The following is a 288,358-nucleotide window of genomic DNA, read 5'->3' as shown; positions in this document are numbered from 1 at the left end:
TTAAGTAGAGGTTTAGCTTTGGTAATGACGCTTTAGCCTGCACTGTACTATTCTACATGTATGACAGAGTGTACTGACTTGTGTGTAATACTCGTGCAGGCCTAAAACTATCTCTTGCCACTACCTCTGTGTAAAAAGTTGCTTTCATATGTAACCTCTAGTCTGAGGTGATAATAGGGCTATATCGGACCATCCCACGACATGTTTAGGCTTTGCACCAGCTTTGGAGTGTCATCTTTAATTAATCCTCAGTGTATTACGGATTAAAGATGCAAGGCTAGGTCCGAGATACTGTGTTAGACGTGGCCCTTCACTTACAGCTTTAATGTCTGTTAGTCTCACTCATTCATCACCATTGTTGTTATCATTATGCCAGGTCGTAACTGAAGCAGTGGCCCTTCTGCTAATAAGCTACTGGCTTCGGTCAGTTCTACTCACCTCCAACGGTTCACCTCTCAGGATTTCGCTGAAGCTTCCAGTGATATTGTGTTTGTTTTAGTCACATTTTCTTTTTTAACTCAGATTTACTTGATGTACAACTACATCCAGCAAGGAATTTGGTTTGCTAACGCAAGCCAACACTAGCAAACTTACAGCAAACATAATTTACTGATTTGATTACATAAACTACCATGATTTCGCAATATTTTGTCATTTGACTTGACAATTGGAATGTATCAACACTGGAATGTATCAACACAAGGTCAGCTGCAAACACTGGCATGACTGTAGCTATGACTGTGGTTTACTACTCTGAGGAAGCGGAGTTCCCCCACATAGCTTGTTGAATTGTAGATCGAGTTGGCTCGTTAAAGGTAGAAGTGAGTATACTGTTTATTCAACCATAGGAACGTAGAGTTATCTCACTGCATTTCAAAAGGCTGTTTCTCTCCAGGCTAAATCTCATTAAGGTGTCTTAATCAAAGCTTGAGGAACATTAAGACTGGCACGCTGCTCACATCAAGCCTGCTTGTCATCTAGTACACCTCTCTCTCCCTGCTTCTGTCACTAGGAGTGGTTGCCCTGTCATAGGAGAGAGGAAGCTTACACCTTTCAAGAGATGGATTAGGATATATTGAGGGTGTTGATGGGAAAGGCTCCCTTCCATTTTCACTCTCTGACGTTTTTATCCGCATTTTAACACCCCATAACTCCCTGTAACACCCCATGTACCCCCCTATGTTACATTTTAACCCACACATCAGGGCTGTGAAAGGTGAGGTTCAGTGTGGACTACTGTCAAAAACCCCTTTCACACATAGAACCCGTAAGATTGACCTCTTAACTTTTCCGGCAGCGCTAGTGGTTACCCCTGTTCACACTATAAGATACTATCCGTAAAATGTGTGTAGAATGCTTTCACACATGACATGACTGTGCCGGATAGGTGAGGCGAGGCCATATGATGCTTAACTCAGATGACATAAAAGGAACAGTTCACCCAAATCTCCAAGTCATTTTTTCAGGTGAGAAATGGTGGTAGAAGGAGTGAATCATTTTGGCCTTGCCCATCCGTCATGCGTGTTTGCTCTCCTGCTATACTTGTTGCTCCACTTTATGTTCATTTGGTTCAGCAAGCATAGCTAAAGGCTTGTTAGTGGGGGATTGCACAGCACAGGTTTAGAATTAGCAAGCAGCTAGATTTGTCCAGGGTCTGCTGTACTGCTGTACTGCTGTACTGACTGCCTTGTATGTAAGTCACCGTGGGCTGTCAGCTATTTGACAGTGGAAATGAGCTGATCACCTTCAGATGACAGACTAGGTCAGGCAGTCTGGTTGGTTGGACTCCAGCCAATATCCTGACAACACCTAACAGACCAGGGCTAGATTTCAACAACATTTTGATGCTGTTTGTCATTGCATACATTTACATATTGTAGCCTCATATTTTCCAGATTAACTAGACTGTAGTTATTCAGCAACTCATGTGACTGCATAACTTTTTTGTTACACATATTTTAACCTATCTTAGTAGATATATTTTATAGAGTGAATCTAACAACAGCCTAAGAATCAGAGGGAATACCCTAGGTGTCTGTCACAGTTGTAGGTTATAGTCCACAAAATACGTAATCTGCTACCTGTAGTTTGGGTGGGATATTCTTGGTAACACATTGAAAATCAAGAACACCCTCATTTACAGTGATAACAAATCAATCCCTCTGTATTAAGTAAATTCTAATCAAAGCAAAGTGATATAACATGATTTAGGCCTAACTAATCATGTTGAATTCTAAGTCAGGCTTAGCAGCAGCATAATGTGACAAAAGAATGTGATTGAGAGACAAAAGTAAACCCAAAGCCCCCCTAGCTAAGATGATAGTTATTTCCACTGTGGTGGCCCTGCTAGATTTAGGATTAGGCTCCATCTCAGTGTATCACCCTGTGTAAAGCCCGATTCCCCCACCGTCAGTCTCTCTCAAGCTTTAGCCACAAATATAACCAGGGCCATTGATATTGGGGCTGTACTTTTTTTCTGAATACTGTGATTGCCGTATGAATTGGGATACATTTGACACAGATTTTCCTGCATAATTTCTTTTTCGCTGTTCAGAAATGTAAAAAAAAAATATGGCAGGGAGAGAAAATTTGCTCAGTCTGAACAACAAAAATATTTTCTTCAACATGCAACATGGTTTATCAGGTAGGAATTCTGCTCAGCACCAAAATTCCTTGTTTAGTAGGCTGACTGAAACGCCTTTCCTTCCGAGAAAAAAATCATATCCGTGTGCAGTCTGTAATTTACAATACTCACTGTTGCGATTTCAGGTTTTTTTTTTTTGTTTAATTGCACAGCTCTAATTGATATGCTCTTTCTCACACTGAGGATTAAAGCTAAGTTATTTCTATTGTGGTGGTCCTAGTGGATTAGGCCAGGATTCTCAGTCATTGCCCTCCCTGCTCACTCTCTCTCTCAGGCATTAACAGTGGATCTCCCACAGGAGAGCTTTAGTGGGCTGAGTTAACCTCTCGCTCATTGACCACACTGACCAGGGTTATAGTTTAGCACTTGTGGACCTGTGCATACGTCACAGAAATAGAAATGTCCACGCCCAAATCTTCCCAGGCGTGTGTGTGTGTGTGTGTGTCTGGATGTGTACCTGCGTAGGTGTGTGTGTGTGCGTGTGTTGGTTTTGTGTGTTGCGCCAAGAGTCAAGTGATAATTCTGTCTCCAAGCCACCGATAAGAGCCTGTGTGTGTGTGTGTGTGTGTGTGTCTGTCTCTGAATGTGTCTGGCGTCAAGGACATCAACTAGTATGCACTTCAAGAATGCAGGACAGGCGTCTTTTATGGCCCCATCATGCATTTAAGAATTTAGATTATGCACAATCCAAGTTTCTCCCAATCATTGTTTGTGTGTGTGAGTGAGAGAGCGAGAGACAGTGGGTGTGTGCTTCAGAGAGCACAGGGAGATCAGAGTGAATGTATTAGCAGACAGTGACGAGCCTGTCTTTTTGATCAAGGGAAATGTTTGTGTGTGTGTCCGTGTGTGTTGAAACTAGAGGAGATGAGCTGTTCTTTGAAGTGCTAGTCTCTGATTACAAAACACTCTGGACAGTCTGGTTTTTGGCTGTGTGAAATTTAATAACGTGATGTGGACGTGCAGATGCTGGATGGATGTCTTTGTGTGTTCCACACTGTATTTTTGTGTCTGAATGTGTATTTTGCTCACAGACTATTGTTACACTCATGCCTGTGCGTCCATTTAATGTGGGTTGCGTAAGGAATTGCATAGAAGTTTATGTGTGCGTGTTCCCGTTGGACTTGGGTGTTGATCACTGGAACAGATGGTCCATGTTTAAAACCCTGTGTAAGCTGTAATGACTCAAGAGTGTCAGTTGTCATCTCTCCTAGAGAGCCAAGCCTCCACCGCCTCGTCACCTCATCACCCAGGCCACAGCCCTACTGATAGGCTCCAGACTCACTGGCCACTCACTGGCACCATTGACGTCAGACCTGACTTCCATTACCCATTTCAATTGCATTCGAATACTTTCTCAGGGATTTAATGAATTTAGCAGGGTGGAGCCTATATGACAGTATTTCCTTTACATAAATTTTGCTACAGTGGCCCGCACATCTGGAAAATTGCCTTCACAGCCAGAAAAATGTAAATGCAATGATAATTCATCATCTAGCTGCATTGCTCAGCACGACCCTCTAACAATAACAATTGCAAATACAGCAAAATTGTCCATATTTCATGATAAAACGATCCAAATAAGAGCCGTTCTTAAACTGCAATACCAATGATCCTGGAATGGGCCCAGGACTGAACCTCAGTATCAGAGCCCCAGCCCTCACATTTACAAAAATATTTACAGGAAACACTGTCATACAATTTGTTCTGAAAAGCACAAATCCTGGCCACTTGCACTGCAAGCAGTCTAAAGAAAATACTCAGAGTAATTTAAAGGGTTTCAATTAATAATTGAGCCAGGTCTGATTTATGTCACTGGCAAGGTCTGCTCTAGGATCTTGCTTACCATGGTAAGCAAGTGGTCGTCCAAGTCTAGGCTGTTCACTGTAGAGGTTCAGTGGCTGGTAGCTACTTCAGGATGATATGGAAAGTCAGGCCTTGTTATCGCATTCTGTTATCGTGTGTGTGTGTCACAGTCACCTGCTAGCATGTAGCCACCTGGTAGTAATGAACGTGTCAATGATGACTGTAATGGGCTGCTGAAAGGCTTTGAACTCTGTCAACAGTGGAGAGCTACTGCAGTTTCTGTGCTTACTGTGACTTAGACAAGTGAAGGTGAAAGGTAAACAGATTAGTTGTGTTATTACAGGTCAAGCAAATGTTGATGAAGGTCTGCATGAACTTCATTAACTTGAAGTTCAAATTGGTTCTCTTGTAAAAGGAGACATTATTGTGCCTGATCACTTTCCTGTGTTATGGCTGAAAGAGAGTTGTCTATGCGTCAGAGAGCTCAGGACATTGTATAGTTCGTTCAAGATAGTCAAAGCTTGTGGTAGGGTACAAAGAGTTATCTGAATAGCCTTCCTTTATATTTCAACCACTCCTAGCTCAACTGTAGGACTAGTCCTCTGCTGTGACCAGCCCTATTCTCTTCCCAGAGTCCTAACCCTACTATTAGAGCTATTGTCCCAGCCAGTGACGGCTTGGGAAAGAGGCCCAGCCAGTTTGGACACATTCTACAGCCCCTACACTGTCTGCTATGCCTCATGTGTTCTAAGTCATGTTCAGAGATGCTATTGTTACTGCTAAGTTAGTATCCCATAGGTTTGAAACCGGTTCTGCTGTCTGTCTCTGGCCTAGACTCTGACAGGGCTTAGCCTGTTTGGCAGGCTGGGGTTATGGGGTTTACCATCAGTCAACAAATGCAGGGTCACTGTGATTGACAGCCATCAGCATCAGGTTTTTAGTTTTTACAGTATGCAGTGTAGTCAGTGGTATTCAACTTGTGTGCTGAGGCATGCTGTGTGGTGTGTTCCTTGGAAGGAGCTCAGTTGTGCCTCTAGATTTTGCTGAAAAGTTTAAAAAATCGATATCAAACAAACCTATTGTACTGAGTTTAGAACTCAGTACATTGTACTTTTGATTGGTTTTGGCAATGCAATTAACAAATTTATAATTAAACATTTTCCGCTAAGATAGCACAGATAGCTAAGATAGCTCCCCCCCCCCCCCCCCCCCTTTTATGAGTATATATGGTGTAGTCCTACATTGGAATTTTTTTGTTTTTTTTGTTTTTGCAATTTGTGTGTTGGGACACCCACTGGTCTCACCTAGCCTACCACGTGAATTCCTAATAAATTGACCCTATTCCTTGACAATAATTTGTCCAACGTCGTTTCTCAACAATAGCCTGCCTGTGTATTGCGGTCATGCTATACATAGTAAGCTCACTGGGCCATGTTTCCAAGTGCGACACAGTTGGCAGCCAGTCTAATGTGTGTCATCCGATTGTCCATAGCTGGCTGTGGCAGAGAGAACAATATGTCAGTATCCTGATGAAGCTCTGTCTATCCCTGTCTGGGTCTATCAGTGGAGCTGCTTATCTAAGGAACTCTAGTATGAATCCAGGGCAGCCGAGATCATCGCCGTTGATGATCAGACACCAGACACCGTGCCTGTCACTACCACTATCTGATGACCCCACAGTCAGAGCGTGAGCTTATATGTGTGTGTGTCTGTCTGTGTCACTCTGTGGGACTTCTCTATGTGTCACCATGGGCTATGTAGATAAAGCTGTTTTTTTCACCTTACCTCATGACGCTGCATATATTATGGTACTTTGCTAAGCTTTGCATGGCCTAGTTTCATTTGTCCAGCCTGCACCTGCTGGAGTGGTGAAGTACCCCTTAGTGGAGCATTGTGGCAGGCTCATCCTTCACAGAGAACCCCCAGTGACACACACACACACTCTCACACACACACACACACACATACAGATATACACACACCTGCACTTGCCTGGAAACTTGCACTTCTTACACTTCTCACAGAATGTATACGAATGCCAACAAAGCTGAACTCACAGTTCATTTTGGCAGCATTGTGGGGTAGTGAGTGGGGAGACCATCCTTCATCGGGAGAACTGGGGTTCAAGTCCCCCATGTCCACAAGCATCGAACCATGCGTAAGTGTTTTTGAGCAAAACACTGAATTCCTAGCAGCTCCAGGGGCTGTTCTGCTGCTGACCCTGCACTTGGATGTTCCTGTGAAGGGGGACAAGTGAAAAGAACATTTCCCTTTGAGGATCAATAAAGTATAACTTTAGCATAATTAGTATTTTTTACAAACACACTGCATTTGATGTCATGATTGAAAATGGAATCCATAGAAAATGTAATGTGAGCGAGTATCAGCTGCCGGCTTGGAGGTCACTCCAGTTTAAAAACCCTCAACTTGTGTTTAGCTGACGCGAGAGGGTATTAGTCCTGCTATCTGTGCCAGTGCTGCTTACGCACTGACAGTTAGCTTTGGCCGGCCAGGCTGGCCTGGCCTGGCCTTCTATGACTCTATAAATATCGAGTGGCTAAAAGTAATATTAGCTTTTTCTGTATTTTCTAAATGAAATAATGGTGCTTGTTGCGTTAGCTTAGCACGTGATTGAACAGAGAATTAGCTAGAGAATTCGATAGCTAGCATTAGCTTGTTAGCTAATATGGTAGGCTGGGCTGGAGAGAATAGGGGTTGCTAGCTGGAAACTAGAGCTTAGTTTCCTGCACTGACAATAACAGGAAACCTGAGGATGTGACACACATGTGCGTACACACACAGTTTTCTCAGTCTTTGTCTCTCATACTCTCTAACAATACAACACCCCATAACGTGTGTCTTATTTTAATACTCTTTTTCCTGTGTTGACATCTGAAGTGTAGAACTGTGATTTTTTTTTTCTGCTCTGAGGAGACGTCATTGTACAATAGCAGCCTGATCATCTTATTTAGTCAGTGTCAGACAGTTGCTTTTGATTTTTATTTTTTCTTCAAAGCAGAATGAGCAGTCGAGCCCAAACAGTTTTATGTGGAAAAGTTATGTTGGTGATGTGGTAATGATCAAACCATCTTTCAGATAGTACATAGGAAATGGACAGAAAAGACAGACACAGAAGTATGAGAGTATAGCATGAACCCAAACCATGCATTGTACTTATCCCCTCCATCGTACTTAACCACAGGGCAACCTATCTTTTGACCAATTCAAATAGATACATTATGCCTTTGTCAATATAAGTCAGCAAGGCTGTACAGCTTAAAATGTAGTCCGTGGAGGATTTAGCCTGTGTGTTTTGTGTGTGTATTCCAGGCCAGTCTGTCCATCTGGGGATGGGGGGGTCTTGGAGTCGTGCTGTTCCTCGTCACCTTTGGACCCTTTGCCATATTCTACCTGGCCTTTTATATCTTCTGCTTCATTGGAGGGTGAGCGGAAGACTTCTAAACCAGACATCATTTCTTTATATAAGCCTGCTCTCTCACAGTAACCACAATATTCTACACAGTAGCCTGATAGAGCAGTTTTTAGCCGTCCTCTTGTTCTCACTTCTGTTTTCCAGGGGCTTTGCGGTCACTCTGCTCTATGGGAAGATCAACTCCGAGAAACACCTGGAAAAGTGCGAGCACTCCTACCTGCCACCCACACAAACTGGTATACTGAAGGTAAACACGCACACACACACACACACACACACACATTCTTGGCAAATGCACACACAGATTCTGACACATGCACTGACACACTAATGGATTGACCTCACCAAAACAAACAAATTCATGAGTTGCTAATCAAGTTCCTTCCTTCATGCACTCAGCCAGCCAGTTACTATGCAGATAATAAAAGTTTTCATTGATTTGATTACACTGCCTCTCTCTGAATCTTTCTGTCCGTCTCTGTCTCTCTCTTTCAGACATTGGATGAAATGAAGCTGGAGCTGAAGCCCATAAAGATTGACAGGAGACTGACTGGCTCCAGCTTCATAGATGAACCACTACAACAGGTATGTGTGAGTGTTTTGTGCAATGAATTGGCAAACTCTTGTACAGTTGGCCCCTGTGTCAGAGCCACATCAGTAGCATAATTGTTAGCCAACTTGATGTTTCTCTGTTTCCCCAGTCAAATTGTGGAAACAGAGAAACATCAAGTTGGATAACATGAGATTAATAAAATTGTCACACACATGACCAGGGTTCAACGTTTAGATCTTTTTCCACCTGCCCATTCAGCTCAGTAGTTTTACTTGCCCCTAGCATGTTTTCATTGGCCCAACAGGCACAAATGAAAACAACTTCTTCATACATTAAGGAATTCATTACTCAAAAATGTTCATAAAATACAATATAACAGAAAAAATAAGATTGATTCATTACTAACTGATAGAAGCTTTTTTTAAATATAACCACCAGGAAAATCTAAACAAAAACCATGTATTTGTCTTGCCAGTACATTAATGGGACCTGATAAGCGGTTGTCAGCTAACTGCTTTGCTAGCTTACAGGATTGGTGCTGACAGCTGCTGTTGTGGGCACTGGTATCTGTTTGCCGTAATCATTTGTGCCTTTATAAAATGAGCAAGCTTGATCCGCCTTACTCTGGAATTGCTGACAAATGGTACAGACTAGGGATGCCCGGTAACGTTTTGTGCTGCCGATCGTCTATGAGCCATATCTGCCGATACCGATCGGCCATACCGATAGTTTTTTTTTTTGTTATAGCAGCTGGTATAGCAGTACTATTATAGGTCTAACAGTTTCCATTTTACATACATTTCATCCATCAAATTGAGTCCTGGTTAAAAAGTATCCACATTTTCTTTTTTTCTACCTCAATATTTACTTGATCATTATGTAAACAAAACCATGTGCGTTCTAGGTAGCGCAACATGATTTAGTGAGATAACCGAAGCACAAGACTCAGACTGTTGCCACTTGCCTGTGTTGTTGAGTCGAGTTAAATAAATGGAGACATCCTCCGAAGATATATATCCGTTTCAGTCTTTGTTTTTGTATAGCCTAAATGAATGTTCTTAAGAGAGAGAGAAATTAGACTTTTCAGTTGCCTCTCCGCTGTTAGGGTCTCGACCAGACGTTAGATCGGGCCCAAAAAAACAAGCCCGACCCTACCTGAGCCCGTGCACGTTCTGTCTGAGCCCGGCACGGCCCGTCCCATTGGCTGCATTTATGGGCCTGAGCCCGGTTTAAAACCGAAATTTTCTTAGTAAGTTAGCTGTTTATAAGTAAACTAATTCCGAGTTGTTTGAATGACAAAAATCTGTTCAGAATTACGTGCGGGATCTTACTGAATAGCCTACTTCCTCTCGCAAAGGACTCGCAAAGCGAGTATGGTGCCGTAGGCAGCGAAAACCTGACACTTACATTTCAAATCGTAACCTTTGATTGACTGGTGGTAAAAACATAATTGACACAAGGAATTAACAATCAGACTTTGCGGATTACAGAGAAATTTGAATGACAGAAATCTGTTCAGAATTACGCACGGGATCCATGGTTATCAACCTGCCTGCGTGCGCACGGCGCCAGAGGAGAGGAGGAGACGCTGTGCCGCTGCTGACTGAGATGTGAATATGTATCGATCACAGTGATTGATACATAAGGTTTAAGGTTATAATACATATATACACCAAATAGCTTTCTCCCCACCCCAATTATAAAAAAAAAAAAAAAAAAAAAAAAAGACGTTATATCTCTGACCACGAGACCGGCCCGGCCCGGGCCCGAGGAATGGAGGGGAAATTCCTACCCGACCCGGCTCAGGTTTGGGCAGAGAATCAAACCTCTGGTCTTGACTGTCGTCCAGTTCAGCACCACGGACAGCGGTGCAGAGTGCAGACCATTATGTAAACAAATGCACATGGCTCACGTGTTTTGCGTCATCGATCGGTTTTTGCAATCGGCGACTATAAAGCATTATCGGAATTCTCCGATCTCATATTTATACCGAATATCGGCCGATTCCGAATGCTGGCCGATCGATCGCGGCATCCCTAGTACAGACTATACAGGATTGACTCATCCAAGGTTTTGATTTGTAATTTGAAGAACCCACTACCATGTCCACTCCACACAACTCTCTGAGTAACTCTGAGGTGGCGTCCAATCTGATTGGTCAGAAAAAGCACTCCACAGAGGATAGTGGGCCAATAGCAGAGGAGAGAGACAAAGATAACAGGATTATCACAGGGTGACAAATAGTAAGACTAGAGACTCTTCGGCCACTGGCCCAATTGGGCCACTGTCTGACCAATCAACTGGCCCAGGTCAACAGTTTACTGGCCCCAGACCATAAGGTAGTCCTTACTGTCATACACTGCATGACCCCTAACCTTTTATGCATTGTGCTCTCATGAAGTGTGTTGCTTGTGTGTGTATGTGTCATTGGATTAGTCTTGACTGACACATCCTGTCATTAACTGACAGAAAGCTGTACTGTTAAGCTGGCAGTGTTGCGTCAAGGCTGTTTCTGTCATGTGGCTCATGCAAAAGGGAAAGACTATTGCAGGCTGGAAAGTAACATTTTCACCCACTGACTGGTGCAGCTCGTGGTGGTGGATTCACAAATTTATCCTGCCAAACAAATATTTAGATAGACCTCCCAAATGATGGTTTTGTTGCCGGTTAAAGTTGCCGACAGGGAAGACAGACTTACCGGCCTTTGCCTGGTGGTTGCTGTTATTTTCCCACCCTGCACTGTGGTTATAGCACTTGTAATAGAAAAAAAGCTTTGAAGGTGTGGTCAGTAAGGCAGCAAGGCAGACAGAGTTAAGTGCAGACACAGCAGTTTGTGATGGTCAGATGACACTGAGTACTCCTCTCGGTATCTCTCTCCACTCCTGAGAATGCAAGCTACAGTCTTTTCAGCAGCATGTGTGCCATGAGCTTCTGCACAGCTATGCATGACACCATGTAACCCCTGTGTTCTGCTCTCTGAAAGAAGTGCGTGATCTTGCTGTTTCTGGCACATTCTCTCAGTCTTTCTCTCATTCTCTTTTTTTCACTCACACCAGTGCTCTCTCTGACACCCATTCACATTCAAACACCCCTTTTTATAACAAAGTTTTCTCTCTCTTTCTGAGGTTTGAGTGGGAAGAGACTTGGATCAGTGTGATTTTCAGTTATGTGATTACTGGTTGTTTGGTGAGGCAAACTTTGGTCCACCTTGTCAGGCCACAGAATCACTTACTTAGATATGATGGAAATGTGGCTCCTGTAGCAGCTGCAAATGGAGAAAATTACATTAAATAATCTGTTGGCTTGATTTAATCATGTGACTCAGCTGCATCCCAATTGTGTGTAACATACTACAGCTAAAGCTTAAATGATTGATTTACCCAGGTTCCCTCAGATCTAATAGCTCAGCAGTCTATTTCTTGTTTGTACCAGACAGTATCACTCAACAAATTGAATTTTCATTCAAAGAAGAGTCCTACTATTTAGCCGTCTTTCAGTCTCACACTGCCCCCCCTCCTTTCCCCCCCTTTCCCTCTCTCCTTCTCCCTCTTTACTCTCTAACACCCTCTATGTTTACATGTCTCTCTGTTAACCTTTCTTTCTTTCTCTTTCCCTCTTCTCTCTCATTCCATCTATCTATCATCACTCCTCTGTCTTCCATCTCCCCCTCTCTCTCTCTCTCTTTCTCTTTCTCTCTCTCTCTCTCCCTCTCTCTCTCTCTTTCTCTCTCTCGCTGCTCTCTCTGTCTTTCTAGGTGATCCAGTTTGCTCTGAGGGACTACATCCAGTACTGGTACTATACTCTGAGCGAGGATGAGTCCTTCTTATTGGAGATCAGACAGACACTGCAGAACGCCCTCGTCCAGTTCTCCACACGGTACTAGACACACACACACAGACACACACACACACACACACACACACACACACACACACACACACTAGGGTTGTCATAGTGACATATCATTACCTAATTGTATGTCAGTGATAACTTGACATTTTTAGTCTTGATATATCACTGTGTGGGCACGTTATAATTGTCAATTCTCATTTCTTCCCTCTCTTTGTGTGTGTGGGTGTGTGTGTGTGTGTATATCTCAAGGTCCAAAGAGGTGGACTGGCAGCCTTACTTCACCACTCGCCTGGTGGACGACTTTGCCACCCACCTACGTGTCTTTCGGAAAGCCCAGGATCGCCTCAGCGACAGAGAGGACAAGCAGAGTACGCGCACACACACACACACACACACACACGCACAAAGGGACATGCTCTCTCTCTCATTCTTGCACTACACATACACTTGCATGTCTTGAATAGTTTCAATTTGCTGTTAACAATGATTGTGTAGTCCTGAACTATATCAGAGGTTAGTGATCATTTGAAGGAATGAAGTTTGATTATGATCATTGTGCAGAAAGATGATGACAATTGTAACATTAGGTTTATGATAAATTCAGATGATAATAATTTTGAAAAAAGTGGTGATGAGAGTGAAGAAGAGTGATATTTGATGAACAGGGGACATAACGGAGGAGCTGGTGGACTCGTTCTTTGAGGCGGAGGTGGAGATGGAGAGGAAGATTTGTCGAGACGTGGTGTGCACCTCGCACAAAGATGAAGAGGGTAAATACGTTTTCCAATTCTCTGTGGCCTTACCTTTCACACTGTCAAACAGAACTGTTTTTACAAAAGTGTTTGTTGCTATAGGTGGTGAAAACTAAACATAAGCTAAGTTTTTGTGTCTGTGTCTGTCAGGTTTCCTTCGGGACTTGTGCGAGTTGCTTTTGTATCTGTTACTACCTCCTGGAGATTTCCACAACAAGAACATGAGATACTTCCTAAGGGTGAGTGGTACATAAGATACATAAACACTCTGTTACACAATATGTTATTTGATCACAACATAGGTGACTTCATTGGGTTGAGTGGCTAATACGATGCGCACTAACACACAGATACAAACATATGCACATGAAATCACAGTCACACAATATGTCATACAACCTGCGTGGGAAATTAAGCTAGCCACCTGCCAGATGCTCCCACTTTGGCAGCCAGCCAGCCAACAATCTATCTAAGAGCATTGTTTCAATTCTAGGCTCTTGGATAGGCTACGCTGTATGCAATACTACAATGGAGCTGCACATTTTTGCATTGTAAATAGTTATGACTACATATAGAATAATAATAATGATAAAACTTTTTATAGCACCTTTTAAAACAAAGTTACAAAGTGCTTTACAGAAACAAGATAAAATCAACACTCAAGCAAACCCGAGGATTGCAGGCTGCGTTCTGGCTCATAAGGGACTATCATGTCAGAAATGTAACTAGGAGTCAGGCCCTGTAAAGCTTTAAACGTTATCAGTAAAATGTTAAAATCAAATCTAAAACTAACAGGCGACCGGTCAGAATCAAAAATCACACCCAAATTTTGGGCAGCCTGCTTGACATTGGTGGACACGCTGCCAAGATTATTCTGGACAATGCTGGTTGAGCTCGAAGGGCCGAATAAAACAATCTCTCAAAACTCTCTTTTTTTTTTTTTATTTATCATTGAGCTGGCGAAAGTTCTGCGACACCCAGCTCATAATATTCACTGTAATGTTTGTGTTGTGTGTGTAGGAAGTGTTGGCGCGAGGCGTGCTGCTTCCTCTGATCAACCAGCTGAGCGACCCAGACTACATCAACCAGTTTGTCATCTGGATGGTGAGATGCGGCACTTATACCCATCCATACCCCTTCCTATCAGCCGTTGTCTGGATTGACCTTTTGTTTAAATAATATAAATACGATACAGCCCAATCCAACTATGGAAACAATCCAAAAAGCAATTAAAATGGGAGAGAAATGTCAATTGGCAATTGTGTGTGTGTGTGTTTGTGTGTTTGTGTGTGTGTAGATACGTGACTCAAGCTGTAATTACGAAGCCTTCATGAACATCCTGAAGCTGACAGACAAGCCTGCTGAGCTGGAGGCCGTCAAGGACAAGGTGCTGGAGGAGCTGCAGTACCTCCGCTCCCTTGACACCGCTGGAGATGGTAGGCCCCCCCCTCTTTCTCTCACACACACGTGCAACTAATCAGACAGACACATGAATAGGGGGGTACAAAGGACATCTGAAGTGTATGGGTAAATGCTTCTCTGTTGCTCCGAATCTAAAATGCACTCCTTTCTCTCCTCCCCTGGTGTCTCTCCCTCTCTTTCTTTCTTTGTACCCCAGACATCAATGTGATCAAGAACCAGATTAACAGTCTTCTGTTTGTGAAGAAGGTGTGTGAGACCAGGATCCAGAGACTACAGTCTGGCAAGGTAAGAACGTTAACTTACTTACTCTGGAGGCACCATCTTTTACCAGCCCTTAACCCTTTGTTAAAAATATACATTAATGAAACTAGCTGCTCCCTTGATTTTAGCTGTGTTAGTTTTGTTACCGTGAGGGTCAAACTGTTCCTGCATAAATATCAACTGTATCTGATCGTCAGATTGCTTAGTTAAATCCCATCTTTATTATAATCTCAAACTCTGAACTGGACTCGACTGGACTGAGAATGCTATTTTATTGTTTCTGCTAAGTGTTCTAGACTTTGCTTATCCTGTCGTTGTGTTGTGTTGTGTTGTGTAGGAGGTGGATGCCTTGAAGCTGGCAGCCAGCTTTGGCAAGCTGTGTATCATCCCACTGGATCACATCCTAGTCCACAACATAGCCCTGCAGTTCTTCATGGGTAATTCTAGGAATGCAACATCACACCCACCACTGATACCAAACATGACTGTAGTCCTCCAGAGGCTTTGATCCTTAACATTTATATTGGTAATCTTTGTAATCCATAACTTATTTCATTTCTCTAGAGCGTATATCCCTCTCATACTTCTCTCATTGGGTGTATTACTTTTCAAAATGTCTCTCACTCCCACATGACCTCGTCAGAGATTATGAAAGGTCACTGCACTTCACAGATCTGATTACGATGGTGTGTGCGTGTGCGTGCGTGCATGGGTGTGTGTGTGTGTGTGTGTGTGTATGTAAATACCCAGGGTGCAAACTAGGAGCCAAGCCAAGTTGCCTCAGATCTGGTGTGTAAAAATTAGCACCAGCCAACAACTTAAACATTGTGGCTGGTCCTCCTATGTATACCAGTCAGCATTTACATTAAATTTACATTTTAGACATTTAGTTGATACTCTTATACAGAATGACATACAAGTCATTCTACAACACCATCAGATGTGTGAAGAGGTGAAACATGGGAGTAAACAGATTTACAGAGCCAGTATTAAATTACGTTTGCCTTTTAGGCATTTAGCTGATCTACAGCAATTAGTAATGAGTGCAGCAGTAGAATAAGCTTCAGTTACAAGATCCCCAGAAATCACAAGCAACCAAAAATACGGAGCACTAAAGTTCAGGACTTTAGTGCGCTTACAGTGTTCCTGTAACCACAGATGAATGAACTAAGAATGAGAGCTAGAAAGGTGGTACAATAGGAGTGAAGGGGAGAAATAGAATGTTGTTTTTTTGTTTGTTTTATTTGGGACCAACTGGTGTGTGTCTGTCAATCCAGACTTCATGCAGGCGGCGGGGGCCCAGGCCGAGCTGTTCTTCTGGCTGACTGTGGAGGGCTACAGAGTGACGGCACAGCAGCAGCTGGAGGTGATGCAGGGCTGGCAGAGGGACGGCAAGAAGCAGCCCAGCGCCACCAAGGGGCTGCTGAAGGCCGCCGCACTGGGTGTTTACGAACAGTACCTCTCTGACAAGGTAGGAAGAGCGTTACGACGCTCACATGTATTGGTTAAGTTAATTATTTCACAGTAATCCAGAAAAAGGCAATTCAGACATCAATGAGATTAAAACTGGAGCCAAGCATCTGTTTCAGTGGCTGAAAAGATCAACTGATTATGCCCATCCCCTATAATCACATGGTAAATTACGTACAAACACAAAATCCTTTTTTCTGGTTTAGTGGACAAATTACTTGCTTTAAAGGTCTGCTTTTTTTAGCCTGTGTGGACTAATCTTGTGTGAAATGATCTACTATCCTCTCTTTTCTCATTCTCCTCTCTGATCTCCCACCACCTCTCCCCTCTTCCCCAACAGGCGTCTCCCAGGGTGCAGGTGGACGAGGCGTCGGTAGTGAAACTGGGGGAGAAGCTGCAGAAAGATGACCCCACGCCAGAAATATTTGATGAAATCCAGAGAAAGGTGTGAAATCTTGTCAGCAGAGCTTAGTTTTTTGTCTGTTTGAATTCTACTTTTGTGCCAATACTTTTAGGGATTTATTTCACCTTTTTGTTTTCAAGACTTCAGGACTTTTTAACCCTTCCCTTTTTACTGGAGATTTCCTGCTTTACAAAACTTTATTTTAGGTTGTTTCTTGCCTTGATCCCATTCCTCTGTTTTGCTCCTATTTTGATTTTTTTTTGTATGTTTATATCTGTGTATGTGTGTGCCCCCCCTCCCAGGTGTATGATATGATGCTGCGTGATGAGCGCTACTACCCTTCCTTCAAGCAGAGTCCTCTCTACGTCCGCATGCTAGCCGAGCTGGACATGCTGAAAGAGCCCAGCTACAGGGGCTCCGATGACGGTGATGGAGGTAGGGGTGTGTGTGTGTGTGTGTGTGTGTGTGTGTGTATACGTTCATGTGCATGGTGTCAATCAACTGAGCAGGGTTTTCATCCATGGGTATCAGTAGCCATAACTGAAAATGTGTGCCACTATTGGCTCAACCTTGTCTTAGCTGTGTGCAGTGCTTGGCTGGTCGACCTTAGCTATTTAGCTGAGTTGCTTGGGGCCGTTACATTTGTCTTGTTAACTTTGTTCGTCTGCCCTTCACTCCATAGAATCCTTCAACGGCTCTCCCACAGGAAGCATAAACCTAGTAAGTGAAGAAATGCCACATGTCTGGCAAAGAGACTGCCGTTGTTTTTGTTGCTCACCATCCAGCAGTGAAGCAGCGCTATACTATGTCATGTTTTACATATTCTGTTATAATATGTTACTTGTGGTTAAGTGGTTGCAACACTTTTGTTGTATACTGGTGTTGATTATGTACAGTTACGAGCTGTTAGTGAAATGTGTGTTTCTTGTGATTTCAGTCTTTGGATGACTTGTCCAACTCCTGCCATGATGAATCTATGCAGCTACATGCCTTCATCTCTGACACAGGTACACACACACACACACACACACACACACAAACACACACACACATTTTGGTGCACTCCCTTTATGAGCATGATTACCATAATACTTAAATGCTTAAAGCAGTCCATTTTAATTCAGTTAATCACTGTGGTACATCTCGCTTGATATTTGGCATGTTTCCCAGACAACTGATTATTGAGCCACAAACATCTGCCATATCTTAAGCTGTCATTTAACAGTCAACACTTGCCCAAAATCTAGCTCTCTCTGGAAAGCTCCTTATTTTAAGCTAATGCTTTACTTTACAACCTAGTACAGTGTTTAGATTTTAGTAGACCTTAAAGCTGTCTTTAGATTCCTCAGTTCCATATATTCTTGCACAAGTGCCAGTGACTCTTAAATGAAGGGCTGTGAATAAATCATTGCCAACTTTTCAAGAATTGAAAAAAAACCAAACAGATTTTTGTTGAAGTTATTTTTTACATTTTGCAAAGGTAAGCTTGGTCACAGGGTTAGGAATTGTGTTTTATATGTGGAAGAAGATGTTAGCCAGCAATTTTGTTTTAAAAACAAAAACAAAAAAAAGATGCAAGCCTTGAAGATTTATGCTGGGCCCTTTATTTTTGTAGTACAGCTTATCATAATTCATAATAGGGTTTGTGATTTCTGATTTTGAAGTGTTGTAACAGCTCGTGTTGAAGAGTGTATGTGTTTGTATACTGGACATGTAGTATCCCCTACTAGCCCTCCCCCTCCCCTCTTTGTTTTTTCCACTAACCTTTTCACCTCCTAGCTTCATTCATCTGCATGCATCTGTTCTGTCACTGAACACTGTTCCAGTATTCTTTTATTTCTTTCATTCCATCACCTTTACCATTTTTCTGTTCTTCCTTTTTCCTTCCTCCTCCCTCCCTTGCTTTTCTTGTCATTCTGTCACATTTTCCTCCCTTTTTGTTTTTCATGTTTCCACACCCTTTGTTCTATATTTTCTCTTGCTCGCTCTCTTTCTTCTCCACACTTTCCACCTGCGCTTGCTTTTCTTTCTTTTCCTTTCTCTCTTCTGCTTTCCATGGCCCATGCCCTCCTCTTCTACTCCTCCCCCACACCCTCCACCCCCCCCCAACCACCACCACCCCACCAACCACCACCACCTCCTGACTCCCTGCGGTTGAATTGCCGGGTGGGATAGCTGATGCTTGTCTCCCCGGCTTCTGGGGTGCTGCAGGGGTTTGCAACGACCATGGTAAGACCTACGCGCTGTACGCCATCACCGTGTTCAGACGCAGCCATGACGGCAGTGAGGACTGCTGGAAGACCTACCGCCGCTACTCCGACTTCCACGACTTCCACATGAGGATCACTGAACAGGTGTGTGTGTGTGTGTGTGTGTGTGTGTGTGTGTGTGTGTGTGTTAGGAAGAGACATGGTGTATTAGTTGAGAAGTGTGATTATCTTGTGTGTTTGTCTTTAGAAGGCTGCATGGATGTACTGTATGTGTAATGTTGATCAAATGATCGGAAATATTTAAACCTGTATTATACTTCCATGACATACACTTGCATATCAGGTGATCAGAATTTGTGGGTTTTTTTATTGTGTCTGGATCAGTGCTAGTCTCCACCCTTCCCAGAGGAAACTTGGAGACAACAGTAGTGTTTATCCATGCAACAACAACAGCCAATGCACTTGATTGTCTCCATCTGAATGCTGGTTGTGTGTTCTGTGCTAGTTTGAGAACCTGACGTCCATCCTCAAGCTGCCAGGGAAAAAGACCTTCAACAATATGGACCGAGACTTCTTGGAGAAGAGGAAAAAAGACCTCAACGCTTACCTACAGGTAACCGTGAATGTGTTGGTGTTGACTGGTTCCGTTCTGAATGCCTATTTTGTCATGCATCATCTTGTACAGTGTATGCGCCTAACAGTGTGTGTGTGTGTGTGTGTGTGTGTGTGTGTGTGTGTGTGTGTTACAGTTGCTGCTGAACCCAGAGATGGTGAAGGCCTGCCCCACTCTGGTCCCATATGTCTATGACTTCCTAGAGAACAAGGCCTACAGCAAGGGCAAGGGAGACTTTGCACGCAAGGTAAGTTAATGTTTTAAAACAAAAATCACAACGTTTGAATGTCATTAAACTGCCACCAAATTACTGTAGTCTGAATTTAGTGCATGTAGTTAAGATTTTGGTATATATCAAGTAGGTCAAATCACAGACATAATGCAGAAAAGAAAGTGTTCTCTTATCTATTTTTGCACATTTGGATCTCTGGTAACCATAGATCATAAATAGAACCATTTTTGTTTTTTAAGCAATAAGCCATGAGATGCCATGCTTTACAGTGAGAATTTTACAACAGCGAAGAGTTGTAGTTGGGTATGACACGTGATGGCGATAACACACAATGGTAATAAAAAAAAGATTGCAAATGTTAATAATAATTGAAGAAGAAGAAGAATTTTTGTTATTAAATGTTTTTCTTCTGCCAAGCAATGTAGTTCTAGCATGTATGAGTGGGGATTTTCAGTTTCAGTGCATTAATATGTAAATCAACATTTATTTGGTCACAGGTGAGCATATATCAGGTATTTTACAACAGCTTTGAATGTGACCAACTGACGACTGCGACTATCCGTTTTATAAAATGCATTTCCCCTACCGTTCCTCTCCCCCTATCAGATGGACACCTTTGTGAACCCTCTGCGGAGCTCCATGAGGAACGTGTCCAACGCGGTGAAGGCCCTGCCAGACAGCTTGGCTGAAGGCATGACCAAGGTCTCTGACAACATGGGCCGCATGTCAGAAAGGCTGGGCCAGGACATCAAACAGTCCATATTCAAGGTACCACCATCAGATACAGCACATATTGGATACCTAAAGACAGTAAATGTCTATTTTTGCATCAGTTAGTCCTCAGTTTGCATCTGTCTTTTGTTCTAGTTTCATTGCAGAGCAGGAGTGTCTTTTGTTTGATCCTATCCTGGTCTGTTAGTTTTGAACCTATTCACTTGGGTGTGATTATAATGTGTGGACTTCCAATATGGCATAGGCGTTTTCCCTTGTTCACAACTGATTTAACCCTTCCAGGCTCCTAGTGCAACAAAGACTAAGGCTGTATCTATGAAAAGCAGCCAACATGTCTCCAACCAGTCCTCCATTCTCCTAACTGCTCTGCCATGTTAATCCATCCAGCCTCTGACCATCCAGTGTCTTCCCTCTGCTTTCCCAGGTGCCTCCACTCCTCCCCAAGTCCGACATCGACCCAGAACACTGTCGAGTCTCCGCCCAGCTTGATGATAATGTGAGGGTCTATAAAAATAAAAAAAAAGGCATTGTAGTCTAGTTTCTGTAGTGTCTCGTAGAATAAACAAACACTTGCACATCATTTATTTCTTTGTGGCTTTTTTGTAAAATGGACGTCATCAATGGTGTTTGTGTGTATGTGTGTCTGTTTGTCTGTCCAGGTGGACGATAACATCCCGCTGCGGGTGATGCTGCTGCTGATGGACGAGGTGTTTGACCTGAAGGAGAAGAACCAGTGGCTGCGCAGGAACATTAAGAACCTGCTGCAGCAGCTCATCAGGGCCACGTATGGAGACACCATCAACAGGTCAGTGAGAGACACACAAAGTATTTGATCTATATAATCCAGTTCTAAATTGTTTATGTAGTTGACTGCCTGAAGGGGTTCCCCACCCTCCCCCCAAACATGTCACATTCTATACATTATTTCATACACATCCCAAAACTGTTAGTAATCTTGTATAACTTCATTTGGTGTGTGGACAATTATTAGTTTTGAGTGTGAAATTGTCCTCAAAGTAATTTTATCAGGAGTGTTTGAACCCTTGTTACGTTGTGGATGAAAAAACAACCCTGGCCTTAAACCTGCAATAAGCGATTTCAGACCCTATAACCAATCCTGAAACTAACGTGCGCTATGTGGAGATTTCTGTGAGACGTAATGATGTAAACAAATAGCCACACACGCGGGCCAGCTATGTGTTTTCTAAAGCTTGTTGTCATGTTCGGACAGAGCAGTAGCTTTTTTTTTTTTTTTAAACTACCTTGTCTCCTCCCTCGCTGTTTGAAAGCGGCGCTCTCCCCTCCCATCCCTGGAAAAAAATTCTGGTAATGGCGGAATCCATGAAGCGCACAAGTAAACTTGTTCAACTAGTAAACTTACTACCTACCTCTTCACTTGTCATTGTGGGACATGTAACCTTTAGCGGGAGAAAAAAAATGGTAACCGGCAACACTTCTCCGTATGTACGTTTATTTTAGCCATTAGCCTATATGCACTGTTTGTCCTGAATACCTATCAACTGTTCACTCATCCATAGAAGGACTTAATACACTGAAAATCCCCAACTGTATCCCTCACTTATGTTTAAAGCTCCACTAAGCGGTTTTCCGACCACTAGAGGGTGACAGAAACCGCAACACATTTGTAAACACACAGCAAAACTACTGGGCGACGGAAGCCCTTAAAATCTCAATAACACATTACAGCCAAACAATTACAAACATTACAGCCATACAGAGCTACGAGTAATTAGCTTACACACGCAAGACACGCTGACACATTTTTCCTTGGTCTCCACAGGAAAATTGTGGATCATGTGGACTACATGACCTCACCAGAGCAGGTGGCAGACTATGTCAAGAAGTTCAGGTAACTCCTCCCCCTTTCTTGCAAATGTCTCAGTGATTGGTCAGAGGAGTTGTGAGTAACCATCTGTGGCTCCGCCCACTTGTAGGGATTCATACTGGCCCAATGGAATTCTGGCTGAGACGCCGCCACGGCGGGACAAGAGCATCCGCATGAGGACACGAGTAGCCGCCAAGACCAACCTGCTAGGGATCATGCCAGGTGAACACACACACACACATACTTTTGGCTCACCTGCCAAGGGCTGGTGAACTTAAAAAAAATGTACCTGCCAAGAATAATGTTGAAATTAAATCTCACCCTAGTGTTTTTCAGTGCTATTTTGTGTATAAAATCAGCAACTGTGTGAAACATTCAATACAGACAAGAATAGATTGAGTTTTAATTTAAAGCTTGGTGGTCAGCAGGGGCAAAGTTAGAGAACAGGCAAAGACCAAAGACTGTATATAACTGAGACATTCAAATGTTGTCGTCTTAAAAAGTTACCGGCCAATGTGGTGGGTGACCCTTACTGATTTATCTACCAAAGACAAATTTTACCGCCATTTGGTGGGTGTGAAATTGAGAACCTACACACACACACGCGCGCACACATACCCACATACACCTTAAAACTCCACTGCATCACTGAAGTATTTTGACTTTTCTTATTTGGAACACTCAAGTAATCTTTTTGATAAAACTAAATTTTTTTTTTTTTTTTACAGTACTCGTACTTGCATGTTTCATCATCAGGTGTTAAATAGGTTGCTGGTTAGTTACGATCCCTGGAAATGACAGTCACACAACAAAGCTTACAGATGATAGTTTTCTATAGTTTTCTGTTTTTATAACCTAACCATGTTCAGGAGATGCCCCCTTTTTTTGATCTTAGACAGTCTCTTCATCATCTTTGTCTGTTGCCGTTCGTTTGGTCAGAGATTAGGTGCGCTCACTTTACAACAAGGGTGCTACTATTAAAGCATATTTTTAGCATTTTTGTGACTAATGACAAACTGCTTGACATTAAGACTGTAGAATGATAATGACTGTAGCAATGATTTCTACTGTTATACCGCCCACCACTAGTTATGACTCACTTATTACCTTTCTCTCCCTCAGATGAGCTGAAGCACATCATCGGAGCGGACACCACGAGGAAGGGCATCCTGCGCGTCTTCGACATGTTCCAGCACCAGCCCATGAACCGCCGGCTAGTCTACGTTTTCCTGGAGGGCTTCCTGGAGACCATGTTCCCCCAGTACAAGTTCCCCGAGCTCTTCGTCAAGCTGCACTCCCGCTCGCCGCGCACACACAGATACAACCAGAAACTCAAATCCTGCTCGCTCAAGAGGTGACAGGAGAGGACGGGAGACGGGCTGACTAGAAACACACACACACACACATACACACACAGACAGACAGACACACACGGACTTGAGAGTGAAGAGTGAGAGTCAGGGGCTTGATGTGAAAGTTTAGAGGTGTGTGATTTCTGCTCTTCCACTTCCCTCACCTTCTCTTTTCAGTGTCCCACTCCAACTTTCCAGCTGACTCTTTCTGTCCAGACAGAATTGAATGGTGAACAAGTCTACACTCACACACTCTACCCTCCTCTCACTCTGACACACACACATGCACACACACACAAATCCTCTAATTTGCACCACTGAGACTGAACATGGCAGTCTTTTGTTTTAGTCGATATATTTTTTTTCTCCCCTCCTTTTTTGACTTTTTATCAGAGTATTTAGCTTTAGCTGGGCCAGACAGTGCTGCTTTCTCCTGGTCCAGAAAGCAGACCACAAATACTGTATTGTTTTTAACCTGCAGGAGTAGATAGCATAGACCCACACCTTGCCTTACCTTCCCGCTTCTGTCTGTTGGCTAGTGTAGGCTGGGTTAGCACAGTCTAGCATCTCAGTGAACTGGCCATTCAGCTGTAATCAAATTTACCCTCATGATATAGACACTATATCTGTAACAATTGGTCGAAACTACCCTCTTGTATACATGACATTGTATACATTTTCATTGCAACCAAATATGTCAATAGCACTGGGTTAAGAGGCGCTGTTTTTAAAATGTGACTGAACAAATATGGGTCAAAATAGATGATTTATTGTCCGCATTTTTTTCCTCCAGCCTCAAGGCTTATCTCAAGACATCCTGAGACTTTTTTTTTTTTTTTTACATCATCTATACCGCCCATAATCCTCAAAGAATAGGCCACGCCCCCCCCCTTTAATGCTACTGTCACACCCCCTGACGACCAAAGCTCATGCTGTTCCATACGTGCACTCGTATGATGTCGGGATACCGTGAACATTACTGTGTTTCATATCGTTTTATCATGTGGAAAATGGAAACCAGAATGCAATGTTCACCTTAAATCCCCTAAAAGGTGAGGCTTTGGGCACGGGCTAAATTGTGTTACAGTTGGTCCAGGTGGGAGGCTCAACTCTGGCTGTTAAAGCATACTATCAAGTACGCTTCAAAGAATGTACTCTCTGGTCTAGTCTGTATTTTGCTCGTTTTGAATTTTGCGCGAATGGGTGTGTGCGTCTGTGTGAGTGTGCGCGTGTGTGTTTAGCACGAAGATGCAACCCTCTCCAGTCAGAAACTGTGCCAGTGTGAGCTAGTGAACCAGCCTTAAAACTATATACAGTATATACTGACCAAGAGACGCACGCTAGAGGTAGCTCTCCTTCACACACGACTGAACGTTACAAGGAAAAAAAAAGATAGAGATATGGAGATATATCCCTAGTTAATCACTTTTATTAAGAGAAAATGTCTTTAATTTTGTGCAATATTTTTCTTTAATGCATGTGTATTTGAATAATTGTATACTGAAAAAAGTAAACCATATTGTTTTGAGAAATAGTTGAAAACGTGAAAGAACTCTCCCCAGAAATGTCTTCTTATCCCAACAACTTACATTCCGTTGTTGTAAAAGTACTACGTTTATTTTACAGACTTGTTTTATAAGTCTGAGGTTTGTTTATCTTTTTTGTTTTGTTCTTGTTTTTCACTCTTCCCCCACCCACTCTTGGAGAATCTGTGGTTCGGGTACCGATTCGGCAGTGGCAGGGGTTTTCTGTGTGGCAACCTGGTGACTAGCTCACTCGACTAGTTCAGTGTCGGCCTCGAACAACTACGCTCCGGCTTTTTTTAATTCACGAGTGGCGTTTTATGCATTCGAGCCTGTTCTGTTGACTGTGAACAGATGTGATCTTTGATGTTATGAACCAACAGCGGGAGGGACTGCCCCCTCTCCTCCTGTCCAATGGAATCACAGGAGAGCCGCGTCCTGTGACTAATGGAATCACTGCTAATGAGCACTTACCGTAGCGACTGTGGGAGAGGCTCTCCCATTGGCTGAACGGAGCCCCATTCTGCTGCAGTCATCGGATGGAACTCCCTCGTCTGCTGTGATTTGCTTGCACTGAGCAGCCCTGGTGGACTCTGATTGGCTGAGTTTGAGGACATGAACTCGAACCTCTCTTGCTCTAAAAGGGAGGTGAATATTTTGTCCCCATACTGGAGGAGGTGATGTCACCTTTAACTGTCCGCACACCTGTCCACACAGGAAGGCTTGTCTGTTTTTTAAAATCCCCAGTATATATGAATCTATGATAATGAAAATTGTGCATATCGGTGTACAGTATGTGTCAATAGTGTGCCTAAATGTACTGTCAACTCTATTTTCATATTTTTCTTTATCTTAAAAAAAAAAAAAGAATCAATCAGAATGTCATGGTCATTTTACGCGACTGAAAAGGACTTTAGGGTGTTTTTTGCATCATGCTTATCAAACTCTTCCTTTGGAGCAGCTGTGCTCAGATCAGTATAACACTAATAAAAGGTAACTCAGACTAACTGACCCACAGTGTGTGTGGTGTCTTCAGTGTGTTTGCTTGCTGTATTTGTGATGTTTCTGAAAGATGTGCAGGCCCTTTGGATGGTATATATTTGTTAATAAAAACACTATTGATGTGGCTGATCTTCCTGTAGCTGCATCAAGTGTGCCTTTCCTGGATCTAAAGGTGTCTGTGGGCTAAGGTGCTGGATGGATCTTTAATGTAGTTGCTTTCTACTGTCCTGACTAGTGTAATCAACCAATGCTACATTGACTAAATAACTGAAGAGCTTATCTCCAAAACGCTGTTGAATCTTCATCATTCAATATCTACAATACAGAGGATCAAAATTCTATTAGTACTGTCACTTTGTCAACCAAGGACTTCAGTACCAGAATTTATTTTAGGTTTGTGCTATTCTGTAAGATCAAGTGAAATTTTGCCCATAGGCATGGATGGAATAATTGTTTCCACAAGAAAATGTTTAGAATTAAATTAAGTGCTAAAGTGCTCAAGCAACCACACCAATAACAAAACCATTAATGGGCAAGAATGGTGGGATAAAGATCATTATGTGTTTGCATAGATATGTAAAGGCAGTGTAAGGTTTATTTCATTCTATGAGATTTTTGTCATACAATAATCATCAAATCAAAACAAGAAAAATGATAAAAGTAAACAATCAATAGTACGAAAATGAAACAGTTATCCCAAGTGACAAATTAATTTAAATGTTTAAATGTAATTTCTGGATTATAAAACTTGTTGAAAAATAGGCATAGCATTTAAATGATGGTAGACAGACGTGTAATCTTTTCCCATTTTTTATTTTTGCTTGTCACTGACTATCTTCCAATATGGTAGGCGGCTTTATCCATCTGCACAAGGACAACATAGCTCAAGTCTCATGCTTGTCTTTCTTTGCGCAGTAACGTTATTGCAATACATAATGCAAATGCACATTGGACACTTTCAATTAGGGCCAGGCCTCGACCCTTATTTAGGCGACATGCATTTGTAGTCAAATTATTTTTGACTACTGACAGGCATGGAGATAAACGGTCCTCAAGTGCAGCTTCTTGTGATTGATACAACTGCATCAACCTGTCTGGCGTCGTATCATTTCGTGAGCTGGTGTACAACACCTGACAGTCATTGTTTGAGCTATTTAACATGTTATTTATTCATTTTTTAACAGTCTTCACGTCTTCCTCTGTGCTTTTCCCACCGGGTCAGCAATGATAACGATCCCCCAGGCAGCCAAACCTGGAAGACAGAGAGGGGTTTGTATGGCTGTTGATGTCTAACATGACAGATCGCATCGACCTTAGAAACAGGTTATCAGCGGCTGTAACTCACTTGCAGCGAAGGTAATCTGAGCCACTGTCCCCATGGAGGTCGGTCCACCGAGCCGCATCGTCTTTCGGGCTGCATTGTACACATATACCGCAGACAAGATCAAGCCGCCGCCCGAGAGAAGCCGACAGCTCCAGCAGCTCTTGAACATCTGACTGGATTTAGCTACTGGGCCAACTGGGGCATCTCCTCCTGGCGACGCTGCTGTTGACATTGTCCAGGAGAGTCGTGCTAATGCTAACGCTAATACACTTCCTGGTTACAAACGTGGAGACAACAACGGACGAGCGGACAGGCTAACATGAAAGATATGCGGGAAAATATTTCTCCAAATCGCCTTTATGTGTGTAAACGACTCTTAGGAATGACTTACTACCAAGGAGGTTTACAGGTGCTGCTCATAGGTCAGATTTCTAGAACGGTTCCGGGTCGTGTGCGTAGAGCTTCCTGTCTGATATTTTCAAAATAAAAGTCCGTGTTTATGTCTAGTGTCATTCACCTGGTTGCGTAAAACCTCATAAACTATGTCCCGTGCTCTGACTAGGACAGTCCAGTGAATATTGATCCAATATGTTACTTTGCAACCTTGTCTTTAAACGTGTTTTGAATTCGTCTTACTAGCTCTCCCCAATGTGAGAGACTAAAAAAATCAACCAATCAGTCATTGTTATATAGTGATAACGTTAACCGACTAAAACGCCTTGGTCTAGGGCACTTTAGTATACATGTTTTTGGGTTGGTTTTGAAAATATTTCCATTTGAATACAATAAACAACTTATTACAGGTTTCAGGGTGTGTGGGCCATCAAAATATATTGCCACCGTCCTCCACCTTTATCCCACTGAGTATAATAAATTAATTTTCTTTGTATTTTCAGACCAGACCGTCTTCGTTACCATTCGCGCCGCCGCTTTTCAGCTGGTGTCTCCCTCCGCCTTCGAGTTAAACTGTAACTTTTGACCGGTGACTGGTATTAGGGGGCGACAGTCCGGGCCGCTCTGTCTCTGTAGCTGCCATGCATCTCCGAGCTGTAACAGCGTTTATGTTCGTTACTGTTTTTCCCTTTCCGCCGTCGTTCACATCGGCCCGGGTTCAAACAGAGACCACCGTCGGTTCTTCGTACCTCGCCGCCGTGTATGAGCACCGGGTAATCCTGAACCCGGAGCCTCATGTCGCCCTGTCCCGCCCCGCTGCCCTGCAACACCTCCACCAAAACCTGGACGTCTATGAGGAGCAAGCTGCCCGGGCGGCGCAGGAGGTACGGACAGTTGGTTGTTTACATGCTATCAGCAGCGTTTGGCTCTAAACTAATATAAGCAATAGCCTACTCATTGCTCATGTCAAAGGTAATAGCATTATTCACGTGTCACTCCCTGGGACATAGGCTGCGGTCACCTGAGGGGTTGTATAAGCTATAAAGCCTTAAGGAGCTATACTGCAGCATTTCCACTAATAACAGGCTATTCAAACCTGGCGCACATACATTGATCTCTTCAACAGCCAACATTGGCCAGCAGTGAACATTTAAGGCCACATTCTTTAAACTCAGAGCGTTAGTTTAGAAGGAGGTGGGTATAGACTACTGCAAACCCTGCCAGCGTCAAACAGTACATTTACTGATAGGTGGATTTATTATTAGTCTCTAACAGGCTGCCTCTCATCCTCCATCCCCCTCCCCTCTGTCAGGGCGCCCAGATCCTGGTGTTTCCAGAAGATGGTCTGCAGGGTTTCAACTACAGCCGCTCCTCCATCTCTGGATACCTGGAAACTGTCCCCGACCCCCAGCAGGAGAGCTGGAACCCCTGCACAGAGCCGGGCAGACACAACAACACTGAGGTACACAAACACATTCATTCACTTAGATTTTACATTGTAGGTGATTAGCTGACATCAATGAGCAGGTAGGGGTTCGGTGCCCTTCACTCACACAACAGCAAAAGTCTGTCACACTCATACTAAAAAGGACAAATGTGTGTGGTCTTCTCCCAGGTTCTCCAGCGGCTGAGCTGCATGGCCCGTCGGTACAGCCTCTACCTGGTGGCCAACATGGCCGACCTGCAGCCCTGCAGCCCCGACCCCTCCTCCTCCTCCTCCTGCCCCTCTGATGGACACTGGCAGTTCAACACCAACGTGGTCTTCAGGTGCAGTGCAGATCTTAGAGTGGAAGCACTACAGCTAGATTCACACACACACACAAATCTAGTATTTCTTCAAACCAGTGTGACCCCGGTGTGACCTTTTCATGAGAGCCATCACAATCTTGGTCACCTAAGGTTAAAAATCAAGGCCTATAGTGCCACCCAACTAGTGGTCCTTGACCAGCACTCCTACACAGACAGTATTATATTGGTGTGCTTTGTTAATTCTAATGTCATTAAATTATAATCATGGAATCTTTTAATAAAATCAGTGCAGAAGAATAAAAGAGTGTAACCGTAGAGCTGGAAACTTAGCCAGACACATTGTCACCTAGGCTGCCACTACACACCTCCTATGCAGTGACCTTTTGACTGTTGCTGCCCCTGTCTGATAACCTGAGGTAGTCAAATGAGTGCAGACAGTCAATGTTAGATGGTGTCATGAAGCTTTAAGAATACAAGCTTAGAACACTTGTTGCTGTCCAACTGTGGCCAACTTGTAACTTACACAAAAGCAACAAATGCCTGTCATCACTGCAGGCTGCAGCTGGGTGCATGTCTGGAGAAAGAGGGCTTGAGTCTGTATCACACCCTAGAGTTTTCCTCTAATATTTTGTTGATGTAATCAGTAGTATGTTTTTTTTCTTCAGTGTATGTGAACTAGTAACAGTATTGTCTTTGATACAGGTCAGATGGCCTGCTGGTGGCGCGCTACCATAAACACAACCTTTACTTTGAGAAGGCCTTCGACCAGCCGCCCCGCCCGGAGATCATAACGTTTGACACACCATTCGCTGGGAAGTTCGGTGTCCTCACCTGCTTCGACCTCCTGTTCCATGAGCCCACAGTGACCCTGGTGGAGAGGGTAGAAAACACACACACACAGAAAACATGTATCCAACTCCAAATTTCCTTTTCAGTCTTTTCCTCTTCTTACCCTCTCCCTCTCTCCCTCTCAGGGTGTGCGTCAGCTCGTCTACCCCACCGCCTGGATGAACCAGCTCCCCTTGCTGGCAGCCGTCCAGTTCCAGCGGGCGTTCAGCCTGGGCGCCGGCGTCTCCATACTAGCGGCCAACATTCGCAGCGACCCGCTGGGCATGACGGGCAGCGGCATCTTCAGCCCCGTCTCTGCCCTCCACCACCACGCCCGGCAAGGAGATCCAGAGGAGGGCCGGCTGCTGGTGGCCAGAGTGCCCGTCTTAGACCCACTGTGGCTGGGGGAGAGAGAGTCTCTCAGCGGGGGGCCATCAGGGGAGAGAGGGGGGGACACTGAGGGGGGAGTCAGGGGGGAGTCCTGGTCGTCTAAGCCTGTGGACTCTGGATACTGCCTGCAGGAGAAGACATGTCTGGATTGTACTACTCCTCCTCCTGCCACCTCTCCTTCAACCTCTCCTTCAGTCCCTCCCTCCTCCGCCACCTTCAGCTCATCCATGATGTATGACCCCTTTACGTTTGTCCTCCTGTATGGAGCAGAGGGCGAGCTGAGTGTGTGTGATGGCCCCCTCTGCTGCCGCCTGCAGTACCGACAGTCACAGCAGGGCGGCAGTACAGAGCTTTACGCACTGGGAGCGTTCGCTGGCACACACACCGTCAACGGGCGCTACGCCCTGCAGGTATGAACAAGGACAACTTTGTTTTATATTTATATGATTTTGAATAGTTACAATATGCTCCCTCCATTTCCATGATCTAATTGCTGATCTGCTACCGTCTGATTGATTAATCAATTCATCCATACAAGGAAGGAAGTGGAAAAGGATGGATATTTAAATCTGCTTGAAAAAAACACTTGTTACATTTAACTCATCTCCATCTAAAGGTGTGTGCACTTGTCCGCTGTGCGGGGTCGGAGGCCAGTTCCTGTGGACAGGAAGTGGAGGAGGCGGAGTCTAAAATGGACTTCGTGTTGGAGGGGAAGTTTGGGACACGACACGTGTACCCGTCGGTGCTGGCGAGCGGGCTGGTCCTGGAGCAGCCGGAGCATCTGGAGAAGACCGCAGATGGCAGGGTGACCATGAGGCACTCCAACATGGCTGCTGGACTGGTCACTGCCTGTCTCTACGGCCGCATGCATCACCTGGACCATGACTGAACTACATGTGTGTGTGTGTGTGTGCGTGTGTGAATTAAATACATGAGCGTCAGGAAACAGATTTTAAAATGGGATTATGTACATGATTGTCAGAGTGATTGAGATTAGTAATGATTTTAGTGTCTGTCTCTAATTTTCTACCTCAAAGCAACCATTGAACGAGTGATAACCTGACCTCAATGTACCAGTCTGTGCATAAATAATACACATTTCACCTTTTATACATTTGCACATTGTCATTTGACTTCTGTAATAGAAAACCGTACTAAATCAAAAAGAAATATCTTTATTTATTCATAACTCATTCTTTATGAACATTGCACCAAGGATGAGTTCATCCTCTGCCCAAAAGTTGCTTGTTCCTAAAAAGGCAATGTTGCTCCATTTCTTACACCCACACTCCCTCTCTCACATACACACCTCTCTCGCTCACACACAAAGACACTCACACACACACAGTGTCAGCCACTTTTTCCTGTCTCCAGTACAGTACACAGACAATAAGTAGTTACAGAGTTGCAAGTTAAAAACCCATGGGGCACCTCACTAGGGGAGCCGTTCTCCACCCGACTCCTGAACCAATCACACAGTAAATGCGTCTTACATCCACCTGCTGTCAGAATCGGCTCCCGAAAGACAAACTGTAGGATTCAGTCTCCTGTCAGAACCAACTCAACAAATGACCTCCTCTCCTGTAGGAATCGAAAAGTGGTTCAGAAAAACGGACTCAGCATTACTAATGTGCGTGAGTGACAGCCATCGGTGTCTGCCATGATAGCTTGGAGAAGAACTTTGAATAAAAATCCATAAGTACAGTAGGGAAAAGAGTCCATCCGTCTCTTGGTCCCTTAAGATTGTCCCTCTGCCTTTTCCATAGATGAAAGTTTCCCAACAGAGGCCAAAAAGCAGCCCTCTGAGCTTTTCTTCAGTAGTTGCTCTTCTAGTATAGTAGAGGAAAAAACAGTGGAAAGGCATGAAATCACTTCAGAAAATATCAGCAAAGAGGAACATAATTTAAAAAACACTGATTTGACTTGACTGAAAAAGAAAAGGACACTGGTCTGTCTTACTGACCAGACAGAAATGTAGTGTGTGTTCATCTTGAGGTTACTTATCCTATTTCATTACTCCGCCCTCTCTGAATTTGTTTTCTTCCCCTGGGGCATGCACCTTAATGAAGTAAACGCGTCTAGTTTACAGGACGAGTTGCTTTTGGATTTTAAGAGGCTTATCTACGCCTACTGGTGTGAAAAACAAAAAAAAGAAACTGCCCAGATCACAAAAAAAGAATCCACCCACAGTCTCTGGTTCTCTACCTCCTCCTCTCTTCTCATCCGTTGTCTGTGATCTCTGTTAAGGCTCCTGAGTGGTTGGCCAGCCCGCCAGTATTTCGGGGCTGTAGCCAATAGCAGTGACCCTGGGACGCCCTGGGGAGGAGGGCGCGGCCTCAGTATGTCTCCGAATCAGAGTCGTTGAGCTCATCGTCCGCGGAGATGGAGGACAGTGGGCGGTCCGGCCTGCAGTAGGAGGCGTGGTCAGGCCTCAGAGGGGGCGGGGTGTCAAAGGCCACGCCTTTGGAGATGTGGTTGGAGGAGGGGCGGTGGTTGACGACCGTCCGAGCGAGAGAGAGAGCGGGCAGAGTTGCTATGGTGACCATGGGGGAGGCGGGCATCATGGAGTTGAGGATGAGGGCGAGGCAGTCAGCCACGTCCCGGTTGGGAGCGCAGGCCAGTGCTGGGGTGTAACCTGGGGACAGGAGAGGAAATGTTTGCTCATATTTCGGTGCTAAAGTGTGTCTGAATCGAGGTTGTGCGCTAAAGCAGTGAGGTGCATGCTGACCGTTCTCGTCCACTGCCAACACACTGGCTCCTTTCCCCAGCAGCTCCTGAACCACCACCGTCAGACCGTTCCTGGCTGCTACATGCAGGGGCCTGCAGGGGAGAGGGGAGAGGGGGGTGGTGGTGGAAGGAGTCACAGAGTTAAAGTAAATCCAATCTGAAGTTATTAGGGGTTATTAGTGTCCTACGCTCTAGCAGGACTACATACGTCTGGAGAGCAGCATTGGTGGAGTTGATGAGGTTCCTGTCACTGAGCTTCTCCAGAATCAACAACGCACTCGTCTCGTGACCCTGGGAGGAACAGAGAGCAAGAAAGCAGAGGAGAGTGGAAAAAGAAAAAAGGGATGAGATGACAATTGAATGGGATTTGCAAGATTTGCAATAACAAACATGATTTAATTAACCTCACCACCAGCTAAACGCTGATTAATTTTGACAGGCTGGTAAGTTTATTTTCTCTACCACTGTTGGTCCTATGTCATATTTGGTTGGTGAATGGCCAGTGGATGAAAAAGTTAGTTTCTTCTGTGTGTGTGTGTGTGTGTGTGTGTGTGTGTGTGTGTGTTACCTTGCTGCAAGCCAGATGTAAGGCTGTGTTCCTGTGGTTATCCTGTAGTGTGAGGTCTGCTTTGGCGCTGCTCACCAACACTTCTGCAACAGACAGATGGAGATGGTTACCTCCAAGCTTCAGTGATGAAAGACCAACACTATATCTCTCTGTGTGTGTGTGTGTGTGTGTGTACTGACCCACAGCATTGGTCTGTCCGTTGAGAGCGGCCATCATCAGTGGCGTGCTGCGAGTGTGTGTGTCGACTGTGTTTGCCTGAGCTCCGTGGGCCAGCAGCAGGGAAACACACTCCACATGGTCTGAAAACGCTGCTGCGTGAAGGGAGGTCCTACAGTGACACACACACAGTTAAGAACATGCTGACACAGCTACTGCATCGATTTCTAGATAGGACAAATCTATTTCTAAGTTCACCACAATGTGCTGTGCAGGGAACAAATACACAAATACAGTTCTGTCACAAGTCAGTCAGTTATGAGTATTTTAATGCATACTGTGTGTCATGTTGGAGCAAAATTATTACATGAATAATAATAATATAATAATAGTAATAGTGTATGAGTGTGTTTGCGTCTCTCACCTGCCCTTGGAGTCAGTGGTGTTGACGATGGCAGCACCCAGGGAGTCAATTAACATCTCAGCTACTCCCTCGTTATCGTTCATTCTGAAATACACAACACACACACACACAGTCACATGTCTGCACACCACACTGTTAAAAATATCCACCACACCCAAACATGCAAGATGTGTACAGACACATGGTCTTACACAGCACAGTGCAGGGGGCTGAAGGAGTTGCCCTGAATCTTCCTGAACGCCTCCTGGTCTAACAGCACCTCCACACACGCATCGTATCCTAGAAAGAGAGAGGGAGAGAGAGAACAAGAGAAAGAGAGACAGACAGAGCAAGAGATAGATATAGAAAGGGAGAGAGGAGGATAGAAAAGAAAAGAAATATAAGGAAAGAATAGAAGGTTAGAGGGAATTTTTAAACTTCAGACTACTAGTGCAGTGCCCGTTCAAAATAGGCGTAGGCTATCAGTCGCTTGCTTTGAGCCCCGCTGCTGCACAGAGCGCTGTTCGCTTGTTTATTCAAAGTTTATTAATATTGAACGTGTCGCGTGTCCAATCCGACACTGCACGTCCTTGGTCCCCAGCAATACACCCGCCAAGTGTGAAGTAGATCGGACAAACGGTTCTCGAGATATGTGAAGGACACACAGACGGAGATTCCTTGCTTTATTGTATGATGAATCAATAACTCTTTTCTGTCCAGTTTTTACTGGTGCAATACATGCAGTGTTACTAAATAGTTTATATATAAATATCAAATCTGAAGTATTTTGGGGTTTTTGCACTTTTACAAATGCTATGCCATAGCTTCAGACAGAACAGAAATGTCAATGTGTTTGAGTGTTTCATGCCCTGTCCTTACCGTTGTAGCAGGCCCAGTGCAGCGGTGTGTAGCCCTGGTTGTCAGTGAGGTGTGTGTTAGTGTGTGAGGAGCTGGTGGCCTGCAGCAGGGCCCCCAGGGCGCCCACACGGCCACAGGCGGATGCCAGGTGCAGGGGCGAGCGGCCGCGTATGTCCCTCACACACACACTGGCCCCCCGCTGAAGGAGGGCCTCCACACACTCCTCCTGGCCTGTCACCGCCTGTAGGAAAACCAGAAAATATTACACATCATTTGTGCTGAAAATGCTAATATTTGTTCACATATAGTGATTTTTGAATGTGATGTTATGTTGATGTGTGTTTCAGAATATAATTGAAACATTTTGCTTCAAAGGTTTGGTAAAAGTTATGCTAAATCAAGGCAGAAAACTGGGTCACAAATTAAACAAAACCAAATGCACTACAAACATTAGAAGATAGTCAAGTAGAATAATAATAGTAGGATATTCCCACCTCCTTCCAAAATTACTAACATAATGTAATATGACGATGGAAAAATAACATTCTATAAAAGGATTTTTTGGAATTAGTTAATATAATTAAAGTAACAATTAAAAACATGTCTATAATAAAGTGTTTTACATGTGCTCACTTGCAGAAGCAAATAGTAAATAGGTATAAAAATAAAAAAACATTTTACAAAGCTACAGAGACCACCAGGTGACACCAGAAAAAAATATTTGTGTAATGCGGGCTGAGCCACATGTGCATATGAAATATGTTGCATCGTATTTTTTTCCTGCTATATTATATCAAAGTCAAATCATGCACAAAAACGGTTGCTATGCTTTCCAGTAGGATGTGTTCATGTGTGCATCCCTTGGTAAAGCCAAGAAAACAGCACTAAACACAAGCACTTTGTGGCGTGCACTTTTGACCTGGTCTGAGCAGGTGGGCAGCACAAGCACAACTCCCCGTAGTCCCTGACACCAAAATTGCAGTGATCAGTCGCTACTGACACACTCCCTACTGCGCCTCACCTCCCACATAGCCTTAGTCAAGTGCATGGAGAGTCACCAAAATACCAAACGAGCACAGGCGAGAAAGAAACCGGTGTGTGCCCGATGAAAATGCCTGCCATCCCCCATGCACCGTTAGGAAAATAGAGCCCCTAATGTTAGTGGGTGTGTACGAGTGTGTCTCACCCCGCGGTGTAGTGCCGTCCTGCCCCAGCGGTCCCGGGCCTCTACACTGGCTCCTTGACTGAGTAGTGAGTACACACACTCTGTGTGTCCACTCAGCACTGCCAACATCAAAGCCGTCCTGCACAGACCAAGAAAATATCAACTTATACTCAACAGCTAAGAGATAACACAATGTCATAGTGAAAAAACATACTGATTAAGTTCAGATGAAACTAGTTAATACATTGAAACAAGAAGTAAAGGATCCTGACCCATCCCAAGCAAATCACTCACTGAAAGCTTCCAACTTAAGCCATTTATATCCACACACACATACACACTCACTGTCCGTTGGCGTCTTGTATGTCCACAGAAGAGTGTTGATCGTTGTTGCCCATGAGCAGGCGCAGGCACTCTGGGTGGCCATTCATAGCTGAAGGATACACACACAGACACAACTTAGTAACTTAGCAAATTACTTTTTAAAAGCCAGGCTGCAAACCAAATTAATGTGATGTGTAAGTGTTGTATCCACACTGACTCTGTGGTTGTAAGTGTGTACCTGTAGCATGTGACTGTGTGCATAACTGCAGCATGATTGCCTGAATGTACATGTGTACCTGCAGCGTGTATGGCCGTCCTCTTGCGTGTGTAGTCGCGGGCCATGGGTGAGGCTCCGTGGTGCAGCAGCAGGGAGACACACTCCTGGTGGCCCCTGGAGCAGGCCAGGCTGAGGGGCGTCCGGCCCTCGGGGCTACGGACATCCACATCCAGCAGGGAGGACAGGAGGACCTCCAGTGCTCCACAGTGGCCGTGGTACGCCTGGATAGAGGGGGCACACACACACACATCAACAGACACAGTGTTAATAGCCAAAAGCAGTCAGACAGAGAGAGAGTCAAAGCACTAGAGACAGAGATCCTGAGTGTGAGAAAGACAGACAGCTAAATAGACAGACTGAGAAATCCCTGAACTCACCGCCAAGTGTAGTGGACTGACCGGGGCCTGGCTCTCGGAGTCACTCAGCATGTCTGTTCCCGACGTCTCCATCAACTGACACAGAGAGGTGGTTGACAAAATACTCAATTCATTTCCAGGTTTACACACATTGCATCTCACAGCCACATTAATGTGGCATAGAAATGAAGCCGTGTTCCCACTACTCCGCTTTTTTCAAACTGTCAGTGCCTATTTTATATGAAAGTCAATGAGGAGCAGCAATGAGGCAGAGGATGAGCATCCACTTTATAAAGATGCTGTGCCTGGCGTCTTTTTAGTTGAGACCACTTGTTTTTAATTTTTTAATGTAACACACATTTTTTGTGAGCCAACCAATCACAAGGAAGAAGAGGAGGCACTTTCTCAAAAGCAGAATAGTGTGAGCGCACCATAATATTTTGCCCAGCAGAGGGAGCTCATGCCACAAAGAAATAAGTGGTCAAGGAGAGTAAAATGCATGAAAATAAATATTTGATGAAATCTTCTTACCACATCAAGAGGTGTCTCACTTGCTATCTGAAAGAAAAAGAAGGCAAATACTGTAAGTAAAGAAGATGAATGGTTCTTGTGGCAGATTATATGTGTTTTGTTTAGAGCACTATGCCATCTGCAGGGTTCCTACACACATTCACTTCATGTGAAGATTTTGCTTGTTGATCCATATGATGTATGCTGGGTAGAGGCTGGGTAATATGTCCACCCACTAGACCACATCATTCTACAGCTGCAGATGTTTCTTCAAAAAGCATACAATATGTAAAATGACTATGGTCTTTAATATTCCTAAAATATGGAGAGTGAACTACATTTCCATACGTCTCAAGACTTTTCTCTACAATTCCAAACTTTTCAAGACATGGGAATTATCAGTTTCAATTTCCATGTTTTTCCAAGTTTTCCAGTGCTGTGTAGGAACTCTACATGTGACACATTTTCATGTAGCATGGTAGTTGTTCCCACCAGTTCCAGGCAGAGAGTGTGTCCGTAGGCCGAGGCATAGTGCACTGCACTGTAACCCTGTTTGTCTCTCACTCCTGGATCAGCATCATTCCTCAACAGGTACTCCAGACACCTGACAGAGAAAGAACAATAAGAAAACAAAGAAGGGGCTAACAAAACAAATCACACAGCATACACACACAATGGAAATGAATGGACTTCAAGCAAAAGCTACCGTCAGACATTTAGGATTCCCTGTTGCACTTCTAGCAGTTAGTTTGCTAGAAACTCTCTCTCTCTCTCACTCACACACACACACACACACACACACACACACACACACACACACACACACACACACACAGTAGAACTTACTTTCCATCAGTGTCTACTGCAGCAGCGTAGTGTAGGGGGCTGCAGCCTCTCTGGTCCAGCTCATTGACGCTGGCCCCGGAGCCCACCAGGGCAAACACACACTGGTAGTTGCAGTTGGCTGATGCATAGTGGAGTGGAGTCCTGGGACGGTCAGGGAGCCAACATCGGCCATTATTCACACCAGCAAGGACTACATATCCCCTCTCCTCTACCCACCCTAACTGCTCTCAAAACATTTGTCTCTACCTCTTTCTTTAGCTCTTATTTTATTTCTTTTCTTCTCTATTACATGATCCTTCTGTGGTTACAGGCTGTGACCCCTGCACCTTACTACTGGATGTTTGTACTTTTGGTGATCTAGGAATTTAAGATTATTCCAATTATTGCGCTAATTGTAAGTGGCTCTGTACCCACTAACAATGTAGTCAGTCCCTATACAAATGAACTCTGCTACTCTTCTATCAGCTAGATGCCTAAAATGTAAATGAGAATGTAAATGCTGGACTACATCAGACTGGGCATTTCTGTTGCCTTGCCAATCAGAGTAGCTACCTCAAAGGTAGAATTGTTAGAATTTACTCTTTTTCATTGATTGCTTTCTCTCAGGGCCATTTGGCATTCTCAAATGAATTAAACCACATTCTTACTAGGAGATATGCAAAACAGCCTCCGCAAAATAGCTGCAGAAAGCAGCTGTGACATAAATTGAAAAAATAATATAACTATTATAGCAACGACAAGTCCAATTAAATCTCACAGTCAGTATAGACAAAGAGCTCACCTTCCAAAGTTGTCTTTCCGGTTAAAGTCAGCTCCTGTGTTTAACAGCAAGTTCAGACACTCCAGGTTCCTGGTTGGAGAGAAAGAGTCACCATTTCATTGACATACGAATCCAAGAGACTGCAGGGCAAAGTGTTGTCTCTGCTCTTTATACCAAAATACATCAAATTCAATTCAATTTTCAAGTAAAAAGGTAAAAAGGAGGATAAGAATGAAGAGGACAGGGAAAATGAGAGGTTTGTGGAAAGAGTGCCAGAGATGAAACAATGATGGAACATTGAGTAGAAACACTGACTCACCCTCCAGCTGCAGCAGCATGCAGACAGGTCCTTCCAAAGTCGTCAGGGGTGTCGATGTCGAAGCCTGAGTAAATATGCAATCAGCATCAATTTAGATGTCAACTAGGTGATGCCAGTGGCAAGAATGGTGCCAGCGTGGTGAGTGTACCTGAGGACAGCAGCTTCCTGCAGCAATCTGAGAAGCCGCTGAGAGCTGCCAGGTGGAGGGGGAACATCCCATGAATACCTCTCCTGCAAAGATAAAAGGCACACGAGACACAGTTACAAGCCTTCACAGGACATGAAGGTCATGGCGTGTGAGCATGTGTGCATTCTTGATGAGAGAGAGAGAGAGAAAGATACACCTTGATTTTAACAATCTCACCAGTCCTCAAAATGTTCACACATTAAGGGAAATTAGCAACAATAATGAATGAAGAATAACATTGTGGATTGCTAATCTGTTCTTATTTGAATGTTATTGTTCTATAGTGAACAATGTATGAACCCAGCGTTTCTTACAAATAAAGTAGACACCGAATTCAGTAGAAAGACAGAGAGAAACAGGGATGGAGCGTGTTTAATGTGCACTGTGACTAACTTGGCGGTGTTGGCCCCGTGGTTGATGAGTGCGGTGATGATGAGCTCGTGGCCATACCGAGCAGCGATGTGAAGGGCAGAGTTTTTGCTCTTGTCCTCGCAGTCAATCTCCGCTCCTGCACATATTTATAAATATATGCAGTCCCATTAATACAACATGAGGACATCCACAAAAAAGATGTATGCAGATAATTTGTGAAGTCATGCCATATGTAATAAATTTACAATCAGCACGCCTGCACATCCAAAACAATTAGAGGCAAGACAGCACACTGTGGGGGGGGGGCTCTCACCATTTTGAATGAGGGCCTGAGAGCGAGAGAACCTGCCATGGGCAGCTGCCATGTGGAGGGGAGTCTTACCATCCTTACTCTAGATGGAGAGAGAGACAGAGAAATTGGGAGAAAAGAGGGTCCTGATTTTCTGTAGGAAGACAACATATCAGTACTACAGTACATCAAGAGACATCATGTGAGTGTGGACAGTTGACTGCACTGTGAACTCTTAGTGAGGTTACCAGCCTGGGGTTTAAGAGCTTAGAAAGAATGGAAGCTATCTTACACCGACTTGTGCACCACACGCACACACACACACACGCACACACACATTCTTTGAGCAGCTTGCAGCCTGAGGGAGTCAGCTCCCCCCATCTTCCATATGGCCTTGCATCTTGAGGCTGTGTGGAGCCAATATCAGTTTCCATCAGTGCTAACAAAGTGTTTACAACACTGTAATTTCTTTGGTCGTTTCTTGCTAGTAGCTACTGAGCAGCAATCATTCCTTAACACTTGCTAAGAGCTTTCTGCTGAGCAGTGTTTGCTGTAGATGGTGGGGTTAGGAGTATTTTGGTTCTGAAACACAGGTTCACACCTGGGTCCATTACAGGATCCGTTACAGCAGGTGCTGCAATTTAAGCATGGCTCTTAATGTAAAGGAAACACTATATGCTGAGATGTATTTGTGTGTGCTTGAATGTGCATGTGTTATGTATGTATGGACACACTGAGTACTCACCCTCATGTTGACATGAGCACCATGGGCCAGCAGCAGCTCCTGGCACAGCGCCCCCTGGCGGGAGGAAGAGGCAAAATGGAGGGCAGAGAAACCCCTCTCATTCACCTGAGATAGGATGGTAAATAACACAATTAAACACACACAGCCATCGTCAGACTGCAGGCTCACACTATGTCACATGGAGACACACACATACCTGGTTGACGTTGGCCCCAGCCTCGATGAGCTCATTCACCACCACATCCTGTCCGTTATAACAGGCAACATGGAGCGGGGTGTTGCCATAGGCGTTTACTTCGTTGATCTACACAGGCAGACAGAGAAGAGTATGAATGTATGTCTTGATGTGCATACTTATACAGCCTAACTTTTCAGGCACTGAGAAAAAGAGTTAATTTAATTTTTGCATTTTCATTGAATAAAGAATACCATACCATAAATACCATTCAAATAGCATGTATTTTTTACAGTTAATACTTTGGCTTGGTCCAAGGGTCATGGCACATTATATGCATGTTGAGGATGTCAGTTGTTAGTTAATGTAAAAAAAATTTTTTTTTTTCAATTTTAAATTTTGTGGTGTACTGATAATGATAGAGTCCCTATGATTAGCACTGACAATACTGAGAGCATAACACGCTCTGTGTGCCTCCCGGTCTGTGTCTGTGTGTGTGTGTGTGTGTGTGTGTGTGTGTGTGTGTGTGTGTGTGTGTGTGCGTGTGTGCGTGTGTATTCTGACCTGGACCCCCAGGCCCAGCAGGTAGTGCACTGTGCTGCTCATGCCACTGGAGGCAGCTGCGTGGAGCGGGGTATAGGCCTTCTTGTCCTTACAGTCGACCTCGGCTCCACTGGCCACCAGCAGCCTCACCACCTCCAGATGACCTGAAACAGAGGGGGGGCGGGAGAGAAAGAGCTGGGTGGAACTTTAACCGAAATGAGATTAGTGTGTGTGTGTGTGTGTGTGTGTGTGTGTGTGTGTGGGGCGGGGGGGGGGGGATTTAGCATACGCAGTGTGTATGGGTGGTTAGATACAACAGATTCATCTAATGTCACAGAAAGTCCATTTGCACAACAACAGTCTTACCCATGTAGGCTGCCCAGTGGATGGCTCTCCTGTCCTTCTTATCAAATGCATTAATGTTGGCTCCTCTGGACAGCAGCAGCTTCACCATCTGACACACACACACACACACACACGCACACAAACTTTAATAGGTGCCGACACGTTTATGTGTGTGTGTCTGCGTGTGTGTGTGTGTGTGTGTGTGTGTGTGTGTGTGTGAGACCAACCTCTACATGTCCGCTGAAGGCAGCATGGTGCAGAGCAGTGCGCCCTGCCCGGTCAGACACGTTGACGTTGCTAAGCAGCGGGACCAGGGCCTCAGCGCAGCGTACCGCCTTGTTGCTAGCTGCAACATGGAGCGGTGTCTGCCAGTTCTTGTCCCGGGCGTTAACATCAGCACTGTGCTTCAACAACACCGACACTGCGTCCTGGACAGAGAGAGCCAATATAGTTCAGTGTTATAATAAGGCACATGCCAGTGTGTGCAGGTGTGTGTGTGAGTGTATGTATGTGTGCTTGCTATTCTCAGTATTCTCAGTTGGTTTGAACTGGTCCTATCAACCTGGAGCTTGACCAAGGTAGGACAAGTCTTTACAGATTTAATAACTGAATTGATGAGATTCAGTGTATTTCATTACTTGTGACAAAGGAAAACCTGCAGTAGAGTCACAGGAGTACACATGGTGTGTGTGTGTGTATGTGTGTGTATATGTGTAATGTGTTACCTCACTGCAAGAGGCGACAGCTCGGTGAAGAGGAGTCAACCACTTGTTATCTTTGGCATTAACTCTGGCTCCTTGGGGGAGGGCAGGAGAGAGTGAAAGCATTAGAGAGAGAGAGAGAGAGAGAGAGAGAGAGAGAGAGAGAGAGAGAGAGAGAGACAGAGAGAGAGAGAGAGAGAAACAGAGAATAGAGAAATGTCAGAGAAATGTCAACAATGACAGAGCGAAGGGAAACATGTTGAAAGCCTGAAAAACATCTGATCATTGAAAACAGAGAGCACGTGCGAGAGAAGAAAGCTTAAAGTAAAGGTTAAATGTCTTGTGGGAGGGGGGATCCCATGAGCCACTAGTGCCTGGAGGGTGTAAAAACTCCCATGACCCTTTTTGGGACTGTTGGGGGAGGGGGGTTAAAATAGCCCAGAAATTGCACCTGTTGCTGCCCCTTGACGTCACTGAACAACAGTCAACACACACACACACACACACACACACACACACTTCCCCCCCTACTCTCGAGTGTTTTACGTCAACGTTGGCCCCACCTCCTGACCTGCTCAGCTGACTTCACAGAAAGCCAAGCCGTAGACCCGATCAGATGAATGATAAATCATGAGCGATGTCACCAAGAGAAGACTGACAGCCACATAGCAGTGAGCAGAACACACGTGGAGGGGCTTTGAAGAGTTCAGGGAAAGCAGAGGGCTGGACGGACAGGGGATTACAAGGTAAACTGATAGGAGGCTGGAGAGGGTAACATATCAAATGACTAGCTCGACAAACTGCACTGTAAAAATATGTCCACCTTAATTCATTTTAGCCTAGTATTGAGTCTTAAAATCTTGTATTCCTTAAAACAAGTGGAAACAAACTACCAATAGGGAGAGATAATTCAGTTTAAAATGCAGTTTCACCCGTTTTCTCAAAAGTGACAATATCTTGAAATAAAGCAAATCAATCTATTGGTATCACAATAAAGTCATTTCATTCAAATAAATTCTTGAAACAAGCTGATTTGCATTGGAAACAAGTGTGAACGTATTTTAAGATATTGCCACTTGTTTTGAGAAAACTCTCAAAACGGGTGAAACTGCAATAGAAACAATTTAAATGATCTCACCCCCAATGGCAGATTTTTCACTTGTTTTAAGAAAAGTAAGATTTTAGGACTCAATATTAGAATACATTTTGCATTTTGCAGTGTGAATAAGATGCATAGATGGATGACTAAGCTATGTAATGGACTGAAAAAGAGCAAGGTTAGGAGAGCCAGGATGGATATATTGATGAAGAGAAAGGCTACATAGGTGCACAGAGGAATGGTTGCTAATAGCCAGTGTGGATGGATGGATGGATGGATGGATGGATGAGTAAGCTTCCCAATAGAACTGGTAGGTGGATGGATATTAGGCGAAACAGATCGAATTGACAGATGGATATAGTTTTACCTGAGAGGATGAGCAGCTCAATGATCTCAGCATCTCCCAGGTAGGCTGCAGCATGCAGGGGCGTCCGCTTCTCATTGTCCTGATAGGGGATACATATTACACACACACACACACATAAAATTAAACATGGACATTAGTTCTCCCTCTTTCTCACGCAAACCTAGGCCCCACTACACATGCATGCACACACACATACACAAATCATGGCTGTGTGAAGCATACATCACATATCCAACCACACGATCAATAGGCCGCACACCGTGGGACACCAAAAGAAACATGAGACCAGAGCAACCAGGGGACAACCTTCTGTCATCTGTTCACTCTTATTCCTTAATTCCCTCCATCACTCCAATCCGCCCTGCTGTCCTCCCTCCTATCCCACTTTCTGTCTCTTCTATCATTTTATTGTCAGTGTTTTGCAATTGCTGTCTCTACAGCAGGCTAAAGAGTTTCTTGGTTGACTTTCTATTCATTTTTCACCATCTCATCCGTCTCTTCCTGTCTGTGGGACTAACCAACCATGCAATTGCCTCCGTCGGACCGGAGAGAGCAGTCCATCCCTTTCTCCCTCTGCATCTATCCCTTTATCCATCCATCCTTTGTCTACCCTCCGTCCCTCCCTCTCCTTCTCTCTTCCGGTGCAGCAGAGGGCAATCAGCAGAGTGGGGCTATAAACAATGTCACGTGACCACGATAGGCTTGAGCCAGTGTTGCTGACTCTAGGAAGACTCAGTGTGATGACCCCAGCATTACAGACGCACAGAAAGAGAGAGAGAGACAGACTAAGACAGAAACATGTGCAGTCAAATCGAGAAAAAGACTAGGGATGTAAGAGTGTACAAAGAGAGGGGGAGATGGTTGTGCCCTTAAACCTTAGGATATGGTTGAACATTATTAACAGTCCATGCTTGCTGCCCTAGTTGACAGCTATATGAGAGGGGGAAGGTAGGAAGCTGCCAAAAGGCACTCTCATTCAGTCAATCAGTCGATAGGAGCCCAAATCAATAGTAGCCTGCCGGCTGACTGCTTCTCTCCTTGCCGTTGTTTATTTGGCAGTGAGCGTGTGTGAAGATATCAGACACAAATACACAGGGGTGTGATCAGGACAACACAAAATAGTGGAAGATAATGGAAGAAAAGCAGGGGGAAATTGTGGTGTGTATCCAACATAACTGAATTCTTGTAAAAGGCCTGAAAAATCTCCAACCTGATACAAGCTAAATAAAACAAGTGAAATTGTACCTGCACGTTGACATCCTCTTTCTTGAATATGAGGGAGCGAACTTCATCGGGGTCGACGTTGAAGATGGCTCTCAACAGAGACGGCTGCAGAAACAAACAAAAACACAACTTAGTGCTGATGTATGTGTTTAACTTCCTAGATTTGCAATGCAGCAATTATCTGCATTGAAATACTCTCACACAGCCACCATAATCCAAGGCTGGGGACATGGCCATAGGCCGCAAATGGCTGTGTACCGCTGGTTTGTTTATGACAGAGTAGCAGCTGCAGCATGCACACACACTTACACACACACACACAAACGTCTGAGTCTGTGAGGGGTTAAAGCTGTGCGCTCTGTTGACACCTGGTGTGAGACCAGCTGGTAAGAATGTAAATAGTGTTGTAAAAGACAAGAGGTATGTGGACACAATGACTAGGCTACCTGTGTATCCATACTAAACTATCTCCTCTGCTCCAAAACCTTTCATCGGGACAACTTCTAAACAAAATGATACCAGACAGAGTGAGGGCAAAGGAAGAAAGGACAAAGAAAATAAAAGTGAAGGGTCTTGGGGAGAGTTGATGAATTGCCTGGAAGGCAGAAGGTGCTAATGAATGAGAGAAATAAAATCATCCTCAGCGCTCTTCTCTCACCTCATTTCCTCTGTGTTCGCGTGTGTGCAACTGGTGTGAGCATGATAGCATGGTGCCGCCTGATACTGATTGCATGTGCTGAACAACACGCATACATATATCTTCAGGAGTTTAGGGTGGGCAACGCAATAACCAGCATTCCTATACTTGCTTATACATCATATTCACAGAATTGACTTTCTGTGTGTCTGTCTTCGTTGTCTGAACATTTTGTTCTGCATGAGCCTCAATCATTCACTCTAATACTGAACACAACTGCTTAAAGTGAGTAACAATATGCTCAGCTCACAACACAATTCACTTCATGATACTAGGCCCAAAATACCATACTTTAGTTTATTCAACAATTGAGTTACATTTATAAAAAACATATGAAGAAATGCTCAAGGATAGCACAACAAAATCCTGGACTTATCCTGGCCCAAGTCCTGGCCCACCGTGTTTCTTTTCTGCCCTGGCAAGATGATGACAGGCACTTTCATGCCTCACTATCACTTTCATGATATTACAAATGAAAGTAAAATTAACACAAATTTGTCTGTAATAGAACAAGATTGGCCTAAGTTATGTGTTTCTTCCTTCATCCATGCCATTGAATAGATGAGTACTGCTTTGCTATTTTAGCATGAAATTCTGATGATTATTTGACAGCTTTGTTTCTTAGCTGAAATTTTGTGTCACAATTTTGCCTGACAACATAGTGAGGCTGCACTATAACGGCTAAAATAATAATCATGATTATTAGGCTAGTTATGGTGATCACGCTCATTAATCAGAATTATTGCTTTTGATGATTTGAGGGAGAAATTATTTTACTTCATCTTTAGCATCTTGTTGATTAATGTGAACTACAGTGAATATTTTAAATGAAGTGAAATGTTTAAATATTACCAATAGTCTAGGATTATTAACAGTGGATAATAATAATGATAATACATAATTGTGTAGCCCAACAATATAGCTGATAGCAGAAACATTGCGTTAATGTGAAACATTAGTAAGCACCTTTTGCTACAATCTGGACAGCTCAACTGAATGCGTAGTTATGATTTTAAGTGCAATACTTTCCTATATGTTCAAGCAACTTCAAAGCCCTTCACCCATTCTCTTCAAGTTTTATTGCATTTCACTCATTTGCTATCAAGCACTTAATATCCGTGGAAGCACTGGACACACTCTTCTTGTCATACACACTTTCACCCAGTGAGGGCTGCCAGGGTAAAGTGAGACTGAAGTTATGCCATTCACTACTACGCAAGTAGTATGTAGACCTCCACCTACCTCTTAGCCTCTCTCTTTTTCCCATCCCTCTCTCATTTCTCGTCCCTCCTAAAAATAAGTAGGGCTGTCAGGCATGTCAGTATCTGTCTCCTGCCTATTACATTAATGACCGTTGGAACTATGGCAGAGAGCGGAGAAGGTAGACATGAACTAACAACACTAATCCCGTCATCAGAGCCGGCACATCTTCTCTCTATTATTGGACTTCCCCCTCCTTAGTGTACACTTCAAACAGCAGTTTTCACAGGATGAAAAGGCTTATTATCATGTTTCTATGGCAGGCTTAGCCTTAGACAACACTGGAGACTACAAAGGCCTAGGCCTTGGTGAAAATCTATACAAACCAAAAGGTCATCTCATATGGTGCTATATTCAGAACCGTTTGTCATGTGTTGGCACTGCATTGTATTTTTATGCAGCAGGCTGTGTAACTATGTACTTCAGTAGCTGTATTACCAATGCAATGCTCTGTCTCCAAACCCCGGCTGAATGCCATCACCCACATAATCGACCACATAAACCAAATGCCTGGTAAAACCTCAGCTATCACAAAAAACTCAGACTATATTTCTGTCTAACTATTGCCAATACAAGCCAAATGAATGGGTTGTAGCTAAAAATGCCTAGTCTAAGATATAGCAAACTCTAATTCAAATCAATGGAATGAACCAAACAGACGGGCCCCTCTCACCTTGTCCTCCTGAGCGCCAGCCCTTCGAGAGGCATGATGGGATCTGCGGTCTGGGGAGGATTTGGGGCGAGGAGGTGGGGATGAAGATGAGGGCTCATCCTCCTCCACCTCCTCCAGCACCACGATACACACACGGCTCGCCCGCTCCGACCGCATCAGGAACAAACACACACACACACACACACCAAGGCAATCACTCACACACTCACACACACACACACACTGTTCCCTCTCACATACGTGCGCAAATCTGGAGCACAAGCGTCAGCAGTAAATCCCACAAACACAGTGCTTTCCTCGCAAACACATACTGCACGTCTTCAGGTAAAATCCGATGTGAAAACCAGCTCTGTCCTCTATCCTTCAGTGTTGCTGGGCTGCATGTCTCCTCTGTCTCTTCTCTCCTCTCTCTAACACACGCTCACTCACTCTGAGCAGCAGTAGCGGAGACAGCAGGGAATTCCTTTGCGTAATGGTGGCGGTAAGCGGCATGCGGCAGAACGAGCCGGGCTGCCTAGCACCACACAGGAAGCTACATATCCTCACTGCCGCGCTGCAGCCAGGCACACACACACATGCGCACACACGTCAGATGCTAACACACACACACAGAGGCCCTGTGATTAGTGCGGACAATACTGGGAGCTGTAGCACCCCATGTCTGTGTGGGTGTGTGTCGCTCTTTTCAGACAGACTGCTGAAACCAGCTCTTTCAGAGGGAGAGAGGGAGAGGATAGGAGGGGGAGGGGAGAGAGAGAGAGTGAAAGGAGAAGGGAGGGGAACAGGGGATAGAGTGAAAAGAAGAAAAAGAGAGAATAATTGCAGGTAGGTACCTAGAGCTCTGCAACACACAAATCAGCCCCCTCCATTGAAAAGAAATAGAAACCTGAAGATGAATGGAGAAAAGGTGAAAGAGGGGGCAGATGACAGCAATGGGAGCAAGCTGATTTGGGAAAGTTGACTGAAACACAAGATGACTCCAAAAAGCTGAGTGAGAATGTCCAACTTCAGACAGAAACAGAAACGGAAAGGGAAAGACAGAGAGGCATGGAAAGGAGGGCTGAAGGAGACAGTGGGCTCTGCTGTTCCTAGCCGTCCACTGAGATCAGAAGGTCGCTTGCCGAGTAGCGCCCACCTTCTGCTACCAATGCCATGTGTCGGAATGGGAGAGCGTGAGATCCTGTATAGTGGTCTGAATGGAATGTGAATGCATGTGTTCTCATTTACCGATCCTTGTCGTATTGCTCCAATGCTAAACCACTCTGGGAAGTCAAGCTCTGAGATGCCTGAGCTTTGTTGCTCTGCATTAATGTAATGGTGTGCGATTTGAGTATTTTTTGTTTAAAGCCTCGAAGGCCTGTAGACACTGGCCAAACCTGAGACAATCCAAAAAGCTGTAACCCACAAAGCTTGGCACAAACCAAACCATGTGCACTACTCTGTTATGATACTTTTAGAATTAGTAAAAAAAGATTTTCGCGGTCTGCACTTCATAAAGTTGGTGCTGAAATAGAGGAGGTGTTTACTCCTCTCAAAATGCAAACAAGAAGAAAAGGAAATGGATGCCAGATCTGTGTCTGTGTGTGTGCTAGCATCCCCTTTGGTGTATTGGTGGCATAGCTTCAAAACGTCCCCATCTCCTCATTATAAAACTGGAACAAACTGGCTTTGCCAGAGAATGCGAGGCTAGCTAACAAGACCAGTGTGTGTGTGTGTGTGTGTGTGTGTGTGTGTGCGCGCGTGTGTGTGTGTCAGTCCCCCTTCATATTCAAGACAGATCCTAAAAAGAGCAATCTTGCCAAGCCACACAACCCCATTAACTCAGAGGGAGGGACAGAGCAAGGGAGAGAGCATGAGAGAGAGATGCTGTTGGATGGAGACTGTCTGCAGGCCTAAATTCAGAGTCTAATGGGCTTACCATTCATAAACTTAATATGAAAGACAGCCGACAACCTTCCTGCCCTTTCAGCAACTGACCTGACAATATAGACTTGCTTCATAAGCACAAATTCAGAATATTGTTTGTGAAGCAAAGCACGTAAACAAACAGCCTATCATGTGTGTCTATCCCATTGAGAGCTTCTAGCACTGAGGATAAACTCTGGAACATAGCCCAAAGAAATTTGTATAGCAGATTTGTTGACGTTATCCAAATAGGAATGAGCATTTCTGTGCACTGTGTGCTTAAAGAAGTAATCAGGATACTAAAAAAGCATAAAATGGGAAATATGCAGAACCTGAAAACTACTATTAGTGACATGCGTGTATGTGTGTTTTCATGAGGCAGACAGAGCTTAAAATACCTCCTGTGTTGCTGAGGCGGTGCTTTTCTCTGAGAAAAACAGCTTCACCACACCTCAGCATGGCTTCCATCAAAACAAGGGGATACATGAACAGTGCTCTCTCGTTCTTTCACCCTTTCCCTCTCTCTCCCCCTCACACACACATACACATACACACAAAATTCCAGAACAAGATGGGCCTAAATGCGTGAGGAAGGAATAGTGTGACAGTGTGCGTGTGTGTGAGTGAAAGTATGCAGGCTTGCTCTGACCTTTGCTCCGACCCTGTGCACAGGATATACTGTGTGCAATATAATCCATGTCTAGAAACAAACACGCCTTCACACGTGCGCACGCACACACACACACACACACACACACACACACACACACATACATACACACACACACACACACACACACACACAGGCATGAACAGCACGAATGAAGAGTTTAAAGGTTGAGGTTGCTTTTATGAAATTTCTGCTTCATTACATAGAATTGGCCTACAGCGGAGGATAAAAAGAAAGATTCAAGAGTGGTTGACCTGCAGCAAAGGTTTGCACCCAAGACATTATGTGTCTGGCGTGCACCTCAGCACAGTGGATCACCAAGACATGCTATCCATCGACTGCTCCAACAGAATGGCAAACTGCATAAGCAGTTAATACTGTGTGTAAATTTGAATTCATTCTTTGTTAAGTAAAACTTTAATTGAGAAAAATACACGCTAATACGGGATTGGCGGAATAGTCATGCCACACAACCACCACAAAAGACTAGTAACACAAGTAAGCAATCCTTCATTTCCTTCCTGGCAATGTATCCTGACCTTGCAAACTGAAACTGTCAACTTTGGTGGATGATTCAGCTGATGGGCAACGTGCTGACAATTTTATATGGGCTGAGCCAATAAGAAATGGGTCCAGGAAGGTGTGTGCCAAGAGAAATGTGTGTTTACTGTCAGGTTTGACATTGTATTCAGTTTTAGGGGACCAAAAGGTTCTGTATTATTCTGTATTATGAAGCTCATTGTTTTTACCTTGTGCTCCTCATAAAGGTCATCTGTAGGAGAGGGATATAGACACCCTGGATGTTTGGGTCGGAGGCAACACACGTCTCATTCCCACACAAACACACACAAGATGTTACATGGCACCCTGAGGCACTCTGGCTTTCAGCCACTTGACACCTCTGGTATTGCTGATGTTGCATTATGGATATACTGTATCTGCAAACCCCTGACACACACACACACACACGCACACAAAAAGGTAAGCAGAAGGTCAGACAAGCAGACAAGACAGGGCATTGTCATAGTGTGTGTGTGTGTGTGTGCCTCTCTCAAATGCCCCAACCCTCTCTCTCCTCAGCCAGGACACTGACAGGACGCCCTCTAGAGGACAGACAGGCGGCTGTCCTAGGATCATTTGCCAGCAGTGATATTCTGTCCTGTCTCTCTAGTCCTGCCCTCTCTGGCTCTCTCAGGCTGCATCAGTGTCCGGCTATTTTGGTCTCTTTGTCTAATTCTCTGTCAGCGAGCAATAGAGAACAATAGAGAATGGAGAGGGGGATCTAATCACAAACACTCTTCCGCTCACTGCGTGCCTGCCGGCTGCCCGGAAGAGTGGTCAGAGCAGGACAGGCCACAGCCCTGCACCATCACTGACCCAGTTTGATTGAAGCCACAGAGCTTCGCGACAGTGTCTCACTGTCCCCATTTAGGCCAGTTCTAAACATTTTCAAAAAGGTCTAAGCAATCTTCATTCTCCCCCCCTCTCTCTCTCTCTCGCTCTCTTGAGCACAAATATGCACACAAACACACACAATCAATCCACCTAGCTATAAAAATATCTCAGTTGCCCAGGAAATGTTGATCCTTGAAAATGCCAAGAACATTATGAAGAACAAACAAAATGACACAAAGCCTTGCCATTAGAGTGGTGATATACCAGTGGAAAAGGGGGAAAAGGGAGCCACAGAATGGAAAATATTTTCAAATGGTTCCCCAGGACACAAAATGGCCTATGTGATTAAAACAACAATGCTGAACCCACTACGTAGGTACTGATGCCTGTCAGCTGCCTACCTAGATGCCCTGTGTATCACTGCCTGTAGTTGTTAGTATTAACAGCAGCTGATTTGAGCACATGGATAGTGGCTAGCTAATACATGAACTCAACTCAGCTGGAGACCTTGGCACCAGTAGCACCTGTTATTTTAGTCTGACAGGCTTCCTTCTCTTCAGCAACAGGTGACTGGTCAAAGTTCCAACTGAGAAAATGTGCAGCGAGCTAAAATAGACAGCTGGCAAAGCAAAACTCTCCGGGTAAAAAATTAGCCAGCACTCAGTTAGCTAATTCAGAAACCCACGATGCAATTCAAGTTACAGCCGACATGTTTAACTAACTTTAAGTTAGTGACATTACAAAGCGGTGGTAGATAATAAGGTCATATCTGCTTGTCACACAAGAGTCCAAGTTATAGCTAACTAATGGAGTGGAAATGCTAGAGTTAACCAGAGCAAGCGAGTTAGCTAGCTAGCAATCCAGCTGTGGTCACCAGTCCATCACCAGCAGCAGCAGTAGTAACAACAACAAACAACAGTAGCTAAAAATGTCAAAGAAAATTGACAACTGAAGTGCCTTAACCTTACCTGGAAACGATAATGTTAGTGTAGCTAACAGGTGATCCAACTTAACGTTAGCAAGCTCAAACAGAGTTCTTTATCTCGTTTTCTGTTAACTGTTAGCTGCCATATCAGATGTCATTAGTTAACGGTACGAAGCTAACAAGTAGCTAGCGGTTAAGCTGTTCGTTTTTAACTTTTCATTTGGCAAACTGATAAGATAGTTTAACTAGGTCACCATGCTTCAACTTAGCTGAAGTCAACTTATCGCTAAACTAAACGGTTAACGTTAACTTACTCAGTGTTGACTACAAAAATACTCTAGCTACGAACTGTTAGCTAGTCAGCTTAGCTAACACTGACAGCTTAACTATAAAGTAAAATTTTAGATAACGTTACCTGGTCCTGTATCTTCAAAACCATCATATTCCCCGTGTACCGGAGGCAGCAACTCGCCTGTGAGTTACTGTTAATGACGGGGACCGCTGAATGAGCAAAGGCTCTCCTGACCGGAGCGAAGTCAAACGGTGCAACTTCCCCCTTTTCCTTCCTGCCATGAACAAACGCACCATAACATGGGACAGAAGTGACAAAGCAGACTTGTTGGGCCCAAACACGGCAGTTAACAAACTGCACACATCATCATCATCATCATCATCATGACCAGGGGTTCCCAAACTTTTTCATGTCAAACATCCCCAAATAGATACGCCTGGAAAACACACATACTCCAATGGGGGCTTATGGTGTGTCTGTGGTACTTTATTTAGCCTATGGTATTTCTTTTACCCCTATGGCAGAGGTTCTCAAAGTGTGGTCCAGGGGCCCTTGAGGGGGTTGCAGGGGGTCCCCAGCATCATGAAGAATAGTTAATTCACTTTAAGTTATCTCAATTAGAGGATGTGTAAGAACTACTAATCTAATCATAAATTTCACTCTCACCACGATTATCTCCCTGCATACAGAGTACACAGTTATACAATTAAATTCTATGTTATCACTTTCATATTTCTATAATATTCCTACAGTTTTCATAAGGTTGTTATGGAGACTTTACAGGAGTTAGCCTACTATTTTGCTGTATGGTGTCCTACAAAATATTTATTATAGGATTACTTAAGTGGAAGGTAAACGTTAGATAAGATTTTGTCCCCATCTCAGAAGATTTCCAGCTATAATTAGTATAGAATTGCATAACTGTTATTATTATAGGTGGGGTGATGAGAACAGTGGAGGCAGTGAAACCTATAATCAAGTCATCCTTCTAACTAATACATAACTATCAGAATCAATCGACATGATGGAAAAACAACACTAGGAAAATAAGGTCCAGGTTGAGAATAATCAGATTTGTCCTTTAAAACTGTGCAACATCAAGCACACAGCCTATCTCAAAGTGTAAGGATGCTTCTGTGCTCACACTCTTCAGTTTATTCTCTCCCAGACAGAACACTCTCCACAAGAACATAAGTATCGACTTGGAATTCTTGGATTTGATAATCACCTCCAGTGTGGAAATGATGTCCTTTTAAAGCTGAAAATGTTTGACGTTTCATATAGCACCACCATCTGGCCAACATGGGTGACTGGCCTTGCCTGAGTGGGTCACCACAGGAACCCACCTGCCAAGTTAGGTTGTTCTGGGACTTCCAGTTTCTGAGCTGAACACTTTTAGCATGGAAAAATAAACAAACAAACAAACTGAACAAACACAATAGGGTTCGTAAAGCTTTGCATATTGGACCCTAATAATTACTTTGTTATAGCATTTTCCATAACAAAGTTAGGAATATACTCTATGAGAGGAAGAAAAAGGAGAATGAGATGAAAAAAAAGATAATTATACCTTGTTCCAAAGTTTAAAGCTGGAAGCAAATACTTGGCCGCCTTCTTCAATCATCTCTAAGTTATTAATTATAGGTAAAGAACTGAATGATGAAACAAACAATATATTGCACAACAATTTAGTACTGACACAGAAAAAGGAATTTACAAATTGGTTTATCGTAACTTTATTGATAAGAATCTTTTCCAATAAATTATAAATCTTCATTTGAGTGTCAGAGTCTTCTTTTAAACCTCAATATTGGTACTCAAACAATGAAGGGAAGTTAAAGTTTAAGGACCTGTTCCAATTCACAGTATTGAATACAACTTATTACACATATTATAGCTTCTAACATGCTGCTTTCATGAACTTCCATAAAAATCTCAAGACGTCTGGTGCACTTTTGTACACCAAATACAGTACATTAACCCCTGGAGCTGCTGGAGTGTCATTTTGACTAATGTAACATCCAACCCCTGATCTAAATTAGAAGCTGGAAGCAAAAATAACAGTAGTAGCTGCAAGTGAATGGCTCACTTGTGGGTTCATGACTTTTTTGTTATGAAGTTGCAAACACAGCCGACAACAGAAAGACTAGTGTTGCCTTTCTCTCTACATACATTTTCTCCAAATAGTGACCAAATGCTTAAAGAGTAACTAAACCCCAAAAACACTTTTTTCTGCTGAAAACCAATGCATTTGGTAGTAGTGTTGTGTTAAGTAGTGTTGTCGATGGATTCAGGTCCAAATCTTGACATTTTAGTGCAAAGTTTTTGTATCCTACAGATTGTATTGTAAATATGTATGGCGACTGCCCTCTAATGGTTGAAGTCCTGCTAATGCAATTGCAATTTGCTATTGGTTGATCGGTGGTGCCAGCTTTCGTCAGCAAACAAATCCCTTATCACACCCACAGTTCATTTTGAGGTATCTGGCCACCCCTCCTATAAATGCAACATCTCCAGGCTCATCAGATTGTGGCCACAAATGTAAGTTTTTGAAATTCTTTGTGAATTGGTATTGTATGTTTCTATTATTATTATCAACCATAAACATAACCATAAACTACAGCAGATATTGCTCGCTTCTCACAAGCAGAATTGATTGTATTAGTGAGAATAAAACTCATCATTTTGATTTCTGGATTTCCATGCATTTGCCATATTTGCCTCCTGTGTAGACACACTTCCGTAACTTGTGACACCGATATCGGAGGTGACAAAAAATTCCCATATGTCCTAATTATAATCACCACTAGGGGGCAGATGTGGATGTTTTTTTTTCCCAGTCGGCAGCTCGTATTTATGGTAAATCTGACTTGACATGAACGCAGCATAATCATAAATTAAACACATATTCAATGTTTGGTATTCATTTCATTTTATTTTATGAATGGGGGGGAGGGGTCATGTGATTTCTGCAGTACAGGATACAGGATGTAGTTTTTTCCCCTAACCTTCTCCCTCAGGGTTCCTCAGGGGTGCATTCCATTTGGCCAAAATGTGTCTTCTCCTCCGTCCTTGCGGCCTCGACTTCTCGCTTCTTCTCCTCGTTTCCCCCGTGACCATTCACCGAGGAGTTGAGGAGGAGACGCGAGGCGAAGAGATGAGGACAAATCGTTAGATAATGGAACGCACCTCATGTTTCACCTCTTCCAAGCTTTTCTTAGGACACAACTCTGCAGGAAGAGGAGAGGAAAGAGGAGAGGAGAGGACAGGAGGAGATAAGAGGAGAGGAGAGGAAAGGAGAGGAGGAGGAGGAGGAGAGGGAGAGGGAAAATAAGGTGATTGATTACATACAGCCTAAGTCCATATCATCACTATTGGGTGAAAACCTTGAAACCCCAAGTTTTACTTTTCTTTTTTCTTTTATTTGAATGATTCCATGCTCCTCTATGGGTTGAGAAAATCCTACAACCCTTGGGCTGATAAAACCTTTTTAAAACCAATAACAAACTGCAAACTGCATGGTGGTCAAGCTAAAAACAAGTTCCTGAAAAAGTTGACATTTTGGAGATACAAGGTTTCTACCCAACAACATTCATAAATGAAATATGGAATAAAAATGGAAAACAAGACGGTAGATGCTACATGCAGACGAGTCTATATGCTAAAATCAATCATTTGGAAATTTGATGGGAAATGTTTTTGGAAATGGATTTCGCTCAGCCTTTTAAAATCCTAACCGATTTTAAACACATATTTTGTCTTCTCATGTGTCCCCAGCCTAAAACTGCTGCTGCAGATATGAATGTGTCTTTGTGTCTGTAGGCTACAGTGGAGTATAGCACATAGAGACAGGCAACCTTGCTATGGTCAAATATAGAAGGCTTTCAGGTGATGTAATCCTCCTCTCTGGCGGCCATATTGGAGGTCCTCAGCTCTGTGAACAGCTGATTGTGTTTCCCCCACACCACAACACGCTTTTTCAGCAAGCTCTCTTTTTCTAGCCTGGTTGTTGTATATTTAGACATTATTAACTAACAGACAATTCTCCAGTATTGCTCCATGATGGTTGCTGGGAGATTTGTGACGTAAGTGAAAAGCCTCTATTGGTGGAAAAACGACTGACCTTCAACACCGTCATAGTTGAAGTGTCCGTCGCCTGCAAATTTGAGACACTCTGCATGTTTCTGATGGGTGCCGAGAGCTACTTTCAGCTCCTCAGCATCCTGATGCTTCCCCTCCCTCCCTGGTACAGAGACAGGCAAAATAAAGACACATTACACACAAATAGACACTTTACTGATATTATACAATGGCACTGTATCTTATTAAGTATGATTTGTATCATAAGAATTGTGGAATGATTGCCAAAATGAGAGTTGACAGGTTGTCTTGACTGTTGAATGTAATTGTGTAATTGTTTTTGATGCCCCACATTATATTGCCTCATTGAGGACATCAAAGTTTCTAATTTAATCTTTCTAGATCTGATCTAATCTAATCTGATCTATTCTGATCTGATCTGATCTAAGGGCTGCTTTCAATTCTCAATGAATTCACTCAACTCAGGATTTAGATTACTTATACAAAATTCAAATACTGAGAAGAGTGCCACGTTAAACAAGCTTTATTAATGTAAAAAAAAAAAAAAAATGACTGACAACATTTGTCATAAAACTCATGTATATTAGTCAGAGCCATGGTTCCCAAAGTGGGGTCTGAGGACACCTGAGGATCCCTGAGGGGTTACCATTATTGATGATGAAAATTATTTTCACTGATCTTTATAAAACAGTAGACGGTTGATGGAAAGATTGTTGATGAGACCAACCTGGGCATGGATGGAGGTTGTGTAGAGAGAAAGAGAAAGTGTGTGTGTGTGTGTGTGTGTGTGTGTGTGTGTGTGTGTGTGTGTGTGTGTGTGTTTAGTACTGACTGTAGCTGAGCAGGTATCTGCCTGGTGTTCCTTCATAGGTTCCACTGTAGACCATGAGCAGGCAGTCGGGATCGGTCTGATATAATTCCACTCTGCCAGAGTCGTCGTACACACTCACTGCTCCGTCCTTCTCCTTGACTGGAAACAACATTACAGTAATGAATAATGATGATGATGACAACACCAATTCTACTACTTCCATTACTATTTTCTACTACTACTGCTGCTACTACTAATGCTGCTACTACTACTCCTCCTACTCCTCCTACTGCTACTACTGCTACTAAAGAAAAAGAGAAAGGAGGAGGAGGAGAAGAAGACGGTGGTGGTTAGAGAAGTGATCTTGTCATGAGAAAGTTGCAAGCTCAAATCCCTGGACCAGCTAAGAAAATGAGAAATGCTGTATCTTCCTTCAACGGCTTCTGTCAAAGTGCTACTGAGCAAGGCATCCAGTGGAGCTGCTCAGTGGCCGACAGTAGAAGACTGGTTAAAAAGACTGAGTATACAGTATTTATTTTAATAAAAGTGGTCTCATCGAGGCTAAAAGTGTCTTTTTCAGGAGAGATCCCCGGCCAAGGAAGCACCAATGACCAATGACATAAAAGCTGCAGAAAAAAGCACCACCACAACAACAACATGCACAAGCAAAACTATGAACAAAGTTCACAGCCTAATTGTGTGTGTTAGACTGGACTTACAGAAGAAGTCTATGATCAGCCTGAGGCTGGAGCTGGTTGAATCCACCACAGTGTTGTTGCTGTAGTACGTAGTACACGACTTATCACTGCAAAACAACACAAACCTGTTAGACACAAGCACCTACAGGCATATCTATAAGACTATCTATAAGACAGACTACTAAACCGATCTACAAGTCTTCTAAACCTATCTACAAGTCTTCTAAACCTATCTACAAGTCTTGTAAACCTGGGGTTCTCAACCTTTTCTACTTCAAGGCCCACCTATTCATACTTGTAACAGGCCAGGGCCCATTAAAACAAAAGGTTCTTTAAAATTGTATGGGTGTGCCAGAAGCCAACATAAAACCATAAAAGCAGGGCATTCTCAGTCAAAAGGGATTTATTATACAAAAGTGGAGTCTGGCCTATTAACACAACAAGAACTAATGATTCAATAATTGCCACAGCAAACAAGGAAGTAACCTGTCTTTAGGCCTACTCAACAAGTTACTCATCCAAGCATAATTCTAAAGAGTCGGGACCCCCGACAACGGACGTCAGTGTTTCCCACAGGCTGAAAATGTTTCTTTAGGGTTCATTACTTCAAATTGTCTTTACATTGTGTCCAACGGAACCCAACTGGCGGAATATGCAATGAAGTCTCTGCACTGCACTCATGTTAACTTTGTGTTTGAGTGTTGAGCAGCGTTAGAATTGTCCGACTGAAAAGTATCAAGTTACTCTTTACCGTTACAACACATGCGAGTTCAGAGAAATTGTGGAATTTTATATATTTTTTACGAACGTTTTCAGAACGGGAGACGGACTGTCAGGTTGAGTACAGAGCTACTGCATCGCCAAATGACAGACATGACGTGATGCGCACATTAGACGCATTACAGAGCGATTTAGATCAATTTCTATACATTGATTAACTGTTTATGTTGTGCCGGCCGTGCCGATATTGTGGCGCTGCCACAGTTTATATTGGAAACAATGGCACGACAATCTACTGATTTATTTAAGAATAAGAGCGTGTCTACGTGGTCAGGGATGAGTCCAGCGCGCAGCCTGGTGACAGTCAGTCCATCCGCTGAAACACACGCAGAAAGTGAGCTTCAACTTGAAAACATTTCGCGGCCCACTAGAGGGCGCTCACGGCCCACACATGGGCCGCGGCCCAGTGGTTGAGAAACACCGTTCTAAACCTATCTACAAGTCTTCTAAACCTATCTACAAGACTAAACCTATCTACAAGTCTAAACCTATCTATAAGTCTACTAAACCTATCTATAAGTCTACTAAACCTATCTATAAGTCTATTAAACCTATGTGCAAGACTAAACCTATCCAAGTAGGCTACTTGACCTATTTGCAAGACTACAAGTCCTACTTACAAGGCTACTAGGACTATCTATAAGACTTCTAATAAAGCTTTCTAAGACCTATCTAAAAGACTAAATTGATTTGCTCAGGATAGCACGTTGATTCTCACTTTTTTGTTCTTTGAATGACAACCTGTTCCTGCCAAAGGCTCTTCACTGTTTAGATTTGGAAAATAACACACTTCCTCAATCAGTATGATGAAGAACTGAATAGAAGAATCTTGCTTACAGATGCATGTTCCTCTCGTTGTAGATGACGGTTTTGTTGTCTTGGCTGAGCTGCAGCTCAACGTGGGAGCTGGAGACGTTCCCCACCATTTGACTGCCAAAAGGAAAATCAGCAACTCCCCCGACCAGAACCCAGTTCCCAAAGATCTGCAGGGGGAAAACACACCGCAGTCAGATTCAGTGAGCATCCAGGAGTTTGTCTTGGTGACACTGGTGCAGAGTCTTATTGACAACTAGTATAGTAGTACTCTACTGCCACACATAGAACAGGACATGACCTCAGATACAATGCAAGGGGACAGTTAAAGACAGACTATGGACTATACATATCACTCAACATATAGACAGTAGGAAATTAGCTGTCAAGACGACCGTGCACAGACGCTTATGATCAGCTGCAGGTTGGTCGCAGGAATACAAGACAGTCCATATAAAGGAATTATCCAACCGCACACTGTTAGACTTCGTTGTCGTTCGAGCGAACCTGAGGAAGCAACTGGCGGAACGCGTTGTTCGCTTCTCAAGCCTAATCTTCTAAAGAAAATAAAGATGTGAGTAAGTTAACAACGAAGTCTAACAGTGTGCGGTTGGATAATTCCTTTATATATAGACAGTAGGGTTCAACCGAAGCTGTTGATACCTGATATTTTGTTAACATTGGCATGCAAGTTTGACCATATTCATGCCAAAGAATTCCCAAAAATTACAAGGATTCAATGTTTCCCCCAGACGTATATGGAAAAGTCTCTGAAACAGCATTTAGACCATCATGGGACACTAAAACTCTCCACTAAAACTAAGGATAATTACATTCTGTCATTGCAGGTTTTACAGATGACAAGTAAAATCAGATCCTCACCTCCATCATATCAGCGGTATGCAAAATTAACTGATTTTTATTGAAAATCCAATATCAGCAAACTGATATATCAGTTTAACAGAAGACTACACGTATCAGTCTACAAATATATATTCACCATTCTATTACTACAAGCATTTAGACATCTTGGTATGTACTATGGCTGCAGCTGTAGAGTGAGCAGTGCATAAGTTACTCATACAGGATGAGATGCACGAAATCAGTCACAGGCATTATGAGAGCATGGGAATAATTTCTGAGGCTTAAAGTGGCATAAAGTGGAAACATTGGAGTACAGTAAGGTTGTGCAAATGTTGCTTGAGTACAATTAAAAGTTGTGGTAATAAACTATACTTTACTAAAATAAGATGCCACCACTAGAGAACATTTGAAATAGAAAACCTTGATTTTTTACCAAAACAATGTCAAGAATTAAAACTTTGATTGTGATTCACTGTTACAGTAAAAGCAGTTTCAGCACTGTAACCTGCAGCAGAGCAAAAACAGGAATTAAAACAGGAATGAGCATGGCACCAAAACTAAAGTAAACCACCACCAAAAGTCAAGGAGGTCAGGGGTCACAGCACCCTGAGGACAGACCAACCTTGTCCAGATCACTTGGCTGAAGGGTCGTGGTCAGTTTTTCACATTCTTCAGGTGCCAGTGCTGCGTTGGAGCCCAGCACTTCAAGTTTCAGCTCTCCCATGCTTTTCTTAGGACACAACTCTGCAGGAAGAGGAGAGGAGGAGGAGAGGAAGAGGAGGAGGAGAGGGAAAAGAAGGTGATTGATTACATGCAGCTGAGTCCATATCATCACTATTGGGTGAAAACCTTGAAACCCCAATTTTGTTGAGTTTTACTTTTTTATTTTTTTATTATTATTTTATTTTAAGTATTCCATGCTCCACTATGGGTTGAGAAAATCCTACAACCCTTGGGCTGATGAAACCTTTTTAAAACCAATAACAAACTGCAAACTGCATGGTGGTCAAGCTAAAAACAAGGCCATTATCTTTAGTTCCTGAAAAAGCTGACATTTTGGAGATACCAGGTTTCTACCAACAACATTCATAAATGGAATATGGAATAAACATGAGATGGAAAAGAAGATGGCCGATGCTACATGCAGATATATATATATATATCTGCTAAAATCAATCAGGGAAATGTTTTTGGAAATGGATTTCGCTCAACCTTTTAAAATCCTAACCGATTTTAAACACATATTTTGTCTTCTCATGTGTCCCCAGCCTAAAACTGCTGCTGCAGATGTGAATGTGTCTTTGTGTCTGTAGGCTACAGTGGAGTATAGCACATAGAGACAGGCAACCTTGCTATGGTCAAATATAGAAGGCTTTCAGGTGATGTAATCCTCCTCTCTGGCGGCCATATTGGAGGTCCTCAGCTCTGTGAACAGCTGATTGTGTTTCCCCCACACCACAACACACTTTTTCAGCAAGCTCTCTTTTTCTAGCCTGGTTGTTGTATATTTAGACATTATTAACTAACAGACAATTCTCCAGTATTGCTCCATGATGGTTGCTGGGAGATTTGTGACGTAAGTGAAAAGCCTCTATTGGTGGAAAAACGACTGACCTTCAACACCGTCATAGTTGAAGTGTCCGTCGCCTGCAAATTTGAGACACTCTGCATGTTTCTGATGGGTGCCGAGAGCTACTTTCAGCTCCTCAGCATCCTGATGCTTCCCCTCCCTCCCTGGTACAGAGACAGGCAAAATAAAGACACATTACACACAAATAGACACTTTACTGATATTATACAATGGCACTGTATCTTATTAAGTATGATTTGTATCATAAGAATTGTGGAATGATTGCCAAAATGAGAGTTGACAGGTTGTCTTGACTGTTGAATGTAATTGTGTAATTGTTTTTGATGCCCCACATTATATTGCCTCATTGAGGACATCAAAGTTTCTAATCTAATGTTTCTAGATCGGATCTAATCTAATCTGATCTATTCTGATCTGATCTGATCTGGGCTGCTTTCAATTCTCAATGAATTCACTCAACTCAGGATTTAGATTACTTATACAAAATTCAAATACTGAGAAGATTGCCATGTTAAACAAGCTTTATTAATGTAAAAAACACAAACATAATAATAATGACTGACTGACAACATTTGTCGCAAAACTCATGTATACTAGTCAGAGCCATGGTTCCCAAAGTGGGGTCTGAGGACACCTGAGGATCCTTGAGGGGTTACAGGGGGTCCAAAGCAAGGTTAGGAATAGTTTTATTGCACTATAGTTTCATTCACTATCAGTTAACCCAGTTAGAGAATGTATAAGTATGAATATTGTAGGTTTACATCAGGTTTACAAAAATGTGAGCTGATTTGGGGTCTGTGACATGAAAACATTTGAGAACCGCTGTTTCAGACAAGAATAACAGACGTCCAAATCTGATCAAGTGGCACAATTGGTCTATTATTGACGATGACAATTATTTTCACTGACCTTTATAAAACAGTAGACGGTTGATGGGCAGATTGTTGATGAGACCAACCTGGGCATGGATGGAGGTTGTGTGTAGAGAGAAAGAGAAAGTGTGTGTGTGTGTGTGTGTGTGTGTGTGTTTAGTACTGACTGTAGCTGAGCAGGTATCTGCCTGGTGTTCCTTCATAGGTTCCACTGTAGACCATGAGCAGGCAGTCGGGATCGGTCTGATATAATTCCACTCTGCCGAAGTCGTCGTACACACTCACTGCTCCGTCCTTCTCCTTGACTGGAAACAACATTACAGTAATGAATAATGATGATGATGACAACACCAATTCTACTACTTCCATTACTATTTTCTACTACTACTGCTGCTACTACTAATGCTGCTACTACTACTCCTCCTACTCCTCCTACTGCTACTACTGCTACTAAAGAAAAAGAGAAAGGAGGAGGAGGAGAAGAAGACGGTGGTGGTTAGAGAAGTGATCTTGTCATGAGAAAGTTGCAAGCTCAAATCCCTGGACCAGCTAAGAAAATGAGAAATGCTGTATCTTCCCTCAACGGCTTCTGTCAAAGTGCTACTGAGCAAGGCATCCAGTGGAGCTGCTCAGTGGCCGACAGTAGAAGACTGGTTAAAAAAACTGAGTATACAGTATTTATTTTAATAAAAGTGGTCTCATCGAGGCTAAAAATGTCTTTTTCAGGAGAGATCCCCGGCCAAGGAAGCACCAATGACCAATGACATAAAAGCTGCAGAAAAAAGCACCACCACAACAACAACATGCACAAGCAAAACTATGAACAAAGTTCACAGCCTAATTGTGTGTGTTAGACTGGACTTACAGAAGAAGTCTATGATCAGCCTGAGGCTGGAGCTGGTTGAATCCACCACAGTGTTGTTGCTGTAGTACGTAGTACACGACTTATCACTGCAAAACAACACAAACCTGTTAGACACAAGCACCTACAGGCATATCTATAAGACTATCTATAAGACAGACTACTAAACCGATCTACAAGTCTACTAAACCTATCTACAAGTCTACTAAACCTATCTACAAGTCTACTAAACCTATCTACAAGTCTACTAAACCTATCTATAAGTCTATTAAACCTATGCACAAGACTAAACCTATCCAATTTGCAAGACTACTACTTACAAGGCTACTAGGACTATCTATAAGACTTCTAATAAAGCTTTCTAAGACCTATCTGAAAGACTAAATTGATTTGCTCAGGATAGCAGGTTGATTCTCACTTTTTTGTTCTTTGAATGACAACCTGTTCCTGCCAAAGGCTCTTCACTGTTTAGATTTGGAAAATAACACACTTCCTCAATCAGTATGATAAAGAACTGAACAGTAGAGTGTTGCTTACAGATACATGTTCCTCTCGTTGTAGATGACGGTTTTGTTGTCTGGGCTGAGCTGCAGCTCAACGTGGGAGCTGGAGACGTTCCCCACCATTTGACTGCCAGAAGGAAAATCAGCAACTCCCCCGACCAGAACCCAGTTCCCAAAGATCTGCAGGGGGAAAACACACCGCAGTCAGATTCAGTGAGCATCCAGGAGTTTGTCTTATTGACAACTAGTATAGTAGTACTCTACTGCCACACATAGAACAGGACATGACCTCAGATACAATGCAAGGGGACAGTTAAAGACACAATATGGACTATACATATCATATCAACATATAGACAGCAGGGTTCGTCCAAAGCTGTTGATACCTGATATTTTGAAGTTTAAAAAAAATTATCAAGTTTGACCATATTCATGCCAAAGAATTTCCAAAAATTACAAGGACGTTTATTCCTGTCAGAGTGGAAAAGTCTCTGAAACAGCATTTAGACCATCATGGGACACTAAAACTCTCCACTGAAACTAAGGATAATTACATTCTGTCATTGCAGGTGTAAGAGGTCACAGCACCCTGAGGACAGACCAACCTTGTCCAGATCACTTGGCTGAAGGGTCGTGGTCAGTTTTTCACATTCTTCAGGTGCCAGTGCTGCGTTGGAGCCCAGCGCCAGCAGAGCCAGCAGAACCGCTCTGTACAGAACACACATCCTGGAACTCTAGAACCGCAGACCCGTTCCGTTCTAGACAGTGGGACCTAGAGGATGGAAGTGGCCAGTGGGAACCTGGTCGTCTTATATTGGCCTGAATCCCGGACAGGCCGCTGTGATTGTTAGACTCAGTCCAAAGTGTGTGTGTGTTCGGTGTGTGACTGAACTCTTCCATTGGGTTTTGGTGTGTGGAGGCATTTGTTGACAGTGCACAGCAAATTTGTCAGTTTTAATTTAACTCTGAGAGTAAAAATCAAAACTCTTCCAGTGTTTCTATCAGTCCATACTCATCAGAGTTAATTTAACACTTTTAGATATTTTTGGCCAGATGCCCACAAGTCATATTGATTGAGTGGAGAAAAAACACTGGAAACTTTGCTGTGTGATCTTTGGTTTGGTCATTGCTTAATGAAAAAGGAGTTTCAAGGGAGTCTTCACGTAAAAAAAGCATATATTTCAATATATTAAAACCCACTCCAAACTGCAAGACTGCAACAAGATGGCGGAAGTCACATGACCACATAACAATGCAAAGTATAGACTACAGGCTACAGTACAATACTGAAAACATACCTTGGTACATTAAAGGATATACAGTATTAAAACAACAAACAGCAAATAGAATACCAAAACTGCAAACACAATACATCATATGGTAGCACAACACCAAAAGTAAAACACAAAAAAGAAAAAAACAGGAAAGAAGAAAAGGAGAGGAAATAAGCTGAAGAAACTGAAACAAAAAAACCCCCCAGAAAAAAATACGAATAAAATAAAAGAAAGGAAATAAAAAAAAAAGACAGAAGATGTTACAGGGACAAAGACATTGAAAAACTTCCTCCTAAATAAAAGGGAAAACAATACATCATTTAAATATTCCAGTTGGAAACAGGATATAAGGAGTGGAAGTAACAAAAATTAAATGATAAAAATAGATGTGATGAAAATGCTTGTGAATTACAAAATTGAGTGATAAATTGCCAAGTGACTTGATAAGTTCAAAGACAATTTGGTTAAAATAGCCATTTTGATCATTTATCACCACCATTTGTTGTTTTTTCATCACATCCATTTCTATCATTTAAGTTTTGTTATTTCCACTACTCAAAACAGGAGGTGTTGTCAGACAAAAGTCATTGACCTCTGTGCGGTCGACTGGCCAAATAAACTAACATGAACTCCCCCTGAGGTCAGACGGACTTTACATAAGACCTCTGATCAGCAGGCCTCATCTATAAACTACAGTGCATTATTTCATCTAATCTAAATTCTTTGTCCCCCACAATGCAATCCAGGGAGGGGCTATGGATTGGCCCCGGTCCATCCATCCATTTGTCCGGCACTTTAAGGTCATGATTTGTTCCCCAAAATGGAGATATAGCATTTTAGAATAGAACTGTGTGTGTGTGTGTGAGTGTGTGTGTGTGTAGCCACCTTGTGCAGCTCCTCTTTCAGCATCTTCTCTGGCAGGTCGTGGCATTCTTCGGTTGTCGGTGCAGTGTTGGAGCTCCGTTCCAGCTCCAGCAGAACCTCCAGAACCACTCCCAACAGAACACACATTCTGGAACACTGGAACCTGGTTCTGGAACTCTGAAACACTGATTCTGGAACACTGGAACCTGGTTCTGGAACTCTGAAACACTGGCTCTGGAACACCAGCACCTGGTTGAGGAACATTGGAACCTGGTTCTGGAACTCAAGGACAGTGGGACCTGGTTCTGAAGCACTATAACCTGGTTCTGGAACACTGGAACCTGGTTTGAGAACTCTGAAACCTGGCTCTGGAACACCGGAACCTGGTTCTGGAACTCTGGGACAGTGGACCCTGGTTCTGAAGCATTGTAACCTGGTTCTGGAATTCGGAAACACTGATTCTGGAACACTGAAACCTCTTCTGAAAACCAGGCAGACACTTTGGAGGCGGTATGATGAATTTATTTCTTTTCAATCCCATCTTTAATGATTTAACAACAGCAGTCTGCATACTGGGCGCCTTAATAGACAGCAATAATCAACTGTAATATCCAAATAAACAAGCAGTTTGGGTAAGTCAATAGCCTAAAATTACTTCCCACATGTTCACAGGTCACAAGCTAACTTGGGCAGAGTATACCTAACCACCAGAACTGCAAAATGTTTTTTTCCCCCATGAGGTCAGCCCACTTGCCTATTTGTTGTGGACCTAATGAAGAAAAAAAAAAAAAAAAAAGCAGCACAGTGGCACACAGTGATAGCTGCCGTGGTCATTAAGGAACATACATAATTAGGTAGTAGAATTTTAATAGGCTAAAAAGATTTTGTATTGGTTTTATTTTAACAGGTTTAAGTTTGTTATCAGTACTGATAAAATAAAAATTGTATTCACAAAGAATCGGCTCAGAAAGGCTTCTCACATGTTCATCTCACCAGTTGGTAGGGTCACAGTTAAACCACAACACTCAATTAACATAATAAATAATTGAAAATAGTATTTTTCTATGTGCTTCACTCTGCACTCCTAGTCATAAACCTGAGTTAGAGTAATGATAAGAACGGACGCATATGAGTCTGCCTATTTTTACTGCAACATTGAACAGATTTGGTTTTACACAGTCACAGTTTATAAATGCCATGCCAGCTGTTTATTGGTTGCTCTGCAGAGCTTAGCAGCTGCCTATGCAAATTCTACATATTGCACCAGCCGGCATGGATTTCAAGACTTGGCTATTTAAGTGTTTGGCTATTTAACGGTTTGTCTGAACAACTCTAACTAATGGATTCTAATGAGTCTTCACGTGTACTTAAAAACATAGTGAATGTATGTTTTTAAGCACTGCACCTGTATAGTTCCCCCAGTGTAATTTCAGCCTTACCCAATACAGGCACAGTAGTCGTCTTATGTCTTTTTATATTATTAGACTGAGTAATTCCTCCCATAAGTACTGCACTGGACTGGTTTCTCTTCTGAATGGATTCTGATGTGGTTGACCAGGTTTCAATACTGACAGCAGGCTTTGAAGCATTCATGACAACTGCAGGGTTTCTCCCATCTGTGGTTATTAAAATCTCTTCTTATGACCCGATGACATGACGCCTAGACTCTTTGGGCTATGAAATCTCCTATGCAGTTTCAGGAAAGAATTACTAGAGAAGCATTTGCCACAAATATGACATTTGTTTCTCTCTATGTGAGTTTGTAGGTGTTGGACTAAACTCTCGGTAGACTCTAAATGTTTTCCACACACCCCACAAATGCAGGATTTATCCACTGTGTGTGTTTGAGCATGTGTCCTTAGTGTGTACATATAGTGAAAAGCCTTTCCGCATGCTTTACAACAATGAGGACCAGTGGGACGTCGACTGGAAGACAACCGCGCAGATTTCTTCCTTTTTACACTGATGTGGGAGCGAGGTCTTTTCACAGGCTTTGCCTTCTTTGATTTTAGTATCTTTAAACTTGACCCAGGTCCACCGCTCATCTTCCAGTCCTCATTCCTGCTGCTGTTTCCATTCTCAGCTGCAGCACAGTCTTCAGTAGGGTGCCAAGATTCAGCGGCTGGCTCCCATACTCGAGGTTGAGCTTCCATGGGTTCAGTTGAAGAGGTAGGAAGAGGAAGTCGCTCACTGCTTTCCACGCTGTTCATGTGGCTGAGATGCCTTTGCAGAATTGAATCTTGAATAAGACTTTCCACACAGGCAATGGTGAATATAGAGTTTTCGGCATGGTCCTCTTCCAGACCTTGAAGCTGCTCTCCCACTTGACCTTTACATGCCTCTTTCTGCTCCTCTTTGACCTGCAGGTGCTCTGGGTACTGCCACTCAGGATGCATCACTGAGGATAGAGAAAATTATAGAACTGGTTGCATGACAACTTTTCACAAGGGTTTCATTGACAGTTTGCATGCAGTGACATTGATGTCTTGGAAAAGATGCTCCTCCACCAGACCTGGAGAACGCTTTTCCTCCTGGTTAATCCACAGTTCTTCCTGTTCTTCTTTAATGGGAAGCGGCGGTGAGGTCTGCAGCTCCGCCTGGCCCAGACTGCTGAACTCCTCCTTATACCACAGCTCATGGGGAGCCTCCTGCTCACACACAGAGGGCTGATGGGTTTCTAAAGGGAAGAGCAAAGTTATGTATCTGAGTAGACAGGTATAGAGAAACTGCCAAAAAAAATTGGGGTTGGAGAAAAAGGAGATCGCTGACATGCTTTATGAATAAAGTTATATACTGTAGGCTATATTCCATGTAAAGCTATATTTATCCTTTTCAATCCAGAATCCAGTCTAAGGATGGATTTGTTAAGACATAAACTAACCTGTGTCTTGGCTTTGCTGCTGTATTAGATAACCTATAAAGAAAAAGACAAACCAGTTCATGATCAATGTAAATAATTTATATTTATATAGCATTCATCTAAAAGCAGAATTGAAAAAGTGTTTTGCAAAAAGAGAAAAACAAGGAATACTGAAATATATTAAAAAGGAGCTAAAAAATTGGAAAATAATGGTCAAATAATAGCAAAGTCACGTGAGTGCCAAGATGTTACACCTACCATGTTGCTTAGAAAGGTGCACCTCGAAGTTGCTTTTTCGATAAATTGTCTTGCTGCAGTTTGGGCAGTGCCAATGACTTCTGCCCTTGATCCTATCTTTGCATGTACATGGTACAATAAATTTTCCTGAAAAGGGAAAAAGTAGCCTAGTAAATAGTAGCATAAACCTTACATAACTGGGAGCTTAAGTTGTTCTGCTGTTTAAAGTAGAATACAGTATACAAAATGGTACAAGACAATTATATTGCAACAAAAGACAGTATTAATTATTACCTTCCCATAGTAAAATCAGACAGGAGAAAGTGGCTGAAAATACACTAATGCTACTGCATTTTAATCACAAATAGCGCCTACAAGTCCCAGGTCACATGATGATTTGCATGCTAATGAAACTTACCAATGCCATTCTCAGTACAATGAATGGCAAATAAATAATGCTTTTTGATCAAATGCGTCTCAGTGGCCACAGTTCCCTTGAAGCAGTAGGGACAGTTGCCATTAGCTGCAAACTTCAGAAAGTTTGTGCGTGAGGTGAATACACACTGCAACTCTGAAAAAAAAAAAGGGTCTAATTTAGTGACTTCAGAAAATGGCATGTTTAATAATTGTGAGAACCTCCCATTCTAAACTACGGTGCTTTTTTGCAGAACAATTACAAGATTTTTAAACAAAGACAGCCAATGTGGTTTGATTCGTATTGAAGCAGAACTTTTAGAAGATTATTTATTTTGTTGTCTGCTTATACCAAACTCCTAGTTGTAATGTCTATGGGGGATCTGCCCTAGTGTGGTTAATGCTAACATACCAGAGATAGCAATATAGCTGTCAGAGAACGAACCCTAGAAGAAAAACAGAAGAAGGATCAAATCCAAGACAAAAGCCTTACCACTGGGATGGCAGGGGCTTCCGCTGGCCCTGCGGATAAGACTTGCACCTGAAGGAACTGGGGCAGCAGCAGCGGTGTTGGCGTTAGTGTTGGTGGTGATGGTGGGACCGGCTGCAGAGGGAAGCAAAGAACAAAACAGATAAGACGGATTGAAAGGAATAAGTAAAAACAGAAATACTTGATTATAAGGATAACTGCATAATAGAAGTGATGGAGATTGGTGTAATGTCATAGCCTTGGCATAGCATTTAGTGATGCAACAACCCTTTTTCCTGCATTTGTGAGATTCTGCCTCACTCAAATTATATAACAGTCATAAATTAAATGTTATGCAATCGTCATCTTCCAGACCCTCCTTGGCTTTATTCAAAATTTGAGCCATTTTCCCCCTGTGGTAGCATCGCTCAAAACTGTGCTAAACACAGAGGCAATTGCAAAGAATTGAGAGTTAAAAAACGTGGTGCCTGAGAGAAGAAAGAGCCACTTTTGACAATACTGACAATGTTTGGAGCCTATCAGAATACCTGGATTCACACAGATAAAAACTGGCCTTTTTCAGTCATGCTACGATACTGTGTTGTACTCCAGAATGTTTTGCCATGCATTTCTGCTTTAAATGTATTTTAATAGAATTATAAATAGTTTCAATCCATAATATGATTTATATCTTCTACAGAAGAAAAACTACCCATATCAACACTTACCATTGACCAACACAACCAGAGATTTGCAGCACATAGTCCAAAAGAACAGCCTACACACACACACAATATGCTGTCCAAAGGATAGAAAGATTGAGCTATCATTATTGAAAGAATGTGTCATTTTGTCTGGACCTTTTCTATTCACTAGAACTGTTACCTAGCTGAATGGATTTAGTACAATGGTCTGTACAGTCTGTCCTTCACTGAAAGGTTAACAGCCTGTTCAGTCTCAAGAGAAGAACTCTGTGCAGCAGCAGCCAGTGAAGTGAATATATATATATATATATATATATATATACCCACAATATAGCAGGAATTTGGAATATTATGCAATGTTGAAGGATGCCACCAACAGACAAAAGACAGAAATTCTGAATGATATCAATGAGGAGCCAAGGGGAAGTGAGAGAAATAGATGGTTTATTTGACATTTTACAGTTAGATAAAAGTCTAAACACATACTGTATGACTTGTAGCACACTACAGTTTTCTCTGTGCCAAAATGTAGTTTTAATTTGCACACAAACAGGGAGGCAGGTATCACTTGATTAGAGTGCTTTGTTTTTTTCCACTGTTCTGAGGTGTTAGGGGGTGGGGATTTTTATTTCAGATATTATGAGGTAATCAATATATGCCTTTGATCATCATGCATATTTTAGCTTGTGTCTTATGTATAAAGGTCTTCTCCAAAAACATTAACTTTGATAATTAATTTAGACACTGGAAAATCATGCAACTCCAAACCTTGAATACCCCTAGGGAGAGACGTTTTGAGCTCCATTCATTTCAATGGAAGATTGCGTCTGCCTCCATGACACAAACTTGGAGCTGTGCGCACTGCCACTTTTCACTATAAATATGTTCTGCGCCAACACTGACCGCTGCTGAAAAGCAGTGATGCTATTGTGCCAGACATGATGCTGACCAACAGAGGAGACAAGCATGATGACAATGACAAGCAGAAGTGAACTATTTACTCAACCCTCTTACTGTGTGCAACCCTGCTACCCAGTTTTCAACCCTGTTACTTTACAGTTTTTATGAAAATAATCGTAAATAATGTTTTTGACTCAGTTATGTTTTAGGTATTGTAACTTTAATAGTTTAAATGATTCCATACAAAAATATATGTGAGCAAACAGCTAGGAATTAATACTGAAATGGAAAAAAGGATATGCGTCTGTTATGATGATGGACAAATTGTGTTACAAAAGTTGCTTTTCCTCAGGTAATTTAAATCTAATCAGAAATTCCATGAGTATATATGTAAATAGATCTTTACTCAATGATGATGAATTTATTTGAAACAAGGTCCAAATGATACTCATTCAGGTTCCCCAATATTGGTAACAGGGTTGAACCAAACGCAGAGCATGGCATATAAAACATCTCATCAATAATGTATATTTACAGACTGAGCTGGCAAAATCCAGTTTCTGGTGGTTTAATATGTCTACTTTTCAAATACATAGCAGAAAATACAATCAAAGTATTTTTTGACTGTTGATGCCTAAATTGTACTCCAATGGTGGAATATCCCTGTTAACAACAGTAATTATTGTGCAGCCTAATAGCCTGTGACAACTTCCTTCTCATCTACAACTCTGTTTCACAAAACAGTAAAACATTATGGTGTCGTCAATACATTGATGTTACAAAAAACACCTACTGAAGAATTTCATTGTAGCTGTTGTCAGGAAAACAGTGAGTACATTTACCTTTTAATTTAACCCGAGTATAATATAATATACGTGGTTAGAATTATGGTTAAAACCATAAATGTCATAAATCAGCACCACGAATACTACATTGTTGGACTGTGAAATCAAGTAAATTAACTACAGTGATATTTGAGAACATGGTGGAGTTCATTAATTTACAAACGAAAACACTGCAATGACATTTGGTACAGTAATGCCAGTAAATAGCAAAACGACGACTAGCTGTACCATTCTTGTGTGTGTGCATTTAACGTCGGACAGGATAGGTGGGAACTGATGAATCTCCAAAGACCTTCGGGGAAACCCAAGGCTACAACATAACTAGCTTTGGAAATAAACTGTTAACGGCGGGGGACAGAGACGTTTTCGTAGAGTGACTCGACTAATACAGCTGTCATCATGTGCAGAAGAGTCGTTTACGGATGGACTAACCTTCTCTCTGTGGTAACTTGGGTCTCAGGACAATGTTCAGAAGTGTACGTTGACGGTCACTTTCTCGCTTCAAACGGGAAGCCTGCTCTTCGTAATTTGTTATGGTTTTTTCAATAACACCTAATATTTCAGCAGCAGCGACGTGTAGTCGCTCGTTGACAAACACTTTCAGTTCTTCTATTTTATACATCTTTGCACCGTCAGTACTACAACCGTTTGTTTTGTTGCACTCTCTGACCGGAACGACATATGTAGGAACCAACATTTACAAGCCGGACGAAACAGAAAAAAACGGGACGTCCGATCAGAACTTTCAAAATAAAAGCCTTATTGACATGTTGCAAGTCATACAAAGCACCCACAGCCCGATATGTCGTTTTAGGGCTAGAGTTTCACTCAATGTTTAATGTAATTATTTGATTGGGTATTTTGATATGATTTTATTGTTCTGTGCACCCCAGTACCTTTTCAAAATTACCTTATTTTACCTTTTTATTTTGAAGCTAGCTGTTGGTGGGTGTGTTTACCCTGAAAAAAAGTGAGTTTACAAAATTAATACTCTATTGCCACCTTCTGGACTGGAGGAAACACCAGCTGTCTTTTCACCTCAGCTGTGTGAAAGTCTGAAAGTACTATGAGTCATTATGATGTGTGTCTTCATGAGGCGGGCCCACTTTCTCAGAGTTATAGGTGAGTAGTTATAATATCTGTAACCCAGTGATTCTCAAAGTCCAGTCCGCATGAGACAACAGACTGGCTCTTGGAAACATTTCAGTGCCACTATTTCCTTGGCGTCCTAAAATACATTTAAACTCCTATATGAGATTTGTAAATGTTCAATTGTTGATGCACAGAAATTTCTTCCATGGCTCCATTTTGTTAAAAATAAAAATTTAGAAAGCACAAGTTCAACTGAATCTTAGTGGCAGATATACTGTATATATATATTTGCAGTAATGAATATAATGGCCTGTATTACCATTAATGAGAGTGGAAAGAAAGCATGATGGTATGCTTATATTAAATCATTTTTCCCCTCACTCCTCAAGTTACATGCCCTATTTTGCTATTTCACTACAAAAGATTGTGAAAATGTTTTAATGTCAACAGCGAAAACAGACAATTTCATCAGCTGATTCTCATGTCTGTTGGCTGTTTCCAAAAGTGTCCCTCAGCTCAGATGTGTGAGCATCCTTGCTGTATAAACCTTGACTACAACACTGCACTGCTAGGCCCAGTATTCTGCAAGTCAGATGTAGATGAGTGAGAGTAAATGAGAAAGTGGAGGAGTGGAGTGCAGATGTCTTGCTGCCAGTTGAGATGCTATTAATGCTGCAACACAGACTGGATAGGTGGATATCCTATGCCTTGTGAGAAACCAAATATCTACCATCCATCTAAAATGGAATGCCCATTGGATAACAGAGACACTAATAAGGTTGTTGGCAAGTATCTTCTCATTAAACTCTCTTTGAGCTGTGAGATCTGTCACAAATTGAGTCATTTTTTGTTGGTTTTGGCAGTTTTCTCCATGGACACCATGATGCTTTGTTAGATTTTATTTGAAATACAGAAAACAATTCTGAATCAAAATGATGATGATCATGATATTGTCAAGATGCAAAAATATTAACGAGATGTCCTCAGTCTTGTTTGGCGGGTTCCTTTGCTCCTGACGGGATCTGAGAGTACAAAGTCCTGCAGCTCATGGAGGATGGGTCGCAGGTATAGCCATACTCACAGCAGTGCAGGCCATCTGAGCAACACTGGCCCTGAGAACCAATACAGAGCTTGGTGTTAGAACAAAAGATTGCCTGGTTTATCATTGCTGCAGTCACTTTTCTGCACCAATATGTGTTGTGTGGACACACAATAAGGTTAAATGTCGAACGCCTAATGTTTGTGTGCATACACCCCTCTATATGGCTATCTTTCTCTTATTACCTTTACCAAATTTTCTACTTTAAGATATCCTTGTCTCATTATATTCATATCTATAGTACAATGTCAAATACAATACAAAATATACTGTCAACCTAATTTACAATTTTTGCAGATTCAAACTGCATTGATAATTTCCTGTATTTCATAATGGCTTATATATTCCAGATCTTACCAGTGGGTAGGGACAGCAGCCCCACTGTCCTGTGGGATTCTTGCAGCAAGTCTTCCCTGATGGGCAGTAGACCTTGGCATCACAGCGAATTTTTCCAGCCTCAGGGGCGCTGCCACTGGTCTCTGTTAGAGCTGTCATAGGTGTCTGCAAAACAATTAATACAAGCTGAGTGTCATACTCTGTGGCTATTATCTACTTATTAATATTAGGTAAAAAGTTTCATAGATAGATAGATAGATAGATAGATGGATAGATGTCAGATCCCACCCCAGTGTAACTCAAAATGCAGGTTCATTTTGCTCCAATATTTAGAAATTATAAAAAGGTAATACATTTTAAACCCAGGATACACTCCCCCATGTTTGTCTCTATTTAAGTATTAGTAAGCTAATTTGAGAATGAAATAATATCTTCTAACAAATGTAATGATCAAGTAAAACCAGTGCACCTACAGTGGAGTGATCTTACCACTTGATTGAAAGGTACATATAGTATATAGCTACTGCAGATGGCCATATAAGCTCAGACCTGTATGTCTTACCTCCTGCTCTCTGCCTTTGTCCTCCAGGGTGGAGATGTGGGAGGCAGGGAGTGAAGGTAGAGCCTGTCTCGGGCTGAAGGGATACGGCAGGCCTCGCCTCACACAGTGCGTGTAAGTGAGGTCACAGTCATAGCCATGTGGACAGCAGTGGTAGCCATCCAGACAACACCTGCCCTACAAGGCACAGACAGCATGGTAACAATCAATATAGAGCAGCAATTCACAAAAAGTAATGAAAGTATGAAAGTATGAAACATGGATGCACATAATTACAAAAGACTGGTCTGTTTTGCAGTTGAATTGTTTCAATGGCAATAGAATGATTAATAGAATATTATTTGCATTGCATCTTTTGTCCATTTAGTGAGTTGGCCAAAATTGTCAATTTGAATATAGTACTTTGAATATTTGAGATTCTGTTGTATATCCAGTGTAACCAATGTTGCAGTAATTTTTGAATCAGCTTTGAGCTAACAATGCCAATAGTACAGTAGATAATAGAGTTAATTACAGCATGGAGTCACAAGTCTCAACACACAGGAGTATGTAGGTCAACTCACAAGCGTGTAGGGACAACAGAACCAGACACCTTGTGGGTGTCTGCAGCAGGTAGTGCCATCAGGACAGTAGGTGTAGTGGTCACAGTAGACCACAGAGCTGTCTGTCTCCTGGGCTCGGTCTGGGACCAGGCTGCTGTCCGCCTCCTGGAGGGGAGAGACAGCGAGGACAGGAGCGCTGGGTTCCTCCGCAGCCACTTTGTCCAGCATGGGTACGTTCATCCACGGCTGGTCCCGCTTCTCACATGTCTGGGTGGCCAGGTTACAACGATACCCTGATGGGCAACAGTGGGCCAAGTCGGCACAGCACATTGCCTGGGGACACACACATACACACACACACACACACACACACACACACACACACACACAGAGTTAGGGTGCATGGGCCCACAAGGAATATAGCCACCAGTTTCAAAGACCTCCCTATTTCTGCATCTTCACAACTCCAGATCAAAATCACGTTGGATACGTTTTGTGACTCACATTTGGGTACTTGCAGCAGGCGTAGCCATCATGGGTCTTACAGCAGGTAGATGAATCAGAGCAGAGACTCCCATCAGGACATGTGATGGTGCAGGACACAACACTCCACCCCACCACTCCCACAAACAGCCACACAGTGATCCTCAACATCTAGGGAAAGAGTTGGTTATTAAAACACTCATTTGATCCAGCTAAACCTGACACAGAAAGTATTATGTTAGAAAGAACAATGCCCTAGATAGCTGCACATTCTTTTCAGTTCTGCAGTCAGATTTGGTAACCAGATTAAATCTGAAACTTTAACTTTCACTTCTGTGGAAGTGTTGCTGTTAACTTGCAGTTTCAAATGTTCAGTTGAGCTTGCACTGAAATCTTATTTTTTCTCTCAATCCAACCTGTATAATCCAACCCCATAATAATATATGAATTGTATTTGTAAAGCATTGTATATCGCTGGTGACTCAACATGATAGGAAAAGATTTGATAAGAAATCTCTGATTTTGTCACGTACCTTGAACCCAGTTGGTGTTTTGGAGTGACTCAATGGCTTCCTGTCATATGTTTCACATCACACAGGGTAACTCTGATACAACGCACTGCTCTTTATATGGCAGGTTTAGCCCTCCCACTTAGCATAATCAGGAAGTAAAACTTTGTCTCATGCCTCTGTTTGTATACATGAGTGCTTAACGTCAACTTAGGACAGTGAAGTTTGTGTAACTAGTTCACACCCACGCCCCATGGCCATACTTGGATTTTTAAAGGCATTTTGGTAATCATTGTGTGAGGCTGTACACATGCTATAGCAATCATTCATCTCACAGTTCAAACATGAAAGACTTGACTAGGTGACATTAACCTTTGATACCATTATTTCTCTCTCACCCACTGTCTCTCACTTACATTGTTGTTTTGATCACAAGACCTTTTAAAGCATCATTCAGAAGTGTCACGGTACTACACCTAGAATGGATAACTTGCAAAGTAATAAACTAGTAAACTAGGCTGAATGCTTTAAAAAGTATTCTGATGTGCTGATGTTATTTTTAAAACCATACTGAAGAATAGAGAACACAAAGAGTATTTTTTTTAAGTTAAGAGAAGTGTACTAATGTTTTGGGTAGTTAAAAATACAAAAGGATGTCATTCATTTTTACAAAGTCACCCTCAACTCAAATATAAACACTTAACAGTTGGCAGGGAAACTCATTGGACATGTGATACTGTCATTGTAGGTTGTATATTCTGGCAGGAGGCCATTAAACAAGTCAATGACGGGTCATCTGCACTGCAGCTCTAACGCACAGATAAGGTTGGCACAGCATCTTTCACACTGTAGCCTTGCTTTTGGTCTCAAATAAGAGCCTCCATGTTTGGCTCTTGAACAACCTTTATGTGAGATACACAAGAGGACTGTGAATGGTAATGTGCACAATTCTGAAACAAAAGAAAAAAAACAAAATCCCAAGATTAAAACAAATTGCAACACAAGATCGTCTGAAGGTACAGCGTCAGCCGCCCAACTGACCACAATCTTTACAGTTTTAGAGAAGCCATCGGTGCAACTGTGTAGATTTGTTCCTTCAGTTTCCTCATTCCAGAATTACAAAATGATAACTTCTTCATTGGGATTTAATGCTGTATTAAATGTATTGGATTGGAGGTTAAATGAAATTGACTGTTTTATACCGTAGAAAGTCTTGTGATATTGTCTTTATAAGTTGGAAAAGGTGTTGAATCAAAAGAAATCTTACAGTCTTGCTTTGTGTCATCCCAAGCGTAACACGGTGCATCATGGGACATACAGTAGTGATATCCGTATGCACACCGGTCGAACAGACTTAGTCCTAAACATGTATATACATTAACTGATTATTAATGCCATGAACATAATTTATTGTGGTATTATTATTATAGTACTATTGTATAATGTATCACAGAATGGTGTCCTGTAGAGGATCGGGATGAGGTGCCTTTCAGTTTTGTCAGTTGAAAGTGTTCCTCCCTCCCTCCATTATGCAATAGTACCATATCCTAGTACAGTACCTCTCTATACTGTATAATACAACAGTGTCCTTCAAGACAGGTACAGGATCAGGTTAAACTGCATTTCAGGACACACCTAAATTGAACTGAAACAGAAACTTTGGTCACAACAGGCTTCTTAAATACAGTCACTGAGGATGAATCCTCATCAACAACCACTTGCAAATTCACATTTTTTTTAATTGATAGTGAATTGGTGTGTAATATTCTGTTAAAGCTACTTCCAGTCCATATGCTTGGTCCTCTGATTTGGAGATCTGGATGGCTGGAATGGATGCCAAGGCCAGCCTGGGGGTAAAAGGTCACCTCAGGTCTTGCTTCACACAGCAGGTATACAGTATGTGCGGTCACAGTCATAGCCACGAGGACAGCAGAGCACACTTACTTACTAATAAGAGATACACACTAAACCAATATATCAGGCTGATATTGGCTTTTTATTAAAGGGATTGACAACCCATCTTAAAAATCTGGCCTTTTTATTTAGTATCACTCATGTGTACCACCTTTATCATCCACTAAGATTTGAGCATTCTTTAAATTCAATAACGAAATAAAATAAAATGAAAAATGAAATACAATGGAGGGGCTGCATGGACCTTACTCTTGCCGTAGGCTGTGAGTGTTGCACAAGTTGACTGACATGTCTGTTGAAACTCAGCATTTGGCAGCTATAGCTACCCCCCCCCCCCCCCCCCCCTTGTTATATATGATGAACAGTCATTTTTTGATTCCGCCCCACAAAAGCGGTTGCTGTGGTCAAGGAAATCATCAGACAGGCTTCCCTCTGCGTACACATGACTTCCGATTCTTACAGTTTACTGATGATTTTCACACCCCAGGATGACAGAAATAGCCATTGAAAAGAGAAACTGCTTTTAGTTGGCTTCCCTTTAAAAATATGAGTATGCATATACTATATATTACTATAAAATATATATTAAATATATTTCAGTATGCATCAATGTGTGTTATTATTATCATTATTGCTGTTGTTGTTGATGGTATTATTACTACCGTGTGTTTTAATGGGCAGTTTTAGTGTCCCATGGTCTTAATGCTGTTTGAGATGTTTTTCCACCCTGATAAGAATATACAGTGATTCCGCGGGAAACACTGAATACTTGAATTTTTGGGGAATTTCTTGGCATGAAAGTGGTCAAATTTGAAAATATTGAATATTGGCACAAATTGCCCTATCAGCAGCTTCAATCCAAAAATACAAACCCGTATTGGTCAAAGCCTCATACAAACAACTTATCATTGGCAACATCTTTGTCAGAAGTTATTTGCGTAGACTTCTTGCAAAGAGTGTGTCCATAACACCAGAGGCTTATGGCTGCACTCCACGTATGAAAGCATCAGCCAGCGTACAGGGGAGAGAAGGCAGCACCATCTGTGGCAGCAGGAATAACCATCATACTTTAGCTCTTCTTGTCACACCACACATTAGTAGTCTTTGCCACTTTTGGGACGTTTTCATCTCATGGCTCTGGACGAGGCTGTTGTCAGACTAAAATACATGTTCCATTTCAAACTAACTCCACCACAATGTCTTGGCTGGCTTACATGTTCCCAGGAGTCTTGGTCACACAGCAGGTTTGACCGTCAGGACAGATGTTGAAGCCAAAAGAAAACCCTCCACCATCAGCAACAATGCAGCACACAGGAAAAGATACTATCCAAGCCTTGGAAAGTTAATCACGTTTCACCAGTTTAACACTGTGACTGTAACAGGTCATACCATGATGACTGCTGATCAGTGACCTGGTTTGTATGATGGACTGAACGGTTTTGGTTTGAAGTCTCTTGTTGTATGCTTCATATTGTGTACTATGAAGTAAAACTACTGTGTGTAAATATTCAATTATCATTTTGCATGACAGTTGCTGGCTTCCTTGTAAAGACATTAAATCTGTTTACAGCCCCAAACAGTGGATGTATAGTAACTTCAAGTGATTTTAAAAAGCTGTTTAAGAGATAAACCAGTTCATATTATTATTTTCTTGCAGATATCATTAATGTCATAGAAAGACTTGTCATTAAAATGCCAGACATTTCCACCATGAACCAACAGAGTGGAAACCCTTACATATTACTTGTTAACATATACTTATTATTGGAACTAGAAATATTTTGACGGTACACGGTACATCAACTCAGCAGTTTCAGTGATGGTGCATGCGGGTGTGTAACTATGAGGAACATTCTCAGAATGAGGATGAAGATATGCTGATTATTGATTTGTGATGGATTGTTTAACGACTTCTCTTTCCCCAACAAAATCTAAACATCAAAATGTACAAGATTTGTAGCCTCACTGACCTCTATGTTCCAGACCTGTCATGATGAAACATTAAAATAAAACATTAAACAATAAACATTATCTTCCACTTATACGTCTTAAATCTTCAAATGAAATGTCTTAAATTCTTCAATTGTCTCAAACTCCATTTCAGAGCAGTAGTTAGGGTGTAGCTACTGTTATTGAATTTCTGTATTTCTTGAAAAAGAATAAAAAGGTCAATAATACAGTGGTGCGATGTCAGGATTGTAAAAAAAAAAGGTTACATTTGGTTCACGTCTTGCTGTGGCAATTGAACACAGGAGTTGAGCCACAGTAGAAAACCCCAGCTCATAGCACATATGAGCAACCTGCAATGTGAATTCAGGATCAGTTTCAGGCAATACAGGAAAGAATTTGAGCTCCAAACCACCTGTTATATTTTGGTATACATGACCTCAAAGTCAGTCAGGTACAGCACAATAATACCTCTCTCACCCAGGACACACACACACACACACACACACACGGATGGGCAGCAGGTCCAGGTCTGCAGATTGTACCATTACCCTGAACCAGATCTTCTTCTGGTTCTATCAAATGAGGTGCTGCCAACAAAAAAGACAGCTCGCTCAGAAAAACCCCTCATGGGATTAAGGTTTAAACTAAATTAATAACATGAAGATCAAGGCTAAAACAAGAATACTTTATTAATGAATTCCCATTGTTTATACATTTACATTGCAGTGGAACTCAACTCCTCTTCTAATGGAACAATTATCCCTTGTATAAATGTTGACTATGTAGCTCACATTTTTTTTTTTTTATCACAAGTCCAACTTCAATATGAGGCTGGCGAGACAAAGAGAGGTCATCAGGTATACATGCATGACACAGGCACTAGCAAAACAGCCTCGTCTAGCAACTTCAGCACTAGAAATGCAAGATGTCCGGGTGTAAAGCAGAGGAACTTCGAGAGGGCCAGCACACTGAAGGTGGAAATGAGTGCTGCTGAACAGGACCCATTAACACTAAAATCTCCATGATGAGAAAGACTCCTGATGAATTGCCAAATCTGCTCTGAGGCCCTAAAACCACTTCCTGCTTACACACAGGAGAATTAAAACACGAACCAATCTCAAACCCAGTCCAAACATCTGCCATTTTGCTTTTGCTCATCTATTCAAATTTTAGTAGATGAAGTCTACGACTGATAGGTCACACAAAGCCTGAGGGCAGATTTGGAATTCACATCTGTCCTGTCACTGACCTTAAATAAAATAACTATCATCTAAAAAAAAAAAGAAATCACGATGATAAAATGAGAAGTGTAGTTGCCACTTAGAGGGATGGATGCCCCCCTCCCCCCCCTCCTCAATTCCATTTCTTTTCGCAAAACAGGAACTCAGCGTTAGAAGTCTGTAGGCCTCATTCAAAGTGTGATGACCAAAGTTGGATGGGAGAAGTTTTTGGTAGTCAAAGGCAAAAACTCTACTAGTGAACTGTCAGACGGGACGAGGGAACCGCAAGGCTACGGTTCTTAGTCGAGTTCTGAGCCCGACTGAGATGCTGCCTTCTTCTTCTTCTTCCTCCCGTGCTTCTTATGCTTCTTTTTCCTCTTCTTCTTGGATTTGTCCTGTGAACCCAAACACCTTGACATTACGGCAACAGAAGTTGTATTGCGTACATTTCAGTGCAACAAGTCAGCATGCACCACACATTTTTCAAAGATTTACATGTAAATTATGTTTGCATATACTAGCTAACAAAACATTGTGTTTAAGCATAAGCCATGAATCTCTCCATGTGCACATAGTGGATTGCCAGAAACTCACACCAAAAAAAAATAGGTTCAGTGGGGTCAATTAGAACTTACACATATCTGATTTTTAAAACCGTCCACTACCTTCTATATCTGGCAAATACATCTTTCTTTCTTAAGTCTTACTCAAACTTCTTCTGATATTAGTCCCCATTTTAAACATTTGATACTGATGAGCACACCCAGCTGCATAAGGCCAAACTGAAAATGTGTTCATGCCTTTAAAAGGTCATTCAGATGATACTGACTGTAATTCTCTCCCTCTCCTCACTACTTCTCTTTTTCTTCTTGGCTTCACCCTAGGGGAAAGAAAAGTAGAAGTGAGACCATAGCAAGAGAGGAAACCCTGAGCCACAGAGCCACCACTGTAAGACCATTCCACAAATCATTTTGTTTCATAATGACAGCATTTACACAAAAACGGCAGCTACGTTTGGATACACAAAGAATTCCCCTCTTCACCTGGCTCCTCAAGTAACCTGCCTTTGGATCAACACATGTAAACATCATAACTCTTAGAACTCTTAGAAGAACCCTGGTAAAGCACACTCTGATTATGAGAAACCCAGTTAAGGTGCCAAACACGTGGATATGGACCATCTTAAGTCATCTGGACATCATTTTCTGATAAAATGTTTGGCAAAATGTATCTGTGTGTAAATACGTTTCTACAACAATATACCTTTGCAGGAGTAACATTATGCAATTACCCAAGATAGAAATATGTGAAAAACAGCTTGAAAAAAGAATGAGGAGGGAGCGCTTCTTGGATCTGAGGTAGAACACGGCAAAAAACAGGTGCTCAGTGGTTGGCGGGTACAATACCTTAGGAAATATACTAGGGATATTTCTTGCCAGTCACGTAGAAACAAATGAGAAAAAATAAAGGCATGAATTCCCCAAAGAAAAACCACAGCACTCCGTCTGCAGGTACAAAAATGTAAAAAGCCTTTATTATAATGACTACATATTAAAAACAGCGACCAACATGTATCGACCAAGAACTGGCCTTCATCAGAGTCAAAGTGCTAAGGAGCACACAAGAAACAGCCTACATATATAGACTACATATATAGACACAAACTTACTTTACTTGTGTCTATATATGTAGGCTGTTTCTTGTGTGCTCCTTAGCACTTTGACTCTGATGAAGGCCAGTTCTTGGTCGATACATGTTAGTCGCTGTTTTTAATATGTAGCCATTATAATAAAGGCTTTTAACATTTTTGTACCTGCAGACGGAGTGCTGTGGTTTTTCTTTGGGGAATTCATGCCTTTATTTTTTCTCATTTGTTTCTACGTGACTGGCAAGGAATATCCCTAGTATATTTTCTAAGGTATTGTACCCGCCAACCACTGAGCACCTGTTTTAAAAAAAATAAAGGCATGAAACTTTATTTTTTCTCATTTGTTTCTACGTGACTGGCAAGGAATATCTCTAGTATATTTTCTATGTGAAAAACAGACATCAAAAAAATGGTTATGAAATTAAGGGCAGACATGTTTTTAAAATATAGCCAACACGACTGAATTGTGACAGATACAAAAAAAAAAAAAAAAAAACTAGTTCTGAAATGAAAGGTGTTTTTAAAATATCGCAAGCATGACTTATGCCAGACTTATTATCTCTAGTTTACTTTTTTTCCTCCAGCTTCCTTTAACTGCTATAACACAAATTACATTTTAGCAGCACATTTGAATTTTTTTCTTCTGTTCTTTGGTTTTATGTTTAGGATGAATCAATTTAACAGCTGAAAAAGTTAATATTTTCCCAAGATTGACCTGTCAGCAGTTCATCCCTATCCATAACAATCTAACAATATACTTACTCCGTCCTCCCCTTCGGAGTCAGCGGAGGACTCTGAGGACGAGTCCTTATGGCTTCGCTCGGCCTTCCGTTTTCTTCGACGACTCTTTTCATCCTGAGGGACACAAGGTTCACAGCACATCTATGATTTAACTCTAATATTTGAGCTTCATCTGTGTTTGATTTAACTTGCAAGGCAAAATAAGTGGGCAAGACGTGGCATGTAGCAACTATGATATTTCACTGGACTTGTGGAAGTATTGCCAACAAGGTCACAATAATGACACAAGGAATTAAAAAGTTGCCGCTGATGAGTTCTTGAAAGAGTAAACTACCTTCTCTTTGTCTCCTTCCTCCTTGATTCTTCTCTTTTTCTTCTTGTGAGGAAAAACAACAGTGTTTAGATCAATGCTATTGCTATGCTATGCCATTTCAAAAAACTTGGAAGTCATCTCAGAACAGAATTGCATGGGCACAAATCCCAGGGTTTTGACTGCAAAACGCAAGGCTACCTCCTATTGAAGTGCACAGAAACAAGGGAAGCTAGCTGTGCTTTTTAAAAAACATGAACAAACCTTGCTGTCAGCGTCCGATTCTGCTGCTGAGCCGTCTGACGCTTTCCTGGCCGACGACTTCTTTCTTTTCCGCTTCTTTTTCACACTCTTCTTTTCATCCTGTAAACACAAACACAGATGCAATCAAAGTCAAACATATTGTAGTGCTGCATTAAGAGTGTGATGCATTTTAGTTCATGCTATATTACTTTTCTTGTGAATTTCATCACACAGTGACCAAAGCACTTCAATGCTGACTAAATTCCCCATCAAACTGTGCAACAAAAGGCATAGTTTTTGGCGTTGTGCACCATGCTGTAGTGTAACACCTTCAAGTTCTGCACGACTTACCTCGTCTTCAGATTCTGAGGAGGAGCTGCTGGAGGAATCAGAACTCGATGAAGAGGAGGAAGATGAAGAATGCTTGACCAAACACAATGAAAGCAGAGCTCATTAGACTTGAGGTCATTCACTGATTGGAAATAATGTAATAACATATCAATGGGATTCTATATGAGACCGACTCAGAAGGAGGCAGTGTGTATCAGGCAGTGCTATGACAGTGTATGGCAGCTGGCCATCAAAATACTGGAGAGCTTTCCTCACCCTATTGGATTTCTTCTTCTCTTTCCTCTTCTTCTGAACACAAACACAAAACCAAAGTGAGAACAGAGGACGGGTTTACAAGTTAAGCATTTCAAATATTTGATAAGGGAGATATACCTCTTTTTTCTCTTTCTTCTCCTCCTTGTCTTTTTCCTTTTCGGTTATCTTTTTGTCTTTATCCGTCATCTTTTTCTCTTTCTCTTTCTCTCTCTCCTTGTCGCCTAACAACTTTTCTCTGTTTTTTGCCAGTTCTTTCTTCCATTTCTGAAAAACAACAGTAAATATGTGTTAAGCTTAAGTATTCATCAAGCATAATTTATTCCCAATTCTTTATTGTCTGCAACTACACCTCCATCCAGATGTGCAGCAGAGTTTTGGGTGACAATAAAAGACAGTTACAACATGTTCGGTATGACTCTTATGCATAATCATCCCCAGCCACATCTCTCTTGACACTTTCAATTGGGATAGAATGAGATGGGAAGAAATTGCTGGTGATCATTAAGGGTCAAAATGTCAACAGTCCACAAATGATGGAAACATACCTCATTCATTTTGTCCTCAAAGTCAGCAAGGGCTCTGGAGCCCTTCTTCTTCTTCTCCAACTGCTCTTTCACCTCTTCCCTGATAAGGAGACACACAATAAATCATCTGCAATACAGTAATCTAAGGCTATCACATTTTTCAGAAATTGAGTTCCAATAAAACAATTATGAGAAACTAGTCAGAATTTACACACTCATGGTGAACTCAAACTGAAATGTAGCTTCAGATCAAAAGTGATTCAAAGTATTATGTTACCAACCCATGATGCCAACTAAATATGGTGCCTAACTGTAGTTAAACTGCTTTTCCAATGCTATCTTCTAAGTTAAAAAAGCTAAAGCAACAACCTCTCATTTACCACCACAATGCTGTACATACTGGTGAAAAAAAAACCCATCATTAAACTTCAGTTCTGTCACAAGATTTGAATTAATTAATTAATTATCATTCAGTGAAAAATGTGCCAGTCTAAGTATATTCCTTCACAAACATAAGTTTTGGGGCCCACAGCTTGGTACCCCAGAAAACACAAAAACAAAAAGGCACACTCACAGCTGGTGCAAACTAGTTTATATTTTGAAGTATGACCACAATAAAAATTTGGACTACTTTGCTGTTTTATGCACGGCTCATCACCCAAGGCTTACAGTAAACATGTCAGTCAAAATGTATTGATCTTTGGTGTCTTTTATGATGTGATTTTTATTTTTACCTGTATGATTTCTCATGGGTCAAGATGGACTGTTTCTGTGTAGAGTCTGCATGTTCTCCTCACGTTTGCCTGGGTTTCCTCCCACATTTCAAAGACATGTAAGTTATGTGGATTGAAGACTCTAAAATGGCCATAGGTACGAATGTGAGTGTGAATGACTGTCTGTGTTGGCCCTGTGAGTGGCGACCTGTCCAGGGTGTTTCCCTACCTTCCACCCAATGCATGCTAAGACTGTCCCAGCCCCCCATAACCCTGAATAGGAATACGTGGGTAAAGACACTGAATGAATGAATAATTTCTCATATACAAAGTGAACCCGCTTGGCATTAATATATTATGACTGAACTGACTGCTTTCACCTCTGACCTATAAACACCCCATATAAGGCAGAAGTATACTCCCAATCCACAGACACTGATGAAGGCCAGGGTACCAAAAACATTCTGTCCGTCTTAAAAATATCCTTGCTCCTGAGTGAGACCCCATTCTTCAGAATTTACATTAAATACAAGGATAACACACACACTGTAGAAACACTGCAATACCTGCGCAGTTAGCACATTATCCACAACTCCCATCATTGTTGTGGACAACAGGGATGCTGCAAAGCTCCAGTAAAGCACACCAAAGCAACAGCGCAGGGTTTCTGGCTTCTCATGCCATTTTGGAGACTGGCTACCTATTTTGCACTGAGTTTCTTCAGCTCAGACTGCACCATGTTAGATTTTAGGTTTGTAAAAAAAACAACAATGTTATCATGAATATAAGTAAAGCCTAAAAAAAACACAAAAACAAAACACCTCCACCACCACACATCTGTTGCCTTTTACTGAGGAGATTTTTGGGTACAACTCAAACCAAGGAGCTGCATCTAGTTAATACTGTTTATTCCATCTAGATGTGATGTAGAAAGACGTCAAACTAAAAAGCAGGGAATAATAGGGAAGATGGGTAAAGACAAACAAGACATGTTCTGTTATCAGGATGTAAATGTCACTGGTGCCCAGTTTGTTAATTTGTGCTGTAAATTACCCACCATGTTGGTCGAGGTCTGCTCAGATAATCCTGGATGGTTGGTCCAGCGTTCTGCACGGGCCCCCTGGCTCTAGCAGCAGCTATGGGGTTGACATAAGCCTGAAACACCAAACGAAGGCATGTTTAGGCATCTAGGACATCTCTATAGAGATTACCAAATTTGAGTAAGTCTACAGTAAGTATGGGCCACGTCAACTGGCTGAAGACAGACAGAAAGAAAGAAAGACAGACGATGGTTTAGCGTTAGCCAAAAGGGTAGCTCGATAACAGCTAACCAAAACACCTGGCTATGCCAAACAAAGTGACAATTACCTTTGCATTTGTTTGTCAATTCACTAACGTTAATCGGCTAGAAATAGTCATGAGCAGCAACGAAAAACACTGCACAGCATTGCAGTATAGTATGTACACAGAAAACACGTTAGTTTTGCTGGTTTAACGCTACGCAGCTCCTGCTGGTGCTGGTTCAACGCCCGCGCCGTTTGATTTTAAGCACCAACGCCTCGCCTATAAAACGTAAGCACATTATAACGTGAACACATTCACATCAACTGAGAATCAGTTAATTTTGTCTATCCGAAAGATATAGTTTGTCAACATGTGTCTAAATTGATCAGAACTGGTATCAAGGCCTAGGACTGCTAACCTTAGCAAGCTAATAGCTGCGTTAAGCTAGCTAAAAGATGCACGGCGTAGCGTTACAGATTATACACTAGCTTAGCTATTTTACCAACTGTAACTTTCGTGAATACTTTTCACTTTTACAAATATATGCCACTCACCACTCGATTGTCTCTCTTCCCCATGTCGAATTATTTGGCGTAATGGGAAAAACGTCCCACCAGAAACAGCTTTTTACCATTAGTGTTACCTTGCTAACATGAACCTAGCCACCTCAGTTTGTGTACATCCACATCATGCCTTCCGCCGCCACCAGAGAGCTTTCTGCAGGCAGACACAGCTGTCCCCGACTGCCACCTAGCGGTCACTCCTGCAGGCCGCAGGCACCAGTCAACATGTTGAGGTAGAGGCCTACAACCAAGGAGGTTTTACAACACGTTTGCCACAGTTAAGATGAAAGGGGGTCATTAACGCAGAAAACACCAACCGGCAGTAAACAGACTGTGCTTCAGACATGCTTTGGTGCCGACAGCCATCAGCAGTACCTCGCTTCCTAAATGGCCCCAGTCTCAGCCAACTAGAAAGCAGAATCGCCTGCATTGCCCATACAAACAAGCAAATAGTAAACATGTTGTCCCCCACCAGTGATGTAGTTCCACCCTTGGGTCAGTCAGTGATTGCTGAGCGTACTTGACATACGAGTGAAATTGTATAAGCATTTTCGTATGGGACAATGAAAGGACAAACTGACCATATATTTCTGTTGCCTACTCTCCTCAGAATTAGGCTTACAAGTTATATCTTGAAATGTAGTAACTGTAATTGTTCTGTTTTTACTCAATACAGTACAAAATATAAGAACTACAATATGCAATAAATACAATCCGTACATTACACAATGTACACTACAATACAATTTATAATACAATATACAATATAACATACAACACCAGGAGCGTGAGTGTTATGAATAATATAAATGCTAAATGATAAGTGATAAATGGTATTGCACAGTAGGTAAGTGGTAATATGATATAAGTGGTCAACACTGACGGCACAGTGGTAGTGCAGTGATGAGTGCAATAACAGTCCAACAGTCCAACATCTGTACAGTAACTACAGTGTGTAGCGTGTGTAGACTATTATGTTACCTATGATAACTTTAACTGTATTGCTTTACCACTGAGTCCCCATTCATTGTCAATGCCGCCCCCTAGCGGCACAAAGTCAACATTACAGTGTGACTAACAAACTAACGAACGAACTAACGGACGGAGACCGATCCATAGTCCCCCCTTTGGTGGGGGACAACTATCCTGGACTACTGTTCTCATTGCTATGCTCTGGAGTAACCTATATGACATTTACTTGCAGAGTTTCTGATTTGGACATGTCTCTACATTCATATGAATGGATACATATCTCTGGAGACATCATCTGTACATGGCTACCTCCTTCCATAAATATGTTCTCATTGTGAAAGTGATAACGACAGCAGACAATAATGCACGTGCCTTGCCCATTGTCACTTCTCGGTACATATGCTTCCTACATGCACACATCCAAACCTCACTTTTTTTCATAGTTTTTCTTTATACTGGTATAGTCTCAGTTTTCCACTTATTTGTTATATTGCATACAAATTGATATTTTTAGAACTTATTTCATAGTGCACACATTTAATATTTTTTGGCATGTTCTCATAGTAAATGTTTGTCATTCATTTTTTTCTTCATATTTTTTCTTTATTTCAATCAGTTCTACTGCTAGCCTACTATTTCTATTTTGCACACTCTCCTAATTCTGTGATCCATACCTTTTTATGTTTACATACATTCTACTTAACATGTTCTAGTGTTGAAATTGTCAGTTGTGTATGTTTATATGATCCTCTTTTGCTATTTTCTTAGTATTATTTTCTAAGTATTATTACAACTTAAAACAGCAATCAGTGTGCTGCATCCAATGTTAACTCATTCCACAAATGAATACCAACACTTTCACAAGCAAAATTAATTAATTTGTCAATCCAACTTTTAAATGAATCCAAAACAACACTCACATACAAAGCTGCTTTTTATTCAACTGGTGCAACACAAAAACAAGCCACCAATGCCTGCATTCATACATAAGCATAATGCCATGATTGTGTATAAAATTACTGAATCACAAGACAAATTGTGGACATCTAATACAAAACCTGCATCAGCAGATCAATGAATGGATTCTTCTTCTCGTGTATTGCCTTTACTTTCATCCCTTGTGTAAAGTATGCAAAATATACTGTAGAAGGTAGGTACAGTCTAGTTTTCAGTATTGTTCCTAGACTGTGTCTACATTTCATAGGCTAAAAACAAATGTGACACAGGAGCATATGTTTAATTTGAATTATATATGGTGGATCAAGCTTAGCTGGTTTCAAAAAGGTGAAACGTCTAAAAGCTCTACAGTGGACTTTAATTTCTTGTACTGAGATGGAAATGTATGAAATTACAAACCGATTAAGTAATGAAAAGAAGAGCATACCTTGGTGTACAGTGATTGTTTCAAGTCTATTGAGACTAAAATAGTCTGTTCATGATTATGACTATAAACCTCTTTCCCCAGTACAAACTCTTAAGCCCATCTATGGTACTTTGAGATTCCATTGCATTGTATGCACCATTGACAACAGATACGAGTTGCCTTCAAATAGAGAGAAAGATTCACACAGTGCTTAGTCGAGCTGATAATCATATGTGGATATACGATGTATTTGCCACCTAGCAATGACAACAAGTTGCTTACATGGCAAAGACAGATTATACAGGCAGTTATCTTCAGACAGTAATGACTTCTCAGTAACATTTATTTGATAAATAGGCTATGACAGTAGACTATGATCAATGACATGACCGTGGAACAGCTTGAAAGAAAACCTGAAGGAGTTGTGATGTGGTCAGTTAGTAACCCATGGATGTGCAAACTGTGTCCGAAAGTCTCGGACATCCATACCAAGAACCTGAGAAAGTGAGAGAGTGTGTGTTTGTGTGTGCTAGCAGCACTACCTGTTAAGAAAAAGTAAACCAGTGTTAAGTATGTTACTGTTCTGCAAGAAATACTACATACAAAAATACAACTCCCCTTAGCTTGCTTTTTTCTTGCTGACAAAATTAAACTTGAATAGGCTATACGAGGGACGTCAGTGTAAAAAAAAACAAAAAAAAAACACTATACACAAAATATTTGTGCATTTCATTATCAAAACCACAGTAAATTTCTGAGTCATTCTCAATCCAAAATAAAGCAAATTCGATGCTCAATACCTCTCCCCATACAACATTCCACTGACCATCACTACTCTACTTCTATCTGTTACTACAACATATCTATGAGCTGACGATGTACGAACCAAACTCCAAGCTATCTATCATTACAGCTTCTTGTACTTACTCAGCACTATATACTGTTTAGTACCAATGCCTATCCTTTGTACATTCCTTACACTGTCAAACTTTCCTTACACAGATTCTATAATCATCCAAAGACTTGGTGTAATTGGTGTAAAAATATTTTTTGCCCCAGCATCTTTAAAATCAAGTAACACCTCGATGAAAACAAGCATATAAGACCTGTCAATAAAATTTAAAATTAAATACAGAATATTAGCGACACAGTTCTGTGCCGAATGTACTCGTGTTGAATAGTGCTGGTGAGACTTGTTCCTCCACCTCTCAAGCCTGTGCATTACTGTATCATCAGAATAGTAAATAATATTTGTATATTATCATGATAAACGCACATGATGGCCGCTTAAAAGCAAGTGATAAGCACCGAGTGAGTGATAAAAACTATTTTATAAGGCCCGTTATCTTTCATCATTGTCTCAACACTGATGCCAGCCCATTATGAAGCAGTCTTTTCTTGTAGAGAGCTCGACTCCGTTCAAAGTCTTCAGGGCTGCAGAACCATTAGAATCCCGCTACTGGTCTGCAGTTACTCAGGACATCCTGAGGGTGGCAGTAATATAATATGGGTAGAGCTGGAATGATAAGTCATGACATGGCAGTGTGTGGCTGGCTTGTGATGCCTTAAGCTGTTTCAATAGGTAGGTGTGTGTGTGTGTGTGTGTAGAGATGAGTATGCTTATGTTAGTGCATGCACTAAATGTTGTACATATCTGTGTTCGTGCTTGTACTGTATATGTGCACGTATGTATTTGTGCACGCACCCACAGTAAGCATAAATGCAGGTGAGATCCATGCAGTCCACCCAGTGCTCCTGGCTGGTCCTGCCCCATCAAGGAGGCTCTTGCTGGACTAAACACTGCTCACAAAGAGGCCTCTGCTCCATGGCCTTTAGAGTCCAGCCACCCACCACTACCAGTCAATCTGAGATCCGTGTCTCTTTGCATTGTTTACATAGTCAATCAATCGTCAACATTTAACAACCTAAAAGCAGCAATTACAATCCATCAGTTCATGGAAGGAAGATAGCTTTTGTGCATTTTTTTTTTGGAGGGGGGCGGGGGTATCTCAATCACTTTTTTCTTTCACCCTCTCTCTCTTAGTCCTTTCCTAGACCTTTGCATGGGGCGATAAGGGTTGAGGGGGACTCTCAGGCAGCCCTCTCCTCCATAGTGGGCTTGTTGCTGGGGATGGGCTGGGCTGCGTACACACTTCGACTGTGGCTGTCCACGCTGTGGAAGTAAGGGTGGCTCAGCGCAGCAAAGGCCGATATCCTCCTGGAGGGGTTGAAGGCTAGGAATTGCTGTAGGGAAAGAGAATGGATTCATTAATGGATAAACAGATAGGAGGATGGATCGATGGATGTAAGAATAACTGAAGAAACCCAAAAACCAATACAATGACATCAAGATCAAAGCAGGATAGAAAAGGGTGTATGGTGAGACCTGGCTATGCTTTGAAAAAAATGTAAAACTCTGTAAAGAGGTTCTGAATTTACTGTGACGGGCTTGGATTAGGGTGGACAAAGGCTCAAAATACCCACCAATAGGAGGGACTTTCCCTGCTCGTCCATGTCTGGAACCAGGTCTTCTATTGGCTTAGGGGGCCGGGGGGTGAAGGCACTCTGTGGTAGGGCCACCTCCTGGGGCCAATCTTCTGCTGAAGGTACTCCAACAACACTGTAAGATAATGACGGTCATCAGTGCTGTCACTATCAGAAACGGTCCTCATCATCTGTTATTGCCGTTTCACTATCATCATCATAGTTGCATTCATGATTTTAACTGCCACACCTGTTCAAATAATAACTAGAAACAATCCTTTTTTGCACTTGAGGTCACAGCTCCGACCTGAAACCATTTACAGCAGGAGTTTTGCCTCTCGGTAAGCATTCCAGGGATGCAAAATGGTGTGAGTGATATCAACCCTTAGCAGAGGAATATAGTGTAAGCTGGGAGGCTGAGCATGAGTTCTAAAATGAAATACAGTCTACAGGAGCTGAGAGGCTGCAACAGGAAACACAGTATATATGATACTCACTCAAATATCTTTCCCAGCTGATCAACATCTGAGTTTCCTCGAAACAGAGGTCTGGGGAGAAAATGGACATAGTTCAATGCAACTGGTGCTGCTTTAACACGTGCACAAGCCAAGTTCATGATGTATTGTGCCGCACTAAACACAGAAACAATGTTGTTTTAGGGTGTAACAATAAGGGTTAGTAAGGCCTTTTGGTTTAAGGACTATAAAAACAAATAGCACGAAGTGTAAAGCATTGATGCTGTACTCAAAGACATGCTATAGAATAAGTTATGAGCCCTCACGTTCGCTATCCCACAGGACAGTATGGACGACTAGCCTTAAGACTTAGCTGTTGGCTCTAAGGCAAAGAAGAATGTGTTATTCTGCTGTGAATGTGTGAAACTAGGCACTTGCAGTCAGGACTGTGCAGCAGGGGTGGTAGTACCACTGAGGAGGGGGGGGAGGGAGCGAGGGAGGGAGGGATGAAAGGAGGGAGGAGAGCAGCAGCAGCAGCAGCAGTAGGGCTGCTGGTGGTTCCTGTGGCTTTGGGCCGTCTTTGGACGCCCGTGGGCGGCCATGCTTCCCCTGGCACCCGCACAAATTCCAGCAGTCATCATCAGCAAGCCTGCCGGCCGCCGTGCTGGGCAGAAAAAGCCTATTTATCCCTCATGTGTCTGCTTTCGCTCTCTCTCTCTCTGTATGTGTGTGTGTGTGTATGTGTGTGTAGGAAAGTGGGAGGGAGAGGCGTGTGAAAGAACAGTTGGATTATTCTAACAGAGAGAAAGAGGTATGGGAACTAAAACCTTCCTGTTGAAGTTCCTCTGACAGGAAATAAGGATGTGTTGTCAAAGAGACTTTCTTCAAGCACAAACAGTGCCATGACTTCTGGTCTATAAAAGATTACTTGACATAATATATGTATAACAGAATTACAATATGGTATTGCACTAGGTTAAGAGGTGACTGAGGCGCAGCCAGAGATGTTGTACGCTTTCTTTTTCTGTTATGTTTTGCTGGTTGATGATGATCAATCACCAGCAGATGTCAATGTAATGCAGGATATCAATCAATCAATCAATCAATCAATCAATCAGACTTTATTTGTATAGCACTTTTCATACAAACAAATGTAACACAAAGTGCTTCACAGACTAAAACTTGATAAGACACAATAAAACTAAGGAAACTTCACAGATGAGAACTTGAGAACGGGTAAAAACATTAAAAAATAACTAAATAAATAAATAAAAAATAAAAATAAATAAAAACCTAAAATGTTCTGATTAAGATGTAAAAGCTAGACTAAAAAGGTAGGTCTTGAGTTTGCTTTTAAAAATGTCAACACCCTCAGCAGCCCTCAGGTCTTCTGGGAGGCTGTTCAAGAGGCGAGGACCATAGAAACTAAAAGATGCCTCACCGTGGGTTTTTGTTTTGACTTTCGGAGTGATTAAAAGGCCACTGCCGGAAAACCTGAGGGTTCTGGTTGGTTCGTAGGCTAAGAGAAGGTCTGATAAGTAGCTGGGGGCAAGGCCATTAAAAGCTTTATAAAACAGTAAAAGGATCTTAAAATCAATTCTGAAACTAACAGGCAGCCAATGCAGAGACTTTAAAACTGGTGTAATGTGTGCTCTCCTTCTGGTCCTGGTCAATACACGAGCAGCTGAATTTTGTATTAATTGTTACTGACCAATTTTCTTTTTGGGCAGACCAGAGAGGAGAGCATTGCAGTAGTTGATCCTGGAGGTGATAAAAGCGTGCATTAATGTCTCTGTGTTAGCTTGAGAGAGAAACGGCCGAACTTTGGCAATGTTCTTAAGATGATAAAATGCAGTCTTGGAAACATTTCTAATATGCGGCTCAAAATTTAGGTCTGAATCAAAAATAACTCATACATTTTTTACCTGATGACAGGGTTTTAATGCCAGTGACTGCAGCTTTGTGGCCAGTTTCTCTCTCTGAGCCTCAGGACCAATAACCAAAACTTCAGTTTTGTTCTGGTTGAGCTGTAAAAATTCTGGGCCATCCATAATTTGATATCTAAAATACACTTAAAAAGAGCATTGATTGGCTCTGTGTCATTAGGATACACGGCAATATAGAGCTGTGTGTCATCAGCATAGCTGTTAAAATTTATGCCGTGCTTCCTGATGACGCTCCCAAGTGGAAGCATGTAAAGATTAAAAAGTAAAGGACCTAAAATTGAACCTTGAGGGACACTGCATGTCATTTTGTACCTCTTAGATGAGTGTTCATTAATAGTTACAAGAAATTCTCTGTCTTCTCTGTTACAACCTTGACTAGGGCCGTCTCAGTACCATGGTTGGCCCGAAAGCCAGATTGGTATTTTTCAAGAATGTTATGTGAATTCATAAAATCATTTAGCTGACTAAAAACAAGTTTCTCTAAAATTTTACTTAAAAATGGAAGATTGGATACCGGTCTATAACTGTTGAGAGCTAAAGTGTCTAAATTACTTTCCTTCAGAAGGGGTTTAACTATAGAGGTTTTAAGAGCGGTGGGGAAAACACCCATCTGAAGAGAGTAGTTCACAATATTAAGTAATTCCTCATCCATAGAACTAAAAACTGATTTAAAAAAGGATATGTCGGTGTATGTGTGCTTGAGTGTATGCATTCTGTATCCATGCCTGATAGACTTACAATTCAAGTGCACCCCACTTAACTGAAGTCAACAGAGAGACTGGCTAGCCACCATGTGCTCCGTGCATTTTCCCACTTGCTGGAAGCTTTGCATAGCTGAACACCCACACTTTCCTACATATTCAGACACTGGGAGATTAGTCACACAGGGGTATTTTGCACATTTTTACAGTGACAGCAAATACTTTGTCACATGCTACAGTTCTGAAGTTCCCAGAAAAGCCTCTGTATACTCAGAATTGAGATAGACAGTTTGTTTCAGTTCGGCGTAACTGGCATCCTTAACCAGTGGACATGTTTCCTTTTCTTTGACTGTTGCATCTTTTCTTAATACATTCGAATGTGAAAGAGGACCACATGTACAGGTCTTTCGGGGTGAAATACTGAGCTGAGGTTTTAAAGCCCTTTAAGATCAGACCAAACCAGTTCTGAGTCTCGCAAGGGAAGAAAAAAATTCACCTACAGCAAAGTCATCGTGCCAAAACAAGTAGGGCTGATAATTCCAAGAGGTCCATTTTTAAACCTGGAGTGGTTTGTCGGTTTGTTGGAGAGGATAACTGGATTCACATAGGGCTGGCCACTGGCATGCACACACAGTCAACAGCCGAGCGCGAACGCACATATGCACACACACACACACACACACACACACACACACACACAAGTGTACACTTACCAGCCTGCAAACACGCACGCGCACACAGGGTTTGTTTCCCACCCAGAGATTTACACGTGCACATGCATACACAAACACACACAGAGGTGGCAGTGAAGGGAGGACTGAGACTGGGTTGGGACAGGCAGCTGAGTCACGCTTCTTTAGTGCCAACACCGCTCTGTCCCACATTCCACTGAGACAACCTCTGGAATGTGTGTGTGTGTGTGTTTGCACATGAGTGTGTCAGTCTGTCTGTCTGTGGGTGTGTGGGAAAGAAACTGTGTGTGTGTGTGTGTGTGGCGTGCCCATGTGTTTAAGCCTGTGTCTGTGTGTGCCAAGTGGACATGATACATATTTGTGTGTACTAAGTTTGTATGTATGTGTGAGTTTGTGTGAAGTACATGCACACGTGCATGTGAGGTTGTGTCTTTGAGGCTTTATCAATTGAGCTCCATACTGTGAGAAAGTCAACACGGATGTGGGGCCTCTCCTGCAGCATTAACACAACACGTTCGACCTTTTCGATTGGAGGAATGTCAACAAGCGCTCGCTCCCTCATTCACTCAAACCGTGACTCATCTCGCCTCCATCCCAGCCATACAGATGCAGACTTGCATGATATTTGTTCAAATTCCTTTGACGACAAGTACCCAGCCATACTCGCTACAGTAGACAGTCATTGAAAATAGTCAAAGGAGGAGGATTTTCACAATGGTATGTTTCGTGATCAAAGTGGTGAGCTGAGAGGAAGGTGTTCTGAGGCGAAAACCTTTGATGTGTTCATGAGTCATGAGATAAATGGTTTTGGGGCCGGGGTTGGAATTTTCTGACCTGCAGAGTAAGGTGACATCGGGTGAATAGGGGCTGTCGCTGCACAGAGGGGCTCTGACACAATGACTAATAGTGTGCAGAAGAGATTTCTAAGCTGATGTAAATATGGGTAAACCCATTTGTTACCAGAAAGTTAAACCACGAGTGGGGATGTCTTGTTCGGCTGTACCTGGGCTGTCAAAGACCGATTAAAACCTTTATTGTTTTGCAGTTTGGTTCAAAGCATTAAACAGCTTTCTCTGCCCTTCTCTTGTTCTCTACTGCTCCTTCAATCACTCTCTCTCTTTTGCTTTCTCTCACTGCTTCTCCCAGGTGCCCTTTAATCTCTAACAGGTGGCCTTTTAAAAAGCCATCTTAATCACCTGCAGAGGAGAGAGAGACAGAGAGAGAAAGGGTGAGAAAGAGAGAGAGAGACAGAGACAGAGAGAGAGAGAGAGAGAGAGAGAGAGAGAGAGAGAGAGAGAGAGAGAGGTTCTGTTCATGGCCATCAAAGGGCCCTGCCTTGCCTTCCGCCTCCAGGCGAAGTTGGACAGGCGCCAGGTTGTGAAAACACACACACACATACACACTCAGGCTTTTTACAGCTTATTGTGTCAGGGTGAGAGAAGAGGTACCCCAACATAGACAACACACACACACACACACACACACACACACACACACACACACACACACAGACCGCTCACACCAGGATGCTACCAGACAAGGTAGGATTGTTCACTTCATATTGAACTAAGGTGCTTACAGGAATACTATATGGAACAGGGATAGGACCTCCTGCGCAAATAATAATATGCTCCTTGGTTATTTGGCTGTAACATGCTTATAGTAACCTGCATGTAAAATTGCCACAATTTCTTTTGGTGCATGTTCCCCTATGAAAACATATATATTTTTTAAGAAAGTAACTTTGTGCTGCTCATGATGTCTCAACAGTAGTGTATGCGGTCTGTATGGCATTAAGAATTTCAGCCTTGACCTCACCAGAAGTACGGCTCTGAAATTGCATCCAACTGCAATTCGACCCAATGAACCGAAGGGTTGGCTGAGGTATTATGCACAACCCTGACTGTGAATACATCAACTCTAAAACTAGCTCCCAAACATCACCTGCACTCCATTGCAATCCTTCAAACAGAAAACAAACAGCAAAATGTTGCCCTACGCGAGGGCTGTACTCACAATGGCCAATCTGAATAAAAATTGATTTTTCCAGTTCATAATATGGATCATATATCTTTTTGTGCTCCGTTCACAAGCCTTTGGACCAAAATCTGGAACCAGAAGATTTTGTCAGGTTAGGAAGGGGGTGTTTGCACTTTGCTGTTAGAGCAGCACTGGCAAACTTGATCCTAGCAATGATCACATCTCTTTCCATTGAAACATGCAAGAAATTAAATAAAAAGGAAGTAGAGAGAATGAGTGTGTGAGAGAAGCTGCTCAATGAAGAACTGGGAAGAGACAGATAAGCTAAATATAGTCAAGGTAACACGCAAAACTAATCCTTGACACTCGATTGGATGAAGTGTGGCCTATAGCCTGTTTATATTGAAAGAAAAAAACATCATGATCACAACTTCCTTGTTATCAAATGCTGTATGATCTATGACAGAGATTACAAAATGTGAGATATACCATGTGGTAAAATGACAGTTGAAGCGTTTTCTTTATATAACTAAGCAATGCATGACATTAATAGATCTCTACACTGAACGGGATCCTGTCTTGCAATATTCCTCAAGGTCCTGTTCTAAAAGCAGGAAACCCAGAATCTAAAGACAACCGCTGTCCTTCACCCTCTCCTCTTTTACGCCATCCTAATGTATGTGAAAACATGAACATATCCTCTCCAGCACAATGAGGAATTGTCATGCGTCACAATTTGTATAGCGGGCTACCGGATGAAACGCATAACCTGGAGCATACATGCACCGGATGCACAAACACAGTTTAAGTAAAGCTGGATGATGTATAGTGGAACATCTTTTATCTGAATATCAGACCAAACCATACAGGCTGCTGAAGGGGTATAATGGGCAAAAAAAAAGTCTTAAAATGAATGATCTATTGATTGTTTGAATTTCCTTGCTGACTCAAATTTTAAAGCCTTTCAACTGTTTGCTAAATTAGACATTGGCGTGCACAAAATATGTTTTGGGCATCAACTTGAATACATTATAGTGTTTTGAACATTTCATCTCCCTGAACCGGAGTCACTGATAGATAGAACTAGTCCTAAAGAACCTCCATTCTTAAGGGTTTGGATAAACAAGGTTGTATTGTCGAGTTCAGAAGACCAGGGAACTCACTACACACATGCACACAAAACACACTAATAATATAACATGAATATTATATACAAACACACAATCCCCTCTCCCGTCCTCACCCCTCACCACTACCATAAAGCCCATACATTACCACTGAGTCCCACCTGTGGTGCAAGGGCCGTTACACAGTGTGGCTGTGTGCATGCTGGGGAGCGGGGACGGTTGGGGAAGGAAACATAAATTACTGGCAGGGCTGCTCCTATTGGCACCCAGCCCTACCTCAGAAAGACTGTGCTTATCTAGTCTGGAGCACACCACCGCAGGCTAGCTAGACCCCCATTCACTGCTGATGACAAAACACAATGCTGCACATACAACGCCACATAAGAAGTTGACTTGGATCGGTAATACTGTGACGGTTTGTTTTGACGCCCTTAGAATAATCTCATTTTGTTTGTTTCCCAATGCGCATGCACTTCAACGTTTTCAGAAAAATGGTCCGTCATTAGCTCGGCTCTCCAGTGTGCGAAGTTCGTTAGACCACAAACTGACAAACACCTATACCAAGAAGCCGAATCCTGACTTGCGCGCTGCAACCACAGCAGGCAGCATGTCATCACTGTAATAGTTTGATAAGCCAACCGAAATGCGATTGTTCTTTGCTCACAATGCATCTGACAGGTGTCATCTAAGGCAAAGATGACAAGTTTGAGAAACACCCTAATAACTGATTCTTTAGCAATGGCAGTTGATTTTTGTGTTGAATGTAACTCAGAAATTAACCACAAGTGAAAATACTGTGTACATCATGGCATTTCAGTATTTTAACTTGCAGCAGAGGAAATATTATCTTTTCTGCAAAATTCACTGGGGTGTCAATGATAAAGTTTTAACATAGAGATTGTTCCACCGCTGTGGTTTTAACTCTAACATTAAAGTACAATTCTACCAGTCTTGGACCATGTGACACAGAGAATATGTGGACAAAATTAGGAAGAAAGACCAGGCCAAGAAGTTGCACCAGACTTTTTCTACACAGATCTAGCATATACATATTCCATGTTCAAATACTTTGCATGCACATTCATGCAAACAATAAAAGTGCACTTCATGGGAAAGAAACACTGGCAGCTGACTTTCAATAATACACTGTGGCTCCTCATGGAGACCAAGTCACAAGGTCTGAAATGAATCAATCTGGGCTAAATGGATTTGAGTGCATAATAATCCCATAGATCTGTGATCATGGTCATCGGTGAATGTGGTAAATTGACCATTATAAGAAGTGGTTTTCCACTGCATGGCCTCAGACAGCACTACTGTAGTCCATACTAGGCTAACCAGTGATGTAGTGGTAAATTAAAAGGTGGGTAAACTAGGACCTCCAGTTGGTTATCATCATAAGGCAAACAACCATCAATATAAACAAAAAGCAATAATAATTTCAGAAAAACATTTATTTATGTTTATTTCCTTAAGAGATCCTATCTTCATATAACTCAAACATAACCAAAAACGCATCAATTTGATACTACTTACTGTTATGTATACACTACAAATTTACGTCATATCAGCCTGAAAAAAGTGGGTAAGCTCTATTCTGCAAATAAAAAGGTAGGTAAAATGAGTTTAGGAGTTTAGGTTTTAACGGCCTTGGCCTCAATTAAGTTTGGTCGGCGTGACGAAGCAAAGTCGGTTCATACCAGGTCTAACTGTCCCGCATTAATACTGAGATGAAAAACAAAAACATTTTAATGTACGCATGAGAGCGAGCTACACATCGTGCAGACCAGGAGAGGAAGACCATTATGGCGCGTACAGAGCCAACTTGTATCTCCCATTGTGCTGATGCATGTCAGCGACTGTGTGACTGTTTCTGCGTTACCATGGTACACCACACTGAGAAAATGTTAAAAGTTTTTTTTAATGAGTCAGTTGGCAGTTGTTGAGGTGTGAGTGTTGTGTTGGTGTGATTTTAGTGAGAAAGCAGTACAGTGTGAGGATAAAATGGAAGTGAGGGAGGGAAGCATTTTCTATTCTCATAATGACGTGTGAATGGCGGCGCTGTAGGATGAGAGTTACTGTATGTGGCTGGACAAAATGCAGCTAGAGGCCCTGATGTGAGGGCTTGGTGCCAGTGTGCGGGTGGTTTCTGGTTTGAGTCCCTTGCAAGGCCTCTCTCCTCTGAAATTAAGCTTCCCTAAAGCAATTCTTCCCTCCTGTTGCCCTGTTATCGCTCCTCGCTCCAGCTCCAACTTTCAAAGGAGTCAGAAGTAAATCTCCTCTACGGCTCTCACCTTCTCCTGAACATCTCAGCGAAGATGCAGCCGACGCTCCACAGGTCCACCGGCGTGGCGTAACTGGACTGGAGCAGCACCTCTGGGGCTCGGTACCACAGCGTCACCACCTACAACACCCACACACACACACACACACACACACACACACACACACACACAAGAACCAAACATATAAACAATACGGCAATAAGGAGAGAAGCTTACATACAAAGACACACACACCTGTCACCTGATATCACATTCCTAATTACACCCCATTATACACGAGTTTCACCTGAGAGCAGCACTAAGAAAAAGTCAGCCCTATATCTGAGGGGGGCTCTGGCTCACACACACACTCACACACACACACACACTGGGCTAATGCTTCTCTGCCCCCTTCTTGGGGTTACATAAGACATGAAATCATATCTGGCAGGGCAGGTCTCTCTGCTCCCGTTTTGGTATAGCCACATCACACAGTCTTTCCATAGCAAGCCACCAGGGACGTACAGTACTGTGTGTGTGTGTGTGTGTGTGTGTGTGTGTGTGTGTGTGTGTGTGTGTGTGTGTGTGTGTGTGCGTGCGTGCGTGCGTGCGTGCGTGCGTGCAGGTACCCATTACAATGAATATCTGTTTTACTCTGGATTAAGCCTGGCAGACAGACGTCTTGTGTATGTAAAGCCCTAAACAAGTGATAATGGGTTGACTTTCAATGATATTAACCACCAACAAAAAAACAACAACCACACTTCCTGACTCGCGTCAAGTAACCCAGCACCCACCTGAGGTACAACAGCAGCCATTTTGTGCCAGTTCACACTAACCATGTTCTCAGTTTCCAAATTTGTCCCTGTAACTCTATTGGGAGCTGTGTGTGTGTGTGTGTGTGTGTGTGTGTGTGTGTAGCCTTCTAGCCTGCAGGAAAGCAGCAGCATTGTTAACAGCTACAGTAGGGAAAGCCTCCAGACAAAACTCAGTGACCCCTAGTAAGAGAGTGGAATGGTTCCAGGTGCTTTCCTAAACTCCAGATTTTTCCAACAGCTTTTGGCCGCAGTCCCCCCCTCAGGCGCTGTTGACTGCTTATCGGCATCCTGAGAGTCTGAGGCAAATGTTTGTAAGCAAACAGACAGCAGTGTCACTTAGATATCTTTATTAGCCGGCTTGGAGTGTTTGCTGGAGCGCACGGAAAGACGATACCCTGAGCTTTTGGGATGTTGCCTACAACATGCCTTACATGCAGGTATGGATGGTAAGAGAGACATGAATCCAAGGGAAAGGAAAACTGTTAACTATGAAACAGTGAATGTTAGTCCTTGCTAAAATGCTACTGTTCCGCCTGGGAAGTTGCTCTGCGGGTCAACAGTCAACCAGCTTAATCAAATTCTTTATGGTTAATAGACTTATTTGAACTCTAGCAAGAGGGGAAACCCTGCATAGCTGAGGCAGACTCATTATCTGACCAGCCATCATACTACGCCCCCCCTCCATCCCCCGAGCTGAAATTCTTAAGTGAGGCAGTTAACAAGAGAGTATGATAAGGAGAATAAAAAGTTCAGTCACATTTTTTCTTCTGAACTGAATGAGACTATTTTTAGGGCTGGGGGCTGCATTTTGCAGATGTGTGATACTTTCTCATCTCCCGCTTCCTGCTTTAGTAGAAATAGGGAGGAAGTTACGGCTAATTGGCTGAGAGGTGTCGGTCGAGTCACGTGACCAGAAATGAGACGCACATGACATGTACTGAAAATGAACAGGCAGACTGTGTGGGCCATTGAAGAGTTTTAGAGCAGTGAAACTGTCGGAGTGTGGGTGACCTCAAAAAAAAAAAGCATGAATGAAAGTTGCACAGTGCGCATTCAGCCGGGTGACAAACTGTCATTGATTTTTTTCCATGTTGGAAACTCAAAGATTGTGTTGTCTTCTTTTTTTTTTCTTTTTCTCATTTTCTTTCCCTTGTGACAAGTTGATATTCTCTTCATCTTCTCTGCCAATATCTTCATCTTCTCAGCTCAAATTTGGGTTAAAGCAAGCTTCCAGTTTTATTACCCATAAAGAGCTAACAATTCAGAATGGAAAAGGATTCAACTTCAAAAGGTGGATGAATGCATGTGTGAGCTACGGCCCAATCAAACCCCTTCCTGTAATTCTCAGTCTCGCGGCTGCGGGCCCGACTGCATGTGACTTCAGTCTGCTGCATGGAGCTTGCAGCCCCGCAGACTCCTAGCTCGGGCTTTGTATGCATGCACACACACAGCCTTCTAGGAAGAACCACAGACCTACAGCTGAAGGTATATCCGCCTCGGTGCAATACGCCGTTATTCGAAAACCTGGCCTGCAGAAAGAAGGCACATACATCATGCATGCACGCACACACACACACGCATACCCACACCGGAAACGTAGATGCATTAAGACTTGCTGCCATCAAAAATCACACCCCCCAGACTACTTCCACTGCGGTACACAGCACATGCATGGCTTTTCAGAGCAGCATACCTATGGCAATGTAGCCTTTAGATAGAAATATCTGCACCCACCTTGAACGTACTCCGTCAAAGTGTTCACAAAACCATTCCCTAAACTAAATTCTATGTATATACTCTTCTTTATTTTCCTAAATAAGCACGATTTTCTTAAATCGTCAACCAGTGTGGGTGAATGTTCGTTAAATGGCTCATCCCAAACTTCACTGATTCATGCAACGCTTCAGCATGCTTATTTTCATTCCGGCACAAACAGGCTACTGTCAGCACCGCTTTCCACTCGGCAATCCTCCTCTACCTTTCCCAGACCATCGACCTCCTCCCTCTCTCCTTCCATCCCTCGCTCCTTCTCTATAAAATACCCCTCTTTCTCTGTCCGTCCTTCTGTAAGCCCGGGCCTGTAAAACACACGTCTGCGTTGCAGTAAAGCCTACACATCTCGTTTAGAGAGTCTGTGCTGTCCATTGCTGTGTCTCCATCACACACACACACACATTTCACACTCTCCATAAAACACTCCAAATGTCTCTGTATAAGTAAGGCTGTGAAACTAAATATCCCAACACTGTTACCTCGAGAAAAGAACACAGTCATGCCCTAAACACACAACTTAATAACCCTATCGACTCAGATGTTTGCAACAATAACACATGGACTATTGTAAACAGAAAAGGACATTCCCCATTTGAAATGTTGCTCTCCTCGCTTTTTTCTCTCCTTTCCCTTCCTCTTCTTCCGACCACGTTCGCATTCCTTCTTCCTTAGTCGCTCTTTCTCACCCTTCTCGTTCTCTGTTCTGCTTCACATTATCCCTCCCTCCTTCCCCTTTCCTGCTCTCCCTCGTCTGTACAGGCTGAGCAGAGCGACAGACAGAAACACAAACACATAATATAGGACAGTCAGACAGACAGACGGACAGAAAGTGAGCCAGCTCTACACCAGCAAGTCTGTGCTTTGCTCTTAGGTCAGTAAGCCTGCCTCCCTATCTGTCTCTCTGCCTGTCTGTCGCCCTTCTTCCCTTCCGCCTGGCAACAGAGAAACAGGAGGAGGAGGTCACTCCGATAAAGCAGAGAGAGAGAGAGAGAGAGAGAGAGAGAGAGAGAGAGAGAGAGAGAGAGAGAGAGAGAGAGAGAGAGAGAGAGAGAGAGAGAGAGAGAGAGAGAACGAGTGAGAGGCTGACTCCAGATTAAAGGACAACATTCTGGGCATTCCTTTCTGCTGAGAGCATCTCCCCCCCCCCCCCCCCTCCTCCTCCTCCTCCTCCTCCACCTCCGGCCCTCTCCGCTGCGCTCTCCTCCCCGCTCCGCTTCACCAGGGCCCGGAGAGGAAATGGCTGCTGCTGCCCCAGAGGACCTCCAGACCTCCTGGGCCGGACCTCCAGGCCCGTCTGACCTGCAACATCCGGACCCGTGCCACCAGAGTATGACAATAGAGTGCATGCATGTGTGTGTGTGTGTGTGTGTCTGTGTGGCTGCACGTGACTGACTGAGCACCTGTCTTTGCCTGTACCAGTTTGCTTCTGTGCCAAGTGCTTGTGTAAATGCGCTGTGTGTGTGTGCATGTGAGTATCTGTAGCACATGCTTGATGGTCAAATTATGGCTAAATTACGCAGTTGTCGAGCACCACATTTTACAACCCCACCTCCTATGTGTATGTATGTGACCCTCACCCCCATCCTCCCTGACTCCCCCCACCGAACCACCACCAGCACCAAGCCAGAGGCGTTTCTCTGTCCCTCTCTCTGCGTGGATTTCCGACGTTGGACCTTCAGAGCGACCCGGTGAGATGAGGATGACTGAGGCCGAGGCTAAGGGGCTGCAGCGCCGGAGGCTCTGCGGCTGATGGAGCTTTGGCTGGGGGCCCGTGTTTACATTCCCTCTCTCTGAGGAAGCCCAGGATGAAAGAGCCCTACTGCACACACACACACACATATATACACGTGCACACCCACGAGCACTTGGGATGCACGAGAGACCCCTCGTCTGACAAAATAGGGACTGCTCCTGACCCAACCGCTATCGTAACTGAATCAATGACGGTATCATTGCCAGTTTTTGCTAAATCAGCAATTAATGTATCTTTAAGTGGAATCGCAGTGCAGTTAGTTCTTTCCAAAGGGCGCATTTTAAATGGACACAGGCGGACTGTCCCATGCTTTCTGAGCCTTTAGCCAGAATTTTATTACATTCCTGAGGACCTAATTCCACTACAAATTAAAGTCTTCCTAAGTGAATCTCCCAGGAAAACAGAAAATGGCTTCCGAGCGTGTAGGCAGGCGACGTATGGGAGAGATAGCGGATGTTAGGAGTAATTTGTGCGAAACTATGCACTCGGAGAGTCGAGTCGAGGCCGTGATGTTGTGTCTCCAGAGAGGCCCCATTCGAAGCTCCAGCAGTCAGCCATGTTGTAAACACCATTATTTCACTCCTCCCTCACTTTCCCTTCTTTCTTTCTCTTGTTTTTCCAAAAAGGACAATTTACAGTCCCAAACAATACCGCTGCGCCGGGCCAAGAAAGGAAGAAAGAAAGGAGAGAGAAGATTTAAGAGAGAGAAGGGGGGGGGGGGGGGGGGGGGAGGCAGAGTAAGACACAGAGAGGGAGAGAGAGAGAGAGAGAGAGAGAGAGAGAAGCTGCTAGCGACAGGGCTAGCAAGAAAAGTGCAAGAGCAGCACACAAACTGTATACAGTAAAAGAGAAAAAAGGGGCACCACAACTGTTGCCAAAGTATGCACAGCGTACAGGAATGCAGCGTGGGGCCCTCGGCGAGCGAAACAAAGACAGCACAGTCAGTGGCTCTCTCTCCCCAGCGCTACCACATCCGCACATCATTAGCTGGAAAATTCCTGATATATGCTGTAATTTTTTCTCTTTTTTTCTCCTCTTCCTCTTGCCGTTGCTGGTACAGACAAGGCTTTAATATCCAGATGCCGTCGTGTGTGTGTGTGTGTGTGTGCGCGCGCACGCACCATACACACACACGTATACGCATATACATACACACCAATCAGTCCCCCTTTTCCCCACCTGGAGGGTTGCCAAGAGGCCGTCAACAATTAATACAGACTGAGGACCAGTGAAGTGAGTGGTGTTCAGAGCTGGAGTTAAGGGGTGGGGGGGGCTGTGTGTGTGTGTGTGTGTGTGTGTGTATATGTTGGGGGGGCTGCTCCGCTCCGCCGGACGCACTGGCGGTGGTAGGGGTTGCACAGGAAATACCAAATAAGACCTGCACTGTGCATTGTGTGTGTGACTGTTTGTATCTGTGTGTGTGTGTGTGTGTGTGTGTGTGTGAACATGCATGTGTGTGTGTCGATGTGTGTGTTTGAATGTCTGCATGTGCATGCCCTATTCGTGTGTATGTGTGTGTGCAGGCAGCTGTGTGTGTGTATGTATGTACTGTACTGTATGTGTGTTTGCTTATGTCAAATTGGGGCCAGCCCCCTTTCTCCAGCCGGCTGCAGTCAAAGCATAGAGGATGGACTTTTCCTTTTTTTCCCATGCGGAGCTGTTTGAGGAGATATCTAAACATTCCCAGAGTGCGCTGCACGTGCTCTCCTGCGTGCCGCACAGGGGTTTTTCCCCCTCCCTCTCCCTGCTGCTGCCTGCCTGCCTTTCTGTCTCTGTCTATGCTTCCAGAGTAGAAGCACATTGTCTGGCATGGCACAAAAGGATAGATTCAGCAACACGGCAGTCAAGTTCATCCTTGGCCATCGCTGAGAAATTCATTTTCAAAAGTCCCTCTATTGCCGAATTCCGTCACACAACTAGTGATGATGTGGTGCTGATGCTAGCGTGTAAAGTTTATAGGTTGTGGGAGTCAAAGCTGACTGAGACCACATGTTATGTTAATTAAGGTTAAATATGGAGATGACCTCATTGTCTAGAAACTGTGCTCATAGAATAATTAAGAAATATCAAGAGCCACCAAAGAGGGGAAAACAAAGCTTAGAGAGCATGTGGTTTCCCTTCTTGAAGAAAGCATCTGCATTTCCATCATTATCTTGTAAGATTATCATAACAAGCCAGGGGTGAGAACACACCTAGTTACGCTTCCCCCCCACCCACACCCACAGATTTCAACTCGTATTCATAGTGATACAAGGGCCCAGAATGGGAAACACAACTCCAGACTGAATATACAAATCCAGACTGAATAGAGTCTGACTGCTCTTGAAAGCATTGTATTGTAAAAGTCTGTCCGCTGTTTGAGCGCGGGCAGGAAATCTGGTTTCAATTTGTTTAATGTTGTCTGAGATATGGGTGTCTTGTTCTGGTAAGCATAGTGGGAGGGCTGTGAGCAGAGGGAACCAGGGGGAAGAAACGGGAAAATACCTTTGATCAGGTAACAATTACACTCCTCTGCATATCACCCACCTCAAAGAGCTTACAGGAAACTATGCAGAACATGAGAATTACTGTCCTACCTCTGTCTCACAAGGTAAAACCCATTCAATAATGTTACAGGAGAATAGACCAGTGGAGGTGATTTTACAGTAATTATCTGTCATGAGAGAATTGCACGACTCCACGTACACTACCAATCAAATGTTTGGACACACCTGATAGAATGTTTTGGATTATCTTAAAACCATTTTGATCTAAAGGCTTTTGCGTAAATGCTTGAAATTTCTTTCTTAGACAAATATAAATAGTGAAGTTGATGCCTATGTATGAATTTCTTTCCAAAGCCTTTGTCTTTCCATCAAGGCAAAGGGAGGCTACTTTAAAAAATCTAAAATATAAGACAGTTTTGATTTGTTTAACACTTTTTTGGTCGCTGCATAATTCCATTTCTGTTATTTCATAGTTTTGATGTCTTTACTATTATTATAAAATGTGGAAAATAAAAAAAATAAAGAAAAATGTGGTGTGTCCAAACTTATGACTGGTAGTATATAGACTGGTGGTATATTCATACTGAAATACTGTATTATTCAACTGATATTTTCTGTTTAGGGGCATTCGGCCATTCAAACGTCATCATGCATGGGGGTTGATGAGAGAGATGGTCCTTCGGTTGTTAGGCGTTGCCAATGTGAGGAATTCATTCCATGGGCTGGAGAGTGCAAGGGGGAAGGACGGGAAAGGACCCAGTGGACTCCCATGGCAACCTGTGCTTATGACCAATCAGAGCAGGAAACACCAGTTTAGCAGGGAGGAAGTAACTGTGACACATGGACCAGCTGTGTGCTCTAATACCGTTACATTCACATGTAAGTCTGTGATATGTACACAGTGCAAATGTATCAACATTTGAAAGTGTATCAACATATTCAATGTGCTTTGTACCGCAGCACTATAGACTGTACTGCAGTGTCCCTCTTAAGGCTTTTTATATCATAAACATTAGTGCCTGATCTAATACTCAGCTGCACATGGCTTTTATGACTTGATTGTTCTAGTTTGGGGGTCACCGGTTCAGTTTGATCATATAAAAGCACATTTAGAAGCCATTTACTCCCATACATTCCGCTTTAGGGGTCAAATAAAAGGATGAGGCTTGAAAAGTAATAAAATCCCAGTCAGCTCACCCATAACTCAATAACAGGCCCACTTAAGATAAGCTCAGATGCAAGACAAAAAATATACCTGCCACTAATAAGTTTATCTTGCCATCTCCCGTAGATTATAGCAACCACTCAGTTTAATTTGGTTTCAAACTGGAAAAACACAAGCGTCCAGCAACAATCGTTCACATAAAAGTCCAGTGGCGTTCCCCATAAGTTTCTAAATCCAATTTGATAGGCAACGACATGCGCATGACATGCTTGGGAAAGGAACCTAATGGGTTTCATGGGACAATCCAGTCAGTCTTGTATTACAATGGTTGCCAATGTGTGGATGGAAAAAGATGAAAAGACCACCATGGTCAGGTCACTGGAGGTTACCATAGGAAAACAAGCCCAAAAACAACATCTCTTCTGACTTTTGCTGATCTGAGATTGGAGTTAACTGTTTGTAGTCTTGTCAAGACTACAAACAGTGCAGTAACATAGATGTATGTTACCTGAATTTGTTCCAATGATTAGATGTGGATAACTCATGATTAAATATTGCATTACACAAAAGGATTTCTTCAAAACTGGGCCCTCTAGGGTAGGATTTTGTTTAGAGAAGTTTCCGTAGCGTTCATTCCAATTTCAAACAACATCAAAAGCATTAACTTTCCAAAAAGCGCTTCAGCAGCAATGGGATTTCAATGTGATGGACAGGAAAAAAAAAGACTTCCCTCTCTGCACTCTTTTCTAGCATGTCAGCTTAACCCATCAGCTTTACCCATCTGCCTGTCACTCAAGGCAGTACAATGAGGCTGTAGCCAGACTGGGGTCATTATAAAACCATCAACAAAGCAACGGACCCCCAGGGACCGCCAGGGGCAGCCTAATCTGGACCCCTGTACCAGCCCAATGGGTGGTCTCTCTCTCCCTCTCGTCCTTTCACTGGGGGCAGGCGGGGCGATGCAGCGATGGGGCGGAGGGAGGGTGAAATATGCGGGACATAGTAGGTGGGTGGTGGGGCTGTCGATGGGGCCATCAGTCACACGCGAGCACGCATGTGCACGTGCACCCGGACTCACTCACACATGTTTATACACACACGGAACACATTTTCCGCGGATGACATATTAACAGCCACTCAATATGTTGCTAGGTGAGAAAGCAAATTCATCACAAAAAGAGAAGTTCACGCCATGCTGGTAAATTATCAACGGAATGTACAAGCCTACTAGTTTCAGTTAGTGAAACTGAAAAAGGAGAGGAGCTGGGGACTCTTTTGGCAACTTATGCAAATGCTCTCCTCATCCATCTTGTCATTCTAGAAGCGCTAAATGAATCACATTGAAAGTGAGAGAGAAGTGTCTTGTTCGCTTAAGCAACAGCAGTTCTCTAAAGCCCATCTGTCTGCCAGTAACGGTGGCACTAGGTGACTAAATAAGTAACTACTGGTCTGTTGGGCAAAGGGGAAGATCCTCTCAAATGGTGTGCGTGTGTGTGTGTTGCAGACAGTGTATAAGAGAATATTTGCTTTTATTAGCAAGAGGAAACACTAAATGGATGAATGGAGTGTGTGTGTGTGTGTGTGTTTGTGTGTGTGTTGGAGGGACTGATAGGGGGATTCCAGACACAGGAACATTCATCTGGAACCGAAGATCTCGTGCTCACGTTGCAGCGCTCCGCTCCAACACACACACACACACACACACACACACACACACACACACACACACACACACACACACACACACCTCTTCTTCTTTTGGCCCAATCAGTATAACCAAGGAAGGAAATGAGTGTGTATGTGTGTGTGTGTGTGTGCAAACATGTGCGTGTGTGTGCCTGTATGTGTGTGTGCGTGTGTGCGTGTGTACGTGTGTGTGTGTGCGTGTGTGTATGTTAGGGGGATTCAATATCTCTCACTCAGACCTAAAGGTGAATTCCCAGGTAAGAAGTCTGTCTCCTAGAAGAAGTGTCCCCTCCTCGTTATATAAGAAGTGAAACATTGTTTACTCAAAGACAACAACTCCAAAGAAACCACACACACACACACACACACACACACACACATATACACTGAATATTGTGTAACACCATGTAAATTGGACGGGTTAGGTACCTCTTCCTCTTAAGAGTTAGCTAACTCTTTGTGTAATCGCCGATCATAATCATAAAATATACAAATTAAATGAGAAGGAAACATTGAAATATTGACTTATTTGAGTCGTAAAAAATACTCTTGACAGGTGTAGAGAGAATTGGAAGTTTAGGGTCTAGGGTACCAATCAAAAACTGCATACAGAGATGCTGCTTGTAGTATACAGTATGTAGTGAAGCTGTCATACATCTGTTTGGTCCAGGAACCCCAGAGGTCCTTGATAAGTATCCCAGGAAACCCCAGGCACAGTGAAAAACACTTTGATCACTGAATTCATGGGGAAAAATGTATTGGGAGAACATTCACATCACATGTCTCCATACCTCTAAATAGTAGCGTAGTATCTGTAATAAATCAAATCCAAAATGTCAGCTGCTTGGGGTCCCGTCTCATATAGTGGTCCCCAGGCCCAGTCGATGCTAAGTGGGGATCCCCAGTCAAATGCATAATGTATTTGTGGGTCACTGTCATGAAAACATTTGAGAACCTATGATATACAACACATTGTCAAAACTGTTTGGACCAGCGAGAGTCTAGAGGTTAGATGAGCAGGCTTCACTGGTTTGAAGGTTTCAGGGAACATGTGGGTGGGGAATGTGGATGAGCTCTCCCCTCACTCAGCAACTACCATGAGCTGCCTTTGAGCAAGGCACTTAACGCCCCAACTGCTTCAGAGGAGCTGCTCACTGGCCAACAGTAGGAGACTGTTGTACTGAGCTGCACCCAGGCATGAATGAGTGTAACTGTGTCAATGTGAAGTAGATCAGACGACTTTCTCTGGATAAATAAAGGTTTTTAAAAAAAAACTGTCGGCAGTGCTCCTTTTTACTATGCATACGCTTGTACCGAGCTACTGTTGCTGGCTACCTTAATCTTAAAAGTCTCATCTCTCCCTAATTCAGGCTCTTCCAAAGACTCCTTTCAGTCTCTCTCTCTCTCTATTTTATCTGGTCATCAGAGCCCAGAGCTCAACAGTTGGACATCAAAGGGCCGACAGCGGGAAGGGAGGGGTGTCTGTCTCTTTCTGTCCATTTCTGCGACAGCCACTGAGGGATTCCTGAGACTGGCCACGGGGGCCCTTGGCTCTCACTTTACACAGAGAAGCCCTATCGTTTGGCCCGGCGCTGCCAGGCTACCCGCTGCTGCCCTGTAAGTGCCTGCTACATCACATTAGCAGCTTTTCATCTGTGTCTCTGGAGACGGGAGGGTGGTGTGGGGCGGCGTGTCTGTGTGTGTGTGTCCATCACAAACCCTTGATGAGAATGACCGAGTGCGAGCCAGACTAGCTCACAAGCATACACTCGCACAAAAGCAAATGCACATGCAAGCGCATACACAGACATACAAACTCACAGTCACGCACACTGCTTCATCTGGCGATCTTTTACCAAGGATCCATTACTGAGTACGCATTCTAGGTCAGTTATACATACTTGTGTGAAACAAGAGACCATCAATCGATAGTGGAGTTGAAAATGAAAGTGTGGTCTAGAGAGAGAGAGAGTAAGAGAAAACGAAAGGATGAGATCAGGATTGTGGAGGAAGCGCCTGGAGCGAGCCTTTTGTCCCTGCTGAAAGGCTTTATTGTATTTGGAGGAGACTGAGGGGTGATAAGGCCATATAAAAAGATTCTTTACATTGAAGAAGAACCTCAATACATTGCTACACTATCTGCTGCTAGTGTCTATGGCTAGTATAAAGGAGCAGCCAGACTAAGTTAGAGTAGAACAGAATAGAATAGAACTTCATTGTTTAGCCAAATCTGAAGAAGTGGCTTTCCAGGCCAGAAGTATGCTGGCATGGTGCCAGGTTTGGAATATTATGCTTCAACAGTGTGACAGGGACGCAGAAGGCACACTTGATGTTCATCAAGGTAGACCAATATATTAGATGATGTGATATTCCCGTATCCAAGACGATCTTTGTCTACAACCCAGTTAAAATGTCTTGTGACCCACTTTTGGGTTCCCACCCGCCTTGGATCAGTCCTACTGGGCTCAGTAATGTGAACAGCTACTCACCACAGAGGTGAGCGCCATCTGGAAGCTGTAGATGCGGGCCAGACCGAAGTCGGCCAGTTTGATCTGTCCTCCGCTGGTGACCAGGATATTCTGGGGCTTCAGGTCACGGTGAACCACGCGGTGCGAGTGCAGGAAGTCCAGCCCCTGGAGCAGCTGGTACATCATATCCTGTAGGAAAACACAATGACAGCGGCAGCAGCTTAGTGTCAGTAAGAGACACAGAGGTGGATGTTCAAAAACAACATCAAGGACGTGACATTAACACAATGAAATGGAAAGGAATATAAACCAAGTGTTAGGTTATTGGAATGGATGTTTAAAACCATGATTAAACAAAGTAAAGAGTAAATAACACAACAGCACAGACCAGATGGTTGATGTCTGGAAAAGACAAAAATTTAATTTTTAATATGTGGAACTGAATGTGTTTGTTTCCTAAATGGTTAAACAGGTTGCCATTGTAAAATATTCAAATACAGATAGGCTTCATGACCTCCCACCTCTACAGTAACATTTGCATTCATTCCTCTGTCAAACCAAGCCGCAACAGGCCCAAACGGAAAGCTGAATGACAAGTCCCTGGAGTGAAAAGTGAAGTGAAATGGCTGGGGCATTGTGGTACGGAGGGAGTTAACTAGAGGAGGCCTGTGTCTTTTCTAGTCGACTGTGGCAGATGTTTGATAACTGACGGAGAGAGAGAAAGAGAGAGAGAGAGAGAGAAATGATAGAGGGGGAGAGAGGCCCCATTCTGTAGAAGCATGGCTCTCTGTTTCTCAGCAGCTGTCTTGCTATAGCTAATTGGAGCTCCCACTCTTTTTATGCCCAAGAGCTGACCTCAGAAATGGGCATAGGCATTGTATCCATGACACACTAGCCATAGTAAACTGGAGTGAACTGGAATGAACTATGCCAGCCCAGCTCAGACTTGTTCTTTTCAAACTCACTAACTCTCAAACAGGTCCAGCACCTGTAAACAAATAGCGAGTCGTTGTAAGGGATTCAGGACAGCTCAGCTTGGCACAAGAATAAAAGGGTAGAGCGAGTTCACCTTAAGGCCTTGCGATGGATGAGATAGAGAAATAGAGAGTTGGGGTGGGTGCGCTTAAATGAAAGTCTCAACGATCATTTCCTCTGTTAGAAAACCACCCAAGAACTCAACTGGTGGCAGTGGTGATAGTGGTAGTGGGGGCAACATGGAGATAGGGAGAGAGATGTGGACAGATTAGAGGAGAGACCGGGAAGACAGAGCATGGGAGGGAGGGTGTGTGTGTGTGTGTGTGTGTGTGCTGGGGAGCGGCAGAGACACACAAAGAGAGAAAACTGAGGAGAAAGACATACACACACTGAAAGAGACATAGAGCACCCTCACAGTTGAGACATAAATTGCCCTGATGCTGGGGTGGTGTGGTGCATCCTAGCCCATATACCCCCCTACACACACACACACACACTCCCCCCCTACACACACCCCGAAACCCTCCGCCAAGACCTCACAAGTGACATGGACCTGAGCCCGCAGCTCCATTCACTGGCCTACCAGCTGGTGAGTGATTCAAAGAGCTGAAACAAGGGGTCTGCACACTCAAGCAGAAAACATTAGCAAACGGCGCGGGCCTGGCCGCTGTGCTGGCCATAGGGGAGGAGACAGGGTGCCCCCACAGAATACTGCAGAGGTGGGGAGTGGTGTGTGTGTATGTGTGTGTGTGTGTGTGTGTGTGTGTGTGTGTGTGTGTGTGTGTCCACGCATTGAGTGCATTGTGTTCCCCTGGGTCTACGTTCATGTCAATATGTGTGTATCTACATCAATATTTGTGTGGACGCACCTCAGCATGTGTATGGTTGTGTCAATGTGTTAGTGTGATTGTGTGTGTGTGTGTGTGTGTGTGCCCTCCGACCAAGGGCAGGCAGGGTGCGTAAACAGACCTTCCTTTCTACATCTCCATCCAGCCATGACCTAGCTAGCAGGCCAGCAGACAGACAGGGCCATAGGAGAGAAGCAGGCAGTTGGTTATTGTGTGTATGTGTGTGTGTGTGTGTGTGTGTGTGTGTGCGTGTGTGTGGGGAGGGGGGGGGGGGGGCTGACACAATAGCATCTCCCCCATCAGTTCCTCTCTGCTTTAAATAGCCATTTCACTGTGCTTCCTTTCAGCAGCATTTCCTACTAAACACTAATTATCTCAGAAGTGTGACTCTTGGACAAACACACAAACAATCTTGGCCCCTTTGGCCTGAGCACAATCTTCTCTGCTGTATCAATTACCCTCACAACTGACTGACTAATGATGGATATTTCAACTGTGTTAAAGAACATAACTTGGCCCGTTTCCACAATGATCCAGTTTATAGGGGAACCGTAGATGGAGAAATGAAAATGGCCAACCTAATACTGCCACATAGCATTCAAGACCACATGTGGCACAGAGTGCAAGAGTCTGACACAAACTTGATACCAGCACAACGAGAGCCAAAAGAGTTGCTCAACACGCAACTGTCTTCAGCTGGCATCACTTCAACCAAAAACCCCAGAAACGACTTGGCTGGGAGGAAACAAAATCACACAAAAAAGCAACAGATCTGACCCCAAAAAAGCAGGAGGACCAGGAAAAAAGTAGTCAGCCCGCTGCAAGACGCAGTCAAAACATGGCTTTCCGAGTGCGCCTCCTTTTCTAATGCAAATGTACCAGAGGCGGCCATATTGTTTATTGTAGCTAGGCACAATGTGGGACATCTGCCGGTTAGCGTTAGTGTAATTCCCTCCCCATGCTTCATTAACCTCCCCCTTTATGGGCCCAGAGAATGGAGTTGTGGAAGCTTGGAGGATGGCGGTGGAGGAGGGTGGGTGAGACCCAAGCGCTGGCCCGGCTGAGGAGCGCTGAGGCTGGGGCAGCCCGGCCGCTTGATGTCCTTCCAGCTCATTTGATTCCTGGAGGAGGGCCTCTTTCATCAATGACCATGTGGTGGGTCTTGAGTCTGAGTAAGGCTGAGTGGGTGGTGGCGGGTGGGGGACTGAAGTGGACAGGCTGGCTCAGGGTGGGGTGTCTGTTGCTGTGGGGGGGGGGGGTTGGGGAGTGGTAGGTCTGGGCTTGATTGGAGCAAGGTGGGGCCGCTTGGCTGGGGTTGAATGCTTTGGCCTGGTTTGTGGTAAACACAGTTTCACATATTAAAGGGTGACACATGGGGAAGGGTTTTATCAGGTGGGTATGGGTGTGTTAATTTTTGAATGGCTGGACTGTGTTGGGGTGGAGTTGGGTGGGGCTCGGGGGGTTAAAGGGTAGATGGCCGGGTGGGGATCCACAATCTGGTGTCATCTGGTCTAGGCGAGTATAAATGAAGTTGTTGGAGCAGGGGTGGGGGCGAGAAGGGGTTACAAGGGGGCACTTTGGGGGTTACTGTGCAGTGTCCACTGTCCTGGAAATAAAAGGGGATGGTGCCTGTGTCATCTTGTCGGCCCATCGTTATCCCTTTGTCCCCACATGGCTCCAGCCGTATGGATGTTAGGAGAGAGCAAGGGAGGGAGGAGTGCAGAGACTTACACCAACTCAACAAGTGGGTGACTCTTTAGGGACCTTGTGCTGGAATGGATGGAGCATCAGTGAAATATGAATGAGCAATTTGAGTGGTTTATGAACAAGTGTACTTGTAAATGGAGAAAACTACTAACAGCTACTTAATGGCTATGTATCAATTTTCAGTGGTCTAAGAAGAAATAATGGATAAATCACTTATTGAAGCCAGACAATGACATAACACAATCATCACAGCATAGAGATACCCACAGAAACTATACATTACTTCGTATTGTATCAGCCTCAGCAAAAAACGAAACCCTGGGAAAGCCTCAGGTGGGATCTACCTGACTCGTCTACGCTTGCACAGCATCCCACCAACATTAAAGCTCTACCAAAACTTTCACATATAAACTCGGCCCTGGGGTGAGAAACAACAGTGACACTAGCTTCTATAACTTCTCCGTTTCCAATTTGACACTTTAAACTCTGGGGCCCGCCTCCAAAAATAGAGATATACTTCTGTAATATTTTACATGATACATCCACAGACCCTGGGGTGAAATATGATAAAAGAGATTTGTAACAGAGGTGTGTGTGGGAAAGATTGAAATAAAAAGAGAATGAGTGACAGAGGAAAGGAGCAGGCGACACGTCAATTTCCGACCTTTTAGGCAATGTGTAAGTGTAAACTCGAATTTGGATTTGCTTAATGCATTGGAGAAATTGATAGTGGTGATGAACTATGCGGACGTTGAATGTGTTGTACCCTTAAGGACTTTCGAGATTACAGAAAAAGAATGGTGCGTGGAAAGGATGTCTTCTATCAATTTGCTATACACTTGCTAAGTACAAATAATTACAATCCCATTAAATATTTTTGCTTTTAAATCCTCCAGTGATTTTTAAAATGTAGTTTCAAAATTTCACACACACAAGCATGCGTGCACACACACATGCTTTCTCTGTCTCTCATCAGCAATACAGTGTAAACTGGGAGAGAGAGGGCAGAGTGAAAATAGAGAAGGCAGGGAGCCTCTAATTTGGAGCCCATCTGCCACATGTGCTGCCCTTCAAAACGCCCCGGCACCTCTGATGTTGGAGGGAACTGCACTCCATCCTCTGTCTCTGGCCAAGAATACTCCCTCAGTACCATACAGACAAGACAAGGACCTGGTCACACAATATTCAATCCATACAGGACTAGCCAGTAGCTTTCTTCATATTTCAAAAGTAATATTACGAATTAACCTCTGATATGTGTTGAAATTTGTCATGGACTGGAATACTGCTCCTTTATGCTCTACAAGTGAAGTAAACAAGACACACATCTGCAGTATAAAGAGTTGGCAGCTAGCACTAACTCTGGCATAGCCACTCGCACTGACTATTGAAGGCTCCCATTCACAACAGAAAGTGCTTTTCCATCTCCAACACTTCTAGATAACAAGGCAACAGTAAAGATGTCACCCGCCATGAATGATGAACTCCCCCCTTGGGCCGATCAGTGCAATAAAAAAAACAAAAAACAGAATGGAGCAATGAGATGCGTCATTCCCCCAAGTTTGGCCAAAACCTTATCAGTGGTGTTGTCGATATTATGCGTGACAGACGGACCGGGCCGGGCCGATCCATAGTCCCTCCCCCGATTTCATCACGGAGGACAACAACAGTAGTTACCTTGATGGTTTCAGGTGGTACTCCGGGGTCAGGGGCCTTCTCCAGGTAGGTGGTCAGGTCTTGGTCCACGTGCTCAAAGACCAGGGTGAGTTTGGTCTCACGGTCAGTCCGAGACACTGTACACACATCGAACAACCTGGAATGACAAGAATAGGGGATATAGAGGGGATCAATATGTTTGATTCCATGGGCAAAATGATTAGACAGCTTCAGCACAGCCCCTTAGAGCACAGTGTCATCAATTAGATAACCAATCAGTTATCAACCTCTAGAAAGTAATTAGGTTCACAGTGACTACATTATATTAATTACAAATAATTTACATTATGTACAAAAATCAACCATGGTTTTTCATTTAAAAACAGTTTGGATATCCAGACTACATGAAGCCACCAGATCTGGGTCAAACAGGACTTGCAAATATTTCAATGTATTTGTTTTAACTGCATGGAGTACCCAGTGGGTGGAATTTACAGTATCAGGATAATTCAGACAGGGCCAGATCATTTGTAAATCACAGACAATTATTCTAAATTGATTTTCAAATATGTTCCTGTGATTATCTAAACCTTCTGGCACTCATTGTATTGTTGCATGTGGCAAACTCCATCTACTGTATGTGGTACTTCAAGCAGATTAAAACAAACGCCAAGAAGTGTTTGCAAAAACAACTTAACCCAGGTCTTAAGGCCACTATGTTAACAGAAACTCCTGCATTTCTTACCTAATCTATTTAGAAGGATCTAGATTCAGTTAGGGAAGAGGAATTCACAGTGTCAGATAACTGTCCGGACCTGTTTTCTGACAGTTTGCCATGCCTTGGATAGTGGAGCTCTCTTGGTTCAATACAAGGGCTTTCATGTTTCATGTTTGTGACTGATCAAGATTTTGGCAACACACAGTCTCCATATTCCTGTTGCCTATCAGCTCTGTTAAAAATAAGTGGAATGAATCCTCCCGCAAAACCCAAACAGTTGAGAGTTGAACACCTCTGCTTTATGGTTGGTTGGAAACTGATTATCCTTATTATTATGGGACATGAACTCAAACTTGAGTCTGGGCTCTCAGTATTTTCATGTTACAGAAGGCTTGCAGGAGATACTGTACATGTTTGGTGGCCAGAATTGTCATATGTGCAGTACATCCTGATAACACTGGTTAGTTTCAGGCTACTCTGGAAAAACTCCATTACTTCCATGCAAAGCTCTAGCAGATTTAAGACCATCAAGCCCCAAACACCAACGTTTACGGTTGTGTTTCACTAGGCAACAAACTAAGGCCAGGAATCCAGATTATGTCGGCAGACCTGCCAAGGCAGGCTTTGGTGAAAAGCTGAAAAAAAAAGCTATCCAGTATGTCCCCTTCAAAGAGCTGGGGACCACAACCAGCATTCCTCCACCAGCACCATGACAACTCCTGATGCTCCATGGTAACCAGAGCAGGGCTCGTCTGTCGCTGGTGCAGAGGCAGCATCTCTCATCACGGCAACCGAGCATACGAAAGGAGCCGGGATAGATTTCCATCAAAGACATGACCGTGGCGTGCTCCAGTGGCACAATGAGAGCCAATGAGGTCCGTTTCCTACAGAGCTTTCATGAGTCAAGACTGATGGAGGGCACCATGTCTTGTCGTTGGTAACTTCAGCCTCCAAAGCTTAGATTGATTGAGAAGAGATATGAAACCTAAGACGCTAAATTTATGATTAATGCTATAAATATTTTATTGATGGCGCATGGTACTCAATGCCAAATCAACATTTGACAGAACTTTCAATGCATACATATGTGCCATTGTAACTCAAACAAAACTAGCTAATCTACATAAACTGTTATAAATTAAAGCATGGAAAGAAACGACTTAATCCCTCAGGAAACTATTTGATTCCTCTCCAACGAAGCATCATGCATCAGCGCCAACACCCTTGTAATCAGTGGACTTGGAAATCCTGGAGTCAGAGGAGATTCTTTCAAGGTATTATTACTGCGTATGATGTCAGAGAATAGACGGCGCCCTCCTCTTGAAGCACTGGGGTTAAACGCTCCTCACGGCCTGATTGTTGGGCTACAATGGGGGCTCTCAGCAGACACCGAACATATGGAATGAATAATGGGCCTCATTACAAACATCCAGGGGTTGCCTGGAGTTACACAGAAGGCCCACAATGCACCCTTCCTGGCCTGAGCTGCTTGGCCATGCCGTTTGGCTTAACTGGAGAGTAGCGGGGTTGCTGTGATGGTTGTAAGGTTGTAAGGATGGTTGATGGTTTGTGCTCATGAAACAATTTCATTGCTATAAATGCTACTGCATTCTACCCTAAACTAGTGTTTTCACAGTGGTGTACAAAGTGTATTTATTCCCCAAATGAGCTTATTTCAACTTGAAGGCCTGCTCACATATTCCATCTTCCAACGGGAACAAAAACCACTGTGATCCCATTAAGAGAAAACCATAACCATTATCCTCTATTATTCATTGATACATTGGGGAATTATTGTTAGAGGCACAAGGGCACCAGCCATGCTTTTGAAACATCCATTTAGAACTTCCCCTTTAATCCCAAAGCACTCAATATTCCATAATAAAACAAGTACCAAGGTCAGACCTTGAGTTGTGCCGGCATGACGCAGTATCTGACAACTAAACTGACCTCTTAAAGTGAACAATTCATTCTAAAACTGAAAGAAAATGCCCTCTGTATGTGTGTGTGTGTGCGCATGTGTACGCACACGCACGCACATGAATGTGGGTGTGTATTCATTATTTCTGCAGGGAGAGGTCAACTATACAAACTTAGAATGGCTATATGTATATAGTGAATTTCAAAAATTTTCCATCAGGACTTTTCTGAAGTTGGTTGTCCATGGTGAGCACAGCTATGGTCAACGCAATATCAAAATGATAATGATTATTCCATTGATAAACTAATGTATGAGAGATCTTGCAGCATGGTGGCCTAATCATTAGAGACAGTCTTTTAACAGAAAGGTCACAGGGTTGATGTATTCCCAGCCAATGTGTTTGCATCAATAGTCATATGTCCTGTCAAAGCCGAGCAAGACACTGACCGCCTGCTCACTCATTCTACGTTGCTCTGGATAAGAGTCGGCTAAATGCCTAAAATGTTAAACGTACGTCTGCATCGTAAATATTCCATTTCGAGTTAAGAGTTAAAGGACGCGCTCACACTATTCCACTTTACTCAAAAGGCCAGTGCCTTTTCCAGGCAGCAAGGTGGACGAAAAGCGGCCAATTTGGAAAGATGCTGCACCTGGCGTCTTTATAGGCAGAGCGCAGTGCTTTCTTGAGTTAAGACAAGTTCTACTTTTTAGAGGAGCGTGCATGACATAGACCAATGTGATTGGAGCTGACCAATCACACGGAAGAAGAGGCGGGGTTTCACCTTACATGGGCAGCTTACAATTTACGGCAACAGACAGAATGAAAATGGATAAAGTACCAGTAAAGGTAAAAGTTGGTAGTAGATGTTACTCTAATTATAAAGCGTCAATATGGAGCACATTGGCTGTGTTGTGGGAGTTTCTGTAAAGTGCACATGATTGTACCTTTAGTACTGGACATATAGTGGCAGCTACTGCAGATGGTCATTATGCATGACACGCTTTTTCAAATTAGCAGAAAAGACAGTTGAAGCAGGCTTTACCTACAAAAAAAGTGGAATAGTATGAGCGCGCCCTAAAGGTCACATGAGGCAACATGTGGGCCACCATAAGCCATCAAAAAGGAAATAGGCCATAAAATAGCCTACAGCGTGTGTGTGTATGAGAGAGAGAGAGAGAGAGAGAGAGAGAGAGAGAGAGAGAGAGAGAGAGAGAAAGAGAGAAAGAGAGAGAGATAATACACAAACGTACACACAATACACAACCTTACACAGACACACACACAATAGGCTGTCCACCTCTCCCCCTTACTTACCTGACAACATTGGGGTGCTCGAAGGCTTCCAGCTGCCTCAGTACCGCCACCTCCCGGATGGTGGAGAGAGGCATCCCCTCTTCCTCCGTCTGGACCCGAACTCTTTTTAGGGCTACAAAGCGTCCCCCGTTGTTCAAATCTCTCGCCTTGTACACTTTCCCGTAAGCGCCTTCTCCAATCTCGGCCACAGGTTCATACTGAGTACCAATACTTTCTTTGTCCATTTTTGCAGATGTGTTGTTTTTTTTCCTCTCTTGTTGAAAATATTACGGGGAATCCCGGCGAGGGTGACGAACCAGAGTTTCTCACAAAGGCATATTCACAGAAAAGAGTTGGCACATGCAATGCCTAGATAACAGGGAGACAGAGATGGAGGAAGTCACCATCTTTGTCAGTTTTGGTCAAACTGAGCTCCAGGTATGCAATAACAGGACTGTCATCATGTTTTATTCCGACTATCAACACAAGAGCCCCGTTGCGTCCCAACTTCCACTCCTCCTCCTATTACGCATAGCAACTCGTCCTCCTACCTCTAACACACAATAATGCAAAATAAGTCAAAATAATCCTATTTAACCTCTTTTTAAGCTAGCATTGCAGCGCATAAATTGTCCTCTGCATTCATGAATTCATTCCACATACAATGTTATTCAACTTATGTTCATGCGGGCTTATCCTACCCTAAATTTGAGGAAATTATACAAGAGAATTTAAGGAGAACACACAAAAACAGAACACAAACTCACTCCAACTTTGTTTCAGTAAGCAAAATGAAATGGCAGAACTACTTTCTCTGTCCTCTTTTATCAACGTTTCTGTTTGAGGCGACACAAACTTGCCGAGCACGTGGCTGTCTACTGATTGCATTGTCTGAACTTCCTACAGCAACAGTCCATTTAAACCACTTTAACACTCACTTTTCAACCCTGAAACCACTACAACGTGTGAAACAATGCAGTGGCAATGTTATAAAGACGTTTTCTTGAGTTTAGTTAACTTCCCTTAATTTTTTCTAATTTAATTGTGCGTGGACTCAAATAATAAAAAAAAATCGAACTAGTCTGGAAATTGCTAATTTCACTATTTAGAATGTAATGGAATTGTAAAACAACGCTAAGATATTCATGCTAGCCTCGTAAAAACATTTTTACTATCAAATTCAGCATAAAATATTCCCCCTTTTTAGTTTTTACCTTGTTTTATGTTGTCAATAAAATGTCGTAACGTCGGCATGTCCGATAAAATGCTGAGGAGGCATTGGTGTCTTGGGTAAAATGTTAAAATCAACTCCTGCATCAAACACATCCCTGTCCACTGTCCTCCATGCGGGGGCCACACAGGTAGTTGGACGGTGCAGGCTCTAACCCCCCATCCCTCAGACTGCACCAGCCCGGGCAGAGACACTCAAACAGGGGGGCGTACAAAAAACTCTCACACACACATACACACAGACACACACTCTCTCTCTCTCTCTCACTGCAACTTTTTTTTGAGGGGGGGTTGTTGGGGGTGGAGATGGAGGAGGGGGTCATAGGACAAAGGCAAACGCGTGATATACCCCTCCAAAACCACGCTCTTCTTTGGGTTTTCTTCTTTCTTTCTTCTTCTCTTTTTTTCCATATATCCCCGGATAGGCCTATGCAACTGCAGCCCGCTCGCCTGTGTGAGCTCCGTCTCTGCCTGGCTTTCCCACGCCGGCTGAATGTGGCCTGACCCCCTTCAGAGAGGTTTGACACGGAGCGGGGACATTTCCGCATTCCTCGCCGACTACAAAGGCTCACCGCCTCCTTTTTGCTCTCCCTCTGCCTCCTCGGTGCTTTACCATTCATAGTCCTCTCCGCGGGTTTTGTCTCTTGTGTCAAAACCGGGAGCACCGCAGGGGTGGGGAGGGGAGAGGGGAGGTCTATTGGATGGACGGCCACACTATCTATCTCTCCCCACACCATTGAGAAACCCCTGCGTTCACAATGCAGCAGCGGGGATGCAATGTGACAAGCTCGCCTAGATGGTCCGTGAGGTCAGGTTCAAGGCCCGGTGGCTCGATCTGTGTCGGGGAGGATTCCTGTCCTGCGAGCCGGCTGCCGCTTCTCCGGTGGTCCATGACCAACCAGGCATGACGGCTATGGGCTCCACTACATGATACACCGATTCAGCTTTAAAATATGGGAAATTCAGCTTTATCTATAATAATAATTATAACAATAATAATAATAATCATCATCATCATCATCATCATCATCCTAACATAGGCTATAGGCTACACATTTGAAAACAAATTACACAGCAAAATATGGGAAATTCTGCAGTCAATCCACAAAACATGCTAATAGGCTAACAGACTACTTGTACTATTACTAGGCCTACTACTACTACTACTACTAATAATAATAGTAATAATGATAATAATTGTCATCATCATAAAAAGCCTTTGTTTATAGAGCACATAACAAACAGAGTGGCAAAGTGAATGAGGAATGTCAACTGTTTAACATTTTCAAAATGTGAAATATGGTTGATAAGACAATCATTAACAAATTACTGTAAATTAATTTACAATGGAGGCTCAGATTCTACTGCTAAGCACAAACATCTTATTGCCTAATGGTTAATATGTTGAATATTAATTAATTATCAATAACTGTCTAATATTTAATGAATGGTCAGTGCCAATTTATAAAATTCATACATGACATCTTCTAGCCTAGAGAAATTAAAATGTAAATATCTTCTTTAATTCTAGGCTTTAATCCATTTATTTTCTGTTTAATATATATATATTTTCTAATTTCAGTTTTGTTTATTTATTTTATTATTTTATTATATGGATACGCATTTATTATTATTGTTTGCCTTTATTTGCATTTTTGCACTGTCTCTATAGTTTTATATTATGTACATTACCTTTATTTTTTATCTTATTACCTCTTATCTTTATTATCTTCTGTACTTATTTTTCCCTGGAACTGTTCTCCCAGTTGCTGCTGTGGCACCCAAATTTCCCCAAGGGGATTAATAAAGTGATATCTTATCTTATCTTATCTTAATAGGTCCATATTTTTAAATGTAAGATTATTGCCACTTTAAGTTACACACTGTATCAGGTGTAGATATTTAAAACAATTTCTTCTGTCTGAAGTCCTTCAAACTCTGACTCAAAAACTTTGTATTTCACAGAGTTTTCCCTTTCATTGTGGACACGGTTGAGACATGACGAGACTTGATGTTAGATTATCCCAGTGAAAGGCCAATTACAGGCGTGTAACCAAGCTCCATTATCATAACTTCATTTGAAGGCGTGTATTAGAGACGCACAGAAGATCAGAGGAAGAGCATTCCCCCGGTGCTACGATTTACATACAAACTTGTCTGCATGCTGCTTGTAGAATACACTGATTTCCATTGGAAAAGTAAAGCTGGGGGGATAATGACATGGAAGTATGTATGGCAATCTGCCCTGCCCAACCCTATAGGCAACTCCAAATTTCAATCATTTGCATCACAAAACACACAATGCAGACAATGTATCCCAGACCAATTACTGTAAACGTGGGCATTTACATTTTTCCATCATCATTGTTCATGTGAAATGAGCGCTGAGAGCCATCGCCCAGATTGAATACATTAGCATGCATACTCCTTATTTGGCTGGAGAACAAACCAATTAGATCCGTTGTGTGCGGTACAGAGATGAGAGAGAGAGAGACATACCTGCTCAACACACACACACACACACACACACACACACACACACACACACACTCACACTCACACACACACTCATTTTGTAACAATGTAACTGTCTCATATAATCTCCTGCAACAATCCTTAATTAATCAATAACCTGTGTTTGTTCTTTTATTGTATTTATGTTGTACTTGATAGAGATTATGCAGCGGAAGCCAATATAGTAGATGCTGGACATGTTACAGGAACAGAATGGGATTGTAATTTAATGCTTTATACTTTTCTTGAGTCTGCTTTTTTGGTGGTGGTTGCATTTTGAACATTTGTGCTCTTGTGCTGACCAATGCCATGCAGTCATGGACAGGAAGTGAAAGTAACGTACAGTTTTTCACAATTGTTTACACACTAAAATTGGAACTTCGGACACGATCACTGAAACCTGAAACTCATTTATCAAATCCCTAAACCAGGTCTGCAAAACTACAAGCTCATTTTCTGCTTTTCACTCAGCTTGCAATTCTCTATCACACTTTTTGCAAAACACTACACACAATAATGTGCAGTTTTCTCTCGTTCTCTACCTTAGGCACAACATTCAAAAACTAAAATCACGTGTTCATTTGGAAGCACTGCCACCCCAATTGCTTAAATTCATTTACCAATTGGCAACATCCACTCATCACACATGTAAACACTAATATCTGAATTGTTCACTCAGAAATCAGAGCTTTAGCATTATAAAAAAGGCCACAGGTGAGCTCTCCTGTTTTTGAGAACAATGGAAACCTATGTTGCAGTGGGAGCTAGAGGAAGAGGAGTGAGAGGAAGAGGAGGAAGAGGACAAAGAGGACAAGGAGAACAGTTATCTCAGATGAGATCTGGGTCACTTTGGTTCACCATGTGGTCCACATGGGTTGAGCATGAGGGAGGCTGGGCAGAGAGTCCAGACCAGCATGAGCTTCACTGCTGCTTCCATCATCCAGACATTCAGAAATAGGACTACAGTATACTATAAAGAACAGCAGCATGGTGTAGAGAGTAGGCTACATGCCTGTTACACCTCTCTACCCCATGCTACTGTTCTTTACTGTATACTGTACTATAGTCCTACATATCACTAGGCCTGTGCTACTCAGTGATGGTTGGCCAATGTTACAGTAATGTGTCATTTCATATTGAAAAATAGAAATATTCTTGTACCATAACCAATCACATCATGTTTTTAGATCTTCTGCAGAACTGAGAGACGACCAGTCTGTGTGAACACGGCTTTTTTTTTTTTACTGAAAACCTTTTTTTTTTTCCTGTTTTTTTCCTACTGCATTGTGCTTTGTATGTAGAACACTTCACATATCCAACACATTCAAGTGTTGAAATAAAGTATTTTATATTACTGTATACTGTAACAGTCTTTTACAACATGCTACTGTGCATAAGTCTACCTCTGAACATGCAAAAGGCATAAGTCTACTGATGAGATATTCATAATAGTGTTTTCCGTTGAGCACATCAGTGTTGTTAGAAAGATGTATTCATTTGATGGTTGTGTGTGTCATTTTACTGCAAAATAGCATTTTGAAAAGAGATAAAATGGTTTTGAATGCAGTGTTTCATTTTGCCAGTGATTTGTGGAGTTTTGCATTTTGTGTTAGTGTTTTTGTGTTAAGAGTTTTGTTCATAAAAATTATTCAGTTTTGACTTTGAGAGAGGCAACTTTGAGGAGAAGCAGTGAGAGTGAACAGGACTGGACCACCAACCCTTTTAGCTTAACCTTCATCAAAACAGGACTCAAATAAGAGGACATTATTTGAATATGCACTTTTGCCTTTGATCACAAATGCTTCAATACTGCCAGCCAGAAACTGCCAGTGACTTACATTTACCACAATACTATTCCATCAGGGTATTACTGCTTTTACTTTGGAGTTTTATAGCCTACCCCTGCCACCAATAATGGAATAGAATTTAGAATACAATAGAATTGTTTTTTGTTACAGGTACACAATGTGTGTTAACTGGTTCGTTAAAATATACAAATTGCAGGTGACTGTAGCGTCCCTGAATCTAGCTCCAAGTCAGTGAAGATGAAAGCATGTTTTGTGGTCACGTTAATCGCCCCTTATCGAAAATTTAAACGCTCCCACATGACAGTTGAGAAACACAACACAAGTCGCAGCGAAGCCGAACGCCCTCAACTGGCATTTCAGCTCGGTGTTCCTGGGGATCCACCACATGTTGCATGTTGGAATGCTGCTTGACAGAGGCACCGCTTCTGATTTTACTCTGAAGTGATACTGAAAACGGTGATTCGACTGTTTTGTCAGTCAACACGTTGTCACAGCACTGGCGGTGTTGTCAGATGTTGGTTGTCAAGACAGTTTGTCAGTTATGGAGAAGTCAAATAATAAGCTGACTTGGCAGCCCTTTGTGCATGCTTGAATATTGCTGTGAGTAAGACAATACAAGCTGTTTGAAGCTGAACTAAGTGTTAAGAAAGGATTAAGTGAAACCAGATAAGGAATCAAATAGCTGGGAATGGAGGGAAAACCAAACAGCATAATTCTAAGGACAATTCTGCTCACTTTCATGGTTTTCTTACCCCCTAGCATTAATCAGTCACATGCTCTTCATTTTAGATGAATACAATGATGGCACCACATTGTGACTATCGTTTGCTAACGCCAGTCACTTGACTCATAATGTGCAGGTTTCAAGCATTTCATTTCAAAAAAGGCAGGTGAATGTTTCTGTTCGACTCTCACTTGGGAATGAAACTGCATTGTGTTTATGTGTATGTACTGTATATGTGTGTGTGTTTGTGTGTGTATGTTTCTGTGTGTGTGTGTGTGTGTGTGTGTGTGTGTGTGTGTGTGTGTGTGTGTGTGTGTGTGTGTGTGTGTGTGGCAGCTGCTGATCAGCCTTGCCAAGGGAGAATTACAGCCCTCCCATGGGAGACAAGAGAGGCCAACAAGGGACAGGTGACTCCCAGTCACTCCCAGATCCCCTTACACCCACCCACCCACACACACACACACACACACACACACACACACACACACACACACACACAGACACAGATTGATTGTGTGAGAAGGGGATGTCCATGCCACCAGCCATGAGGTACAGTGATAAGAAGCTGGAGTCGACAGGCAGACAGCTGTCACACCTGGGAAGGAATCTGATAGGATGTGTGATATTGGATTCCTATTTATGTGCCTGATCCCATTGTCAGGATTTACAACCATCACTTAGTCCCAGTGTTTCATGTGAATCGAATCTCATTCACCCATCAACAGCTTACAGTTTGAGCGACATTTTGAGTGTTTAATGTACATTATACTGTGTTGTGATGTTGTGTACTGTGAAAACCCTCAAATCTGGATTTGTCATCATTACCAGGAGCCTGACTGGATGCCAGAAGACAGTTCAGGCCTGTTTTGTGTCGCTGACTTGATTTCCTCTCTTCTTCTTCTCTCTTGTCAAGCCAGAGTGAAGTCCAGAGTGTGTGTTGAATTTAAGCCCCTTCTCTTCTCTTCCCTTGTCCTCCTCTCCTCCCCAGCACCGGCCCCCAGACACAAGCCTCTTTCTGTTGGGCCATCGCCATGGCAACCAAGCCACTAACTTGAGGAGGCGACATAAAAACCTGCTCTTTTAGGGACACAGGAACACCTGCCACCTCCGCCGATGGGGAGGGCCGGGCTGGACACGCAGCCACGTGCAGGCACACACTCACATACAGATTCATGCAGTCACACACACACACACACACACACACAGACGCTCACACACAACCGCACAAACAGAAACACATGTGCATGCATGGACATACACACCCTCTCTCTCTCTCTCTCTCTCTCTCTCTCTTTCTCTGACACACACACACACACACACACACACACACACATAAACAGAGGATCAGTGTAACATTCAAATGAGACCCCTAGCTAACATCTGCTCCCCTTTAGAAACTCATTTATCTTCCAATAACATCTCTGGTTGTTTGGTGGCTTTCTCCACATGATGTACAGGCACAATCGACAGAAAGCACTTTATGGAAATAAAGAATCCATTGTTGATAGGAGTTATGCTTAAAGTTATGCTTTCAGACTGAGGCACAAATGGTTCATTATTTTAATATCTAATCCAGTTTTAATTAGTTTTTAGTTAATGTTTTTTTTTTTTTTTTACACCAAACAGATTACTTTTCATAAGTAATGACATTTCAAGCTTTGCTTGTAATCCTCAAGGACTATCATGTTTACCTGCACTGCTGATTCAAACAATCCATGCAACATCAACTGTGTTGTAACAGCCTTATGTGAATGGTCATTGCTTATTAATCTGTAGTTAACCTCACCTACACTTGAGACACTCCCTGATTACAGGGAAAATAGTCTTAAGCTTAGAAGCTATTGGCGTCCTAATGTGTTCAATTACCTGAAAGTGAGGTAACAAACAACAAAGCCAGAATGCCATCTGCTTAGACAGTATTACTGTAACAACTAATCTGTGTGATGAGCTCAAGTTACATGAAATACCATTTCTTTTTATTCGTGATTCACTGTCTCCCTTTTGAAGTGTTGCTGTAAACAACATAGGCACCATCCCAATGCCATATTGATCTACTATATCTGCTCTCCTGATTACTGACCATAGTCTAAGTCAACAAAGGCACATTTTCAACATGATTTTATTAACCTTTTGGACAACAACACATGTCAGTTTGACGACAAAACACAATGCCCAATGTAGTTTGACAAGAAGACACAGTTTAGCCCAGATCCTTTGTTTCCGCATTATGATGAATCGAGCCAGTGTCGTTCGGTTGTCATATTTTTCAAAACCAACGGGCGCCACCTCATCAAACTGACAGCACTTTAAAGCTCCCACAGCCCCTTTAAAGGCCCCAATCAACAAGTGTCAGTGTGGGGTCAGCCGGCAAGCCCAGGCTGCCTGTGTCCTCCTGTTGCAGGCAGAATGTTCTGGAGAGACTGGCTAGTGAACCTCTGGTGCCTGGCTGCTGTTCATTAAGAGTATTAATGATTAACTGAGAGTGCTATTGTCCCCTCGGGCCCAGCTGTCCCTCCTCCGCCGTTGATCCACTCCGATGCCTCTGGGCCACTAAACCGGCTCCATTCATGTGCTAAAGTGACAGCTGCTCCTCACATTCCGCAGAAAATTAACTGCAGACGCCGGAAAAACAAGCTGAGAGCAAATGAATAATATTTGACAGATTTCTTTTTGTTTTTTTTAAAAGGATGGATTGGTGATTAAAGGGTGGATCGGAAGGATTATTTCAAGCCTGTGCGGTAATAGTTACAGGAGCGGAAGATGGGGATATACGTACAGTAGCTTCATGGTTGCTGTGTTGGCACTTAGTAATTCAAGGGATGTTTTCTTTTAAAAATGATCACACACTTGATTATTTGTAATTTTCTTGGAATGCCATTATATATGTCCAACTTAAGATGGAATTTCTTTAACAGTCAGGTGATGTTCGCGTTTCAAGATGAACCAGTAAGGTTTTGAGTCTAATCAGAAACGATTAGCAAGACTGAATGCAGCAACCTGTGCTCCAGTGCATTATGTTATAGACAAGAAGCACTTGCAATTGATTTGACAAGAAAAACAAAGGACATTTCTTTCTCAAAATGCAACAGTGCAAGAGATGCACATGCTCCATGGCAACCTGTTGCTGTTATGACTATCTGCTTGTTGTCAGGTCTCGATTGTAAACCCTTCTGTGGGGTCAGATGGTTTGTCATCATCCGCTGAAACCTTTGAGAAGGGAACAATCATATCAACAAGCCATCTTTTTATCATCCCTTAATGGTGGCATATTGTTTTATAGTATCTGTGGTAAAGAAATCAAGGTTGTTTCATCTTTCCGGGAGACAGACTTTAATTGACCCTTGAAAGGAGCCGCTGGTGTTTCGCCGGCATTTGCGGTTCTTATATTGAGAAGATTTATTATTGTTTCACCTGGGAGCGATTATGCCATCGCATCTGTAATCAGTTGAGTGGTCACAGATATGTGTGTCTGCTGTAGGCGCTGGGCTAGACTCTGTCTGTAGTCTACAGGGGCATATGCTCTCACTGTCCTGTTTGCACCAACACTACAGCGCTGCAGACAGGTGGGATCTAATTACAAGTAACATGGTTGTTTTCCACATTGCTTTCAATTAGAGTGTCTCGCATACAGTACCTCCTTCTGTCTTAGTAACTGTTTGTGTACAAGCAAACACATACTTTACATTCTAGTATGTGTGTTCCTGGACATACACATCCGATCGCATTCCCATGTACGTTTTTCTCCTCCTCAACACCTTAGTGACAGATGAGTTATGTCTGAGACAAGTAAAAATGTGTCTTTTGACATCTGACTTAGAAAAGAGCTGTAGCCGAAGCGGTCCATCATTTTTGTAGTCTAAACAAACAGTTTAGCTGGCCCAAGTTATGCTTAAAGACAAATTATGTTCTTTTGTACTATCAAAATGATATTTATTGGTAAGAGCTTTCCTTAAAACCAGCGTAAATGGCAGAGTTAAGTGCTCCAACCCTCTGTTCAGTGGTCCTCTGCATAGTTGGGAAACTTTCCTCATCATGACATCATTGGTGGGAGTAGCTGGCTTGGGACCCCCGTGTTGGTTTCAAAACAACCCACACTCTGTTGTTAGTTCAGGGTTACGTCTGAAGAGGAAACTGAGGGGTGTGTGTGTGTGTGTAAGAGGGACCTGAGGGTGTTTTAGACAATATAATACTTCCATGGTTTTAGAGGGGCGGTGGTTTGGTGTGAAGGGTGGTGATGTGTTTGGGTGGGGGATAAAATCTGTTTGTGTGAGTGTGTGTGTGAGAGGGAGGTGTGTGGCTGCATGCCTGCGTTTGTTTGTACGTTAGTGTTCAAGTTGTGTATGTGTGTGAGTGTGTGTGTGTGTGTGTGTATGCCTGTGAGCTCACTTGTCTCCATCAATGTGTCTATACCTTCTTCTCTTACACTGTGGACACAGGTGTACACTACATCGCATACTATCTCTACTCCAGCATAGCTGTACTGATAACTAATTACAACACATTTAGCTAAGAAAACCAACCAACTGGCACTCTGTTGACATGGCTTGTTTTGCTTCACACCTCTTGCTGATTACATCACCACAGTGGGTGGTTATGGTACCAAAGTTAGATACCTTAAAACAATGGAATGCCTCTATTTAAGATGGCAGGGTGAGATAGGCCCCGAGCAGCTGCTCAACTACCCCTATCCATACATCTCTCTTTTGACAGGAACTATGTAATCTCATACCTCAGCTTTGTGCCGGTGGGAAACTTTTCACCGTGACACCTCGGGGGAGGGAGAGACCACCAGATGTTGCGCAGCTCGGTGGGGGTGCGGAACAGAAACCATTACGTGCAGTATTTTGATAAATGGTGGGGTCCCGTACACTAACACACATGAGCAGCCACTCGCTCGTTCGCATGGACCGAGGGGTGTCGAGTGACGATAAACATTAGCACCTTCCGTGACAGGAGGAGGGGGTCGAGGTGGGCGGGGGGGGGGGGGGGGGGAAATAGAGAGGGTGCTTGTGTCTGACATTATGTCGCAGTATGTCACCTTTTCCTCTCGTCTCGGTGAGGCTGTGGCTGAGCTCTTAGCCAACGTGGCTGGTCAAATAAGGTTAATATATACCCATACCTTGGATTGATGTCTTATCCTGTGCTTTATGAATCCATCAAGCAAAGTGAACAGGCACAGACCTGAGCGAGGGGAGTACTGACTTTCAGCCTGGGATCGCGGTCTGTCTCAACAGCCAACAGTTTACTAGTGGAGAGAACATAGAGGTGGCTCTGTCCACTCAACTCTGCATGCGTGCACGTGCACCCGCACACACACACACACACACACACACACACACACACACACCAGTCATTCTGTGGCGTGTGCGATGTAAACAGGTATTTTTCATAGGTGTGTGTGTGTTGGACGAAGCACGTTTTGCATTTTTCGGTCTGCTGGGAAATTAATTAAACAGTCATTCGCTGCAATGGAATAAATGTTCGCTTTCATTTCTCTGCTTTAGTAAATATACACCTTTCACACTCTTTGCGGGGACATTTTACTTAGTCATGTCTGGAGCAGACACCCTTTTCATAGTCATTTTTCAAGTAAAGTCTATGCATCTATTTTTCATTGCGCCCTATCTTGACAGTCTACTTAAAAGGGCAACATGGAGAAGCATGGGTTCCGAGTAAGAATCTTTGATTGTCAATCTATCATAGTAACTTCTAGACTGGAGAACAGGAAACCAGATAATCTGTCTGTGTGTGTGTATGTGGGTGTCAACTATGTCAACACAACTGTTGAGCAGAGTTTTTATCAGTGTTACACCTGCCATTGACAGATACCATGTCACATGTGCCGCACTGAAAGTACACTTTATGTTATTAAGTATTTAAGTACGTATTTACTCAATCATATTTACATGGTATTCCTGTTTAGGTCAAAAAGCTGTTTTTCAAGAGAGGCATGGCCGAGACTTCAACAGTACAAAGAAGTAATGCAGCTCCATGCAAACATATGGACATGTGCAAATGCAACTGTCATTCATATACATGTACATTTAACTGTGTGTTCTGGGTGTGTTACATTTCGAGCACACAAAGCTGAGTGTTTGACTGGAAGCAGAAGAGGATCTGGGTTGCAGGCAGCAGGATTTGACATCGGCTTATTTCCTGTCATTGACTGTGGGTCACATGGCGAGTGCGTGGGCGAGATAGTGGAATGCATTAAAGGGGTGAGGCTCTTGCCACCAACCCAGACACACACACACATTCACACACAGACAAGCACACACACACACACACACACACACACACACACACAACACAGCACTGCTGCTGCAGCTGGCTGCACTCTGTACTAATGGCACGTACAAATATACCCACACACACTTGTAGAAACATACGTACATGTTTGCATGTGGACACACACATATAGACAGCTGTCAGGCGTGCAGAAGACCGCACAGACACACACTGACACATACTCTCTCTCCCTCTCTCTCTCTCTCTCTCTCTCTCTCTCTCTGTTTTGACTGACATTGCCAGTTCTGGGTGGAGAATGCTGAGGCATTCTTTGAAGAAGTTGCAAACATTCACTCGACCCACGCGCTACGGTTTAGGCATTCGGCTTATGAAGTCAAGGTGCCACTTAGGCACTTAGGCAAGAACAGTCAGATCCAGGGAGTGATAGAAGGGTTCAACGGTGCAGCAGTAAAAAGTGTCATTCACATGCGAGCATAAGGGAAAAACATGCACACCCACACACCCACACACATGCACACACGCAGTGCGCAGCCCTCTGTCCAACATTCTACTGTTTCCCACTGTTATAAATCACTTGTGTGTGAATGAAAGTTTGTTGTCCAATCAAATCACTCGTAGGCCGTGCAGACATCCCCGCCCCTTTTTCTTCACTAGAAACAACCAAGTGCTCTTTCTCTGTCCTACGTCCTCTCTCTCTCTCCCTCTCTCTTTCTCTCCCTCTCTCTCTCTCTCTCTCTCTCTCTCTCAGCTATAGGGTTGACATTTCTCAAGCTACATATGTAGGGTCAAGGCATGTGTGTCATCCAAACTGTGACATCCTCTTATGAAGTGTGAGCACTCCCTTCCCTTTTTGGGCACACAGTAATAGCATTAAAAACATCCTAAAAGTAATATTGTGACGATTGTGTGTGTGTGTGTGTGTAGGTGTGTGTGTGGGTGTGTGTATGTGTGAGTGTGTTTAAGATTGAGTATCTGTCTACAATGTGTGCACATGCTGGCTCATCTTGTGAGTAAATAATATTATTTGATACGAGTGCGTCTGTGTGGGTGATATATAAGTGTGTTTACGTGTGTGTCTGTGTGTGTGTGTGTGTGTGTGTGTGTGTGTGTGAGAGAGAAAGACAGAGAGGGTCAGTGCTGTTCGTCTAGCTCTTCAACATCCTCTCTGATTAAACAGTGCAGCGGTTCCACACAGCGACACAGCTACAGTTATCTTTGTATGGCACATTTCAGTGGAATGAGAGAGGAATATGGGCGCCTATATCACAGTTGGCCACTGACACCCTATGCGGCCCCACTGTAACGACTGCTCCAGACACACACACACACACACACACACACACACATGCACACACGTGTGCCAATAGCGTGGCCTTGATGTGGGCTGGTGTGCTGCGTCTGCTCTGAGTGTCTGCAGCTGGAGGCCAAGGCTGCTGGAGGAGAGGGAGAAGAGAGGAGGAATGAAAGAGGAGGAGGAGAGGAGAAGAAGGATCAAAAAGGGAAGGTTAAGTGAGAGGAGGTGAGGAGAAAGAAGATAGGGGGAGGGGAGGGGAGGAGAGGAGAGGAGAGGAGCAGAGAGCCGCTGCAGGAAAAGATCAGAGAGGAGGCGGATGAAGGGAAGGTGAAGAGGACAGAGTAAGGAGAGAGGGGATGAGAGGAGGAGTGAGCAGGACGAGGGCTAGCAGCTTCAGGATCAGTTGGCGTAGTTTATCAGTCCTGACTTTAAGAAAACAATTTAGCGTCTGTACCATGGAGGACAAGATAATACGCTGAGGATGAGGAGGAAGAGGAGGAGGAGGAGGAGGAGGAGGAGGAGGGGAGTCTAGACGGGTAGAGTTATGTGGTGAAGTGTGGCAGCAGTCACAGAGACAGGCTGCAAGGCTGAAAGTGGAAAATGTGACATGTTTCAGCACAGCAAGAGGGCCCCCATTTGAGGTTGTGTGTGTGTGTGTGTGTGTGTATACTTCAGTCAGCTCCAGGCCGGTGTCCTGGTTTTGGGAGGAAGGCCTAAACCAGACCAGACCAGATCAGTACTTCTATTCTTAGATTTTATATGCATACAACCTGAGTTTCAGACTTACTTCATGGTTGTGGATGGTATCTAGAATCCACCAGATAGCTTCCTGTGAGTGTTTCATTCATAATAACATCACGGGAAGAGCTTTGCCATGGCTAGATTCAAGATTACAAGCTTTAGCCAAGTTTTGCAGATGTAAACCATTCCATGATCTGACAGGAGACCGGGACTGTAGAACATTAGTTAACTTCACATACGTCATGCTTTCTTTCTGTTCAACAACTTTGTATAAACAACTGTTGTTTTGGTCTCAATGTAAAAAAAAAAAAAAAAAAAGATTGCTGTTTCTTAATGGACGTTTCATCACTGAACATCCGCACTGTTGTCAAGGAAGTTTGATATTTTGATCTTGGCTGTTTTGCTGTCATCTTGACCTATTCAGTGTGTAGCTCTCAGCCAAGGCCACACTCTTCTAACTCATCGCTCATCATGCAGTGTTCAAGTCAAAAACTCAAGATGTAATCAAACCCATCATAACCCGACCATGAGCTAAGATCCTTTTCTATTTTTTTTATATCCTTTTTGTCTCATGACACTATGTTCCTTCCCCCTCAATGGAGATTTACATTTAGATTTTAGGAAGGCATTTACTGTAGCTGACGCTCTCATCCGGAGTGACTTAAAATGAGAGAATAATCTTAAATTCCTAAATCACCGACATTTCAAACAACCACTAGGAACAGCGTCAGTGATCATAGTTATAACACGCTGATATAACAAATATTCCCCATAGAATGCAAGTTGCAAAGTGTAAACCTGTTGGCAGGCTTGATGTTGTGGGTGATGCACTGGCCCCACCTAGAGGTGAAGAAGACACTTGCAGGTTCTGTGGAGAAAACCTGCTTCTCCACCCATGTGAAGACAATCTAGAGGCACCAAATACAGGTAAAATGAGGTGAAGGAATGAGAGATGGTTGCAAAGTTTTTCAATTTCTATAAATTTTAAGATAGTTACTTAAAGCAGCTCAGAAAATGTGTTTTTGGTTAAGTATAGTCAACTCAGTGTCTTTTGACTACATACATTTTCCGCAAGCATAAATTTAGGGGAAAAAAAGTATCCCAAAAAATATTTCCCGGAACACAAATAGATGATTCCTTGTCAAATTTGCCACATGCTGTTTTCCAGCTAACAAATACTGCATTGAATTCATATAAAAACCTCTGTCTTAACCATAATCGTTGTCTTTAGTTTTCCCAATGAATGGACATCCCATGATGGAGTGCTTGACAACAGACAGAATAATCACATAGTGCGATCTCAGTAGTGCCATCACCAAACCAGGCACTCATTTATAGAGCCTACAATGGTCTAATTCATTAACTCTGCAGTTCAATCCCAAGGTTCACCACATCCTTTCAGCAGATGACCAGGCTGAAAAAAACCCTTCTGCACAAGTCACTGAGGGGGAAAAGTCAACGTCCAACATGTGACCTTTTTGTGTCCGTTGTTTTTTGTAAAGCACACGGAGACAAACCTGTCCTGAACTTGACCTGACTCGGCTTGATTTCCCTGAACACAAATATTACTAGTATTAAATACAACAACAAATGGGTTGATGCTGCCTTGGCTTCAGCATGTCATGGTAGAAAAAAACAAGAAAAATCCAAGGAAATCTTCTCATAGCATAAGTCTTTATTTTATAGACTAATGCCTAAGAATAGGATAAAAATAATACCCCCATTATGGCACAGACAAGTCTTCCTCAGGGTGTTTACAGGCTACGCACGAGCCAATAAAGACTTAACTACACGGGTGCCTTGGCTTTTTCTTCTATTTTCTGCCATGAAATGCTTTTGTTCCAAACTGTCCCCCCGAGTGATGAAAAACAATGTGAAAATGTCATCAATGTGTGTCTCTTTGATCTCGGATGAGAGTCTATACCCACCCAGCTCTTAGCTTGAGGGAAAACCCACTGATACATGTATCAGTGTCAGAACCACATTCCTTAGTTTTACCCCAGTGTCTGTATCTCTCTGTCTTCATGTCTTCCTATTGCTATGAAACCAAACCCCTTAATTTTATCCCTTCATTTCTTTACATAAAAAATAATTACCCATTCATGTATTTATTTGTTCATGGGTTGATTCATGGAGACACTAGTAATTAAGGGATTTTTTATGCCGTTTGTGCATGGTTTATAGGGTTATTAATGCGTTATTCATGGAAAGTTCCTGTCTCCCTGAATTTTACATTAAATTAGAAAGTACAGAGTCAAAAATTAAGGGGTGTTTAAGATGATTTTGATGGGGTCTCCTCCATTAATAACTCCCTTCATTAATTTTAAGGGGATCTTGCATGAATTAATGTCAAAGTAAGGTTATTTTAAGGGATTACTACAAAACCATTACAGGAATAACTTACGGCGACAGCTAACTGCTATGTAAAATGCCACTGACGGTTTTGCAACTGAACCAAACTATGTGACTTTACCTATTGAAGTCTTTCAGTCTGTCTGTATCACAGCCTAAGGGACTGAAGAAGGCAGCTGCTGTGTTATAATGTATAGACACAGTCATCTGCTCTCAAATATCCTTATGTGGCTCAGTTTCTCTCTGTCTCAGTGTGACCCTCAGCCTTAGGGCAACAGAGTGTGTGTGTGTATGTGTGTGTGTGTGTGTGTGTGTGTGTGGACCATACTGTACTGTCCCTCTGCCAGGTGGACCTCTTCCTCCTGGTGTCACATGGGAGGGGCCTGGGTGCTGGGTGGCTGCATGTAGGCTAAAGCTAGCTCCTCTTATTTCCCTGGCAAATGTTGTCACCGCAACCAGTCTCACTTCTCTCCCCTCCTCCTTCTCTTCCACTCCTCTCCTCCTACATCCCTCGCTCCCTGCCTGCCTGTCAGAAGTGCTGCAGATCCCCAGAGGATAAGATGTCATGGAGGCCTTGGGAGGAACAGCGCTCTACGTCTGGACTGCACTGTTCATTCTAACAGGTGAGGATTGAGGCGTGGTGGTGGGATGTTGTGCTTGGGTTGTCAGTTGGGTGGTGTTGGTGCAGCAGTCACAGCGGTTGCTGTGTTGGGTCGGTCGGTTGGCAGCGGGAAGTTGGAGGTTGATTGAGGAAGTTTTTTTTTGTGGTGCGCAGGAATAAAATGTTCACTCAAAACTTGTGAAATCCTTTGTTTCACAATACTTTCAAGGGTCAGAGAGGTAGAGATTAAACTGTGAAGTTGTTGTGAAATTCAAATTTTTTTTTACCCTTGTTGGCATTTGTGAAGGGTCTTGGTTGAATGCTGGCATATGGCAACAGTGATGGTAGATAGTTCAATTAAAATTTCCAAAGACAATATTTGTATCTTTATTCTTTAACAAGTTGAACTTGATATGCTTATGGTACCTTTTGGCCGAAAGTGTTAGTCTGTCAGTCTGTCAGTGGAAACGTCATGGAAAAATAAAGTTGCCATTTCCATACATTAGAATTAATGACAGTGTCTCCTTACCCTCTCCGCAGCTTTTAATTGTAATTTGTTTTTTATAGTGTTTGTTAAGGTTGAGTTATTATAGAATCCTTGTAGGGTCTTATTTGATTTGATTTTTGGTATGCTGCACTTCCCTACCATAGTCATCACAGTGTGACTTTACAGAATTAGCATTTCTAATATTGTCGGTTGAAAGTATTGGACATAGGGAAGGAGACAGTGGAAAGAATACAAACCACAGCACACTGACTCAGAGATAACAGACTTGTACCAACGTCCCTCACATGACCAGATCAACCTAACAGACAAGTCCCTCAAACAAGGACTCGCTACTACTTTGATGTTTGTATCATCAACCTTCCTGGAAGGACAGTATCTGTCTTATCTTAAAGGGGAGCGGGGACAGAAGGTGGTGGCCAGCAGCCTGTGGACATGCACTGCTTGACTTTATTTAACATCCAAACAACTTGGTTGTGTGTGAGGGTGATAAGAGGCAGGTGCTTGTGGGTCTATATATGTAGGCTAGTTATCTTGTTTGAATGTGTGCATGCACTTGTTAACTAGTGTGTGTGTGTGTGTGTGTGTGTGTGTGTGTGCTAATGTAGACATCCTCTCACCTCAAAGCCCATTGTCACAGTAATCTCCCCAGTTCCTTATCACCACAACAATCCCTGTGTTGTTTAGGGACAACAGCGGCGGAGCGGGCTCGGCACACTCCTCCTCATTCTGCCTATTCACCGGATCTCAGCTGGCGTAAACACAGGCACACTTCTGACAACACACACACACACACACACACACACTGAAACTGGCCTGCAGGCCTGTCAGAGTGGAACGTGTCGGGGTGGGGGGTGCCGGCGCAGCATGTATTATTTAGGACATAACAGCAGACGCACAGTAAATCTATTGTGATGAACAACATGGGCAGTAGTCACCAGGGACCTGGCTGACACCGGCTGGAAGTCCCCAGGGACGAAATGAGGACTGGTCAGGGTGGAGGGAAGAGAGGAAGAGGGGGGATCTAGTGGAGTAAAAGAGATTGGAAGTAGAGAGAGATGTGAGAGATGGTGTGAGAAAAAAGTGAGAGGAAATAAGCTTACGGGGGCAAGAAAAGAAACTTCAAGTGAAAATGGATGAAAATGCCTTGAAATGACTTAAGGAGGACACAGTAGACTTAACTCTTATTTTATTCAGCACAGTGAGTTTGAAGTGCATGAGGTGACATGAGGTGATATTTGGAAATGTCTTGAGAAACCCTGTGATTTCACAAAAGCATCATAACGCTATCCAAAAAAAGATAATAAATGTATGATCCTTCATTAGTATTTTCCACCTCCAGAGCATCTGTTTATGTAATGCTGAAACAGAGGAAGAGAAGATGCACAGTCAGACATGCAAATGAGACAAGGGAATACAGAATAAGAGAAAGGGGAAGTTAAAAGAGATTGCTGTGCATAAAAAGTGAAAGGAATGAGTGACTTTGTTTCACAGCAGCAGTGCCTACTCACCTGCTGCTGCTTAACTCGACCTGCCAACCAAACAGATTCCCCCCTCCACCCCGACTCACCCACCTCCCTCTCTGACCTCAGGCTGTCAAAAATACCTGGAAAATGACACCTCCATTGTCTCAAAATGGAATACCATTAAAGTTGTTAAAAATGGCTGCCAAATGACACTTCGTATGGCATCAGAGTTAATCAGATGAATTATTATGATTCCCGTGGGGAAACTGGGTAGTTGCGGCTGGCAAGAACAAAGAATAAAAATTGAGTAAATAGAGGGTATAAAACATAACATGTTGGATAATTACAACAATTAGAACACTGAGAAAAAAGATGATTGAAACCATGAATACATATGAATTTACAGCATCTCTACATGATCAGATTAACACTTCAACTGAAATCACCAAAGCTACAATGATAGCTCCTCCCATTCTTTGTGTCTCTATTCCAAGTTGTCCGCTTTCAACCAGTTATCAGCGCACAAACTGTCCTGGCAGCCCGCCAGCGCTTGAACAGAGAGCTAGGCACAATACATCGACAGTTATCTAGTTACTTCAGACAGCCCAAGTGTTTGTTTTGCGACCAGTTGGGATGAAAAAGACGTGCCTTGTCCTTGTCTGACAACAATGACACACTGTAGGGAGCTCAGTCAATATTAACTCAGTCCAGCTTCAGGACCTGGACAATTTAAGGAATAGGATATAGATTACAAGATCACACAGCGAAAATAGACCAGAGTACCCCCACCCTCCACCCCACCTATTTGTATTAATACTGCCATTACGCAGCATTGATAATTTATGGTTGTTATTGTATGCACAGATGGCTGATAGCACCTAAGTCTTAGTAGTTCTTCAATTTAGGTCAAGAGGTGTCCTAGGGCTAGATCATCAATGTTGTCCACCTCCAATACGATGGAGGTTCCTCCCTGATCACAGCTCCATGGAAACAGTCTGCAAACCCTGCAATGACATTTTATGAAGAGGCTTTTCCACCCTGCCAAGAATTAAATTCCTGGGGAAACACTGAATACTTGTCATTTTTTGACAGGAAAATTTATCAGATTGAATATCAGCACAGAATATCAGTGACATCAATCTACAAACATTGGTCTTGGTATCAGCCTTCAAAAACCTGTATCCTTTCAAACCTTAGTGAGAAACATTGGACACTTAGGAAAGCAACACACACTTAATGAACTGAATGACACTGTCTGAACGCCCAGCACCTTGAGTGTTTACCCCTAATATGATCTAATGAATCTGGTCCTAAAGGAATATACCCACTTTGCGAAACAAGCTGTTAATCAGGAGCAATGTGTACCAAGCCTCATTTGTTACCTGGGAGATCCAACAAGTTCCCCTACTGAGATTATGCATTAACTCTCTCTCTCTCTCTCTCTCTCCCCCTCTCTCTCTCCCTCCACATCAGAAGTCCACTCCGAGTTCATCCACATCCCTTCATTGGTCCACCATGGCGTTGAAGGGCAGTCCCTCCTCCTCAGCGTGGAGACTCACTTCCAGCTGGACGAGGCCGAGATGCAGGGGACTTGGTCTCACACCAGGCCGAGCGGCACCAGGACCACACTGGTGACTTTTACCAAAGAGGCCGCTATCACCGACATGATGTACCGCAAGCACCTCCTCTTCAGAGAACCCAATGTGTCTTTGCTAATCCAGAAATTAAACCAGAGCGATGAGGGGGATTACCACCTGGACCTCAACATAGAGTTTCATAACAAGACAGGTGTTGTTATCAAGGAGGGGAGGATGGTGCACGTTACAGTGGATGGTGAGTGGATGAACCTGATGCCATTAGACATGTATATGCAAGATTAGGGTAATTTCATCATGGTGATCCTGTGTTAGATGCCCTACCTATCCACTTCTATCAGATCTGTTGCTTCCTGACGACAGCATGTGCCCTGTCACATGTGATGACATATTATACACAACCCTCAAGTCACCACCATGTATTTCTTTTCCCTCAGTCCCTGTGTCCACTCCGGTCATTGAGAAGAGCCCGTCATACACAGTTGTCGAGGACAAAGGGAACGTCACCTGGACTTGTTCTGTTGAGAGAGGAACCAGAGTTGGGTTCCAGTGGCTGAGGAACAACGTGCGACTGGCGCCCTGTGACAGATACAGCTTCTCCAAAGACAACGCTACATTGTTCATCAGTCCGGTCAAGAAAGAGGACATGGGAGCGTACCGCTGTGTGGCCAGCAACCCGGTCAGCCAGGGCCAACACAGCAGGGCCATGGACCTCACTGTCTACTGTGAGTCCACTTATCTTGTTCTGTCTTCCTCTTCACCTCCTCCGCCTTCCTCTTCTTCTTTTCTCTTCCTCCCATTTACAGGATGGGATAGGGAGTTCGCTGAATTACGAGAACTATATAAAATATGTGGACTTAGGGCGTGTTCATACCAAGTTTGGAGCAGTTTATTTGGAATCTGGAGTGTTTCCCGCTTTTTGGCCAGGTGCAATGTGCAGTGCCATTCAAACTCAGGTATCACCAACTAATCACACCGAAACTGCAGATCTTGGTCCTGCAATGAGGTTTGTTAGGAGTGACAATGTAATTGCACCAGCTACAGTACATAGCATCAATAGTACAGCTTGTCAAGTTCAGCCCCATTGAAATTTTGTTTTTTTCTTCAAACTAAATTTAGCTATTGTATATGTTTTTGTAACATCTCATTTGTCAAAAAACTCCTGTATCAATCATGTGATACATCAGATACATCTGAAAAATTCATTGAATTCCCAGAGCTTGGGTAAAATGTCAACTTCAATCTTTGTATTTTCTCTTTTTGTAATTTCTCCTCTTGCACTCATCCTCTTGGACTCCTGGCTATATGTAAATCCATGTGAGATGAGACACACACTGAAAACACGTGGCTGGTGGGATAGTATTTGCATGGGAGCAGGCATATCTGACAGAGTTCCTCTGTTCTACGGTTAAGGCTGTAGCTAGACCGCCATGATAGGTTGATAAACTAGCCTGTTTTTTTAAGTTTCAGGTTGCACCCAGTGCATACAGTTAATCTTGCCATTAATTCACTGTAATGATTCATAACATTCATAAATCACACGTTGTCAAATTGTGGGGCATAAAGTTTGTAGTACATTAGGATATGTCTGTATAGTTTACAACTTCCTGGTTAGACATCATAACTTTTTTCATTACTATCTCTTGACTCAAAGCATTCAAACATTGGGTGTGTGAGTAACTTGGCACTGCTAACTGGATCATTAGTACATTTGGAGCAATGTCAGTCATTTCTGTTTGTTTATGCAGATCATTATTCTCTCAGCATTCAGTGGTATCTGGCTGGCAAGCGAGCAACCAGCCACTGCAAACAGTGAGAATAACATCTTCAGCTGACAACTCACCACCTCAACCTTTTAACTTACATGCTGGTGGGAATCTTTATTAATGTGAACATGTGACTGACAATAATCTTTTTTCACTTTTTCATCTTCCTATTCTCATATCTCCTATCTGAAACATGTAACCTACATATATGAACTGCATGATGCCACCCAGGGGACTGACAAGCCTCATGAACATTTAGGAACAGCACATTTCATAAGAGCTGCATTGTTTGATAAAGTCTCTCCTAACAGATTGAGAGTAAAAACCCAGAGGCCTTATTTAACCACCTGCTTTTGAAATGCAGTAGGGAGACAGAGGTGATCAAATGATTGTTGCTAGAATAATGATAAAAACAGGAATCGTTACCAAAACAAAATATTTTAAAAATATTATTACCATTTGGCTAATTAGTGGTTTGAGTTAGTTCTATTGTGTGCATGCATTGTACTTTTGTACTGAAAAAATAATATTCTTTCTTTTCATTTCATAATAAATAAAGTCACACATTGTGATTTGCCACCAGAGAAAATGAATGCCTCCGTTATGCGTCATAATGAGAGAATTCATAGGAAAGTCACCATTCTGTATGGTACATCACCATATCAGTCATGATGGTTACCCTAACCCACTGCTGGCCTCTGCAGATGGTCCCTACAACCTGGCGGTGAACTCGGGCCAGGGCCTGCGGACAGGAGAGGTGTTCACCATCAACCCCGGAGAGCTGGTCTTCTTCGACTGCCAGGCGGATTCCAACCCGCCCAACAGCTACGTCTGGATCTCCAAGAGCCGCAACGCCACCCAGGTCATCACCGAGGGCCCGCGGCTGGAGGTGCGCTCCTACCGCCTGGCCCAGGCCGAGGACTACCTGTGCCGGGCCTTCAACAACGTCACCCAGAAGCAGGATGAGGCCCAGTTCACCCTGGTGGTGGCCAGCTTGGGGACAGGTGGGTGGAGGGTGGAGCATAGCGAGAGGGAGGAGAGCGTGGGTAGATTTTGGGAATCCTATATGAGGTAAACATATTGTAATGCCAAAAGCAGAAGAGGTTGATGAGGTATGAGAGAGATAGTTTGACAGTGATTAATACTGGCCAGCTGGGGAACAGTTGGATAGATGGATAGGTGAGAATAGTGTGGGTGGGCCGGTCTGTGCACCACAGGGTGGAGGATACACCTTACTGTTTGGGATACACAGGTTCGCTTGGGAATTCAAACTCTAGGACGAGAAGTGGGATCAGCTTATGGATACAACATGAGATAAACACGGCTAATATCAAACTTGCATTTTCGCTCAGTTGCTAGGTACCAGTGCCTGTGGTCTGTGTTAAAGTCCAGTGGCTCTATGGGAAAGTAAACAGTGGATGACAGCTGTTCTATTTGTTGACTAAGTTTTATAGCATGTGGAGTTTCTGTGTGCCGAATGGGACATTGATATGTTGTCTTGGTGATATTGAGAAAGGCACATTGATGGTTACTGTTGATACTGGCTGTAATGTAAAATACTATCAATCCAATATTTGGAAGACAGAGAAGTCAACAAAAGTCAAGACGGCATTAAGCTATGACACAAAAACAAGTCTATAATGTTATGTCTCTATTCTTTTATGTGATATGTCTCTGCCACCACTTTTTAAAAATGTATTTTTATTTGCTTTTATTTTATTTATTTTTTACTTTGGGGAACTTTGTTCATACACTGTTGAAAAATGAAAATAAAAATAAAATCCCTTGACATCAAAATTGCTTTTGAACTCCACCCAAATCCTCCCAAGGCTCCTCCAGTGGCTAACCTTAAAAATATGTGTGAGTGTAAATATCAGTTTCTCTGCTCTCTGCGTTTGCAGGCAAAGAGAAGCACACTCAGGAGGGCAACTCTTTATCGCCGCTGGCAGCCATCACCGTCTGCTCTTTGTTCATCATCGGCTGTATGCTGCTGGTCTTCCTCAGGAGAACCTGCCATCCTAAGAGAGGTTAGTGCTTTCATAGCAGTGTTTGAGGGATGGTTTGCCAAGCCGCAGATCAGATGGCCCAATCTAGGCCACTGTGAGTTGTGAAGCTTGTTTAACATGTCCTTTGTTTGAGGCTATCATGGCTGTGACAGAGATCATAATTGCCCTAGGATAACACTAACGGCTGACTCCACTACAGCCTTAGATGTTGAAGTTAATCAGAAATGTAAATCACTTGCAAATGTTAGTCAAACTGAAGGTAACCAGAGCAAAAGCTAGTTTTTGAGTAAGTCACACTGAAATGCATAAAGTATTTAGCAATTTCAACATGTTTATATCAGGGAACAATAATCTCTATCTTTCTCTCTCTGTTATCAACAGTGCTCATGAGCATCTACAATAGGTAAGATATCAACTGAGACCTGACCATGCAATGAATACAGACATAAATTGTGATACTTTAAGTACACAAACGGTTTAATTAATTGCTTTATGTGCCTCTCTTCTGCAGACCGCTAACAGAACAGAAAAGACCACATCGTTCAGGTAACTAACCTGTTTACCGGTGCTGCTCATACCATGAATACACTCCAGTCTGTCGTCATTGACTTTTCCAATACCCCTCACGACAGAGTATCTCTATGCTGTGTGTTAGTCTGTTTGTGTGTTTTAATTTGACTACAGCATATTTTGTGAGGCATCATTGTGTTAAGGCAATACTTGCTGGCTGAATAGGGCTGAATAGGGCTTTGGTTCTCCTGAAACCGAAAGTAATTCCTAATCAAATAGGCTTTGGATAGGAGGAACCTAAAGCAGGAAGCAAACAAGGATGTCTCATTGATACCAACTGAAAAGAAGGTCTTGGTTTTGGCCTCATTACATGCATCATGTTGCTGTAGAGTTTTACAGAGAATAGATACTAATGTGCTAACCTGAGTGTTAAGAGTAACTTGGTTGTAGTACATGATAGTTAATGTAAAAACCTTTGTATCAGCAGGTCATGAGGATGCAACAGAAGACTTTGGTATCTACGAGTTTGTCTCCATACCTGGGAAAATGGAATCCACACAGGTATTTTTCACGTCCCATGCACATTTTTCATAGCCTGGTAAGACCATCCTGATCACGTGACCTTACATTCTGTTTCGCTCCACGGATCAGTCTGGACTTCCAGCCGCCCACATCGATTTCTTGAAATCACAATGTAACCGGGCCAATCAGGGACTGTGTCGTAGTTGATGACGTGAAATACAGGCCGCCGCTGGCAAAACAGTAATGGCATCTCCCGAAGCAACGAGCGGTAACATTAACGTTAGTAGAGTAAACACAGCCATAAGTGCAGTTATTGCAGAAATAGACTCAATAACAACAATTAAACAAGAACAAGAGTATGCACTAGCGGAGTTTCTCGGCGGAAAAGACGTTTTCGCCGTTCTTCCGACTGGATTTGAATTTGGATTCGCTGATTGGCTGAAGGAGTTTGTCTGTCAAGGCAAGTACTCCCGCCCACTGAAATCGATGTGGGCGGCTGGAAGTCCAGACTGATCCGTGGAGCGAAACAGAATGTGAGGTCACGTGATCAGGATGGTCTTACCAGGCTACATTTTTCATAAATTCAGCAGCAACATTGCTTTTGTCCTGTCAAATAGTTTGGGTGTGGTTTTCATTTTTCGTGTGATATTGTCTTGCAGGCGTCATGCAGATCTCTTGCTCGCCTAGAGTCAGTCCAGGACATGCACACCACCATCTATGATGTAATCAGACATGTTCCTGAAACCCCCAGCCACAGTTTGCTCAATTAAGCATTCTCCAGTCTCCAGCCAGAGAGTTGACATGTAACCCATAATTATTCCACATTAAGACTCCTATGTAGCTTTACCCTGCTGCAGTGTCTGTTACCAAAGCCTGAAGCACTTGTTTTGGTGGACTGTTTTTTTTTTTTGCACAAGGGATGATGGAGTCTTATGTGAGTATACAAACTGGTCATGCACTGTTATCGTCCAGAGGTTTGGACAAATGTTAAAATGTATTTTGTTGACACCATTGTGAGGTGAATGCTTTTGTTGTATGGCTTGAAAATGTTCTAAGTATATTGAAGGTAAAAGCAATGTAAAATCCTGGTGTTCCATTCAAAAATGAAGATGACTTGAAACGAAGCAGGTGAGCAGTAGGTGTTCATACGTCATGTTGAAGATGGATAATAGATATTACTCCTATCATGTTGTCTGACACACTGCCTACAAGGTGGCACAGGTCCTGTACTCTAATTACCATTTCAAATATTTGTTTAATTTATAATACTAAGCTTTTGTTTGTCCTCTCAATACTGTTGGATTTGAATAATATTTTGTATTCCACGCTCTAATTTGAGCCTTCCCCAACAGATAGCCTATTTTGCAAGAAGACAAGTGTTATGAATGCATTTTTATTGCATGAGATAAAGTTAAGGTATTGATGAACATCATACCCAAGTGTAAATATTGTACAAGGATTTATACTGCAGATTCTTTATACATATTGCATTGTTCTATTTCTATGTTTTGGTTGAACCTTTTGCTATTTATTTCTATAGAAACAATTTACTCTCTTTCCGCAAATGTAGCATTTTTTTTTCCACTCAACGTGAATAATGAAATATTGAAATCAGGAAAATGAATAATATTTCTTAAATTATTGTACAGTTTCCATTCACACATGTTCTTTTTGTATTTTATTAAAGATTTATAATAGTTTACCATTCTGAGTCATTTTTAAATACTTATTTGTCACTTCCAACCAGAACAAGCCAATTATTCTGCATTTGGCTGGTAATGCTCGTCTGTATTTGAGGAGAATTATTTTAACTCATTTTCATAGAATGCCAATAGCAATCAGGGCTTGAAATTAACACTATCCACCGGCCGAATGCTGATAGGTTTTGACTGAGGCTAGCAAGGATGTCAGTTCTATTGCTGCTTTGTCTACTTTGGCAAACAAGATATGAAATTGCCTAGTGAAATTCAGCATCCACCAGCCACAGAAAGTTTGTTTCATACCCTGGTGGCAATTCATCTGACCATCTAACCACAAGTCTAGGAATTGTATTTGTAGTCTGAAGACTGTTGTAAAAGTCCTTGTTTCTCACAGTGAATGCGGTCTTGTTGTACTGGTCTGTTGTGTACCTGGCGTGGTGTGGAGAGAGGCAGCGACAGACGGACGGTTCAGCATGTGGCAGAGTGCCCTCCACCTGCTCCTGCTGACACCTTGTCACGAATAGATGTAAACGTGTGTGCTTGTTTCTTTGTGTGTGTGTGTGTGTGTGTGTGTGTGTGTGTGTGTGTGAGAGAGAGAGAGAGAGAGAGAGAGAGTAAGAAAGAAAAAGAAACAGAGACAGATACGGAGAGACACAGACACAAAGATGTTTTGTTTAAGCATACTCTGAGCAACCTATCACTTAAAAAGCAGCAGCCTGCTTTCTGCTGTTGTTTGACTTGTTACCAAAAGCACTGTATTGTCCCCAATATGCCCCCCCTATTCTGAGCACTTCCATTGAAAGTCATGTCAAACACCACACCACAAACAATGTCCAACTTAACTGTAGTATTGAGTCTTAATATCTTATTTTAATTGAAACACGGCCACTGAGGTGAGATACTGCCATTTGTTTCCAAAGCAAATCAGTGTGTTTCAAGGCTTTCAAATACATTGCCAAAAAGTGAAATTACCTCACTGCATTGGATTTTTTTTCCACCTGTAATAAGAAATAAGTTTTAAGAACCAATACTAGACTGAATTGTTGAGACGGGCATTTATATTGTGCAGTGGACCAGGTTATGTACAATAATGATCCCCATTCTGAGCAGTAAATTGTTGTGCAACATGATGCTCCTCTGAATCACATCCAAGCAGTTTATTGAATCTAGCTCTAATTATAGCTGTATGTACTGACCAATTGAGTGTGCTGTGTCTTTGCGGTGCTGTCTCCTGGTAGGGGTTGCCATCTGTTCCGTCTCAGTGTATGCTTTAAGGGAGGCTCCACACTGTGGATGACTGCATAACAAACAACAGTGGAGTAAATTCACCTAAGGAGAGCTACCTCACCTTCATTTGACTGGGAAATAGCCCGAGGCATCATTAAGCAGGAACTAGAGCTCATGGTGCCTGCTGTCTGCTGCATGCTGCCTGCTTTTAACCAAGCGCTGCTCAAAACAACACCCAAGGGGGCAATTACAAAGCAGGCTCAATGGGTTTGCACGCACCTTTTCATAATTATTTGGAACAGTTTCCATTGAGGAGCCAGTTCAAACTGCCTGGTAGGGATGATGCTATATGTGGCGCTGTGGCATGCATGCCGTGAGATGATGAGATCATCACTCATGCTCTCAGAAGGAAATGTGGCTTGGTAAATTGTGTAGTGCTACCTTAAAACAATTAAGTACAAAGGCATATATGTAGAGAGATAATATGTATATAATAACACAACATGCAACAAAAAGCTGCCATATGATAGAGACAAATACAATTTAAATGTAATTCTTGAAATGGGAATCCATTAAGGTAATTGCAATCTAATCTGAAGGGAAGTGGGTTGGGTTACTCATTATACCACCTGCTGTATTTGCTGCCCATGAGCAAGGCAGTAAACACTGGGAAGTGACACTTGATAGACTTAGAACAGTCAGGTCAAATAACCCAAGTTCCTTCCCAATTATCTATTCTATTCTATTCTATTCTATTCTATTCTATTCTATTAGGGTAAATTACTACCATCCAGTGGTGTGTGATAGCAATACATGTCGCAATGATATTGCTTTGGCAGTGTTTACACCTTTTTTTTTTTAGTGTAAACAGAGCAACGTGGCCAACTATTTCTAATTTAAACAAACCTTTTTCTACAGCTTTCAAAAATAATAAGATTAAGATAATGGTTAATAAATCGCACATACGCTCATTACAATAAACTACCTTTCCCAGGATGCTTTGTATTTGTTCCGGGTCCTGTGCCAATCACGTGACGGGCAACCATGGCTTCCCTCTCGTAGTGCAGGGGCCGAACCGTTGACATTAAAACAAAACTGTGTTCATTCAGTTATTTGGCCACTGGACCAGATTTGGATTTACGATGCAGAAGATCAAGTCGCTGATGGCCCGGCAGGTGAGTGAAGCGAGTCTCCGGGGTTTGACCTGTGTAACGGTTGGCTCTGACAGCTGCAGCTAGCATACCAGCTAGCTAAGCTAACTGGCTAGTTTGACAGCTCATTCTCTGACAGATTAGAGGACACAAACAACAAGTTTAACAGCAATAATACTTCAACGGCTGCAATTTATTTACAGCCCTTTTGCTCTACATTAAAATAAGATATATGCATGGCCCGTTACATGCACGTCTCTCTTGTAAGAGATCATCATTAGCCACAACAACAGGGCACAACAATAGAAAATGTGGGCGGTGAGGGAAGTTCAGCTCAACTTGCAAAGCAGTAATGCTAGACAGCTTGGCTAACCTACGAATAACAGGCTATCGCTTTCAGAAATCTGTCCAGTTTTCGCTGTATTTGTGCGCTGCAGCACAGTAGTGTGATGTTACATGGCAAGCTGTGTGACATTGGGAGCAAGCTTCAAGTGAAAAACCTTACCTGACATCTTTCACTGAGTCTGTTAGGTACTCGCTGGGCTTTTTCACTCGTAAGTGAAATCTTTGTTGTGAAGGCTATAAAGTCTAAAAGTTTGTTTTATTTTGACAGGGCCTGAAAAGCCCCCAAGAGAGCATGGCAGACCTCAGTCCTGTGGAGAACCTGAGGATCCCAAGCAAGGTAAGCTTCATGAAAAGGCTGCAACAGCTGTCGCTCTTTCTGTGTTAAATAATGAATGAGGCATTGGTCTGGGCTGTATGTTCTATGAAAGCAATCTGTTTCACCATCATAGAGCTTGAATAGAATAGACCAGCTCTAATACTTAACTATTTTCATTAAGTAGACAGGTCTGAATAGTGAAATGCTAGCTATGTAATAGTGTTGCTGTCAGGTATGATGTGGAGACAGAAAGACAGGTAAACAGAGAAGACAACTTTTCTGCTATTCTTCTATTAAAGACACAGTGAAAGTCAACATGGCACCTGCATATTTCTAAACACACTTTTGACATGCCATGTTATCCACTCCACTTTTGCTGTATATAAAGTAACTATTTTGTTGACTTAACTATTTTTTTTAGGTCCAAAAGCAATTCTATCAAAATTCTATCAAAAAGGTAGATAGTAAGGTTGGATGAGTCAGGATGTTATTAATGTGTCAGTGGTGTACCCACTATTCATTATCGTACATTTTATACTGCTCTGTAGTAGATTACATCATACTTCCACCTTTGTTCCTAGAAATTAGTGGAAAAAGACTGAGGTGACTCATTTTTATCAGCAAACGACATGCTTTACATCAGTCCCACCCCCATCAGCATGAAATATGGTGTGCTGTGTGCTGCAATGGTATTTCAACATTTTGGAAAATGCAGTCAGTCTTGGTTAGTCACAAGAAGCATTTGTCATTAGCCAGATGTACACATTCAATTTATCAAGAGCACTCAGAGTGAGAAGCAGCAAAATAGCTCTATATAATGTACAAAGTCACTTACTTGGCACTCTGCACATTGCAAGTTGCTAGCTTTGCTTTGACTTTGCCTTGTACGAATGACCTTCTATTAATGTGTCTGAATAGAATTTGGAAAGTGACCAACCCCATTTATCCGCAGTGCTGGGTGATCCCAGCCAGGTCAATTCAACTAGACATTTAATTTCTCCCCTCCTAAAGTCTTGGCATTTGATGGCCGCACATTATGTTTCCAATGTGTTGCGGTTTACACTTGAAACGTGCTGGTCACAGGGAAAGTAAATGGTCCTTTGCGGTTGACATTGTTTGGGTTGTCACCCCTGTCACCTGTTTGGTCTGAACACTTTCATGTAAGTGGAATTTTCTCTTTGGTAAGCAGGCTTACTTGATTGATTTGTCACTTGAGTGTGTGCTGCCCAGGTTGAAACATACTGCAAATAATTAGCCAAGAGGAACTGCTTTTATGTCATTTCATCTTTTCAGACCATCTGCCACTTATTCCAAAAGCCCTGTTGTCACAAGAAAAAACATAATCAAAAGAGAGCAGCTCTTTGTGAACACAGAATGTAGGCTGACTCTTGTGAAAGTCTCATGTGTAACAATGATTTTTTTTTCAGAAGTAGGGCTGGTGCTAGGTGTTACTGTCCCAGGAAACAGTGCTGTGCAAGTATGAGTTTATGAGGGACAACAATGATATTTTATAATAACCTTATTTCAGTATCATATAGGCCTAATGTTTTGTAGAAGATATTTCAAGGCTATTGCCAGACCATGCTCCCAACCATTGACACAGACTTAGCCTAGATAAGATAAGAGCAGTCATTCTCCAGTTGTAATAGGAGCCTGTATGAAAGCCAACGGCAGTGTCTCCAGAAAGATCAGTCTCTTTCATAGGAGGGATATCTTTCTGATCGGTATCAGTTGATGTGGCCAAACTGGATATGCAGTAATCACACACCCTGGTTTTAGGCCTGTAAAGCTCAACTCCCTGCTTGCTGGAATCATGGCCCCAAGATCTACTGTAAATCAGTCATGAAGGTGTGACATGTCGTAGTTTGACAAATGGACTCATACCCTCAATGTCACGAGTAGAGACCCATGAATGCGGTCTCCTTTGAGTGTGGACTGCAAACACCTGCCATTGTGTGTTCAACCAAAACATGGAGCTTATTATCTGATGATGTTATACATGGACTTTATTTACTTTGTTGCTGGGCTGTGCAGTATTGAGAAAGATGAAATGGGAGTCCCACAGGTCTAGCATTATAAACACCCATAAAGAAGGCTATGGTCCCTCTTGATTAAAAAAAGGGAATAATCCTTTCTATCATGGCCACTCCTTTTTTAAGGAGCACTGCACGCCTTGACAGGGTGAGAGGGTCAAACCAAGGTGGTTGTGTGTGTGTGCATGCATGATGATATTACATATGCAAGGGTGTTGAATATAATGTATCACACCGTCCATGTTTTTCCAACTGTTTTAGCTGTGGCTCGAACCATTTATCATCCCCCAGGAGTTGAAAGTAACATCTGGCTCACTGTAGGGGAGAGAACTGCTGCGGGGATGATTGACAAATGATGCTAACCCCGGTAAACATTTGGTATGGCTTGAGGGGTTTTGACAGTGTTTGAATAATGAGCAGGGAAGGATAAAGATGAATCAGTCAGCCTGTTGTAGTAGAGTGGTGTGTGTGAGTGTTTGTGAGTGTGTGGGAGAGAAGACAGAGGGAAAAAAGCGAGAATGAGGAGGTACAGTGTGTCTTTAAAGGAAAAATCCACACTAAAACACCTTGCATTTCTGGTGTATTTTTCTTATTCCTGAGGATAACAGCTGGGTCAAACATAGATAATGTGATGTCACATTGAGATATTTCCAATGTAGCTACAATAGAGTTTGATAGTATTCAAATTTTGGTCTATCTAAAACATATGGTCCCAAACAATAAACGTCACATTTTTCTAGACTCACTATTTTGCACAGAGGTTCAACAATCATACTGGGAGAAATCCATCGTAGAAGAGGCAGAGCCAATTTCTCCACCAATAGTAGCCTCAGTAGACCATAATGCAATGCATTATGCTAGCTAGCTATATTTATATGCCCACTGTTGACTGAATGCAACAAGTTCATCTCTGGGGGTTGTTGAAAGTTATTCTGGGAAATGTAGGAAAACACTTGTAAGCAGAAGTAGATGAGACATGTTGAATGAAAGTGAGTACACCATAAAAGTAAATTACAACACTTCATCACTAAATACCTCCTGGAATGTATTGAACATGACAGATTGATGATATCTAACAGTCTAAGAGTGTGAGAGGCGGAGAGAGGGGGATTTTTTTTTTTTTCTAAATCTCTCGTAGGTCTACCTGCTTGCCCTGTTTGGTTAGGTCCAAGACTGAATGAATTGCAGATTGCTGATGCGTAATTCTCTTTTATCTAGTGTCATTCAGTATAGCTGTTGAAGTGAAACATTTGACTTGGGCCCATTCACATATCTCAGTGCTGGGTATGTGTGCATGTTATAGAGGTCAAGCTCTTGGCTATAGCAGCTGTTAACCCCCAATTGAAACCATTCTTGTGAAGAAAATCCCATCTCCCACATTCAATTGCTTCCTTGTACCTGATGCCCTGTGGCTGTTCATATTGAAACCCCGTTGGCTTTTAAATGGTATGACATGAAGTGCAGTGGTAACCCCATAGTGACACACTATTGACACATTTCTGACAGGACAGAAACCTTTATCCAAGATTTCAATGTGAGATAATTTCAAAGAATGTGATTAAAAAGACAGATCTATAGCATTCAAACCTTGGGCAATGATAGAAATTAGTTTTATCCTTTGGTATGTCACACAGAAGTATATAATAAAATCAAAATGAACTGCTAATTTTGATACCAAGACTTTTTCATAACTCACAACTTTGGTAGAATTTTTAATCCTTTTTTTAATTTAATTGATGCCTCAAGCTATTGCAAATAACTTTGATATTTTTGTTCCCTTTGTTAATCTCTCTGGGTTCCTGAGACAGTATGTGGTGCTTTGTAGGGTTCACAGTAAAAAAAAATAAATAAATAAATCAAATTACCTTTTGATATCTTTGATACCCTTTTTTCCTCCCAGTCCCATCTGTTCAAAACTGTTTGTCCCTCTTTGGCAGTTGGCTTTAAGGGCTTTCTTTGTAGGTGATATCTCCCTTAAGGTAAGCAGCAGGACTCCTGGAGGCTTCAGTTCCTTTGAGCCTTGGATACTTGATATGTGTCTTGTCTAGCCCTGCTGTCAATACTGGCAGTCCATGCAGTTACCCTCTTCCACCAATAGGGGTCACCCTCACTTTACCCATCACACACACGCCTCTCTTATCTGCGTTATTGTGTGGGTGGATGATTACTCTGATCATACAACAGGCACTCATTTGCAGCGGGTGGCTGCACAGGCTGGTTGATATTACCTCATGAGTTGAGCCTAACATGACTGACCAAATACCCCAGTCTAAAATACGCATTTTCTTAAGATAAGGGCAAAGCCTAAAGCGAAGACGAGGGCAGTTTCATATATAGCAGATCAGTTCACAGGCTATCTTGAGGGGGAACTCGGCTCACTTTCACAGTTCACATATGTTAATGGCTTAAGGCAAAAGCTAAAAATTAGACATCCAAGAGTCTAATCTGTGATGCCATACAAATGTACAGCCTGGAGCTCCTCTGTTAACAATGAACCGGATACAATGTATACAACTTTTCCATTTTTTCAATTTCAAAGTAGCTTGATATTACAGTGGGTCAGTTCCAAGCCAGAAAATGTAACCGTACCAACAGAAAATCATCCTTTTCCTCTATTCATAGTATCCCCATGATGTCACATGCATTTCCTACCAATATGGTGCTTTATCATATACACAGCTCATTGGCTGTGGCTGTCATTTGATTCTCATCAGCTGTTAATTTGTTATAATCACCTTTTATTTTCCTTCCAAGATGGCTGTGTCACTGTGCGGTGATGGAACAGAATACTATGAATACTAACATATTTCAAAGCTGAAATTCAGCGGTATTACCCTTTAACACAGCAGCCTTAAAACAGTATTGTAGCCTGGATGTGATATTGTTGTTGCTGTGATTGTGTCCTAATATCCCAGAAGACAACTGTGTTAAACCCTTGTTTAGGAGCTGATGAGAATATATCCCCAGTTAGGCCTCCATAAATATTCATCACCGATTACAATGAGGAGGCTTTGATTTGTACTGTTGAACTAATGAATGATTCCATAGTGGAAATAATTGGCCCTCGTCTCCGTCTCTTCACCCCACTGCCTTTCTCTCCATGCGTCTCCCTGGGTTTTCCAGTCACCTCCCATTGTTTATCCAGTCACTATTGTTTATCAGGGCCCAGCGTTGTCGAGCACCTTTTTGTCCCGCGCTGTGGTTTTCCACATTCAATCAGCACTTGAGCCGAATACCCACTTTGATTCTTTGATAAGGCTTGTTAAACGCCCCACACTTTGGATGCAAATAGATTTCTAATTTCCGCCACGAGATGAGACTTTCATTTATTTGGGGAGGGGAGGGCGGTTTGTTTGTCCCTCGTCCTTCAAAGTGAAGTTTGATCAAAGCCTCGCGCTGGTTGATGTTGGGTTTCACACGTGGGGCTCTCGCAGGCAGAGGGGCGTTTATTTTGTTTTGTGCCCGTGCAGCGGCAGGGAATTATTTAACCTCAGGTAACACTTGGATGAGTCATTCACTCAGAGATGATTAGCGTTTTTAAAGAAGTGTTTGCGCGTCACGGCGGGTGGGTGGCTGAGACAGGCAGAGGGAAGAGAGGCCGATACAGACGCAGAGGTGAATTGAACAATAATGGAGTGGCTTCACGGGAGAGACGCAGCAGAAAGAAAAAAGGCAGAACGCTCTTTTGTTCCGCTCCATCCTCGGCCTTTTTTCTTTCTGCTTTAACTTTCTCTGCGAGTGAGTCATCCACCTCATCTCTCTCCCCCCTTTCCCTCCCTCCCTCCCTCTCTCTCTCTCTCTCTCTCTCTCTCTCTCTCTCTCTCTCTCTCTCTCTCTCTCTCTCTCTCTCGCTCTCTTTCTCGAGCTCATTTCCCACCCACCCCTCTCATGGGGGAGCGTGATCTTCTACCTCCACACCTCCTTCTCATTCTCACACACTCCACCCACACATTCCCCAGGGGCTTCTTTACCTGCCTCAAACACACGCCTGCCTGAACGAGCACACACACACACACACACACACACATACACAAACAAATTGTAATGCTTTATTTCCATCCTCCCAATTACCTTGTATAAAGTTTATACAAAGGGATAAAGTTTATTGAATTGAACTGAAGTGAATTAAATTAAATTATATTACGCCACATACACACATTATTAAATAATTTATCTGCCCATGTCAATTAAAATTGCTCACAAGGACATAGCCGCACGTAGTTGTCACTTAGCAGCACACACACACACACACACACACACACACACACACACACACACACACACACACACACACACACACACACACACACACGTGTGCACAGAGTCAGTTACATGGGTGGCACGCTTCATTCCCTTGGTGCACGGCTCTTACAGATAGTGCCTGGGAAACTATTTGTGACTAGACAGGTGTGTAACAAGGTTTTCATGATCAGTGTCGGCTATCTTGTGAAGTCAATATGGGTTGATATGTGATGCGTGGAGATCTCTATGAGAGATCAAGCCTCCATAGGCGCCCAGATTTTATCTAGTGGAATATGGACGGATGAGGGACGTATGGATAGGATTTATCCGATATAATTCCGCCTCCATCCTAGCTCACCTCCTTCTAAAGCTTTTGCTCTATTTTTAGCGATATTATGCCTTAATGTGCTGATGCCTTGATGTATTGATCCCAGCCTTGAGCGAATGGCTAGACTCCGCTGAATTCAGGACAAACACTTTAAATGAAGGATCTCTGACCAGGAAGCCTGCAAGTTAAAGACGCACAACATGAGATATGGCTCTTGCCTCTAGGGATGGATGGGACAATACCTGGTATTACTATATAGGCCTATTGCGGTAAAAACAACAATAATGATGATGACCGCCCCTAATTGTTATTACCGTGACCACTGCAATAACTGGCAACGTGTCGGGAGGCTGAACAACAAACAGCCCCAGATCTCTCTCTCTCTCTCTCTCTCTCTGTCATCATTGATGTTTTATTTTCCCCAGAAGGGAAGCCCTCTCATTGGGAAGCGAACGCCGTTATAGAGGAAGTGTGTGTGTTAAACATATAACAGTCATGGCTGACAGTGATACATCAGCATCACCATCCTGGTCAAATCCTCCTCCTAAGGTTTTCATCTTATTAATAATTCTCAAGATAATACCTTTTATTGAGATCATTTTGTAGTATGACATTTTCACAGGCCTTTTCATCAGCACAGGTATTTTTCTGATATTTCCACTCTGATCCATTGTTTATCAACCTTCCACTTTGTATAGTGCAACATCAGTGTTATTGACTTGTGCCTATACTTCTGCTCATTAAGGCAGTCGAGGGGATTTCCGGGGAAGTGGGTTTAAAACTCTTCATCTAAAGGACTCACCGCAGCAATAAGCCTCAACGGATGCACAGCGCGCTAATCGATACGGCTCTGATGTTTCCCAGAGATGTGCTGGACAGGTTTCTCCGTTGTTTTTTCTTTTTTGGCTCATTCATTCCCTCTCTCCTTTCCTCCCAAGGCTGCCTGCTTCCACCCGTGACAGCCGTCCAACGAAACAAGCTGCAATTTTCTGCTAAACCCCTTGTGTTTTCTCTTCCACTTTTTCCCACTCCACACCTCCCCTTCCCCTCTCCTTGCCCCTTGTTCTCTGCCTCATTCTTATTCTCTCCTCTCTCCGCACCTTGTCCTTCACCCTTGCCCTTCTCCTTCAACTCCTAGCTGCACCTCTTTTCCCCTTGTTCCTATCTCTTCTCCTTTTTACTCTTTATTCTTTTTTCCCCACTGTATCGTTCCTTGCCACTATCATCCTCTCTCTCTCTCTCTCTCTCTCTCTCTCTCTCTCTCTCTCTCTCTCTCTCTCTCTCTCTCTCTCTCTCTCTCTCTCTCTCTCTCTCTCTCGTTCTTTTGATGTACTTTTTGTAATGTTTCCATTCAAGTTTTTGTTTGTTGTTTTCGTTGTTAGGGAAATGATGTAATTCTGTGTTTTGGATGTTTTCTCTATGCATCTCAATGAGTCTGGATCTTTCTGAAGTGCTTCGTTCAAGGACATTTTTAGATTCTCTCTCTCTCTCTGTTTCTCCCTCTCTGTCTTTTTCTCTTTTTCTCTCTCTCTCTCTCTCTCTTTCAGGAGGAGTTGCGGGAGCTAAGGGAGCAGCCCATCGACCCCCAGGCAGAGCAGGAGATCATCAACAGCATCGAGGAGCTCTACTTCTCCAACGACTCCTTTGACATGGTGCAGCACGAACTGGAGGTCAGATGCTCCGTATGAATGAATGAATAAATAAATTAATGAGTGAGTGAGTGCAGGTATGAAATCACTGAATGAGCACCACTCACCTGTAAAATGATTACAACAGACTCACTCCGAAGTGCCCACCCCCCCGCCTCAGTAAACTAATAATCGCACCACATTCTCACCACGTTTGAGCGATTCCGATAACAGCAATATTGCATTTCTAATGTGAATAAATATGGTTGATGTGATTTGAACACGGTCTGACTGGCATAGTTAAAGCCCCCTCTCACCTGAGCGGCGGTCTCGCACGCTTCTGCCGATACCATCGACTTCCGGATTGATGGATTGCATCCGCTCAACAGAAGAAGGGTGTGAAATCTCATTAGATTTAGCTTGGTATCGCTACACCATCTGAAATGAGACTCTCAGTCAAGGGGAAAGTAATTACCTATCATCCTTTGGGCCTCGGATTCGTAATATCTTCTTTTTTCCTGGCAGAGTTTGTTTGCTGTTTACTAGATAACATCCTCCACCTCGTTTACTAATTTGACTTATGATGCGGTGAAGCGTGTTTATTGAGCTAATTCTTCTATTTTTTTAATTTTTTTTTTTAATGAAGGAAGAGCTAGCCATCTTCTGTCGCCAGCTAAACAAGCTTAAGCGCTTTGGAATGGCTAGTGAGATATTTGTGAGACCGAAGATGCGCAGGAGTGAAGATTAGCTCCCTAGAGACAAATGAAACCCCTCGTATGGCTTTGAGCAACAGTTTTAGAGCAATGTTTCTACCATAATTCTGCTTTGATTGGTTTTCTCACAGGCATACATGGCTACCAGGAACCTTTATTCTGTTGAAGGCTGAGTTCTTGGAAGTGTTAGGTGTGTGTATGCTGTAGAAGTAAGATGAGCTTACAGGCTTTGTTTGTGGATGTTTCTAGACAAGCCTCAGATGCTGTCATGTGTGTAGGAGGATGTATTGTTTCATAATACATATGATAAGTTTGTATGTCCTGTGTCCGTGTGTGTATGTGTGCTTACAGAAACTCCCACCTGAGCTGAACCTGCAGGAGTTAGAGGAGTACAGAGACAAGCTGAAGAGACAACAGGCAGCAGTAAGTTAAGCCTATCTCTCTCTCTCTCACACACACAGTCACACACACACACACACACACACACACACACACACACACACACACACACACACACGTATCGGTAACACTGGGTTGTAGTGATCATAACTTGGTGGCAATTATGAGAAAAACCAAAATACCTAAGGCTGGCTCTAAGATAAAATATAGAAGGTCTTACAAAGGGTTCAATCAGAAGTTATTTGGAGAAGAGATTAAGAGTGTGCAATGGCTGAATGTATGTAAAGAAGAAGATCCGGAGAAAGCACTGAGTGTGTTTATGAAATTATATATGGGTATTGCAGATAAACATGCCCCATTGAGAAAGTGGACTGCTAGGTCAAATGGTGTACCATGGATTGATGATAAACTAAGGAACTTGATGGCCCAGCGTAATGATGCTAAAAAAGCTGCAGATAGAACTGGTACTCTATCTGACAGACAAAGTTATTGTAAACTAAGAAATGCTGTGACCAAACGTAATAAATGCAAAAAAAAAGGAATATTATAAGCTTAAAATTAATGAGGCTAAGAATGATGGAAACAAACTGTGGAGAACTCTGAATAATATCATGGGGAGGATTTTGAATGTGCCTGCCTCTTTTATTGAAAGAGAAGGTATATTTATTACTAAACCACGTGACATCGCTAAGTATTTTAATAACTACTTTACAAGCAAGGTTGATAAACTGAGAAATGCCATGAGTGTAACAGATGACTCAGTGTCACAAACCATCATAAAAGACTGTATCATGAAAGAAAGGCAGTGCATGTTTGAGTTCCACCATGTAGAAAAAGAATATGTTGAAAAGTTCTGTTATGTGTATCTGTTATTCTGTTATGTCTCTGACGACAAATCTCCAGGTACAGACAATCTAGATGGCAAATTACTTCGAATTACAGCCAAATATATATCCACTCCAGTATGTCATATATTTAATAAGTGTTTAGAGTATGGTGTGTGCCTGGAGATTTGGAAAGAGGCAAAGGTCATTCCACTGCCTAAGGATAATAGATCTGCCTTCACTGGTCCCAATAGTTGCCCTATTAGTCTTCTCCCAGTGCTGAGTAAATTATTAGAGAAAATTGTATATGTTCAAATCCAAGATTATTTTTCAAGTAACGGTTTGATTACGAGCTACCAGCATGCATATAGAGAAGGGCATTCAACAAGCACAGCATTAGCGCAAATGACTGATGATTGGCTAAAGAGCATGGATGACAGGAGGCTGGCGGGGGCGGTGATGTTGGATTTTAGTGCTACTTTTGATGTTATTGATCATTGTCTGTTGCTTGGAAAACTCAAATGTTATGGTTTTAAATTCACTGCTTTGTCCTGGATGGAGAGTTACCTGTCCAGGAGAAGGCAGAGAGTGTTCTTCAATGGTAGCTTTTCTGATAGCAAAGAGTTACAATGTGGGGTTCCTCAGGGTAGTTGCTTGGGAACTCTCCTATATTCTTGATGATTCAACTATGTACAGTGCAGCATTAACATATCAAGAGCTAACCGATGTACTGAGCATTGAGCTCAGAACAGTGGCTGAGTGGGTAAGTAAGAACAAATTAGTGCTGAATATTTCTAAAACAAAATGTATGGTGTTTGGACCTAGACATATGCTGGTCAGTAATCCCCAACTAAGCTTATCACTTGGTGGAAAGCCAGTAGAACAAGTTAAAAAGACTAAGCTACTTGGCACTGTGTTGGATGCTAGACTTACGTGGATTGAACACATTGATAATATCGCAACTAAAATGGGTAAGAGCATTGCCGTTACCTGGAAATGTTCTAGGTATGTAACATCAAGCACTCTGAACCAAGTGATCCAAGCTTTAGTTTTGTCACACCTTGAGTACTGTCCAGTCATTTGGTCATCCGCAGCTAAGAAAGATCTAAAAAAACTCCAACTTGCTCAAAACAAAGCCGCCAGATTAGCTCTCCATTGTTCAATGCGCACAAATGTTTTTCACATGCACAGGAACCTCTCATGGCTTCCTGTAGAGAACAGATTACAATCCAGTCTTCTGATCTTCTTCAGGAATGTCTTAAATGACAAGAAACCACAGTATTTGTCTGACCAACTAGTGTACATCAGAAGCGAACATAACTATCTGACCAGACAGGCCAGTTTAGGATATCTCTTACCACCTAGACTTAGGACAAATCTCCTCAAGTCTACTGTAATTTACAGAGCCATTACAGGATGGAACACTTTACCAAATCACGTTATTAAAACAAATACCAGAGCCGCTTTCAAGAAAACAATAAAAGAGTACTTATTACAATTAACTGTGTGAATGAACAGTAGATGACTCATCTTGCTTGCTGATTTTTTTTAAATTTTTAAATTTTTAAATTTTTTTTTGTAGTGTCTAAAGATTTGATGATGGATCTTTGTAAGTAATGTGTTGTCTGAATGTATATAATGTATATAATTGTTTGTTAAAACGTGTGTTTTCTGTGTCGGACCCCAGGAAGACTAGCTGACGTTATAGCGTGAGCTAATGGGGATCCTAATAAATAAACAAACAAATAAACAAACACACACACACACGTCCCCACAAATGCCAGCGACCCCATGCCATGCCTAATTGATACCTACGATTGCTGCGTGCATCCATCTGTGCTGCGAACACAGCATCTGTAATGATATACTGTACAAGAGCACTTTCAGCATTACTGCAAATTACTCTTGCATGACTGGGAATTTTATCGTTTTGACTGGATGACCCTAATAACCCTTCCTCCGGCTTTGAGCGCCAGTTTAGGAACTACATGGTCCAGGTGGCTGTATGTAAAACAAAAATATAGTCAAGAATATTTTCATATCATTAATCCCAATCTGAATAGAATAGTTGTCTAGCTTTTCTATTTTTTGCTCAGGGACTCCTGGGGCCAGTTTTACTCCACTATACATTTGTCTTGTGTGTTTGAGTTAACTATTATAGGAATTTTGTTTGTACTTTTCCTTTGGGTACTGCAGTTTATAACAAAAACAAGGACAGGGCCTCTCAAGACCCAGATTGCCACATGTGAAAAGCTCCGGTCATTGTGAACTGCAGGGCCAGTGGAGAGGGAGATGAAGCTCGGAGGAGAAGGGAAGGTGGGGTCACGCATGCAACGTGAGAATATGTGACAACCAGGCCAGTGTGTTTTTTTTGGTGCCTGAACCCTGATGGCAGGCCCCTGTGACGTCAATGACCCCTCCTCTGTTTGGCTCCCGGAGCTAGAGGAGGGACATTTTCATAGTGGGCGTCATACTGAGGGCAGTCAGGTGCTAGCAGGTTCCAGACCTGAGAGCTGGCCTGTCAACAGGTGCTATTTATGGACACATGTGGGAGACAACAGCTCTTGTCCCCTCTGCTCGCTGTATTCCCTCTTTCCATCGCAGATTTCTCCCCTTTCCTTCTCTCACTCGTCCTCTCACTGGCTTTTTACTCTCTCTTGCCTCTCTCTTGCTCTCTCAGCATTTCTTTCTTTTTTTTTTTTACTGCTTTGCCACATCCATTCCCTCCACACCTCCTCCTCTTATCCTTTGTTTTTCATACACCCACCCTCCTCCCCCACCTCCCTCCTGTTGACATTTTTGGCAGTCGCCCACACAACTGTCTGTTTAGTTGAGAGGATGGTCTAGACTCTGTTGCCTGTGGCAGGGTGAGACCTACAGGTTTGTAAAGCCTAAGAGCACATACCCCTCTCTCTCTCTCTCTCTCTCTCTCTCTCTCTCTCTCTCTCTCTCTCTCTCTCTCTCTCTCTCTCTCTGACAAAGCTAACTTTGAGCCTGCGGGCTCCTAGTGGGTAAAGCGAGGGTAATTGGTCCAGCGCGCGGTCAGGCAGAAAATCCGCAGTATTGTTTCTCAGCATGCTTATCAATACAAACTTGTAATCTTTATCGTATATTTCCAACACAAAGAACAACTGAAGGACAAAGTTGCTAGCCAACATCTTGTATCTAAATTTAGAAAATCTCTTACTGTTGAATTGAAATTCCACAGGTCCATGTACAAAAGAGAGGTGAAATACAATGGCATGCATCCAAAATAAATGAGTAAATAAGCAAATAAGTAAATTAATAATTCAACATAAAACTCAAAAGATATAATAAAAATGTTTAAAGAAATGACAAAGTATAAATACATCAATAAATTCATGAAAAAATATAAATATATATATATATAATAGACTTGCAGACTTGCATAAACACACACACACACACACACACACACACACATACACACACACACACACACACACACACACACGTGCACTTATACATACATATATACATTTGAAGGAGAGACCAAAAAAACAAAAACAAAACCTTACTGAGATGTATGAGTTATCCATTTTATCCACTTTCTCTCAGAAACTTCTCTATCTAGAGAAGACTAAAAGTCCTCCCATCACATAGATCACTGAGACAGTTTCAATCCAGTTATCAGTAGATGGGTGTTCCACCTGCAGCCATTTATGACTGATGGCTTTCTTTCCCGCTGCAATTAATTTTTTTTTTTAGCAGATATCTATCACTCCCCCCCCCCTCCCTCCATCCGGATTTCCCCCAGATACAGAACCAGACAGGTCTTTGGTGGTGGTAAATATAAAACCTCCCGCCATCTATGTTACATTATTCATCCCTTCCCAGTATGCATGCATGTATTTTTTGACATTTGAAGAAAGCAATGATTTGCCTCCCTTTCAGCTGAAAAGTAAGTTTGGGAGTGATTTAAAAAAAAAAAAAAAAAAACATGTCAGGTTTTTCCAGGAAAATTACCGCCGCATGAGTTGGAAGTTGTTTTTGTATGTGGTTACACACTTTGAATGCTAGCAACAAAGCAAGACTGTCGCCATTACAGAAATGAGCCCCTGTGATTGGTTTCATGCTTTGATCTGGTTCAATATGGGGAGTTCTGAGGCTGGATTGTGGAATCCATGTTACATTATGCATCAAAAGTGAGATGGAGGAGAAATATTGAAATATGCTAATAATAGAGGGCAGTTTACAGGGGCCATTGAATGTATTATCAGTGGGGTTTTTTTTTAATCACATTTCATTTGACAATGATGTGCTAAGAGAAAAACCCTCCACAGTACAATCTTAAAAGCAGTGATACTGGCTCACAGTGAGGTAATGGAAATTCATCTGGAATACCTTTTTGTTTTATGGTGAAATCATATACGTGGATGTGTATGTGACGTGTTTCACCAAACTAGTGCCAATCTCCCACTGCCACTGATGGAAACACCATCTCAACAGGTGGGCAATCTATGTGTGCACATACATACTGTACACACACGCTTGGCCACTCAAACACACAGCCGTCAGTGTGTGAAATAGAGCATAGCCCCCCCCCCCACCACCACTGCCACCACCTCCCCTTCTTTTTCTCACCCTTCCCCTTCCTGAGTCATCTGCTGTGGGGTACCATGCGGTGGAAAAGCGGCATATAGACTCGCTGTGGTATCAGAGTAGAGAGTGACTGCTCCGCTCTCCTGCCACAGTAGTCTTGCCTAATTGGCATCGCTGACACATGCCTGGCACAGGCTCATCTCACGGCTAATTGCCTTGTCTTGCTACGAGACCGTGGCCCATACGAAAGATGTCAGGGACGCGGTTTGTTTGTGTGTGTGTGTGTGTGTGTGTGTGTGTGTGAATTTTTAGTGCATGATTGTGAGTTTGGTTGTGTGTGTCAATGCCTGTGCATACACATGCATGCACGGAATCCCTAATTAACATACACACACATATATGCACGCTTGTATTAATATATTGAGGACCTTCATTGACTACAATCATTCCCTAACCCTTAACTCTAACCTTAACCCTCCATGCCTAATCTTAACCCTAACCCAAACTTAATCCTAATTCTAATCTTAACGCTTAATCCAAAATAGCCAGCAAAATATCCTCACTTTCGAGGATTTTATTAAGTAGTCCTCATAAGTACAGAAATACAAAAACACATACACACACACACTGGAGTTTGACAGCTGTGGAGCCATCATTAGGGAGAACCCGCTAACAGTATCTCAACATTTGGCATCACGGTTCCCATGCATTTGAAAGCGACTTTTAACCAGAATGTAGGCTATGGAGATGTTGGAGGAGGCAGTGTTAATAACTAGGGTGAACATATTCAATTTTTAATGCAACTTGAAAGCTGAAGATGGCTATCCTTCCTGCAGCAGTAATGATTCTTCTCCCTTCCCTCAGTTCCTGTAATGCTTATGCAACCTTTGACTAATACCGTCTGGCTGCTAAATTGCCCCCTGTGTTTAAATCGGGCTGAAATGATGTCTTGCTGTGGAGAGGAAGTTTCAGGTGGTGTGAGTGTGTGAGTATGAATGAAAGAGAGCGCAATCATTACATGAAAGTTCTCTAATTATTTAGACACACACATACACACACACACACACACAAAGATGGCTTCAAAGTGAATATAGGTTGATTGCTCAGTGTCACCAGTGGATCGTCTACTGCTGTCTTGGTACTTAGCGATGTTAACCAGGCAGACTCCACAGTGACTGACCTTCACTATTACTTAGCTGCTTGATACTTTTCACTGCTACCAACCCTTACCTAATTAGTGCTAGCTAATTAAGCTTTCTAAGTCATACATCTCAGTAAACACCAGCAAGAAGTAGCAAGTGCCTCACATTCATTCTGGTTACACCATATATGCCTACAGTGTACAGTCCACTTACTAATGAGCTAGTGTTAGATAAACTGTCTAAACATTGCATGACATTGTTACTGCTCTTTAAACACAGCCAGCATTAGTTTGTGTCTCCTTGCTGGCGGGTAATGTGAGAAATCTGAAGAGTGTAGTGTGTGTAAAGTGGCAAAATGTTCTAGGCTTTAAATGTCCTGTGACAGTAATTTCCTCTCCTGCTGCTTTCTGCTTTTTTCCATTTTAATTCAGTATAGCGGCCACTAAAAGATGCATTCAGTATCTTCTTGTGTGTCTGAATACACTTGTTGATAGCTTTTGACAACATATACAGCATCTACTAAATATTACATGCAGTATGCTTGCTTTGGTTATCCGGCTTAGTTCATTTTTGCTCTAACTGGGAGTGTCAGTGCAGCGTTACACCCAGTCACTGCACAATTAGCCTCCATTTGTCCACCCGAGGCCCCGTCTTTGGCCTGGTGGCTCAGGCAGGTGGGTTTGGTAACTCACAGCTGGGTTTTTATCTCACTCCATTTCAAGAGTTTAGTTTAGTGTTATGTGTTACAGTCCACGGATCACCAATAGGTGGCGCTATGGTTTTGGGGAAGTTTTGTGAACGGTCTAGGGACTGAATAATGGCTTGTGCATTTCAGCTGAGGGGAGTGGATCGTTGTTAGTGTACACTCCAGGCTTTTTTTTTAAATGTGACTCCTCAATGTTTTCTCTTTTTCCTCTTTTTTGATTTTCTTGCCTCTCTTTCACTTTTTTCAGTCACTTTACCCCTAGGATTGTTTTTTCTCCCTGACCATCCTGTTCTTGCATTTGGAGGTGTATACAGGGACACACACACACACACACACACACACACACATGCGCGCGCTGTGGTATGAACAGCGGTTTCAGTTGAGCTGCGTTCACCATCTGTTCAGGTCTCTAGTTGGCTACCATGCATACTTAACACATGTTGAAATGTCATCCCCGCCCTTACCCCAGTTACCCCAGTCTGTTCCATACTATCAGTTATGAACAACTCCTCACTGTGTGATTTGAATATTTTCATGCTTTCTGTACAATATGTATCTGTGTGTGTGTGTGTGTGTGTATGTAGAGATTTGCGTGTATTTTTCTGTGTGTATGTTGTTACATATAAAGTAAAGTATTTGTGTGGGAGAGAGATGGTATATTGTAAGTAGGAGAAAGATAGTTGGTTACATTTATTGTGTGTGTGTTATTGTGTGTGTCCTTCCTGTAGCCTGACAACCTTCTCCTAGCTGCCTGAGGCAATTTCACTCACCCTGCTCTCTGTGTATATAGCCTTTATTTTAGTTTCATTATAATGAGCTGCACATTGAATTTCCAGCTCATGCATTTGCAGTAAGGGTTGGGAATTATGAGTGACAGAAAAAGCCTCTATTGAACATGCATTAGGATGTCATTTTGTATAAATATCCCTTCCTATAGCACTTAGCAACGTGACTGCCACTGGGGACCCAGTGTTAACATGGATTAACTTTGCCCAAGATTAATGTAGCCCACTAATGTTTGTGTCCAATAGGGAGGTAGTCATATCCTGTACTATACTATTATACTTAGTATAACAAAATAATGTAATAAAAGATCCTATAAGCTCAAGTTTACAATTGAATCATGTAGGTTCATTTTTTTGAAAAAAAATCTTTGTAAAGCATTGTAATTTCTGAATGGGAGTCAAAAATGGGAGTTAACCTTAGCTCCCCATCCATTCTGTATGACCTGATGGTCCTTCACTGTTACTGAGTCTAGGTTTCCATTTAATCTCCATTGACCTTCTGTGTTCTTAAGCTTTTGTCTTCTCCACTAAAAGCACTATAGCAGGGGGTCAGACCGACCTCATGACCTTACTTAAGATGCCATCATCATCATCATAAGAGCATGTGCCCCTGCATAAGGAGGGGGACATGCTCTTTAAACAATTAGTTGCAATTTCACCTTAACTGGGGGAACCATTGTGTCAAATTGGTAAAATGCATAAAGGAAAAGTAATCAAAGTCAGCGGTTAAAGATAGAAAATGAGAAAGGAGAATTCACTGAAAGAAACTAGAATAATTCCACTGACAAAGACATTGAAGGAAATGAAATGGAAAAAGGGAGACAGTCTCTTCAAAGGCTTTGGGTATGTTGTACTGTAGATGCAGACATCAGTGATTGTTATTCCTGCTCCATCCCGATAGCAAGATAGCAGAGCCCAGTCTGTTGTTGTGAGGTGACATTTGGCAACAACCTCAAAATGTCTTTCCACTCTTTTTTTTTTATTCCCTTTCTCTTACTCTCTCTCTCTCTCTCTCTCTCTCTCTCTCTCTCTCTCTCTCTCTCTCTCTCTCTCTCTCTCTCTCTCTCTCTCTCTCTCTCTCTCTCTCTCTCTCTCTCTCTCTGTAGGTTTCTAAAAAGGTCGCCGATCTCATTCTAGAGAAACAGCCCGCTTATGTCAAGGTAAGTTTCTGATGTCAACTCACAACTGCATCAAATAAGAATCCCCTCTGTTTCTTTTCTTAGCCCAACCATTCATCTTTAACAGTATTTCAGCCACTGTAATTACATTGCGAAACAGACCAGTTATGTCATCGGGTTTTTCAGAACAGCACCTTTTCTCGCGTTATGACATTATGAGCGGACGTCTAGCTATGCTGATGCTATCAGGGTATGAGTGAATGTGTTCATGTGTCGGCTGCCAACCAGATAAGGTAGGAGATCCGTAACCATGGAAATACGAGATTTGACTCCATCCATGGGGTAAGGAAACAGGGATGATAACCTAGTTTTTTATTATAAGTCCATAAAATCCCTTCTTTGGCTAGACATGGGCTGGTGATGTTGAAATTAACTGAAATGAACCAGTGTGTGTTTTTATCTCAATGCAGCAGTTATTCTGTCTACTTTGGTCAGATCCATAAGTGACTAGAGACTGTGGATTACAGGCGACCAAGTTCACTAGCTATATCCCGTCAGATCTGGAATGGCGGGTCTCTTTGTATGCCATCTCTGTGTCTTGTCAGCGATCCTTGATCCTGCCAAGGCGCTGCAAATGATTGGCAGCTATAAAAAAAAACTTACTATCTAGTGAAATTGCAGTGAAATTGCATCCATTGTTAAGCCATCTTAAGGTCAGTCTGTGAATAGTAAATTGGCCATTATTTTTATGACCCTCGCCGTGACACTGCTGAGTCGAAATGACAGCGGAGCTTATTAGTAGGCGTTGCCAGGGATTTTGGGGGCATTTCCATTGACCTCCTCTTTGCCCGCATCCAATAGGTTTGCAAATGCCCCGTGGAGTTAGGAGGTCACTTCAGTATTGACTCTGAAATGAACTGGAAGCCCGGTTTTTACACTGAATGATTTCCTAGCATTTAGAGAGGCACAAGACAAAAAGAACCAAGACCAAAAACAGACTTGGAAGGATGGGAATGTGTTCTGACCTTCTTACCGAAAGCTGAAATGTGTTGTGTAGAGAAAAACTCCAACACACATCCCCAAGTCTCCTCTCACTGTTCTGTGGTTGCTGCTCTGTAATTTACCTTCTTCTAAACGGCGAGTTCCACTAGTTTCACTCCTGCTGTTCTCTCCACCACTTTTCTTTCTCATCTCCTCTATGCGGTATTTTATCACACATGTGCACAGAAATACACACCGACGCACACACAGCCAGCCGCAGGGCACAATGCTGGCTCACTTGCACAACCTCTGTGCTCGCATTCTGTTCAACACATTAGTGGCCACATAAGTAGTGCACACACACACACACACACACACACACACACACACACACACAAACACACCCCTTGCACTTGGAGTGATGGCATGCTGACTACGGGTTGTGAGTCATAGTGATGCAGTGACTGTCTTTTCTTCTGCTGCTGTGGCCGCGGTGTGAACTCTGTTACTTCCGACTAGGGGCAGACGGCCTCCCTAGGACACAGGAGGGGGGAGGGTCATCAGGCTTCCTCAGGTGAAAAGTTACATAGAGGCTAGAGTTGTGGTCACATTTCTTATATGAGGGCACCTGCTTTTACATAGATTCATTGATGACAACCTCCAAGCACCTTCAAGCGTTTTTGTTTGTTTTGGCTCTCTAGCAATGGTTGCAGTCATAATCATTGATTCAGTATCGATTGTTGATTGAGTGCTGATTAATATTGTATATTATTTGATCATCCTCTTTTGTCGCGTGTTGTTTTCTTTCAGTCAAGCGCCTCCGAAGTTGAGTTCCGTATTTCAAACTCGACATGCCGACTAGACTTAACATTATTTTCCTTGTTCCAGGCATGATGCAGTTAAATGGCTGGATCCATAAAATGGCTAGTGGGGTGATTATTTGGAATGGCTGCCCTCTCTTATCTCCCCACTTAAAATAGAGGCAGTGTAGAATTGAGCGGCCAAACTGGGTGACACTTAGCCTTGTCAGGAAGGAGAGAACACCTCGCGGGAGCCCAAGTTGTAATGAATTTGCAGTGAGTAGCCCTCAGATATACTGCCAGGTCAGTCAGCACCAATGGAGAGGAATGGACTTGGACTGGTATTCAATTATTTTCCAGTGGAAGCACTTACCATTCATCGAAATTCCTGCTACTGCCTTTGTCTGCTCATCCCCAGTCGCCTCTGTTCAAAGGGATTGGTAATTTGTCCAGCCTTGGTGGTCGTACCTGCCAATGAAACAGGGGTCTCGCGGCTCTTTCACTTGGGAGATTAGAAATTGAGAGGGAGCGGATGTGGCGGGGTGGGTAATGTTCGTTGAGATATGTGAGCGCGCCTGCATATCCTTTAGGTAATTCTGTGTGGATGTGGAGACTTAACCCTACTACATGCTTTTTTGTGAAAACATTAGTGTGCGTTCCTGCATGTGTGTGTGTGCCAAGTGCCGTCCTGCTGTCATTTTCCCTTAACTTTCTTCCAAAAGTGGGTCTAGGGCAATTCCCTAACAGCGGCATCATTAGAATGTGTAGGCGGGATGGGCAACAGGGAGCCAGTGCATAGTCAATGTGCTGGGAGGTCGCGGGGTGGACCTCTTCTGAATATATGAATAGGGAAGACTGAAAAAAAAACTCCCTTGTGCCTAAACATCTCTTCCTCCCTGACCTTCACCTCCCAACGTTTGTATGTTTTGCCTGAAATTCAGCCTCTCCTTCCTCGAAGTCTTACTCCACTTAGTAATTTTTTTTAAGATTATGGATGGCAGGTATTTAACCTCTACTTTCCACTAAAACCTATCAACTGACCAACTGTCAGACTCACGTACTGTTATCTGCTCTTACAGAAGCTAAGCTGAATGAGCTCTCCATCTGTCAAGTTACACTGTAGCTTACAGACAGGTTAGACAGGACAGCTCAGAGCACATAACAAATTGGAGCCTCAGGCTACACACTGAGCGCTTGGCGTGTTCTGTGTGTGTGTGTGTGTGTGTGTGTGTGTGTGTGTCTGTGTGTGGGTGCTTGCATGCGTTTGTGCTTATTATACTCTGTTTTTGTCTGTATCCTCATGTGGGCTTGTGTGTGTGATAGTAATTGCATGCTTGTCTCTACATTTCTGCAGCAAGGCTTTTAACTAAGGCTAAGAGACGGGTCCATATCGCCCCTATTTTAGCGTCTCTTCACTTTCAGAATTGATTTTAACATTTAACTGATTACTTTTAAGGCTTTGCATGGCTTGGCCCCTAGTTATCTTTCTGAATTTTACCATTTTGCTCCCGTATGAAGCTGTGCCATGCCTGTACGCAGCCTGAGATCCTCTGGCAAAGCCCCTCTGACCTGTATCCAGGCTAAAGACTAAAAGTCACAGGGCGTTTGCCGTCAGGGCTCCTAGGCTTTGGGACGACTTGCCTGAGGCGCTCAGGCTGGCAGAGTCAGTGTCATGTTTTAAATCATGTCTTAAAGCTTCATTTTATTGTAAAGCCTTACTATATCCTTGTTACTTGGTCTGTTTATTCCTTTTGTTTTATCTCTATGCCTGGATTATTTTTACCGCTTTTGTTTTTTTTTACCTTCATGGATCTTTCTGTTTTATTGAGCTTTGTCATTGTTCAGTTTGGATTTTTCTTGATTGTGAAGCACTCGGCAACTTTGTTTTGAAAAGTGCTATATAAATAAAGTTTATTATTTTTATTATTGTGAGATCATAAGCCAAGCACCTAGCCAGCTACTGTATATCACATGTCTTGATAACAGGCCTTAATAACAAGGGACTGAGAGTGCAAGCCAGACTGTGCTTCTTCGTCTGGTGTAGTACAACAGATTAGGTTCTGATGGATGTGGGAGAGAAATGGCTCTTTCCTAGGTCTGCAAACACAAATGTGAGATAGGGAAGATTGACTGGGCTTGCTCCTGAGTGCAACAACACTGTAGACTATTGTTGAACTGCACTGGACCAGCCTATACTGCTTCATGGTATACAGTAAATTATTGATTCACTTCACAACTTTAATCACTTTCAGGATACTGGTGAGGTCAGGATTTGGGGATTTTGGTGTTGGAAACCTGTACAGCAAACAGCTCAAAACCCCCTCACTTCGTACAGTTGTTAGCTTTTTAATGAGTCTGTGCAGGCCTTACACCCATTTAGATCTACAGACATTTCCAGTGAATTTGGACCTATTGCTAAGGCTAGACATAGTAGAGCTTTAGAGTGGTTAAAGGTGCGTAGGTGCTAATGGCGGTCTGAATCGGTGTGAATCGGTCTGTTGGGTCCAATCTCTAAATTAGTCCATAGCTGGACCTGGTGAATCATCCCAGTCCCAGCTAGTTCACTCTGCTTAATTGGCAAGGGCATTTTCTGAGGACACGTCTTAATGTACTTCTGAGTGTACAAAGGCCACCATGGTGCCTTCTATTCATTAATAAACTGTCCTGACTGATACAATATGAATTTATTCAAGAAAGTTAGTATTTTATGGGTTTCAGTTATGTGATAAGTAAAAAGACTTGGTGAAATGCTTGAGTTGCATTGACATGAGAGTTGGGCCGAATGCCATTTTTTGCCCTAAGTTAAAAAAAAAGTAAATTTTGACTGTGATATTCTTAATTTTGGCTGCACTACTTTACTGCTACCTGACACCTACACCAGGCTCACACCAACATTACTTACTACTGACTTGGTTAACAAACAATGGAATGCACTGTAAATGGGAAAAAATGTGTTAATAAACTCTAAATTTCCAGCCTATTAGCAGCTGAAGATTAGGAACAGTGTTATTAACAATTTAAAGTTAATACAGCTGCATGTTTGATTTTCCAGGGTGTCAAGATTCTTCGGCCTGTCTCCTTGAAATCTGTTTGCCCAGACAAGAACGTTATCTTCTTAAAAATCGTCATAAAACCAATTCTCTGGATGGAGAGTATCAAAGCTTGCCGCTGTTATCCAAAAGCCCCAATTTCATAGTTGGTGAGCAGAAAAGCATAACAGTCGCATGGGAAATATCCCCTCAGATAAAACCCTGGCTATTGAATCAGCCCATGCAAACTGTTCTGAGGACTTGTCAAGGTCTGCATCAATACTTAAGATCATGAGGGAGATCAGTTTGAATGGGATCATTGATTGAATCCCCACAGCTGAACTGCCACTTTGTTGGTGTTTTTGTTGCTGTTGAAAAGCAATTTCCCCACTCTGTATTCTGTTGCTAAATGGCAGTTTTATGTCTGACAGTGTTAAGAGGACGTTTTTGTGAACAGCGGGCCTTTTTTTGGTTGGTAGAGCATCAAAAAGAGAGGATCATGGAACAAACATCTCCCACCTAAGGCAGGACATCTGGCACATCAAGAAGAGGAAAACAAAAAACAGAAAGTGGGAACTCGAAAATATGACCGCGCTGCAGTTTGTCCAGTATTTCTAGTGTTTGCTAAGGGTGTGTTTGTTCTTTGTAGGGGTCGTTTAAGTGGCATCGGCACTGAACTCTTGTCTGAGAGAAGAGTGCTCATTGATCCGTTTTTAGATGTCAAGATTTCACAGAAAGAATGGTTTTCTCTGGATTTTTGTGCGTTTGGAAGGATGGACCTCTTGAACTGTGTTGTGCTCAGGCACTGATGGTACATGCCGCACGCTAATAACATCATCTATCCTTATCTATCTTCATAAAGTGCCCACAGCAGGATGTATCTCAGAGGAGAATGCCCTAATATACGTTGTGTGAGTGTGTGTGCAGTGCTTGGTGGGGGCAGTGATTTGCTCGGTAGATGGCATCATTAGAGACATATCTCACTGCCAGAAGCGCAAATGAACCAGTCTAACAATATCTTTGCGCCCCACAGCATGTTACTATGCCCTCAGCATGACAGAAAATGGTTTCTGGGCTGTTACTTAACGCTAGAATGATGCTTCAACAACTTAAGTTACAAACGGCAAAGGATTCCTGAGAATCAGAAATAGTATGCCTCTCTGTTTGTCTAACTTACTGTAATTTTCACAGCTAACTTGTACCTTGTTTGCAGGAGCTGGAGAGAGTGACGGCGTTACAAACCAACTTACAACTAGCAGCAGTCATCTGCACTAATGCAAGGAGGTGAGTAACAATATTCTATTATATACAGTATGTTCACTAACAGATGACATAAATGCAGAAATAGCCCATTCATACTTCACCTCATACTACACCTGTTTTCTTGTACCAGTGATTAACTGTTCCTTCCCTTCATATGTTTTTGGTCAACCAATATGGAAATAGTTGGCTTGTACATTAGCCTAAATTGAATTTAACTAATTTTTATTTGGAACACACACGTACACCTTTTGCAGTTGTGTGACAGAGCTTGCAGATGATAGTTTCCTGCTCAGTGTTTGAGTTTTTATAACCAAACCACGTCCACACGAAGGAGGATGCTCCCCTTTTTCAGACAATCTCTTCATCTTTGTTCTGTTGGCTTTTGTCTGGTCAGAGGAGGTGCACTCGTTTTACTTTCTCTCCCCTCAAGCTTCATGTCTCTGCTCGCACCAACAAATGCACATGGGTTCTACTCATAAAGCAACACTACCCACACGTTTACAGCGATTTTGCGAGCAATGACAAACTGCTTGACGTTAAGTCTGCAGAACGTAAATGTGCAAAGATTGTTCGCCTCCAGCCTTTCTGGCTTATCTGATAGTACCGCCCACCACCATGTGAAGCACTCTGAAATGCCCTTTAAACATGGTAATATCAACCTGCAACCTGCTGTGATGCCATATCCGATTCTGACACCGTTTCCTGCTGCACTCTGACTCCCTGTGTGTAGGCAGCTGAGCGTGGCCAAGGAGGGATTCACCGAGGCCAGCCTGGGCTTACTAGCCAATCAGAGGAGACGACAGCTGCTGACAGGCTTGCTGAAGTCGCTGAGGACTATCAAGACCCTGGTAATGTTTACACACAAACACGCACAAACACATGTCCTTGAGCAAGATGCTGAATCCCTGCCAGCTCCAGTGGCGCTGTTCTGCAGCTGACCCTGTGCTCTGATGGGGCAAGTGAAAGGAACATTTCCCTACAGTCCTACAGTACCCAATTAAAACCATATAGTAACTGTATGGTCCTTGAACTGCGCATGTCTGAAATGCCAGTGATAGACCAGCTATTTAAAACTGCCGCTCAACACATAAAACTAACTCACCTAATATGCACAATCAGCTATTAAAATACTTTATAATGACGATTGCAACTACTCAAGCATATTTTATTTTCACACATCCACTCACTTTTTGTTATTAGGCAATTTTTTTGTATTGCAATATAGGAAATGAGATTACCAGTACATTTAATTGGTCTCTATGGCCAACCTATTTATCTCATCACTCAGCAGTTATTCGGTAGGTGTTATTAGGTGTTTTCTGTATCCATGACTGTCATAGAGATACACTTAACACTTACACTTGTTATCATCTCATATTATCATCTCCCAAGACACTCACAGCTGACAAGCATGTAACTGAAGTAGTCATCACTTCGTATTATTGTGGTCTGTTTGTGATTGTGTGCTGTATTCAATTCTTCCTGTCGTCATTCCTCCTCTCACAGCAAAGAACAGATGTAAGACTCAGCGAGATGCTTGAGGTATTGCAACCCCCCCCCCCACACACACACACACACACACACACACGCACACACACACGCACACACACACATACAAAGAGATGCTGATGAATGACTTCGAAGGTCAAACATCAAACAGTGGGGATTCTGCATTGAAAGCTTAACCCACGCAAATGCATTCAGGATGCTCTGACAAATTCATATCTGTTGTGAAGGCATACAAGCTGCTCTACTCAATACAGGTGGACTGTAAGGCCAGCAATATTATATGCAATGGTTTTGACTATCAGGAGTATAATCCTTGGCTATATGGGCAGTATCTACATTAACAAGCATTTCAAAGGAGATAGTTGTGTCAAACCAGATCAGACAAAACTTGACTTGAAATAAAGACCCCTTCTTTATGGTATTTGCAAAATGGTCACAAATGAAATGTCCTACTCCAGTGTGTGTATTTCCAACTTTCCTACATGCCACTAGTTGACCTCATTTCCATGTTTCTGGTAGGAGGAAGACTATCCAGGTGCAATCCAGCTCTGTCTGGAATGTCAGAAGGCTGCCAGCACCTTCAAACACTACAGCTGCATCAGGTATGTATGATGGAGTGGTTCTTAGTTGTATCCAAATGGGACTAGGCATGAACTACATTTTCTGTGGCTGGATAGAAACTTTTCTGGTCTTAATAGATTTAAATATGATTTGACTGTGATAATTCTGAATGTTGTTAGTGAATATTGTTAGTTATTGGAAATCCTCTGGGGGGAACTCCTCCTTAGCTTTGGTAAGTGGAAAAAGCGTAGTGTAATTGTGAAAATTAGTTATCTCCTTTAAAATCATCAAAACTCCACTTTTACACATCTTTTGTCTACTTTGAAGCGCAGATTGGAGAATAAACATGATTCATGCAGTTCTTGTTTAGCCTTTTTTGTAATTTGCAGTCTAATTGCTCAGTTCTGAGAACTCTTATGAAGGCCTTATTTTTTTCACTTGTTTTGCTCCTGCCATTACCTTGTGTTGGCTATGGTGTCAGAGTGCTTTTTCAGAGTTTTGATGCCTATCAACATTGTCAGTGGGCTTTTAGCTTAGAAAAAAAGTGCAAAGTTTAAAGTAGGAAATAATGGGAGGCTATGTACATGTGTCCACTGTTCTCTTCAAGATATTTGGGCTGGGCATATTTGGAATGGGTTTTAACACAGTCAGCTGCCAGCTTTAAGTACATTATTGATAGCACATCTCCTATTGTGAAAGTGTTTATTCCCAAACCCTCTCCTCTCACTCTCCTCTCCTCTCCTCTCCTCTCCTCTCACTCTCCTCTCCTCTCCTCTCACTCTCCTCTCCTCTCCTCTCCTCTCCTCCTCCTCTCCTCCTCTCCTCTCCTCTCCTCTCCTCTCCTTCCTCTCGTTGTATGTGTATGTGTGTCCACACGATTGTGCTCCTGAGCACACGGGAAAAAAGCCAAGTTTAATACCAGAGGGGCAATCATCTCTGTCCCTTTTGATTTCCTGGGTAATTGTGCTCAATTTGTAGCGGTAGGTGGGTGCCAGTGTTCCTTTTATTTTCCTTTTGATTAGGGATTGAGTAGGGATGCACGTCACAGCTGACATTTTTTCCCCTTCTCCCGTTATGCCTTATACAGACGCAGTGTGAGAAAGTGTGTGGGAACTAACATTTTCACATGTAATTTTGTTTATCAAAAAGAGCCAATGTCTTGGGACCTGGGAGCTGTCTCTGCCTCAATGGCTTGAAAGGTTTCAACCCTCAATATTAGACTAACTACAAGAACCCATGACAGTATTGCACATTGTAGTTGCTTCCTCTGTTCCTCTGGCTCAAAGTGGGGCACTCTAAGTTGTCTTATTAACTAGCCTCCAGACCTACTGTGCATTGCCCAACTATACTAGGCTATAACTCTATTTTGTTGCTATGTCTACTTCCGTACTTTATCTTTTGCTAACTGAGTATATGGAGGAGCATCATACTTTTTTGCTTAAAAGCAATAAAGTATGATGCTTGGATGTTGTTAGGCCCTAAACTTCAAGCTACAATCCTGACCCCACTATTGCCCTCTCTACGTAGCTTGTTGCCTAACCTTATGCACTTTGATTGAACCCTGTTATGATGCTTTTGCAAAAAGTTCTTCATACATTCAGGCTGTGTGCCTTGCCCCTTATCTTTGCTCCTCTCCTGTCCCCATTGCCAGCCCTTAAAAGTCAGCCTGGTTTTGCCAAGCAAGCAGGTACTCAGCCTCAGTCCATTCTTATCACGCGGTCCACAGGGGCAACTGTTGGGCAGCTTAAGGCCCCCACATGTCAGTGCTGTGCTTATAAACCAAAATTCCTGTCGTGGTGATAGAACAACAAAGGGGTAAAGCAGTGTCAAGTGCAATCTTGCCTGGATCTTCTCTGCAGCATCGTGATCCCTTCAGAACTGTAAAGTGTATGAACAGCTGAAATGTGTTGAGTTAATGGGGAAAGATGCTGATGGTTTTATATCGCTAGTATGTTGTCTAATAAATGCAATTTGGCATTGGATTTAATGCAGTATGGCTTGCAATAGTTTGATTGTGTTCTTTTTCTTTTACAAATTTACATGATTTTGAAAGGTTTGAGGCTTCCATACCCTGATAAAGGCCATGGAGCTGAAACGCATTGGGCACAATTTGGGCACAAAACTTTTCATAATGAATAGCCAAATCGAGTAAAGGCTTTTTAGCCTGTTTTGGAGTGCCTTGGATCTCTTTTTCCATTTGAGTTGAGCCCAGCAGACATAAGATTTGCAAACATCATTGTGTAGATGCACATGATTAGTAAACTCCCATCCCCTCATTTTCACTGTAGCAATAATACCTGAGAGGGTTTTATGATGGTGATGCATTAAGTGCAGTCAGGTACAATCAGCAACTCCAAAATAAAGGATTGGAAGTGCCTTGAAATTCCAGGTGGTGGGGACATTTTGTTCCAAAACAGAGTGTACGGGCGGGAATATGAGTTTTGAAAGCCAGAAATCTCAGCGCCTGGTGAAGTAATTGTTCAACACCCCACACATACAAATATGTTATTTATCTCCATGGACATGTGTTCAAGTAATTAGGATATGCTAATTGTGAACAGACACTTTTCAAACATTTGTTGCTGGACCAGAGAAGCCTGTAGAGTTCAACATTCACGTCACAGCTCAGAATATACTTTGTGTCAGATGTCATACAAATTCTAGAAGTCATTCTAGGTGAAGCTCCTGCAGATATCCACTTCGGCTAATTGCCGTCTTAGTATTGAGGGAGGCGGTTTGTTCGGGCGTCCTAATCTGTTAGAAGGACAGGGCGGTTCAGCTGCAGGCTCAGGAGGATCAACGTGTGGGAAGGAGGGCAGAGGGCTGCTACGTTAATTTCTGTGTCAGGGTGTTCACAGATGCAGACATACACACACACACACGCACAAGCAATCTTGGACGGGCTGCCCAACAGGACACTTCCAGCACTGCAGTAGCTCACAAATGTATTCACAGCCACGCGCCCTTCATTCCTTCCCTTCTTGTTTCCATTTCTCCCCCGGAACTGCTGGCTCAATAAAATGCTAGCAGACCGCTCATGTCATCATACAACACTTGAGCGTCCCCGCAGCATAGGTGTCCACACCTCGCCTGTTGAGCGAGCCAGACCACCACTATGGAGGAGACTTGCCCCAAGACCCTGCGGTTACCTATCACTAGCAATAATTGAAAATGGGGGGGAAAAAAACCCAAAACAAAACAAAAAAAAAAGCCGCTGATTCCCAGTTTGCTCCTGCCGTTTCAATCCTCCTGTTGCCTGCAGGGAACAGATTGTTAATTAAGTTTTTCTCCTCGTCTGTTATTTATGCATTCTGTCTGATCGTGGAGGGGTGCCGTTATGTAGGGGGGGAGCTACGCATGTACACACATAATGCACACACAACACACACACACGAACACACACACACACACACACACACACACACACACACACTCACTCTCTTCATAATGTAATTCAGTAATCTTTCTGTCTCTTCCTATCTATTTCTCTCTCTCTCCCACACACCCTGTCACTCTTTTTCACTCTTTTAGTACTTTCACCCTCCATCTCTCTCTCCACTCCACTCTCTCTCTCTCTCTCTTTCTCTCACATTCACACATACACGTTAAAGTGTGTGTGTGTATATAGAGGGAGAGAAATTCATTTTGTTACCTATTTTGCAGAAGACGTGAGAGTCTCTGCAATCTTCTCTCTGTTTCCCCCTCTTCCTCCTCCCCTCTCGATCCCCAACTGAAGCTAAGATGCTTAATTAGCAATTTGTTAAGGACACTCTCTCCCGTGGGCGACCGCGGTCTCACAAGACACAACATAAGAGCGGGCTGACCTGAGAAAGACCCCAAGCGCAGGAGGGACAGAGGCAGGGAAGGAGAGGCAGGGAAGGAGAGACGGTGGAGGAGAGGATGATTGTGAATGGGCGCAGTGCGGTTGAAGTCGCAAGGGGAGGCATCTTTCAAGAAAGTAGACGTGATTTCTGTTGCTGCTTAAGTTGAAAGCATTTTCTGTGGTTCCCAGGATGAGGCAGAATCTGAGCGTTCTCCAAGTGTGTGTAGGTGTTTTGTACCTGTGATAGTCTGGTTCATGCACACACACACACACACTCGCACACACTTACAATCACAATTGATACAGTTGTCTTTTCCACCAACAGAAATTCCACCAACAGAAAAGGTCCAATTTCTTGAATGGGAAAACTAACACTCGCCTTCCCAAAATATTCAGTGGAAATAAATCCATCAGTTATGTTGTTGCTCCCTTCTTGCCCTGTGGTGTATGAAGAGGCAAACCTGCAAGCCATGTTTGTTAATAGGGCAACTTGAACCAGCAATTCGGTGTGTGTGTGTGTGTGTGTGTGTGTGTCATACTCTGGTTCATTGAGAATCCAGTCCTCAACAATCTCCTTTTTCTCCCCCACAGTGAATTAAATTCCAAACTGCAAGACACTCTTGAGCAAATAGAGGTATGTGCTTTTCTGCTTTTTCTCTAATTCCATTATTTGAGAGTGCTATTAGTGAAGCGACTGTCGAATTTATCAGTGTATAACATTTTACTCTAGCCTCATCATTTTCCAGGACCCCTCATCTGAAAGAGGCAAATTATACTTCATTTTGACATTTTGATAGTTTGGCTTTTTCATTCTGTGTCTGTCAAATGTTGACATATTAAAAAAAAAAGTAATTACAGCGAGCATGACAAGCACAGTAAATTATATCTGTTTCATCTCTTGCTGTGTTTTGATAGCTGTGTGTGATAAATGGTATGCAAAGCAATTTTCGCTGCACCACTGCTGCCGTGTTTGAGCAGAGTAATTACCCAGAGTTTTGTCTGTACACAGGAACCATCTCGGTGTGCATGTACACACACATGCATGCATAGATAGACGTGCACTAAGGTGTTTGTGTGTGTATCAGCATGACTTTGTGAATGAGCAAAGCAAAGTCCACTGAAAGCGTATGGTTAAACACAGGCACACATCAAGGCTAGGGTTTTAGTACATGCTGTCAGTGGCATACTCCTCTTTTCTGAGAGCCAAAAACACACCACATACACACACACACATAAACACATACAAGCCATCCCCACTGTAGACACATTCTCCTCAGTCCTGACATGCTTCACAGTGCCGACAGAGGATATAATTCGGTGATGGGCAGCGTAGCGTGTAGCCTCCCTTGGTTCCTAACTGCTGTCTGTTGGCACCTTCTTTCCCATCAAACACACACACACACACACACACACACACACACACACACACACACACACTCACATGCAATACTCTTTGTAGTGTGCATAAGACTCCTACTGTCCCGTCCCTGTGTGGAAACGCAGCCAGCCAGTCAACCGAACTAAGCAATTTCTAGCAAAAACAACCACAATGAATCATCATTATCTGCATTCTAAGCATGGACTGGCACAGAAACATGCAGAGAATGTGTCAGCAGAGGATTTTTTGTTGATGACAGTACTGTACGGATTTTTCTTTGGAAGTATTTGCCATTTGCCATCACATCAAGTTGACCATGTTTTTAGTGAATGAAGCGTGCTGTCACACTGAACAAAACAAGCTAACACTGTGCATAGTCCTTCATCACATTTCCACATTTTTCAACAAATTTTACTGTACAGTGGCTAATGTTCTCCTACTGCATATACTGTATCTTCAAAATGAGCTGTTATAAAATACCTTTGCAGTCCCATTTACATTTTGACTTTGTACTTTAGTAGTGGAAAGTGCTAATGAACAGATGGCTTTTCATTCTCTGATAGAAAATGGGAAGTGACAACATTGACTTTGAAAACTTGCACTTCCCTGTACTTCCTTTTCTTGCTTTCTCTTTTCTCCTTCCTTCTATATCACACACACACACACACACACACACACACACACACACACACACACACACACACACACACACACACACACACACGTCCAATTACCTGCCCTTGGCCTTGTGTAGCAGTTTCCCCACCTATTCTATATCTAAATCCCCGGTCTTAACGCTGCTAATCCCTCTCCTCATTTTTGCCTCTGTCATCTATCTCTCTCTGGCTCCAGGAGCAGCTGGATGTCGCCCTGTCGAAGACTTGTAAGCACTTTGATGTTTCGCACTACACCAAGGTCCAGCTGGCCTACACGCTCCTGGGCAAGACGCAGGTCAGTGGCGCGGCTCGTCCGCAGGGTCACGAGGGGTTGGCTGGACATGAGCGGATGTGATGGCCTGCCTGTTGTCATCATTTACTGCATGCGTCACTTCATTTCCGTGTCTTTGTCTCTGTCTCTCCTACTTTGGGTTCTCTCTGTTTCCTCAGGTTAATGGAGTTTTTTTTTAAGTGTTACGTTTTTTTATTTTTTATTTTGTGCCAATCCTATACTTTGCCTGTCTCCTCTGAATTACTTCTGGAATACAGTCAGCATAGTTGGAGATCCTACCTTCAGAAGAAGCCATTTGCTGCCATTCATTTTTTAATTTTTTATCGTTATTTCATTGTGCCTGGGTGTGCTTGAGTTGAGTGTTTTCATATCGGTGTGTGCATTCAGAGACCTCTCAGTGGACCAGACGATATTCCAGGCTCTTTGATTGGAGAAAGAAGCTTAAGACTGTCCCAGAACATGATCTCTCAAAACACAACATTATTGTCACTTCCATGTCTTTTTATTTATTTATGGCGTATTTTGTTAGCTGGGACAGCAGTTGATTTCAAGCTACTGTAGGTTCGTAACATTTTTTATATTAAAAACCACAAAAAATGAGTAAATGTTAAAAAATCGAATTACATATGGCATTTGGAGGAAATTAATTACATCTAAATTAGACATAGACAGTCGTAAAAGGGGTATAACTCGAAATGACACCAGTAACATCCTTTAATGCTACCCTATGTCTATCTGTCTTACTTCCTCAGTCTCTTCCCACCTTGGCTCACTTTCTCTCGCCCTGTGTCCCCTCCCCAACCCCACAGTTTTTTGTCACACAGTGATGATAGCTCATGACAGGGTCCCTATCACCTGCAACCCTCTGCATCCACATGAAAGTGTTCCATTTTGCCCCGATCCCTCTCGCCTTGCATTCCTCCCTCCCATTCTCCCTTCCTCCAAGCCACAATCTCAGGCTCAGGCCCATTAGAAACTCTGTACTCCTCTTTATCAGCGGTTTCCAGATTCGGTGAATAACCCACTTTCATTTTTCCCAGCCGGAATCGGTGGAGGCCCAGGTTGTGAGGGAAGCCAACAGTCTAGCGGTTTGTGCCCGGGACGTGTTGTTAGAAATCTCTGAGGCTGCCGGGTCACGTCTGTGCTTTACCCTACTTCCTGGAGATGGGTGATTGTCGATGCTAGGAAATTGATGTAGACGCATGACATGAGAATAAGGCTTGATGTTTTCATGGGATATGACGTCTTTTGGCATTTGCCTTTCTTTGGTGACTGTGTGTGTGTATGTGTGTGTGTGCGTCCCTGTGATTATCTGTCACTACGACCTGCCATGCTGTCAAGTGTGTAAAACTGATCACATCAGGGTGCTGGAAAGACATTGAAGTTATCTGTTATTAGTGTGTAGCACACAAACACACTCACATGCAGACACACACAAACACACAAAGCAAATATCACACAAAACAACAAAACAACTCTGAAAGTATCCGGTTGTCCAGAACAAATCATCATAACTTTTTAGAATGTACTTCGTATTTGACATTTAACCAAACCGGATAAAAATGAACATCGCTCTCATCTTGTACCACACTGACCTGTTATTTACCCAACATCATTTCTGTGAATTACTGCGAGGGACAGTATGAACCCAAATTATCTTAGCATCTCCATATTATACAGGTCAACACTATTGTGTGATGGGTATTCAAGGGTTGAAACTCTAGGAATTGCAAATGAGAAGCTAGTTGTTAACTTGTTTGCACAAACAGTCCAAATGACCAAAAAAGAACCGCACTCACATCAAAACAACCATACAACAAAGAACCAACAACATAATGCGTCACTGTTGCTGGAAACATGAGCCAATGTTGATGTTAGTAAATAAGCTTTGTGCCTCTTGAAAATTAAGAGTCATCCATGAGGCGGGGATTGCATCATCAAGGCTTGTTGAGAATGAATAATGTTTTTTTTGTATTCCTGCGATAATGAGCTTTTTCAAAACCAAGAGCTAACTAACTGCAGTGTGGAGCGAACCATTTCCGCGAGGCAGCGGCTTGTTGTTGACTGGCCCGTTAGTGCTTGTTGCTTTTTTTTTCTTCCTTCTCTCTTTCTCTTTTTTCTCTTTCATTCTTACTGAATCTGCTTGTTTGTCGCACCCCCTCTGCATCTGTATGTGTCTCACGGTTGGCCCATCTCCATGTTGTTTATCTGAAACTTATTTCTTTTTGCCTCAGTGTTTTTTGCTGCAGTGCACACAGACACTTTTATTCTGGCTCTATTCACTTGGCTGCACACACGTATTGTGTCATCCAAGAGGTAATCGGCCTTACAAGGGTCTTGACACAACATATCACCTCAGACAGTTTTTCTTTTTTTCTCCAGACACTGGCTTCTTGTCCCTCACCCTGATTTCCTGGCTCAAATGCACTGGCTGCTCTTAGTCTAATGAGCCTGAGACTGTGATTGCTTTTCTAACATTAATTTGGCTTTACTTTTTAATTTGTCTGAATGAAGCATCTGCTTGTTTATTTATAAATGGCTGCAGAAGAAAGAGTGTGGTTGCACAATTAATAAATAATATCATCTTAAGTGTGGTGGCTTGGTTTTAATGGGAGTTAAAAGGCACTGGGCAATGAACTGAGGTGTAATTGTGCCTCCTTTCCTCATCTCCAATTCATGCTTTGCACAGCCAGTGATTTTGATGATATTTTTAGGACGGATGAAGTGAAACTAGCTCAGAAAGAAAGAAAGAAGCGTTGAAATTGCTCCTGTGGAAGCGGGCAGCCAGGATGGACAGCGGCTAGGTTCTGTGATCATGAGCTTGTAGGAAGAAAATCTAATTAAGCTGTAACACCCATTACCTATAGGGCTTTGCTCGACACTGCACCCACGCCTCCCATGACTCCAGTGTCCTCGGCTGACTGGGGTCCCACTGTGCAGGGCTGTGGGCGGGAGCTGGGAAAAGAAAGTGATTGTTACTGTAACTTAAAAGAGAATAAGGACCGGGATGAAAGAGTTTGAGATGGAAGGCACAAACAGAGGACACTGCAGTAGAGCCAGATTCTGCTATGGATGTTTTTGTGAAATCATGACCAAGAGCATTTTGTGTGTTCTTGCAAAATGACATCCCCGATTGTTAATGATTAATGATGTAATGATTGAAGTTATAATCGTTTAAGGTTATAAAACAGCAGTACAAGTAGTCCTATTTGGATATTATTAGGTAGTAATATTTTCAAGGAAATCCATAACCCATACATGTCCTAGCACTGTGATTAAACTATGCGAGAGAGACAGAGAGAGAGACTGTGATTATTTTGGAGGCGACTCCTATTAGGTGCTTCCCGAAATACACAGTTGGCTTCCCAGAGGAATAAAGAATGTCAGTTGATTTTCTGAATAGGAAGGGATGTAAAGGTTATCAGTGAAGAAGACAGATGTCACTTAATTAACACTAGTCCTTTTTAAGTGACTGGCATGTTGATGAATATTTTTGTTAAAGAAAAAATCCACCTTAAAACTTTTTTATAAGCAGCAATTGGTGATGTACAGTACATTGAGCCCATTTTGTTGTTTGGTGGTGTGTTTTTCTTATTGCTGTGGATAACTGGCCAAATGGAGACGATGTGATAGCAGAAAATGTTTCAGCTATCTAAAATATCATCGGTGAATGGTTTTTGTGTCAGTCCCTCACATCTTTGAATCCATTATAGAAGAGGCAGAGATACCAATTTCTCCACTGACAGTAGCCTCAATAGACCAGAATACAATGCAGCCACAAGACATGTTGTGTTTTGAGTAAGGGCCACAGCTTTTGCTTTTTCTCGACTGGAAAGACTGTCACTCTCTTACTCTTACCATTGCTATCACTATCGTTTTCTCCATCTATACACGCATAACCCACAGCTGAATTCAGCAAGTTCACACACACTCTCTGGGAGTTGTTGAAAGTCCTTCTGGGAAATCACTAACTGAAGTAGAAGTACACAAGTACAAGTAGGTTGAGGAACCACACCTCACAGATTGATGATATCTAACAGTGGAATTTGTCTTTATGTTTGAGTGGCCAGATTATGTTTTATTCACATTATATTTTATTCATGAAATGGCTCAAGCTACACTGTAGAGACACTGGTCCATTTTTCCTCATGAGAGTAAGAGTGGACGGGGTGGGATGCAGTTGTCTGCACTGCCATACCACAAATGTGACAAGTGTGACAAATGTGTGTTCTTATTTTTCATAATTGCCCCATTGATTACACTTGTCACAACAATTTGGGCTGGTTTCATAGACATCAGTTGAGCCTACTATTAGGCTATAAGCTCTTTGCAGTGGGAATTATCCTTCTGTTTTAAGTACGGAGTTGTCTATGTGTGCTCTGTCTATGAATGCTCCCTTTAATCTTAGAAATCCTGGAAACAAAAAGGCCCCTCATCACTTGGACTAGACTTAGGGGGCTTCTTTTATAACTTACATAATATGTCAGTGAATAATATAAAACTTGAGTTTCTGCCATCTAAAAGTTAGCTTGGTGACTTCCCTGCTGTTTGCCCTTCACAGGTCCACACTAGCAGATCAGATTGGCATCCATCTCTGGACAGTTGACACATATTCTCCCATAACAGTGTGTTTGGCTCTCTCCTGCAGACGGCCATGGACCAGCTCCACATGCACTTCACCCAGGCCATCCACAACACGGTGTTCCAGGTCGTTCTGGGATACGTGGAGCTGTGCGCCGGCAACGCCGACACCAAGTTCCAGAAGATGCAGTACAAGGATCTCTGCACGGTAAGGGGATGGTTGTGTGTGTAAACATATGTACTTTTAAGTGTGGTCATGCATATACAACCGTACACACACACACACACACACACACACAGCTAAGCCACCCTGTCTCTGTGTTAGATGGGTGGTCAATCTATTGCACCAGTTTCTCCACATTCTGTCAATGTCATAGCAGCTTTTTGCCTGGAAAAATTCCATTGACTTGGCTAGATGCCTGGGTGAAGGCTAACCACTGTTTTAGTTAGTGAGTGAAGAGCTCAAATAAAAGATAATACGACCTGCCCACAGCTCTGATAAAATGACAAATACCCCAGGACACATCACAACGCACATACACATTCACACTCACACACACACACACACACACACACACACACACACACACTTGCACATTTACACACAGCACTCCCCTAGCTCTCTTATTGCCCTCTGGCCAAGCGAAAAATGCCTTATTTCATGACAAGGGATTGTACATATTACTCATAATAGAGCGAAATGAAGGAGGAGAGGAGAGCGGGGAGAAAGTGATTGAGAGAAAGGAAAAAAAAAGTTCTCACTCTAGTGAAAGGCGCTCTCTATCGCAGCCACTCACTATGAGATAATTAATCTTGCTCGCGCTGCAGAACCGATGCATTGAATAGCATTTTTTGACTGGTTTCTCCGTTCTGGCCTAATGCCTCAATGCGCTCTCTCTCTCTCTCTCTCTCTCTCTCTCTCTCTCTCTCTCTCTCTCTCTCTCTCTCTCTCTCTCTCTCTCTCTCTCTCTCTCACCTGATCTCTCCCCCTCTCTTCCCTCCCCTCCATGTCTCCCTCCCTGCTATCCTTAGTTCGCAATAAATCGCATTTGCCTGCCCAGCAAGCAATAACCTGGCCAATTCATCACAAACTGCTGGGTGTGAGTTGTCTCCCCCTGGGGCCCTTTTACAATCTGACCTGGGTCTTGTAGATTGCGGTATAAAGAGGTAAAGGGAGAGCGTTCCTCCTTGCTGGAAGGGCCCGTTCATATCGCTCAGGTCAGCTGTCTTCGTTTTCTTATCCTTGACCCTGTTTGTCATGTTTTTAAGAAGGGAACAGCGGACCAAAATATCGCTCCTGTGGCGCTCCGAACTAGGTCTTTCCACACATGCAATGCTCCACTTAACAGAACAGGGAACCATTTAAATTTGTCACTATAAAAAGATGTAGAAGACAGTAGAGTGAAATAGGTCTTTTTTGTGTTGGGAACGAACAAAATTGAGCGTACTGACAGCTATGGTTGTCTGTGTCTCACAGCTCCCCTGTATAATTTGCATGGAGCTATAAACTAGTAGTTACAGACATGTCCTAATGTTTACTTGTGTTTGATGGATACCCTGTCAACACACCGCGTTGCCTGGGTGAGCTCACTGATACTACACACACACACACTTTCTCCCCAACTCTAGATTAATGGGACGTGTCGTTGCACTGTTGGCTATGTGATCATGATTGATGGGGGTACACACACACACACACACACACACACACACACACACACACACACACACACACACACACACACACACACACACACAAGAAGATCGATGTGAGCTCCCGACACGCAGTTTATCTGTGTTTTGACAGCATATTGACTCTGACTTCAGTGAGTTTTCAGGTCTTTTCTGTGCTTCCTTAACTCTTTACTTTAGATTATTTTGTTTGTCTGAGGCAGGTTTCTAGTTCTGCATATTTATCCCCAAAGTGTGGGTACTTCAATAAAGTGTCAAAAGAAAAGATTGCCCTAGGTACCCATGTGAAATGTCAACGTAGCTTATAAAGTACTCACACCAGTCTGAGATGTTCTTGAAGAGGTGTGGAGAATCAGACAGGCTGATAACATTGTCTTATTAGACTTTACTGAGTCTTTTCCCCAGTGTTCCTCTCTGAGGGTGTTTGGGATTTTAGAGCTTAGGGGCACTCAGTGACTTGTTTCTAATCTAAAGAAAATATCCCTGTGACAGAATGGAAATGGTGTAAGTGGGGCAGTGGTAGTCTAGAGGTTCAAGATCTGGTGACGGGAAGGTTGCTAGTTCAAATCCCCAGACCAGCTGGGAAAATGTGGGTGAATGAGCAACATTGTCCACTCCCTCAGCAACTACTGCTGAGGTGGCGCTCCAGTGGAGCTGCTCAGTGGACTGCAGGAGAAGACTGTGGCCGTTCTGGGCAGCTCCCAGGGGTGAATGTGTGGAACAGGATGAATGTGTATCAGGGTGTTGCTGGAAAAGAGCAAGCATGCCCAGTCGACTCCCTGGATAAATAAAGGTTAAGAAAAAACTGACCCACGTTAGACCCTCTGAACTTGCCACTTAGTCGTGCTGAGTTAAAATTCAAGGGAAATGGGAATGCTCAGAAAGGTCAGTTCTTATTGTGAAAGGGGCTTATGAATTTTACATAACAGCTCATCATTATCGGTTTGCTTCACCCCTCATCAATTCCCTGCTCTTTTTACTGTCTGACTTCCCTCCCTGATGGAAATAGATCCAAGTCTGTAGGAACTTCTACTTCACTGTATACTGTGCTGTATACATATTTTGTGCCAAAATAGCAGCAGTTGAATTTATCATGAGAGCGACTATTTAACAGTTTAACCACTTGTAGGCTTTAGACAAAGTGACCTAATATAGTAATAATGCATGGGAGGGAATGTGCTGTAATTATGGTTTTGGCTTTTAGCCGCATGGGCGTAACATTTAAGTACCCATAATCCCACAAAAGATTGCCCTCTTGGTTCACTTACCAACGCATATGTAGTTTCAAAAGTTTAATTCAAAGTGGTGCATGTAAGCATGAAAGCAAGTGAAAGCAGGACAGATGGCTTACTAGCCCTCTGGTTACCACACTAGGTAACATAGTAGCAAATTCCACGTTTCATCACGCTGGGATGGCCACTCTTTATGAAGCTTTGACCAATTAAATTGCTTTGTTCAAACTTTGCTCATCTAAAACTCATTAAGCATTATTTTTGTTACCTGTATTGCACACAGCCATTAGCTGATGGCAGAAAAAACACCCTGACAATGATTTCAAACAACTGCTCGTTGATTACCCAGGTCCATCCTCCTTTTTATTATGCGATGTCCCATCATTTTGATATTGGGCGGCCTTTAAGTGCTGTTGTATATCTCAAGGACGGACCATTTGGCGAGGCTGTCGCGTGGATACAGACGTTATTGCTTTTTCATATTAACCAGTGCCATGATCCTAGGCAGCTCCAGTCTAGTTTTCAATGCTTTTTGTGTTTAGTTAATCACTGATGCAGCTAGCTTCATTATAGAATGAAACCAATCCGCTGCAGAAACATTGTGCCCCTTATCTCCCCAGCTCTTCTGGATGGAAATTGGTCTTATGTAGTGTGTTTATATTACTGTGTCACAGCGGCGATACACATCTAAGCCCTGTGGGTGTTTATCATGAAGAGAGGTTTTATTTCCAAAGGAATGCTTTGTTTGATTTGTTATCCTTGGGCCAGGATGCCCCAGTCATCATTTGATTATTTTTATTTATTTTTTTCATTTTGTTTTTGGATGCTTCTTGATTTTTCCCCGGCAATAAAAAAAAAAGAGTTTGTCTCCTGTCTGTACTTTGAATGACAGCAAAATGCACTCGGGTTTTCCTCTCCATCTGAAGTCCTCAGGGATTCAGTCGATGCTTTTGACAAAGATTGTCAAGCCCCATGAACCTTGGTGTGGTGCTCGACAAGTTTTTGTGATGACCCATATGAAACTACGTATGAGACAGGAACATTTTTGATCACTCAAAAATGTTCCTGTGTGAAACAGTCTCCTATCCCCTCCTTGTCAATTGTCATTAGTCACTGCTGCTGATACACATTTATTTGTACACTTCCATTAAGTGTATAGTTATTGAAGAGTATCCAGTCCATAATTGTGATTTTCAGTATCTTCAGACAGGGCTACACACTTCAGAGTGAGTGTGAGTGTGTTTCAGGCAATCGGGCTGTGAGAATGTTGCTCCATCTTTTTCGGTTGTCTAGTGAGGGTCTCCCATAAGACTTAAGTGAACTCTTGCATCTGTAATGATATTGCATAAGCATATAAAAATAAAATCAAACAGCACAGTGTGCATTTTAATTATTAGTATATTGCTGTTGTTATTGCCTGTGCCCACTGACAGCTATGATTTCCCTTGTTTCGAGACCGGCTGTACTGTGGAACTCCGTTGGCAGTGGTTTGCGACTTTGCGTAGATCTTGCTGGTACTGGCCTCTTTGTAGATTTGGGGGAGCATATGTAAGTTGATTCAAGTGGACTGGCAGAGTACCATAAGGTGTTTCTTCATTAAAACTCATGCTGCAGTATTTCTTGTCCATTTCCGATGGTTTTGAAGAAGAATGGTGATGGTTTCAGCTCTCTGTTTTTCCCCTGCGATCAAAGTGAAGCTGAATGTGGAACCGGAGTTCGTTCAGTAGGCCTCTGGGGTGGTCCGGATTGCAGGAATATGAGTGGCGTATTATTTTCTCATCACTGGCAGTCAGCGCCTGGTGGTGTGTGGTTGTGTCTCTGCCCTCCCGTCTCATCTTCTTCACCACTCCGAGGAGTACGCTATTAGCCGCCTTGATCTCTGCATCCTTCATGATACACCAGGACCGACTGATAGGGGGTTCGTTTAAGTATCTGTTCAGTCCGGCTCTGAGCCCAAGGTAGCCGCTAATACCATAAAGCTCATTGTTGTTGCTGTCACCAACATTAGCAACATTATAATTTTCTTACTTATCCTCAAGCACTCATCCAAAATGTAGGGATGACATAAATCAAAAGTTATATTTTGAAACACTCTTGAGTCTAAACTGTAACAGCAGCTAATTGTTTAACACCGTAGGGTTAGATAACCGTTACAGTGTAACAAATTCGATTGAAAACAAAGCAGAATAATACCTGTGCAATGATGAGTCACAATGTTGTTTTCCTCCAACAATAACCTGACATACTGACATCTTTGCAGACATTTGCTAAATGATTCCCTCACAGGACTGTGACTCAAAATATCATTGAGATATGTTATAAGCTTTCAAATGAACTTCATAATGCCCAACTCCCTAAATGCTTTAAAAAGCGTCATACTTGTGGATCAAAGTTAGACCAGAGTTTTGCAAACCGGTGTTCCAAGTTGCTGATCCATTGTTCCAGTGGCCTGCCAGAGTGAGCGGATTAATTTGTGTGTGTGTGTGTTTGTGTATGAGAGATTCTTCTTCAGGAGAGTACTTTGTCGGGAGAGACTATGTTTGTTTCTTTGCTGGCGCGGCAGATCTACAGATTGCTGACTTTGTATCTGATCGCAGGTTTTTTTTTGGGGGGGGGCGGGGGGGGGGGGGGGGGGGGGGGGGTGATTGTGTCTCCAAAAAGCAAGTGGATCAGGGAACCTGCACTGTCCTATCTCCTTTGTTGAATGTGTGGCCTTCCCTTCATGCATACACCCACCTGCCCACACACACACTTGGAAAATGCACTCAGCGCTTTCTTTTCAAAACCTCCCTGACACGGCTTAACACTTTCTAGGTAATACATATGATGGTGATACATAACCGTCTTCAGAAAACCAAATAGCTTGTTCTAAAAAGGCTGCATTTAAAATACTCCTCCATGCTCCCATCGCTGTACTTGTAAGGACACGGTGCTCAGCATGGAGGACGGCTGTTTCTGCAAATATAAAGGTTTTTTCCTGTGTGACCTTACCTACAGCAAGTGTGACATGGCATAGGTTTGCACTTTTATCATTCTAGCCCTCACCTTGTACGCGTACACACACACACACACACACACACACACACACACACAGACAGACGGGACAGCAGTTTGCTGGAGGGTTATTTCTTCTCATCAGGCCCACTGAAGATCTCACACACACGCACGCGCACACACCTCTTGCCCTCCAACCCCCACATCATCTCCCCTCACCCCAGTTGCGTGGCAACATGGTGCCGTGATATGGATGGCTGCCAGAGAACATGGAATGGCAAACCTAAGCCTCTCTGTCAGATGTGGTTCATTAGTTTACCAATCTGGTCCATTTGTAACTTAAAGTTTATTTATTTCAGTTAAGCACCGGTGTTTACTTGTTTTCTTTGATGGTCAATAATAATAATTATACTACTACTACAACTACTACTAATACTATATCATATAGCTTTCTTCATAGTAGTCATAGTAGAAGCAGTAATTAGCAGCAGTAGTTGTTTTAGTAGTATTTGTTAGCCACAGTGTATGAGAGTAATATTGACAGCAAATACCGATGGCATTAAAGAGCGAGTGAAGCGGTTTAGATTAAATGGATCAGCAATCCTCTGGTGCATTTGCTGTGTCTGCTGAAGCATGAGAGGAGAGCCAGGTTGGCTTGAAGCTGCTAGCTATGTTCTACACACACAATTACTTTTTTTTTTCTGCCATCCTATGACCTGTAACACCAAGCCCAGTGTACAGGCATGTCAACAGCTGCACCAGATATGGGTCACTGTCCTTCATGTGAACTCAAACCAGTAGATGCAGTTGATAGAGCCTGACTACTGACTACGACCTCATAAGATCACCACTGAACTTGGGCTGTACAAGTATGGCTAAAATGATAATCCTGATTATTTTATTTTCTAGATAGCATGATCAGGATTATTAATCAACATTATTAGTTTAGATGTTTTGAGGAAGTTTATTTTACTGGACTTTTTGCATTTTATTTCAACATTTTTTCAACTTCAACTTTCAAACTGAACCTGAGTCAAATGAAGGGCACCAATGAAGTCTCCTATCTGGGTGACTGGAAAACTGTGTTCTAATTGTTCCCAGTGTTGGCTAATTGCATATAATTTTATCAATTGAAGAATAACTAAAGAGATTGCTGTGGCAGAGTTGTAGACATGTGTGTTTTTGTTTTTGTCAAAATGTTACTTTTGGTGATGAATTTCCACTGTACATGGGTACACAAACACCTTCTCTTTGTAGGAAAAGTGATTCATGTCCACTACCCAGCAAAGGTATTAACACCTTTCCAGATTTGAGTGCAGTTAAAACAAATTGAAATAAGGATTTATTGCATTGGTCTTCATCACTGTAGCTGTTGCATGGCATATTGTTGTTATTGAGAGCAGATGGTAGACAGTCAGTATTTGATAAGAGTTGTGTATATTTGTGTATATTTGTAGTAGTGAAGTGTGTATGAATGCATTACCTTACCTCCAGTACTCTGAGATTTGATATATAACAAATTCCTTTTTGTTGATATTGTTGGCTATTTCATTTTAAAGTTTGGCACTTTTACTTTGAAGCCCTGGAGCTATTTGATGCTCAGTTTGATGCTCGGGTCAAACTTCACTGTTCAATGTAGCGATATTATTGACATTCCTAAGCAATAGCTATTGAATGTATTTCACCTTTGCAACCTCACACAACTCTAATAGTTCTTGACAGTGATGGATTCAGGCCTGCCGTGTGTTTTAGTTGCCTTGGGCAGCAGCTCTGCCATTCACAACAATGTCTTTGGAGGTAGCGGTCACTGAATGACATCACTTTCTTGCTGACGGCTTACAGTTGTGAATCTACCTCAAAGTCTCACCAAGACATGCTCTGTCCAGAGAAATGCCCGGGCTGGTTTATCATTCAGGAGCCCAGCCATGCCTAATTTATAGGCTTGTGGTAAACTGCTGAAGCCAGCCAGAGGAAGATTGAAGAGAGAACTCTTATACATAAATTGTTGTAGAACTCATATTAGCTTTTCCACAGTCGGGGTCCATGTTGCTATGCACTGTTTCCTCTCCACAGAAACCACCGGTGTTGTGAGGCTTGCTGTGTGTAATTTACATTGCTGTTGTGAAAGGTAACAGGGGGCCTAGACACACTCATTGATAATCATGTTTAAAACAAGTCATGTGGAGCTGCTGTCGACAGCGCCGTTTCATCTGGCACTGATCAATTTGTCTGAACATGTTGACGAGGCTCGTTTGGCGAGTTGCTCCGTAGAGCCTTGAACTGTGTCAATGACCTCCAAAATGTATAATTGTGCTAGCTCCACTTTGTTAAGGTGGGCCAAACCGTAATTCAACACACATGCCCTTCCTCTACTCTGTCTGGCCTCCCGAGAGCTCAGAATCATACTTGCTGTTCATCTGTTGGATGTGTGGAGGACAGCAACAGTAATTTGCATTATTCCAAATTAGTACTTTCTATCCCTTAAGGTACATTGTTGTCCAGAGAGAGATTATCCCTCTGAACTCCCTTTACATTCATGAATGATTGCTAAAAGGGTTTGTTATAAACAAAATGAAAACTGAGTCTTGTTCACCTTTATGTAATTATCACAGTAGGCTATCATTTATGCATGTTGCTTTTGAACTCATCAAGGAAGTTGACACAGTCGTATAACTCGATGCCCCACATTTTGTGCACAGCAGAAGCATGTTTGAAGTTGAATTCTCTGTGCAATAGCAAGACAACCTATTAATGACACCCTCTTTTTAATTAGTCCTTACATTAATTAGTCCTTACATGAGATGAAAGCAAAGTGTTTCTTTTGAGAAATGAGATTTTGTCCAATGTAGTGTCCTTGAATGACAGGGATAAGCAGGCCTTAATTAAAAGCTACAGTATTGAGGACAGCTGATCAGCTACATGTTTAATTTTCCTGCTGAATGTCTCTTTAATCTAAAATCAATTATTAAAACCATCATATACCCTGAAGACCTAGAATTTATTTCAAAGCAGTCCAGCACCATGTGTTTTATTTCAGCACCATTATTTCACTATCACCATCTTAATGAACACCGAAATGGGCTTTTTTTTTCCTATATTGAAATACAAATGTCAACTACTACTAGCAGCACACAGAAACTTGTGAAACAGTAGCAGAGTCACACAAAATATGTCAAGGAATTTAAATGCTGATGAAAGTCAATGACCTTGTCTTTGCTACTTCTCTGTTGGCAGCACATTACCCCGGACAGCTACATCCCATGCCTGACAGATCTGTGCAAGGCATTGTGGGAGGTGATGCTAAGCTACCACCGCACCATGCAGTGGCACGAGGAGCGTGACAAAGAGGAGACCACACCGACCCCAGGTAGGAATCTGCTGCTCATGGTAGAATCTAACACCTAGATCATATGACCTGGGGAACTTTTCAGAATTTTAGCTTCTACTTCACAACAGTACTATGAGTTCAGACACGTCAACCGTTGCAGTAGTCAGTGCCAGGTGAAGACAAAAGGCCCACAGTTCCCTGAAGAAGTCTTGAAACATCTCATCTCTGCAGTACATCACACATCCAATCTCTGCAGTACATCACACATCCAATCTCTGCAGTACATCACACATCCAGAAAGATTACAGTAACAACCTTTCAAGAACACCAGAAGCCCTCATTTTTGTTTCTCTTATTTTCACTCTCTAAATCTCCCTTGCTCTCTCCCTCTCTACTCTTCCATTTAGACTTTCTTATAAAAATGCACATCTGCTCACTGTATCCCTTTTCATAAGCCGAAGAAAGAACGCGCAAAATCAGTTTACACAGACTCAGTGCAAACTGCCAGGAGCGCGGGCCCACCCTTGCTATTAATTTGATTTCCACATAGGTTCACCAGGTCTACACCTTGCAGAGAGGCATCGCTGAACCTTGCTATATAAAAGAAAATGGTTTTGAACGTGTGCCAGTGCTTCGGTGCAGCGCACACGCTTGTAGTGTTATGGGTACTGAATGCTGTTGCAATGTTGCCGGTGAAGTGGCATTTACTAAGTTCCCTTTCAATGTAGAAGTTTTTGAATGAGACAGGAGTGGAATAATAACTTTGCTGATGTTGACATTGGGAAATCAGCTCTTCTCCTCAGCAATACTTGCCCATAGGGATGTGCATTTTAGTTCTAATCCATTTTGGCTCTGAGGCACAGTAATTGTAATTGCAAATATGCCATTATCATATTTATTTTGTGTTGACACTATCCTAATTACATGAATATAAATTATATATAAACATTATTAAGCTTTCAGTGTTGACCCCCTGTGACCCAGTAGTATGCTTTCAAGGATAAACGATGCATGGATGATAAACTATGAATGATGCATGTCGTCTCAGTGAAATGTGTCATGTGTGACTTTGCGGTTGTTCCCTACTGCCAACGTAATTCCTTTCCTTTCAGGTGCAGCAGTGGCAGTTCCTTATGATGCAGATATCTCACCACAAATAGCCAATCACTGAGATAAATGTAAAATTATGACTTGTCTGTCCACACATAAAGGACTTTTATGTTTTCTTCAATGACATTTCTGAGCTTCCAATGTCATCTGGATACAAAAATATTAGTGATATATTTGGCGGTTCAGTTTCTTCTTGGCTGATTGCCTCTTCACAGGAAACTGAGCATAGCTGCACCCAAATCATAGTCCAGGGACAACAGTTAGGAGACTGTACACTGCATCTGTCCAAACCCAAGGCTTATGTCTGGATCAACGAGCGAAGTCCCGCTTGTGTCGCTGCCATTATCCCTCCTACCTTCCATCAGCCAGGTGTGAAAACAACAACCTTAAGAGGCTCAGTTGCCAGGGCAATACGTACTTTGTGGATTTGCACTAAGCTCTGCAGTAAGATAAATTTCCCTCACTGGACTTTGGTTTGTGTCATTGTTTCATTTGTCTTGTCAAGACAAACATTAGCTCCAAATGCAGGCTTATCATATTAGCCATTCCTACAGCACATTGAAAGATGGTTCTGGAATTCATTAAGCAAAAGGGGGGAGGACATAAGGATGCCCCATAGGTTCTGAATGGTTGGTGACATAATGGGCCCTCAGGATCCTTCATTAGATGTAGCCATCCTCTCTGCAAGGGAAAGGGCATGCCTCATATTCCCTTCCACGGGGCCATCTACCATCTCACGATTTGATTGGCTGTCACCTCTGTCCTCTACGTGAAGGTGTCCTCGGCCCTTGCTTTGTCCTGACTTTAACCCTCTGTCTCTCCTAGTGTGTGTGTGTGGTCCTTCAGAGTAGTGATTTACATGCTTTGTCTAATTTGTCAAATAGTATTTTGCGGTGACAGTGACCTCCATCTCACACTTGTAGCCATCACATTCACGACTATCAGACCCACTGAACATCACTCTCTGTCTCTCTCTCTCACACACACACACACACACACGCAATCCCACCTCTCAGTCAGTGACAAAGTGAAAGAGCATCACATTGCATTTAGGGCTGTGGCAATCTTGATATACTGAGCTGGTCAGTGTAATGTATCAGTAATTAATGTCACCACTTGATAAAAGGAAAGGTTGTTTCAGGATGTGATATGGGCCAGGGTTGTCTCCCTACCTGACAGAACAGATTTGCTGCTGTAGCACACACACTGTCATGTTTGATCAATGCTGATGGCCGTCAGGCATCGGGTTTACTCTGTGTGTGAGTGCACTTGAGTGTGTGAAAATAAATATCCACGTGTGTGTGGCTCATATACAGGCTTATACGCAGCGTGGGTATGGACTGGGAGGCTAATATTGACATGCATTGAGGCTACCCACCCTGCCATGATAAAGAAAACCATCAATTTAGAGCACCAAGGGTGGGGAATTGACCTTCACACATCATGTTGGCTTGGTAGGAACATGCCAGAGAAACTAAGCTGTGGAGCCAAGCTATGTGAAATAGCCTTTGGTTTACTGACCATGGAGTACTTCTTCCAATCTTCCTATAGTGGTAGTAGTAAATGGATTCATTTTCAAGCCATTCCAAATGCCTCTGCTTCAGAGGATCTCCACACTGGAAAGTTAAGTACAACATATTGACCCAACTTTTCAACCGGGCAATAACATGTGTCTTTATGGAAAGAGAGTAGTGCAAGCAGAGATTGTATTTGAATTGCATGAATTTGAATTTGAATTTCATATTGAACCACTGAATTTAAAAAAATGAATTTCTTTAATACATGAAAAAAATAACTATGCCTTGCTCTCTCCACCTGGTGAAAAACCCTGCATTCGCGTGCTGGATTACAATCTGTCTTTTTCATGGCGTTTCCACTGTGTTGAGAAGGTGGGAAATTTGTTTTTCCGATATATCCAATTATATCGAAAAACAAATTTCCTACCTTCTCAACACAGTGGAAAAATGGCATGAAAAAGATTGTAATCCAGTTGTACAAACCACCTTATGAGGTGGTCAGAGGTGGATATGACCACACACATATTTGCATCAATCCAATTCTACGTGGATACATAAGACGTATTTTCAATGCCAGATGTAAATGAATTGCAGGTAATGAGTACTTGGATGCTATCTGCACTTCAGATGCATGTCAATGCAAGGTGTAAAGGGGCTAGTGAGACCAGGGAGATTTTTTTCCTGCTTTCAATATCCGCTAAAGCCTTATACTTGAAGTGGTACCTCAAACGTCATCATCACATCAAGTATGTTTGCTGGCCTTGATTTAAGCATTTTCATGTAGAGAACTGCTCCAGCCAAGCAAGTGCATCTGGAAAATTGAGTAATGGGGCAATTACGTTCCACTTACATTACAGAAGTCGACAGCTACACTTTTCACTGCCTCCATCTGCCCTTCGTTCCCCATGTTGGGGTCTTTGTTAAGATGTCTACTCTCTGGGTTTTTTCATTTGCTAGGGCTATCAGCAGGTAAATTGCTTTTCTTGTTCCATGACCAACTTTGTTGTTGTTTGTTTTTCCAACATCTTTACTGACATCCTGACTAAGGTAGGCCAGGGTGTCAGGTTGAACATGCGATTCCATTGGCTTCACATGGGGGTTTGATGACAGCTTTGGCAAGATAGGCCTTGAGGTTATCCAGCTTTCTTCCCAGTGCAGTTTCTTTCTCTACCATTTTCCTCCACGCTGTGATGATGCCACGTCTCTTTGCCACTGATTCGGAATGAAAGATAGATCATTGCTTAGCACATCTTGAACTTGTCAAAGTGAATTGTTCTGCTTTATTTCTTTATTTCAATTTCTTAAATGCTTTTGGCATCCCTTCTTGCCATGTTGTCTGTGGGGAATATCAGTTAACATTTGAAATTTAATTTGCAACAATGAACCTTCCTCTCACCCACTCACCACCCACGCCTATGCAGTGTGATGCAACCCTATACAGCGCTGGGTGTCCTACTTTGCCCTTCACGGACAGTCTCCAAGCAATGTGTTTTCTATTTGCATCCATTTGGATTGGGTTGTTATCATTTTGTGAAATTGAACAGTCTTTTGATCTATCTTCTGCTGAACTTTTGCAGATTTCTGCAAAGTGAGGCAGACACTGCCAGTTAATGAGTCATAGTTTGGAGCCAGTGGGGAACTGGGACCCCTGTGGGTGTTTCTCCAGTGAGTCACCAAAGACTGTGTTACCCACAATCCCCCCAAAGGTCAAACACCTACGGACTAGCTTGGCTCGGCTCTCCCACTCATTTATCAACTTTATAATGGCAACACAAAAATGTTTATTCATATTTTTTTAAATAATTTGTTAATCACTAGCCAATACTTAATGGAGCATTGTATTTTTGTTAATAAATGTTTAACCAACGTAATCACAAAGCTAATGTTGTCATAGCCTATTTCTTATGATACAATCTGTAAATGATAAACTGTTAATTTTTTGTTACATTAATTCCAGAACAAATACTTATTCATAGCATTTAATAATGCTTAGTAAACTGTTAAAAAACAAAAATATGTGTTTTTCTTCATGGTTAACATAATTAACTAAACTAAATAATGCTAAATTCACCTTTTATCAAGGACAGTTATCATATAGTGTTCCTCCATGTCTCAGTAAGTTAGTCTTCTTCTTTGGTGTCCATTTGTTGTCCTACTCTTTCTACCCAGTGGGAATGGAAACTTTAAACATTAAAACCAGGGTCTATACAAGAGCAAAGTCCTTTTCTATACATTTCCTACTTGCTTCTGTAGAGTTTGTTTGTCTTAATTTTCCCTCTTGTTCCTTTCAGTTATTCCTCATATTGTCCTTTTCCAATTTTTCTGCTGTTTTTCTCTCCTCTCTACGTCTCTTCCCACTAATCTCAGTTATGGGAGTCAGGTCCTGTTCTTCCTTTTCTGTTTACACATCCTCACTCTTTCTGACTTGCTAATTATTCTGAGTCTTGTGTCATCTGTATATCAATCACACTCTCTGCTTTTGCTGTCTCTCTCTCTCTCCCTTGTTGGGTGTCTCAGCTCTCACAACCCCAGTCTCACTTTGTTTGTATCCCTCCCCCACTTTTGTGTCACCCCACCCTCCTTATGCTCATTAAATGGAACCTAGATATGTCAAGTTGTCACTATGCCTCCCACAGCCTCTGTTCGCCTGTCTTTTAGCGAGTAAAACAGTTGTTCTCCATTGCTTTCCTCTTGGTCCAGACAAACTTATAGGACATCTAGTAAGAGTCCCAGACATGTGTTTTTTTCTTCAGCGGCGCTCCATTCTCATTATCAGAAGTCAAGATTGCTATTCGATGACCCAACCTGTCATTACAGCGCGATTCTTACGGACCTGAAGCAGGTGGAGGTAATATAAAATCACAGGGAGGTTTTGAATTGAGAATGCAGCATGATTGCCCTCCCGGTGACGATAGGAATCTGAGTTGAATAAGAACGCTATATTTCCTATTTATCTTAACATCGAGGAAACGCAGGAGTTTCCAGCGCAGGGCCCTGAGGTAGCACATCACTCACTGTCGCATCCGTTGCTCTGTTGATTGTAATCAGTTGATGGGTGGAGAAGATATGAGCGTTGGTTTCCGCATGGTATTTTGTTCCTGATAACCGCCAGGTGCAATGTTGTCCTTTGCTATCCAGAATTTAAATGTGATCTACCGTAATGAAAGTGGTGTCTCTTTGGCTGCCAAATAATCCTGCTGGTCTGGTGCCCAAAAACCCCGTTATCCTTCCCTGGTAGCAGGAGGGGGTTTCCTCCTCCTGAAATAAAAAGCAAAACAAAACACTTGACCGCTTCAAGTAAATACGTGATTCAATGTAATGAAAACAACTGGTTCTTATGAATCGGATATTATAGTTTGCACCTAGTTTGAGTGTGTGTTTGTGTGTCTTTTCTGTGTTGTGATGTACATACATACAGTATTGTGCAAAAGTCTAAAAAGCGGCTTTCAAAAATAAATAAATTACAAATTTCTAAATCTAAAAAATGTTACTATAATGAACAGTCTACTGACACACTAATGCAGAAAACAAATAAATAAACATCTAAGACAAAATTTAAATAAAAAAATCTAGGGTGCCTAAGACTTTTGTACAGTACTGTACACAGTACTACACATCCATACTCAATCTTATGAAGGACTGTGAAGGACTATGAAGGACTGCACCATAAGAGTTAAACCATGAGCTCCATTATTAATTGGCCAATCTCCTTGTGCTTTTCTTGTCTCTGTTTGAGTTTAGCTGAACTCTTACAGCAGGCAGCATCGACGGTGGCTGGTGCATGCACATCCCCATTAGAAACTGATACACTTGTTCAAAAGTGTTCTGTGCACTCAAGTGGAACGATTTTCATGAGAGGGCAGATCTGATAGAGCGGGCTAAAGTTGGCCAAAGAACTCATCCAGCATTTAATCCTGTTTGATATGAAGTTTGTTGAGCATTACAGTTTACACATTTTTCTCTATGCATGCAGTCTATTTGAAAATCTCAGGCATGAGCTTGATAACAGCGCTAATGATGTGAATGGGAATCCAGCTTTCCCAGCAAGCTATTGCACCAGATAAAACTTAACGTGGATTTCTCTTGAGTTCTTTATCTCTCCTTTAGTGTCTTGAGCCTCCTGACAGAATCTAGTACAGGGCCTAGTAGATCCTTTCTGCCTCTGATTGTATACCCTGGAGTGAGATTAGTACCGCTCCTGTGGGTGAAGTGCTGGTTTGCATGCAACCTGATTTAAAAAAAAAAAGAAGAAAAAAAAAGAACAATGTCACATGTGAGGTTAATGTCAAATAGAAGGTGAACCAGTCTGCGCAGGACACAGTTCTCTTTCCACTTTGTTTTTCATTGAGGCCATCAGCAGTTACTGTAGTTTGTTTGCATGCACAAGTGTGTGTGTGTGTGTGTGTGTGTGTTCCTGTGTATCAACATCAGTGCCAGCCTGTCTATTTGAGGAGATGCTGTGAGGTTAAAAATAGAGACCATCATTTATCAACGTTTCTCTAGAATTACCCCAGTTTATACTTCTCTGTATAATCCCAGGATTAACTTCCATATCTGTATGACACACCTGAATAGCTCACTGCTTTTTATAGGTAAGGACTTCATTTCCCAACATTTGATGTAGGTGGATAAAACGGGTCTCATTGGAGCAATTCGTCTATACGTTCTGTAGATTTTTTTTCTCTGTATATTGTAGCTGCAAAGGAAAACCCTCATATTCTCAGAGGTTTCTCAGGGCGTTTCAGCTTTCTTTTATTACCTTGACTTGAGCATGCAAGGATGGATGGTGATCTGGAAGATGCTGTAGAAAAGTTAGATGCGTTTGAGCCTTTGGCAGCCACTTTTTGTCGGCAGGATTTCAAATTGGATATCAACCCCCCTGGTCATTTTTGAGGCATTCAAAATACTCCCACACTGCTGATTTTAAGGTGCTTTTTGGTGGATATAAGGCTGGGATGTTGTGTCCTCTCTGTTAGCTAATGTAGCCCCCACACAAACTACATGATTCACTCTTGTGAGAAGTTTTGACAGGCGCAGTCTCATGCGAACGTGAGGCTGCATTCAAGAGCACAGAACTGTTTAGACAGAGATACTGCAGCGTCCAAAATGCTTACAGTTAGAAAACCGTGGAGTTTAAAGCACGATCAGTGGCGGCGCATGGGCGGGGCAGACAGGGCAATTGCCCAGGGCGCCACGCCACTGGGGGCGCCAAATTAGCACACACTTGTCTTAATTTGATTGTAACTAGGGTGACACTGGGTGACACAGCATAAATACATTTATCGCGATGTACAAAGAAAGAAAAAATAGAAATAAACCTACTATGCTTTTGGAACATTGCATTGTACTCCTTGTTTTACTGAGACTGAGTTACAGCAACAGGTTGAGTTCTACTCCCAGTCTATCTCCCGACCTGCTCCCGACGAGTAGCTTTGAGTAGCTTTAAGTCTCTTTCAGTAAAGTAATACTAGAAATTGCACTACGTGAGTTGATTTAAGTGTCATGAGACACAACTGGGGAGGATTTGCTAAATTGTTTTGAATGTAGCGTAATGTATTAACCAATCAAGGGCGATGTGTGTGTGCGTCGGGTAAGCCTACGTTGTGCTTCGGGTGAAGGTAAGATGCCTTTGCAGTTTATTTTCATGACTTTTTGCTGGGCTGTGCTTTTTACATATTTACTGTGTTGTTTTTCTTGGTTGTAGGTTGCGTATTTAGTAATTGGAATGTGTGATGATGGTTAACGGGACATGCACGTTGCGCATTTGGCATTGCGTAATGGTGAGAGGGACACAGTTTTTGGCATTTGGCATTGTGTAATGGTGACAGCATATGGCAATTTGGCAACAAAATACATGCCAGGAATGAAGTAAAGTGCAAATTTTCATAGTAGATGATCCTGTTTTTCTAGTTTTGCATGGTAACGTTGTGTGTGTGTGTGTGTTTGTGCCAGGAGTTCGGTTTCCTCTTTGAAGACACAGACTGAAACAACAAATGCGACGTGACCGCCACGCCTTCTCAAAGCGCCAAGCTGGTCGCAGCTTATCACGAATTACGTGCTTGTTTTGAAATGTGCTTAGTCTTTCTCGTCTTGTTTAGATTGCTCCCCTTATCTTTTCTTTTAGCCTTGTGAAGAGCTCTGTAGCAAAGTGCTTTGAGTTTAAGGCGCTATATAAATAAAGTTGACCTGCCTTGACACTACCCTCTCAAGGTCTTGCTTGTGAAGGTTTTGTTCCTGCTCTCTCTCTCTCTCTCTCCCTCTCTCTCTCTGAGCATATGTTTGTATAAATAAACATATGTGTGGGTTATAAAATGTATGTTTGTACTAGAATCTATGTGCTCCTTGTTTGCAGTGTATGGATGTGCTTTCTGCTCCGGTGCTTCCATTATGAAACCACTGATGCAGAGGTGAAAGGTGACCTCAATTTCACCATCCACAGCTAACACAAATGCCCCAAAAATATTTTTTTCTACTGTTTGATATACAGTTTTGTTATGCTGTTGTGTATCATTCTTTTTTTCTGAAAGCAAAGGTGAAATATGTGTGCTGTAAAAACAAAATGGCAAGGATAGTCTCTTGCTCAGCGGACGATGACATCACCTAACCTAGCAGGAATACCTCTAAGTCACAGCAGGTCTGCTTTGACTTCAGCTTGGAGACGCTTGAATCAAGCTGTGTTAAATTGTGTTTGTATGTCTCGGCTTCAGTGCTTTAAACCATTTCAGCGCCTCAAAAAAAAACATCCCATGATTCTCATCCGTTCCTGTCTCCCTTGTTTCCTCAGAGTCGTGTGTTTACCAGTCATGTGGTGTATTGTTGATTATTTTTTTTTTATCTAGTGAAGGACAATGTGTGTGATCTCAAAATACAGCGAGCTACACAATTATTCTAGCAGCGACACATCAAAGTTTTTGCTACATGCTCCTGAGTTATGTTTCTCAACAATAATCGGCTCCCCTATCTGTGATCGGCACAAATGGAGATGGATTCACTGTTTCACCAGCCTATACACATGGGTCAGTTCTTTGTTTGCCTTTTAAGTATCCTGTGTTTGGTTTGCCTTTCTTGTCCAATACTTGAATGGGGCTTTTCAACCAGAAAGTGAAGAGGTGCTTTAACAACAGACGGAGATATTATGCTGAGCTGTATTTTTACAAATATGCTGGTTGGTGTGTTGCACTGGCAGCTTTCCTATAACTCATTTCAGTGTCATTTCTTTGGGTTTTGTCTTGAGGGGGATTGTCAAAAGCTGTTTTCATATCCCTGCTTGGGAAACTTGTGATGCAGTCGGTAGGGAGACCATCCTTCAACTGGGGTTCAAGCCCCCGTGTCAGCAAGCGTCTGTCCTGCTGAAGTGTCCTTGAGCAAGACACTTAATCCCTACCAGGGGCGCTGTTCTGTAGCCGACCCCCTGCTCTGACCTGCCTGTAGAGGGGGGGCGCCGGAAACAGAGCTTCCCTACGGGGATCAACAGACTATGAAGTATCACAAAGTATCCAGGGTGCAGCGTAAAGGTCGGAGTTATACTTGCCTCTAGTATGTTTTCACTGTCAAAAATGAAAATAACCACTTTTTCTTTTACTTTAAATTACTATAAAATGTTCAGAATATACAACAGCAAAATGGCTGAAAACTTAAGGAAAAACAAATTAATTTAACGATTGTGAATACATTTGAGGTATGAGATTTTTAACAACTCTATAAAAACATGAATGAGCCCTCATAACAAACTTTTATTTGTCTTACCAATACATTAAGCAGGGAACCCAGCGCCTTATTTAACTGTCCTCCAGTATTGTCCCAATGGGTTCTTAGGCTGCAGTCTCCCTCCCTCCCTCTCTCTATCCCACCGTCCCTCTCTCTCTCCCTCCCTCCCTCCCTCCCTCTTGGTCGCTGTCAGTCTTCCCTCTCCTGAGAGTCTCGGTGACCTCCGCTCATGTCAGCTTCTGGATACTGACTGACAACCGCTTCTGTACAGAATGTCTCGGGGAGCCTTGAGCTGATGTTCAGACTGTACCGAGCGCATGCTGAAACTAATGATGAAGGCCAGGACTGTTGACGACAGCCAAGCCTGTCAGAGCTGTGGATCAGTAATGTGAATAGACAGCTTTGTTACTGGAAAGATAAGGGTTTGAGGAGACTCCCTATGCAAAATGAATCTTGATAGCGCCGCCGACAAATTTGTATCTAATTCAGATAAAAAAAAAAGAAAAATAGAAATCATGTCAGTACAGTGGCCCCCCGCTCATATTAGAATGTAGATGATTAGATTAGAATGCAAGAATTCAACTCTCATATTGTATCATTATCAAAGCAATATTTTTCATTTGCTTTTTTTCCATCAACTATATGATTGGTCATTTTTGACCGGATTCTGATCCAGTCTGCTCTTGCACTGATTTCCCGTCCATTCAAATGAGCAGATGAATTCCTGTATGACTCACTCCGAAATGACACAGCCAAACAATAGATGAATAAAATGGATAAGAAGGAATAGGATTTTTATCAGTCTCTTTATTGGTTTTTTAATCTGTCCGTGTGCCTTGTTTGCATGTCCCTAGATGACGCTGCGGCGGCGGAGTCTGACGAGTCGGTGGTGGACCGCAGTTACGTAAAGAAGAAGCTGGAGCACGGACTGACTCGGATCTGGCAGGTCGGAGAGATCATACTCCTCTCTCTCTCTCTCTCTCTCTCTCTCTCTCTCTCTCTCTCTCTCTCTCTCTCTCTCTCTCTCTCTCTCTCTCTCTCTCTCTCTCTCTCTCTCTCTCTCTCTCTCTCTCTCTCACACACTTTCTCACACACACTTTCTCACATATTCTCTCTCTTCTTGCTTTATCTGTGGAATATCTCCCCTCTCCCTTTCTATCTCATTTACTTTCTCACACATTCTCTCTCTCCCTCCCTCTACCCCTGTCTCACTCTTTTTTCCACACAGTCGCACTCTGGCTGCTGTATCTCTCTCTCTCTCCCTCTCTCTGCTCTTAGTTTTTTCCATCGTTCATTTTTTTCACTCCCTCCCGCTCCGTTTCGGTGTTGTTCAATCAAAAGTTCTCCTCCCACTAATAACTGTGGCGCCCTCCTTTCTCTCCCCAGGATGTCCAGTTGAAAGTGAAGGCCTATATCCTGGGGACGGACATGTCCAACTTCAAATACGACGATTTCATAGTGGTGCTGGATGTCATCAGCAGGTACGCTGCAGGGCCGGGGCCTGCCTGCTCCTCCTCGTTATCGCTAATTGGTCTTCATTATCCCACTGTCCTGTCTCTGTCTCTTCTTTTTCAAGCGGATCTTCTTTCACACGCATTCTCTCTCTCTCTTGTACTCACTTTCACAGTACTCTCCTGCTCAGTTGCTCAGTCAGTTACCCACTCACTGACTCAATTCATACAAACACAATTGCACAAAAAAAACAACACACACACAGTCTACCCGCCTCTACGGCCCCACGTCCCACGAGAAACTTCTCATTAGCCACGTTTACATGCACATGAAACATGCGATTTTAATGCAATTAAGGCAATAATGTGAGTAAGGCAGAGCCCATTTAAACACCATACTCTGATTATATTATTGTGATTTTGCTCTCAGCATAATCTAAGGATAATCACACTAATATATGTGGGGTGCTCCGATTTTATTTGCACTAATACACCAGTTTTGAAGTATTTTGAAAACACAGAGTATATGTTACGCGTGTTGCAAGAAGTGAATATCATCAATTTTTTAGATATGCATAACCACTGAAATGGTGACATTTTTATAAGAGTGTCAGTAAGTTTTGACCTCCTCACTCTGACCTCCTTAATGAAATTCAATGTATTTTTTAAGCAATCAAACCTTCAATTCCCGCAATTCTCTCTGGATAATCAAAATAAGTACTCATATTATAGGGAGTATTACAGGGAGTTGTTAATTATGGAATCCTGTAAGTGGCTTAATCAAAATATTGTCTTACTTGCAGTATTGGCAATAGTTGCAATATTGTGCACATGTAAATGTAGCCATTGTCAAGCACAACAACCAATGGATGGTTTCAGGGAGGACCAATAGGCAAGCATCAATGAGTCCGCTTGTTGCCCCTTGAACCGGGTCTCCTTGCCATTTGCTCCATCAATTTACTGCCCCATTGACAGTGGACCACGGGGCCAGCCGGGTCCTCAGGTCAGAGAAAGAGAAAAGGGGTTCGGAGATTGGAGTTTCCAAGGCCACATGCACTGTGAAATGCCTCTCATTGGGTTAATTAGTCTTGGGTGGGGGAATTTTTTCCACTGGTTGGCTTATATGTTTTTTTCCCTCTTTATTCCTACACTCCTCCCTGCTGCCCCATCTCTCCCTTTTTCTCACGTACCCCCTCGGTTTCTCTTTCTCTCTTCCCTGCCCTCTCTGCCTCCCTCCTTCATCACTCTCTCCCTCACCCTCCAACCTCGTCTCCCTCCAGGTTGATGCAGGTGGGCGAGGAGTTCTGTGGCAGTAAGTCCGAGGTGCTGCAGGAGTCCATCAAACGCCAGAGCGTCAACTACTTCAAAAACTATCACAGGTGAGATAGCACCTTGCCAGGCCGTGTCCGTCTAATCTGCTGGATCTCTCCCATGTGGCCTCATTTCCTTTCATTCACAAAGCCGATCGACTGGGTGTGAACAATTAGGCATGAAAGTAGATGGATCTGACATGTAGATATCATTGACAGCAGATTATCATTGCTTCACAGAAAGTTTTACGAACAGTTGTTGTCTTGAACGCACTCTGTTTCCAGCGTAACCCTCCTAGGAGTAGACGTGTAATTATATGGTAACTCTCACTGAGCTGGAAGTACATTTAAATCTTGATTACATAACCCCCTGCTGATCGCATGAATATGTATGCTTTCACACCGACATCAGTGCATCATCAGAGGTGATTTGCATTGATCGGTGTTGTGATTACCTGTCAAGTGTCATTGATAAGATGTTTAAACATCAGAATGCTAATAAGCTGCATCTCTGTGACGGAAAGGGCAAAGGAGGCAGACACAGAGGCAGGGCGGGATGCATACAAACCGAAAGGATGAGGTTGCGGAGGGCGAGAGGGAAGAGACCGAGATGTTAAAAGAGAAGGGATGGGAAGATGAAATTGTAATTCAAAACTGGGAAAGAGAATAAGAGGTGTTGGGAATGACAGACTCGCAGAGAGAGGGAGAGAGAGAGGCAGACTGCGACAGGAAGAGGTGGACTGAGACATCGGCCTACTTGCCAGACCATCTGTGATCAATTCAACCCAGCCCTTCCTCGCCCACCCGACAACGATGTGAGGGCACATTGCCACGCTCCCTCCCTCTATTCATGCACACACACACACACACACCCACAGACACACACACACACATCGGCACTGCTGGCCAGGAGGCTCCCGACGTGCATCATTTTCTCATTAGGCTTGATTCATTTGCGACCTGGGCGCCATCCCCAAAGAGATCACCCGTCAGCCAACTTTGACTGCCTGACGCCTCCATTTGTCTGGCAGCTGCCTGCAGTAACAGACTCAGTCATCAGGGGGTGTATTGTTGGCCTGCGGGTGCGAAGGACACAATGACATTGTCAAGCTTTAAAAATGATAAAGATCTGAGAGCTGCACCATAGGACATTTCTGCTTTTATTTTTCCCATCTCATTGTCTCTGAGTGATGGGAGTCTTTTTGAAAGTTTTACTATCCTTTAGTTCTTAATTCTTTGCATTTTAGGAAAATAGCTATAGCGAAATGGCACCAGCGTTTGCCAAATTGGCTGTTTAAATAAAGTCGATTGAACATATGAGTCAAAAGGAGTGAAAATGCAACTGATATCCCTGTATCATTTCTGTACCAAAAGTCTCCCCTGTCTCTTGCCTGTGTGTGCGACGTTCTGTTATTTCCCCCTGCTTCAAACACCTGTAAGGCCGGGAGCCGGGGGGTGCGGAGTGTTTGAAGTGAACACTGCACTGACATTTCGCGCAAAAAGGATCCGATATTGACCCAGCAAGTAAGTGCTGGGGTGTGTGTCGTGAGCTGTGATCACAGTTAACATGGACACACACACACACACACCAAAAGCACAAACATCCACCCACACACACACACATACACACACTTCTTCCCTTTCACAGCACATCAGTGACCTTTGCAGACTGTGTTTATGTCAGCGCATTTAATCTAGACCCCGAGAACATAGGAGCCGCTGGAAAGTAAATGGCAGGAGGTAATTAGTCGACGGATGCTGACTTCTTGTCTTCGTTTTCACTTTCTTTGTTCCTGTATTCCTGTCTCCTTCTACTCCACCGCCCTCCACCCACACCCGTTTCCCGCTGTCTCCCCAACCCTGCAGGGCGCGATTGGAAGAACTGAGAATGTTTCTGGAAAATGAGACATGGGAACTCTGTCCGGTCAAGTCGAACTTCAACATCGCCCAGCTTCATGTGAGTAAGATGTCACGTCACTGAAGCGAGGCAATTGAAGCAAGGCAGCATTCATTTGACATTTGAATCAACGTCTCTTGGAAAGCAATCCCCTACACTGTCATTCATCCCTCACTGTGACATTTGCATATGGATATGAATCACAGAGGTTCTGCTCAATGGTTTCTGTGTGTATGTGTGTGTGTGTACGCGTGCAAGTGCATCAGCTTGTGTATCAGTAAGTGGTACAGTAAAGTTGACATTCACAATATGAAATACCCTGCTCTCATACCCTGCAGGTGTTCAAAAATAAAATCACTGAGTGTCAGAACCCACTGTAGACCATCCACAACCATCTCTTAAGATGTTGCTGTTGTCCTGTGAATATACGCTGTAACCAGCTCTGAAAAGAGATCGTTCTGTTTACAGTATGTTCAACTCACTTCACATACAACAGAGAAATGATAATGGAAAAGAAAGAAATGTCAGAAAGATAAATGGAGTTAATTCAAAGTGCCTCTTTTTTTCATTTTGAGCTTAGTCACTGAGTTTGTGAGAACCAATCTGTTTTTGATACATCCCTGTTTTGCTTGAGCACATTTAGCCACAAACACACTTTCCAAAGAATCTTCAGAATAAACCCGCTGGCATGAGCATTTTGCATGTATCTCTATTAGTTTATGCTAAACAGCTGATGTAATGGCCTTTCCCATGCCTGACTGTCATTACAAAATGATTAAAGCTTTGCTTTGTTTGGTGCAAAAAAATTGTTATACATCCGCTCAAGTGAATGGTTTTGTTGTGACAGCAGCTTTGACATGTGATACTGCTTAATTTTGTGGGCTCTATGAGAAGCCTTATCTTTTCAATATTTGTCATTTTTGCTTGATTAAATTCTGAAATGCTAAAAGCACACACAGGTATTGTTTATTAAGGTTGGAACACAGGTTTTGGCAAGAGTATACAGAGTATGTTTGAATAAAACTACTCAGGCTTTTCTCAAATATACAGTACAAATATACACAAGCATTTCCTTATATTGACTATGGCACTTCAAGCTATTCACCTCTATTGCCCTTCCCAAACGTTAAATAGGATCCATTTGAAATACATAATTTTCTGTTCTAGACCTTAGAACATTTCTCCATGGATAAATCATACAGCTAGAGGGCTGATTGTTCAAGCCGGCCGGCCTAAGGACAGCGCTCTCATCTCTTTGTTAAAGGTTAATGACTCGGAAAAGGCACCAAACAAAACAGGGAGGCAGGAACATCCTCTGCAGGTGCAAGCAGGCGGTTCGCTTGTGCCTCAGCTGTGGGCCAAGGTATTCCTGCAGGTTTCATTTGGACTCAAACATCTGCTGGAGTGCACTTGCTTTGTCACAGTGCTATAGTGCTGCTAGAGATGATGTGAATTGACCTAATGGGCCCTAGTGCTGAATGATGGTGGCCTCTTGAATTGCCATAATGTGACCCAATCGCACAGACCATTCCACACGCATTGCAAACTGTAAAGAGTGTGGGTTGACGTTTGGACATTTGTGGGCTGGTACAAAAAAAGGAATACAATCTGACAAGACTGCTGCCATTTTTATCCACCTCACCCATTGTGTTATGTTCTTGTGCACAAATGGCCACATTCTCATTTCTACACTGTCATCAGTGCTAGCTTAATTCAAAATTGCTGATCTGTTAATTATCACCATAAAGTGGTTTTATATATTGACTTTGTATTATATATGATTAATTGCATATTAAGTTCCTAACCTATGTGCAACACCTTTTAGCAAACTTTTCACCCCCTTTGAATCTCCATTTGTTTTCCTGTGTGCCTCATATATTGACTATACCAAACATTAGACCACATCTGTTCTCCCTGTAAGTGTCCCTCTGTCCTCTCTTCCCCGATCCAGGAGTTTAAGTTCATGGGCCAGTGTCGCTCCCCGTCCGTCTCGCCCAGCAGACAGGCCGTGTCCTCGGCCGGCCCGGCCCAGGAGGAGCTGTCTCTCTTCCAGCAGTACCTCCAGGAGGGAAACCCCTTTGAAATGCACATCGAGCACAAGGAGGAGGAGACGGAGGATGTGCTGGCGTCTAACGGGGTAGGTGCCAAGGGGAGGCGTTTGCACACACAGATGGCACACGCGTGAGAAAACAATCATTCTCACTGCATATTGATTTGGAATTAGTTGTATCAGTGTGAGTTATGCATTAGTCAGTCTGTCGAAAGGCTGGAAAAACAACATTTTGATGATTTTGAGGAGAGTTGTCGGCAAGGGTAGTAAGATTTTAAGCTGTTTGTGTTTTAACTTGTAGTTAGTTAGTAGGGTTAATTAAGATTAAATCACTCAAAGTAAATCGTAGCCATATCATATATCAGACAGATGTGTACAGACATGGAGAAACCAAAACTCAGCATTCATATACTCATTCCAAATAAGCACAGTAGTTTTTGCCTAGTTCCTCTCATCCATCATATCCATCGCCAGTCTTCTGCCTTCGGATCATATCAGCTGTGGCGATCCCGTCGTTCATTGCCGTCAATCAGATACACCCATTCTTCTACTGCAAACAATAAAGAGATGAGGTGATGAAGTGGGACATAATCACTGGGGGTCGCTAAGTGCTTTACTGCAGCCCTCTAGCTGTCATCGCCAGAGTCATAACAGACTTTTATTGACTTGGATCTGTGTCTGTGCAGGGCCACGGGTGCACATCCTGCCATGATTATTATAACACTTTGATGCTTCGCCCGACATTTAATATGAGCTGCTGGCCTAATGAAAATAGAGAGCGGGTATGCATGGGGGCAGGGCTTGTTCTTTGCTAAGCGGGATGAACTTGGGAATGGAGCTGTGTACGATAATGGAGTGACTTTGTCAAAATGTGGTTCTCTGGGGGTTGTGTGTTGACACTGGAGCGATCGCACGGCACAATTGATGTTGTGTAGTGGTGTGGGGTTTTTTGGTGGGTTTTTGCGTATCCATCTAAATTCAATAACCCTTTGATTTAAGTTCAGCACAGCAATACTTGGACGCCTTGAGAACTAGTATGCTATTTTAGCGTCCAAATACATCGTTTCGATATCAGAATCCGTTTTATTTCCCCGTAAACACATTTTCCACCCTGTGGTGTGTATTAAGTACAGGCAACGCTCCGCCTTATGCCTTAATTTATGAAAGAAGCGATACATTTCTCTTCAAAATGGAGAAGTGAATTTACACGGGCTCCCTGCCGCTTTGTCACCTGCTTTTTTTGAAAATAATATTTTTCTTTCAGGCCTCAACAACTAAAGCAATATTGCACTACCTAATATATGAGCCTTATAGAAGCCATAGCTTGCTTGGAATCTTATGGTCTTTCCTATATGGCTGTTACCTGAGCTTGTGCAGTTATTACAGTTGTGAAGGAGGGATAAAAGAAAATCTTGTTTTTTTCATTTAAGGAAGGCCTTATCTGAACTCTGTTTTCTGGGAGCTGAATGATTTTTTTCACCTGAATCCAATTCTCTCATGGTAATTCACCCAATAGACCTCAAAGATGGGAATTTAACGCTCTGTTTTCATTTAACCTTTTGATATTTTAATCACTGGCCCTGTGACACAGTGGGTTTTTAAACTGTTGGCCTCTTGATTAACCAGGTTGTATTTCATAAAGGGAATCATATTTTCCAAACCTTTGTAGACCTTCCTTTGAGGTGTTGCAGCAGTGACATGATATCTCTGTGGCAGCAAATTCATTCACTCTTGTTTTCAGCCACTGATGATGTGTCAAACGGTGTGTGATAACAACTTTTGACTCGTTCTCCCTCTTCCTCACTTCCCTCACATCCATCCTCTATCCCTCCTTTGCTCTGTCCCTCTGTCCATCTTCTGATCTCTTTCTTCCATCTTTCTCTCTCTCACACACATACATACACACCACACACACACACACCACGTACACACAAACAGTATGAGTCAGATGAGCTGGAGAAGAGTGTGTACCAGGATTATGACAGCGACAGCGATGTCCCCGAGGAGCTCAAGCAGGACTATGTGGATGAGCAGACGGGCGACGCCCCGCTCAAGAGGTCAGTCGTGGGTCAAAGTTTGTTGTTTTCTGTCATTTCCCTAGCTCAGGTACTGACAGCGAACTGATGTGATGCTGTGCACCTACAGTATTTAGAAGTTGTCCTGAACAGCGGCATCTCGGATCATCCAGTTTTTTACCCATTTCCACTCCTAGTCATTCAACATTTATGAAAGAAAGTGAACACAGAACTCTCTAAATGTAATACACCCCAGGCACTGAGTCACATTATCTATCGTTGAATCTTTATTTTAAGGAGGTTCTTAAGGGACATGCACTCATGCATTATGCCGATTTTTACACATTTAGCAATGATATTTTTAGCTCGCCTCTACCTAACCCTGCTAAGTAGGCGGAAAGGTTGCATTGAGTCTTTTGTCTACACGTCATAAAAAATTCTCTTTCTACCCACCTCTGCCCAGTGACTACTGAGAGATTAGTGGCTGCTTGATAAACACATAGGCAATCATTAGCTCCTCTACGCCTTGTATAAAAGGATTAATTTTTACAGTGAAAGAGACATTTGAATGTGGTTTTAGAAGAGTTTTTAACCTCGATTTTGGATTTTATTTCATTAAAGGGTTTTAGTCAGGGAGTGTTGAAAGATGCCAGGATCTTTACGGTTCTAGAATATATTCTAGAATATATGCAAACAGTAGCCAGTTTAGCATATTATATCTGTAATTATTTAGGTCATTTTTTTAAACAGGTGTGGTGGGTGTCATACATCACCACATCATTTAGGGAGCTTATTATGGAGCACAGAGTTATGAATGTTATAACACTCCACTCCCTTGTTGTTTTTGGGTTGCTGTGTGAGTGAACCTGTGTGTGTGTATGTGTGGTGGACTGAATTGAATGAATTCCTTTATTTAAGCAGGAAGTCTCATTGAGATCAAGATCTCTTTTTCAAGAAACCTGCTAACAACAATACAGTTATATATATATATATATATATAAAAAGTGCAGTTCATTCACACTTTTCCACACAGCAGACAATCGGCAAACAAAGACAAGTCACAGACAACATTATGAAAAGTCAGTTGGTAAGAACCTGGCTGAGACTGTGTGTATGCATGCGTGTGCGTGTGTGTGTGTGTATGTGTACTTTGTCTATCTGTATACATTCTAGGAGCTGACACCTAACCACCAGATGTGCAGGGGAAACGACACATAAAATACCATTACTTATTCAGCAGCTCCCCATTGCAAGGAGGCATTATTATAAAGATATAATTTCCTGTCATATAATTAATACAACATATGATGACTTATTCATGGTGTTGTGATGTTAGTGTGTTGAGTCTCATTTATTATACATGGTGACGTGCGTAATGCTTTGCATTAGCCTACACCGCATCACATTTGCCAGTCCCTGTCCCCCTGTGTATCACCCCAGCGGTAGCCTATAGTCACGAAAATGCTAATCTCCCCTTATTATCAGCGGGAATCACTGATCGCTAATTATCAGGTGGGTCGCCGGGTCACATCCAGAAATTAGAAGGCCCATATAATGAATGCGGGCTAATACGACTCAATGATCAGTGTCAGGGGTCTGGTTCTCTAAGATCACCAGTTCAAAGACTCCACCGTAGGGGTCCTTGTGTCTCTCAGGCTTTGTGTAATGGCTTCTGATTGATCAATTACAAGAATGTGAGCAGATGTCTAGCGGCAAGAGTGGCACGTAACAGAGCCGGGGCTCTGAACCTGCCGAGGGTCAGTGACATTAAGATATATTAGTAACTCTCTCTTTTTCTCATGCCTCTACCCTCCTTCCACCATCCCCTCTTTCACCCCCCCTGTCGCTAATCAGTGTGTCCCGAGAGACCATAAGAAGCAGGAAGAAGTCCGACTACAGCCTTAATAAGACCAATGCACCAATCCTCACCAACACCACCCTTAACGTCATCCGGCTTGTCGGTGAGTCTTGCGCGCACACACACACACACACACACACACACACACACACACACACACACCTCTCCTCGAAAGCGGTCAAGACACAGCCACAGTAGTGGTTGACCTCTCTGACTGGCTGAGACTTCCATTTAACCACCAATTAAGTGGGCAGCTCATTGAGACAGGCGGCCTCAGGTCTGTGCCGCTACCTGTGTGACTGGCCTGCACTAATCATCGTTAGCCTTCACTCCGACCTTTCATTTCGTAAGAGGTGCTCACACGTTTTTCTGACGTGGGTTTGAAGGCAGCGGGGCCCTTGCTTGGCAAAACGTGCCCTTTGGCGCCGTAACCTTCTCAACTTGATTGTCAAGTACGAAAAGGCATTAGACTAGGCAATTATCAGTGGTTAAATTGTCCTTTTGTAATATGAATTAATTTGTTAACCGAGGCTGATGGCATGCAAATTCAGATTTGCTTTTATTTCATACCGTGCATATTTTCAGGCTGGTGCGCTGTTTTCAATAAAACCGTTCGGCCCCGCTCGCGTTCACAGTTCAGAATATTCCTGCACATATAAAATAAAATAATTGTCTTTATTCGTCTTTCTTTCTCACAATAGGTAATATTGATTTAGAACTGTCTGGAAAAACTTCAAGTGGCAAACTGAGGCTAAAGCCAAACTTTGATTCGAAGCAATCACTTCTAATTCAGTCTCTGCGGCTCGTTGATAGAGTTAGATTGCACCCTGAGTTCTTGGTGCACAATTCAAGAGAGAGGGCGTGAAAAATGAGAGTGTGAGCAAAATACTAGTGTCTCAGTGGCAGAGCCAAGTAGATTTCTTCTTTTTTTTCCCTCCATTCATCAGTTCTGACTCAATGGTAACCTTGTTACACCCCTGTACCTCTGTACTTATTGCTTCTATTACCTTTCTGGCAAATTAAATCCCCGCCCCCGAGTGTATGCAAATGCAGTGCGTGCCGGCTAAGGTTCTTCCCTGAAGGATGTGGTTCCGCCATGATTAACTTACTGTAGCTTAACTCTTTGAATCTCCTACAAGATTTACTTTGGAGTTGAAGCATTTAATTCATTGTACAGCAATATTGGATTCCAAAAGATACTGATGCAAAAAAAACCCATAGAACTGGGTAGCCACTGTACAATACCCTGTACAATCAGGAACACAGAAAGCAGGACAAAAGAGATGAATGTCCAACAAACCTGAATTTCTGAAAAAGCAAAACCAAAAGAAACAAACAAACCAAAGTTTTATTAAACATCATGTTCACAATGTATTTGATTGTGTCTTGATTCCGATCCTGAAAGAGATGAAGGCTGAATAGCTTTGGAGCACTTTTGCAAACGAGCAAGTGAAGATCAGTACACAAGTCCACAACCCCTCCTCTATCTGATGGTAACTGGTTTTGTTCTTGTATCATCTCCATAAAGGGAAGTACATGCAGATGATGAACATCCTGAAACCCATCGCCTTTGATGTCATCCACTGTGTGTCGCAGCTCTTTGACTACTACCTGTACGCCGTCTACACCTTCTTTGGACGCAATGACATGGTACGGTATCACTGGTCCACTATACTTTATACTTTGCACCAAACACATCAGACAAGTTATACACACCTACTATAAACGTTGGTCATTCTGTCAGTTTGGTGTCTTTTTTTTTTGCCATTTTTTCCTTTGTTAGATAGTTTACAGTGAAGGAGGACAGGAAAGAATGTGGAGAGATGGAGGGATCAGCTGCTTAACACCTGGACTGACATTTCCAATAGCTATATCAAAACGCTGTGCCTTTCCCCTCAGGCAGTACTTCTTGTTGTCCACCTCTCCTCCTTTTCCTCTTTTCTCATCACTCTCATCGCTCTCAGTGGAAATCCCAGCTTAAGGATAGGTCACTCAGACTGGGAGTGAGTGCCCCCGCCCCCCCCCCCCCCCCCCCTCTTCTCCATCTACCATGTCATTTGTACCGTGCCTGAGCCCCATTCGGGGGTGCTAGTGGCTCACAGAGACAGAAAGCAGCATTTGTGTTGATAGCACCCTCAGGGAGCTAGTAATGATGGCAACCAAACGACTGCTGTCCCACCGAGGTGCAGGAGATGAAGAGGATGAGGCGAGCGCTCTGCAGGGCACCCCTCCAACAGAGATTTGCGGTGTGTGTGTGTGTGTGTGTGTGTGTGTGTGATGGGGAGATGAGTGAAGGGGGACACCCCGGTTGCAGCTTGACAACTTGTCAGGGGTTCCTTTTTCATTCCCCTCCATCTGATCACTGTGGGTCCATGTGTGCGTCTGTATTTTTGTCACGTTCTCCCTCTGTCTGTTCTCTGTTTGCCTGTATTCATATCTCTCTCCCTCAGTATCGCTGTCTGCCTCGTCTCTAACTCCCCTTTCCTTCTTTACTGTGTGTTCCTTTTCTCAGCCAGGCTCGCTCCCTCTTTCTCACTCTCCCTTTCTTCTAATTTTTGTGTGCCGTGTCCTTAATCTCAGCATGTTCTGCTCTTTCCTTTGGCATAGCTTTTACTTTCCTCCTCCTCTTCTTTCTCTTTCCTCTCAACATCAGCTCCCATGCCATTTCTTTCTCCCCCTCTCCGTCTCTCTCTCTCTCTCTCTCTCTCTCTCGTCTCTATCTCTTTCTCCCTCTCTATTTGTGTCTCTCTCTCTCCCTCCCTCTATTCCACTATACCTCATTATGCCTCATTGAATCCACCTATTTCAATAATGGTCTCTCTCAAAAAGGCACCTACACTAAAATGCTAATGTCCCCATGAATATTTAAAATGCTCCTGGAAATTGTTATGCACATATGCTGGTATTTTGACCTAGGGACTGCTCTCTTTACACGGCTGACATCAAGATGGAATGGGTTGACTTCTCGAGTTGAGAAGTAATGACTGGCATTAATATTCAAAAGGGTAAATACCCCATTATCTGTGCATATTGGCCCTGTCTAGTCGAGCTGCGCCATTGGCTCTGTCACACACATATGCTAAAGATGCATTAGATGCCGCACTCACGGCTTCTCCACTCCCATTAATAACTGGCCTTTCAAATGCCGGGACAGGGAGAGACAGATTTACAAATACCTTATTGGAAAAGTGATTCACGCATCAGATGATGAAATGCTTTGCCCCAGGAGAAAGACTTGGATTCTTCACTCAAGTGCCCATTCCAGGGAGAAGGGGAAGAAGGGTATAGTGAGGGAGAGGGGGAGGCGAATGGAAGGATGTAGGGAAGAGAGAAAAAGATGGCGGATATCCAGGGTGGATGTATCACAATGTATTGCGATTTGGAGAGAGAGAGAGGGGGGAGGAGAGAGGTCGAGTAAGAGACGCAATAAAGTAGGAGAGGTGAAGAGGCAGAGGTGTCCAGAGAGAGAGAGCGGAGAGCTGACACTTTAATAGATGGGCTCTCTGGAAAGTGAGCAACAATATGAGCAATAGTGGAAGATTCTAGTTTTATTGTCCCTGCTTGGCCATCTGTCTGCCTGCCTACAGTGAAGCATCCTGATGCTGTTTACTCAGTATGCAAAGCCACTTGTTCTGTCTCCTCATCTGTCGCTCCCTGTTAGTGTGCTTGTGTGTGTGTGCCTGTGTGTATGTCCTTGCTCTCTTAATAGCTTAAACACTCATACACACTACAGTATATACAAACACACACACATGGTTGCTATGGGTTTTTTTTTTCTTTTGCTTTTTGAATTGATTGACTGGATTTGGATTGGATATTTTCAAGTTTGGGGAAGTGCTTGAATTGAAAAGTGTCTTAACATGCTTGATTTTGTCAGCATCACTTCACAGTCATAATTCCTTTTATGAAACAAAGTGTTTGCTGTATCCCTAAAGTTTTATTGCTGCCTAGTAGCCACTGATTACACTGTATTAAATAGAGGGCTGTAATTAAAAGGGTTTCCAATAAATTCGCTGCTACACTAGTAAATCAGTTATTCATTTAATAATAAAAGCATTGGAGCAGTCATGTGAAATTAGTTCCTTTTATCATTTATTCATGGAAATTGCATTGTTACCCAAAGAAGAACATAAGGCAGAACTGCACACTGCCAGCTTTTGACTCTATATATGTGCATTTATTGTGTGTAAAAATATTTTATATGAATTAAGTACACTTATTTGATATGAATTACAACTTCAGTAAGTGTGTGGATATCTTGATATCTTGCTTTGAGAGGATTTACCATACTCAAAATGAGTATGGTAAGTAAAAAAAATACAGCTTCTTGTGTAACTGTGAGTCTCAAAGGGATTTCAACTATAGAACAGACATAGTCCTATTGTACTTTGGTACTGTGCCGTATAGAATAGAAGTGGACCACTGTGCGATTAAACAAACTTCCAGATAGTCAGATTTATTTTATTCACTACAGTTTGAATGCTGGTTTTGAATGGGCCACACTTGTCAAGTCTGTGAAACAAACACGCAGGTGACACCTAATTTCCTGCCGTCACTTAGCTTGGCATGCATCCTGGTTTTACACGTTGCTTCCTCACTCACAGTCCCCTCTCACTGTCATCCTTGAGAGACGTTTTCAGGATAAAGCCAGATTAAGGGACATTGTTCAGATGGAACAGGTGTACCGTTCAGTCTTCATAACACCCACGATTCAATGCCTCTTGAGTATTTTTCACAGTTTCAAAATGAATGGATGTTCATGTGTGGACACATAATGGTGTCAAACCAGGAAGCTGACATGCACCAAGGCCATCACTGTCAACAGTGATTGGATCTTCCCGTACCTAAGCTGACTGAATAGTCACAGGTACTTCTTTACCCACGTGGGCTGCTGTTGCTCAAAGGTTTCTTATTGGCCAGAATAGAGTTTTAGTCTGGCTATTCCCTGAGAAGTCAGTGACGCCCCGGTCTGAATGCTAAAACCATTTTAATGCGAGGTTGTACAAAATCGTTCCAGGCTACCCATCACTTCCACTAATCAATGACAGAGTGCTGATTTGTTGTGCTCTTTTCTGTATACTTCAATGTTTTTTTCTTCCTGTTTATTTTATTTTTTTTAATTTGAGCTGTTGGTTCTTGTTTTTTCCTTTCTGCTGTCCATTTGTCATCCATAGCCTGTCCCAAGCCCGTCTTTGCCCACTCAGGGTGGCAGAGAGGTGGGCACTGCCAGGGTGGTGGGCCCTGCTTGCTTGGTAAGAGTGGAGCTCCAGAGGCGTTGTAGCTATTGCACAAGGTCATCCCCGCCTTGTGAGTCCAAATACTGCTTAACACTTGCGGTGTGCTTGATTTGAAGCGCTTGAGGTGTGCATGATATATGTTCTCAAGTGCTAACCCACGATCAAGCACATCTGAAAGTGATTTCAGAGGCATTTGGGCATTGAGTTTGCTGTGCATTCACCCTCCTCACACTCCTCCTCCTCCTTCTCCTCCCTTCTGTCACGTCCCGTAGTCGGTGTGAATGTTTAATTTTGATGTTTGTTCCTCCCAGTTACTCCTCCCTCCTTTTGGATTAGATTGGGGTAAGAGCAGACAGGAAGGTGTGGAGTAAAGATTCTCTTGTCTAGCAGTACGTGAGATGAGAGCTGATGTTGCTGTGTGTGTGTGTAGCTTCCACACTGCTAAATTGGGTGTTCTTATACAGGAGAGTGTCTTTGTGCATGCTACAGATACTAACTGTGTGCGTGTGTGCGTGTGTGCGTGTGTGTGTGTGTGTGTGTGTGTGTGTCTCTATTCTACAGTATGAGTCATCTGGTCTGGGCCTTATCAGCAGCAGACTGAGAACCACACTGAACCGCATCCAGGAGAGCCTCATTGACATGGTAAGACTGTAACTCAGCCTCTTCCTCTGCTCTCTCTCTCTCACTTTCTCTTCTGCTCGCTCTCTATCTCTTTCTCTCTCTTTTCCCATCTCTCAATGCCTAATTTTCTCTCTCCTTCTCACTATCTCTCTGACACACTCATTTTCCCTCTTTTCTACCCGCCCCACACCCCCCTCTTTATGTGCCTCTCTCCTCTTTATCCCTCTCTCTCTTTTTTTTTTTCATTCACTCTATCCATTCGGTCCATGTATCTGGCCTTATTGTTGAGAGTGCCCACAGCCTGCATGGCCATAAAATGCATTATGGGTCATCATTATCTGGCCGCTGGTCTCTCTCGCTTTCTCACACACACACGCCACAGGCACATACACACAAACACACACAGACAACACGTGTATGGAGCCACTTAAAAAGAGGGAGGTGTGTGTGTGTGTCTGTGTGCACGTGTGAGCCCATTAGGGCCCTCAATCACTGCTCCCTTCACCAATACTGGATAGTGACAATTAGTCTGGTGCAGTCCATTCTCTCCACTTTCATTTCTATAATAGTGTGTCCTTCTGTCTCATCTCATCTGGTACGTGTGTATGATGCAAATCTCATCTTTATTTTTCTTCTGCCTCTTATTCATCTCTGTATCTCCATATCTCACAGCCGTCTTGGCCTGTGTTCAGATGTGTGATGCTTCGACTTTAATCTAGCTAATCTGCGGTGCCACTGAAGTTTTGCGCCTTTGGAGGGGAATATGATGTTTGATTGACATTTTGGCTTTGCGACACCGTGCTCTTTATTTTTCAGTGGTTTTCAGTGAAGAAAAGGGAGAAAACAACAAGTTGACCCTCGAGTCTAATTTCTGAAGTGTGAATCAAAAACTCCCTGAACTCATGTTTTAGGCATTGCTCCTTGAATTAAGATGTGAATAAGAAGAATCAACAACATTTTAATCCATTCTAAAAATTTTATCAGTCAAAGAATTCACACATGTCATTGTTATTCCGGATGGTCCAGTCTCCCAGCATTAGAAACCACACAAGGATTAATCTGTGACAATGTAAAGCCTACAGCTGCTGATTGATTGATTTTGTTGATTCATGTCGAATGAGATCTTTATCAATATTCTATCAGTTCTGAACATAAAATGTACCTTTTTTCCCATGATGAAATCATCCTAAATACTTTTATAATCATCTATTCCATCTTCCAAGCACCTGTAGGACTTTCTCTGTCTCCAATATCCATCCTTCTGATTTTATCTTTATGAAGCTGTAACACCACAAACTAGGCTGCAGGACAAACTCTAACCCCTTTCAGTCTCCTCTCTCTTCCCGCTGGCTTATTGGAGACACTGTTGAATGTTCACTAATACAGACCAAACTATCCAAGGGCATAAGGGAATAACATAATTCAGTGTTTTTCTCTTTAGTACCGCATCTTTCCTGCCACAGAAAGGTGGCAATAACTCTTCTGATGGCGCGTAAACATCATATCCCGTTTACAAATTATTTGCAGATGTGTGTGTGGATACAGGGATGTTAGAAAGCGGGATACTACATGTGCATGTAAACAGCATATCCCAAATAAGACCTTAAAAGGGATGTGCGTTAGTAACTGGGATGCTGTGTGCATGTAAACACAGTCAGTGACAGGCTGCCATAGCGATCAGCAAGGCCAGTCTCACTCTATTGGCAGAGTGTGTCACTGTATGTCACAGCAGAAGGTGACGCAAGGTGAACGTATACTGACATCGCCTTTTGCATAAGTATGCAATCAGCAATTTTCCACAGCAGGGAAAACACAGCATCTAAAGCACCTGTTTAAAACAAGGCATTGATTTGACAGAGCAGGGTGGCATAGCGGTACCGGCTACTTTGCTGTGATGTTTATAGCGTAGCAGTTCTGGGGCGGCCTGCGGAGGAGGAAGGACGAACGAAGCAAAAGAAGAAAGACAGAAAGAAGGAAAGAAGAAAAGAGAGAAAAGAAAGCCAGAATGAATAATAAATGAATAATGAATGAATGAGTGATCGAAACAGTGATAGGCGTCAAGCAGTTTTACGCAGACATGACATGTTGGTTTTCCCCTTCAGGGGGCAGCGTTTTCCCCCCTCAGGGAGCAGCGAAGCAGCTATTTACACCTCGGCAGTCTTTTAGCTAAACAAACTGTCAGCCGTTTCCAAATGTCAGGGATGCTGTGTCTGGCTCGCTCAGAGCTCAGCAGCCTACTGTGGGGAATATATTTATCCTTTGAACTGTTAGATCAAATGGACACAGACAGAGATCGGAGAAGAGGGAGAGAAAGGGAACGTGAAAAGGCAGCAGTGCAGAAACGTGTATTGGCTCTGGGAGTGTGTGTGTGTGTGTGTGTGTGTGTGTGTGTGTGTGTGTGTGTGTGTGTGTGTGTGTGTGTGTGTCTGTGTTTCCGTGAGTGAGAGATGGGTTTCTCTCAGGAGACCAAACTGTGCTAAACCTTTAACACGCACACACACACATACACACACGCACACACTTCAGATGGTCATAATGATATCACTTTGTGGCTGTCTCAGACTGTCTGATTAAGAGCTATTTAAAACCATCTCAAGAGAGAGAGGGCAGAGAGAGAGAGAGAGAAAGAGAGAGAGAGAGAGAGTCAGGCTTGTTCTAACTACTCCATTCTTTCTCTAATGTATTGGCAAATGCTTTTAGTCTGTCTTTTCCCATATGCAAAACTATTTTAGCTCAGCTCAATAAATCATTCAATGTTGGAGGAATGCCCTATTTCCCAAACTGTTGCAGTGCTCCCTAGTTTTTTTTTTTTTTTTTCCAATGTTCTTTCTCTCTCCTTCTACCCTCCTGTGTTTCAGATAGTGGCCCCCACACATAACCTCTCACACGCACCTCTCCATTAATAATTGGTGTTCATCAGGGTATTGGCATGAATAAGATTTGAGTGTGTGTACCTGTGTGACAGCAATAAAAGTTGGCTTTCGCATTCAGCATGAATTTCCAGTCCTAATGTAGATTGTCATGTATTTATTACCATTCATTTCCAGTTTCCATGGGGTTATTAGATGTGGGGGCGTATGGATTATAAATCCTTGTTTTATTACATGGGTGAGTTCACTCCAAAGTGGAAATGTGCTTGCACACACATACAGTACACACAAAGCCGACTCCCACACCTGCATACAAATACTCACACACTCGAGAGACTGCGGCAGGGTAGACCTCATTTGTAAACACATTATAAAGTTAATTGCACGCCGCATTTCAATTCGGCCACCGAATCCTTGCGGTTTTGTTCCCCCGGTTTGCTGTCTCGACTGTTTGATTCTAAAACCAATGTGGTGATAATGACTCTGGGTCCCATATGACTGGCAGCGAGATTCTATCTCCATCTTAATGTTTCAGGTACGAGGTGGCTTCAACTTGAATTGGGAGCTCCTGGGGGAAAAGTAAAAGATCATCCCCCACTTTCTGTTCTATTTCTTTGCCTCCATTTTGTTTCGATTACTTTTCTTAAACCCGGTCGGTTTGTAGGATTTTACAATTTTCATTTTGACCCTACTCATTTTCGACTTTGAATATTTGATTTAGAGCGCTTGATAGGAAAGTTTTGAGGTGGGGGAAGAAAGTTCTGAGTGGGACAGAGAAAGAAGTGAAGTGGTGGATTCAAATGTGCATCATTGTCACTTCTGACCATCCTGCTCTGCTGACATTCACAACACCCCTCCATCACATATTGCTTGATCACATGTGACATGTGTAACCATCTACACCACTCACAGCTCCAATCAAAGTTGGGTTCAAATGTGTAAGCAGCTAGATGTGTAGCTGTCACACACAGCAGGAATCAGCTGTTTTTGTATTATGTAAACTAATAATAGGTTTGCAAGGAAAAATTCAAATCCTTTGGTGAAATTGTTTGAGACAGGATGGATGATAGTGCCATATCAAGATGGTGCCGTCAAACCCATCTGTGGCCATATTGTCACCTCAACAGCTGTGACAGCTGTTGACAGCCATTGCTTGAGGCGATGTTGTAGAGAGAGCTAGCACAGCCTAGTATTTCCAATGAAGGCCACCTCTGCTTCACTCTCCTTTTACTGCTCTCACTCTTTAAACTGTCACTATGTCCTGTTTCTCCATCTTTGCCCTTTTCTCTCTCTCTTTCTCATTCATTTTCTTAACTGTTCACTCTCTCTACCTCTTTCTCTCTCTTTCTCTCTCTCTCTCTCTCTCTCTCTCTCTCTCTCTCTCTCTCTCTCCCCCCCTTTCCTCTCTCCTACCCCCCATTCTCCCTCTTTCACCTTTCCTCCTCCATCTTATCTTTTCATCCCGCCGCCCCCTTCTCTCTAACAGCTGTGTGCCAGTGATTAGCATTGTGTGTTGATTCTATCCAGCCACTCAGCCTGCTGAGATTTGAGAGGCATCGCAAACAACTGGTCGTGTGGTTACACACAATTTATTGGTGCTTTTGACTGAATATACCATGCATGTTTGCGTGTGTATGTATTCGCTCGTCATCGACCCAGACAGCAGGATATGATCACGGGGCTGGAAATTATGTTTTCATATTCTTTCTGTTTGATTGTAGTCTTAAAGTTGTTGAAGTCAACCCACAATGGTGTGTGTATAGATGTGTGTGTGTGTGTGTGTGTGTGTGTGTGTGTGTGTGTGTGTGTGCATATGTGCATATTGATATTCAGCTTTAGTGTAGAGTGGGGCTCAGGGGCTGTTTCCAGCCTGGCGCTGGAACAGGAATCAGAAGCGAGGTGATTTCCCTGTTGGCACCAGCAATCTGGCAATGAGACTGCCTGCAAAGGTGCACACACACACACACACACACACACACACACACACACACACACACACACACACTGAGACACACACACACACACTCACGAAGGAGCACACTGACACAAACAGGAAAACACACAGTCATAGGAACAGTCACATACTGTACATATACCAAGAAGAAACATAAACATACATATGAGCACTAACAACACACGACTGAACACACACACACAGACAGATTTGTAGTCCTTCTTCACACCTACATTGAACACTGTCTATCTCACACACTTTCACACTCTCTCTCCCTCTCTGTGTCATGCAGCAGCAGGGTGATAAACCCCAAGCAAGTGTTGGGCTTGTGGTTCGCCACACTGGCTTGGCACAGCCAACGCATGCTGGCATGCTGCTCATGGGAGGCACTGGCTACACATACACACACACACACACACACACACAGTTATTATTTCTCTGTCTCTCACTAGAGCACATCACTGTCCAGACTGGTCTCTTTGTTTTGGGCTATTGTCTATCCTTGTCTGTCAGTGGTGCCACAATAATTTGCCTGATATACAGTTTTACAGGGATTATAGATCATGATTAAGTTTGTTGGTGTGGATGTTTATATTGTAGTTGTTGAAAATCACAAGTGTTGCAATTCTGCTGGAGTTTTAGTGGGCACACACACTCACACACACACACAGACACACACACACACACACACTCTCTGTTGATAGACCCTACAGTAGGTCAGGTACCTCAGCTGTAATGAGGGGACAGTCGGTCCCACTGGACACAGTGATTCAGCTTTGTGTCTGCAACTTCCCCTCAACTTCTGTCGATGACTCACCACATCTCCCAAAGTGACAGACATGGAGATAAGCAAATTTGCACACAGTAATCCACATCCTTTATCATTATTGTTTTTTTGTTCTCTGTCTTTCTCCTGGCACACAGTAGCCCTGCCTCGCACTTCAGTTTTCAATCCTAAATTCATCTAAATTCAGCTTTCTTAGCCAAACACTCAAGCCAAGCAATGTTTTTTTTTGTTTTTTTTTCCTGCATCTTGGCAATTTTCTCAGCTCAAATCAGGCACCTCTGTGCAATAAATTTGAAGATGGAGTATCTCCAAAACATGTGAGCAGATCGGCCACCATGGGAAGAGACGTTGCCAGAGATAAGCTTGGCGGGGCCGGGCAGTGTCGCACAAAGTAAATGAAGGCCCTAATTCCATTTGACACTCATCTAATGAGAAGCAAATTTCTAGTATTAGAGTGACAAAGGGGTGCAATAGGATCCACTTGACAGTAATTGCCTGGCAGCCAGTCCACCCCACTTGGCTATAAATCTCTGTGGGATGGATTGGAGAGGAGTAAGCAGTCAATCACAGCAGATTGAGACACTTCAACTGAGAGATCACTTTTCATCTCCTGACTGAAAGCTTCCTTCATGAGAAGGGTGATTACTGCAATACGAAGCTGTCAGAGTTTACTGAATGTTGCAGATGAAAGACTTTGTTTTGTAATTTCAGTGGGAAATAACAATTGAACACTAACTTGCTTTTTAAGCTAAGACTTTTCCCTACAAACACTGGTTTTTGAAAGGCACAATTCTTATTTTAGAGCCCCCTTGCCATTTTCTTCAACAGTCTAACTGTCTATGTGCTTTGTTAGGCTCCAAGACATGATGCAGAGTACAACCCTGTCCTCCTTGGTAGTTCATGTAGATCTTTCCCCCCTAAAACCCCTTTGCCAAACCAAACCTACTTGGGCCTGATGGTGTCAGACGAACACACAGTCAATACCAATGCTTGAATATGGCCAAGTTTAAGAAACCACACATTTTATGTGCTTTTGGACCAAGAACATTGTATTACAGGATCAGGTAATACTTTAAAGCCCCCAAGTGTAGAATATTTACCTCAATATATTATTCTCAAATTAATTTTGACAGCAAAGTATAATGGATGTAGAAAAATAAGACCATCACAGTTAAAATTGGTTTATTCTATGTGCTGCTATTAGTGGGACTCAAGGTGCCCCAGTTAGGTAAGCTTACGTAAGCTGTCACAAAGAGATTGAGACCCTTGAGTCCCTTAGTGGGACCTGAGTGTTGCTGAAGTCAGCAAGTTTCAAATGCTACTAGTAGTAGCTTTAAATATTTAGTTGTATTTGCACATCTTTTATTATAGAAGCCATTTAAGTTGAGGGTTGTTGCTTTGCCTGTCCCTTCCCCACAGGTTTAAAATACATTCCTTGCAGCTCAGTGATGGATCTAATAGATTGGTGACTTCGGGGGCGCCCCGTCTCTTCCCAGGTGTGGGCTGCTGCTGTGACAGCATCTTACCAGCCCATGACAGATGGAGCCTCCCATGCCCGCCCCCAAACTACCTCAGGCTGTTCCTCAAACCTGAGTCGCTCGCAACAAATCACCCAGTGGACGCACAGAGCAAACCCAATAATAAAATGGATGCTTCAGCAGGGGTGGGCCTGACTCAGCATTTTAAAAAGACTGAGAAGCCCTGGCAGCAAAATCAAACCCATGGCCTGGATTGCAGACTGTGGCTGCGGAAATATAAATACTGTAGATGAGCCAGCCATGTCAAGGCAGCCCCCTAGAGCCAAAGTCATCAGTAACCTCTGGAGCCAAAGTCATCAGTAACTGGCTGCTGTTCCCCGACTGCACACTTGCATTGCGGTTGGGAGGAAAGTGCTAGAACCAAGCTGTTGGGGATTTTATGTGTTCAACACACTACCACCGCAGGTATGTGCTACCGAAGTGGAAGAATTGCCTATGGCGGCATGTTATGCATATGTCATGCAGCCATAAATTGAGTGTCAAAACAAAAGCCAAAATAATCTACATAGAGATAAGACTTGGATTGGAAGCTGGTGGGATTGTTCCCTGTGGACTTGGAATCCTGTTCTGGACTGCAATGTTCATCATTTTAAGTCTGCTGATTGATACAGAGCTTTAGTGCAGCTCTCTCCCCACGGCTTTATGAGAAGATGATTACATATCCCATATGAATACCATAAAGCATGACAGAAACTCATTATACTCCAGTTTGTCCGAACAAAACAACTCCCAACACACACACAGACACACAAGCACGCACACACACTCGCCTCTACCCCAATCTCTCCTCATTAAGAGTATTTTTCGAATGGATAGAGAAAATATCTCATCCTTTCCTCTTTTGATCTGTGAGGAAAAACAAAGTAAGGATAGATAGTCATCAGGCTACTGTAGTATCCCTGTTTTCCAGCCTCAGTCAAAGCTTTGCTCTTATCTGTTTTTCAATTCCTCCCATGGCATTCGTTTTTATAACTTTTGTTTTCATTGGGAATTCCAGGGCTTAATTTCTAATCATTACACAAGGGTAGATAAGCTCCCTAGATTTGATGCTTGATGTCTACATACTTAACAATGCTGTGCATCCACGTGGGGAACCGTTTTGGCATGAATATCTTGTAGATAGAACCAGAATTTGTTTTCCCTTTTCCCCTGTCCACAGAATTTTAAGGTCTTCAAGAACATTAAAGTTACTGTTTGTGCTGTTAGGCAAGCTGTTCTTACTCAACTACTGGATGTTAGCAAAGCTGACAAATCAAGTGAGATTTCTTTTCGAAGGTCTTGGGGTGATACTACACTCTAAAATTCCTAATCAAATTATGGTTTGGCTTCAAATAAATGTTAGAGACTGTAATGCTTTTGCCATGAAGCATTTCTTGAAGCACTGAGTGCAGAAAGCTTATTGTACCAGCCTTTGTCCCTAGCTTTTTTCTTGCCATATGTGCTTCGTTTCTTCAAACAACGGAAATCTCCTTTATGTTTAACTCTCCCAGTCCCATTCACTTCCACCTTCTGACAGACTCACACCAAATGAATCATTGATAGTTGATGGACTCAGCACCCTGCCAGGTCCAGAGTTTTGATTTGCCAAGGCTCTGTCTTGGAGGGAGAGGCGGGACTAAACTGCAGCTACAATTGGAGCCAATTGGTGGAGTTGTTGTTGAAGGATTATCAAGTGCATGAGTGACTAGCAAGTTGAATAGCCAGCTAAATACAGTGACAGCCTGACAGTAAGGACGGAGACACTCTCTATGTCCGCAGTACAGCACAAAGCACAGCATGGGAACAAAGACTGTGGGTTAATTAATAGCTTGACCTTGACTGTAGCTACTGTGAATACGGACAGAGAGAGTGAGGAAGATGGTTTTGTCAGTAATGGAACGGAGGCCAGATGAAGACCATCAGCAAGAATAAACTTGTCAAATGAGTTTACATATTAAGACGAAAGTATTTGAGTTGTAATGATGGCTTTTAGCCAGTATTAGAAACATTTTAGGCCAATGTCTTGTCAAGTGTATTAAGAACAATAGCCTAAACCTATTACTGAAGTTTAAAAAAAAATGACGAAACATAAACATATCAAACAATCTATCTGTTTATGTGTTTCTCATTTTGTCCCAATTATTCATAGTTCTTTGCTCCCTGTATTACATAATTACATTATATTAGCATGTTTATGTTTTGAAACACAGTGTACATGCTAACCTTAGCATTTCTTTCTTGATGGTTGTAGCAGTAAGTGCCTCCAGTCACTTCATCAAGAGAGTTCCTTAGCAATAATAAGAGTCAAGCTGTAAAAGCCTATTAGATTTAAGTGCCAATACCTGCATCCCATAGCGTGAAAATGGCATACTGCAAAGGTTGTCAGTGATACAGTGTGTAGGTTTATGTGTATGTTTATAAGTGTGTTCATGTGCCTGCATATAAAAGAGCAGTTGCATGCAAGTAGGTGTCTTCCTCTTCGACTCGATACACAAGTCATTGAAGTGCTCTTTGCCATTTGACATATGTAAAGTAGCATCCTGTAAGTAAAAGGTCTTCATCACTAAGTATGTTGCGGCATTAGTTTTGCTAAGTGTTGATTCAGTGGCCTGTATTCTTTTACGAAAAAACTTTTCTGTCTGTCTGATACAGAGAAGTTTCAGTCTCTCGTCTTTACCCATCGTTGAGCAGGAGAAGGTCTTAAAATGGTTCATTAATTCAAAGGCCACTTCTATCTGAGCACCAGCGCTAGACAGATAATTAAAACACGGTGAGCTCACAAAGAAAAGAATTATTCTCTCCCTCCAAGCCCCCGCTTTTTGCCCCCATTTTGTTACCTCAATTCAGATTATAGTGAGCATTCAGACACCCACACAGAGGATTTTTTTCCCTCTCAAACACAATGCTGGAGCACATTTCAGGTTCTTTCTTTCTTTTTATTAAACCTCACCGCTGAACTTATATTCAGTGTGAAATGAAATTGAGAACATTAAGAAAAGTTAGTTGAGAAAAGTCCATTGATTTGGATAGTGGAGACCGAAAAAAAAAACTGCTATGATAACTGCCTCACCTGTAATCCTCCAAAATCAGTAACACGTTCTATGCAAACTACATCTATAAAGCCATATAACATAATTTATTGTCATATCACTTGACCTTGCAAGGCATGCTAATGCTTTATAATATGGTATGAATGATTTTGTTTTTTGTTTTTTTCACATTGTGCCACATATGTTGCCCCATCCCACATGAGATTATATGACACATTTTATTATGAACATAAAAATGAGCAGTACGCAAGGCTTGGCAGGAGAAGGAGCCCTGAAGAAAGAGCATGGCGCTCAACTACAGGCAAATACCATTAGTCACAATTGTAAAGAGAAGAACAATGCTGTGCGAATCAGATTTACTCATTTCAAGTATATAGTACAGTACAGACTTTTTAATTTCTCATCCTTTCTCACGTGGTACTCAGTTGGTCCAGGTTTACTCAGATGATAAAGTTGTTTGTTTTCGGTTTCAACCTTTAATGCTCTGTCAACTTTTTGACATTTTCTGTCATTACTCTTATCTTTGCTGTTGAAACAAACAATACAAATTAGGGCATGTTTGCTTAAGGTGTAGGAGCAATGGAAATCAGAATTATCATATTATCAGTGAAGACCCCCTGCTGCCACCGCACTGATTAGATCATTTGCATAATTGCATGCTTTACTTCCAAACTAAATAAAATAAATGGAAATACTTTATATTCATTAATTAACCTTTTTTTTTTTAATTAATCTGCTCCTGTAGGTTTGGGCTACTGTCTAGATAGCTTAATGAATAAGTTGACATCTTGAAAAAGCAGAACTGTGGATGAAACCACAACCACAATTTTTTGTAGAATATACTGTAGATTCTGTTATTGATTTCACCAAGGAAATGTGTTATGTACTGAATTTTTGAAAAATATTTAAAAAAGAATAATATGAATTGTTTATACCACACTCTTTTATTTCTGTGATTCGGAATGCCCTCGACTCCAAAACTGTACACACATCACGCAACTGTACACACACCACACAACTGTGCACTGTGTGTGTGTGAGTGCCTGCGGTGTGATGTGAGGCAGTGAGCTGCAGAGGGTTCAGTTCAGCTCTTACACAGCTTCCTTATAGCTGATATGCTCATAGCAGCATAGAGACAAAGAGGACAAACTAGACTTTAAACTAAACTTTATGGAAATATAGCCTCACTTTCCATCTCTTCTTTCTAACATTTGCCATGTTTACTATGCTGCTCATGCTTTGCTGTTTTTTTTTTTCTTCATTCCTCGTTTTTTTTAAAAAACAGAAAGGCCGCTCGATGTTCCAGGTTCTCTGTGGGTGTTAAGCTTAGCGAGAAGTGGATAATGATTTGTCAGTACATGGGGGTGAATGTTTTTGCAGTGAGAAATGGAAAGAACCGTCTTGCTCTTGCCTTAACCTTTGAATTGATGTCAGTACTATCCAATCTCATTGGGTAATTAGCCTCTGGTCATTGGTAAAATTCTTCTGAAAAGTTCTGTGATTTGTGAGAATCTGCTGATACGTTCTGCTGGAGTGAACGGTGTGTGCTCAGCCTTTGGCTCTGACAGTGAGACTGCTCAGCCATATTACCACAATTTTTAGAGCATTTCATTGTATCTCGGTTTTTCCACTCTTGGATGCACAAGGCGTGTTTTTTCACAGAAGCAATATTTCACACGGGTGTCATAATGGACTGAGTGCAACGCCTCCCAAGCGTTAACACCCGATTCACGTTAATTCAGCGTTTGTCAAAACTTTGATTCGTTTTCCTCTCTTTTCCCTTTCCCTGCTAACCCACAGGAAACTATTCAATGTGAATTTACACTAAAAGGGATTTAGATGTCACATGCTAATTACCTAAACCTCCACCTGTCAGCCTTAGACTAATGAGTATTTAACACGATTGCGGGCAGCTTAAGGTAGGTTGAATGAGTGCTATTTAAGGCAGTTGTGGAAATGTATTTGCTGTGATGTATTAGAAGGAAGATATATAGATAGATAGATAGATAGATAGATAGATAGATATTGATAAACTGTATGTAGATTTTTACAGATAGATATATATATCGTGAAAACCTTGTAACTCCTCTTGGTGATTTTCATGTTTTAACTTCAGTTGAATTTTAGCTTCAGTGAGAAGTTGACCAGTAATCATCAGGGTGAGCATGTATATTGGCTATATAACAAATACACTGCGCTCCAGTGAGCAAAAGCTATGTTTTGATCTCACTGAGACAGCAGAGAAACAGCCACTCACATTAAAAGCCCTCCAAATTTCCCCAGCCAGCTACATGATGTAAATAAGTTAAACAAAGTATGACCTCTTCACTATAAGTCATGCTGTATGGAAAGGTCTGCTTTTTTTGTCAGCAAAAATAACTAATGCACAGACACTAATGGAATAAAAAGTATTCATAAAATATATCCCATGTCTGGGTTGAAAAGTTGCTGCATAAAAATTGCTTAAACCCTCATATTGGCCCTTGTGTGACTTTGAAAAAACGCATCAGGGAGTCTTAATTTGTCCAATATGGCATTCTTCTGCATGTGCTTTGCAATGCAGCGGGCACATGGAATTGGTTTACTTTTATCCCGGTGAAGTCATCTGTCATTTTGAATTAATCTGATCTCTGGATTAATGATATGATATGAATGCTCTATCTGTCTGAATAGAGTATGATTAAAGTTACACAAAGTGAAATCATAGTTTGTGCAGTCCTTAGAATATGACTCAATTCAGGCTATCTAACAGCAAATGGGGTTAAATTGCAAAGTAGTCACCATTGTGATGACTCAAGTGAAGATTTGATATATATACAGTTGAAGATATTTTCAGACGTTTGAATCATGAAGTCATTCTACCTGTTTTCTTTGATAAAGCGAAGGATTTCAGCAACTGCATTGCAGTGTGTGTCTGCCAAGAGACACAAGTCCCAATGATTACAGTGTTCAAGCCACAGGCTTAGGAATACAATTGAGCAAGGAAGTTTAATCTCTCATTTGTGAGAATTAATTTATGGAAAGGAATAAGCTTCCTAATACCAGCCTCTTGTACATATATTTGCAAATTAAAAACACTGAGAAGCATTTGAATTGTATCTGAGTATCTGTGTCCATAACATTAACATGCAACATCAGACATGATTTGATTCCATGTTTGTCCCCAGAATTCATGTAAATGTACAGGGACACCAAATGGTGCCTACAGCTGCACATTATGTTAATGCTGTTCCATCAAATCATGTTTGCTGTTGTGAGCATGTAATGATAGTAGATCAAACATCTAATAAACATGGAGTAGGCACTCAAGACTGACTCTGGCGGTATTGCATTCAGTATGTATATCACATCAAGTAGGCTAAGAGATGGGCAAACCCTGCTGAGGCTGCTTTTAATCCATAGCATTAATAGAAATCCAAAGCTCTCTTTCCAGCATGAAGACTGGATGCAGAAAATCCTAAAACTTATGAACTGCTACTTGTTTTTTGTTTTGTTTTGTTTTTTTTTCCTTTTTTTGAGTCTAGCAGGGCTTTCACATCTACATGAAGAAACCCCGCAGAGTTATATGCAAGTGAAAAGAAACATATTTCCCCCCACAGTCTTTCAGAAATTACTTCTTTTCCTTTTTTGCATAAAATGACTGTTTATGCCGTAGGGGCATAGTCAATGAAAGGTCAAGCCTCATGTGGACGAATAAAAATAGACCAACACAGACAGCTGAAGTTGAAGTGGGTGTTTTTTGAACTTTTTATTCATTCAAAAGAGAAAATGCAACTACCGGTTTGATTTTCATAATGCAACCTGATGATATCAATCAGTATGAAGCAGTAGGGTTAAAGGATAAGTCTTAGGGAGCAAGATTTTAGAAAGAGACGAGCATCTGTCAGGTGCAAATCAATATTTGTTGCGAGATGAACCTTTGACAAGAAATGCAAATGGTTGCTCAGCAGTTTTTATCATGCTCTAAATGTTTAATCATTTGTCACATCTGGAAGTGGGAACTAATGGTCTTTCTGGATAAACTCCATCACCACTGCGTGTTCATCTTGTTTATGTGACAGGCAGAACTTCAAATGCTGCAGACTGTTCTTCTTTTAGTGGCTTTAACCCATCAAAGTGATTGGTAACCCAGCTGACGTTGTAGCATCAAATGGATACCACACAGTAGAGCAGCATGAGTGTGGAATGCTGGGGATTTACAGTAAGATATTATCACATTTATAAAGTATGACTACAGCAGAATGTAACATGAACTTTGCCAGGTTCAAAACTTTGGCTGGGGAAGAAATAAACCTTTTGCCATACATCTTTTTTTTTTAGCATTCTTTTAAAGTGAAACACACTAAAACACTTTGCAATTTTTTTTTCCAGCTGAAAATCATTGTATACGGTCATGAGTGCAGCTTGCCAGTCTTGTTAATAATCCTGACCTTAGAGAGTGAATATGACACATTTTCATATTTGTTGGTAATATTAGGTAACGGTGTACAAATGATGTACTAGCAAGCATATACTTCACTTAGGAATCGGATATAAAATTTGAGGTAATGTCATTACTAATGATGTTCAAATATAGAAATATATAGAAAAAAAATAGTAACTTATTATTGTTACTTAATCATTAACTTGTTTGTTAAGGCGTATAAACTTTTACTAGTTTTAAGTGTTACTATAATTTCTTGAAAGATGTTTTTTTTTAATATATGTATTTTATTTGTGTATTTTTTATGAATATTTTATATGTATATTCATGAAGACTATGTATTTACTTCAACTATTCACTTGACTGTTGGATGGAAACATATCTAGCTGCACCACACATTAAAGACCTCACATCACCTGAAGTTAAACTATAAACATCTAGAAGAAGATTAGTTTGGCTTTTCCTTTAAGACATTGTGACTCATTTAGTTGATGATCTTACCATCTGTGATCAATAGTGTCTCATTCTTTTTAAAGTCTCCTTTCATTCACCTTTCTTTTAAAACTGAACGGCCTTCATGTTTGTACTGGGAGAGATGAGTTGCACTGCACCCTGCGTAGGGGAGACATCAGATTCCCACCGCAGTAGAAGTAATATCATTCAAGCATTAATCTTGTGAATGTGACACAGTTTTATTTCAGTGTGATAGCGGTTACTGCAACACTGAGACTTTGACTGAATGCAGCATGATAAGCATTATAGGTTCTGGAAAGGTTGCAGTTTTCACATCGGGGAAGACATTATCATTTTAGTAGGTCTGACTCATAAATAGTACATGGAGCTGCATACTCTGCATTTTGTCTTCTGTTTGTTGGGCTGTTAATGTCATCTTATTTTAGTGGATAGATGGCTGTTAAAGGGAACTTAAGTTTTTTTCATCAAATAACAACATTGGTTAATCTTCAGCACAGATATTTTGACTACTTATCATTAATTATTTTCACTCAGTTCTTTCTTTTCTTTAGTGATAAATAGCTAGTCTCATGTACCTCCCAAGTATGAATGTTTCATGATTTCAAATTGCCACTTTTTCAGATGAATTAAAAGTAGTTTAGTAATTTATTAGTGCATTTTTTGTTTCATTCACACTCCTTATTCTCAAATGGCTCCAGTGTATCACTGACCAGTTCTTTGCCATAATGTTTTGCTCTTTGGCTATTTGGTGCAGTATCTGTAATAATAAATGCCCGCTGGTTGCCTGGAATAATGGTGCTCTTACTCAAGATTAGACCCAGCAGAGCGGTATGTAAGTGGATGATATGCTACAGCATTAAAAGCCCCCTATTCGTTCATTACCCGTGTGATTGTTATTGATCTGCCAGTTTCAGAGGGCTTTGCAGTTGCAGAGAACACGGCCCAACATGCGATACATCACGGCGCCCAGATATGCTCTTATAGAAAATATTATGATCTGCCTTTCTGTATGGAATTTCAATGGCTTTGTGTGTGGATGTGCATTATTGTGATTGATGGGAAGGGATTCAGGGTGAAATCTTTTTTCTTTTCTTTTTTTTGTATTTCAGATGTTTTTCAAATTAAGGGATAAAAGGGCTGGTGGAGGGAGAGAGGTATACTGGAGCATATAAAAAAGAACAAGATAAATCCTGGCTGTTGGGGAGTGTTTGGTCAGCAGAATGTTACAGTATGCATGCTTTGGATGTGATTGAGTTGCACGCAGCTGCATGAATTTCAGATTATGTTTAGCTATTAGCATACATCTATATTTTATCTTTGTTTTGCAAGTGAAAAGTTACATATCATGTCAGGTTAACTGTGAACACTGCTCTTGCATAGTAACAGTCTCTAAAGCAACCATAAAAGTTTCAGTTTCCTTAATGCTACTTCTGTTACCTGGTCATTGCAGATTTCTGAAATTGAAATCAAAAATCTTGGCCAAAGGTTCCTCAGCTCTTTGTCTGTGCATGCTGACTCGTCCATCCCTCTGTGTGTCCTCCAGGAGGCAGCAGGGGAGAATGCAGGAGTCCACGGCCCAGCAGAGGACAGGAAGGAGAAAGTGCCCAGCCCCCACCTCAGCCAGCTGGTGGTCCTCACTAACAGCGGGACCCTCTACGGTCTGGCACAGAGGGTGGTGGCCACCGAGTCTCTGTAAGTACTCTCTAGCAACAGCAGTCCAGCAAGCCACAAATAATTACTATATAACAATCTACTCTGCATATAATTACTATAACTTGGAGGGTTCTTCTTCCTTCTGCACCCAAATGCAATTTAACAGCTGATTTGTAGGAAAACACAAAGCTGTTTTAGAAAATAAGAAATCACAGCTTCTTCACTTGGTGAATGCCTGCCCCATATCGTCACTTGTGTGTCCTGGCCATGTGATGTAACTATACAGTTATGTTCACTTAGAGAGGTAGTTTCACCGCTCACTGCCTCGCCGCAAGGAGGTCTTAAATTCATTAGGTGGTGTTACACAGCCTGAGCCTCAGAGACCTACCTGCATAGTATGTGGGTGTGTGTGTGTGTGTGTGTGTGTGTGTGTGTGAAAGAGAGAAAGAGAGAAAGAGAGAGAGGGAGACTGTGACTCATTATTCTCCATAAATAGAATTTCTGGATATCTCCCTAGTTTGTCATTTTGCCTTATACTCTCCCAATCAGTCTTTCTGTCGCTCACTCACTCACTCACTCATAAATTTTCTCTCTCCCTCCTTCAAATTTCACTCAATCTTGCCTCTGCATCACTCTCTCCCCCCCCCCTCTCTCTCTCTCTCTCTCTCTCATTCACATAGATACAAACACACTCGCATACATAATTAGGCCAAACAATCATTGGCGTTGGCACTTCTTGCCAAGTTGGACTCGGAGAAGTCTGCAGTCTACAGCGACTTTATGAAACTGCTTATGGGTGTCTGTAAGCCAAGAGCCCAGATGACTCCAATGCAAAACCTGCTGAATGGGCTAACGCTCTCTTAGATAAAGTTTTGCATGGATCGGAGGCAGGCAACAAGCTGAAAAGAAAGAATAATGAAAGTAAAAGAGCAGGAAAAGTGCAGAGGTGGAGAAGATACAGTATATCCTTGGTAAAGTTTGAAAGGACAAGATCCTCTGGGGAGGAAAGAGACAGACTTGTGCTGGGCATAACTGCATCGAAAGCTTTATTCTCTGAAAGGGAGCTATTAGCAATGGCATTAGCTGTGTAGCACCTCCGACATGTTCCCAATATACCATTTTTAATATTGCCATTACTTCTCTGAGGATCTTGAAATAACAGCTGCTCACGGTTTCACACCTCACTTACACCCACTAAAATGGATCTTTAGGGGCCTCTGAGCACAGATCAAAGATGATAGGGTGCCGGAGATAAGGAGCTGGGTAAAGTGCCGCTGTCGCTGTTGGCCAAATGTTGTATTTATACAAGCGTGACCAGATAACTGTGTAGAGTGCGCTTGTTTCACGCTACGCCATGTCTCCGAGGTAAACACAAGCCGTTCCAGCGACTGTTAATGTGATTTTCTCAGGTTCATAAAAAGAACAAATGTATTTGCACTAGGCTCATTTGAGGGTGTCTGGCTGTGCTTAATGTAGGGTTCACAGGTTTAGTGTTGCTCAGGCAGCTTTTATTAATTCTTGGTGTTTTTACTCTAAGGATGTCTGGCTGGTCCCCAAATACGCTTACAGATGTTCTATTTATGGAACCATCAATTTGGCCAGTACTTGAACTGAACTCCCCAACACATTTGTCTGCCGTTAATTTACAAAGCACCCTTGGTGTGTGTTTTCAGTTACTCGCTTGGAAGCAGCCATGCTGTGGAAAAAGCACATATTGACATCTCTTGTCTTGATGAGTCACTCATGTGATGATCGTTTTGGAAATTGCATACGCATACATTTATTCCTCTAGTTGTTGCTGTAATACTGTAAAATCTGAACAGGGGAGTGCTTTTACCAAAATCTAAAACAGCATTTTGTTCTCTGGTCTGATGGTTTTAATATCCATTCATCATCTGATCCTCTTGCAAAAGTCCCTAGCTAAACATCCTGCCAATTTATATTCTGCTCCAACTCAGTTACATTTTCATTCATCCAGATTATTTAGCAGCTGATTATGGGGCAGTAAGAGCTCTATTGGGAACCCATGCAAGGTGGGTGTTCAGAGGGACAAGTTAGTAGTTTTGTGTTCTTAAATTACAGTGTCCATTATTTGCCCTTAGGTGGCACTTCTGGTGGTGAAGAACCATGTAACTGCTTTAATTATGGACATGTCAGTGTTTCAAACAACCATTTCAGTGCAGTCTGTGAACAACAGCATTGCACATTGTCATCCTGTTATATACTGAACTCTGTATGACTTTCTGTTTGTTCCATAGTAGATTTAATCAGTTGTGGTGGTGTTGAACAGGGACATTAACAACCACATAATGACTATTCCAGGACTGGAGGTGGAAATCCCTGTAAAGGCCAAGAAACAGTAGTAGAAAGAAACTGCTAAGTCAGCCACACTGTACTGCAGCATTCACACCAGTTAAACTCAACCCTGAACTTCAGCCCAGTCAAACAAACTTGTTCCCTCAAATTCTATTAAGTGTACAGTAACAAGTCAGAGCCATCGATCAGCCCGAGTCAAAAGGTCTGCATTTAGTCGGAGCTGGATTCACAGTGCAATGGGGTTTTACTTCTGTCCACATTGATTTTTTTTGTCCCGTATTTCTCCCTCTGCTACTCGGGTTGCCCTCAGTATTTTTCGAGCATAATTGAAATGCAGTCAGTGTAAAAAGTGCTGCCTGATTTGTTGGTCTTAAAGATACCATGCCTTGTTAGCTGAGATTTAAAGATCTGGAAATCAGAAGTGATTTTCAGAATGTGCATAATGGTCACAGATTGAAGGCAAAGGGCAATTTATGTTGTGGTCACACTTGGGTCACTTCAACTAGATTACATTAGAGTGAAACCAAAGCCTTTACACTGTGTATTCTTCACTCTTCCTTACCAAGCCTGTCGTTGTGGGAGAAAGGCTGAGCTAGAAGGTCAGAAGTGTTTTGGTTAGAGCGTTAAATCTGCATGGCCTGTTGAAGGATGACTATAAACATTTCAGTTGATGCACTGTGAATCTCTAACTGCAGTTTTGACAGTTGCTCATATTCAGGCCCTCAAACCAAACTCAATCAAAGGTTAATGTCAGCTCTTGTAAAAAGATGTTTCACTCATAATCATGCAAAAAAAATATGTCATTCACTACTGTTGTTCCACACAAAACATTTTGCAGACTGTACACCCCCACTGCTCTAAATTGACTGTCTGTGTGTGTTCCCAGTGTGTTTTTGGCCGAACAGTTTGAGTCCCTGCAGTCCCACCTGGACACCATGATGCCTGCCGCCAAGAAGCCCTTCCTGCAGCAGTTTTATTCCCAGGTACACTTTATACAGTGGAGTCTCATCTCTAACGTCACTGTGCTTCAACAGATAACTGTTGTTCATGTTGTCACTCTCAGCTAGCGGGAGGGTTGTGCCATGTGTCTAAGTATCTTGATACCTAACCTTTCATTATCTATTTTACCTGCAATGCCAAAGACTCTGAAATACTGTGTCATAGGCTCAAAAGTACTGTAAGAATCACAACTCATTGTCCGTACCATAGAGCAGTGGTTCTCAACGTGGGGTCCGGGGACCACCAGGGGTCCTTGAGGAGGTTCCAGGGGGTCCCCAGCAAATTGATAAAGTGTTAAACTTCAACATTACTTCACACAAAGTTAACACAATTAGAGAATGTAGAAGAATGACTTTTTTGATCATAGTTTCACTGTTATCTCTCTACCTACAATACAGATAGTCATGGAATTCTGGACAAAATCATATCTAACAATAAAAATATTCTCAGATTTGGGTCCAAGAGACACTCTCTCATCAAATGGGGGTCCGTGGCCCTAATGTGTAGTAAATTAGGAGTTCCTGATATGAAAAAGGTTGAGAATCACTACCATAGAGCAACGTGTGCTGGTTATTTTGTTGTATGAAAAAGAACCATCCCATTATCCAGAAGAGTATAATGACAAGACAGACTGTTATGAGTTGACTAGCTTTGTTTGTTGATAGTTGCTGGTTGAATATCTGCCAGTTTGTGTCATTAGCGAGCTTCTGCAGCTAGGATGACTCCAAACTTTGAATATTAATCAACAAGTAGTTTTCATGGTTCATGAGTGTGGTGTCATGGATGCTACTTAGTATTGTGATACTTGGTCTAATATAGTAGCAAAGGTAAACTTGTGATACTGTTCAGCCTGTAGAGTATGGCGTTTTCTGTCTGTTCAACCCTGATAGATGCTCTAGCAAGAGAAACATATTGATTCTTTATTCTATCCAACACATAACACAAGGATAATGTCTTGGATTTGATATTCTACCTACAAATGTACCTCTGCCATTCACCCATTCATTTGTACCCATCAGTCTCACTTCTACTTGTCTTAAAACGGTCTGTTTCTCCTGAGACAAATGACTATGTAACTGAAACCTCGCATTCAGTCCCATTCTCAATCAACAACAGAGAAAATCGTCTGTCACTCATAACCACACAGCCGCTTCTCCTAGTCTGTCTTTTCTGTCCACTCGTCATTTTACATATTCCGCTACAGAGACAGGTCTTTTTTCACAAAGCATCAACTGTCATGTCTTATGATTCCACTCTTAGAAATGTCATTACAATTATATTGTGTAATCTTTACATTACGTTACCCACTCAACCAAGCCAAACCTTGACTTAATAACCCTTTCTGCCTCCTCGCTATCTACTGCTCGCATAACATTCACAAAAACATGTCGAATAAAATATACATATTCTTACATTTTCTCCCTTCCTCCTCTCTCAGACGGTGTCTACAGCCAGTGAGCTGCGGAAACCGATATACTGGATTGTGGCGGCCAAAGCCATTGACTACGAACAAATGTTGCTCCTGATGGCCGGAGTTAAATGGGACATCAGGGAGATAATGTCACAGCACAATGTGTACGTGGATGTCCTATTAAAGGTAATGATGCGCAAGAAATGCATAGGTGACTGTTGATGTGTTGTACTGTAGGTGAATAGTTTAAAATACACTCACAAACAGTGAGTGGATACAAAGGTTCTGGGTCTTGAAATATTATGAGATAGAAAGACTGTGAAGACTGCAATAAAAATGTGACATGTTTCAAGACAAATGTAAATTGGCTACTGTATGCTTGATCCTATGGGATCAGGCATAACAGCTTTCGCCCACGTTTCACTGAGATAACGTGGTCATCTCCCCATCAAGATCGTTAGTCATTATTAGTGACAGCCTCATTATGCCTCTAAAACTAGACGGCTTGTGAGTTAAATATAAATGAAAAATATTGAAGCGGTCTCAGAATAGTGGTATCCACATTTATATCTTTTCGGTTCAATCTAAGTCAAAGGATGAGTTCAGATTTGTCTGAATGTTCATACAAAACACAATAAGTAAAACACAAATCTTGTACCTGCAATGGAAATTTCTCAGCTATTGGGAATTTTCCTCACATAGGCTTTGTGATGCACATGTGAAATACAACTCAGGTTATCCCTTTAAAAAACATTTTTTGTAGCTCCAGCTGGGTCTTCTACGACCTTTGATTTCTTGCAACTTTCAGACCCCTGTCAAGATCTCAGTTTGAAGTTTCATCTAATTGTTGTCCCTCATGAGTTAAAATACATTCGGGGACCTTTGATATCAATTATTTGGGAGGGGATGAATAATTCACACGGATGAGCTTTGGAGAGTCGAATGCAGATCTTCCCTGAAGTTCAAGCTTTGTTAAAGACATTTGAGCTCCACCGTCCCAGAAGTATTTTTGAGGAGACTTAAAGTTTTCCACCAAATGTGTATCTTTATTCATGCTGCCCACTTAACCCGGCATGCATTTTGCATGGGGGGTGGACACGTGGCACAGGTTTCACGCCTCTGACGCATGGCGACAGAAAGGTCTCGGTGAAGCCGATGGGCTCACCGCTCACTGCTGAATCATGAGCAGGCTCTTATTTGCTAGCTCAAAGCCCAGAGAAATCCCCATATATGCATAAGCATGTCTTGGGAAGCTGTGTCAGTTAAGTCTCATGAAAGCTGTGGCAGTACAAAAAAAAACCTGCACATCCAATTACAGGGAAAAAGTCCCTGCTAATGAAAAAAGAACCCAAGTTCACCTTCTTGGATTCGTGAATGGCTCACAGATGTTTGACTGGGTCTGGCAGCTCTGCAATTAAGCTGCCTATAAGCCTAACTAATTTAGCTTATAAGCTAAATTGCCTAGGGGCAAGAGTCTGGCTCACTGGCTTGGTTTAAATGCGTTACCATGTCAAAATGGTGTAGCTGATGGACTAGTGCCACATTATTAGACACAATGTGGTGCGTATTACAACCCACGATACACTTTTCTTCAGCAGCACGTGCTGGTAGTTCTCTCTGCCAACCTGTCAGATATCATCATACTATAAAGCAAGGAATCTCTGTCTGTCTGTCTGTGTGTCCGTCGCATATCTCGAGAACCTGCAATTTGGACACGCGACATGGGCACTGCACTAGTGTATATAAATTCTAGTATGGGTAATGATTGACAAGGGTATACTTGGGTATTTTGTTGTACTGCACACAGGAGAATATTTTATTCATGAATTCAGGTTGATCAGTAGCATTCAACATTGGCACTGATTTGCATATAAATTGGCAAGGAAATGCAGGAGCCTCAGAATGACTTCATTGACAAAATGCTTCATTCAAAAACTATTATGGGACTGTTTTGTGAATGAAAAGACATTTCATTCTTGCTGGTTCTTGTGGTACAAAAGTAATGTTAGTTGTGTACGCCTTGAAATTCAGGTTCATTTTTTAATAAGATGCATTTTGAATTAAAGTCATCAGACAAACGTTTGCGAACACACACAAACCACAACCCTCTCTTGGGGCACATTTACCACATTTATGTGCATTCCTGATGCACTGCAATTTGCTCCCCTGAAAAACAGCGACATAATATCATAATTGCATAATTTCATTCATAATTGAACATTTCAGAGAGAGAGCAACAAGCACACATCATGTGTTTGGCATAACTGAAACTCCTATCCATCATGTCAATTGAGAAAGCATGCAAAGTTTTTGCGGGCCTTTCTCTGAAGCCCTCTGGGTTTCCGAGGAGTGGTTTTTGCATCAACAAACAAAAAGCAGCAAAACATGGCACATGTAGCTCTTGGCCACTTGCGACCAATACATCTTTGTGTCCAGCAGTCAGCAACTTCCTCTGGGAGTATTTTCTTTTTTCTTTGGGTTAAAACATAAAAGAGAGAATGTTGGGTGGCCAGCTGTAACAACACCCCCATAAATAATGCCTTTTTCACTGGAGCATGGAAGCCATTTTACGGCAAGAAACAGTGGGATATCTGCAATATAGAGATGCTACATGAGGTAAAGGTCACCAAACATATGATGTGTTCGAGGTGCCCAAGAGGCTTTGCTGACTTTGAACATAAATGCCTAGATGCAAGTTACATAGTAAATGAATGTGTCCACCCAGCTATTTAATAATATAAGTTTCAATTAGAGAAATCCACCCTGTCGATTCATGAATGTGCTTAACCTTGTTTTTTATTTCCCTTCGCAGGAGTTCGAGCAGTTTAACAAGCGGCTGGGTGACGTGTCGAGACATGTGCGCATCCCCCTGCCTGTGTCCAACGTCCTGTGGGAGCACTGCATCCGCTTGGCCAACAGGACGCTTGTCGAGGGGTAAGAGAGTCACTGAACAGTTTCTCAGTATCAAGGGCATCTGTGCAGCCTGGCATCATATCGGCATATCGTCTTTCATCCTTCCATGGGCGTGCATAGAGCTTAATGAGGGCAGGGTGCTCAGATGACAAAAAATGGCATTTGTCACACACACACACACACACACACACACACACACACACTAACATATACACACACACACACACACACCACCCCTGCCTTCTTACAATGACAAGACAAACAACTCCAATTAAGTCACTTATTTATTTTTAACACAAACAATAGCTAAACATTTAACAAAAACAGATTGAAGTATTTGCATAAACTGTTTGTTGATTTACCGATCTGCTTGCTTGCTTCAGCTTATTAAACTGTCATTTCATTGTTTTTTTTTTACATTTTTGTTTCATCTTTCATTTCTTGTTTCTTAGTAATGGTTTTCTTGCTGCCGCGTCCCTGAATTAACAAATTAGGATATTTCTACTGAATGGCCCTTAATTGACAGAACTGCTTGGCTAAAAGTGCTAAGTACTTAAGTGCTATAAAATGTCTATGAAACACACACTCCTCTCTTTCTCTCTCTTTCTCTCTCTTTCTCTCTCTCTCTCACTCACTCACTTTCACACACATACACACACACACTTACACACAAACAAGCATCAGGTACATTTTTTCCCTGTTGTTATTCCAATGTCTTGCAAAGCAGAAAAGGGGCTGTACGACTCTTCGCCAGTGGTTCGTAGAAATCATCAAGCTTGCTATCTGCATTATCGTAAAACTTAACTTGAATGGAAAATATGCCAGTACTAAAGCCATTATTTGTAGTAGGCTTTGTTGTAGGCTGCGACAGACACGGCTCTACAGTTTGTAAATTCATAAACACAGGAACACAACAGCATTCTTGGTCATAATTTGTCAACTAAGATGCTCATAATCGTTTTGTAGCCTAATATTGACTACAGGTCTGCACTGTGTGTAACTGTGAGCATGATTACCTAGCTTGCTTGCTTGACCACCCATTACAAATTTACATTTCAACATAAATGATAGTTATATAATGTACTTATTCTCACTGATTTTCCTCAATTGCTGCGATGAGTCTGCCGAGAAAGTTGGAGGTCAGAAAATATTAATTGCACGCCTCTCATCTGTCGGGAGCAGGCGGGCGGTGTGTGTAGCAGGGGCATGTGATCAGAGCCAGCGAGCGGCACACACTGTTCTCTCCTACTCTCTCTGTATCAGCCGGTGCCTCGCCAACGCAGCGCGGCAAGCAGCGTGTGTTGTGCTCACACACGGCCGAGTGCAGCCAGCAGAATGCGAGATGGCAAGGTGACGGCATGAGAAACGGCATTTATTTCCCAAATTCTCAAGGTTATCTATCTAGACGAAAATAAAAACTGAGTGAATAAGAAAAATAAAGAAACGGCACACAGAGAGGGCGCTTCTCTTAGAGAGGGCAAGCACTGGTTGTGGTCTGTGTGCAAGTGCCTGCGTCCTTCATTGAATATTTGATAATAGAATGGTATAACAACTCTCTGTTTTACCTGTGGAGTACGTTGACTCATCACACCTACAAGTTTTTCTTGGATAAAGTAGCGGAAAAGTTTTCTGTGTTGCATTTTTGTATTTGGTTCATTTAGGTTCACATTGCCCAATTACAAGCAAACCAGGGCTTGCAAACAAAAGTCACATGGACTCACAAGGAGGTCAGTTACTGGACAGAGTTTTGGTGACCTGTCATCCCGCAAGTCTAGAGGTTTTGGTGGCCGGGGAGGAATAAAAACAAATCTGATTGCAGTCCCTGTAACTTAATGCATGATGGACTTATCTGTGCTCTTTGTCATAATCAACGTTCTCTGGTGTTCCAGATAAGAACACATGAAGAAATTCTTGAATATGTGGTTGAATCAGCGGAGATTGCGGTTTGTCCTCAGTTCATTTTCTTAAACTAGGCTTTCCAAGCATGAGTAACATCCATCTCTTTATATCCATAAAACCACATGTTTTGGGGTTGTTTCCTCCACTGGTCTTGGTGTGGTTATTTGGTGCGTATCCCAGTTCGAATGGCCTTGTTCTCGGCTGCCAAAATGATCCCAACTAAAGGAGTATAAGCTCCAAAGTTCAGTTAAACTGCTCCAAACATGCTTGGCGTGAATGCGCCCTTACTGTACAGTATTTCAACCCAAAATGAAACAGGTATCATTTTGTGCAAATAATACCCATTGGATAGTGGTTCCTTTTTGATTAAATGCACAGAATTGTTTAAAAGTCATCCCTAAGATGGCCAGCATCTTAAAATCATTTGAATATAACAATTATTCATAGTTTCTAATTATAGTAAAAGCCAAAGTCAGCAATTACAAGTTATTGTTTTTTTTTTCTTTTTTATTGGATGGTTCAGCAACTGGCTATTCAAGATGCATAATCACCAGCTGGAATGCTACTGGACGATTCAGCACTGCGGGCGGAAAAACAAAATCTGCAATCACAAACACTGCTCATTCAATTATAGTTCACAGCCGCACTCCATCACTCCAGAATATGCTAATACCTGTGGAATAGTGGTTTTATTTTTTGGAGATTCGGAAGGTGTGGAAATTTAAGTTTACTCGTTCATCTCTTGTTTTGACGTCTTAAGCCTTTTTGGTGGAGAAGTCCTCGGTACTCCCAGGTCATGGTCGTAAATACAGACCCTGAGCTTGTGTCATGTACCGAACAATTCTGCTGAGTTATTGCATCAAAAGTGATTTGGAGCCTCCCCCTCTCATCCCTCCTGTCTTCCCGGGAAAGCCTACGGAGACACTGACTGGGGGGAAAAAGTTGTATTTCTCTCCTCTTTCTTTCTCTCTTTCTTTGTTTTTTTTTTTCTCTCTCGATGTTTATCCGTCAGTTGTTTGAACATCTGCTCATCGTAAATTAGAAAAGAAAAATTCTTTCCGAAGCGTGTTGTCAAGCACCATGAAGAACGGGACGGGGGGGGGGGGGGGATTGCCGAGATAACAAAACGGGAGACTCTGTTGCCTGGTTCCGTTCGACTCCTCCCCCAAGACAGCCACTCTAAATTCCTGTCATCTCCCTCTCATGCTGGCAGCCCTCTGTGCCGCTCGATCGTTTCAGCTTCGGCAAAGACCCGTCGGGGAATTGTATGACACCGGCCACTCACGTAAACCCCCAAAACGCACTTGACACATCCCTCATAATGCACTTCCGCACCAGCTCCCTTGTAAGCGAGCGCGATGGGCTGTGATAGGTGACAGTGTGTTTTCTCATCTCTCGCTCCCTTTCCGTCTCTTGCCGAGTGTAGGTGTGCGGAGAGAATGTGTGAAGTAGGTTTTTAGATTGAAGGTGTGACAATCCCCTATGATCAGACGGATCGGGGCTGCGAGTGGGGAATATGGGAAGAGCACAGGTGCAACAGCAACACTCAGTTGGACTCTACAGTGTGGTGATGAGGTGAGAAAGTAACACAGCTGGCAGTCGGCGTTAGTTTGCATGGCATTTGTGCATACAGATGTCGAAGCATTCCAGTACTGCTTGATTTGTACAGGTTATATGTAGGTGGAGTATTTGGTAGGGTTGTGATGACTGGGTTGGGTTAAAGTGTGAAGTGTTTAAGTGCTTGTGCGAGTGTTTTAAGAAAGAGGAAGAACATTGGACATTATGCGGTAAGGCTTGCCCTCACCCACTGAGGGAAGGCGTTTATCTGGCCGTACATCCGCTAAGCACTTTTCTCTCCGTTGCGTAAGAGAACTTTTGAACCCTTCCAAATGAACAAATGGCCCATTAGGATTGTGTGATGCTACTGTAGGTACTTTTAGCTGCAGTGTCACAGGCTCTCCTCTTCCTAAGAGCCCTGTCTGCCTGGTTGTCCCCCCCTCTCTCCCTTCCCTCTGTGACAGTGAGTCGTCATATTTGTTTATTTGTACTCTGGTTTGCTCAGTCTGTTATTCCCGTCTCAGTCCAGCGCTCGTCTCTCCTGGAGCTGGAGACTCAGAAATGTTCTAATTCTAATCCAAGGCCGCAAAACGCTCAACACCAAACTCTGGCAGGTTTGACAAGCGTAGGAGAGAGAGCAGGAGAGAGGATGAAGGGCAAAACAGAAGAGAGGGAGAAAAAGCGAAAGAGAGAATATGTGTATGTAAGTGTGAGAGAGAAAGGGATGAGTTTGGTTCTCTTTCTTTTACAGAAAGCAGGTACCTGTCTGTATGGCGGTTTGCTCTAAATATGGGTGTCGGCAGCCACTGATCTGCCGGTGGACAGCGTTCCCCTCTGCCAAACACACACACACACACACACACATACAGTGACAGAGGCACACACACTTAAATACATGTATACTCTGAGGCTCAAACCTGCATTCACTTTTACTGACACACCAGAACACAGGCAGCTGTGTGCACCTCCCTGGCTTACTCTTGAATGACTCTCCCCATACGCGTGGCACACACACACACACACACACACACACACACACACACGCACACACACAGTGCACCATTAGGACAGAGGCTGCCTAGAGCCACAGTGCGACCAGAATTAGGATTGATATGTGTCCTTTAAAGGATAATTCCAGTTATTTTGAACCTGGGCCTTATTTTCCCAGAAGAACAGGATTCTGTTGCTTCAGCTTGAAAGCGTTCACGTGTTTTACTCACTGGAACGCCCACACCCAAAGTCATGTGTATTTATGAATTCAAAATTAACCATAAACAAACTGCAGCTGATGTTTCTCGCTTTTTGCAAGTATGGTTGATTGTATTAGTGTGAGCATAACTGATAATTTAGATCTTTAATACCGCGGACTGCTGACATCGGAGGACGCGCTGCCATGTTTACTGCTGGTGTCGACACACAAATGCAATTTGTGACGCCAGGTGGGAGATAATGGATCCTGCAAGAAATCCCACATATCCTCCTTGTGATCGGCACTAGCAGGTTGATGTGAATGGGTTTTCGCAGTTAGCAGTTCATAGAAATATCTAATACTGCAATATACGCAGGTTTCAGGCAATGGATAATAGGAAAATTCAATGTAGGCAGGTCCCATTGCAGAGTGTTATTGTGTTGGAAGGACGTGTTTTAATCGCTTTTTGAGTTTGACTGTTGGAGATTGCCTTGGCCCTTGAGTGTGTATTGGAGATCAACGCTCCGGGTAAACTAGAGGTACATAAAATCAATCACCATGATGGCAAAAACTAAGAAAATAAGGCCCAGGTTGAAAATAACCAGAATTATTTATCCTTTAAAACCTAAAATGCTTGCAAATGATCACGTCCTTTAAAGGCCTTTTAACATATTCCTTTTTGAATTTCTATTTTGATCAGAAGCTAGGACACAAATGTATTTTTATTTACCGCTAATTTAGAATTCCTTGTGAAGCGTATTTTTTAGCTCCTGTCTGTGATGAATTTAAAGGGTCTTAGCTATCCTGCTTGCACACATTTATTCTGTCTCCACTAGAATGTTAATCAGGATTGACACATGGCTAGCTGAAACCTTGATCTTGCAGATCAGTTTGGTGCATAACCAATTCACAGTGAAAATTGGGAGGAATAATGCAGACATGAATTTAAATCCAGCGCAGTGTGACTCCCTCCTTTGTGTGATGAAACGGCTCTGCAGGTAGCCTGGGCCTAAATGATCATGATGAGTTTTTTCATTCTGTTCAGTGGCATCATCCTCAAATCTGAAGTACAATCCAGAAAAGTAAGGAAAAGGAAAAGGAAAAACACTTTTAACACTTTCTAGACTCATCACATTGTGCACCATTATTCATCATACAGGGAGAAATCCATCATAGAAGAGGCAGAGATACCAATTTCTTCCCATCTCGCAGCCATTTTCTATGGCTAATTAACAAGCCTGATTCTGACTGTGACTTCTGATGCTAAGCTCCTCTTTTCCCCCTCTGCCTCTCCGTCCCCTAGCTATGCTAATGTGAAGAAGTGCAGCAATGAGGGCCGGGCCTTGATGCAGCTGGACTTTCAGCAGTTCCTGATGAAGCTGGAGAAGCTGACGGACCTGCGGCCGATCCCCGACAAGGAGTTTGTGGAGACCTACATCAAGGCCTACTACCTGACAGAGAACGACATGGAGCAGTTTATCAAGAATCACAGGGTGAGACAGAGACTCAGGCTGAGGTTGGAGGGCTGGAAGACACGTTTACAGGATTGAAGATCTGCGTCAAATACAAAAGATGAATAAATTGTTGCAAATATTTGAAGTTTAAGAGATGTGTTTAAAATACAAACGTCATATTGCAAGGTTTTATGCAGCACTAAATACCAGCCAAAATTTTGGATGCATGCATTTTTCTTTATTTTTACTATTTTTCACATTTTAGAATAATAGTAAAGACATCAGAACACAAATGGAATTATGCAGTGACCAAAAAAGTGTTAAATAAATCAAAACTGTCTTATATTTTAATCTCTTTAAAGTAGCCACCCTTTGCCTTGCAAGGGCGGAAATTAAAAAACTAATTTCAAGCATTTAAGCATAAGCCTTTAGATCAAAATGGCTTTAAGATAATGAAAAACATTCAGTCAGGTGTGTTCAAACTGTTGACTGGTAGTGTCTCAATTTGTGATCTTTTACCTCTTCCTCCAAAATGTGAAGTAAACGCATTCATTTCTTTCTTTCTTTTCTTTTCCTCTCTCTTCTTCACCCCCCTGCAGGAGTACTCCATGAAGCAGCTAGCCAACTTGGTGAACGTTTGCCTGGGTTCACACATCAACAAGAAGGCCCGTCAGAAGCTCCTGGCAGCCATCGACGACATCGACAGACCAAAGAGATAGAGGGATGGACAGGACCCATCGCACAAATACCGCCCAGCCCGTAGAGAGGGACGCTCCCACAGAGGAACGCCCACAGCTACACCAGAGGTGCAGCTCAGCGCAGAATGTCTACATTTTCAGTCTGGAATACACATGACAAGGTCGAGGTGCGCTCAACAAGCAGTTAGTAGTGAAGATATACATAGTAGTGCTACTGTATGTAACAGTGTTGGCTCTAAAGTCATTCGGAAAAAGAAATAATTGTTTTATGTTAATTTGGCTAACATACTATCTTTCTAATTGGCTCAAAAACACACATTTTCAGACTGTCTGGTAGTTAATGATCATTTGCAGCTTGTTGAACGCACCTCACGACACGACGATGGTCTTAAATACTAAAGCTATGTTTCACACTCACGCATGTTACAGTTACTCTGTATGTATAAGCCTATTATAATGCATGCCCCAGCATTTTCCTATCAACAAACACGCTGCTTACAAGTCCTGCTGCGTTTTCTGTTTGCAGCCACAAGAATTTAATCCTCTTCAAGGCTCCATGAAAATGAGGAACCTTTTTTTATTTATTTATGGGGTTTTTTTTGTTTAAGAAAAATGACTTGAAATATCTAACAGTGCAAGGCAACATGTGGCTGTTTATGTACATCATCATATCTGTTTTCACCAAATGTGTTCAGGTCCTGATGCGACTCCAATAAGGCAAGTGTACCTTGTGCTAAAACAAATAATCACTTAACATTTACTAAATTAGATAGTTGCATAATGTAGATGAGTTTTGTGGTAAATATGGTCCATCTGAAGATCCAGGGGGAAGTTTTTACTGGTTTCACGTGCAAACAACTAGAGTCCGACATAAAGCCTCGGTCACACGATTATTTTCCCTCCCTGATGGAGACAGATGTGGGATTTGGTTCCCTTTAATCATACATTATAAGTTATGACAGCCCATATGTTTGCTGTATTATTTCACTTCAGGGCATTTGTTGTGCCTGACTGGATGCTACGCTTATTTGTTTTGTTTTGTTTGTTTCGTCCATGTAAAATCTAATATAATGATGATTCTGAAAATATTATAAATGGTTGTAGTTAACATTAACAAAGTGTTTCGATTGTATCTGCACCAGCTGCACTTGTTCGTTTGTCACCTGTCACATCTTACAAGGAAATTATTTTATTGTCCTGGGGTGGATGTCTGAAAGTCTTTGTGGTGAAAGTGTTGTATTGCTTATCTCGCAATTCAATGTTCGCCCGTCTTGCTGAACAGTAAAATGTCCGTTTCTTTTTTAGCAGTTTTGTAAGTTTGTGCAGTCGAGCGCTGATTGTGTGATTTCTCATGAGTTAATAGTTGAACTGCGGAGACAACAAGAACTTTGAACTTTTCCTTCAAGGCTTTGGGGAAAACTATCCCCCTATCATCTCTATTAGTTTAACTTGACCAGCTCTGCCTGGGAGGCAGATTGACTTACTGTCAAATGATAAAAATGAAGTTTTTGATACTGCTTTAACTCCATTCTTACTTTGTGCACAACTATTCCAAGAAGAATACTGTAAATGCGAATGTTTTGAACATTGTTTCTATTTATTTCTTGCTTTTTGTGTCTTGTTTGGGTTCAGGATCTTTTTTTATATGATAATTGCTGGAAGTGTGCTGTCATCTGTCTCCTCTCAGTACCCTGTACCCTGTAATTGTAATGGAAATACGAATATTTAAACAATGACAAATTATGTTAAGGCTCATGTGCACTATAGTGAAAATCAGTAATCAGTGTTGGAGTTGTAGGTTGATCCAAAATGATTCTAACATAATAAACACACTAACCGTGGACACTTCACTGTCTCATTTATTCTCTCTCATTAGGTGAAAATACCAAAATAGTTGGTGGACAAAAATGTAACAATGGCTAACAAAATGCATTAAAAACCTGTCTAATCTAAAAATCACACACAACTTCTGAACTCTCTGTGCCACAGCAGATTCAGTTCAGGTATTTAGGTAGATAATTAGCATAGGTGGTGTTTCAGGTCATCAGAATGTACGAGTGCCACCTTTCAGCAGAGCCTCTCTCCATCCTGATGATGCTTTACTCCGCCAGGATCAGGGGACGTTCAGCCTAATTAATGCAGCCTCCCTCTGCTTACAAGCCCCTGGCCTTCCTGTGAGGAGGAGCCTATTGATTTAATTGAATTCAAGGAGGTATGAAGGGCTCGTCGTAACTTTTTCATGACTCATTTCTTCATGATAAAATGGCTCAAAATGTTGATTTTTCTTGTGTAGCATTGGATCTCTACAGCATTCGATGTATAGAGCATGGCAACCATGACAAAAAAAAAAAGCTGGGGGATGATGCATCTTTGCACTGTGTTTCAGCATTTTAACTGTTACATCACCGGTCTAATTTTGACGAAACAAAGGGAGGATGCATTTTGCCACTGTGTGATGGGAATGCTACAAAATTTCAAACTCTGCAAACTCTTACATCACCTGCCCAATTTGGATGAGACTTGAGGGGATGATGCATCTTGTTACTGACTGACCCACAGGGCGTCTGCATCATTAGTGGGAGACGACATGTTCCCTTGTGTTAAAGAGGGAATTAGCATATTGATGGCGCCTATCAGCAGTGTAGACACAGATAACTTGCCCTTGAGCCCTTGACTCGTAACTTTACTATAAACATCCTGATATAGTTGGGGAATGCACATATTACACATTACACCAGCCCAAAATGAGTAACATAAACAAATAGCTGGATAGTCTGAACACACACACACACACATAAAGACTGTGTGTTTCCTCTTATATATGTTCCACATCACATCTAACATGGGACTTTCATCAGGGTTTTTTTCTCGTGTTGGAAAAGCTGCTGACTGTTACTGGAACTATGACTGCACTGATCCAGGAGGAGGAACTTATCCTTATGTGAACCAAGTTGAACCTGGACTAATTTAGTCCCTGTGTGAATCTAGTCTAATAATTAAGCACTCATTCAAAGCTGACACATTAAGAAACAATTCAGGAATGAAGATGAAATGCAGTTTGTGCCAAGATCACATTCTTGGTCAACTGACATAAATTTGATTGCAGGTTTTATTAAAGGGAACGATGTTCTTGGTTGGCTCCAAGCTGAGGTGAAGACCTTTTACCCTCCTGTGAGCCAGTGTGCAGCCTCAGATCCTCAGACAGGCTTGTCGAATCAGTATCTTTGAAATCACTTCTTAAAACTTATTTCATAGACTTGCGTTTACATGGTGTCCTATTTTATCCTCTTATTTTTTAAATATTATATTGTTTTGAGTATGATGGTCGTTTTTATTTGTTTCTTAAAGCAATTTGTAAACTCTGTTCTAAAGAAAGTATGGTTGAGGATCATTCTGTATATTAGTTGTGACAGTTCAGCTCAATGTGTTTCCTCCAGTTTCTGTATTTTCACACTGTTTGACCCTTGTGTACCAACCCATTCTGGACGATCTCTCGGTGGACCAGTCCTCCTGAACTACACTCGCCTGTGGAGGACCTCCAGTCCGTCTCTCCCCAGCACCACTGTTCCCATTCCTCCCGGTCCGTGTGCTGACACATTCTGCCGTGCCCAACTGGATCCTGGCCCTGCTGCGGTGCCATGGCCCAGTTGGCCTTTCAGACAAAAGGCCAGGCACTTTCTGATCCGGTGCGATCCTGCGCCAGTCACTGTCAGTGACCCACATGGCCTCTACACCCACACTGGCTCTTGATATCCATTCATACAGACTTCATTCATGTCTATTCAAACAAATTTCACTGGCTAAGTGAATTAGTATCGTTTAGTTTGCATCATGGTTGATGGGACAAGATGTGACAACGGAGGGGGATAGAGTAGAAACGTATCTGGCAACCGGAGCAGACTGTGGCTGGGCTGTGCTGGTGGTACATGAAACAGAAAGCTGTTGCCTGAGTAACAGATGGCCAGACAAAGTGGGTATGCAGTCCTTAACCCCCCCAGAAGAGGGTTTATAGCTCAGTGAGTGTTGCTTGTTATCAATGGCCAACGTCAGTGGAAAGAACTGTTGTGAGGAACTTTATGCATCATCTCAGGCATGAGGACAGGATTTATTCTTCAGCTTTGAAATATCTCTTCAAAATCTGTTAAACATAATGGATATCCAAAGTTGATTTTTTTAATTTTGTGATACTGTGATGAAAAAAAAAAAGATAGATAATAATCATCCCTGAATTCCATTACTTTTAGCGTTCTGTGCTCAATCAACAAAACAAAAAACAAAATTGATCCGTCTTGGAAGAGCATGCAGGGAGGAAAGAGCTGAATAACCTGCCGCCTCCCTCAGGTCAGCTGTCAGTTGTCTGACAGACGAGACATGAAAGATAGAGCGTTCCTCTCAGGCTCAAGAGAAAAAGTCATTTGGGAAGGCTCCCGTGTCAGCCAGCGGATAACAGCAACCCACATACACACATACAAGTCTATTCTTTTAATCTAAATGTCTCACTCTGAAAGAGCAGAAAATCGAAAACAGTAACCAGGGAACTGTGCACAATTTAGACAAATCCATTCCCTCTGTTGTAATGACAGCCAAATGTATTCAAAGTGATTTTCATTAAAGCTGTCGTATTGATTCAGCCCTATCACCACACCAACCTGCGAGGATGTCTGCTTTTCCTAAAGAAATGGCAAATGTATCCATTACTGCACAGATAAAGGAGCTCAGAAATGTGTATGGCATTCAGAACTGACAACTTCAAGGGTGCTTTGAAATTAGCACTGTGGTTTATAACTCCATTTGTTGTATTGTGCAGCTTGGCAACGCTAACAACATTGCTAAGCTTTCTATAAAAGCCAAGCAATAACCCAAGCCACTAAAATAAAATTACATGGGACCATTTGCAAATCTGGGGCTTTACAGTATACACAGTTAGGAAATTGCCTAAATAGCTGTAGAAATTGCTGAACACTGTATCTTCCACAAAAATGAAAAGAGTTATTTACATTTCATTTACAGCAACACCTGGGTAATTCATTAAACTTGTTAATTTTGCAATATTTAATGATGCCTGTATTTTCTCTTCAGAGTGACTCTCACCACGGATCGGAGCTAATTGGACGTCGGACTTAACTGCATAAACTTTCTTGGCGGTCCTCAGAGAATGCTGTTGCACCGGTTGCTGCTAATTTGTTGCTTGACTAGCCTTGCTTTGGCACAGCAACTGTTGTGTGTGGCTGTAAACATGAGCAGGGCAGGAAAACCTCCCGAGAAATACATCGGGCTCCGCTTGTGGTAGACAGATCGAGGTGGAGATCACACCCTGGTAACAGCCGTCCATTCAAAGTGACGCTTGAAGGGAAATTATTTCATATTAAATGCACCTGAGGATCAAAAAAAAAGTAAATGTGTGTGTTTAATATAATGCCCTCCTATTCCAGTGCTATGAAACGTAGTAGTGTGAGTGCATTAACCTCCATGTATCTGGTCTGTTTATACTTGACTGACCGCTTCCTCTTCATCTGGCTAAAAGTAAAAAAAATTCCATCATTTTCATGAACCCATCAGGTGTATACACAAAAAAAACAACAGCAGCAGGTGTCAAATATAGCACTCTAAAAAGTGGCATATTCCCCTTGAAATATGGACTGTTGTGATAGAGTAATGAAGTATAAAGTAGCCTACCCCAAAATGGAAAAATTTAAGTACGAATACGTCAAAGCTGTATTTAAGTGGTGTAAGTGTACACTCCAATATCAGCACATCCAGCTAGACATTTGGGGACTTTTACCTTCACCTCCTTCTCTTTCCTGATTTTCCCACTAAAGCACAGTGAAAATGGGCATTGTGGGACGCGCTATGCATCCCTTATGGACCAGAGATGATTCACAGTTTTTGTTCCAGGTCAAATAATGTGATAATATACATTCAGTTGCTCTTTTCTGCTCCTCTTGGAGATACCCTCTCACAAAACAGAAAATCAATACTCTTCCCTGTGAGGAATGGGTATTGATTCATTTTTCTGGACTTATATTTTGCAGTAAATTACAGGTTTTCACACTGTTAAAAAAAAAAAAAGGGGGACAGTGTGTCTTAGACATCTCATTTCAGGTACAATGGGATGAGGGCTTATTCTTCAGCAGGGGAGCTCAGACATGGCTTTGATGAAAAAGACATTTGGGTCAATTTTCTGGCAGGAGCGGTAACTCACAGCGCAAGTCTTTGTATCATCTTCACAATCGTCAGCCGCCGGTATCTTAATGCATTCCTTGCCATGGTGCTGAGTGACATTTTGATTGGAAGGGCATTGATAAATAGCCCATGTCTTACTGCATGTCACTGCTTTTACAGTAGCTTTCTTACAGGAGCCTCAGTGTTTAGACGTTCTAGAAGAAAATCACTTTGCTTTGTTGAAGATTTATTTCCAACTGTACTTGTGCTCCTACTTTTTCATTCATCAGCCCGATGGCCATTTATTCCAGAGACAAAAAAAAATGGAGGCGCCCCGAAGCTGCTTTGCAAAACACACAATATTCAATTTATTTTTATACTCTCGCATAGGCATAATTTCACATTCCTGATAACAATTGACTCATATCCACCATGCCCAGTAAACGAGCTATGAATAACACAGCAACACAAAACAGAGTTAGGGCCTCAGACTGAGGTAAGTATGAATCACACTAATAGACTGATTATTTATGCGGGCGTAAACAAACAAAATCTCCACAATAGATTATTCCAGATCATTTCATGGGTCCCAGCCCTTCAAGTCCTGCATATCGCAAAAACCGCAAGACAGAGTGATGGCTTTTGGGCACTGAGACAGATAACAAATGAGAGCATCTCTGTATTTCATCATCTCAACAATCTAATTGTGTTTGTTTATCTGTGGGCTTGCAACACACAAGTATTTTGGATCATCAGCTCAAATGTATTGTTGACTTGGAGCACAATCAAAGGGCAACGCTATTTTTGCCCTCCCTGTTTATGTAACCAGTGCCCAATGTCCTTAGATTACGTGGTTGGTTTGCGAGGAGAGTATAATATTGAATATAGGTCAATATCCAGCGGGGCAAATTGAATTTGGTGATGCTTTGAGTTTGAGAGATGTGAAGTCAAGCAAATAAATGCTTTTGCGGTTCTATTTTTTTATTTATTTATTTTTTATTTTTTATTTGCCTCTTCTTATGCAGTAGTTGAGCAGAACAACTGGGACATTTATGACAGTATTTGTGTAGCTTCAGGATCACATAGAAAACTTTTATTTTGAAGTGCACATCCCTTCAAAAATCTATAGAGCCAACTATTGTTTACCATGCAGACAATCCTCTGACTGATAACAAACATGGCTGACCTTTTGTGTATAACAGACAGACTGGCCATTACCTGACGTTTAGATTAGATTTACATCGCACCCATTGATCCCGAGCCAGGAATCGAAGCTGCGCAAGCATTTTGATCTGCATACGAGAAGTAGATTAGCCCTTCAGATAACACTAATACTGACTGAAGGCAGTACTCATAACACACACATGCATAGTGGAATTGGTTCTGTGTCTCATTTTGGCTGTATATGCTACAGTGTCTGCTTAAAAGTGAGTACATGGGTGAAAAGAAACACTTCAACTCCACTGAATTCAAATAAAAAACGAAGTTAAATACCACCATATAGCAACAAAGATACAATAATAAAAATGTCAACTCTATTCTGTCTGTTCTTTCCTATACACTATCGCAGGTGGAGCTGAGAGGAAAAGTGCAAAAGAGTGACCCAGAAATGATTATTTTCATTTTTACTGGATGGCAAAATAATGAAAGTAATACATCATACAACTGAAAGTCGACTTGCTCACATTCTCTGTCATGTGTGGAAAATGCATTTCACAACCAGCATTACCATATAGACCAATATTTCACACACCAATTTGTCAAAGGCTCCTCCACGTTTCTTTTGGTAATTTCATTTGTATTCTATACCATCCATTTCAATCAGCGAGTTATCATGAAGCTCGGTGTGTTTCTCATGGCTTTCCCTGTTTGTCATTACTCCGTGGAATGCCATGGCCTTCAGATCAGTCAGCTTAAGTAAGTCAGAGCGGAGGCAACGGTAAATGAAGGTTTAACAGGACCTGAGCCAACCTCAAACCGTGACAGCTTCTCTTTTAATGGCAATTACACACCGTCTTTGCTTTGCTCCCATACCGGTTGTGTGTAAGTGTGTGTTAGAGGTACAGAGAGAGAGAGAGAGAGAGAGAGAGAGAGAGAGAGAGCAGATTATTGCATACATGTAGAGGTCTGCATGTAAAGAGCTGTATGTGCATACTTCTGTGATTGCCACAGTTTTGATCTATACAGTATGTGTAGAATAGATTAGAATAGAATAGAATAGAATAGAATAGAATAGAATAGAATAGAATAGAATAGTCCAAAAAATGAAATCATCCAGATACAGGGAAAGATCCGGCAATGCAGCATCATAAAGATATACACACTTTCAGAGTGTAGCTCACTCTGATGCTGCAAGTTGTTCTTTATATTGGTTACCATTAAAAATGATCAATTCTTGCCTTCTCAGCAGCAACATTGATGTTTAGACTTGATTCACCACTTGTCTGAGAATATGTGATTTAATGGAAGTCTATGAGAGGGGATGTAGATGTGTGGTCTGTTAAAATGTTCTTTCCTCTTTTCTCTCACTTAGTCCTGCCTGTGTGTGTGTGTGTGTATCGGTAGGGAGCAGTTTGACCAAGATGGCCATCACCCCTTTTGATTTCTCACTTTATGTGGCATTTAGGATTTTACCATTTCATCTCGACGTTGGTAATCCTCGGGATTTAGATGTGTGCCCAGGGAATGCGGCTTATAGGCTGACTGTGGGCAGAGCTCAGTCGGGTCTGAATGAGTGCTGACAGGTTTTCGAGGAGATCCCCCTGGATGCCCCAAGGATGACAGAAACTGCAGGCAAAGTGATAATGGGGCCCACAGACCTGCACTTGGAGGAAAACCAGCTCCTGATAAATCATCTGATTCTGTCTGCTCGTCTGCGTCTCCAATCCCACTCAGCTCTCAGCCAGCCTTATTAGCATATTCAAATTAACCACAGGATTAACTTGAGTTTGGTGTTGTCAACTTACTGGGGCATTATGCATCTGTTTGTGTACGCGCTTGTATGTTTCCCTAAATATTCAAATATTTGTACTGGTGACAGCCTACAGTAACTTTGATGTACAGCGGGTAAAAAAATTCTGCACAAGCAATTCTTCTGTTCTGCTTCTCAACCTCCCCCTCTGTCTTGTCTCTCTTTCTTTCCCTATCTTTCTTTCTGTAGCCATTCATCACCAGGATTATACTTTTGCTGTACTGTCAGGGTCTCTGTGAGCAGATTGCCTGCATGCACACAGCCCATCACACTATCTGGACAAAACATAAGAGCAGAATCTCATAAAAAGAAAGGAAAAAATCAGATTTTGTGCCTGCTTCGCATGGAACCCACTCAAATCTCTGTCCATTTCCTTGGAATGGGACGCTGTCTCTTGTTGCGCTTCAAGATACTCTATCATGTCTCATTCTGTATGGCGGCGTGTTGCTGCTTGTTTGTATGGCGCTAGGTCTCTCTGAAGGCAACCTTCCACTTCGGCAGACATCTTAAGACCTTTGGAGTGAGACAGATGGACGCTATCTGAGCTTGATAGGTGATATGGGCTTATGTAGCGGCTGGGGAGCCCCAGGCAGGTTTGAATGGCAGTAAACAACGCCTTATCTGTAGGTGGCAAGTGGCCGGCTGTCCCCTCCTAACCTACTGTGATACATGGCCCTGGGGGACCCACACACTCCCCTTGAAATGAGTAACAGGCGGCTTTAGCACAAGAAGTGCCATAAAGTAATGAGGTGTGTGTGTGTGTGTGTTTGAGAGGGAGAGGTAAAGCCCAGGATTTGTTTGTGCTTAACACCCACACACACGCTCTGAACGCACATGGATTTATCAGCATTTGAACATATCACACACACTGGTGTAAAATACTCCATTGTGGACGTCTTTGCGTTGTGTGCTTCTGTTCACGTGTGTGTGTGTACATGGTTTGTTTGAATGCGTGTGAGTTCTGTGTGTTTGTGCCAGTAGCTCACCGTCTGTCTCCCATCACAGCCGTCTCTCCCCTGCTTTCCAGACACCTTTCAAAGCAGTATCTCTTCAAGCCAGCCTTGAATTTACACTGCAGGAATAATAAAACGGAAACAAGTTACTGCTGCTCCTGCTGTGCCTGGGACACCTCATAAAACGCTCCGAGTACCGTGGAAAATCAGAGCATGCGGACTTGGGATGGAAGCGTCGGGGAACCCTTAGGCCGCTAACCCACCGTTTAACGAGGCTCCGCGGTCCCCTAACTTTAAGCGCTGCGGTCTTCCTGAGAGCCTGATGCTGTTTCACCATAGTTCTGGGTGACAGGAGAATTTACGAGGTTGATGCATATCCACCCTCTGCAGCAGGATGTTGAAATTTGTGGCTCAGAGGTAATGGGAGCTGCGTTTAAGTTGAGTGGGATCAAAGGTTTTTGTTAGGCGGACTGGAACGACGGCCGAGTGAACTTTCCCCGCCGCAGTGATTACAGGATCTTTCATTGTCTAGCTAAATGCCACATTCACTTGTATTATGTAGTGTACAGTTTAGGATGAGCTCACACAGTCCTTTTTGTGGCATGTTTTGGATCACCGCATTGTCTAACAGGCACATGACTTTGTTGGCATTTGAAACACTAAACAGAGGTGTGATTAAGGTCAGCGATGCCCGGCAATTTGATTCCACATTAAATGCTTCTTAAATCCTTGAATAACCTCTGTCGGTGGACTCCACTCCTTATGCTGCAGTTAAAAAAATAACCATAAAAAGCTGTGAGCTTGGTTCATGTAAATGTACGATGAATGTTTATACTTTACAAGCATTCCAAATCGCTGAGTAAGATCTCCTGCATTTTAGGACACCGGCCATGTGAGGACAGGGAGAACTATGCGGAGGAGTCAGAGTATGCAGCGATTCAAGTGATTATGCTTAATGTCCTTCTAAAGGAATATATCAGCTAATTTGTTTAACGCTGTGCCAATCAACAAGCAGGCTATCAAGTTCGAGTGTCCTGAAGTGTTCTGCCATCCTAGGTGCTAGAACACTGCAATTATTCACAATGTCAGAATAATTACCCAGGCACAAAAATACATTTTTGCAATCATAAGTGTTCAAATATCTAGCAGATATGAACCTGCAGTTTCTAGCAAAACAGCAAAACAAATTGATGCAGTTTCTTGAAAAGCCTCTCCACTGCCACAGCATGCATCAAGGGCCCTGCGGTAATTGATAATTTGCCTTGCAAATCTCACAAGGGCATAATGGAGGAACAAGTGCTATTAGAAAGACACGAGTGAGATGGTTATCTTCTGAGACCGGCAGACTCACCCCTGCTTTCAGGACAGGGTTGACATTTAAAGTCTTGGTCTTGTATTTGTGCAGCAGTTATCCACTCCACACTGTCACAGTTGTTTTGCGCTTCCGTCTGTGATCCCCTTTAAAAGTGTCGGTCCTCCCTGGCTCCTTTCAGACTTTCTCTTCAGAGGGCGTGACTCAGTTGTTTAGTGAGGTCAGAAGACGCTTTACCAATTACGCCGCTGTGCTAAGAGAGCAGAGTGGCAGCACCGGTCCTGTGCTGCGGCCTTCAGCACATGCAGATGAGCTCTCTTTAAGTGCTGCTCACATCCCTGTAAGGCTGGAGGAACGGGCGTTTTGCCAGTGCTGCCTCTCTCTCTCTCTCTCTCTCTCTCTCTCTCTCTCTCTCTCTCTCTTTCTCATTTCTGCAGCTCGAGAAAATATGGCTGCCAGTATGCCTCAAGAGTCTCATCCCCCTGGTTCACGGCAAAATAAGGTACTAATTTGAATGTGCCGGTAAATATTGTTTCACAAGTGGATTAGTGCGCTGCCCTGAGAGCATTGCTGTGGCACTTATGTTCTTAATATCAAAGGGTTGAAACCAAAAGGGCCTAGATAATTATCAGTGAGTATTGTATTCTAATAATACATCAAAGGGTTTTTAAAACACACAGCTCATTCAAGACTATAATTTATGAGTGTTGCATTGTAATCCTGAAGGAGGAGTTATTTCATTAGCTAATCTCTGCTCCTCTCCTCAGACTTCTGGGGGACGCTGATTTCATCAAGAGGCGAACATCATCAAGTGCAATTTAAAAATCCAATAAAAATCGTGACAGTCCTGGGCTTTGTGAATAAATTGACTTGCCCTTTAAAATGTGGAATAGAGCTGTAAGCACATCATGGATAGAACAGAGCACAGATTACATGATGGTCTCTGAAATTAGTCGGTTAATGTCTCTGGGGATGGAGTTCCAATCACGGGCTAATATGTGCAAAAAAAAAAAAAGTCATTTTTGCCTATAGTGCAGCAGCGTTATCATGAAAACCTTTTTTCCTCCACCCCACTGTTGCAATTTGTGATGGTGGAACGCTGCCACAACTTCTAAATCCTGTCGCAACTCAGCTGTGCTATCTTCCAGGAGCAGATAGTGACTGTGCTGCAGATTATTCACAGTCTGGGGAGATTTTGATGGTTTGATTTCTTTTCTTAGAGGCAGTGGCAGTGGACACAGTAGGGGAAGCCTTCTCTCACCATATGTACAGAACATGATAGCTGGCACACACATGCATGCACACACACACACACACACACACACACACACACACACAGAGACACACACACACACACACACACACAGAGCATGAAAACATATTGCACACATTTCTTCCAGAGTGTGGTTCAAGAACCAAAAAAAAGTGAAATCCGCACACTCAAAAAGATTTCTTGATTTTATTTTTTCAAATAAAAAAAAATCTGCAGCTCGGATTTCCCTTTTTTTGGTTCTTGAATTAAGCCTGTTTGAAATCGACACACCAGAGAATCTTACCCAGCATATGGACTTTTTCATTCATTCCCAGTGTGTGGTTACATTAGGCACGGCACCAGCTCAACAGGGGGGCGGCACCAACAACATTCACAAGAAGCCCAGAAATAAATATAGAGCTGTTTCAGTATGAATAGAGAGAGCTCAATTCATATGGGGCATTTTCAAATGTACAGCTGGTACATGTGCGACTGGACATTCCTCACATACAACTGGACATTTTCATTTGTGAGGTTGTTTTGTTTGTAGCTCTACTGCAATGCAAAAAACATCCATCTAGATGAGTCATTTAGTCTCACATTCAGCCTTCAAATCTTACTTTTCTTAAACCAAGAGAAAAATTCTGTCAGTGAGGTGAGATAATTCCACTTGTTTCCAATGCAGTTTCATTTGTTTTAGGATCTTGTGTCAGTATCTTGAAAGTCAGAATAAGGCAAATCACTGCTATCAAGAAAATTATTGAAACAAGTTGATTTGCAACCCACTGGAAGATTTTTTTAACTTATTTTCAGAAAATTATGATTTTAGGACTCAATAATAGACTAAATGACATGTTAAGATGGGGAAATATTTTGCAGTGTGGCTAAACAGTCATAAACTGTGGCCACATTAACACTGAGCTCTCAGATGTACAGCAATGCTTCAGGTATAGAGGCTTTGCTCCTGGACTGTGTGTGTGTGTGTGTGTGTGTGTGTTGCAGGGGTGTGAGGTGCAGGGCAGCTACTGTAACTGATTAGCAGACCCAGTTTTTTGTCCTTTGTGACTCCCCCTGTTGGTTGATCAGAGAATGCCGTGGCAGACAGGCTTGCTGAACTCTCTTGATCAAGCGTACCAAGTTTTGTGTTGATTGCACCTACTATAATGAAGTTATGACCAGTTTTGTGTACGTTTTGAATTGTAACATATGGTACATAACACTAAAGGATTATTGCCCTTGATTTATACCCATGGTCACCCGCTCCCTAGTAACACCTGACCAGCCCCCATTAGATCATACAGCGGTGAAGCTGTGACTCTTGTGACTGACCAGACCAATTAGAAAGCCTTATGTGTCCTTCTGCTGTTGCCCTGCTGCCTGCTGCACTGGGGCTCGGCTGTAATGAATTTCTGGCCACGATAGGTGAAAATCATCCAGGCCTCGGGTGAAACGGTGTGGTTCAGCGCACTGTCAGTACACTTGAGTAGGAACGAGCGGACATCGCCGTGCCCGGCGTGGGAGGGACGGACACATGACCATCCATGAGGAAGTGAGCAGGACCAAAGGCAAATAGGAAAACACGCATCAGGCCACTGATGGGCTCAAGCTGGTGCACCGCTGGAGGCAGGATGTCTGGCCTGCTTTTTTGGATCAAAGCTAATCAAGAGCTAGAATTGGACCATTGTTGTCTCTGCTGAGGAAAGCCGTGCAGTGGATCGCCGTAATGGCTGATTTCTGACCACTCGTGAGGCATTGTTAGGTTGCTTTACTGTCATCTTGTTGCTGTCAGAGAATATTCTCAAGTGGCAGAAATAGCCAGCCTTTGATGTTACTCTGTCTCTAGAGAGCAGACGTTTCCCCGGCCACTTTACTCGCATGATGGAGGACGTTTGAACCAATTCATATCTTCTTCCTCCAACTTTTTGTTCAGATAAAGTTTCAGCATTGAGTCTGCGCTATCTGCTCTCCAATTCACTGGTCACGTGGATAAAACTGTATTCACAGAATTATTTTGAAGTACAATGTTTGATAGGAAGGCCTGTGAGCCTATTCAGTGACAAATGTGGAGGTTTTTGCTCTCATCGTGTATTGACTGAAACATTGCGTATAAGTCTTCCATCTCCGCCTTCATATGCAGTGCTATTCACATGCCATTTTAAACTTTGCATTGAATATTTTCAGTTAATAACTCTATTTGATGGCTTTGGGGTTCATTATCAGAAGATTACCGCAATTGCTCTATACAAGTCTTCATCATCATTATCATATTATCTCACTGACACAGAGGGCCTGTGAATGTGCAGAGGTACAGTATGCCCTCTTCTCTTGCTATAGCATTAGGATTCAGCAGAGCCTGAAATTGCATATTGTACAGTAGATGCCTATAGAAGCGCTGGAAAATATTCTCATAAAGGGGAGAGCCTTGTTAGTGCGATAACAACCGCTAACTGCGTCATGGGGAGCGAGCAGCCGTCCATCTTGGAGACGGACTGCCTCAATAGATTCCGGCCTGCTGCGCACATCCAGTGTCGGTATGTGATTTGAGCTGAAGCTTTAGAATAATGGGCCTGTACTGCATTGCCAAGCCTGAGGGATCACGAAGCACAACGACCAATGAAGTACGACTTCCTTTGTTTTCCCTGCACACTCATTATACAAAATCTCTCAACCCTGAAACATTGACGAGAATAGCGTTGACGAGCAAAATGACGCTGAATCAACGGGGAATGTGGTAAAAATGCTTGAAAACAAAGTGCGCACTGGAGTTGTTGGAAAGTGTGTGAAACGTCAGTAATAAGAAGTTTGCTTCAACATTAGATTGGATTCCTCAACCTCATTATATCATGTGAAATGTAATTACAGTATGAACAGTATAGTGTATCACCATATAGCAAATGATGAGCTCTGCAATTTTTCATTTCACTCCTTTTTTCACACATTTCAGTTTCCTTGATTACCATTTCCTCGGGAAATAAAGAACAAACACCAAAGAATCTTTTATGTCTATATTTTTGAGCAAAATAGCTTTCAAACAAAAAAGCCAGTCAATTTAGTGCACTTTTACAAAATGTTTTTTTTTTTTTTTTTTGTCTGCTTTGAAATGATGCCAGTCTGAGCCGAGAGGGAGAAAGAGACAAACACAAGCCAAAATGAATGACATGAAGGCAACAGAAATAGCTGTCGGAATATTTCACAGCGCAAACATCTATTATAAACACAATGCCGGCTTGTATTTACACGGGCACAGGACAACTTAACCGCGAACGTACAAAAATATACAGAATCTGTCTTCCCCCAGTTGAACCAAAATATCAATAATGTGTCATACAGTGTGTGCCACATCCAGGACAAATCAGCATGTTAAAGATGCAGAAGAAGATGGATCACAAATTTCATAATCACATACCTTAATGTTACACATAAGATCATGATAGCGGTAAAACCTTCTCTGCCATCATCGGCTAATAGTGTGATTCTCTCTCATTAATGTGATTGTCACTGTCAGTTCCTTCCCTATAGCTGGCTGGCAACAGCAATACACTGGATGAGTGTTACCATTGGTTTTTCTTTTTTCATGAAGGGATTAAGGGGCTTGTTAGTAAGTGAGGCTGTGGAACAAGACTGATTGCTTTGAGCTTAGCTTGCTTTTTGTTGGGTAAACACAGCTTCAACTTGGAGACTTTGACTTTGATGACACTTTGATTTGATTTTTGTGTTCTGATCATACTGATTGAATGGTTTTAGCTCATAATGCTGTCCACATTTGGTCTAAAACAAAACCCTTCATTATACATAGGAGAATTTATATTTCAATATGATTTCATTTCATAAGCTCTTTTAATTCGTCTGGTTATATTGCTACTGTATACAATACATGTTCACAGTGTGTCTTCACTTGTCGGATTTTAATGCTAAACTCTACCGCTCTAATGTGTGTCTGAACTTGTCAGTGCCCCGCCGCCATAATCAGATGACAAAAATCAGACGACAAGTGCAACCGAGGGCTTTAAGCACGGCTGGGCTGGTGGGATGAATACGACCATCTGGAAGGCTTTGTGGTTCTGACGCCGGATGTGTCTGGATTAATTTGCTGGATTTACACGAGGATAGAAAACCTGATTTTCAACCTGGTGTGATTAACATCTGATGGTGTTTCCACGTTTAGTCTGCGATGGAAAGATCAAATTCGGGGCCTTTTAGGGTTAAATGTGAAATCTCACCTTGGCTTCGTTCTTTGTTGTAACCCTCCGTATTATGATATCCAATAACAACATATCAAATAACCTCAAATAACCTTATTCCGGTTGACAGTGACGAGATAACCTACAAATCTATACATCGCACATATGGCAGCCAGACATTCAACACAATATAGCCCTCAATTTGACAGAAAATGTGCTGTTCATATAAAACAGATTCTGCAGATACAAGTGTAAATGTCATCATGCTGATAGTCATCTCAGATAGTCAAACCAGGCTTAGCCACTGGTTTGAAAAATGATCTAAGCTGCACTTTATTGGCGTCTTTGAAACAGATTTTAGTGAAATGCTTGTGAAACACTTCGGGGTTTTTAAGTTACTTCAACACCAAGAGTGGCAATATAAACAGTATGAAAGTCCTGGACAACTCGCAGCACTCTGAGCCTGCTGTAGGCAGATCCACTATAATTAATGTTTTCCCAACCCAGTGTCCCCTTTTGGCCAATCCCCGGCCAAATTTAAATGTAATTTCTGGAATATCTAATAGGAGCTCATGGGGCTTTCAAGAAACTTTTGCGCATAATGCAAGACGCATCATTCATCCAGGTTTCAACAAAATGAGTAGTTTCCAAGATGTTGACTAGTGACCCATAGTATATTCAGCCTGGTGCGTTGTTAGTATTCACACCTACTCTTTCCTTACATCTGGCCATCAAACCTCTTTTGACCCTCAGCCTCTAACACCTTATGGTAAAGTTATATCAAATCAACCTGAAATGACATGAGGGAAATATGAATATGTGTTTAGGACTAGAAGGAAACGATTGATGTTGCTTGTTGCCTGTGCAAGATTGTGTGCAAGATGTGAATATTCTTTAATGATGTGCATATAAACAAACTAATTGAATTACTCTTTAAAGAGAACTAATTTGATTAGTTTGTGCATATGACTGTGATCTTCCTGTCATCTCGTCCTCAGTGAGCCATGCTTCCTCGCTCCGTCTTTCCTGTGTTGTGAACATCCATTTATCTGTCTGGATGCTTAGTCACACAGTACCTGATGTGTGAATAAACATGGAGGAAGGATAGGATTTCACTTTTCAAAGAACAAAAGAGGGATTAATGGCATCATGAGCATGATAAAGTAGGATCATGAATAAAAGCAAACTATGCGGCATCCACACTTAAGAGACGCCGCTTCTTTGTCAGAATCACTGGCACGGCTGCTGGCATATTTGACTCATACATAGTGAAAAAACTCTGTTGGCTTTCAACCTCAAAATAAAGTTTCTTATTTATATTTCTGTGTATTTAGCGTCTCTCTTCTTTTTGCTTCTCAGCCCCCGTGATGTTCATTAACGGCACAAATACAGCAACTGCAAAACAGCAAAGCAGTCGGGAGTGCGGCGTCACAAGACAGACACTCAGCGGGAGTTGGCAAGAAGAAAACATTAATCCGAAAAAAAATAAAATCCTTTTAAAACATCTTTAACACGTTGGAAATGAAACATAGTGAACATACATTATGTACACGATTCCAGAGCCTCAAGCACAGAGGGCCTTTTGATTTTTGACCTCTATCATGGCACATACGATCTGATCTGTGTTGGTGTGTGTGTGTGTGTGTGTGTTTTGCTTCAGGGTATCCCGTCTGTGCTCAGCTTAGTCCACACACAGTATGCCCTTTCACACCTGTGACCAACATGCAGTACCCTTTGGTATAGGTGAAGCAGAACAACTGGTACTTCTTCTTCTTCATCATTACAGCCATCTTTATCATGATCACCATTCTCGTCTACATCATGCCACTCACACCCCTCTATCGTCATTATCATTATCACATTCACCACTATCTTCCTAACAGAGAGCATCATCACCCTCGCTGTCATCACAGTCACAGTTATTTCCATCTCCACCCTGGAACTGCGAGCGAGCTCACGCAGTTTAGCAGCCTTGGGGAAGTGGCACGTTTCAAACGCAGCTCTCCTTCTCATGCCACCAGTTCTCATCATCGTCACAGTTCTCAAAAAGCAGCCGCAACAGCAACGTGACATAAAATGAAGCATCAGCCTTGTACTGTAGCTAATCCATCTCCATCTCAATGATCTCGTAATTTCCACACCCCGCAAAATCTCTTCCCACAGTCTGGAGCTGAATGGACCGGTCTCAGCCTCGGAGTTTTAGTCACTGAGACGGGCAAACCGGATTCCTTTCACTCTCCTATGTCTCTGCCACGTCCCACCGCTCTTCGCCGCTGCCTCGGCCGTTCCCACCGCTGCACTCGTCTTCCCCTGTTGGATCAAGCGTACGTCTCCCCTGATTTCAGTGCCACCAGTTCGGAGTCTTCTGTGTGGCGGCCGTTCAAGTGTTCGCTGTTGCAGTCGTGGTGGTACATGAAGGCGGGCACCTCGGTGATGGAGGTGGCCGTGTAGGACGTGGAGCGCATGGAGCAGTGGTCCCGCCGCCTCTGGCCCCACTGGGTCTTATACTGCATCCACTGTCTCTTCAGAGCCGCCTGCACCTGGACCACACACACACACACACACACACACATTCAGAACATGTGTCATAGAGAGCTACACCTGTGGAGATACTACACGCTAAATAAAAGCGGTGGTTCAGTGGTCATAATTAGGGTGAGAATCTTTTATATAGTTTTATGTACTGTAGGTAACACTTGGACCCTATTTTCAGGTCAACTGCAGTGACCTTGCACCAACGAAATGACATCGCTTGCATCAAACTGGGAGGGGGAGCGCACTAGAGGGGAGAGTCAGTGCTGTTTTGAATTGTTGAATTGAAATATCTCAGATTTTCTAGACCCAATTCCTATACAAATCAATGTTGTAAGATTTTCAAAATCATAGATTAGAGAAATAGTCGTTGGAATTATATTTACCACTTTCACTTGACAGCTTGTTGGCATTTTGCTAGATGCCCAAAATCCATTGGCCTTTCTCATGGTAAAATGTTACATATATATATATATATATATACTGTACATTCTAATAAAATTGTTTTTGTAAGATGTTCTATTTTTTAGTACTACATAGAAGGAAAAGTTAGCACCAAGATTATTCATTCATTCACTCATTCATTCTTTCATTCATTCTTTCATTCATTCATTCATTCTTTTATTTGTGTCATCTTGAATGAGACTGAGATTTTGATTGAGTGCCCGAAAATAGAAACCAAATTGGAGTGCTATAATTCTCCAGCAGTGCAACGATAATTACTGCATTCTGTAATACCTCAATGTTACTGTAATTACTGAGGGTATATGAGGACACACTGCAAAACAATGATCTAATGACACAAATTATGACACTAATTGTTGTTGTCCAGTTAGACGGAATGTTTTGCTTGATGTCACAAATACAGCACGAAAGCTTTTCGTCTCACTGACCTAACTTGACAATGGGACCACTGAAGAGACAAGGCAGGTCTGTGCAGTTTGGCCTTGAAATCAAAAAACAGAAATGAACCCAGCCCCAGAAACCCATGTCCTGATTAAGGGGACAGAACCAGCCATTATGCGGGTGGGGCAAACAAACAGTCTCATTCCCTCGTAACAATTAATGTGTGTCAATGCACCCTTTATTACCCAGCAACTGGATTTGTCCTTTGGACACATGCAAATTATTTATGGCACTTTGAGTGAAGCTGATGAGTTCTGGCTGCTCATATATGAGCTAATAATTGACCTATTTTCCAGGCTGAGAAATAATTCCAATGTATAAAACATGACTCAAAGCTGCTAATTCGTCATGTTTTCCTCTGTGCCAGATACCTCATGCTGGGTATTTAAATGGGCTCCTCGCCCGCTTTACGGATCTTTGCATTGTTTTATTCTCATGCAAAGAGATGTCTCACAACCGCCTCATTTTCTTTCATTTTCTCAGTAGTTGCAGAACAATTTTTACAAAAGTTAAACTCCAGAAAGAGCATAATACACTACCCAACAAAGGCACAGCACAACAAATAGTTGTTTGCAATTTCAAAATAGGAAGTATATTCATAACCTTAAGCCTAAACTCAGACTCTAAACGGCTGCAAATATGCAATGAAAAAAACCTTCTTGCCTCGTCTCCCTGTATTGCTCAGACTGACATGCTATCTAACGACCTGTTAAAAATGCCTAATTCAACCTAACAACACATACTGTGGGGCCTCTGCTTTGAAGAGTCCTGCTCCGTTACACAATTAATCTGCCAGGCTAAAAGGTCTCCGCAACACCAGTAACCTCAGAACCAAGCTTTAATGAAAATGAAACTCATTCCTTTGGAGAAGTGGCTGAATCAAGTCAAGGATGCTCACTGTCAAATGGCTGCAGACAGGGTTTGAAAGGCTGACAGGAGAACTTGAAAGCAGAGTGAATTTCCAGCTGGACTTGGAAACCTAGGAGTCATTTATAAACTGTGTCTTACTCTTCACCTGACATGACCCTACAGCTTTTTCTGCCACAACACTAGACAAGCTAATACTTCACAACCTGTTGCAATTCTGTTTCATGACAGATGTGGCCAATTCTGATAATGTTACAATTATTTTACAAAAAAAATGTAAAAAAAAGGACTCAAATCTGAGGAAAGGGTGTCTATCGGACAAATTGCCAACATTCATGGGCCACTCTTTAATATGCTGTCAGGTACAAACACAAGATGTCCGAGTGCTGACCTGGAAAACAATATGTGAAAATGTCTTGCCTGACGGAGTCCGATGTCTCATGCATAATGCCATAAGCAATGAGCTGTTTTATTGCTCCATGACTGGACAGCTCCCAGAGTGCCGTGTGCAGACTGGCCTTTACAAAAGGGCAAGTGCTCTATCAAAACTGAAGTGTTCTTTTTTGCGCATGACGCCAAAAATGGAAAGTGTTCGGGGTCCAATAACCTATATTTTACATTAAGTTATCTGGCACCAACACTCTACTGGAGAGCCATTAAATATCATTGCATTGAACCCATTCCAGAAAACTGCTAATCTGTACAAAAGTGCAAATGGTGCTTACCTCCCCGTTGAAAAAGCAGAATATTGTTGCCACCAGTAAACCCTGGAAAAACAAGCAAAACAATCAGACATGTGCACCATTATTTACTGCTGTGCTATGCTCAGAAAACATGCTGGACTTGAATTCAGATTTATGGATTTTCTCCTGAACAACAACTGTGCTGTGTTCATAATATGAGGATACCTTTCCAAAAGTGAGGCAGAATGGCTACATAGCAATTAAATAGAAAGCTTATTGGTAAGTTAAGTCGAATACCTATCTGGTGTGGCAATGGGATCACTACCTGGTAAGTGAATAGTTTGCCTAGCTGGTAGTTAAATAAACTGTCTACCTGGTAGTTAGATAAACTGTCTACCTGGTAGTTAGATAAACTGCCTACCTGGTAGTTAAAGTGTCTACCTGGTAGTTAGATAAAGTGCCTACCTGGTAGTTAAATAAACTGCGTACCTGTTAGATAAACTGCCTACCTGGTAGTTAGATAACCTGCCTACCTGGTAGTGCATGAGTATGTGCATGATGTAGTCGTAGACTTCCCCTGCCAGCCGGTTCTCTGGCCTCCAGGGAAAGATGACAAACTGGATTCCCAGCAGTGGCACCAGGATCAGGGTGGCTCTCACTGCCTTCATGTACATGTTGGACTCCGCCCGGTGGGTGTCCCTCAACTTGGTCACCAACACTCTTACAATGTTCAGCAAGAAGAACAGGTTCACCTGAGGGAAAATACATACAATAAGAGAGCATGCACAACAAATCTGACACCTTTTTTTTACAGACTTCCTATAAAATGACTTCTATTTATTAGATTTTCAGTCACTGAATATCAGAAACTTGAAGTGACCTCTGCCGGTCATCAAAATGAATGAAAAATGAATATTTTGACAATGAGATGAGTGTCATTTATGTCCATTACAGGACGCTGAGAGCTTGAACAGTGGATTATGCAGAGTTAGTTTCAGAGCTGAACTTTAAGAGTGTGAAGCAGACTTACAAGAAGTGCTGCCATTATAGGGCCATGAACCACGTAGAGCAGATGGGTTTCCACACTCATCCAACAGCTGCAGAAGGAAAAACATATCAGTCAGTACTGTCTACTGCCCAAAACACACACACACAAACACACACACACACACACACACACACACACACACACCCATGCACACACATGTATGTGGATTTGCATACTCTCATTCTCTGTCACGCACAGACAAGCACGTGTATAAACATCTCCTGTTTATTTACAGAAGGTTTTGGAACATTACTCACTTGTCATCAAAATACTCCTTCCTTGCCACAGCGTGGATGGACGCTGGCACCAAGGGAAATCCTTGGACAGGAAAAAAGATGGCAGCCATATGAGGCCTCGAGTGAACTGACTAAAATCCATTTGTTGATCATGTTATTGTAAAACTTTGGCAGCTTTGTCACTTGTTATGTTGGTCTTACACTTCCTTGTCAAATGAATTACTCTTCAAATATTATTGTTTAAGCAAGTTGCGGCATAAAAATACGATAACATGTCGACAACATCTTTTGACCAGTATAGAAGTACATTCTTGGAAAAGCTGCAATACAAACAAAGGATCAACTTTGTCAAACCGGGTCATCCATTCTCATTTTAACAAGCTTCCCCCTCCTAATTCTATTGTTCCAAGCCTAACAGCACCACATGGGCAATTTCCTTTGATAATCCTGTCTCATTGAAAATCCCATCTATAAACAATGCAATAGAGGCCGGGTTTATATTAGCTTTTTAATTTTATCCCGGGCGTAAACACGCGTGAATCCGTGCATGGTCCATTTTCAGACGGCAATGAGGCCCTGCAGCATACCGGCCCCAGATGGACCTCACTAACTGACTGGCTCTCCTCCATCCACACAGAGCGCACATGATAGACACCGGCCTCAAGGTCATACTCCCATATTTAACGACCACCGTCCACTCGGTTACATTGTCCACTGATCGGACAGACCGCTCCCATCGTTTCTGCTTTGAACGAGGTGAAAAACAGGACAGGAGCGGCACTAAGCCACGCGGGGACCAATAAAGCTGTCAGCGTGTCCAGGTTGACATACGAGGATCAGATGGTTACGAGTGAATTGCGGCTGCTAGATTGCGTTCCATCTTGTCAACAGGCTGAGTGGCTTCTCGATTTCTTTTTGAGCTGCCGTTGTCCTCTCTGAGTCCAGTGAGTAGAGTGAGGTGAAATATGAGGAAAAAATGTATAAGTCATGATGGGAGACGGTGGAGGTCCAAGGTTAGGTCACAGTCCGTTTACTGTATTATCTATCATCTCTAAAGCATCATGTGACACTGGCACATTTTTCCTACAAACATGGTAATATGAGATCTAAACGTTTCAACATTTTCAGTCAAGTACAATCATAAGCTACTAAATGATGTAAGAAAAATTTTGCAGCCCAAAGCACAATACCCAAGTTCCCAAGGAAGAATCTCTCCTGGCTGTTTACCAGGAGCCTCAGAGCCCGGTGTTGACTCAGTTACCCGACACAAACAGAGACGATACAGGGAGCGGTGTTTTGATCAAATGCGATGTCGGACGCAGTGACTCACCCCAGCCCAGGAGGTAGTACCAGTGCAGGTGCTGCTCCTCCGCAAACACAGCCACCACAATGAGCGTGTGCAGGTAGATGCCTTCACAAAGCATCCAGAAATAGTTGCAGCCCAGCATGTACATGTGGAAGAAGTGCAGCACCTTACAGCCGACCTGCAGAGAGGTGAGACACAGGACACACACAGGGTTAGAGATCTATCTATCTATCGATCTATCGATCTATCTATCTATCTATCTATCTATCTATCTATCTGTCTATCTATCTATCTATCTAGACTAAGTTTAAACACTTGTAATAGTGGCTCAGCTGGAGACAAAAAAAAAATCGAAGTGTTTTGCAGGAAACACAGACTATGTTTCACCAACCATGGAACAAAATCATTAGCCCGTATTATCCTTTCCAGGGAAGAGGATGTTTATTCATTTACCCCCTCTGGAGGTGAACTGAACCCCCCGCTGGATATGCAAAAAATAAAAAATAAAAAAGGTACAACAATGTTTTTCTTTGTATATGCAGCGCTCTTCAATTGTGTTCGTCTCACTTCGCGCTAGAAAAAAAGAAGGAAAAGGCATTTAAATGCATATTGCTTTCCTACACACAATATGTATTTCTATTTCTACATCCAATACAGTAATATACCATGACAGTTTGTGTCATTATGTATTCTGCTCCTTTGAATGAGTTATTATTTTCATTCATAGAAAGAGATGATGACTTAAGTGATATTAATGTTATCAAAATACAGTCTAGTCTAGTAGTAATAACAATACTATATATTATTGTAGTAATTCAGATATTACTCAGAGTTATTATGCTGAAAGAAGTATTGAATTCATTGGTTTCACTGAAACACACGTATTGAGAACACAAAAGGAAGAACATTTTGTATGATAGAGATTCGCTGTGGCTCCGCCCGCTGGCTCTTTCACATTGAGATTCCTGGTTCCCGGCCCTGTGTCAAAGAGCATGTGTGCAGATATAATTCAAAGATACTGGCATTGCTATTAGCTGCTAGTCTAATGTCCCAAAGGTCTTCTTACACAGCTAAAAAGACATGTCAGTCATTCACTTCTAAACTTTTAGCCATATGTCTCTTCTTCTCTTCCCCCATCTCTCCCTTTCTTCTTCAGGAATCTCTGCTGAAAGTCCAGAGCCACTGATATTTGTAAGTGTGCAGAGAGTTAGTTCACCCATTTTGGAGCTCGAATCCTTCTTGTTTCACACTTTATTGCATTCAACTTTAATTCAACTACTCATGACTTGGCCACAGCTGCTATTACATTACAAATATTTGTCTGGCTTACAAATCAAGTGGCTATAGAATGTGTAGACGTCTCTCATGCCTTCAGCCTCCCTGGTTTGACCTAAGCTTCGGGGATTCACTCCCCCACACTGCTGGCAGGCCAAACCAGACTCCCTATCATCACACCAGAGAGACTGAGAGAGAGCTTGTTTTCTCTGAGAGAGCAAATCTCCACCAAAATCCACCGTCCCTAAATCACCAACACAGAATACAAGCCCATAAGTCTAACTTTGGCAGCGCAAAACTTCAAAATGTTGCTCAAAAGACACATGTGAAACTCAACCAACCATGGTTTGCGTTTTTCTTTTCTCCTTCCTCTTTCAGAACCGGGGCCGTGGCGACCGATTTTCTTTTGACGTGTAGCAGAGTGTTAGCCCGACTAGACAGCGCTACATCTGAAAGTAACAGATTCAAAACAAACCTTCTGACAGATGGCGAGGACAGACTTGAAAAGGAGCCACTGCACAAGAATATATATATCTATCCTCACGTTGATGCTGAGGGCCGTCATTCCTGCTCACTGCTTCTTGGATACGTCTGGATTGGGGGATCTGAATAAATACTGCAGCGAGGACGTGCCAGGCAGATTTGGGGAACGTGACTGTATGAAAAGCGGCGGCAGCTCGGTCGGGAATGAAACCCAGACCCAGCTGGAGTCTCCTCTGTCTCCAAAACGCTTCTTGTACTTCGTCTGGCCAAAGAAGCCTCGCGCCAGTAGAAAGCAAACCGGGGCTAATGGGATTGTATGCGTGGAAAGCCAACTTTTACAATCCTGTTTGTTGTTGTTGTTGTATGTCACTTTGATCATCTGAAGTTCTTTTTTTTTTTTGCTTCGTTTCACACATTCACATTTTTGGAAAGATGAGGGCCTCTGATTGTGAAAGCTGATCGGGGAATATTCTGATTCCATTTTGCAAAGATTTTAAAAAACTACCACATATTATAAACTTGGACTTTAAGAGCGTGAATGTTTTTATTCTGAGCTTTCAGTTACCCTTTCCTTTATTCCAGTCTACATAAAAGATAAGAAGATTCTGCAAAAACTATAAGACACACTAAGTCAACAGTCCAAGCCCGAGGCTATTTTCATTATTTTGATTTCCTTAAAGGATTAAAAAACAAGGAGTGTTCCTTGAAAAGTAAGTAGTAACACGTGAATTTATGTCCATTCCTGATAGCAAGGCATTCCTTGGAGACAGATTTATCATCTTCACCCTAATGGACCTGGGGTTTCAAAGAATTCGTGTCTGAAACTCAGCATGGCTCCAAAACTCTGACTGGAGAATCTGGAAGAGCTAAGAGAGCAACAGCTCTGGGCAATGTCTGTCTATAGTAAAGCACTGTCAAGATACGGCACCGTGAGGTAAGATAGTAGATACTTAAAATGGAGGCCTGTTCTGTAAGCTTTGAAGTATTTAAAATATGGGCCACCTTAATTTTAATGAATTGTAATGGTGTTGGCTTGCACACGCTTGAATTAAAAAGGAGTCC

The 288,358-nt window shown here is 42.5% G+C and overlaps 11 protein-coding genes across 15 annotated transcripts in view; 4 read left to right on the top strand and 7 right to left on the bottom strand.

Moving 5' to 3' along the window:
• snx13 (sorting nexin 13) overlaps positions 1-26,287 on the top strand; it is a 27,624-nt gene extending 1,337 nt beyond the window's left edge. The window contains exons 2-26 of the mRNA XM_071920173.2: positions 7,778-7,890; positions 8,025-8,127; positions 8,376-8,465; positions 12,188-12,309; positions 12,535-12,653; positions 12,951-13,055; positions 13,188-13,276; positions 14,058-14,141; positions 14,335-14,473; positions 14,656-14,744; positions 15,058-15,157; positions 15,998-16,191; positions 16,531-16,635; positions 16,896-17,028; positions 17,276-17,313; positions 17,531-17,600; positions 18,805-18,947; positions 19,309-19,416; positions 19,553-19,663; positions 20,255-20,416; positions 20,805-20,876; positions 21,040-21,185; positions 22,182-22,250; positions 22,336-22,448; positions 23,349-26,287. Of these exons, the coding sequence (XP_071776274.1) occupies positions 7,778-7,890; positions 8,025-8,127; positions 8,376-8,465; positions 12,188-12,309; positions 12,535-12,653; positions 12,951-13,055; positions 13,188-13,276; positions 14,058-14,141; positions 14,335-14,473; positions 14,656-14,744; positions 15,058-15,157; positions 15,998-16,191; positions 16,531-16,635; positions 16,896-17,028; positions 17,276-17,313; positions 17,531-17,600; positions 18,805-18,947; positions 19,309-19,416; positions 19,553-19,663; positions 20,255-20,416; positions 20,805-20,876; positions 21,040-21,185; positions 22,182-22,250; positions 22,336-22,448; positions 23,349-23,584 (2,853 nt within the window). The 3' untranslated portion in view covers positions 23,585-26,287. The remainder of the gene's footprint in view (positions 1-7,777; positions 7,891-8,024; positions 8,128-8,375; positions 8,466-12,187; positions 12,310-12,534; positions 12,654-12,950; positions 13,056-13,187; positions 13,277-14,057; positions 14,142-14,334; positions 14,474-14,655; positions 14,745-15,057; positions 15,158-15,997; positions 16,192-16,530; positions 16,636-16,895; positions 17,029-17,275; positions 17,314-17,530; positions 17,601-18,804; positions 18,948-19,308; positions 19,417-19,552; positions 19,664-20,254; positions 20,417-20,804; positions 20,877-21,039; positions 21,186-22,181; positions 22,251-22,335; positions 22,449-23,348) is intronic.
• A 975-nt stretch (positions 26,288-27,262) lies between these two features.
• Positions 27,263-31,834, top strand: btd (biotinidase). The gene is made up of 8 exons (XM_078290383.1): positions 27,263-27,304; positions 28,549-28,704; positions 29,133-29,282; positions 29,436-29,587; positions 30,272-30,449; positions 30,544-30,937; positions 30,983-31,197; positions 31,404-31,834. The coding sequence occupies exons 1-8, from the start codon at positions 27,263-27,265 to the stop codon at positions 31,674-31,676; spliced, it is 1,560 nt and encodes a 519-aa protein (XP_078146509.1). The 3' UTR covers positions 31,677-31,834.
• Positions 31,835-31,942: 108 nt separating this feature from the next.
• On the bottom strand, positions 31,943-54,178 carry ankrd28a (ankyrin repeat domain 28a). 2 transcript variants are annotated; one of them, XM_071896564.2, is made up of 29 exons: positions 54,044-54,178; positions 46,125-46,208; positions 44,880-44,958; positions 43,438-43,508; positions 42,940-43,140; positions 42,734-42,821; positions 42,389-42,531; positions 41,846-41,953; positions 41,650-41,754; positions 40,929-41,007; positions 40,637-40,751; positions 40,205-40,287; positions 40,057-40,120; positions 39,759-39,827; positions 38,978-39,118; positions 38,624-38,735; positions 38,153-38,179; positions 37,643-37,717; positions 37,285-37,486; positions 37,010-37,097; positions 36,686-36,803; positions 35,521-35,740; positions 34,854-34,941; positions 34,663-34,746; positions 34,262-34,410; positions 34,083-34,165; positions 33,723-33,805; positions 33,516-33,607; positions 31,943-33,422 (listed from the first exon to the last, which is right to left on the bottom strand). In XM_071896564.2, exons 1-29 carry the CDS (start codon positions 54,068-54,070, stop codon positions 33,124-33,126), a joined length of 3,177 nt encoding a protein of 1,058 aa, XP_071752665.2. In that variant the 5' UTR covers positions 54,071-54,178; the 3' UTR covers positions 31,943-33,123. The 2 variants fall into 2 exon arrangements, with proteins under 2 accessions (XP_071752665.2, XP_071752664.2); XM_071896563.2 differs by lacking the exon at positions 54,044-54,178 and adding an exon at positions 48,734-48,889.
• A 2,735-nt stretch (positions 54,179-56,913) lies between these two features.
• On the bottom strand, positions 56,914-68,217 carry LOC139909468 (saxitoxin and tetrodotoxin-binding protein 1-like). The gene is made up of 12 exons (XM_078290538.1): positions 67,975-68,217; positions 66,421-66,549; positions 65,850-65,995; positions 65,316-65,401; positions 64,618-64,755; positions 63,602-63,721; positions 62,610-62,731; positions 61,148-61,293; positions 59,552-59,637; positions 58,854-58,991; positions 58,044-58,163; positions 56,914-57,150 (listed from the first exon to the last, which is right to left on the bottom strand). Exons 1-12 carry the CDS (start codon positions 68,215-68,217, stop codon positions 57,092-57,094), a joined length of 1,533 nt encoding a protein of 510 aa, XP_078146664.1. The 3' UTR covers positions 56,914-57,091.
• A 277-nt stretch (positions 68,218-68,494) lies between these two features.
• LOC144542897 (uncharacterized) lies at positions 68,495-74,981 on the bottom strand. The gene is made up of 7 exons (XM_078290470.1): positions 74,815-74,981; positions 71,958-72,068; positions 71,469-71,621; positions 71,072-71,197; positions 70,835-70,867; positions 70,466-70,630; positions 68,495-70,351 (listed from the first exon to the last, which is right to left on the bottom strand). Exon 7 carries the CDS (start codon positions 70,347-70,349, stop codon positions 69,579-69,581), a length of 771 nt encoding a protein of 256 aa, XP_078146596.1. The 5' UTR covers positions 70,350-70,351; positions 70,466-70,630; positions 70,835-70,867; positions 71,072-71,197; positions 71,469-71,621; positions 71,958-72,068; positions 74,815-74,981; the 3' UTR covers positions 68,495-69,578.
• Positions 74,982-76,358: 1,377 nt separating this feature from the next.
• On the bottom strand, positions 76,359-79,101 carry LOC139909472 (progranulin-like). Of its 2 annotated transcripts, XM_071896561.2 has the most exons (7): positions 79,027-79,087; positions 78,819-78,909; positions 78,515-78,664; positions 78,032-78,343; positions 77,472-77,645; positions 76,931-77,074; positions 76,359-76,586 (listed from the first exon to the last, which is right to left on the bottom strand). In XM_071896561.2, the coding sequence occupies exons 3-7, from the start codon at positions 78,662-78,664 to the stop codon at positions 76,458-76,460; spliced, it is 909 nt and encodes a 302-aa protein (XP_071752662.1). In that variant the 5' UTR covers positions 78,819-78,909; positions 79,027-79,087; the 3' UTR covers positions 76,359-76,457. The 2 variants fall into 2 exon arrangements, with proteins under 2 accessions (XP_071752662.1, XP_071752661.1); XM_071896560.1 differs by lacking the exon at positions 78,819-78,909 and having other exon boundaries at positions 79,027-79,101.
• Positions 79,102-83,530: 4,429 nt separating this feature from the next.
• fam133b (family with sequence similarity 133 member B) lies at positions 83,531-90,832 on the bottom strand. Of its 3 annotated transcripts, none has more exons than XM_071896557.2 (11): positions 90,710-90,832; positions 89,929-90,026; positions 88,180-88,258; positions 87,752-87,898; positions 87,635-87,667; positions 87,380-87,451; positions 87,050-87,148; positions 86,810-86,851; positions 86,497-86,589; positions 84,916-84,966; positions 83,531-84,481 (listed from the first exon to the last, which is right to left on the bottom strand). In XM_071896557.2, the coding sequence occupies exons 1-11, from the start codon at positions 90,731-90,733 to the stop codon at positions 84,386-84,388; spliced, it is 834 nt and encodes a 277-aa protein (XP_071752658.1). In that variant the 5' UTR covers positions 90,734-90,832; the 3' UTR covers positions 83,531-84,385. The 3 variants fall into 3 exon arrangements, with proteins under 3 accessions (XP_071752658.1, XP_071752659.1, XP_071752660.1); XM_071896558.2 differs by having other exon boundaries at positions 86,810-86,848; XM_071896559.2 differs by having other exon boundaries at positions 87,635-87,664.
• A 2,546-nt stretch (positions 90,833-93,378) lies between these two features.
• cdk6 (cyclin dependent kinase 6) lies at positions 93,379-127,676 on the bottom strand. Its single transcript, XM_071896555.2, has 8 exons — positions 127,185-127,676; positions 125,992-126,339; positions 122,059-122,194; positions 116,873-117,040; positions 104,733-104,842; positions 96,035-96,085; positions 95,538-95,673; positions 93,379-95,297 (listed from the first exon to the last, which is right to left on the bottom strand). Exons 2-8 carry the CDS (start codon positions 126,213-126,215, stop codon positions 95,145-95,147), a joined length of 978 nt encoding a protein of 325 aa, XP_071752656.1. The 5' UTR covers positions 126,216-126,339; positions 127,185-127,676; the 3' UTR covers positions 93,379-95,144.
• Positions 127,677-143,352: 15,676 nt separating this feature from the next.
• hepacam2 (HEPACAM family member 2) lies at positions 143,353-153,509 on the top strand. The gene is made up of 9 exons (XM_071902059.2): positions 143,353-143,505; positions 146,928-147,287; positions 147,487-147,774; positions 149,520-149,819; positions 150,717-150,842; positions 151,203-151,224; positions 151,333-151,367; positions 151,819-151,892; positions 152,513-153,509. Exons 1-9 carry the CDS (start codon positions 143,448-143,450, stop codon positions 152,621-152,623), a joined length of 1,374 nt encoding a protein of 457 aa, XP_071758160.1. The 5' UTR covers positions 143,353-143,447; the 3' UTR covers positions 152,624-153,509.
• A 2,308-nt stretch (positions 153,510-155,817) lies between these two features.
• vps50 (VPS50 EARP/GARPII complex subunit) lies at positions 155,818-262,970 on the top strand. The gene is made up of 28 exons (XM_078290457.1): positions 155,818-155,955; positions 156,545-156,613; positions 164,743-164,865; positions 165,888-165,959; positions 175,062-175,115; positions 181,097-181,167; positions 181,877-181,994; positions 182,653-182,688; positions 183,175-183,257; positions 187,631-187,673; positions 189,270-189,368; positions 194,014-194,154; positions 203,099-203,231; positions 214,381-214,472; positions 214,913-215,007; positions 216,258-216,356; positions 218,154-218,244; positions 220,136-220,321; positions 222,173-222,291; positions 224,104-224,210; positions 225,636-225,757; positions 229,906-229,986; positions 246,584-246,732; positions 249,896-249,992; positions 251,447-251,605; positions 254,232-254,353; positions 260,281-260,470; positions 261,031-262,970. Exons 1-28 carry the CDS (start codon positions 155,923-155,925, stop codon positions 261,148-261,150), a joined length of 2,904 nt encoding a protein of 967 aa, XP_078146583.1. The 5' UTR covers positions 155,818-155,922; the 3' UTR covers positions 261,151-262,970.
• Positions 262,971-280,278: 17,308 nt separating this feature from the next.
• calcr (calcitonin receptor) overlaps positions 280,279-288,358 on the bottom strand; it is a 23,391-nt gene continuing 15,311 nt past the window's right edge. Inside the window, exons 10-15 of the mRNA XM_078290382.1 lie at positions 285,563-285,716; positions 284,254-284,314; positions 283,979-284,045; positions 283,482-283,700; positions 282,991-283,032; positions 280,279-280,500 (exon numbers count right to left, since the gene is read on the bottom strand). Of these exons, the coding sequence (XP_078146508.1) occupies positions 280,279-280,500; positions 282,991-283,032; positions 283,482-283,700; positions 283,979-284,045; positions 284,254-284,314; positions 285,563-285,716 (765 nt within the window). The remainder of the gene's footprint in view (positions 280,501-282,990; positions 283,033-283,481; positions 283,701-283,978; positions 284,046-284,253; positions 284,315-285,562; positions 285,717-288,358) is intronic.

The sequence above is a fragment of the Centroberyx gerrardi genome, chromosome 19 (genome assembly GCF_048128805.1).
Source record: "Centroberyx gerrardi isolate f3 chromosome 19, fCenGer3.hap1.cur.20231027, whole genome shotgun sequence".
In the NCBI taxonomy this organism is placed as follows: Eukaryota; Metazoa; Chordata; class Actinopteri; order Beryciformes; family Berycidae; genus Centroberyx; species Centroberyx gerrardi.
Note: the sequence above shows the minus strand (reverse complement) of the source record. Positions and strands in the feature narration are given on the sequence as shown.

What these genes read in the sequence shown, in the direction of transcription:
- hepacam2 (XM_071902059.2), top strand. Translation starts at nt 143,448, where the DNA reads ATGGAGGCCTTGGGAGGAACAGCGCTCTACGTCTGGACTGCACTGTTC. An exon ending in AACCTGCCATCCTAAGAGAG is followed by an intron (nt 150,843 to 151,202) that starts GTTAGTGCTTTC and finishes TGTTATCAACAG; the next exon opens with TGCTCATGAGCATCTACAAT. An exon ending in GGAAAATGGAATCCACACAG is followed by an intron (nt 151,893 to 152,512) that starts GTATTTTTCACG and finishes ATTGTCTTGCAG; the next exon opens with GCGTCATGCAGATCTCTTGC.
- LOC139909472 (XM_071896560.1), bottom strand. Translation starts at nt 78,664, where the DNA reads ATGTTGAGGATCACTGTGTGGCTGTTTGTGGGAGTGGTGGGGTGGAGT. An exon ending in ACAAAGGCAGAGAGCAGGAG is followed by an intron (nt 77,075 to 77,471) that starts GTAAGACATACA and finishes ATTGTTTTGCAG; the next exon opens with ACACCTATGACAGCTCTAAC. An exon ending in GCTGCTGTCCCTACCCACTG is followed by an intron (nt 76,587 to 76,930) that starts GTAAGATCTGGA and finishes ATTGGTTCTCAG; the next exon opens with GGCCAGTGTTGCTCAGATGG.
- LOC144542897 (XM_078290470.1), bottom strand. Translation starts at nt 70,349, where the DNA reads ATGCATCCTGAGTGGCAGTACCCAGAGCACCTGCAGGTCAAAGAGGAG.
- cdk6 (XM_071896555.2), bottom strand. Translation starts at nt 126,215, where the DNA reads ATGGACAAAGAAAGTATTGGTACTCAGTATGAACCTGTGGCCGAGATT. An exon ending in GAGCACCCCAATGTTGTCAG is followed by an intron (nt 122,195 to 125,991) that starts GTAAGTAAGGGG and finishes TTGTCATTCCAG; the next exon opens with GTTGTTCGATGTGTGTACAG. An exon ending in AGATGGCGCTCACCTCTGTG is followed by an intron (nt 104,843 to 116,872) that starts GTGAGTAGCTGT and finishes TGGGTGTTGTAG; the next exon opens with GTGGTGACGCTGTGGTACCG.
- LOC139909468 (XM_078290538.1), bottom strand. Translation starts at nt 68,217, where the DNA reads ATGTTCCTCAACCAGGTGCTGGTGTTCCAGAGCCAGTGTTTCAGAGTT. An exon ending in AACGAGAGGAACATGCATCT is followed by an intron (nt 59,638 to 61,147) that starts GTAAGCAAGATT and finishes GTTGTTTTGCAG; the next exon opens with TGATAAGTCGTGTACTACGT. An exon ending in CAGATACCTGCTCAGCTACA is followed by an intron (nt 58,164 to 58,853) that starts GTCAGTACTAAA and finishes TCTCTGTACCAG; the next exon opens with GGAGGGAGGGGAAGCATCAG.
- fam133b (XM_071896557.2), bottom strand. Translation starts at nt 90,733, where the DNA reads ATGGGGAAGAGAGACAATCGAGTG. An exon ending in TTGAGGACAAAATGAATGAG is followed by an intron (nt 87,899 to 88,179) that starts GTATGTTTCCAT and finishes GTTGTTTTTCAG; the next exon opens with AAATGGAAGAAAGAACTGGC. An exon ending in AATCGGACGCTGACAGCAAG is followed by an intron (nt 86,852 to 87,049) that starts GTTTGTTCATGT and finishes TTTCCTCACAAG; the next exon opens with AAGAAAAAGAGAAGAATCAA.
- btd (XM_078290383.1), top strand. Translation starts at nt 27,263, where the DNA reads ATGTTATTTATTCATTTTTTAACAGTCTTCACGTCTTCCTCT. An exon ending in CTGCCCGGGCGGCGCAGGAG is followed by an intron (nt 28,705 to 29,132) that starts GTACGGACAGTT and finishes CCCCTCTGTCAG; the next exon opens with GGCGCCCAGATCCTGGTGTT. An exon ending in CAGTGACCCTGGTGGAGAGG is followed by an intron (nt 30,450 to 30,543) that starts GTAGAAAACACA and finishes TCTCCCTCTCAG; the next exon opens with GGTGTGCGTCAGCTCGTCTA.
- vps50 (XM_078290457.1), top strand. Translation starts at nt 155,923, where the DNA reads ATGCAGAAGATCAAGTCGCTGATGGCCCGGCAG. An exon ending in AAACACTACAGCTGCATCAG is followed by an intron (nt 183,258 to 187,630) that starts GTATGTATGATG and finishes TCTCCCCCACAG; the next exon opens with TGAATTAAATTCCAAACTGC. An exon ending in GGCGACGCCCCGCTCAAGAG is followed by an intron (nt 222,292 to 224,103) that starts GTCAGTCGTGGG and finishes GTCGCTAATCAG; the next exon opens with TGTGTCCCGAGAGACCATAA.
- ankrd28a (XM_071896563.2), bottom strand. Translation starts at nt 48,889, where the DNA reads ATGCGGTCGGAGCGGGCGAGCCGTGTGTGTATCGTGGTGCTGGAGGAG. An exon ending in CCACTGGGCAGCCTACATGG is followed by an intron (nt 42,532 to 42,733) that starts GTAAGACTGTTG and finishes CCTCTGTTTCAG; the next exon opens with GTCATCTGGAGGTGGTGAGG. An exon ending in TGCTGGGCCTGGGGGTCCAG is followed by an intron (nt 41,954 to 42,388) that starts GTCAGAATACAC and finishes CTGCCTGTGTAG; the next exon opens with ATCAACGAAGTAAACGCCTA.